The 288,358-nt window shown below is 38.5% G+C and overlaps 1 protein-coding gene across 2 annotated transcripts; it reads right to left on the reverse strand.

The window, feature by feature from the left end:
* Positions 1-21,777: 21,777 nt before the first annotated feature.
* Positions 21,778-227,634, reverse strand: nrg3b (neuregulin 3b). 2 transcript variants are annotated; one of them, XM_067429424.1, is made up of 9 exons: positions 225,598-227,634; positions 97,405-97,537; positions 48,373-48,446; positions 42,771-42,800; positions 33,911-34,013; positions 31,368-31,494; positions 28,541-28,653; positions 28,007-28,195; positions 21,778-22,828 (listed from the first exon to the last, which is right to left on the reverse strand). In XM_067429424.1, exons 1-9 carry the CDS (start codon positions 226,457-226,459, stop codon positions 22,186-22,188), a joined length of 2,274 nt encoding a protein of 757 aa, XP_067285525.1. In that variant the 5' UTR covers positions 226,460-227,634; the 3' UTR covers positions 21,778-22,185. The 2 variants fall into 2 exon arrangements, with proteins under 2 accessions (XP_067285525.1, XP_067285526.1); XM_067429425.1 differs by having other exon boundaries at positions 42,771-42,797; positions 225,598-227,633.
* Between the last annotated feature and the right edge of the window lie 60,724 nt (positions 227,635-288,358).

Here is a 288,358-nt window from a genome sequence, read left to right on the forward strand (position 1 = left end):
TGAAGATTTTTTTCAAATACATGCACAGCATTTAATTTTTAAAAAGTTCTGTTTAGATCAATCTCAGAATGACTCAACGTATTGAACAGAAGCACATTTTGCAAATAACCAATTGGCATGCTAAGCTAACTAGCATAAAAACACAAACCCAGGAAGGGTCAACTTCAGTGACAAATATCTCAGGAACGATAGCAAATATCAAAAATCTGTTCAGTCATTTCTGTGCGGCTCAGTCCGAAGATCATCTGAGCCAAATTTGGACAAAATTGGACAAAATTTGTAGGAGGAGTAGCGAAAAAACTGTTTTTCACTTGTTTCAATATGGCGGACAGTAACATGTTTGGAATATGACAAATGATATATCGTCGGAATCTGCATAAGCCAGGGAACAAAATGAAATAAATTATATCAAATTTAGACAAAGCGTTCAAAAGTTATCAATGTTTTAGCAAAAATTCCTATATCTCGGGAACACTAGGTGGCGCTATTCTGAAACTTCTCAGGTATGTTCGGGACATGCTGACGGTCACGCATACCAAATTTTGTGCAGATATATCAAATATTTTAAAAGATATAGCAATTTATGACAAAATTCAAAATGGCGGTCACGTGGTTCATTCGATCCTAACATATCCGGTATCACCAGATTCGGCATGACGCGGGGAATCCATAGATATCAATATTATGATTTTCTGACAAAGCGTTCAGAAGTTATGGGCAAAAATAGCCATTTTTCATATCTCATGACCCCTAGGTGGCGCTGTTCCCAACTTTGGCAAGGACCCTCAGATCATGGGTCTGATGAAGCGTACCAATTTTCGTTTCGATTGATCAAAGTTTGGCCGAGATACAGCCTCAGAACCAATTTTGGGTCGAGCTTGTTTAGTTCATGACATCATAACTTTTGAACAGAGATGAATATCAAAATTCCGTTCAGTCATTTCTGTGCGGCTCAGTCCAAGGATTCGCTCTGCCAAGTTTCGACAAAATTGGACAAAATTTGAAGAAGGAGTAGCAAAAAAACTGAATACTGTACTTTTCAAAATGGCTGTTACTGTAAGGGGCGGAGCCTTAATGTAAGATATGGAATATGATGAGGGTGAGGAGAGGAATCAGATGTACTACATGTCATTTCTCTATTCCAAAGGGTTTAAGAGTTATAACAGTTTAAATGTTGAATATTTGGACTGGTGGTGGCGCTATAGAGTTAGTTGTAGAGACTCCAAGTTTGGACCAATTACTTTTCATAAGCATCACTACAAGTGTGCCAAATTTCATCATTTTCCTACTTACGGTTCATAGGGCTGCCATAGGAACCCAGTGGGAAGAAAAAGAATAATAATAATAATAAAGTATACTAACAATTCCAAGAGGGGCTACAGCCCCTTCGGGGGCTTGGCCCCTAACAAGAACTGCAAGCAGTTGTACGGGGCCAAGCCCCAGAAGGGGCTTTCGCCGAATGCAGAGCCACCTTTATAAGGTTGTCCCCCACGGGACTCGAACCCATAACCTCTGGGCGTGGTGTCCGTTGCTCATCTTGTTGCGCCACCGGCCGGGCTTGTATTCAAACACCTGCTGAAGTTCCATTGTTCTAATGAGAGTCGACTCAAAATGAAGATTTTTTTTCAAAGAAATGCACAGCATTTAATATTTAAAAAGTTCTGTTTAGTTCAATCTCAGAATGACTCAGCATCTGAAACAGAAGGATAGTTTGCAAATAACCATTTAGAATGCTAAGCTAACTAGCATAAAGACACGAACACAGGCAAGGTCAACTTCAGAGACGGATTTCTCCGAAACGGTAGCGAATATCAAAAATCCGTTCAGTCATTGCTGTGCGGCTCGGTCCGAAGATCGTCTGAGCCAAATTTGGACAAAATTGGACAAAATTTGTAGGAGGAGTAGCGAAAAAACTGTTTTTCACTTGTTTCAATATGGCGGACAGTAACATGTTTGGAAAATGACAAATGATATATCGTCGGAATCTGCATAAGCCAGGGAACAAAATGACATAAATTATATTAAATTTGGACAAAGTGTTCAAAAGTTATAAACGTTTTAGCAAAAATTCCTATATCTCGGGAACACTAGGTGGCGCTGTTCTGAAACTTCTCAGGTACGTTCGGGACATGCTGACGGTCACGCATACCAAATTTTGTGCAGATATATCAAATATTTCAAAAGATATAGCAATTTATGACAAAATTCAAAATGGCGGTCACGTGGTTCATTCGATCCTAACATATCCGGTATCCACAGATTCGGCATGACGCGGGGAATCCATAGATACCAAAATTATGATTTTTTGACAAAGCGTTCAGAAGTTATGGGCAAAAATAGCCTTTTTTCATATCTCATGACCCCTAGGTGGCGCTGTTCCCAACTTTGGCATGTACCCTCAGATCATGGGTCTGATGAAGCGTACCAATTTTCATTTTGATTGATCAAAGTTTGGCCGAGATACAGCCTCAGAACAAAATTTGGGTCGACCGCATTAAGTTCATGACATCATAACTTTTGAACAAAGAAGAATAAAAAAAATCTGTTTAGTCATGTCTATGCGGCTCAGTCCAAAGATTATTTATTTCAAATTTGAACAAAATCGGAAAAACTTTGAAGGAGGAGTAGCAAAAAAACTGAATACTGTACTTTTCAAAATGGCTGTTACTGTAATGGGCGGAGCCTTAATGTAAGGAAATGAATGTGATCCGCATGAGGAGAGGAATCAGGTGTACTAAGTTTCATTTCTCTGTATCAAAGGGATCAAAAGTTATAAATGTTTAAATGTTGAATTTTTGGACTGGTGGTGGCGCTATAGAGTTGGTTGTAGAGACACCAAATTTGGACCAATTACTTTTCATAAGCATCACTACAAGTGTGCCAAATTTCATCATTTTCCTACTTATGGTTCATAGGGCTGCCATAGGAACCCAGTGGGAAGAAAAAGAATAATAATAACAAGAACTGCAAGCAGTTGTATGGGGCCAAGGCCCAGAAGGGGCTTTCGCCGAATGCAGAGCCACCTTTATAAGGCTGTCCCCCACGGGACTCGAACCCATAACCTCGGGGTGCGGCGTCCATCGCTCATCTCGTTGCGCCACCGGCCGGGCTTGTGTTCAAACACCTGCTGAAGTTCCATAGTTCTAATGAGAGTTGACTCAAAATGAAGATTTTTTTCAAATAAATGGACAGCATTTAATGTTTAAAAAGTTCTGTTTAGATCAATCTCAGAATGACTCAACGTATTGAACAGAAGCACATTTTGCAAATAACCAATTGGCATGCTAAGCTAACTAGCATAAAAACCCAAACACAGGATGGGTCAACTTCAGTGACAAATATCTCAGGAACGGTAGCGAATATCAAAAATCCGTTCAGTCATTTCTGTGCGGCTCAGTCCAACGATCATCTCAGCCAATTTTGGACAAAATTTAACAAAATTTGAAAGAGGAGTAGCAAAAAAACAGTTTTTCACTTGTTTCAATATTGCGGACAATAACATTTTTGGAAAATGACAAATGATATATCGTCGTAATCTGCATAAACCAGGGAACAAGATGACATAAATTACACCAAATTTGGACAAAATGTTCAAAAGTTATAAATGTTTTAGCAAAAATTCCTATATCTCTGGAACACTAGGTGGCGCTAATCTGAAAATTCTCAGGTACGTCCGGGACAGGCTGACGGTCACGCATACCAAATTTTGTGCAGATATGTAAAATATTTCAAAAGATATCAAATTTTATGACAAAATTCAAAATGGCGGTCACATGGTTCATCTGATTGAACCATGATTCATCTAACATATCTGGTATCACCAGATTTGTCATGTCACGCAGAATCCATAGATACAAATTATATGATTTTCTGACAAAGCGTTCAGAAGTTATGGGCAAAAATAGCCTTTTTTCATATCTCATGACCCCTAGGTGGCGCTGTTCCCAACTTTGGCATGTACCCTCAGATCATGGGTGTGATGAAGTGTACCAATTTTCGTTTTGATTGATCAAAGTTTGGCCAAGATACAGCCTCAGAACCAAATTTGGGGCAACCTCATTGAGTTCATGACATCATAACTTTTGAACAAAGAAGAATAAAAAAAATCTGTTAAGTCATGTCTGTGCAGCTCAGTCCAAAGATTATTTTTCTCAAATTTGAACAAAATCGGACAAACTTTGAAGAAGGAGTAGCAAAAAAACTGAATACTGTACTTTTCAAAATGGCCGTTACTGTAATGGGAGGAGCCTTAATGTAAGATAATGAATGTGATCAACATGAGGAGAGAAATCAGGTGTACTAAGTTTAATTTCTCTGTATCAAAGGGTTCAAAAGTTATAACAGTTTAAATGTTGAATATTTGGACTGGTGGTGGCGCTATAGAGTTGGTTGTAGAGACTCCAAATTTGGAGCAATTACTTTTCATAAGCATCACTACAAGTGTGCCAAATTTCATCATTTTCCTACTTACGGTTCATAGGGCTGCCATAGGAACCCAGTGGGAAGAAAAAGAATAATAATAATAACTGCAAGCAGTTGTACGGGGCCAAGCCCCAGAAGGGGCTTTCGCCGAATGCAGAGCCACCTTTATAAGGCTGTCCCCCACGGGACTCGAACCCATAACCTCGGGGTGCGGCGTCCATGGCTCATCTCGTTGCGCCACTGGCCGGGCTTGTGTTCAAACACCTGCTGAAGTTCCATAGTTCTAATGAGAGTCGACTCAAAATGAAGATTTTTTTCAAATAAATGGACAGCATTTAATATTTAAAAAGTTCTGTTTAGATCAATCTCAGAATGACTCAACGTATTGAACAGAAGCACATTTTGCAAATAACCAATTGGCATGCTAAGCTAACTAGCATAAAAACACAAACACAGGAAGGGTCAAATTCAGTGACAAATATCTCAGGAACGGTAGTGAATATCAAAAATCCGTTCAGTCATTTCTGTGCGGCTCAGTCCGAAGATCATCTGAGCCAAATTTGGACAAAATTGGACAAAATTTGTGGGAGGAGTAGCGAAAAAACTGTTTTTCACTTTTTTCAATATGGCGGACAGTAACATGTTTGGAATATGACAAATTATATATCGTCGGAATCTGCATAAGCCAGGGAACAAAATGAAATAAATTAAATAAAATTTAGACAAAGCGTTCAAAAGTTATAAATGTTTTAGCAAAAATTCCTATATCTCAGGACACTAGGTGGCGCTATTCTGAAACTTCTCAGGTACGTTCGGGACATGCTGACGGTCACGCATACCAAATTTTGTGCAGATATATCAAATATTTCAAAAGATATAGCAATTTATGACAAAATTCAAAATGGCGGTCACGTGGTTCATTCGATCCTAACATGTCCGGTATCCACAGATTCGGCATGACGCGGGGAATCCATAGACACCAAAATTATGATTTTCTGACAAAGCGTTCAGAAGTTATGGGCAAAAATAGCCATTTTTCATATCTCATGACCCCTAGGTGGCGCTGTTCCCAACTTTGGCATGGACCCTCAGATCATGGGTCTGATGAAGCGTACCAATTTTCGTTTCGATTGATCAAAGTTTGGCCGAGATACAGCCTCAGAACCAATTTTGGGTCGAGCTTGTTTAGTTCATGACATCATAACTTTTGAACAGAGATGAATATCAAAATTCTGTTCAGTCATTTCTGTGCGGCTCAGTCCAAGGATTCGCTCTGCCAAGTTTCGACAAAATTGGACAAAATTTGAAGGAAGAGTAGCAAAAAAACTGAATACTGTACTTTTCAAAATGGCTGTTACTGTAAGGGGCGGAGCCTTAATGTAAGATATGGAATATGATGAGGGTGAGGAGAGGAATCAGATGTACTACATGTCATTTCTCTATTCCAAAGGGTTTAAGAGTTATAACAGTTTAAATGTTGAATTTTTGGACTGGTGGTGGCGCTATAGAGTTAGTTGTAGAGACTCCAAGTTTGGACCAATTACTTTTCATAAGCATCACTACAAGTGTGCCAAATTTCATCATTTTCCTACTTACGGTTAATAGGGCTGCCATAGGAACCCAGTGGGAAGAAAAAGAATAATAATAATAATAAAGTATACTAACAATTCCAAGAGGGGCTACAGCCCCTTCGGGGGCTTGGCCCCTAATAAAGTAAACCAACAATTTCAAGAGGGGCTACAGCCCCTTTGGGGCTTGGCCCCTAATAATAAAGTAAACCAACAATTTCAAGAGGGGCTACAGCCCCTTTGGGGCTTGGCCCCTAATAATCCCTTCATTGTACCAAGTATGATAGAATAGTGATTTGTTTTTAAATAGCATGTCTTTATTATTCCATATGAAATAATTTGTATATCAATCTCCATGCTAGCAGGGCTTGTCTATGAAAATTGGCCAATTTAACAGGAATTGTGTCAACAGAAAAATTACATTTCAACAAAAAAATCTATGCCACCAAGAGTATTAAAAATATAATTAGGAAATACATTCCAAATACTTTTTCTATTCTTTAAAAAATCTATTAACCATTTAATTTTCAAAATATCATTACGTGTACTATAAAAAGACCTCAAGTCACCCTTGCTCTTTGGTGTTACATATTACCTCTTTTTTAAAATAATGTGGCTTTTTTCTCCATATAAAATCATAAAGTATCTTATCTAAATTCTTAATCATTTTTGGAGGCACATCTAATGATAAAGATGTATATACTGATCTAGATATACCTTCCGCCTTTGACAACAAAATACCTCCCAAATATTGATATATCCCTCATTAACCATAAATTCAATTTATTTTTAGTTTTCTCAATAATTGGTTCAAAGTTTAACTGACTGTTTTTCATTTTTACAAATTATTACACCTAGATATTTTAATATGTGTTTAACATGGATGTTTTCTATTTCTTTAGAGGAGCAGTCTTTAAGGGGAAACAACACAGATTCATCACAATTCCTTTTAAGGCCTGATACCGCAGTAAATGCCTCAAAATATCGAATATATTTTTTTTTATCTCAAATTTATTTTTCAAAAAAATTACAGTGTCAGCAGCAAACTGACTAAGTTGAAATTCTACACCTAAATCTGTGATACCATTATATTGATTTATCTGTACATGCGTTGCCAAAACCTGGGTAACTAATAAAAATAAAAAAGGAGAGAGAGGGCATCCTTGCCTAATGCCACGATGAATATCGAACATTTGTGATGTACTATAAGCAAGTTTGACAGAACTATTACATCCATAGTTTTGACTGCTTTCAAAAATAAATCTCCAAAAGAATTTGATGACTTTGAAAATAAAAACATGGCTCACTGTATCAAATGCTTTATAAAAGTCAATAAATAAAATTAAACTATCATCATTTATAAAGTGATTATAATCTATCATATCTAAGACGAGTCTAATGTTATTTCTAATATGACGGTCTTGCATAAAACCGGACTGTTCTAAATCAATGATTTTATCTAAACCATGTTTTATTCTTCTAGCAAAAATCATTGCAAACAACTTACTGTCATTACTGAGCAAATGAATAGGTCTTCAGTTTTCAATAAGTCCTCACTTATTAGGATATATATCCTCACTCGCTAACTTCCCTCTGTCTCGTTCACTCGGATGTGCGTCATTGCTTACGTTGCATTAGTGCCCACTACTGGCGGAACATTTGCAACGTCCTAAGCCCTTGATCCCTTGCAATCCACTATGAAGGTGATTTTATTATTCATTTCCTTTATGAAATTGTTTAATGCAGCATTCTATATGTATATAGATGTGTTTGGGTTGTTTTAAATGTTTTAAAAAAATAGTTGTTTGTGGTGGGGTAAATTAAATGCGATATGTGGTGACATCACAATCGCGTTGCATTGTGGTATATGAAGCTGCCTGATGTGTACATATGAAGTAGACATGGTCAAAATCGAGGGAGCAACAGCAAGGGTCTGACCATATAAACTTCCCTTGTCCACTTCACGAAGTGGAACGCCCTTCAAAATAGTTGTGGGGATTCCCCCGATGGGAAGTGCTTAGGGAAGTTCGCAAGTGCTTGTCTAATAGTGGAGTGGAACGTAGCACTGGTTAGAGATTGAAAACCCAAACTGGACCAATCAGCTGTGAGTAAAGTGACATGTATCTGATGCAATAAAGCCACTCCCCCTGTATCTCTCACTCCAAATTAAAGCAGTTTATAGTGAACACAACTTTAGACAAATTGTTCGTCTATTGCTGCTAATTATTTATTATATTTATATCATATGAATTTCATATAGTATATTCATATAATTATTATATTAATTGACAAGTAATAATAAACTTAGCTTTTAAATGAATATAACATGCACTGTAAACCCTAAAATTTAGGGTAATTAGTTTAAACTAACTTGTTTAATTTTAGTTTGCCCAGCTCAATCAAATGAACTTTTATGGGTATTTAAAAGTTTCTTTTTCTTTTCAGTTCAGGAAACTGGCACATTTCAAGTAATCTGAATTGTTTAATTGCTTTGAGTTTGTTAAAACGTGTTTCTTTTAAATTAGGCAAACTTAAATTTACCTGAAACTGGTCTGGGATTTCTATTTCCCAGCATGCTTTGTCATGACGCTCGAAAGGGAGAATTAATGCTAAAATTGTTACATTTTGTGTGTGTGCAAGATTAATGTTAAATGGGGTATTTAATAGTGTTTAATAATGTTAAATTATTTATTATTTAATTATGGGGGGTGTTATCATAATGAAGAGTGGAGCATGAGCTTAGTTTGAGAACAGGTATATGTGAAATGTTCTATATTGCTGTACTCTTTCAGCAATTGCTATTTTATGCTGATGCTAGCAAAGCATTGTGTTACCAATTTATTGTGCAAAGCATTGTGTTATTCCCAAATTAGCCCAAAGGCTAGTTTTCATTGGTAGTCCCATTGGTAGATGTAACTGATCACCTCAAATTCTTGGAGTTCTTTGAGAAAAACGGCAACTCTCATGACACACGTCATGTTCAGGCTGTGCAGGGGACGTGAGGACTTTTCATATGTCAACAGTCATGGTTGAGGTTTATTATAATCGGATACCACAACAATTTATTTCAAAATCGTTTGTTTGCCTAATTTCAAGCAAGCTTCGCTTAGCATCTTAAACTAATTTTTTTAAAACAGATTTAAACGGATTTAAATTACTGAAATCTGGCAACCGGAAGCACGCAAGCTCTCACTTGCGCACGGATGATCTATAAAAAACCAAAAAAAAAGTAGGCTGCATTTTAGCTATCTCCATTTAAGATGTTCTGCTTAAAGTGTTATTCAGTCGGTCTGTGTTCTGTCAGGACTCACAAGCCGCTTTGCTGAACAACTGAACTGCTGTGAGCTGCTGAAATAAGCCAATCAGAGCAGAGCTCAACATTAATATTCATGACTCTTTCAAATAAGGCAAAAACAGAGCATTACATCCTAGGGACAATTTATAGGGTTGTAAATGGACCTGTAAGACTGTATCTGGACAATTTTTGCCCTTAAATAGGCCACATACCCTCCATGTAGATATCAGAGAACAATTAAACATAGTTTCAAATCATTCTAGGGTAACTTTTAATCCTCAAAAAAGAATTTAAATTGTGATGTTTTCATTGTATGACAAACTTACCTTACAAACTTAAATAAACTTAAATAAAACTTCCCACTTAGAAATGTCAAGTTGAGCTTCATGGTTTAGGTTGATTAGCTGTTACTTCTAATGTTTCATTATCAATCTCTGGCTCAAAATGACTACGTTTACATGGACAACAATACTCCGATATTATTAATCTGATTAAGACAATACTGTGATTAAGAGGCTACCATGTAGACAGCGATTTCTAATGACCTTAATCTGATTAAAGTCATAATCTAACTAAACATAAATCGGATTAAGACATGTGGAGTATGTCTATTTTAGTCGCATTATCGGAGAGCATTACAGACATGTACACACCTTAATCTAACTATTAACGTTGTGTCCGAGATTTCGCTGCATTTTGTGACAGGACACAAACGTTACGCACAACGGGGAAGTGCAGAGGGGAGGCTTTGGGGGTTCGAGCCTCTGCCCTTTTTGAAAATTAATCAAAAGTGCCCCTCTCAACAATCATCGATAATATTGTGGCCAATAAAACAGAATTGGAATTATAATTAATATAACAACGTCTACAAAACAGTAACAAATGGCGGAAAAGTCCCGTTTATCTTTTATGTATCTGTCAGTCTGAAATTTCGTTGCCATAACGTGTTGCTATGGGCGGTGTGCGTTTTACCTGACTGTTCATTCTGAACACTGCGTCCTCTCTCTATATTTTTGTTGTAATTATTATGCTCATTGTAAAAGTAAAATACAATAAGTTTGTATCTGTAATCGCGAACCAGATGGGTCATTCAGTGAACGCCTGTGGCTCGACGGCAGGAAAACCAATCCAAACAGTCACGATTTTTAAACCCTTTTCATCATTAATCAAAGCTATTATTCTAAACGTAGGCTGTCAATAATGAGGAAAGAGGGGCAGTGTCTCTTCAAAAAAACAGAAAGAGACAATACATAATATTACAAAAATAAATCAATGTAAATGTAAATTATAAAAACGCATGTTTTTAATACTTCTTTATGTAAAGTAACACTGTCCAACAGCGACACCCGCAGGTGAAGTTAGCGGGTTTCCTGAGCCCATCAAATTAACACACCTGCCAAAGTCACGCTATGATTGGATGTTGAAGAACATAGCGTTGCATGGGGACGTAATGACGTGCCATAATCGATAAATCTATGTTCTATCACATGTAAAACGGGAACATGAAGGGAGTACTCTAAAAGCAACTCATGTAAACACCTTAATCAGAATATTGTCTTATTTAGAATAATCAGTGTGGTGTGAAAAGGAACCAAAAAAGCTGAAAAATGCAACAATGTTTAATTGTTTGCCCTTGGTTCGGACCAAATGAACCGAACTAGAGATGTGAAAGCACCCTTGGACTCGAGTCGCTATTTTTATGACTTGTGACTTGACAAAATAGAAAATACTTGAGACTTGACTCTGACTTGGAAGTTAAAGACTCGGGACTTGACTTGACTTGAGACACGATGACTTGAATGATTTGAGTGTTAATCACATCATGTTTTCAGTTTGAATATAAAATATATAAATTATTTAATAAACAAAGTTGGCCCAGCTGGAGCGCAGACGGAGAATAGCGCTGTCATGACTGGATCACGACCATAGACAGTAAAAGAAATGGACAGAGCTATCCCATTGACTTCAACGGCGGAAAAATGAGGCCAATCAGAGGCATTCACTTCCTGATGGCTGAGTGATCTGCGCAGGCTCAGACTGAGCTTGACGACGTAGATGTGACGTGAGCCTCCTGTCTGACAGTTGTGGGTCTTCTAGTAGTTGTGGAAAGTGAAATCTGAATCACGTTGTTTAAATATTTTCTCCCGTTGCTTTTGGCTCACTATGGGCTTCTCTCCATTCTTCCCCCTTGACTTTATCGGACTTTGTTTCCACATCCCCCCGACTGCCACATAGACAGTAAAAGATTGTTTCTGAGCGTCTCCTCCTGTCTATACGGTAATTTCTCAACTGTGCGACAGAGTCGCGTTGGTTATGACGCAATCGTTAGCCTATTTTTACAAAAACAGCTTCTACGGGGCGATAGATACAGGGCAATGGAGCCTTTTATACATTGTCATGTTTCTTTATAAATAAACAATGGACAAATGGAGTCTTTAAACACCTCAGATGTAAAGTTATTCATTGTCAAAGTGACTCAAAAATGAATGGGAGTCAATGGGATGCTAACAGCAGGTGATGGCTTGGTTAGCAATGGCCGCCCCTATGGGCACTTTCCGAGTGCTAGATTACCCCCTTGATCCCGACACTATCATCAGTCATGCCCTCTCGTACCTTACACACCCCGCCCACATAGATCAGATATCAACATGTCAGCCAACCCAGAGGGATACCGAGGGTCATCGCTTTCGGCTTCAACAATTATTCTCAAGATGGCAAAGGATGGACGTTACACACACGAACGTTGCGCGTTTTGAGAGAGTGTGAGAGTGTGAGAGGGCTGTTAATCCCTACGTTATGGGGACAAAACGTCCCCACAAAGATGGCAATATCCTATAAATATTGATAACAAAATAACATTTTTTGGTCCCCATAAGGAAAACATCTTAAATCATACAGAAGGAGTTTTTTTTTTTTTTTTTTGAGAAAGTAAAAATGCAGAATGTATTTTCAGAATGTAAAAGTGCAGAACTGTATTTTCTATCCCCTTACACTGCCCCTGCTAAACCTATAGGTTTAGGGGTAGGGGCAGTGTAAGGGGATAGAAAATACAGTTCTGCACTTTTACATTCTGAAAATATACCGTTTGTACGGTATAAAAACCATTACACCTATGGACTGTCCCCATAAAACATGGAAACACTGAGTGAGTGAGTGAGTGAGTGAGTGAGTGAGTGAGTGAGTGAGTGAGTGAGTGAGTGAGTGAGTGAGTGAGTGAGTGAGTGAGTGAGTGAGTGAGTGAGTGAGTGAGTGAGTTGGGTAGGTTTAGGGGTAGGGGCAGTGTAAGGGGATTGAAAATACGGTTTTGTACAGTATAAAAACCATTACGCCTATGGACTGTCCCCATAAAACATGGAAACACTACGTGTGTGTGTGAGAGAGAGAGAGAGAGAGAGAGAGAGAGAGAGAGAGAGAGGAAAGGACAAATGTAACAAAGTTAATGTTGTATGTAAACTGTGTTTTAGAGGGAGAGAGAAGGTGTTCAGAGTAGTATGTTGGATGTTAAGCTGTTATTTGCTTTATGGACTCAATGTTGAAAATTTAAAACATTTCAAACTGTTGGCAGAATTGAAAAATAAATAATTTTATGAAGTTACAATTTAGTTTGATTCAATAATGTATTTTTACTAAACATGAGTATTTACAGTTCCAAATTATTGTAATTTACTGACAGTTACTTATATATTGTCTTTTCACTTTATTAAGATCAGATTCTGGAGGTAAAATTACAAAAATAAGGTGACTTGACCTACTACAGGACTTGACATACTTGAGACTTGAAGGTTAAGACTTGAGAGTTACTTGAGACTTGCACGTGTGTGACTTGGTCCCATGTGTATACAAGCGCTGAGATGTGCTCTGTAAGCGGCAGACCAATCACAACAGACTGGGTCATGTGAGTAGAGAAGGCTATAGAAAAGGAGGGGTTTAGGATGACCCAATATTTTATCAAACCTTTTCTGCTGCAATGTATATTGAGAAAAATAGTGTTTGGATGCATATAAACCTGTTGTAGGCAACCTCCAAAACAACATTGCATAGACACCATATTGCATTTAAAAATGTAAAGCCAGTTACATATGCAGTGATGTCCATGATTTAATAAATGCGTTAATGTGTTAGTAATTGTAGTATGTCAGCTGGAGTGATGCAGGCAGTGGTCAGACAGAGTCTATCACTGTCTGGGTGTAGTTGGTGCTAGGTGTGGCACAAAGTCAGTTTGGAAGGGAAAGTAACACGGATGCAACAGATCAGTTGCATCTGTTGTTTGTTAACGGATTGCCAGAGGAAAAGCTTAGATTAAACCATTTTTAAATCATATGTATCTCATTATGATATTGTCAGTCTAAGATTTGTCACATCACTAATCCTGGTTTATTGAAAACAGTCTATTCACTGTGAATTTCATTGTGGAAATCCTATTTAATGGGTTTTATTTACCATAGATAAAATTGTAAAATATTCAAATATATTTTGTCACATACTTACCGGACTCATACTCACCGGAACAATTTTTAATCAACTGATTTGAAGCAATTTCACAGTTTTCTTCTAAACAGAAAAAGGGAAACAACAACAGAGTGATACACAGATAAACAAAACATTTAACTGTACACTTGATATAACATGAATAAACCTCTTCACTTTGATTTTGTTGCTTATTTTTCAATTTATATTTACTTGCTTTTTGTTCTTTGTTTATTTTGCTGCTTGTTTAATTCCTTTTTATTATGATATTGCTGAGGTGTAGTTTTCATTTTTATATCAAGTGTAAGTTTAATTTTTGGCATCTAGAAATGCATATTTGTGCTGTATCACTCTGTGTTGTTTGTTTCTAGTGTTTAGAAGAAACTGAGCCTTTAAATCTTCTTTGCAAAAGCTTTACAAGGCATAGCTAGTTCTCACTTTAGATGAGCTTACAAAACAGGAACATGATTGGACGTCCCAGCCCTAACCATAACCCTAAACCTAACCCCACACCCTAACAGGCACTACCTTTCAGAACACACACTACCTTTCAGAACGCACAGTACCTTTCAGAACGCCCACTACCTTTCAGAACGCACACTACCTTTCAGAACGCCCCCTACCTTTCAGAACGCCCCCTACCTTTCAGAACGCCCCCTACCTTTCAGAACGCACACTACCTTTCAGAACGCCCCCTACCTTTCAGAACGTCCCCTACCTTTCAGAACGCCCCCTACCTTTCAGAACGCACACTAGCTTTCAGAACGCACACTAGCTTTCAGAACGCACACTACCTTTCAGAACGTCCCCTACCTTTCAGAATGTCCCCTACCTTTCAGAATGTCCCTTACCTTTCAGAAAGCACACTACCTTTCAGAACGCGCACTACCTTTCAGAACGCACAGTACCTTTCAGAACGCCCACTACCTTTCAGAACACGCACTACCTTTCAGAACACACACTACCTTTCAGAACACACTACCTTTCAGAACACACACTACCTTTCAGAACACTACCTTTCAGAACGCACAGTACCTTTCAGAACGTCCCCTACCTTTCAGAACGCCCACTACCTTTCAGAACGCCCACTACCTTTCAGAACGCCCCTTACCTTTCAGAACGCACAGTACCTTTCAGAACGCCCACTACCTTTCAGAACGCCCCCTACCTTTCAGAACGCCCCCTACCTTTCAGAACGCACAGTACCTTTCAGAACGCCCCCTACCTTTCAGAACGCCCCCTACCTTTCAGAACGCCCCCTACCTTTCAGAACGCACAGTACCTTTCAGAACGCCCACTACCTTTCAGAACGCCCACTACCTTTCAGAACGCCCACTACCTTTCAGAACGCACACTACCTTTCAGAACGCACACTACCTTTCAGAACGCCCACTACCTTTCAGAACGCACACTACCTTTCAGAACGCCCACTACCTTTCAGAACGCCCCTTACCTTTCAGAACGCCCACTACCTTTCAGAACGCCCACTACCTTTCAGAACGCCCACTACCTTTCAGAACGCACACTACCTTTCAGAACGCCCACTACCTTTCAGAACGCCCACTACCTTTCAGAACGCCCACTACCTTTCAGAACGCCCCTTACCTTTCAGAACGTCCCCTACCTTTCAGAACGCCCACTACCTTTCAGAACGCACACTACCTTTCAGAACGCCCACTACCTTTCAGAACGCACACTACCTTTCAGAACGCCCACTACCTTTCAGAACGCCCCTTACCTTTCAGAACGCACACTACCTTTCAGAACGCGCACTACCTTTCAGAACGCGCACTACCTTTCAGAACGCCCCCTACCTTTCAGAACGCCCCCTACCTTTCAGAACGCCCCCTACCTTTCAGAACACACACTACCTTTCAGAACACACACTAGCTTTCAGAACGCACAGTACCTTTCAGAACGCACAGTACCTTTCAGAACGCCCACTACCTTTCAGAACGCCCACTACCTTTCAGAACGTCCCCTACCTTTCAGAACGTCCCCTACCTTTCAGAACGTCCCCTACCTTTCAGAACGCACACTACCTTTCAGAACGCCCCCTACCTTTCAGAACTACCTTTCAGAACGCCCCCTACCTTTCAGAACGCCCCCTACCTTTCAGAACGCCCCCTACCTTTCAGAACACACACTACCTTTCAGAACACACACTAGCTTTCAGAACGCACAGTACCTTTCAGAACGCACAGTACCTTTCAGAACGCCCACTACCTTTCAGAACGCCCACTACCTTTCAGAACGTCCCCTACCTTTCAGAACGTCCCCTACCTTTCAGAACGTCCCCTACCTTTCAGAACGCACACTACCTTTCAGAACGCCCCCTACCTTTCAGAACTACCTTTCAGAACGCCCCCTACCTTTCAGAACGCCCCCTACCTTTCAGAACACACACTACCTTTCAGAACACACACTAGCTTTCAGAACGCACAGTACCTTTCAGAACGCACAGTACCTTTCAGAACGCCCACTACCTTTCAGAACGCCCACTACCTTTCAGAACGTCCCCTACCTTTCAGAACGTCCCCTACCTTTCAGAACGTCCCCTACCTTTCAGAACGCACACTACCTTTCAGAACGCCCCCTACCTTTCAGAACACCCCCTACCTTTCAGAACGCCCCTTACCTTTCAGAACGCCCCTTACCTTTCAGAACGCCCCTTACCTTTCAGAAGGCCCACTACCTTTCAGAACGCCCACTACCTTTCAGAACGCCCACTACCTTTCAGAACGTCCACTACCTTTCAGAACACGCACTACCTTTCAGAACACGCACTACCTTTCAGAACGTCCCCTACCTTTCAGAACGCCCCTTACCTTTCAGAACGCCCCTTACCTTTCAGAACGCCCACTACCTTTCAGAACGCCCACTACCTTTCACAACGCCCCCTACCTTTGAGAACGTCCCCTACCTTTCAGAACGCCCCCTACCTTTCAGAACGCCCCCTACCTTTCAGAACGCCCCCTACCTTTCAGAACGCCCACTACCTTTCAGAACGCCCCCTACCTTTCAGAACGCCCCCTACCTTTCAGAACGCACAGTACCTTTCAGAATGTCCCCTACCTTTCAGAACGCACACTACCTTTCAGAACGCCCACTACCTTTCAGAATGCCCACTACCTTTCAGAACGCACAGTACCTTTCAGAACGCACAGTACCTTTCAGAACGCACAGTACCTTTCAGAACGTCCCCTACCTTTCAGAACGCCCCCTACCTTTCAGAACGCCCCCTACCTTTCAGAACGCCCCCTACCTTTCAGAACGCCCCCTACCTTTCAGAACGCCCACTACCTTTCAGAACGCCCCCTACCTTTCACAACGCACAGTACCTTTCAGAACGCCCACTACCTTTCAGAACGCCCCCTACCTTTCACAACGCACAGTACCTTTCAGAACGTCCCCTACCTTTCAGAACGCACACTGCCTTTCAGAACGCCCACTACCTTTCAGAACGCCCACTACCTTTCAGAACGCCCACTACCTTTCAGAACGCCCCTTACCTTTCAGAACGCCCCTTACCTTTCAGAACGCCCACTACCTTTCAGAACGCCCACTACCTTTCACAACGCCCCCTACCTTTGAGAACGCCCCCTACCTTTCAGAACGCCCCCTACCTTTCAGAACGCCCACTACCTTTCAGAACGCCCCCTACCTTTCAGAACGCCCCCTACCTTTCAGAACGCACAGTACCTTTCAGAATGTCCCCTACCTTTCAGAACGCACACTACCTTTCAGAACGCCCACTACCTTTCAGAATGCCCACTACCTTTCAGAACGCACAGTACCTTTCAGAACGCACAGTACCTTTCAGAACGCACAGTACCTTTCAGAACGTCCCCTACCTTTCAGAACGCCCCCTACCTTTCAGAACGCCCCCTACCTTTCAGAACGCCCCCTACCTTTCAGAACGCCCCCTACCTTTCAGAACGCCCACTACCTTTCAGAACGCCCCCTACCTTTCACAACGCACAGTACCTTTCAGAACGCCCACTACCTTTCAGAACGCCCCCTACCTTTCACAACGCACAGTACCTTTCAGAATGTCCCCTACCTTTCAGAACGCACACTGCCTTTCAGAACGCCCACTACCTTTCAGAACGCCCACTACCTTTCAGAACGCCCACTACCTTTCAGAACGCACACTACCTTTCAGAACGCACACTACCTTTCAGAACGCGCACTACCTTTCAGAACGCGCACTACCTTTCAGAACGCCCCCTACCTTTCAGAACGCCCCCTACCTTTCAGAACGCACAGTACCTTTCAGAACGCCCACTACCTTTCAGAACACACACTACCTTTCAGAACACACACTAGCTTTCAGAACGCACAGTACCTTTCAGAACGCCCACTACCTTTCAGAACGTCCCCTACCTTTCAGAACGTCCCCTACCTTTCAGAACGTCCCCTACCTTTCAGAACGTCCCCTACCTTTCAGAACGTCCCCTACCTTTCAGAACGCACACTACCTTTCAGAACGCCCCCTACCTTTCAGAACGCCCCCTACCTTTCAGAACGCCCCTTACCTTTCAGAACGCCCACTACCTTTCAGAACGCCCACTACCTTTCAGAACGCCCACTACCTTTCAGAACGTCCACTACCTTTCAGAACACGCACTACCTTTCAGAGCACGCACTACCTTTCAGAACACGCACTACCTTTCAGAACGTCCCCTACCTTTCAGAACGCCCCTTACCTTTCAGAACGCCCCTTACCTTTCAGAACGGCCACTACCTTTCAGAACGCCCACTACCTTTCACAACGCCCCCTACCTTTGAGAACGTCCCCTACCTTTCAGAACGCCCCCTACCTTTCAGAACGCCCCCTACCTTTCAGAACGCCCCCTACCTTTCAGAACGCCCACTACCTTTCAGAACGCCCCCTACCTTTCAGAACGCCCCCTACCTTTCAGAACGCACAGTACCTTTCAGAACGCACAGTACCTTTCAGAATGTCCCCTACCTTTCAGAACGCACACTACCTTTCAGAACGCCCACTACCTTTCAGAATGCACAGTACCTTTCAGAACGCACAGTACCTTTCAGAACGCACAGTACCTTTCAGAACGCACAGTACCTTTCAGAACGTCCCCTACCTTTCAGAACGCCCCCTACCTTTCAGAACGCCCCCTACCTTTCAGAACGCCCACTACCTTTCAGAACGCCCACTACCTTTCAGAACGCACAGTACCTTTCAGAACGCACAGTACCTTTCAGAACGCACAGTACCTTTCAGAACGCACAGTACCTTTCAGAATGTCCCCTACCTTTCAGAACGCACACTACCTTTCAGAACGCCCACTACCTTTCAGAATGCCCACTACCTTTCAGAACGCACAGTACCTTTCAGAACGCACAGTACCTTTCAGAACGCACAGTACCTTTCAGAACGCACAGTACCTTTCAGAACGCACAGTACCTTTCAGAATGTCCCCTACCTTTCAGAACGCCCACTACCTTTCAGAACGCCCACTACCTTTCAGAACGCCCACTACCTTTCAGAACGCCCACTACCTTTCAGAACGCACAGTACCTTTCAGAACGCACAGTACCTTTCAGAACGCACAGTACCTTTCAGAACGCACAGTACCTTTCAGAACGCACAGTACCTTTCAGAACGTCCCCTACCTTTCAGAACGTCCCCTACCTTTCAGAACGCCCACTACCTTTCAGAACGCCCACTACCTTTCAGAACGCCCCCTACCTTTCAGAACGCCCCCTACCTTTCAGAACGCCCCCTACCTTTCAGAACGCCCACTACCTTTCAGAACGCACAGTACCTTTCAGAACGCCCCTTACCTTTCAGAACGCCCCTTACCTTTCAGAACGCCCCCTACCTTTCAGAACGCCCCCTACCTTTCAGAACGCACAGTACCTTTCAGAACGCCCACTACCTTTCAGAACGCACACTACCTTTCAGAACGCACAGTACCTTTCAGAACGCCCACTACCTTTCAGAACGCACACTACCTTTCAGAACGCACACTACCTTTCAGAACACACACTACCTTTCAGAACGCACAGTACCTTTCAGAACGCCCACTACCTTTCAGAACGCACACTACCTTTCAGAACGCACACTACCTTTCAGAACACACACTACTCTAACCTGCAGATTCTGTGTAAAATTCACTGGTATCAGTGTCATTTACATAAAACTAAAGAGACTAATGACAAATGACTCTTCTAACAACAGTATAGTATCGATAATGTTCACAAAGAACAGTGCTATAATAACCACTGAATGCGCCTTTTAATATAAACGACCCACTGGTTAGCAATAATCACATTTTGTGACATTTTTCATATGATAAAAATACAGGGCAAATGACTTCCATTTCATCATAGATTGCAATGATTTGCAAGTGATATTGCTTAAGTATCCCATTTATAATATAAAATGTGTTTGTCTCTAAACACGAGAAGATCTTCATCCTTCACATCCAACCAAGCTATTTAAAATGTGCAATCTGTTTATCCAACATTTCACTGAATGCACTCATTATTCATTATCTTTTATCTATTGAATAATGAAAAAACCAGTCATCCATCAGAAAGCGTCTTTGTTTTGGGCTGTGAGTAGAATTGTGAAAATGTTTCAGTTATTAGGAAATTATGCATTTTATTCTAGGCCAGTGCAAACAGTCTAGAGAGAGTGAATTCTTCACACAAATCAAAAAAATGTAACATGACAAACCAAAGGTACATTGCTGCGAAAGGAGTAATTTATACGTTACTGCAGCTCATTCCAGGTGACAGATACGTTTCACTTCTTGCCACTGCCCTCATTGCGTCTACATTGTCTACGCTTTTTGTTCAGCTCTGCACTCATTTCCCACCAGCATTTGTTGGTCTACCACTGTTACGCTGTGCTGTTGTACTCTTTCTAATGTTAGCAGCCTGTCTGAAGAAACATCCTGCCTTTATTAATATATCAGTATAGATGAGAAATAGGCCTGTTCTTCCGAAACTCAAACAGGGCTGCAGTGTTCTACCAAAAACACACGCACACAGGACACCGGCTCTTTGTACATTACGTCAGTGTTTGCGTGACTTCCTCCCAATGGAGCAAAGATTGACTTGAGATTGAATATTAAGCTGTTGGATGAACATGTGTAATGTTCTCACAAAATGAAAGGATCTCTCATGAGTTTCAAAGCCAATGGCTCACACAAGATCTGCAGAGGGGCATGGTGTATTAGAACAAAACAAATGTTTGTCTGCGAATTAATGCAAATAAAATAAAAAAAACATGCCAAATATTGCATCTCTGGGGCTCTTGTGAAAGAAATTGTTGGTGCAGGCAGGCAGAGGTTGCGTTTTTTTTCTTGTTTGGATTATAATGTCAACTCACGCTGTGGCTCACGCTCAGAAAATTAGCCCGATAATTCATAAAGCGTTCGGGGTACGACTCGCCCGCATTGCCCTCGTTTGAGGTAAACACGATGAGAGACATCAATGACACTGTGCTTTAATCTTTCTGCTGATTAATTCCACCCTCACCTGAAAAAAAATAAAACGAGCTAGTTAAGGAAACTTTTTTTCCTCCCCTTTTACGGTTTCAAAATAGCTAATGCAAAATAATGAATCTGGGCTTAATTAGCAAGAGCTACTTTCACAGGAGATAAACAAGTAAATGATTAAATCCGTTGATGGTCTTGTTGGATAGAGAGTCTGCCGCATCCGATCTCTGTTGCCATGGAGACAGACGGTGACTCTGCCGGTTTCTCTCCGTTCAGCACGTTCGTTGGATCGTTTCAGGCGATAGTTGCAGATACCTGGCTGTGGTGCTCGGCGAGCTCTGCTAAAAACAGAAGGTGTGAGATACACAACATCGATCGCACTGTTACGGGCAGATACTCTCTGATCAAATGACAGGGTGACATTCAGATTTTATTCAGAAACTGCCTTTTTCTTCTCAAGACCTCAAGCAAAACAGACAAAAAGACAGAGCTGGGCTGAGATTATAGAACAGCAGTTATTTGAAAAAAAAAAAAAAAAAAAGCTTCTGCATTACCATGTTTCGCATCTTTATTTTCGTCACTCGGTATGCCATATACATGGAATATATGACATACATATAGTTTTGACATCTATTATATTTTTTTCTTCTTTACAGTAGAGAAACAACATTGAGATGACACACTATTTGGTTTCTAAATTGAAGCTTTTGTTAAATAGTGGCATATAAATCCTTTTCAGTACCTCTCGAGATCAACAACCCACCCAAGTCTTCATTCTCTCGCATCTATTCACATTGTGTCGTCAGTAATGCAGTGTTTTAAATTCAGTTGTCAGTAGTTGTAGTACTTCACAATGCAGTAAAATAGTTCCAAAAGTAAGTGTCTTGCACAAGCGGGGACGTCGCAGCCCCATCCACACCAACGTGGAGTTTACAAAGCAATGTTTTAATTTATCCAATCAGCTCTTGGGGTATGTGAGGCAGGCCACACCTCTAATCCCATTGGGAAAGGAGCTGTCTTTTTCACCCCCCGCGAATGGGGTTAGTAAACCGCCCCCCTGCTGCGCTTCCTCCTCTCTTCCGGTAGCCTTAGATAGCAGGTTGGCGGCGAACTGCGTGGTTTTCGCCCCTGATCCCGGTACGCTCATAGAAATTACAGTCTTTGCTCTTCTGGAGCTTGTGCCTGATCCCAAGGCCGTTGTGTAGGTAACAAGGCTTTTGTGTTTGATTTGGCCCCTTGACATCAGTGCAGACTCGGAGCAGGTGAGTGTCTGTGGATCCTGCACCATCACAGAGGAGTTGGCAAGTGATCGGCTGGAATTTGCCACCGCCTCAGGATTGATTAGATTGTAGCTGGAAGCTCCCCTATCCCCGTTGTGCAGCTTGTTCCCGCCCCCATCCCCAAAATCAGGTCCCTGAACGGAGGGGATAATGGGTACGGAGTGGGCTCGGAAAGAAGGGGGAGGAAAGGTCGTTCCCTGGTCAAGACGAGTGCACGGAACATCGGTGTAGCCCATCTTTCCTTTAGAATGGGCGGAAAGCGTTATTTGCATATTCAGATTGCAACGGCTTTGTTGATTGTTGTCCGAGTGAGACTGGCACCTGGAGAGCGAGAAACCGAGGGAATTAGTACTTGCATGTTTTTATCCACTGATTCTGTCCATTACACATGAAATAAAGTGCTCAGCCACTGAGAGAAAATAATAAAACTGAAAATAATTGTTTAGCCTAACAAAAAATAAAATAAAACAATCACAGCGGAGATGAAATGATTTCAAGGTGGTGGGAATTTTGAATCTCAGTGTAATTATGTATAATCAGCAGCTTGGGCTGTGTGCCTGTGGCAGGGTTTTTAAAATCAAATTTAAGGCTTTTTAAGACGCTTTATTTTTTAAAGATCTGTAAAAATCAAATTAACAGGTAGAGGAAGATCTATCTCTGGCTGTAAAAACCAATATCTTAAAGGGATAGTTTACTTTAAACAGTTTATTGAAACCATTGACTTCCATAGTAGAAAAAAAATACTATGGAGTCAATGGCTCCAGTTATCTGTTTGGTTCCTGACATTCTTCGAAATATCTTCCTTGTGTTCAGCTGAAGAAAGAAATCCATGCAGGTTTGAAACAACATGAGGGTGAGTAAAGGATGACAGAGTTTTCATTTTAAAGTGAACTATCCCTTTGAGTATAGTTAAAATACAGTTTCTGTGAAAAAAAAAAGATTTATACCTCAAAATGATAAATTATCATATTTTAAAATATTAAATATAAATCAAATATTTAGAGTAGTTATACATATAATCTTGTTTGATAATAAAGACTCTTCTTGTATCAAACAAAATATTTAAAGGGATAGTTCACCAAAAATTTGTTGTTTATCTGCTTACCCCCAGGGCATCCAAGATGTAGGTGTGTTTGTTTCTTCAGTAGAACACAAATAAAGATTTATAACTCCAATCAATGCTCGTATAATGCATGTCAATGGGGTGTATTTCTATGAGAGTAAAAAACACAGACATACTAATCCATATAAAACACAGCGTCTCGTGGCGACACATTGATATCTTAAAACACTAAATGTTCGGTTTCTGCGAGAAACCAAAAGTATTTGTGTTATTCTTTTTTGACCTCGTATCAGACGAATCTCATCTAGTATTCCCAATGCCATTACTTCCGCCGTTGAAGGTCAAAACCTGGCGCAATCATGGATGGATGGATAGACAGATGGATGGATAGATATGAACACATTCACTATTAACTATGACTTTTTCCTCAATACACTCCTAATGCAATGCTTATTAATAGTTATTAAGGTAGCTTTTGTAGCATTTAGGTTTAGGTATTGGGTAGGATTAAGGGATGTAGAATAAGGTCAAGCAGAATATTCACACTGAATATTCTAGGGGTTTGTGTGAGAAAACGAACAGTATTTATATTGTTTTTACCTCTTGTACACCACTACGTCCGACTGATCCGAGGGCGCGCGTGCGTGTTTCCTGTGGTGTACAAGAGGTAAAAACGAAATAAATACTGTTCGTTTTCTCACACAAACCGCTCGTTTCGTGTCTTAGGCCATCAGTGTGTACTTACGATAGGGGATTGTTTAATTTGGACTTCTCTGTGTATGCTCTTTGAGGTGGTGACCATAGACCTGCATTATGTGAGGCACAGACAAGAACGGTTTGACCTAAAATTATCAAAATTGAAACTACTGGGGAAACAAATACTCCTACATCTCGGATACCCATGAGGTAAGCTAAAACATATCAAAGTGAACTATCCCTTAGTTTAAGACATCAAGGTGTTGCCATGAGCCACAGGGTTTAATGTGGATTTGTATGTCTATGTGTTTTTTACTCTCATAGTGGCTCTCATAGAAAACACCCCATTGACATGCTTTATACGGCAACGGTTGGAGTAATAAATCTTCATTTGTGTTCTACTGAAGAAACAAACACACCTTCATCTTGGATGCCCAGGGGGTAAGCAGATAAACAACACATTTTCATTTTTGGGTAAACTAACCGTTTAAGAGATCTTAAAAAATATTAAATTTGATACAACTGAATTTAAGGCTTTTTAAGGAGCATGAAACGAAAGTAAAAACAAAAAATAACAAAAGTACCAGCAGCTCTTCTCTTCCGCACTATGAATAAGTGTGCCGCGGCGCAAATGACTGGAGAAGTTCTGCATGTGTCACCAGAGAACTCTTTCAATGAAACTTTAATTAAGTTTATTTTATATATATATATATATATATATATATATATATATATATTATATATATTATATATAAAATATTTTTTTTAACAAAGCCTGTTTATCCCTCAGTTTTTTAAAGACCATGCTACTTTATTTAGCTGTGGTTTTGATCTGCAGGAGGAGACTTCTTATCGAATCCAGCATACCTTGTGGTGAAAGAGCAAAACATCTGTTGGTTTTTTCCTGGGTGACTGTTGTGGAGCAACACTCAGATCTTGCGACGTGACCTGAGTGGTTTATCTAGGGTTTGTCAGATGTAAAATCATAGGGAATTTTGTGGCTTTCTCGATCCTGAGGTTCAAACTGGCACAGTTATCACCCTCTCATCTATACCTTGACATGGCGACATTTAAATATCACCAAATCAGATGCATAAAAAATGGTATGTTTTGTCACTTCCATGAAACCCAGCTCATCTAACCACAGAGTTATTGTCTGACATCAAAGACTGTTAAATAACAGGGCTTAAATAATTGAGCCCTATAACACAATGCACGGGTATTAAAAGTGTATTCTAGCTGCAGGTTAATCCGGCAGATCTCAGCAAATCAAAACAATATCTAAATATAACTGCACCGATGGCACACACTGTTTCAATCCATATTTCATCTCTGACAGGTAAATATGTGTCTTTGCAGACTTTTTTTTTTTTTTTTTAGAAAACTGACAACATACTGTGGGGGTCCTGCTGTCATAGTGAAGGGGATAAGCGAGCTGTGCATCCCTATCTCTCTCTCTCTCTCTCTCTCTCTCTCTCTCTCTCTCTCTCTCTCTCTCTCTCTCTCTCTCTCTTCCCCTTCTCCTCACTTCTTTTTTTCTCTCCATTAGACTGGAGGGTGTCTCCATGGCAACAAGAGAGAGGTTCGGGGATGGTGTTGGTGTTTTAAAGCAGTTAAGTCTAGAAATAGGTCAGTTCAGCCCCAGCCTGTCTCTCTCTGGGCCGGCCAAGACTGGCCTGAGAAAGGTTCAGAAAGGCTTATCAATATTTAATTAATCAAGAATAATAATAACAAGAGCTGGAGACTGTGGAACCCCTATAGAGGGATAACCCACTGGTTGTGCTTTCAGACACAAGCTTAAATTAATTAAGCAAAAGTCAAGCTCCCCCCCCCCCCCAAAAAAAAAGAAAAAAGAAAAAGAAAAAAAAGAAGAGATCCCTGCTGCTGACACACTGGGAAAAAGAAAACCCCCTTCTGTAAGCGTGTTAGTACGTTTGTGCTTGATCACAGCCCTTAAATGAGTCTCCAAGCTCAAAGCTGCACTGTTTAAGAATGTAAATTATGGAAAGAGGTCAAATAGAGAGAGTTTGGCAGTGAGTTTACAAGTCACTGTGAAGCTAGATCAAGTTGGCATGGAAATGAGAATATTGCTTAAATTCAAGAGTAAAGGGCCGTTCGCACCAAGGACGATAACTATAAAGATTAAGATATAGTTCACAAAATAGTTCAAAAATAAAAGATTAGTTGGAATCTCTTTCAGAATGGTGTCTTCTAACTAATGAATGATTTAAAGAGCTCGAGCAATTAAAGTGACAGAACTGCAGCGCACACATTAAATAAACCGAGCGTTATTGTCCGCTGGTGTCCCTTGTTCGTGTCTATCAGTGTCAAACAATGTCCAAAGGTTTGTGTTCGAAAAAAAAAAAAAAAATATATATATTTTAAAGAAGTCTCTTATGCTCACCAATGCAGTGCTTATTTGATAAATAAAGATACAATAAAAATACAGTATAACAGTTCTATTGTGATGTTTTTTGAACATCACAATGAATTTCTTTCGATTCAGTATTGAATTATCAGCAAAAAATCTGGATTGGAATGTTAAAAAAAGATAGAAATAAAATATAAATTATAAATGGTTTACTGTCGCTATTGATCAATTTAATGCATTGTCACTGAATAAAAGAAAAAAATCTTACTGACCACATACTTAAACTTTACATATCATAGAAGAATATATTTTAAAATCCTTTTTCTGACCCGACAAATGTAATTTCCATCACATTTCAGATTTTTATTACTAGTTTTTTTATTATTAGTATCATTTTATGTATCATTAGTGCACACAATTCCTTTTTTGGCATAATTTAACAATGATAAGATAATCTAAGTTTTAGATGTAATTAATATGTAATTAATATTTTTAAAATATTTTTATGTTTTAGCGATTGAAAGTCCGGTCTAAAACAAGAGTAATAAAATATATTAATACATTTTTTATAAAATAAACACATGGTTTTGATAAAGATTATAAAAAAAAATGAAACATAAAAGTGGCCTAAAGAATCTGATAAAAAAATAAACAACACTGTGCTTAGAAGTTTTGCAGTTGGAGCTAATAAAAATAAATAATGCCAAGCATGTTACGGCCGTTTCACACCGCAAGCGTGAGTGGCGCATATTTTTTTCGCCGCCCATGTTAATCAATGTGTGCATTCACACCGGGAGCAGGAGCAGCGCGTGAGCGTCAAGCAGGAGCGTCACGTGAGCAGCAGTGAACCGTGGGTTTCGGTGGCGAGCCTATTTTTGCTGCGCTGCTGACGCTCAATTAAAGTGAAAGCACACTTTTAAAGGACAAAATAAATATGATTTCACACAAAAAGTGCTTAAAATGCACACAAGAAGCACGTGTAGTGTATTTGAACAATAACTGGAATATGTCCGAAAATAAAACGAAGAATAAAAAATATCTGTTGAAGATTTACCAATTTAAATTTGTTCTAATTATTCAGTTTGGGTGAAAGTATGGTTATGATTATAAAAAATAAAGTAAACTAGCCAGAAAATATAATAAAATGTATTTTAGTTTAGTATGTAATACTCAGACAGGTATAGGCTCTAGCATTGTGGGAGCCGCTGCTGTGACGCTGTACAAACGCTTCCAGTGTGAATACTCTCGAGCGTCTGCAGCTGCAGTGACGGTGTAGTTACGCTGAAGTTCTGCTCATGCACTGCTCACGCTTGCGGTGTGAAACGGGCGTAAGTCATACTACAAAAACATTTCGCATTTTATTGCTCACCTCCTCAAAGATTGTGGCATCACCTCATTGACCTCCACCTCCTGGAGATGTTTATAGGAATGAAGAGAATCTCGAGATCCACCACTGAGATGATGGCCCGCTCTAGAGATGGGCGGTGTCCACTTTGAGACAGCTCGATAATTGGTTACTTTGTGTTTCAGGGCGGGGCTTGAGGAGAAAGAGCAGCTTCTGTAGAAACATAAAAGCTTGCAAAGTGAGAAGACAAAGATCACGGGTTATTCCAAACAATGGACACAAGACAGCTGAGGTTACCATGGCTTAAACGCTAACATTCTAGATAAACAAATGCGTGTAAAATACTACTGTGGAAAAAATACTGTAATTCCAAAATGTTAATTATATGGTTGTTACCAATTGCAATTATTATTATTTTTTAAGTGGTTTGTTTTTTGACGTTAACATATGGTGCCATATTGAGAGCTGATTACATTTCTTCCTCCATTGCTTTCACTTCTGTGGAGAGGGACAGAGTGTCAGAAGTTTTACAATAGATGTGAAGCTCTGGGAAAGTACCTGCAGCGCTTCCCCATGGAGAGACTGCGATTATGATTTGGGAGGGAGACTTTAGAGCTGCTGAGAACTATGCTGGCCGCCTGCGGAGAGGAGAAACCATGGGCTCTTCTGCTCTGTAGAGATGAACAGGAAATAAAATATATTATTGCAAGCAAACAGAACTGTAATTGGATGACCTCACTGATGATCATTTCTATGCATGTATGACTCTTTCTGTCCATGTGTGAATGTTTCATGGGTGTTATCAAAGTGAGCGTTAGAAAGTTGGAAGAGTGGATGCACAGAAGTGCTGGCTGAGATGTCAAAATGTTAAAGGCTCCGTTCATGAATATTAAATAGGTTATGAAAAATAATTTCAAATGATTTTTTATGGATTTGATTAAACAGATCAGGTCAAGTTTGTAATCAACTTTGAAATGTAAACATAACATTGTGTTTAGAAATGTCCATAGAATTATTTAAAAACAATTTCAATAGCACATTGAATGGCTAAGTTATTACGGACTGGGTTGAAAGAGCAATCACTCTTTCCAACCAAGTTCACATGCCTGAATAATTTTGTGACATTTAATTTGACAACTCCATTCTTGAATTCATTCTCACTCTGCCCAGGATTTTGTAGGTCAGTGGATGAATGCATGGATCAGCGACTGGGGCTCGAATATGACTTGTTGGTCCAGCAGTAAGATTTTTCAGGGTCTGTCCTAATAGAACTCATTTGAATAAGTCCAAATTGGGGCTGAACAGTATTGTATATTCACTACATGTTTGGGGTTGGTACAAAGTATATCATGCTTACCAAGGCTTAGTTGATCAAAAATGCAGTACAAAGAGTAATATGTCTAAATAAATAATATATTTTTTAAATGTATTTTATTTGAGGGCAAAAACTTAATTTCCTGAAGCGATTAGTCTCGTTTTCTTGCAGCTGATCATTAGAAAGGTTAAATTAAACAGTTTTTTTTTTTTTTATACAGAAATCTGTAACAGTATGAATATATTTACTGTTATTTTTGATCAATTTAGTGCGTCCTAGCTACATTTAATTTCTTTCACTTTTGAATGGTAGTGATATGAGAAATGGGAAAGCACTTTGGTTGCGCTTTGTTTCATGACTAGAACGGACTGGCTTTCCACCAATGATGACAACTGCAACTACCACTCAGCAAAACATTAAAATCTAATTCCGGCGCCGGATTGCCGCTCATTATAACACACACTAACAAAATGAAAACTCCTGTTCTGCAATTAGAGATGCTTCCTCTGTATTATACACATCCGTGCCGCAAGCAAGTGGGGTGGACACGACCAGCCATAAATGACACGTATGATTGCTCTTGTGTTGTACAGCATCTCATCTCACTTCCCCTGTAGGAGAACACATGCCAAAGACGGAATAAAGGGATCATGAACCCCGAAGAGAGGCCGTATATAGATGTTCACTCTGTGATATACAGGCCCCTCAGTGAGGGAAAGCCACTTTAATTAGACTTTACATTTAAACTGCAGATTAAGTAAGACACACTGATTATTCTCCCTTTTCAACTACTCCAGTCAGAAATTAATCACAGACAAGATTACATTAATGAATTTCTAATGTATTTTTTTCTGTCCCCTCTTAAAATTAAAGCCATTATCTTAATATAACCCAGCACATTTCAAGAACAGCCATCAATAAGTATCCCATACCCCCCAATGTGGCCTGAGCAGGAAAAGACAGTTGATAATGCGGTTATTCCAGTTAGTGAAATCTCCCTCCCTCTGCCTGTCCTGTGGAACATCATTAAAACGATTGAGTTTGACTTTAAACTAGTTTGGGGCCTTACAGCTGAAAAAGCATGTCTTTCTAACACTGCTGCTTCCTTGGGGACCTGTTAGCATTGTTCTTCTTTCCAACAAGAAAATTGGATGATTTCTGACCACCCTTTCATTGCCTTAGCAGGGTGAGAAAACTCAGAGGAAGAGAAGCAGAACAGCAGTGGGGGTTGTATGAAACGTGCTGAATTCAAGTGAAGTCTTGAGAAAAGATTGGAGCTCCCCCTTTCAGCCTCTCCTTAAATTAATTTTATAGACGTCTGCTGCTAGCTCAGCAGATTTTTCTGACGATTATATAAGCGGTCCAATTAAAGGTTTTCTGTGCATGCTCGGATTAGCAAGAGCGACACTGAGCTGATAATGCTACACCCAGTGTCATTTGCGCACTATATGCACTTTCGTGCAAATTAATTTGGGTTAAAAGCATCTGTTAATGTAAACCATTGGGAGCAATTGAGGCTTGACTCTTCACTCTCATTGGACGTGACAGTGCACATGGGAACATGAGCCATCAACATTTCTGTACGTGATGACAATGAACCACCAAGTGGCACCAGAGAGAGTCTGATCTTCCAGTTTGGATAATGCAACTCTATTCATCCAGTTCTTCATCAGCTAGGTGGCTGGCTGCCTTTGACTGTTGCATCAGATATATGCAGTGTTTACTCCCCGAGCTGCATGCAGTGTTATTTCTGTCAGCTTGAGGGATCTTCGGAGCAGGTGGAAAAGCAGTAAAGCCGCGGAGGGCATCATTTCTTCAGCTGCCTGCTGGCCAATTGTATTCATTACTGGTGGCTGTTATGCACAGGGGACTTTATTTGAATCTCCATAACAGCACATGTGGGTGGCTTGATTTTCGACCATTCACGTATATATTTGGCATACGCATGGATGCGGAGATGTAGGGTTTTTTTCCCACATAAGTGATCATTATGCACACTGTCAGCACAAATATGGACATCATGCAAATTGTTCTCGGAAACATAAACAAACGGCAGCTGTGAGATGTCACCTTTTGAAGCTGGAGGGTGCTCTCGAGTCTGGGGCTGGATTTAGACATGAGACCCGAGGCATTGACAGTACAGTCCCTCAAGTTGCGTATTTCAGTCAGGTGGGCTCGGTGCTTCTCTCTTTGTCTCCTGCAAAGTGTTAATACAATTTTAAACCACAGAATTTCATTTTGTGCAAAGAGATGTCAATGACAGAAGAGAGAAGCTATTTTTTATTTTTTTTATTAATATAGTTTAAAACATACAAATCCTTTGAAATGTACCCTTTGTGTATTCATATTGATTTCATATGATTTAAAAAAGATACAAAATTATTTTAATTATTATAAAACATTTTTTTACAACGAATATTGTCTCTGTTACATATGTAACACTTGTTCTCTGAAGGAGGGAAAGGAGATGCCGCGGCGGAGACCAACAAATAAGAGATCTTGCTCTCTGTGGTTAGATCTAGGCAGAGCACGGGGATTCCACCCCTTGCGAGATGGAGTCTCGTCTGCAACTCTGAGATGGTCATGTTCAGTTTTTTCAAATATTCATTTTGATGCAGTGTGTAGTATAACGGTTTGTGAATGTAAACATTCTGCATGTTAAATAAAGTTGTCTACCAAAAGAAAGAATCGCCTCTGAACCGCCTGTATGAGTCGTTTGTGTTTCAAATCCTATGGCATGATGAATCTACTTACCTAGAAAAGACATTTGCATGATGCCCGCCTATATTGTCCACCCTCAAATATCATTTTACTGATGACTGCTTCTCAAATGTCAGAGTTCAACTTGGGATTTGCAAGATGCCTGCTCTTGAAGGATGGGTCAGTACCCATTTTATTTGGATCGGATGGTACCTCAAAATCACAACATGTAGTTGTATGAATTATTGATGTATATATTTTCTACTGGGTGTTCAAAATAGATCGTTTTGTGTTTTATATTGTGTAGGCCTCCAGCTAACTGGCTAACTCAAGTTTTTACTGTTTTACCGAAATACTACTGCACATCAGCTGTGGGCCACAACCTAAAACTGTGTTCTTACTAGGCTTGCTGCGATAGTCAGTATTGTCGGTGTTGCATCACTTGCCCACCGAGGCACCGTCCCCATCGTCGTTTAGATTTTTATAGTAATAAAATAATTTAGTTCAGGTAGCAATCAGACCCTACAATTAAAAACGAAACGTCTGCTCAATACAGTGTGAGCCGAACGAGAGTCGCAGTACAAACGCAGCAGGAGCCAGAATTCATTTATCACGCGAGCGAAGAGCTAACAGACAAGATGACTGCGGAAGATTTGGTTTCTAAGCAAAATGTAAATGCATATTTAAGTAAATTTTGTCATGAACCTGCAATTCAAGCAACCCATCCTCGAATTGGCGCTAATTCTAAACTGAAACTGAAAGTAAAATGAGCCTGGCCGCACAAGCATTCATGCACGGCTGCACTGTCATTCATTTACAGCTGCAGTCATTCAAAGTGCATGTCCAGTCTGCCGCGTTAACTTTCATAGGAATACATTGAAAACATTATGAATGCCCAAGTAGCTGTGCGCATTTTATCTTGGTTTAAATTTAGCAATTTGAAAAACTCCTGCCTGTGATACCGGTTGTCACACATCGATTAACCACTGGGAAAATTCCCTCACATCACATCTCGAGTTCTTACTTCTTTGAGTATGGATAAAGGATGGAGCAAGATTTGTTTTACAAATGTTTGTTACATTAGTCATTCATATTAATGCTTGGCTAATGTATTCACCATTATTGATATAGTTAATGAATGAATGAGCCATTTATATAGTGCTTTCGTATGTAATACTGTACACCCAAAGCTCTTTACACTCATGTCAGGGATCTCTCCTCAACCACCATCAGTAAACCACCAGTAATGATAGTTTCCATGTTTGGACTACAATAAATAAGAAATATACACATCAACAAACTTTTTAATGCTCATGGTGAGGAGTTAAAGTTGCAACAACTCATAATGTACCTCAGAATGAGTAGCATAACATTGAGAAATGTCATGCTCAAGTCGTCCTTGCGATGGAGGTTTGGGTTGAATAACTAGTTATTCCAATGTTTCATCAGCGGTCTCGTGCTCAGATTGATAAAATCGATGTCTTCGTTACGATCTTTACATTGTGTACAATCACTGAACTTTAGGAAGCCTCCGGACGGAGCTGAAGTTCAGTTATGGTAATGGGCGTTTAGCTTCCGACACACACTGTAAGCGGTAGACCAGTCACAACAGAATGGGCCATCTGGCCAATCAGAGAAAGGAGGGATTTGGAGAGACTGAATCATTCGTAGAGTAGTTTGAGAATCACTGAAAGTGTGGTGATGTGCACTGTATATTATGAAAAAAACTGTGTTTTTTGACCTTTGATGCATGTAAACTTGTTGTAGGAGACCTCCAAAACAAAATGATGGCATTTAAAGTAGCATAATAAGGGCACTTTAATGTATCCACATTCCACAATATCTCTTCAAAAACACTCAAACTTGTTATTGTTACAATGTTATTCTAGCTTCCAAGGATAGTTTGGACTCACTTGTTTTTGCAGTAAAGAGCAATGCAAGCCACTCCCAGCAAGCTGATCCCCATGGCTATGCTGAAAATGGACAGAATCTGCCTCTGATAGGTTTCTGCACTCTCTGAAAAGACAGAAAAGGACAGCACACACTCATCTTCAGGCTTTATTCACAGTCATCACTATGCCAGTCTAAACTGAACAAAAGAAACTAGTGTAGCTAATTGGCTCTTATAGGTTGTAAGGAAAATTCAATGCCACAATAATGGAAACATTCCCAGTGCGAGAGAATATGAAATTTTAGAGATGATTGGAAAGGGACTATTTCAAAACTAATCGCCTAGTTCTACCATTTTGGCATATTTAACTAGCATGCAAACATGTGCACACAATGACATTTGATTTGACGATAGGGGGCAGACAGCAGAGAAACATGCAGGGGGCTGTCAGTTAAACATTCATGTGTGTCAGGGGTCAGGCAGGCTTGAAATGTGCTTGCTGTAAGAATCTGCCTAATGATTGGTTTATAGGAAACCATCACAGTTGAACTGGCTATGCCAGGAGACAGGAACTAGCCATGACAGGAAGATGAACTGGTATTTGTATTTGAATTACACAGTGGAATTTACTAATTTTGTTTTTCTTTTTTCTTTTTAACAATAAATAGCAAGCTGGTATTTTTTATACCAGCATAAAAATGTATGCTGGTATTCTTCTATCTTGATCCATAAAATGAACATTAATAGTTGCTGTAGGGCTGGGCAATATAGCTAAATATAAATATATCTCATTTAAACCATGTTTATACTTTGTTGGTTATAATGCAAGGATTCACAAGCATGCAGAACAGTAAGTGAGCGTGATGAATGAAACATTTTTTGGGTAGTAGTGAATGGATGCGACACCGACTACCTTAAACACCTTTGTTTGACCATTTCATTCACATGTTCAATAGAAATATTTTACGATTGGTTAGATTGGTCCAACATGTAGACTGTTGGACCTTTGACTGTTCACAGAGCGCTCAACAACATACTCTATGTATGGGAGTATCTGAAAGCAGCACCTATCAGCTGTCAAGAGTTCTGAGATTAAAAATAGGCTTAGATATTGCGATAGCATGGCTTCTATTCAATGTTATCACCCTACTTGTCTTTCTATAGGGCCTATAAAAAGGCTTTGTCAAGCCATCATTCAGAGTTGGTCTTGACCAACTCGTGTTGGATTTAAAAAAGCATTCTTAATTTAAATCTAAATGATGATAACTCTGATTAATAGGGAACTGATCCTCCCTAACAACTTTTAAAGGATTAGCTCACTTTAAAATGAAAATTACCCCATGATTTACTAACCTCAAGCCATCCTAGGTGTACGTATATGACTTTTTTCTTTTCGATGATCACAATTAATTATATTAATAAAAAAATCCTGACACTTCCAAGCTTTATAATGGCAGTGACGGGGTCCAGTAAAATATCTAGTTAGAGACAGACCGCCTTCTGAATTTAACGGAAAAAGCATAAATGGTGCGACGTATCACTAGAACATGGCATAATCATTTTGAACTGCGAGAGGTGTCACACTTTCTGCGTAAGTTGTATACCGGAAGGCTGTCAACAAGTTTTAAATATGGATATTTTCCTTACGAAACCCCATTGATTAGTTTCAAAAGGCCTTTATTAACCCCCAAAGCCGTATGGAGTATGTGATGTTATGAGATTATGAAGGATGGATGCACTTTTTGAACTTCAAACTCCACAGACTCTGTCACTGCCATAAAGCTTAGAAAGCTTGGTCAGGATATTTATTAATATAATTCTGATTGTGTTCATCAGAAAGAAGAATGCCATATACACCTAGAAAGGCTTGAGGGTGAGTAAATTATGGAGTCATTTTCATTTTTAAAGTGAACAACAACTTTAACTTTTCTGGCTCCACTAGATGTCAAAACGCTGATGGTGAGATTTGTTGTGTGACTTATACCAGGTTATCCAATGCATTGTAAAGGAGTTTAAAAAGGTTCAGGTCTTGTCTTGAAGGGTTAGTTTACCCAAAAATGAAAATTCTGTCATTAATTACTCACCCTCAAGTCCATGGCTGGACTGGTAATCTGGCATACCGGACATTTTCCTGGTGGGCCAACGCATTTTGGGGCGGATACAAGGTTATTTATATTTTTTTTGCCACAGACTGGCCCATTATGCAGGGACATCGGTCCATTGGTCTGTTTTCTGAATTGACAAGCCAAAGCTAGAGAGATCTCCCCTCCTCGATATGGACCATGTGTCCATATATATATTGGACACAGTCGATAGATAGGTAGGTAGAGAGATGGATAGATTAGGGGTGGCATGGTACAAAAACGAACTGATTGGTTTGCTTGTCTTGGTTCGGAGCGTGCGAGTCGCATGTGCAATGTAGCCTCGTGACTATATGTTACCTCAGACGACACCTTTTTGCGTGAAATAAGAGGTGTGTGTGGACATACAGTAAAATAAATAAAAGTTGCAGGTCACGTCATGAGTAGAAATGGCAGGTGGGAGAGATAAGGAAGGCTGGCCGGAGATGGAGGATGCACCAGCTTTGTATAAAATGCCTGCTTTACACACGCAAGCAGTGCATTGACAGGGCAGCAGAAGTGTGTATGGAGAGTGGGAGCCGTGCATGCCCGTTGTGCATTCACACTGCCAGCGTTTGTCTCGCTCTCGCTCGCTGAACCGCGGCTCGTGCATTAGAAGCACCTTTTCCGGTGTTCTCCTCTGACACCTGTCATTCTCGTGCTTTGATTTATGATGGGCAGCACATGTCTGCTGCAAATGTGACCGTGTTTCCCTCTGTCCCAACACACACATGCATATAACATGTTGTTTATAAGTGTACTTCACATGATAAATGTAACATTAAAGTTAAAATAAGCTTCTAGTTTTAATAATTTAAACAGGGATTTGAAGCTTGGGCAAACAGCTGCTCACACTGAATTAAAGCCACAGTGCATTGTTCTGATCAAGATTGACATGATTACATGAAAAATGTTACGCCAATGTGTTGGACAGCATAAGCAGGAGACAGCCAGTTAGGAAAAAACTTCTACATGATATTTATTTTTTTAATATTGTATCCTAAATTGTGGTTATAAAAAACAACTGTAAAGAACAGTATAGAACCGAAAACCTTGATACGAACCGAACTGTGGGTTTTGTGAACCGTGCCCCACCCCTAATATTATATATATGTATGTATATATATATGGCAGTCTATGAATATGGAGGAGGGGAGATCTCTCTCGCTTTGGCTTGTCAATTCAGAAGACAAACCAGTGGGCCGCTGTCCCTGCATATTGCACTAAAAAAAAAAGGTTTTATATACACACACACTCGTATGTGTATCTTTCTATCTATCTATCTATCTATCTATCTATCTATCTATCTATCTATCTATCTATCTATCTATCTATCTATCTATCTATCTATCTATCTATCTATCTATCTATCTATATATATATATATATATTATACACACACACATTTTAGCACATGGGACACTGCAATAAGTGTCAACTGCAATAATATCCAATAATATCCCACAACCACTTTGTACGTGTTTTAGGTTTAATGGCAGGGTTTGAGGTAGGTCATTTGTACGAATTCATATCACTTTGGGAACTCGTCAAATACATAAGATTTTGCAAAAATCATACAAGTGAGGACACACAAATTCGTATCCGCACAGTGCTGACGACGCTAACGAATGTGCGCTGCGTTTCTGCTGCACTATGAACTGATGAACGTCACTTTTACTCCGAATTTTGTTATACATTTGTGATACAATCATCTGATATGGCAACATTACAAGTTCTGTGGTGAATCAGCTGAAAACAGTCATGAGCATGGAAATATATGAAAAGGTAAAATGCAAAACAGCAATACACAAAACTAAAAACTTGTCACTTTGGCACAACCACAATTTAGCTTGCAGCTACTAACAGTTGAGAAATATGGTGTTTTGGCTGAAATCTATTTATTAAATTTTTTGCTATTATTACTTACATTAAATATTTCGGATTATAAATCACTTTTATAGAAGCTGTTTTTGTAAGTTAAATGAAACTGGCCTACAGTTAAACTCAGTTAAAATGTCATTAGGGTAATTAAAGGATAATTCAACAAAACTGCTTTAAAGCCTGGATCCCATAAATTAAGGACAAAGCTGTTTTCTCTTAAATGTTTTATGAACTTTTTTAATGGATTTAATGAAATTGAATAAAATTTAGTTTCAACAGGAACCTTCTGAAAGATAGATATCAGTGTCTTACATAAATTAGATGTTCACTCTTGAAAAATATTATTGTTTTTAAAGGGGTAATTCAACCCAAAATGTGATAATTTACTCACCCTAATGTCATTCCAAACCTGAATGAATTTCTTTGTGTGTAACAAAAGAAAATCTTTTGAGTCTGTTCTTTTGTGTTTCAAGGAAGAGAGAAAGTCATACAAGTTTGGAACAACATAAGAGTGAGTAAATGATGACAGCATATAAAAGAAAATTAACTTTACTGCATCCTAGCTCAAAATCAGTGCTTTACTGTCAAGTGCATTTATATGTGACAAAAGTGCAATATTAAGTTTATCTGCATTTGCAGTAAATTCAATAATATCCATCATTATTTTGTCCCTGTCCTATAGTTGTATTTATTTACTCTAACTTAAGGCCCTAATGCCAGCAAAAACATTCACGGGGGAACTCATGGGCCGGACGGGCTGAGTTTGAAAGGGCCGCAGTCCTGCCCTGCTAATGTCTGTCCAAACCCGTAAGACCTTCGTGCATCTTCGGAACACAAATTAAGATATTTTTGTTCTCCTATCCTCCATAGGCAGCAACGTCATTGCAACTTTCAAGGCCAAGAAAGGTAGGAAAGACATCGTTAAAATAGTCCATGTGACTACAATGATTCAACCTTAATGTTATGAAGCGACAAGAATTCTTTGTGCGCATAAAACGAACAAAAATGTATTCTTTAATTTCTTTTCTTCCATGTCATTTCCATACACTATAGTAAACACAGTCCAAATTGCTTCTGGGTTCTGCATCAGGTCTCTGGCTCATTATTGGCCAACGGCATTCATGTGAGCACCACAACGCATGCGTGTGATGCTGCGACAAGAGCTGGCCAATATCAAACCAGTGTTCTGATGTATAACCTGGAAGCGCTGGACTCTGGTATTTTGGACACTGGTTATTTTTTTAGGGGTGACCCCGAATAGTAGAAGATTCGATGCATCGATATGCGGACCCGGATTCAACCAGCGATCTCACAGTCGAATCTTTGCGGGTGTTATCATCGCGCCACGTCTTTAAAATTTGAACACGTTATTGAGTGTACACACACCGGCGGCGGCATTCGCCACCTGTCCACGGCGACTCAGGAAGTTGTTTAAATTCTGCTGTGCCAGAGCTCCATTTCAAGGTTTTATATTAAATTTATATTATATTTCCCTCAAATCGTCAATGTACAAACTGATTTCACCCTGTGCTACAAGATACACCCATCACGCAGCTCTTCTGTCAGAAGTTGATTCAAAATTGAGCTTGCACGTATATAATGTAGGCTATGTGCATGTCCGGTGTGTGACCCCCTTTAGGCACAATTGGCTTAAGAACATGCATGTAAGCACACTCAAAGTGTTCCTTTCCTCTCTAGGCAGCTATTCTTTTTAGGTTAATTTATCAAAATGTTATGAGAAAACGTTTTACGAATGTTTATCCTCCACATTACCTTTTATTTAAACCTAAATAAGAAAGCCATTGTCAATTGTCTGTCAGTTGGCAGGCAGTTTTGGTCGTTTTATTAAAATCCGTTGCTGTGTGCAGTGTGTAAAGGAAAATAAAAATAGTTTTAGCCTCCTGCTGACTGGTGTCGTGCCCCTCCCAATCCTTTCACACACAAACACAGATGATTCCACTATCAGTCGACCATAGAAAGAGTCGACAATTCTGATTAGAATGTGTAAATCCTTAGTCGGGGACACTCCTATTATTGTTGATTGTTTTTTGCACACACAAAGTATTCTCGTCGCTTCATGAAATTAAAGTTGAACTCCGTAGTCACATGGACTATTTTAACAATGTTTTTACCTTTCTGGGGCCTTGAAAGTTGCAGTGACAATGATGACGGGTTTCATCAAAAATATCTTAATTTGTGTTCAGAAGATGAATGAAGGTCATATGGGTTTGGAACGACACAAGGGTGAGTAATTAACGACAGAATTTTCATTTTTGGGTGAATTAACCCTTTAAGGTACTTATTCTACACCAGACAGAGTAAATAATCTATATGGATCAATCATTGTACCCAGGAGCAGAAACAAGCCACCAAAAACGGTCAAAAACACATCTGTGGTAAATCAAAAACAGGCAGTGTGATAGCAGGGACTGAAATAGTGGTCCTTACAAGATATTGAGCCCTAGTGTGGTGGACAGTCTCTGCAAGCAGATGGCCAGACTCCCTCACAAACACACACCCATGACTGAAATATTCTCTCATGCCACAAATACACAGAGCATCCATTCATGTACACGTGCACTCAACAAACCCCCTTCCCCCCAACCCTCTCTCTCTCACAGAAAACATTTTCCATGATGGCCACAACTGGACTTGCTCACCATTCAGATTAAAATCACAGAGGCAGTCATTTCCGAGAAGCAGAAATGCATATCAGTTCCACTTTAACTTTCTCTCCTTCTCTGACAGTTTTTGAGGAAATCTTGAGGCGAGCGTGTGAAGCACGACTAATGGAAAACTTCACAGGATTCACTCGTTCACTTAAAGAAATGCTTTCAGTTGTCAGGCACATGAGAGAGGACAGTAGGGCAGGGTGTGTGGATGCAGAAAGGGAAAAGCCTGTGGAAAAATCCATTTACACAGCAGTTTTTTGGGCTCCTGTTTGTTGACACTGCTTTAAGTCTGTGGTTTGTTAGGGTAAAGGCATGTATTTAGCCCTTGGCTGTGTGATATTTCTTATCCCCAGAGACTTGCTATGCTACATGCCACCTCAGCAAGGTGCACAGCTCAGGGCTTTGCAGTAATTAACAGCAACATACACAGGCAAGCACAAGCAAACACACGTGTGTGCACAAACCACACAGACGGCATCGCCCATACAGATGCTGCCCTGTGCCTTTACAATACATTTCTTTTGCTCTGTTTCCATGGAAACACAAGAATATTAGGCTTCTATGAGGAACAGAGAGCATCGTGTGTTTGTATACAATAATGCCGGTCAAGAATGAGAGGAATGCTTGTGGGTGTTTTTTTTACATCATCAAGATGAATAAATGCATTTTAAAAAATACAAATATTCCATGTAACTTCTCAAATAAAATGGGATCATAAAATATTAATATTAATTAAATAAATGCATAAATAAAATAATTATTTAATGAAAGAATATTAAAAATAAAGAAAATCATAAATAATAAAATACGTGTATATATGTATGTGTGTATACAGTATATACACTTACCTAAAGGATTATTAGGAACACCTGCTCTTTTCTCATTAATGCAATTATCTAATCAACCAATCACATGGCAGTTGATTCAGTGTATTTAGGGGTGTGGTCCTGGTCAAGACAATCTCCTGAACTGCAAACTGAATTTCAGAATGGGAAAGCAATTTTGAGCGTGGCATGGATGTTGGTGCCAGACAGGCCGGTCTTAGTATTTCACAATCTGCTCAGTTATTGGGATTTTCACGCACAACCATTTCTAGGGTTTACAAAGAAAGGTGTGAAAATGGAAAAACATCCAGGATGCAGCAGTCCTGTGGGTGAAAATGCCTTTTTGATGCTAGAGATCAGAGGAGAATAGGCCGACTGATTCAAGCTGATAGAAGAGCAACTTTGACTGAAATAACCACTTGTTACAACCGAGGTATGCAGCAAAGCATTTGTGAAGCCACAACGCGGATGGGCTACAACCGCAGAAGACCCCACCGGGTACCACTCATCTCCACTACAAATAGGAAAAAGAGGCTACAATTGGCATAAGCTCACCAAAATTGGACAGTTGAAGACTGGAAAAATGTTGCCTGGTCTGATGAGTCTCAATTTCTGTTGAGACATCCAGATGGTCAGAATATGGTGCAAATAGAATGAGAGCATGGATCCATCATGTTGTGTTACCACTCTGCAGGCTGGTGGTGGTGGGGTAAGTGTAATGGTGTGGGAGATTGACCCTTGTGGGTTTTCTTGGCAGTGGCACACTTTAGGCCCCTTAGTGCCCATTGGGCATCGTTTAAATGCCACGGCCTACCTGAGCATTGTTTCTGACCATGTCCATCCCTTTATGACCACCATGTACCCATCCTCTGATGGCTACTTCCAGCAGGATAATGCACCATGTCACAAAGCTTGGATCATTTCAAATTGGTTTCTTGAACATGACAATGAGTTCCCTGTACTAAAATGGCCCCCACAGTCACCAGATCTCAACCCAATAGAGCATCTTTGGGATGTGGTGGAACGGGAACTTCATGCCCTGGATGTGCATCCCACAAATCTCCATCAACTGCAAGATGCTATCCTATCAATATGGGCCAACATTTCTAAAGAATGCTTTCAGCACCTTGTTGAATCAATGTCACGTAGAATTAAGGCAGTTCTGAAGGTGAAAGGGGGTCAAACACAGTATTAGTATGGTGATCCTAATAATCCCTTAGGTGAGTTTGTATATATATTTATGTATATATAAACAAATGTGTGTGTGTGTGTATCGAACTATAGGATTTTTCCAAATAATTTTATATCAAATACTTCTGTGCACATGTTAAACGAGGGAGGCAAAAATAATGTTAAAGAAATATTCAAAATATACATTTCCTTACCCATAAACTCAATTCCCAGCTCATCTGCTGCTTCAGGGAGAGATAACAAAAAAGAGACAAGTGGTTAGAAAGATAGAAAGATGTTATCGTACAGATTTCCACAAACAAAGACATATTAAATCACCCAGATAATAACTGTGAATAAAAAGCAAGCAAGTTTTGTAAACTAAAACTGTTCATTGTTCAGAAATAGAAAAGATTCTGTAACGGCATCATTTCAGCAACGAAAATAGCTTTTTCTTGATTACCCAAGATATGAACAGCCACAATATTGAAGAGGGTGAAGTAGTTTATAATATAAAGCACATAACGGCCTGTTAGTTGCATGTAGAATAGATGCGCTTCCCTAGAGAAGCCGTTTTTTGTCAGGGATGGGCTTTAGAAATGCCTGCCTCTGTGTCAACTGTAATGCCCAGGAGGTGCTTATAATTGTCTTTTCTAGTTGAAAAATGTTATTAATTCATCCAAAGGCTTCGAACCAATATGCCTCTTCTTTAAGGGAGTCTTCTCCAGCAAAGCACAACCAAATCGCTTTTCTAAATACAGTCAGTCTCTCTCTCTCTCTGTCTCTGTCTCTCTCTCTCTCTCTCTCTCTCTCTATCCCACTGAAGCCTCAGAACTGCTGGTCCTGATAAAGAGAAGAACACTCATGCTCTTTTCATTTAAATGGTCCCCTTTTTCATGCCACTGTAATATAATCTCATTTAAATTAAAATGAAACCCTCACACTTAATTGCTTTTCTGACAGAGGTGGTCTAAGGTTTTTAAATAGACTGCGGCTTGCCCGAGAAAGATTATTTTAGTGGACATACTTAGAGGGGAAAACAGAAATCAAACACAGTGGCAGAAAACCTTCTGTCAAATGATGAATCGCCACAGAGCAGCCTCAATTTTTCAACGCCACATGTTTTTGCATATATTCATGCTGCAATTTAAACATGATCTGTGGGGAAATGAGTTGAAATGCTTTTTTCCTCCTTCTGAAAGAGGTGGTGCTGCAGTTCTTAATGAGAATGCAAGCAATGGTACTTATAGCCTAAACAATTCCTGCTTATGATTTAAATTCATGGCGAATAAGGACAGAACCCTTGTTTACTGGCTGCCGTATAACAGTGCGGGCACAATGAAGTATGTGGAATCGCTTAAAGGTTGTTTTAAATGCTAATGTAAGCAGAATTGTTGGTAATACTCCTACCCGAGATTTTTGCACAGTGTCTCTCCTCTGGGCCTATTGAATTCGCTGTGTGTTGTGGGATCGGGTGAGATTTTTAAAAAACACAACACAGCTCTGTGAGACAAAAGGCCTAGGCGATGATCCAGCGGTTCTGTCGTATCCTTACTGCCAGCATTGCTTGGCCCATTCATGCTGCGGCTGCCTCTGATTGCCCACAATAACTGCCACATTCATCCTGTCATAATCGCTGTGCTGTCATGAGCCACACACACAAAGTCATTAAGCACGGATATGCATGCATTCCTCGAATCCTGGCAGCAAGCTCCTGATGTACTGCTCCCATAAACCACAGGCTCCCATCCGTCGTCCCGTCACCCTTGGGAGACATTTACGCCGTCGAAGAGGAATGGCACCCAGCGCATTGAATCAACGTCAGTCGCTCAGAAACTGAGTGGAGGAACTACAAAAATGAATCAAATCCTTAATCCTTCCGTTAGTTGGAGCAATAGACGAAAGCTCCTTTGTGCAGCTTACTTACATAGCCTAATGCTCAAGAGATAAATACCTAAATGAGAGGGACCGCTGTCCCCTGAGCAAGCCAGTCGTGAAATCCGTCTCCCTTGAGTCATCCGGCTGAACCCCAGTTTTTTTTTCCATAGCTCTGAAAATGGCTTCACTAACCAAACTCCTTGTTCATAAGGGGGATAGTCATCATTTACTCACCAAAATAGTTTTTTGTCTAATACATTCTGACTCATTTACACTGTTAAAGAGTTGAATTCTCACACTAAACATGGCCTAAATAAAAAAATAAACGAGTTGGATGCATGACGGAGTATTTGTGCCAAATACACTCCTGCAGAATTTGACCATGTTTCGAAAGGGTTTTTTCCCCCAAGTATGACATCATAAAGGGCAGAATTCCTTGTATGGACATTTCTCCCAGATGAGCGTGTGTGCATATCAACCAGAGTGAAAGCAAGAGCACGTCCATCAACGAGCTTCATTTGGCAGCGGTCATTTAGTTTTTAGACCACAAAAGTTTTGGTTGTGAGGTAAAGATAACCTTGTTCAGCTTTCCATAAAACCCAGCGTTAAGGAAACAGCGGATGCAGTTTGTTTTTCCGGAGCAGCAACGGTTGCTCTGCAGGTGTGTTTGTTCGTTCCCGGTCATGAGTCTGAACCTCAGGCGGTGAGTGAAACTGCATCAAAAGTCTGTGTTTTGTTGACAATCAAGCGTAAGGGCATATCATGTAAACAACATGAATGCTTAGTGAATTGAAAGTTATCATAATGCAATGATGTATTGTGTGTGTGTGTGTGTGTGTGTGTGTGTGTGTGTGTGTGTGTGTGTGTGTGTGTGTGTGTGTTTGTTACTCTTTAGCTTCGTCCAGCTACAGCGTATCTTTCTTTTATAAATATGATAAAACTAAAGACTCTTCGGGCATATGAAGGATGCAATACTATATACACTCTCAGAAAAAAAGGTACATTGCTGTCCCTGGGGCGGTCCCCTAAGGTACAAAAGTGAAAAGGTACATCTTTGTACCTTACTCACCCCTAAATGGTACATATTACCTTAAAGGTACATATTAGTATCTTTTCAGTTTTGTACCTTAGAGTACCGCCAGTGACAGCAATGTACCTTTTTTCTGACAGTGTAGGTACTCAATATCAGCATTGCAGAAACTGTGTGTGTTATGTACCCTTTAACTTAACTTTAGGTCTGTTTTTTTCTGCTTTAAAAGACTTGGAATATAGACCTTAATCAGGGTAATGGTATATTTAATTTGGAGAGGAATGAAAACAAGGCTGTGAGGGTAATGCCAATTGTTCAGGTGAATAACTTATAAAAGTAAGTTACCTGGTTGTGGTTCATTGAAATAAAAACTATGAGTTAATACAATGAAGTAGATTGGTTTAATAAATAGAAACTCAAAATATCATGTTATCTAAATCACTTTAATTATCTAAGTTGATTTCACAAAACATAAAAAAAAAAAAAGTTGTGATGATAAATCATGTATAAAAAAATAAATATATATATATATATATATATATATATATATATATATATATATATATATATATATATATATATATATATATATATATATATATATATATATATATATATATTTACAGTGTACCTTAATTAATGGCTTTATAAATGAATGGAAGTCTCTCTCTCAAAGGCTTGTTTTCCTCCATGTAAAATTCAATATGGCATCTTCCCTGACTAAACTCTAGTGCATATTTTTTTTGGACCACTCTTATGATTTTTTTTTATAGCTAGAAAACATCAGTACCTAAAAAAGCATTACATTTTTCCCCCTCCTTTTGTGTTCCGTGGAAGAAGGAAAGTTTTACAGCTTTAGAAAAAAATATATAAAATTGTTTCAATTTTGGGTGAACTACTCCTCTAACACCATCGTTCATACAGGGCAGGCAAAATAGTTGAAAGAAAGTCAACAGCATTCCTCATATTAAGCAGTGGGGTTTCTGCAGTCGCTGACCCGCAATGTTTTCCTTTGCTAGGGATCTGGAGGGAGGTAGGGGCCAAGCAGAAGCAAGGCTCTTTACACATCTCTTATGTGGTAGTCGATATGGAGACAAAAAAGAAAGTCGACGGATGATTTGTGCTAGTGTGTTGAGCAGAGATAGATTGTGAAAAAGCTCAGGGGACAAAAGACTAGGTGGCAGATAAAGCCAAGCCGCCCCTAGGGGGTGATTTGTGGCTCATTTGGTGGGTTAAGTGAATAAAGATGCACTGGACCAAACGCATCAGGCTCAAACCAGGAACGGGGAAAAACAAACACTGGCCTCTACAGGGTGGAATAAAGATACATTGAAAGCATAATGGGCTATGAAAAAAATAGTAAAGGCTGTAATTTGACATAAGATATTGAGCACTGTGCTTGCTCCTCATGCTCCAAAGCCTGTTGTGTTTGTTTTCATGGCAGGAATGGACTGTAATTCAAGCACATAATCTGAATTAACTGGATAATCTCTATCAATGTCGGATAGGTGGAAGCAAAAAAAACAAAACAAAAAAAACTATGCTGAAAGCTCACACATTAGATTTGCAACAGCACTGGCCTAAAATTTCTTCAATGGTAAATGGTGTCAACTGGAGGGTGGAGGAGGCAATACCAGCAGGATTGTGTAGGTGTATCCATGAAGGAGATGATGGCACTGCTAAAGATGAGGGCTCCGTCTCAGGGCTTGATGGATAGCGGGGATACGAATGCTCTCATTGAGAAAATCAGATAGGAAAGAGAAGTATCAGGGACACGAAGTGAATCCTGGCTCCCATTACCAGCCACTCAGTAGGGTCAGCAACTCAAAGTGCACTAAATGGGAGTTTAGGTTGCCGTATCACTCGCTGTAAAAGATCACCCCCCAGCTCCCAAAGCTAGACAATTCATACAACGCAAGGCAATCTAAGAAACAGCCTCATTGCATGTTCATCTTGCGCCGGACAGCTCTTTTCTCTGCTTTCTCCTTCCAAGGTTTGTAGACTTCCTTTCATATCGGTATAATAGCTCTCAGAAAGTTGAGTCATGGGAAGAAGGGTTTATGAGTCAAGGCTTTGTGATGTTTCACAAATCTTTTCAATACCAGCCAGTACGAAAGCAAACATCTCCCTTTGACAGCTTTTTCAGTGACTATGAACTTCCCTTTGGCTACTTGTACTCTACTGTCCTTTTTTAACCTGTGATACACTCTTCCAGCTCATCTAGCACAGAAATGGCTAATGATTTTAGCATCGATCTAAAATTAGCAAAGCAATTACTTTCTTTCAGGGACTTTCCTAATGACAGGGGAAATGTACTCTTCATGAAAAATGGTCACTTGATCACATTTCATTGCCACTCTGAGCCATGTTAGATTCCGAAACAAATTAAACGGGTTACGCACTACACTTTGTCAAACACAAAAAACCCCCTGCTCTTGCAGAGCTAGAGATCAGCTTAGAGAAAATAGCATATGCAAATGTTTCTGTGAAAATTTTCATGAGAGTGTGGCATTGTAGGGTGATGGCAATTTCAGCACTCAGAGAGAGAGAGAGGTATAATTAACTACTTAAGCAATACAGAGTTCTGAGAAATCGGTGGAGACCTCTCAGCCCTGGAGGCTAAGAGACTCACCTGATGCTAGAGAAACTGAAACTTCTAAAACTAAAGACAAGGAAGCAAGTAAACAAGTAAATGATGTTCTTTCATCTTTGGTTTTCTGTATCGGGAAGGATTTTGTCGCCAAAGGGCTTTGTGTTATTCATTGCTAGTAGGAATGGAAATAACTCAATAACCTTGTGTTTATCCAAACCAAATTCATTTTTCCTGTATCTCTGTATAAAACACACAAAATAAAAAGATTCCCTCATTTTATCCCTCAGAGAAAACATACAGTGACAAAAGTACATACTTGGGTCAGATAAGATGGAGTCTGTCTTCGGCACAAACTGGTCACAACGAAGTCCACGGTAACCCTCTTTACACCTGCAAAAATGAAGAAGAATGTTCAATATTTTAATACAGAAACATAAATTACTTGTGTGTGTAATACACTTAATTTTTTTTAATCAATATTAGGGGCTGACTTTACCCATAGCCACCTCAATATCATCAAAAGAGTTTTGCAATACAGTAGGAGCACAATAAGTACATTGTTGTACAGCCACCTGATATAAAGTGGGGACCGTAATCTTATAAGAAAAAAAGTTGAAACACCAGAATGAACACACGGGCATACATACATGTTCATGTTTTATGGGGACTTTCCATTGACATAATGATTTTATACTGTACAAACTGTATATTCTGTCACCTAACCCTACCCATTACAGAAAACATTTTTAATTTTTATTAGCTGTTCCTTATGGGGACTTTTTACACTTATAACACGCATGAATATACAATATATACTGTCAAATTCTGGACGGTAGTGTATATTTCAAGGATCGTTTATATTTTTTAAGTGCATCCGGAAAGTATTCACAGTGCTTCCCCCTTTCCACATTTTGGTATGTAAAGCCTTATTCCACAATGGATTACATTAATTAATTTCCTCAAAATTCTACATTGGGAAAAACAAAAATAAATCACGCCTTCAATTGAACATTTTCTAGTGACTGATCACAAATTTTTCAGTTGCCCGAATTGAATTTCTGTGATTTGATGCAATTTAATTCACAGAAATTCAGTTTGGCCAACTGAAAAATTTAGATGTGATCAGTCACTAGAACAATTTTCAATTGGAGACCTGAATTTTTTTACAGTGTAAAAACAAAACTCCATAATGCCATAATGACAACATGAAAGAAGTTTGTTTGTTTGCAAATGTATTAAAAATAAAAGAACAGAAAAAAAAGAAAAAAAATCACATGTAAATAAATATTCACAGCCTGTGCTCAATACTTTGTTGAAGCACTAATTACAGCCTCAAGTCATTTTGAACATGATACTACAAGATTTTTTGGGGGCAGTTTCTTCCATTCGGGAATATCGGTGCACAGCCATTTTCAGATCTCCAGAGATGTTCGGTCAGGTTAAAGTCTGGGTTCTGGCTGGGCCACTCAAGGACATTCATAGTTGTCACTCCTTTGTTAACCTCAACCCCAGTCTGAGGTCTAAAGCGCTCTGGAGCAGGTTTTCCTCAAGGATTTAACTGTACATTGCTGCATTCATCTTTACCTCGATCCTGACTAGTCTCCCAGTTCCTGCTGCTGAAAAACATCCCCACAGCAGGATGCTGCCACCACCACGTTTCACTGTAGGGATTGTATTGGCCGGACGATGAGCGATACCTGGTTTCCTCCAGACATGATGCTTGCCATTCAGGCCAAAAAGTTCAATCTTTATTTCATCAGACCAGAGAATTTTGTTTATCATGGTCTAAGAGTCCTTCAGGTGCCTTTTAGCAAATTACAGGCGGGCTATCATGTGCCTTTTACAGATGAGTGGCTTCTGCCTGAACTCTCTATCATACAGGCTTGATTGGTGGAGTGCTGCAGAGATGGTTGTTCTTCTGGAAGGATCTCCTCTCTCCACAGAGAAACACTGGAGCTCTGTCAGAGTGACCATTGGGTTCTTAGTCACCTCCCTAACTAAGGCCCTTCTCCCCTGATCGTTCAGTTTGGCCGGGTAGCCAGCTCTAGGAAGAGTCCTGGTGGTTCCAAACTTCTTCCATTTATGGATGATGGAGGCCATTGTGCTCATTGGGACCTTCAATGCTGTAGAAATTTTTCTGTAAAATTCTCCAGGTCTGTGCCTTGATACAATAATGTTTAGGAGGTCTACAACAATTCCTTGGTTTGTACTCTGACATGCACTGTTAACTCTGGGACCTTATATAGACAGGTGTGTCAACTGAATTTACCACAGGTGGATTCCAGTCAAGTTGTAGAAAGATCAAGGATGATCAGTGGTGATGAAACAGGATGCACTTGAGCTCAATTTTTAGCGTCATGGCAAAGGTTGTTAATGCTTATGAAGATTTGATTTATTTTTTATTTTTATACATTTGCAAATATTTCAAACTAATTTATTTCACATTGTCATTATGGGCTATTGTTTGTAGAATTGTTTGAGAAAAAAAAATTATTTAATCAATTTTGGAATAAGGTGGTAACATAACAAAATGTGGGAAAGTGAAGCACTGTGAATACTTTCCAGATGCACAGTGTTAGGGTTAAGTTGTGTTGGTTTGGGTGCTTTTGGTTTTTCTTTTTGTTTCAGGTCTTGTGATTGGTGTGGGAATTGAGTGCACCTATTGCTCGTCACGGACCTCATTTAAACACGGAGCAAGAGGTTGTCAGGGTTGATGCGCAATGCTTGTTTGTGAGTGCTTTGCCACTACCGCTCTCTAAGTTCTCGGTTGTGTTGTGTTTTACATCCATTCACTGGCACTGTTAATACTTAATTTGTTGCATCCATACACATGCAAATCCTACTTTTTGATTTTTATTTTGGTTAATAAATATTATGCTTGGATTTATTCCATCGTGTCGTCTCCCTTAATGTTGCACCGTTGAGCTGGGTATATATGCCATCTTTTAGTCAACCTTTCATTTTTAATCACCCTCTGTTTCTGCAGCTCATTTGAAGACATAGTTTACCCGAACATGGAAAATCTGTCATCATTTACATGCACAAAAGAAGATATTTAGGAAAAATGAATCCACTGTTTTTGTCCGTGGACCCCATTCATTTAAATCGCATGTCGTCTTTTATGTAGTGAGTAAATGATGACACAAGTTTAATTTTGGGGTGAGCTATACCATTTAAATAGTCCTGAAGTGTGATAGATATATTATTTTAAGAGTACAAAAATTCAATGGAATCTCTCAACTAATATCAAGTCATAAAAAGCACATTAATCTAATTATACGAGAAGAATAAAAATGTTTTAAATAGTTCTAGATGGAGCATGACACTGCAGGGCACCATTGTCACAGCTTGATATGTCATGCCAACCCATTTGGAGTGCAGATCTTCGTCCAGATGTCCATCTCACAGAGAGATTGACTCAACCTTAGAAATCAGAATACCCAGAAATGTTATAAATTAGCCTCATGCAGAAAAGATGAGGAAGTAAAGGAGGGAGGGGTGATATGAAGAAGGAAAAAAAAGAAGAAAAATAGGGATAACAGGGCAGGTCTGTCCAGAGCTCAGTGGTGCCTGCACTTGCACAGATAACACAGTCTTGACATTTATGTCACATCCCCACTGAGCTATGAGACCGTATGGAAAAGACGAAGGCATTTGACTAGACTCTTACTGTGAGATCTATGTGAAACAGGGGACTTCTTCCAAAAGTAGCAATGTGCTCTGAATCTGTGTGTAGAAGAACCACAAAGAACACCAGCTGCCCTCTAGCAAAAGCATTTCCGACATCATCTCTCTCTCCATCTCTCTCGCCATTTCTTTGCATTTTTTAAAGTCTTAACCAAACAATTGTTGTTTTCCCATGTGTGAATACAAATACAACACACCTCCAATGCTGCAAACAGGCTCATTTTCCATTTTCCAGCAGCATCACACTTTTTATTCACACGCTTACCTGAAAATTGCCCAATTCTGAGATCTGCCTCTGTGATGACTTCTCTTTCCTCGTACAGCGCAAACATAACTTTGATGAGGAATACCATGATAATGACAGTTCACAAAAGGAAACAACAAGCATGCAGGCTGGGAAGCATTAAAAAACCCTTAACAGAATGATCTTTATGTTGTTTTATTTGGCTTTGTTTGCAGTGTGCGCCAGATCCGGTGCGACAGCTGCCTAGACTCAATCCTGTCTATGTGTCTGACTTGGGGAAGCATGACTGAGGTTCACTGAAAGAAACAGGAATGAGACTGAAAATTGCCAGCAAAGAGGGAAAAACATGTTTAGACTGTAATTACAGTCACGGAAGCAGGTGAGGAGCACGTTGTGTGGTCTCATCGCTTTCTGCCTTGCGCTCTGTTAGCTCACTGCCTGGTTAACACAGACTGGCAGAATGATGGCTGAGACTGTTGGCAGCCTATTTGTATGTTTTTCCCCTTCCTCCCCTTTTCTGGTAGACAATACAGTGGAGCTTTTAGGAGTATGCCGAGAAAACAAACCAACAAATGATTTCATGCATCGTTTACTAGATATTGGAGGAGAGGAAAATCAATGTGCGTGCATGTGTTTATGACATTCAAGGTGCCTACAGAGTAAACAACACTGTAAACTAGAGTTTCTGCATCTGCTTCATGGTTTTTCATTATCATTCAAGGACATGTTGCTTGGCATCAATGATCATGCCCCTGATGGTTAAATTACAGCTAGAGAGAAAAGGAGAGAAAGGATATATTTCCCCAGAAGGAGGCCAAGGCAATGAACAGGTCTTGCGTTTGACTACCGCCCAGTTTGTTAATTAAAGCTGAAGTGTGTAATTTTTCCGATGTTAAAACACGCCTGTCTCTGCTTAATTTGCAGAGATGACTAAAAGCAAACCATTAGTGGGATGATTTCCCAGAAAAGGGTAAACGTGGTGTCTCTAACACAGCATGACCATAGACTATAAAAAAAATATAGACGTAGTGTCCGTGACATCACCCAAAGGATTTCGATAAGCCATTCTGAAGCTTAAAGCAGGGGCGAGCTGGCCGTTGCCATCTTGCGAGCGATTCCTCGCGTATCAATCCCGGATAAAAGAAAAAGAAAAAAGGGCAAAAAGGCGGGATGTGGGCGGAGCTTAGGTGACGCGATTACTATAGACGGTGGATAAATGGCTATCCACCTGACACTAAAAGTAACCACGCCCTTAATTAGGCAAAACTTTAAGGCTTTATATAACATAAACGAATGAGTTATAAAAAAAAAAAAAAATCACCCCCCCTGACAGTTGTCATGAAGGTCAAAATTAGCCGTATAGGCCAAAACCACATTTTGTACCAGGCTGTAAACATGTTTTTTTCCGCTGTAAAGATGGGAATTTTAACATGGGGCTCCATGAGATTCTGCTCCTTTCTGGAGCCTGTCGATGAATTGCAGTTTACATTACTTCCGCATTGGCTTCAAGAGAGATTGCAGGAGGTTGCCGCTTGGGTATGAACCTATCAAAACGTGACTATTTATCTGAGAATTCTGACCTGCCTAGCATGGCAACAGCAAATCAGCCGGTGGTGTGAGTTCTTGGGCAGAGCACTCTAACTGGCCTGACCAGTGATCACCAGGAAACCTGTTTGAAAACAACCAGTTATCTTTTTCCCAATAGCATTTGGTGATTCTGGTTGAGCAGAAACTACACTTCAGCTTTCAAGGTGTGGACGCAAGTTGGAATAAACAGGAGAGCTTGTTTGTGCAGAAAAGCGTGTCTGTGAGTGGGTTGTGCGTGGTGGTATTCTTTTCCTCCCTGTCAAACAGCTCCAACATAACAGACTGAGCTCGTGTCTTGCATGTGGGTGCTACATATACTACCCACATTCACACACCCACATACTGTACAACACACACATTTACACAAAGATACTGTCAACCCTCCTCAAGATCCTGTGACAACTTTCCTCCATAAATAAGGCCCTATCTGGTCCTGACATCATTTACTATTATTGATGGATTTGGAGGCTGAGATAAGACCAGTATTGGAAACGATCTCTATTGAATTGCTCCTTACCCATCATCCCTGTCAAAAAAAGTGCTTTTTAAGAAATCTGCTTTTCTATTATCATACGACAAATACATAATATTCATATGTATCTGTCTGTGTTTGCAGATGGGGAGAGGAGAGTGAGCAATGCAACAGAATGATTTTATTTGTTGAATGACATTGACTGATGGCCACTTCCCCATTCAAGATGTTTGTTTGTGATGCAACCTCACTGATCAAATTCAGCACACAAACAAGGACTGGATCCCCACCAATTCAACAAGTGTTTCTTCAGTTCTGGGCATATAAATGTCCCAGGGCTTCACTTATATTTAAATGAACAGATTTCAACATGCATAAAAACGTTTTTTGAAGTATTTTTTCATTCTATAATTATTTAACTTAGTTACTCTTCAAATGCCATTAATGTATCATTTTATTATAATAATTATTTTTATAATACTTATATTTATTACTAGACTCAGAATTTTAATAGTAAATTATGACATATCTTTCATAAACAAATAAATTATGTAAAAAAATATTTTAAATATTATTCTAATATTTAAAAATAAAATATTACAACTCTTCCACAGCTGTGGGATCATTTCCACCACATGAAAAATATGCTCAATACATTTTTTTTTCTTTCTCAAAAGTTAGTGTACTTGAAATATAAGAAACATTTGTATATTATAATATTACATAGCTACATTATAAATGCATAAAACATTATTCACATATTAAATATTCTAATATTTAATTGTGCATAAATATATTATAATAAAAGTATTAAAATATATACTATTATATATAATATTTACTATTAATATTTTACTGTACGTCAATGCATATCAATACAATATATTGTAATATTTCCAATTATTTTACTAAAAAATTATATGAAAAAAAACAGAAAAAAACATGATTTTTATTTAAATCATTTTTACCCAACACCAGCTTGTTTTCTTTTTTTACCTAACAGACATAATTGGATACTAATAACCACAGGGCACATGCATCATCTTTGAAGCGCTCTATGAAATAAGACAAGTGTTCAACAGTATGATGAATAAATATTAACATCAAAATTGATACTTTAACCTGTTAACTTTTATTTTAATCTCTTTTAATTATCATCGCGCCGGCGCAGAACTCTGAATGGCGGCAGAATAATTTTTTTGCGCAAAAAACCCTAAATAACGACATATAGGTGATGGCCGATTTCAAAGCAAAGCTTCCTAAAGCTTCGGAGCTTAATGAATCAGTCTATCGATTCATGATTCGGATCGTGTGTCAAACTGCTGATATTCAAGTAACTTTGGCGATTCGAATACACTTATTCATAACTTATTCAAATAACTTTGTTTTGAAATCGGCACATCACCATACAAGTCGTTATTTAATGTTTTTTTTTTGCATACAAAACCTATTCTCGTTGCTTCATAACATTATTGTAGAGCCACTGTAGTGAGATGGACTTTTTGTAACAACATCTTTAGTGCCTTTATGGGTCTTGAGAAGACATTGGTGTCAATGGAGGCCTTTCTGAGCCATCGGATTTCAACAAAAATATCTTCATTTGTATTCCGAAGATGAACAGAGGTCTTACTGGTGTTGAACGACATGACGGTGAGTAATTAGTGACAGAATTTTAATTTTTGGGTGAACTAACCCTTTAAGTGCATGCTACTGTGACCAAAGTAACATTTTACAGAGTTAAATGTTGCAATGTGGTCCCAGTTTTTTTTAGTTCAGTTTTAATCATTTAACAGATTTGAACCAAAAATAAATCAAGTGCTACGAACAGGCTGTATTCGCCATGATGACTAGATTGCAAATACAAATACAAAAATATACATTATGTAAATAGACATGAATTAATTAATTAAAAGAAACTATGAGATATGCTGCACTGGTGTAAACAGGGGCGTGGGACTGGGGGGATAAAGGGTACTGAGTAACCAGGGCCCAAGGCAGGGAAGTCCGTTTTCTATACATACACATACATGGTACGGGGGCCCAGCAAGATGGTTTGTACCCAGGGCCCAAAATTTGGTGCTACGCCCCTGGGTGTAAACAACACCAGACCATTCTACCGCGACCGTTGACTGGCTTTGACTGGTCTTTACAGTCCCCGCCAGCAGCAGTAGCCAGCGTTACTTCAGCTGCTGCAAGAGTTGTGGCCTTTTTGCACCAGTTCACTTCAATCGTTTTCTCTGATCAGCTTTTATCATATTATAAAAAGATGAGGAGTAGGCCTAAATATTTTCCGAAATTCTTTTGAGGCGGTTTTAAATCCGATCACTCAAAAAAATCAATTCAGAAAGTGGTCTGGGACGCATTTCAGTCGAAATTTGATCTGGTTGTTTAAACCACATATATACACTTTACTGTGTATATATGTGGTTTAATATATAGACCACTCCTGGAATTGATAAAAATAAACATGTGAGAGTGTGTTATAGGATATCTATGACATAGTCAGATATGACGGTGCTACTGCAACCTTCATCACCACAAATGAGTAGCCCTCTTATCGCTAAAGCGTTAAGCTAACACGCAAAATGGTGCCAGTGAAACTGAAAGTATCCTAATTTATATTTATTTTGTGGAGAGGTGTAAGGTAAGTCAACCTGCATATTTTTATTTTGTTTATTAGTTTAGATTGTATAGCCTTTTTTCTTTCCGAGCTGCAGAGCCTGCCTCAGCTTGTCAAAAATGCCTTATTACTGTGGTGGTGGTGGTGATAATAAACGTTTAAACTAACATTGTGATATGCTTGAAGTGTTTATATCTATGTGCAAAACAAGGCAAATGTTGATTTGAGAGATTAAATTGATCAAACGTGGTTAACTAGCTGTCGGCCGCTGGCCACTTGGTTGTCACAAAAAAAAAAACTTTAATTTTACCAACAAAAACTGCCCCAAACATTTTTTTTCTAAATTAACTTAATAAAGAAACAAAAAAATATATAACTAATTTATAACTAAATATAACTAATTTATCTATTTTTATGGCTGCAACAGTCTGTAATAGGGAGGGAGAAAAAAACAACACAGGCTCCAGTCAGAATCGGGACATTGGAGTATTTACGTGTCATGTTATCATGAGTTCTATTCATTTTAAATATTGTGGTTATCGCCAATACTAGTTTGCAACACCCCTAAGCAAAACAGCAAAGAACAAATGTAACTTCTTTATAGGAGCCATACATTTGAGCTTTGTCAAACAAAGAGTTTTCTACCTTTTCACATGCTTTTTAAAACCACAAAAGCCTGACTTGAAAATAAACCTATTAAAATGGTAATCACGCATGAGTAGATAAGAACCCCTAAGCTTTTACTTGCGGAAGAGCAAATACTCAACCGGGAGTTCTCCTGACGAAGCCATTGTCATGGCAGAGCACTGGTTTTAGATAAGAGGAAGCACAGCACTGTCACAAAACAGTTTGTGTGGAGTCTATCCACCAGCGTGAGGATCAGCGACCTTCTAAAGGGCACATTGAAGGAGGGAGAGAAGTGAGTTAGAGACATCTTCACATATGACAGGGCTTCACAGCTCGGGAACTGACACAGGTGCTTCCGTGGAGCTCTGATAAAAAGGTGATCACAGTTGGGTAAATAAAGCAGGCCTCTGTTCCCGTTGCTCACACACCAATAAACTGTTCCTGTCTAAAGATCACACACAGGTGTCAATGGGAAATAAATGTTTTTTTTTTTTTTTGCCACCTTATTCTGCGATTTGTTTTTAGGTCAGTAACGATGGATTGTTCCGGTAGGTGTCGGTGTGATCTGGTGTGAAGGTGCACTTCAAAACGTGCGCACAGACGCTGAGACCTGAACCGACTGTGCATGTCTCTTTACAATGAAAGCATGAATATCTAATTTTTCATCAGATATGGCGAGATAATCCAATGAAGCTGTGAGAGCGGCAGTCTGTCTCAGAGGTGTTTAAAAGCTTATCCTCCTTAATATCATTTACATGGCCCTTCTGCAGTCAGGGCAATAAGTGTAATTCCGTTAAATTGCGATATTGTCTTTCCCATCATTCTTCAGTCTCTCGGTCTTTATATATAGACTCTGGTTAATCCTTTTCTTTTTAATCAAGCAGCTTTGATGTATTCATCATACCATTTTATTTAATTTGCTATTCCCCTGCAGGGGAGAATAGAGGTGGACACTGATGGAATCAACGTGCCGATGAGACGTGCATAGGTTCTGCATCTCTGTGGTAACATTCACCATGGTAACTTGGCTTGTTTGTAGGATTAGTGCCCACCGGACTTAATGCAACCACGGAAACGCATGTGAAAATAAGAGAAATGGGCATTGTTTGCATTGAGATTTGTGAATGTTGCTAGGCATCTCTAAAGTCTTTTAACACATTTCATTGGGAAAATCATTCCATGGAATTATTGCATCCTGACCAAATTGGGGACCTCTGTCCATCATGGCCTCCTAATCATCCCCCTATCCTGATTGGCTTAATCACTTGGTCTCCTCTCCACCAATAAGCTGGTGTGTGGCGGGCATTCTGGCGCAATATGGCTGGACCAATTTTTTATTTTTAAAAAACAAAGAAATAGAACATTGACTAAATCTAATTCTACTTGGGAAATAATCATTTTGGTACTATTTGCAAATAATATCGATATTAATTTGCATCAAATATATCGTTATTCTCGAGTATATAAATACATAGATCCACTGATGACATTTAAAATCCTTTGTGGTCTGGTGGTAGAATTTTTGTAATCCATGTCAAAGGTTACAGGTTCTAATCCACCCTCATATCGTTTTTTCCTTCATTAAAATCAAAGATGTTAAATGATTGTATAAAGAGCATGGACACGTTTGTGTGCATTTTGTTTTGTGATTTCCCCGGAAAGAATAGTCCCCCCACAATGACGTTGAGCGACAGATTGACGTGCTTGTCTGCGTAAAGACTGCGCACGAGCCAAAAGAGAACGTAAACTTTGATTTGGCTGGCCATCTCAATCATTTTCAATGTAACTTTTAAACCTTTTTGTCATCCTAACATACAGAGCGCTGTGCAATGGAGTGCAGGAGAGCAGTGCAAGAATTTCAAATATTGTCCCCCTCAACGTCTATGGTGTTTACGGCCCTGCTTCTATATGTGAAGTGCTTTGAGTAACCCGAAAAGCGCTATCTAAATGTAACGAATTATAATTAAAGATTTTATGTGCATCTCACAAAAAAATCAATTCATTTGATTGACAACTCATTACAGGTTAGCTTGCTCCTGAATGCACTTATTTCCATGGGAACAGAGTGAAATTTCTATTAATTCAATCGTGTTATTAAAGCTGTTGTTATCGGAGAACTCTAATCAAGATTTTATAGACATTTTAGAGCCGGGGGCTGTTTTGACCATATTGAGGTCCTAATTAAATGCACTTCTTATCTTTTTTTCTTCAAGACAAACACAATGCTTTATCAGCAGCCCCCTTATCGGTGTGACGGAAGTCTTATGGAGTTTAACTTGAAACTGGAATTATAGAATTAATAGTCAATATTGTTTTTCACTGCTTTCTCTCATTAAACAAGGATGAAACAATGCATTCAAGCATGCAATACCTCCCTAAGGAAGCTTCTAAGAAAAGTTACAGGTTTTAAAGAGTATATGCTAACATTATACTAACCTCCTGTAGGCATCACATAGTGCTAACAAGGCCAGAAATTTACAGGTGCTGGCTGCTAATTCAGTGTCAGGCTGTTTCTAGTGTTGAAGACACAAACCAAGTTATTTTATCATATTTAGCTTGTTAAACCTGAAGGGCTCAAACATGTCACAACCATTGCTTAATCATCAAGTACATGGCATATGTTTACTGTGTCAACAAGAACCCTGCCATACCCTCAGAAACTCTGCCTTCATTTAGTGACAGCTCCCCCGTCACAAGGCACAATTGAGCGTCTTCACATCCCCGTGAGTGACGTTCACAGAGGCAAACTGCCGCTACGGCACATGAACAAAAGTGACATGCTCTAACCTGGGGTGGCAGAGAGCTAAAGGTTCTGGGGAGATGGTTTCAACTTAAACATCCCCGCCATTGCACAGCTTGGGATGTTGCCGAATATGCAGAAGGCCGGGAAATGTCCTGGGGCTGGGTAAGACAGAGCTCGGTTCACTCAGGAACATTAACAGAATGGAAATGCTTGTATTCTTTTATGCGGCTGCTGCTTGGTTGATAATGCCTGTAGAGTAAGACAAGCAGATGTAAGATCACTCAGGGGAAACCTGTCTATCTGAGTTGAGTTTCGAGTTGGGGTTTTTGTACTTTTCCCGGCAATATAGGTATTCCCTCTTTGCTTGGCTGGGAAAATACGTTAGCCAATTAGACAGGCCAAAGCGGCACTTTTAAGCATCTGGTGCATTAATTAGCGGCTCTTATGAAGGCCTGAAGACCAAACAAACATATAGAGAATAAAGCTGATTATTTGCCAATTCATCAAGGCATTTGATAATAAAAAAAACTGATTTTCAGATTTTTAAGCAGCAATGAGGCAAGGCTGTTGATCACATCAGAAAGCATTTCTCAGGCACTGCTAACAAACCTGGCGTTCAGAGGCACTGTGCTTCCTCTTGCGTGACGGAACACAAGCGCTTCGGGCGCTGGATTTTGGCAGCCATCAGCCCTCGCATCTTAGCCTGATCAAACAATCCCCACATTTTCCATTGCTGGCCCTCTACCCTTCTATTTATCCGGCCAACTACAAATGTTTTTTTTTCATGTGACCTCGCTGCCAAAAAAAGAAGCGCTCTGGCGTTTTAAAATTGTTTTGCGTAAATAAAGACAATGTTGCCTTTGTGAGTGACATTTGTGATTCTGACATTTGCTTGAGCAATGTTAATCCTGTCAGCAGCATTCAGGATGACTGCGCTAAAATAATTGAAGATGAGTGCTCAGAGGGACAGGATCGCACTAGCATGTCCCACGACCACACACACACACACACACAAAATTAAACCAGGCATACTAACTGCAAGTCATAGGGCAAATTCCAATAGGAAGTGAGCATCCCTATGCCCAGAGCCCTTGAAGGAAGGAGGGCACTTGTGTGTCATTGAAGCCGTTTGGCACAAACTTGACAAATGGAGCAATGGAAGACCGTGTAATTTCTTCATTATCTTTATCTAGAATGTTACCATAATATGCCGACAACATCAATTTCTATAATTGTTGCCAATAAATACACAATTTATATATATTTTTTTAATATGTTATGAGTGTGTACCTCTCTGATAGCTAGTCACTTTATTGATTATAATCATAGTATTGAAAAACTTAAATGTATAGGTAGAGAAAAAATGGAGACGTGGTTCAATGGTGGAGACAAATTCACAGACAAAGCATAAGCTAGTCCTAGACTAAAATGCATGTTGGATTGTTTTAACTGAAAGTAACTTGCATTGACATATCTTAAATCTGTCAGGATCACTATTGTCAAAGTGATATAGAATTAGCATATCGTTTAAATTGGCGGTAAGGTTCTGTTCTGGGCAAGAACTCCCTGCACATCCATAGCTTGGATAAGAGTAGGGAGAGCAGTAATAACCCCCCTTAGGGTAAACAGAACAGAAGCAACAATGTAATGCAGATAGCATTAATGTCAATATTAAAATGTATAACCTAATTCAGGAATTTAGTCTGATTCAAGGGGAATCAGATGCCAAATCCTGACTGACGAGTGGAGGAGCTGGGGATGGAGGAGGGTAATTAGCTCCGGAGAAACGCGATAGCAGCATATGTATGCTATCTTATATATGTATGCATCATATTCCTATAGGTAGACGTGATCAGCTGAAGTGAGCTTGACTAACGTGCCCTGCCAGAACTAATGCTATTTGCTGGATATATGTCACTGCCATTGTTTGTCTCAAAATGCACACCAATAATATATTTTTTCTTTCTTCCAAGGAATGTTTATAAAAGACACAAGCCAGTTCAGTTCATCCTCAAGCCAACCTAGGTGTATTTGACATTCTTCTTTCAGACAAATAACGGAGTTATATTAAAAATGTCCTGGCTCTTCCAAGCTTTATAATGGCAGTGACTTTTGGGTCATTTTTGAATTCCATAAAAGTGCATCAAACAATCCATCATATAACGCAGCCATTATAATCAGGGGTTTCTCAGCTCCAGGGGGTTAATAAGGGCCTTCTGAAGCAAAGTGACACTTTTGTGTAAGAAAAATATCCATATTTAAAACTTCATGGACTAAAATAGCTTCTGATGGACATTTTTAATATAACTCCAGTTGGACAGTTCTATTCTATCTCTTGTATAAAGAAGGAACGAAAGAACAGAAATGTTAAAATACTGATTCTTTTTTTTAAAGCAGTTTTTAAACCCTGCTTCTATGTTATCACTGTGAAAACCCCCTTCTGGACCTTTAATTTTAAAAGTGCACCTATGAAATTGTATATATAATATGAAATACATGAATAAAATGCATGTAAAATGGTTATAACAAAATAAATTATTCTGGTAAAATGTTAACTCCAACTGACTCACCATCTAGCTTTAAAATGAATTGTGAGGACTGGATCACATGCAGGGCCATGAACAGACATTTTGAGGGGTAGTGTTGCAAATTAAAAAAGGGGGTTGATTATCATAATGTAGAATAACAAACCTTTTACAATCATATTGTAAATACAATTGTTAGTCTTTAGTGCTAATTCAATTTATGTTGTTGTAATTGTGCTTCTAAAAAGTTGATTCTGTGCTAATAATCTCATATTCAAGGTGTTTTTTTTATGTTGATTCATGTAGCAAATGAGAATCACAAAAAATATTAAATATATTTTGAGATGAAAGTCTTTTAATGATTTCAGTTTTGTTCAAAATAAATGTAAAGTATGGTATTTGGGGTAAAAGGCACACTAATGATGAACAGCCGGCTGACTTTTTCATTTGTTGACATGACATGGTTAGATTTAGATGGTAAATATAATTTATTAAGTTATATAATTTAAGTTGGTTGTCCACCATCATATTTATAATCAAACAATCATATTTAAAAATATGATAATAATCATATAATAAATAAAAATATATTTATTTGTTACCACTGTAAAGCTTTATTAAATTATTATGGGATCGCATTCAATGCTTTCAGAATCACGTTTCTGTATTTATATATATATATATATATATATATATATATATATATATATATATATAAATAAACATTTTTATATTTATTGAACAATGATTAATTATTTTATTTATCAAACTTTAATAAAGATTTTTTTTGAACAAGTATTAATTTAGATATGATTAAAAAGCATTTTTTTAGGGTGTGTCTTTAGCCGCATTGTACTATGATACACTTATATAAAACATTTATAATATACTTTTTAATTGTTATGGTCTAAATAAAATATAAATATGATGTTACAGATACTAATATTATCTCAGACAACTGATTAAGTGTGACAAACTGCCTGCAAAATATTCTATTATGATGATTTACCCACTAGCTTGCTGGAGCTTTGGATCCAGCAATTTCTCTTTGCTTTTTCTCACTTAGTGAAGTGCCGACAACAGCAAATTTGGTGTCATTTATATTAGCTCAGATCAGGTACAATAATTTGATTAGACAATTAATTATCTTCTAAGAACGTGGATATTTTGCACTTTGTTTGAACTATTAGAAGACCAGTAGCAAAAAATTGTCCCACTTTATATTAAGTGGGCTTAACTGTTTACATCAAAAAGTAAGTACAATGTACTTATTGTGTTCATATTATATTGCAAAGCACCTTTGCTGATATTGAGGTGGGATACGGGTACACTGTAAAAAAAAAAAAAAAAAAAAAAAAAAAAAAAAAAAAAGGCAAATTTTGAATTTTTGCAGTAAAATCGATTTGGATGTTTAAGTTATTTCAACTTAAATTATGTTAAACTGACTTTAAAAAATGAGTTACATCTATAACTAATTAAAAAAAGTTTAACATTTCTTAACTTATTTTGATGAGCTAAAACAATGTAAAAACATGTTGTCATAACTTATTGAACATATAATTTTTTACAGTGTAGAGTTAGGGACAGGTGTGGTGGGATGGGTAAGTTTAAGAGGTTAGGCGTAAGGGAAGTGTCAACTGTGTAATTACAAATGTAACTACACTGTAAAAAATTATTTTAACAAAAGTTACCTGGTTGCCTTAATTTTGAGTTCATTGAAATTAAAATTTTGAGTTAATACAATGAACATTTTTTGAGATTCGACAACCTTTATTAAAATATTATTAAACGATTTTTTAAGCATATTGGGTAATTGTGTGTGTTTTATTTGTGATGACGCAGTGAAACATGCCAAATTGTGCTATTTTCATGATTTATCAAAATTTTTATGTGGTTCAGATACAATAATATTTTGAGTTTCTACTTATTAAACAAATTTCCTTCATTGTGTCAACTCAATTTTTTAATTTCAATAAACTCACAATTTTAAGGCAACCAGGTAACTTACTTTTTTAAGTTAAACCAACAAAAACCAACCAAATGTTTTTACAGTGTACAGAAATGAATTACAGATGTAATTACATGCAGGTCATTTTGAAAATGTAAGTACAATTTAAAAACATGTATGCACACAATAAGTCTGGACATGTATGCACACAATAAATCTGGAATAAATGTTATCAAATTATTAATTACAATGTTAGTACATAGAAGTTAAGGCCACCTAATATAAAGTGGGTCCCAAAATATTACAGACAAAAACTACCAAATTACTAATTCCGCAGGTCAACCACTGTCTGTAATGTGGATTGTAGTTTGTAATCTACCTGGTAATCTCGTCTCTACAGAGAGCGGGCACTGCCAGATTAGCAGAATTATTGTATTTTTTGTGGAACAGTGCGCTTTGATGGGAATTGTCTGGGGTGAGGGAGCCAAGAGGAGAACCTCAGCTGATGAGAACCTCACCCCCACTGTGCATGGCCCTGGTCACAATAAAATTACTTTTTATGACCATCACATGTATCCTTCACTAACAGACTTTGTAAAGGAATTTAGGTGTTCCCTATCTTTTGGAACGCTCCTACAAATGGCGCCTCCTTCTCAAATTGCCAATCAAGGGAGCAAAAATGTTGTTTAGAATTTGTCCATACACTAAGACTAGAGTAGCTGTACGCCAGATTTAGGACTTTAGCTGGATCTGATGATGAGGGATTAAAGCTCTTGTGCCAGATTCTCCTATCTCACTCTTCACCTCTCAGGGCTGGAAGTAAAGGGCAGCCATCTTAAACCCATCTGAGCCACAGCTATAGCTAAGACTGAAGTGAAAGGCTTGTCACCAATCTCTACCAAGCTCCGTGTGTCAAGGACAGGCTTTTGGGAAGAGGAAGAGCAGGCTTAAGGAGCTCAGGAGTGGCTAAAATCTATAACCTGTCTGTGGGCTAGCCATAGTTCACTGCAAATTTCTCACGATACAAAATGAGAGGTAATAGGCATGTCACGGGTATAAAGATATATTTGTGTGCAAAGCATATTGAAAGCACGCGAATGTACATCTCTGGTTCGGCTCGCTTCTGAGAGAATTAAATCAGAATCCAATCAATATCAAGTTTAACAAATAACTTTTTACTCTAGGATCTCGCTAGTGAATAAATAAGAAAATATTGGTGTGTTTACAAGAAAATTTGGTACGTATGCATCACTGTCAGCTGTGGACAAGCATAAATCTATAAGGTTGCAAAAAAGAGCACTTTGGGTGGTAGTTTTTCACGTACACTTCTTCTCTAATGAGCTTCCCATCCATAAATTTGCCTCAGTGACCCATTTTTTATTTGTAAATGTGCTGTGCATTCTCACAATTGTCTAGAAGCCTTTAGTCTCCCAGCCAAGAGCTGTTTATTTGTGTTTACATTTTGCTTCTCATCATATTTTTATCTTCACATTTTGTGAAATGTTCTTCTTGAGAGTTTATTCATGATGTTGGCCTACACCTCATAATTTTGCTCTAATAATAAGCATTCTGTCTGTGATTAATAAGATCAGATGCCATATTATATAATTGTGCATCTTCAGTCTCCTTAAAGAAATGAGTGATGGGTGAGATGAGGAAAAATGTCAAAGTGTGATGTTGTTAAATTTGTTACAGTTCAAAATGTTATCATTTGTTAAAGGGATAGTTCACCCAAAAATGAAAATTCTCTTATTTATTTACCCTTGTTTATTAGCCTGGATGTCAGCCGAACTCAGCCCCGCCCACTACATTTGAGTTTCTCTAGAAAAAATGGTGCTTGGGGGATAAAATGTGTGTAATTTTGGCAAGGCTTGTCTGCTAAAATTCACATTCTTGGGTCTATATTACATAATTGAGGTTGCTTAACCCACGGACATGGAAAACAACCCTCGGGAAAACCGCAGACTTGGCAACACAGTGCAGTTGAGTTCTGTTGACAAGTGACAGTGATGAGCGCTGCATTTAACATTCTTCAACTCTCAGCGACAAGTAAAAAGCATGAAATACTTGTTAAGCGCCTAGTTGAGCTCATGGCCTTCTAAAAAACGAGGCGCTCTCATTGAAAACATTTGAAAATGCCAGCCAGCCGCATCAAAAAACGTTTTCGTGGACACACGGCCTAACGTTATGTGTCGCTCTATTGCTCTGATTGGTTGTAGGTCTATCCAATTGAGGTCTTTCCTGGTTCGGTTGAAACATGCCCCATAATCACAGCCATATGGAGCAGTATCAGACCATAGACTGTAAAAAAATAGGGACATAGTGTCCGTGACATCACCTATAGGATTTCGATAAGCTGTTCTTAAGTGTAAAGTATAGAGGCGTTCTTGCAGGCGCGTCACTCCCGGATAAAAGAAAATGGGCAAAAGGCGGGATATGAGCGGAGCTTAGGTGACGCAATGACTATAGACGGCGGATAAATGGCTATCCACCTGTCACTCAATGTAACCACACCCTTAATTACGCAGCATTTTAAGGCTTTATATAATGTAAACGAATAATTTATAAAAAAATTCACCCCCTCACAGTTGTCATGAAGGGCAAAATTAGCCGTATAGAACAAAACCACAATTTTTACCATGCTGTACATTTTTTTTTTCTGCTGTAACCAGGGTCTAAATGAAGTTCCGGGTAAATATTTCCCCCTCCAAACGGCCCTGTTCGCGAGGTAGTACCTTTTTAAAGTTCAGGAACTTTCGAGGGCGGGACTTGTGCGCTGACCGTGCTGATTGGTTTAGCTCAAGCAGCATTTTATTTCAACAGGTATTTTTCAAGTCTTTTGTGAGGTTCGGTCTGCGTTCAGTAAATATCAGTCTTGCTCTCTGTCTGATGGCGTGCGTTCATCTCAGCCATCTCACGTTCAATGTCCGTAATAGCTGATAATAATATACATTGTCATTTTAAATCTAGCTTTACAAGCTTTCTGAATATGCTGCTCTTCTCTGTCGTTGTTAATTACCTCTTTAGTAAACCTATACATAACCAGCAAAAGCAGCACAGCTTGAATCTCTTCCATACTCGTTATTCATTTTTTTACAGTCTATTTTTCACCATGTAAACGACCTGCCCGATTACTTTTAAGTGTGCGTTACTTGATGTGACAGCGCTCATGTTGACGAGAGGAAAGTTCATTTTTCTGAGGGGTAAACTTTTTATTTCCTAAGTTATGAAGATAATGTTGGAATAATGACACAGCGTATTTTCCTTAACTGCGCCTGACAGAAGAATTTTTTTTTTCTGAGATGATTATTACACTTTACAACAAATAAACAGCTTATTATATAATACTGTATTAGTCCTGGTGGCCGTTAAGAGTTGCTATGGCGACAGTTAACACATTCCAGCTGCTGGAGAAAACAGCGTTGACATTTTTGATGCGGCAGACAAACTGCATGTCACAAAATGATTGCGATTGAAAGGCATCACATGTAAACACCAGATCGGTTTAGATAACGTCTCATGTAAACAGTCCACTAAATCTTTCAATCGGAATGACAAAAAAAGTGTGCTTGTATATATGGCTAGTGTCGCGCAAAAATGACTATTTTCCGTCACTGACTTGGAGGAGCAGTCGTGCGCAGTCCTACATCACTGGACTAATTTGCATAATCTTCACGGAACTTTAGATCACAGTGGAATCGCAGACAGTTGCAGGTCTGGAGGGAGAAAACTTCCTGTAAAAAAAGTTCCTGGTACAAATTGTTCCAGGTAATTTTGGTGGAAACTTTAGAGGCTTTAGACTTCAATGAGATTCTGCTCCCTTCTGGAGCCCTAGTGTCCCTAGTGGCCAGTTGAGGAATTGCAGTTTACAATACTTCCGTATTGGCTTCAAAAGAGATCGTGGGAGGTTGCCCCTTGTATCAGACTCATATTCAGACTAGAATTGAGTATGACGACGTCAGGCTATGACTTTATATATACACTGTAACAAAAAAACAGGTCTCCAATTGAAAATGTTCTAGGACTGATCACATCTACAGTTGGCCGAATTGAATTTCTGTATATTAAATTACATCAATGCACAGAATTTCAATTCGGCCAACTGAAAAAATTAGATGTGATCAGTCACTAGAAAATTTTCAGTTCCGATTTTTTTTTAAAGTGTATATATATATATATAATAGTCATGTATACAAAAAAATTGTGTGCTATATTAAAAATCATTTGAAGCCATATAATAACTGGTGGGTATGCATAAAATTAATTAAAATTAATTCCCTTTCAGTGAGCTGCTTTACTTCAGAGCCGCTGTGATCAGTTTCAGTCAGTGATTTGAACTTGATTCAGTGATTTACCGATTTGGTTCTCAAGTTCAACTCACTGAATCAATTATTTGGCAACTGCAGTTCTCAAGATAACTTCTCTGGAGGGGAAGATTGGATAAGTAGTCATTGGACTACTTTTTATAGTGCTTTTTTATTGTTAATTTGGTCATTTATAGCCCTTAAAAGACAAACATGGGCACTATAAACTGTCATTGTATGAAACAAGAGCTGTGTAAATATCCTTTAAAAAGCTCTTTTTAAGTTTGACCTAACAACATACAGGTTTGTACTGTCGTGACTGAGTAAATAATGACAATTTTCATATAAGTTCAAATTCACACTACAGGATGTGAAAGCTTTTACTTACATCTTGGCAATCTTATCATTCTCTGACTATGGCCACTTCTCTTGTTAGCATCTGGTTTGTGGGCTTGGTGACATGGCTTGTCATTGTCACCGTTCATTACCATCACATTTCCTGCGCTTGCTGTGACAGAGAGGTAACGCCCCTTCACAGAGAAAACTCATTCCAGCTCCACGGGGAGCACTTTGTCTTCTCCACACTGCTATTGCACCACAAAAAAACAAAACAAACGAAGGTATAATAAGATTTGTTTGTGTGGTAGGTAAGCGTTGTCTGAAAGGCACTGAAGCCCTAACATCCTAATCCTTATTAAAAACCTCATTAATGAGGTCCTCCGGAATTCTAGGTCTGGGTCTTGAACGCAGGTAATAGAATTAATCTCTCACACAAGGGCTTACCGTCAAGCACACATATTTAATTTAAAGACTTATTGCAAGTGGAGAGTTTAATATCTGCTGTGAGGGGTTTAACACCCGTATATGGACTCTCAGCAGGTCTTTGCCAAAAGAAGAATTTTTGTCTGCTCTCTGATTGGAGAAAAAAAGAGACTGATTGGAGCATCTGGCCACTGGCAATCAGACAGACAGGCAGGCAACTTTGTGTTTCATTAAAACATAATTAAACCATCCTTTTAAGTTCTAGTGAAAACATTGTTAATTCGCCACAAGTTCAATGGCCAACGTTTTTAATTCAAAGTGTGCCATTCCTCTATTAAACCAAATCGAGTTTTTCAACAATGTATCGGGTCAGTGCTCCTTAAATGAGCTTCTCTGAAGTAGCTCTCAATAACTTTCTCTCGTTTTAACTTGTATTTTCCAGACTAAATACAATGGCAAGCCCCCATCAAACAAAAGAAAATGCCCCTATTTTATTCAATGTAATTGAAGATTTTCTCAAAATAAATCAGAGCGAATCTAACCACTACACCATTGGCTCACAATACTATAGACCTAAAATAAGGCCCTGTGACTGAGCTGACAAAAGTGACAGTGCCACATATTTGGACTCATAGAACATGTTGTTCCTCTCTCACCATCCCCAAACGCTGTTCCACCTAATAACTTTGTTTGATCCCATACTGCTCAAGCATGCATTACCAATCAGGTTTCTCCTTTCAGGGCTTGCTTATAAACCCGATAAGTGCACGCGCTAGAATCCTAATCACTGGCGCCCTTCTGAAAATGAGAAGCAGTCTGTGAAAATCAAATCTGATTGCACTCAGCAAACAAATACATATCATGAGTACGGAACATAATCAAGATTAGCTAGAATACGTGACCCGCTTCTGTGGGCATGTTTGCGCGTGTGATTTGAGCATTAAATCGCTGCGCCACTGGAATATCAAGTGATAGATAGGTGACCTCCTTCTAGCAGTAACCAATTTCCACATGAAGTAGGGAAGGTAATCTGATCACAACAAGGTGTAGAGATAAAGGAAATCCCCATCGCCCTCTTTCTATTTCAGAGGGTTTTTTTTCCCCTGTACATCCTCGAAAGAGAAATGAAAAATAACGGTCAGCTAAATTGTTCCAGCCTATTTTGCTTATTACAACATAATCAAAAGGCCTTATCAGAATTAGCAAAAAGAAGTGTTAATAGACAATTACCGAGCAGAACGCATAACACTGGCAGTAGGATCATATCTACAGGCTCCTCTATTATTCCAGCAAGCTCACTGCAATTAAACTGTTTCTCTCCGTTAAAGTACAAGTTAAGCTCAAATAACAGCACATGTTGCATAAAGCTGATTACCACAAAAAGTGAATTTTGACTTGTCCCTTCATTTTTAAACGTGAGGCACAATGGAAGTGAATGGGAAAAATGTTTAAATGTTACTCAATGTTTCAATAGTTAAACCACAAGTCATAAACTGTCTGTCATAATATGAATTGTTAAAAAATATTACCAACCTGTGAAATGATATCCAATTTTACAACTTTGTTGCCATGACAACATAACACTTACAACCCAAAACGACCGTAAAGTGACAAAAACATCTTTTAAGATCAATAATATGCAGGTTTGACAGAAGAATAAATGTACTATAAGTGCTTTTATAAGATGGGCTTGCCAGTTCTGCCGTTAAATCCTGAAAAAAGTCCACTTTCACGTTATATTTATCCATGCCTCACCACACAAATGCTGTCAATTAAGCTTAATTTATATTGAACCCAGAATATTCCTTTAAGGTCTCCCCTTAAACACAAACACTGCTTCCCTGACTCTCTTCATTTATCTCTGTTTTGTGTTAATTTGCTTCTTTTTCTCTGTTTTAATAACCTTTCTTTCCTAGACGTTCTGTGATTGCCAAGTTACTTACATCGCAAACCTTTCCCCCAAAGTCCCTGGCGCAAAATCTTGGTAAACAGGGGTAAACAAACACAAGAAAGCCATTAGCCGGTGCCCACAGACAAGAGTTTGCAAAATACTCTCTCTTTGGAACAAGCGTTGGTTTATTTCTGTTTGCTTGTACTGCTTAACTTGCACACACAGGTACACACAAACACGGAGAGAAGTGACACAGAGGTTGCTCATTAACGAAAAAGAGGCGACAGTGACTCAGACGCGCTCTTACGGACATGCCCTCACCCCATTCCTCCGAGACATTTCCAGATCCTTTCAGGCATTCATTTAAAGCAGGGGAAAGGTCACGTTCTGATATCGCCACAGAAGATCTCTGACTGATTGATTAAAAACAGACGGATACATGGCAAGCTACAGCGGATCAGTCTGAGATGCTTGTGCTATTGGTCTTTCTGCTGAGAAGCAAGAGAAAGAGGCATGTGAAATACAAAGCATGGAAAAAGGAATAATTCAGCATGACTCTCTCTGCAGATTAATTCTTCTGCGAGGCTCTGCTCTGCTCAAAGTCCCAGTCTAATGAGGTGCTCTGACCTCAGCTAGGTTTAATGGAATAATAAATGTATCAATGCTTTGAAACCTGCAAGGTCTCTCGCCAAAACACACACACACACACACACACACACACACACACACACACACACACACACACACACACACACACACACACACACACACACACACACACACACACACACAGAACACAACAGAGACTCCTTCGGTCATAGCCCTCTGTTTAGCACCACTGTATCATTGCCGATCTGTGCATGCAACAAATGAGGATCTTTTGATGGACAGCCGCAGAATACCAATTCATGCCCCAGGCCTTCATATTCTGCATCTATATAAACAACACATAAATCTTTGTTCCTGACATTAAGGATATCCCATTTTTCAGGGTTTCCAGGTTGTGGCACTATTTATTTGAGTCATGGGAAAAAGGAACTTAAATAAAGGGAAATAAAAGAAACACATCTGTGTGAATCATTCAATTTCTCAACAACAATAAATGTTTATTATATGACCTCCAGCTATAGATCAATATTATTTTCAAAAAAAGTCATTGAATACATTTAAATACAATCTGCATGTTTTCATTATTTAGTGTAGTAATAATTTCAATAGCCGAATCACAAAAAAACTATTATAATTAATTCAATTATAATATAATTTTTTTTTATTTATATATAAAATGTAAGACATTACTATTGGTCTGATGTTTTTTTCTTTCTATTCTTTTAATTATGTTATTCTTTCTGCAGCCCATATTATTCATTTAAAAGATTCATTAAAACACTGATTCGTTCATTAAAAAAATTACTCTCTATATGTGTGAGTCATTGAATCATTTACTCAACCGATTCGTCAAAACACTCTGCATAGTGTTTATTCTGTGGCTTTGTTCAAAACTATTTTCATTAGCAGAATATACATGTTCCTCAACATGAACTTCTTGTTTACTGAAACAATATTAATTTTCCCCTTTATATACAGCTCTGGGAAAAAATTAAGAGACCACTTAACATTGAGAAATCCATGTTAAGTGGTTTCTTAATTTTTTTCAGAGCTGTATATAGCACCACCAGAAGCTACAAGTACTGTACACAGTGAGACAAAAAATTGCTAAGTTAAATGCAAGCTTATGTGCTACAAATAAAAATATTCATATGGACACCCATAAATTAAGAATCTTTGTGCAAAGCGGCCAGTGCATTACACTTACTTTATGTTGAGCATTCTTGCAGCTTTGAAATGAAAATACTGTTGAAAGAGAATGTTTGATGTCTTTTTTTTTTTTTGACAAAGCTACAGAACCAAAACCTTTTAATTGGTAACTTATACCAAAATAACAAGCAGTCAGAGCTTTCTTTAAACTAATTTTAGTATTCACATATAATTGATGCATCTTGTATGTATTATTGTAAGTTTTTGTAATTCAATTATTTCTTTTTCTTTTCAGTACTGCTCTAGCACACTGTATTTCTGCAAACGTACCCCAGAGTGATGATCATAAACCGACTTTACAATAAAAGATAAAAGACTCATCACTTATTGCTTATACTTCGAAGCAAATTTATACAAACAGCCTCTCTCTTCTATTGGCTGACAAAATGTAAGGCAAACAATGCTCCGTCAAGATTCACAGTGAACTTCTATGTTCTGGAAAAATGGTGGATTGCTTTATGATAGTAAAATCAATAAAACGTTTAATTGATTTATTTATTTTGAAATGTATTTGTCTGATGTAATGACAATGGACTTTGAAGGCTTTTTAGAAAGGTATACTTTAAGGCTTTGTATCAATAGATGGTCAGCAAGTTGAAACATAAAGGCCCGGTTGAAACATAAAGTCTCAGATTAAGCCAGGAGTTGGCCTTAGTTAAATTAGGACATTTATACACTCTAAAAAATGCTGGGTTAAAAACAACCCAAGTTGGGTTGAAAATGCACCGACCCAACAATTGAGTTGTTTTAACCCAATGGTTGAGTTGTTTTAACCCAGTGGTTGAGTTGTTTTAACCCAGTGGTTGGGTTAAATGTTGCTTAAGACAACCCAATTGCTGGGTAAGAACAACTCAACCATTGGGTTAAAACAACCCAATTGTTGGGTCGGTGCATTTTCAACCCAACTTGGGTTGTTTTTAACCCAGCATTTTTTAGAGTGTAGCTGTTTTTAAATGTGACATATCATAAAATATTTTAAGATATGTCAGCACATGTTGTTTTCAGTTAAGACAGCTCAAACGAACATTTTAGTCTTAAAAAAAAAGCCTATAATATTACCAATTTAACATTTGAAAGGCAAACCTAACTTATTGACAGATACAGCACTGCTGTTTCTGGGTTTTAGTAGTTCAATAACACTGACTCCCAACTGCCTTGGGCGAGTCCTCGAAAGAAAATTACTTTCACAGCTCCTAAGTCACGCATCTCCTGCACGTCCATCCGATATTTCATATTTTCTGCAGACTGTCTTATTCTTTAAAGTCTCATGAGCCATAAATTCATTGCAGATTCTTCTTTGATTTTGTTAACGTCTGTCACTATAGACCTCCCATCAATTTTGAAGGTACACTCTGCTCTCATTGCCATTTGCGTTGAGAGAAGCCAAGAGTTGATACGGTGCATTCTTCTACCTGGTTACCTAGATGATATGCTGCTGAACCGCTATACAGGATAAAAAGTATTGACAAAATGTCTCCAGCTACTCTATCTCCAGCGTCCTCTGGCCTTCCAGCATCCCGTTCACCCTGAAACTATCCTGAAAGACGCAGGCAAGAAAGGCAACAAGGCGCTAATTACACATGCTGTTTAAAGTTTGAGGTCATTAGTTGACGAAATTGACAGGGTTGTGGAGCAGAGCCGGGCAGATGTATGGATGCCGAGTGATCGCGATATTAAAGCTTGTACAGCGCTCATCCACTCTTGTAATTACAACAATTAACTGTTGTGATTACCAACAGCTTTATTTGGCACTATGGAGTGGAAATAAGGAGGCTTAATGTGGCAGGATGATTACCGATAACTCCTCATGGGTGAGGAATGGTCAAGGCAGCGAATGATAGAAATAATCCCTCTCGATTATCTTGTAGCGGAGATTAGCTTTAAGAAAATTAGCTGTGTTGGCTTCGCTAATGATCAGATTATTAGCCACGAACTATAGAGTTTCAGCACAGTTGCAGACCTGCAGATTGGGCCTGTGAAAGTGGATTAAGCCTTGTTTAGGCACTGGGGCTATTATTTATGGGTGAACTTAGCTTAATGGAACACAAGCAAATAAAGCTAATGCTACGGCTAATTCTGTCAGCCTAAAACATCATTCTGCCCACAAGCATGTACAGTGAGAGTGAAGTTAAATAGGCCAGCATTACCATGGATACGCAGCACTGTTGGAGCAAAACAAACAAACAAACAAATCAAGATGGAAATCCTCTTCAGTATCTGAAGAAATTATGCGTATTCGGTTATTATACTAAAAATGATGCTAAATTACAAAAACAAGCCAAAGCTGCAAGTCATGTCGCTCCCCAAACAAAAACAAGGCCTTCCAGACTCAGACGACAAGATCCGGTACCAGTTTCCTGTGCCTATAACAGCTAATTATACGGCAAACAACACCATCGTGTAATCTTTCGCAAAGCAGGCCTAGTTGGTAATAGCTTTGTCACATTTGCTAAAAGACCAGACACCCACAACTTCCCTCTGATAGTAATTTCCTGTTTATACACTAACACAGCTTCTGGAGCTGTACCTATTCAGCTTGAGTTATTGATTAATGGGCATGTTGCCTCGCAGGCTCAGTCTCATTAAAAACGACTGGCTTTCAGTGATTTGGGCCTTGGGCACAGATGGAAGGAGCCTGCACGACTGGAGCTGAGTCAGGAATGCCAATCCTGACTGGCTCTCAGTCTCTGCTCCTGACCCTCTGCTTTACAGCTGCAGCATTTCCAGATCAGACTAAGATATTGTCAGAGAACACATCAATGCTTAAAAACATGCCACTGAACACCTTTGTGTCTGGAGCATCCGTTAGGTCTAATTTTCGAGGAGAGCTGCTGTCACCGCCAAGTAAGACAACGGCACAGTGCACCGTATGAATTCTACAGGACACATCTCAATGCTCTTCTAAGACTCATTCATTGCGTCTTTGGAGAGCAGTTAAACATTTTGAACATCAGAGAGAGAGAGAGAGAGAGAGAGAGAGAGAGAGAGAGAGAGAGAGAGAGAGAGAGAGAGAGAGAGAGAGAGAGAGAGAGAGAGAGAGAGAGAGAGAGAGAGAGAGAGAGAGAGAGAGAGAGAGAGAGAGAGAGAGAGAGAGAGAGAGAGAGAGAGAGAGAGAGAATTGTTCAGCATGCTATCTTTTAAAAAGATGAATCCCGATCCTCTGTGCAGCTCCATCTGCCAATTTCTTTTTCTTTTTTCATCGTGATGTTTTCTGTAGCATCCTCTGCAGGGGGAAGCAAGGCGAGCCTAAGTACTTTATTGATTTATAAGGACTGCAAAGTTCCATTCATTGTTCCTCACCATGCAACCCGATCCATCACCATCAAACCTTTCCAGCTGCGTGGCGTGTGGTGGACTTAAAAAAATGAGGAGGTAATGTCCCTTCTCTTTATAGTCCAATGTAAATTCATGTTACAGGGCCATTTGATGTGTCCATGATTTTCAATCGAATGACTTACAGAACCATTAGTCAACAAATCTCCTGTAAACACTGTCATGATGCATTAAAGGTATAGTTCAGGCATCCTCAAACTGGTTTGATTCTGGACCATGGCTTGGTTCCAACAGGACCGCGAGATAAAATGACAGTAGCACCATTTTACCGTTTCTACAGTTTAAAGTAGGGATGCACCAATCCGATATTCAGTATCGGTATTTGGCTTTGATAACAGGTATCGTCAGACAGAGTTGCTTAAAAAAACATTATGTTAAATATTATGCTGGCTCAAAAACACTGTATCAATATTTATTTATTTGTTTACATCCAAGATTCGTGTCAGTGTCTTTATGTTCGGTTTATAGTCGATCGCTAGATGGCAGTGTTAACCCAGAACGTACTTTGACATAGAGAAGCGCGATATTGTTACAAGACAACAAGACAATAGAGTTATTCCGGCTCCCACAGAGGTCTAGAGCTGAAGTGTGGACTAATTTTGGATTTCAAAATTAAGAAATCACAAAGGAGATTGAGAGGAGTCATGTTCTTTGCAAAATAGGCCATGCTAAAATCCAGTACTCTGGGAAACACATTGAACTGAGATCTCACCACCCCCCAGTTTTTTTTTTTTACAGAAACTCTTCAAAACTAACATAGCAAAACATTAAACACTACTAAATCTCCACCTTAACATTAATCCTGCACAAAAAGCATTGTATAACATTTATTTTCAGTATGTACTCCCCCTTTTGAGTGTCAAGAAAAGCTTGCAGGAAAAGAGAAATCTTAGCCCAGTTTTAGTTCAATGTAAGTTTGTCTGAATGAAGAAGAAAAAGAAAAGAAAAAAACAAGTTAATCCAACTAAAAAAAAAATGAATCTAGCACTATCATGTGAATACCGTTTTTTTACTGATACAAAGCTTCCCAGAAGAATCCCTTTAAATGTTTCATTAAACTCAAAAGAAAAATTAAGTTCTAAATACTTAAAAAAGTTCATTTGATTGAACTAATTTGTTTAATTTGAGTTGGCTCTACTCAAGCCAATTAAGTATTTTGAGTGTTTTTGAGTGATTCAATAATATTCTGTAATAAATATCATTAAATTACAAAATGGGGAATTTTGTAATAAATATTATGGTTGAAATGAAATAATGGGGAGTATATATGTATTTTTCAGTTAATTATTCCTTTATGTTTGTCTCATTTATTTATTCAATCATTATGCACATTTTCCTTGCACAAGAAGCTTTTTATATTTGCACAAAATATTGTTCAATAATATATATTGCACATTTGTGCTCTCTCTCCCTTTCTGTTTTCATATTATATTGCATGGTATTGTATTGTATTTATTGCTATTTTTCTATTCTATTCATATTTGTTTATGTTTATTGCTTTAATGCTTCAAGTTCCCTGAGGGGATTAATACAGTACCCTCCCTATCCCATCCGATCCAGTCTGATCCTATCCTGTCCTAGGGTAATCTTTAAATTCATAGTTCATTTTGAGTTTGTTTCAATTTGGACATGACTGAAAATGTTAATGTCCATGTGAATGAGTTTTTTTTACTTTGTTATTAGTCTAGGCTGTGCGTCATTCAGGGCTAAACTGAAAATGCCATTTCAATTTCTGATTTTAAACTGAGAAAATGAGAATGTAAAGCAATAGGGTTAAAATGAATATGGAAGAGCAGATCAAAGAATCAATGAATGAACAACAAAGTCAAAGAATTAACTAATAATAATAAAAAAGATTGAATAACCCTCTTTCCAATTCAACTTCTCGCCTTTTCCCATGATTTGCTATTCACTTGTGCCTCGATGAGAACACTATATCTTAAAACACGGTTTGAGCTCATGTAGTAATAATCCGTTTCATTTTTGTACTGTAGATTATTTTCTCACTAGAGAAAAACAGCCTTGATTCATTTCTTACTAAAAGGCCAAATAATTAACCCAGCTCACGCTCAGATCTATGACAGCTGTCCAGTTAGGCTGTGACTTGTGGCAATACTAATGAAATGCCAATCAGGAATAAGGTACCGTGAGCAATGGAGCGGTTTTACTTACGATCATTGCGCTCCTGGCATTACTGTGTCTTTAATTTAATAACGCCACACAGGAGTTCTGACAACAGTCATGCATTAGACATGACATCACCATTCATCACAGCCGCATTACTCCAAACATCCAGATGCCAGAAACGCGGGGGGAGATACTGAGACAGAGGAGAAGAGCCAGAGAGCGACAGAATGAGACAGGGAGCAGCAAAAAGAGACAGGGACACGTGGAGAGCCAAAGCCATCCAAAGCACTTTATTGCATAACCACGGGTGACAGGAAAAGATGAGACTTTATATAATCTGATGGATCCAGGATGAAGGAGGATTTACCCTCTGCTTAAGCATGAGAAACTGAGCATGTCCCGCAATTGTGACAGACCACAGAGACACATGGTCGGTCTCCTCGTCCGTCATCCCGCTGCTCCGCACCCCCTGATACGCCAAGGACATGGTTTTGAAAGATGCAAAGAAGCTTCCAGAGGTAACCTGAATGGAGCCAGAGTTTGACTAAAACGTGAATTCTCTCTCAGTAGAGGACATCAGCGTTAACAGTTCTGCTTTATATCTTCCCACACAAACAAGCATGTCTAGACCCTATTTAGGAGGGTTTCAGCCCCCCCCCCAACACCACCCCCTTTCCTATCAGCCCCCCAACCATCTGCGATTAACTTTGCTGTCAGCCCACTTAAAAATCTGTGATTATGAGATATCTCTTCATGTTTGCAGAAAACAGCAGCTGCGTGAACATATCAGGTTATTTCACTCTGAATATGCCTCTTATCAGTCTCTTAAAAGCTCAAAAGTTAAATTAAAGAATAGATGTGCGATATCCGCACAGCTACCCTTACCAAACAGAATCGCAACATTTAAAAAATCCTCAGCATCTCATATTCAGGATGAAATTCAAGAACCGGTCCCTCTCACTTTGCCTCTGCTTTTTTCCCGCTGTGAAATATCGTTCTGACCTTAACCCTTCATTAAAATTCAATTGACAATTCGGTAAGAGTCTTCCTACCAGGGCTTCACTGTCTTTTCTTTTTGATGAAACGAGATCTCGGCCCCACACGGCGAATGCTACTCTCCCCCTAGAATCAGCAAGTTCCTTAAATTGATCATCCTTTATCCTTTATTCGTTGTTCCTTTCTTTGAACGATGGCAGAAATTACAGGTTTCAGCTAACAGACTAGCGTGGCAGCAAAGCCTTAGCAGAGATCAATAGAATGGCAAAGGCATTTCCACAAACACACACCTATCTGGCTTTTACAGACTGGGATGACATTTATATGTCGGATGGAAGATTTCAGAAAAGCTCTACTGTACTGAGCTGGAAATATTACCTCTGCGACTTCTGTCAATGTTAGAATGCTTGCCCATAAATGTTTACGGAGCACACAGGCCCACACAGATTTATCGTGAGAATAACAGGCTTCTGTGTTCAAGACACTCTCCCTATCCTGAATCGATCCCAGCCTTACCTCTCCATAATGGGAGACACTGTTGCTAATAGGCTGTAATAAAGTAACTCGGTGGCACTACTAAAATCTCCACATTTAGCCTTGCCACGTCGATTCTGCGCCTCAATATAATTCAGCATTAACGGCTGCCTGTGGATCAAGACCTGTGAAAACAAAAGCTACTGACTTTAAGGCCAACATAAATATGCGGCCCTCTTACAAGCGCATTTTAGCCGTGACGAGCCATTAAAGGGGTAAAAATTTTCCCAAGTGAGTGAAAAGTGCATCCGTTCACTCTTCTCCCTTTCCCAAAGCTGGGATCTTAAGCATGGGATGATTCATGATTTTGCTTGGGCTAAAGCATTAAATATCTCGCATCTCGGAAAAACCACCCCCGTCATTTGTTTATTGCGTCCCCCTGGAGAATTTTTAGTAGATGGCTATGGAAAAAAAATAATTAGCATTTTCTTGTGCTATCTATAACTTTCTCTTGTTCTGGATTAATGTAACATGTTCAATTATAGTCTCGGAGAGCCAAAGGCTGTTTCTCTCTGTTCAAATAGTGAATGCATGGGATTATGGAAACTTTTTTACAACCCTCCAGCTTTTGATCAATGATTCGCTCGTGTACAAGTGGCGCCGCGGTCTTAGACACATAAAGATTTTACATGTCTAATGCATTTGTCTGCCTTCACAGCGCTGTTTTAACAAGGCCGATGAGAGGAATAAACAAAACATGCATTCAAGGATTTTGGGAATGAACAGTGATTTTTCAAAAGACCCTAATTTACCCACCTGCTACGGCAGAGCAAACACAGAAGCAAACAGTCCATTTGCTCTCAATGAAATGGTTGTTTCCAGGTTCATTGCCAGTCAGGAATATGGCCTCTCTCTCTCTCTCTCTCTCTCTCTCTCTCTCTCTCTCTCTCTGACTATGACCACTGGAGTATAACAACCCTAATGTCTCCTCTCTCTCCCCACACTGCAAAACTCATTGAGCTACTCAGACATTTGAGCCCTTCTTGCTCCAAAGCACACATTAGGCTGAACAGTTCATTACCAAATGGAAACTGATGCTGCCTCTGTCACTTGCAGCAAAGCTTTCAAGACAAAAAAAAAAAAAAAGACAATGACATTTTTTCTCTGGCAGGAGAGGAGAAAAAAGAGAAGAGAATGGGATGAGAAACATATGGTTTGCCGCAGAATTTTGATGAGACTCATTTGTTTCAGGAATACATTGTCCTCCAACCTGATGCTTAAGAGGCTGCCTGGACTTCAGGCTCTGTCAGGCTTAGTAGGGAGACCGTACGGGTGCGTTCTGCAAGAGCTACAACGATGTAACAATCACAAGTGATAATTCAGGCAAAATAAGATTGCCTCTCAACTTGTCTCTCTTGCATATTTTGATTTGCAAGAGGAAATGAGAAACAAGTCCAATCTGGTCTCATAGACATTGTGAGGCTCGATGTATCACTCCTCAGTCTTATTCAAGAGCATCTCTCTCTCTCTCCACCATTTCCAAAAACAAAACACACCGTGCTGGCAGTGACAAATCATGTGACGGGAGATCATATCGCACTGTAAATATACACAAGGTTTTATTCATAAACACAGATGATGTACAATCTGGCAAGAAACAAATTTCGGAAAGATCAGACAATAATGTATTGTAATTTTGATATGTGGGATGTGCGTGAAGCCAAATATCTTTTTTTGAATTATGACTCTGTATACACAATTGAACATGCATAAAGCTACATTAAATATATTAAAAAGTAATATATTTTTTAAAATAATAATAATAATTAGTATTCTTTTTTTTCTTTTTTTAATATTTACATTTTATGAATTATACAAGGCATACTGTATTTAGTAAAGGGGAACTAAAAATGGGAGAGTTCAGTTTGGTTCAGTTTATTTATAAAATACATTTAAAAACGAAAAAATATATTTTTCTTAAATATATACATGCATGTGTGTGTATTTATATATACATAATAATTATACACAGTTCACACACATATTATGTAAACACAATCTTTTATTTTGGATGTGATTACTCACGAATAGACATGACTTGAACTCAGACAGAGGAAGTCGATCTAATATAAAGTGTTGAGTGTTCTAATATAAACTTGTTCCACAGTGTGGGGACAGCCACTTCAAAAGCTTGGTTACCCCTTGATTTTAGCCGTGTTCTCGGTATCTGAAGGAGACGTTTTGTTTCAGATCTAAGACTTCTAGTGGGAGAATATCAATGAAGTCAGACAGATCATTTAAGGATTTATATACCAGTCATACAATTTTAAATTCAGTTCTGAAATGTATCGGAAGCCAATGAAGGGATCTTAAAAGGGATGGGGCATGATCACATTTCCTCTTTCCCTTCAGGAATCTCGCCGCAGCATTTTGAACAACCTGTAAGCTTGCCGTTTGGGACTTTGATACAGCAAAATAAAGGGAGCTGCAATAGTTCAGGCGCAAGGTAATAAGAGCATGGATTGCAGTCTCCAACGAACGTTTGAGAAGATAAGATTAGATTTTCTCAAGAAAGCGAAGACAATAAAAGCTAGATCCAATGACAGCACTAATTTGCTTATCGAATTTGAGGGAACTATATAACATCACTCCTAAATTCCGTACATGGGGAGCGATAAATATATCTAGAACTCCAAGGTCAAGATCATGTCTTGGCCTGGTTTCTGAGGGGTCAAAAACAATAACTTCTGTTTTGTCTGAGTTCAAAAATAAGAAATTATTGGCAAGCCAAGCTTTTACCTCCTCAAGACATGCTGTTAACTGTCTAGATTTTGCCTTGACAAAGGCGTATAAATCTGCATGTCGTCAGCATATCAGTAAAATGAGACATTGTGAGTTAAAGATTACATAGAGTGAGTTAGTTACACAGAGTTAAAATGTTTAATAAGAGAAAAAAAACATTCAGTAGACAACAAGCATAAACAAATTATATCTAAAATATATTTTAATAATACATTATTAATATTAAGCATTTTATTTTGTAATGAAATAATTTTGTTATTTACAAGGCATATTTGTCATATGCAAATTTTTTTTTTTAAAGGTGCTTTTAATTTTTGGTTTACGTTTTTGGTTTAAGCCCTCCCCAATATCCGGTTGTATCTTAATACAGATATAGGTAGTTTTGCCCTTACAACAGCTTCAGATACGCATACAAATAATGTCTTCATTGCACATACAATCCGACAATAAAGATATTCCCCATACAGCGTGCAGATTATTTGGAGACGCATACCTGCTGCCACTGGTTTCTCAGGAAATGGACCAGGAATAACCAAAATACAATTTATGAAACACTTGGGAAACATCAGGTGCTTAAGAAGTAGCAAACTCACGTAAACACAAACAATACCGGACAGGGAACAAACTCAAACTGAGGGCTTAAATACACAGAGCAAACAAAAGAGCTAATGAGATCAAACACACTGGGAAACCATGTCAAACAGGGTAAACAGAACTGAAACTCAATGAAACGGCCAAACTAGAACATAACTGAATATAACTGTTACACCTGTAGATACAACAGGAAGACAGTTGGCAGTTGCTACAATACATGGAATATGTGGAGGGGAGGAATCACAGAGGATGCGCTTTTTATTGGTCCCCTTGTCTGCCCTTGTACCTAAAATGCGGTATTTGTTCAAATAGGCTAATGTGAAATCACAACTTCCTCTTTATTTATAGCCAACACACTCCACTCCTCAGACTGCAATTCTGCCTCACACATTCTGCCAGGGTTTGGGCACCAAGCAGTCTCGTTTGCATATATTTGCATGTAATTAGCACATCAAACCTTCAGACTTGAAAGGGACGCCTTGTCAAAAAGTATTTTGCATCTCCCTCTCCTCTCTCCCCCCCCCTCTCTCTCTCTTCTGCTTCTCAATCTTAGCCTCTATTATGAATGTGTGATTAGAAGAACAATTATATAAGTTAAACCTCTCTGAACCTCGGGAATTATACCAGAGTTTGAATATTTGTTACTGTAACTTTGTATACAAGAGAACATTTTTGCAATTGACACAAGTGTGTGTGTACGAACATCTCAATGTTCGCTTTACTTCTGTATTTGCTGATTGTTGATTTTTCACCGGTTATGAACGTCACTGTGATGATGACACAATACCATTGACTGAGTGAATCGCATTAATTAGAACAACGATGTCAACGCGCATCAGTCACAAGCCTTTGAGCAACACAAGCAAACAAGCACTGAACCATAAAACAAGTGCCCAAACAATTAATGAACTTGCAGTCATTTGCAGACCTTTTAGTGAGTGCAAACTCACAGTTTTAGAAACAGCTCTCCATAATGTAGCTCACGGGTCTGTATTTTCTTTCTAGTAAATCACTGTGACACATCAGCCCACTTCCCACGTTTCCTGTAATAATGAGATTGCGAGTGTCGCACTAATTGTATATGGGATGTTAATGTATGGCAGATTGAGTGTTTTTATAGCTCAAATGCATGAGCTGATAATATGTATGGTAACATGTGTAAAGAGTTGTAAAACCGGCAGTTTAACCTTGATGAAATAGTTATTATGCGTGATTATTATACATTAAACATCACATTCCTGAGGTATAAATTGTGTAAATAAAAATGATCTTGTTAAATTTGATACAATGATAAGATTTGCCTTAAGACTTTCACTTAAATCAACATCATTATTTTCTGTAAAGATGCTTTGTTAGTCCATGTTTTATGTACTGAATTTAGAAAACTATTTTAGAATAAACCTTTTTTTTGTCACTTTTTTAATTAAAAAGTTTGAATTGAAATGGGGCAGAGTTGGTATAAAAATAATTTTGAACAAGAACATTTGATTAGCAAAAGAAATGTGTGTAAAAAAGTAAAACGGATGTTAATCTCAAATACAGTTTAGAGACAAGTTCTAGATTTGAAAACAAATTTATACACCACAACTCAAAAGTTATGGGGTCTGTAAGATTAGCTTTAGAAAGAAATGTATACTTTTTCACCCTTTGAGGATGTATTTAATTTTATAATGATAAGAAATATTTCTTGAGCACCAAATTAGTTACCAAATTATATGATTTCTAAAGGGACAGGTGACACTGAAGACTGGAGTAATAGCCAACCATAGGGATACATCAATATGATTTAAAATAAGTTTGATTTATCCATATTATTATAATAATGTTTAAACCCAAACTTTTGAAGTGTAAATGAATGAAAAGTCTGTGAAAAATTGCACAAATTGCAAAAGTTAGTGTTCAAATCATTTACAGTCTTCTCAACACTGACGCAAAATGTAAGCCGCTTTGCGATAAATGTGTCTGTCAAACACATAAATGTACATATGAAACGTTGATTATCACTGTATATGCATGCCCAAGTTGTCACATTAGTCAGAAGTTTTAAAATACATTAACATCTCATTTACACAAAGTATTATTCTAGCAATAAACCACACTATAATGAAGCCGAGTGGATTAGTTGGGCCATTCGGCTTTACATGAATTTATTTCCCATACATTTAGTGACTATATTGTAAAAAACTGTGATTACATTCCCCATATATGTATTATTAATCTCTCTTGCTCTTAAATTGCTTGCATGCCAGTGATTATCCCTTCTGCACGTGTGCCTGAGGTCGTCAACCCCCGAGTTATATAGAGCCCTGGCCCTGCCTTGTTTACAGAGGTTACCAGGGCAACATTTCTGCTGCTCCATAAGCGCCATGGCAGTGCACCTACTGTCAGAGCAATGACCAATGCTAAAATCAATGGAAGCTTTATTTCTGGCACAGATTAAAAAATAAAATAGGTAATTATGACTTTTTATCTCACAATTGCAAGTTTACATCTACTTCTGACTTTTAATCCTTTTTATCTCTATAAAGAATTGTGAGATCAACTCGCGATTGCAAGAAATAAAGTTAAAATTGCGAGTTTACTTTATACGATTCTACCTTCATAAAGTTTTTTTTATCTCTTTACAAAGTCAGCGATTGCGAAAAATAAAGTCAGAATTGCTAGTTTATATCTTGCAAATACCTTTTAAAATGTTTTATTCTGTGGATGAAAATAAGCTCAACGCAACTCTTGGGACAATAAGGTAGCCAATATAGAATTGTTTATGGAGTGGGTAAAATACTGATCATTTTTCCTATTTCTATTTTTCCATTCTATGCTGTAAGTAACGCTACCAATATTTTTAGTTTTTTTAAAATGTATTCATCATTTTTTTATATTATTTCAATGTTTATGTAAGAAACAAGTTTCATTTGTTGTTTGCTTTTCTCTAGAGAAATGACTTTGGTGTGTGTATGAGTACTTTTCGAACACTTCCAGCACGTTTTAACAATAATGTATTGGTAACCATGGCCAATATACTTGTGATATGAAATTTTCCTACCGTTTAGTCACTAATTAAAACAATAAAACGCTATAATATAAAATGACGTTATGTCCTGTAATGTCATGAGACAAAAATCTTAGTTCAACTATTTCTGTACAAATAATCAGACTGAACCTCACAAGGCAGAGGTGTCCACTTTATGGGCCACCCATGGATAAAGTATGGCATTGAATTCTACTTTATAGTGCGTTGTAAAATAAATGCTGAGGTGAGGGACGTGTCCTTGCTTGGTCTGAAGAGGTGGCTGCGTTGGGTGTCTTAGCAATCTACAGCATGAAAGCTGACCCCCTTCACCCCAGGGTTCTTAAAGGCCTGCTCAACAGCGTCCATTTGATGTGATTATTGAATGTTTATTCCCCTTTTCTCTCATTGTTAGTGCACTTAGAATGATTAATTACGCTGAGCTCTCTCTGTGACATCCCGTCTCACTCGGGGGAGAAAAACACGCTCTCCATGCTCCTTCGCCCTGTCTCTTTCCATCACTCGCTCCCTCAGTCCTCTCCATTCAAATCAAATTCAATTCAGAGAGCACTCCATCTGCCATCATGGCCACTATACAATAACAACTACAGCAACGGTAAAACAGACAACAAATAAATAAGAATGCCAATAAATTGAAAGAATAGTTAAAGTACGGTTCAACCCAGAGTACTCAGTAAAACATAATACGTTTTTATGTGAGCGGCACTTCATATCCTTCCTGTCTCTTTCTATACTCTAACGTCCGTCTCTTTTCCCATCCCTCCATTCTTGTCTCGGTTTCCTTGAGTTTGACATTTAGAGGGCTATCAAATCACCAGACCAACACTCACCTCCTACAACCGTAGCGTGAAATTTTTTTGATACAGGAAAGCCCCTTCTTTTAAATAGATGTGTGTCTGTGTTTAAACATGTTTCAGTTAACAAGCTCTGAACTGTCTGTCCACTATGTAAGTAATCCACTTAAACACCCGGAATGAAGCATCCACAGATGTTCATCCTTTATACCAGCTGAGCAGCCAAAAGGGAAGGATAGCACCAGCAGGCACGCTGTCTGCATTCAGATTTAGCCGCCAGAGTTGCTACCACCTGACATGCTGTTCACGAGCCAACAGAATTTGTTTGTGATATGTTCCATTATCTTGACAAATGTAACTGCTTACCCATAAACTAAAGATTACTGCCGGTTTCCGGTAATAATGCGCAGGACTGGATTTATGCACAGGCATTCTAGGCACGTGCCTATTCTCGCGTGCCCGGGGGGTCCAATTACAGTGAGGAGAAATAAAATTTTATTTTATTACTATTATTATTTCACTCTAATGGTAAAAAACCTGTAAGACAATGTCTAAATTAACAAAATTTAAAATCTCATGCAGAAACCTAAAATATTTAACCAATGAAACTTGAAAAAATTGTCAAAACTCACACTCATAACTCCACCAGCCTCTAGCACAAATTAAGTGTCGCCACATAGTCTGGACCGTCTAGCATTTATCATCGAGCCATAGTCAATGCTGTCTTAAATAGCCTGTGTTCTTTTATAAGATGAGATTTTAGACAAATTACAGAAAAACTTATTGCCCGCATAGGTACAATAAACTTTATAACCTGTAAGTTGATGAAAATGTAATGCTCGTGATGCACTTACTGCCTTAGGTGCGGCTGTTCTAATGGCAGACAAATTCGCATGTCCGGACTTCACAGATCAAAAACTCCATTTGAGCTTGATTATGATGGAATATTAATAATACAATGACACATGCAAGCGTTTGACCATATAAGGCCAGTAAGTTACAATATAAACTTTGACAACACAGTGTTTAATAAAAAAATGGACCCACTTTATATTAGGTTGCCATAACTACTATGTAATAACATTGTAATTCATCATTTGATACAATGCACTTATTGTGTACATACATGTTTGGTAACACTTTAGTATGGGGAACACACATTCACTATCAACTACAACTTTCGCATCAATAAACTCCTAATTTACTGCTTATTTATAGTTATTAAGGTAGTTTTTGTAGCATTTAAATTAAGATTAAGGGATGTAGAATAAGGTCATGCAGAATAAGGCATTAATATGTGCTTTATAAGTACTAATATCCTATTAATATGCATGCTAATAAGCAACTAGTTAATAGTTATTAACTGAACCTTAAATAAAGTGTTACCACATGTTTTTACATTGTACTTACATTTTAAAAAATGACTGCATGTAATTACATCTGTAATTAATTTATTTAGTTACATTTGTAATTACACAGTTGGCACTTCCCTTACACCTAACCCTACCCTTAAACTGACCCATCCCACCACACCTGTCCCTAACTTTACCCGTATCTCACCAAATTGTTACAATACAATTTGAACACAGTAAGTACATTGTACTTATTTTTTGATGTAAGTACATAGTACTTAAGGTCCACCTAATATAAAGTGGGGCCAAAAAGATGATAATAATGTTCAGGCACTCCTGTTTTTAGGTTTTTTATTTGAGGTTTCTGCTTAACTACATACAGTTTAGTATGTAAGGTACCAGTTTGGAGGGTATTGGAGGAGGCCTAAAAATTGGGAAATATTAAGCTATGAACATTTGGAAATATCACAAGTTGGAAACTTTATGGGAATTAATTGAACATTTTGGATAATTTACACAAACTGTATAATATAAACAAAAAATATAAACATTGTGATTGGTCATAAACTTTGCAATACCAACTCACCAATGCTGAGTTAAACCCATCTGTCTGTGTTTATCCTACAGAGCTGGTAGTGATGTGAGAGCTTTTCTGCAGTTTTTTATTACTAAAAAGATATCTGAGATTAGGCAGACATTCAATCTGCTGCCTGCAACCCTGCAGGTATCTATCTCTCCCTCTCTCTTTCTTACACAACACTGTAAATCAATTAAACTACACTCTAAAAATGCCACTTAATAAAATGTTGGAAGAGCAAACACATATGTTGAACTAATTTTCTTACTTGTGGTTATTTAAGAAGAGATATTATATTAAGTCTGCACAAATATATTTGAGAAACATTAAATTAATTGATATTTTCAAATCCAGTTTACTTTTAGAATTGCAAATGTTGACCGGACTAAACCACATAAATCTAGTCAATATTTTTTAAAAGTAGGCTATTAAGACCAAAACAATATTTTACATACAATAGTTTACTACAGTAAATTGATTTTTGTTTGTGCTGCTCCTCATGTTGTTCCAAACCTGTATGAGTTTCTTTGTTCTGCACAAAATAAGATATTTGGAAGAATGTTTGTAACCAAGCAGATAGAGCAACAATTCACAAACATTCTTCCAAATGTTTTTTGGGCGAGTATGTGACAGAAATTTCATTTTTGGTGGACTATCCCTTTACCATCTGAAACACTGACAAGAAGCAAGAATGCTCCATTGTATCTACTTTGACTGTGTGTGTAGTTTCCAAACTAAACGTGCATTAAAGACATTAAAGAAAAGTGACTGAAGGGCTTTGGTCATTTTTTTTAATTTAATTTTTTATTTTTGACAAATATTATAAATGCAGATGATACAATGTGTTTTCATTTGTTTTTATCCTCACTATAACATTTTATGCATTTTAGTTCCACTGCAATTTCTAGTAACGATTAAAACCATTTAAAAATGAAACCCCTAATTAAAACGTTTTCATTTAATTAATTATAAAAACAGGTTGAGTAAACGTACATTTTAAAGTTGAAGTCAAGTTTGAGCCAACTAAAAGTTATTAATTCAATTAACTGTAAAAATAATTGAGCAAACGTACATTTTAATATTGAAGTAAAGTTTGAGCCAATTATTTTTTTTTTTTTTGTTCAGGTAACAATTTCTAGAACGAAATTGAGTGAACGTAAAAAAATCTGTGGAACTAGTTACTAAATAATAATTAGTTGAAAGGACTTGAAATTTTGTACAGTGTAATGTGTTCACCCTTAGATGTTATTCCCCATGGTTCCTTAAACAAGTTTTTAATGTAGTTGGTATGACGCTTTTAAATGTGATTAATAAATACATTGAGTTGACTATTTAAAACAAGCTTAATTTTAGACCTGTTTTTCTTTTTTTGGTCGAACACAAAATCGTTGATATGCTTCAATCAGGTTTTTAGGAAAGAGAGTATTTACCCCTCCTAATGCCCAAAGTTTACCTGTGTTTTAGCAACTTATAGGCCATATGTGAAAAATATGGGTGTTTACTGGACAGCGCATTCAAGCTGGATAGACAAGTTAATCAAGTTGTACAGTCAAGCTGCAAGTCCAGGTAAAAACAAAATCCTTTCACTCTTTTAACAACTTTGAAAGAGTTATCCTTTTTTTTAAATCACCACTAGGCTCGACTATTGCAACTCTCTTTATTGGCTACATTGGTTGTTATTCATTGGTCAACAGCGGTTGTTTTTAATCCTGCTAAATAAATAAATCGAAACAGACATTCATTCTAATAAAAATAATAATAATAAAAATAAATAATAATATTAATAATAATAATAACAACAACAATAATAATAATAATAATAATAATAATAATAACAGGAAAGCATAAATGTTGAATTAAATATTCCATTTAATAAAATATTATAATGTATTAATATTTGTAATATTATTAATATTTTACAAAAAACACAAAATCATACGATGTCTGGTGAAAATGAGAGTTATCATGCTTTTCACTTTAGAACACTAATCCAAATAATTAGTATTTGGTAATACTTGAGTAATGGGTAACCATGATCTTCACTTTAGAATTAATTATTCATTATGCATTAGTCGCATTAATTCCGAATCTCTATATAGTAGTTCTTAGCTATAACTTACAAATTCATAATAGTATTCGAAAATGTTACCAAGATGTCCCAAAGTATGTTCACGAGCTTCGTAAGTTGAATTCAGAAAGGCAGTCTGCAGGAAGCTAGATCTTTTACATTATAACATGCTAAATATGGATATTTTTCATACACAAACCCCTCGCTTGGCATCAGAAGGCCCTTATTAACCGTGTGGATAACTTTCATAATGGATAGATACACTTTTTTGCCTTCAAATTTTGGGCTGTCATTATATATTGCTTGGAAGTGCCAGGACATTTTTTAATATAACTATGATTGTATCCGTCTGAAAGAAGAATGCCATATACACCTAGGATGACTTGAGGGTGAGTACATCATGGACTAATTTTTATATTTAGGTGAACTATCCCTTTAAACAACACCAAATACTTAAAGATGACATTTTATGTGTTCACCCAGATTAATCCTGGCATGCTAAAAAAGACAAAACTAATAAATAAGAGCATTTTCAAACTAGTTTTCTTGTTGTTCTTTATGTTCTTTTGCACTTTAAGCTGTTTGAAACATCTGTTTAAATAATACATTTTACAGTGTATTTTTCTATTAGAGAACAACACTGAAGATTGTTACCTTTCAATGTGCTTATGCAATTCAATACCATAATTTGACACCATCACGCCTACAAAAACCTTATTTTAAACCATCTTTTTTCCCCATTAATTTTTCTCTGAGTGGACCGTTTAATCTGCTTTACACAGTCTCCGCTGTAGCCAAGACAATGCTAAGGTAGTTTGCGTAGGATGTTTGTATTCATGAGTGAAGATTGCTGTATTTATGCACACCATAATTATATAGTATTACTTAGTTCCTGTTCTTTCAGATTTTATTTGGGCGTTAAAGAGGTTAAGAGTGCGGCAAATCCTCCCTAAGGCCAGCAAAAAGGAGGGGAGATGGCTTCCTGGATTAACACTGTGTGTCGAGATCTGCCAGCTTAATCGCAACTGCTTCCTCGAAAAAGAGAGTGCTTGATAAGAAACTTGAAAAAGAGGATATCGTCCTCATTAATATGATTCGTTTTTTCAAGTCATACCCTTCATAACCCTACCAGGGCTTCCAAGATCTTACTCCAGCATTATACATGTACGTCTTTATGATTTGTCTTCAGCGAAAGTGCGTCGAACAATCCCTCCTGTCAGATTTTCCTGGGTTTGAAATAGGCGCATTCTGTTTATTAATCCTAACAACACAATTCCCCGCTCTAGCTCTCTTTCTGCCATCATCCTAGACATTTACAGGCAAATAACAGTGATAAAATATCACAGCGTCCTTTAAAATATAACTTTTAAATTAATAGATTCAACAATATATCACATTTACTTATTATAAACGTCCGTGGCTAATATTATGAAAAAAGCTTTCAAATTAACTCTGTTCGCTTTATAAGTGTAATAAAGGTGATGGAAAACCATTTTCCAATTGCAAAAAAAATAAAAAATAAAAAAATACTGATATTGGAGGCACACGCTCTGTGCTGTAAACATTAAATTATAAATCGTTTTTTTTATTATGGCAGTACTTGGACACAGCTCTATATTATCCGTGTGCATATAACAAACACCAAAAGATCTGTTACCATGGCAATGACTGGGAACAACAATCCCATTAGTGGGATTGATAAAAGGCCAAATGGAAAAAAGGATAAAAGAGAAAATGAAGGAGAGAAATAACTGCAATAATATGGGTAAAACCTCTGATTACATTTACCGGATGCTGCTGTACTGAACATTAGCCTGTATTAAGCCTAGGGTAGTGGTGGTTATTTAAAAAAAAAAAAAAGAAGATGAAAAAAACTAAAAAACACTTAAAAAACATAATTACGTTTGAATGAGGAGAAGCAGGCAGGGCTGTCAGATGAAAAGGGGCTTGGGGAGCAGTAAACAGAACCGCTGATAGGGCGTGACACTAAACGAATATCCCTAAACATCTGCAAGTTCTGCAGCATGGCTTATGGCAAATCACTCTCAGATTTACAACTAAAGATGAGAATAGTCACGTTTCTTCACTGATTTTTCAAGCACTTTTAAAGGGTACATAACACACACCGCTTCAGCCAATCACATGTTAATCTTGAGAACCTATAGAATAGTATTGCATCCTTCATATCTCTGAAGAGTCTTTAGTTTTATCATATGTATCAAAGATAGATGCGCTGTACAGATTCTTTCTGAAAACAGTATTATCCTGGAAGCATGCAGTGGGCTGAGCTAAAGAGTCACGACCACACACACAATGTATCATGGCATTATCCCTTGATAACTTTCGATTCGCTATATGTTTGTGTTGTCGACATTATGTACCGTTTGCCAACAAAACAGACTTTTGATGCAGTTTCACTCACCGCCTGAGGTTCAGACTCATGACTGGGAACAAACAAACACACACAGAGTCATTCTTTAAAAACCTGATCTCATGCTTTCATACAAATTGTAAATATTTTCATCCTACAAAATCATTGTTTCAAAAAAATAGATTATTGTGATATGCAATTAGAACTGTGGTTGTGGTTTAATCACCGAAACACACCAGTATGATCTTCTTTTAATTTAGTACTTTTAAAAACCAGTTCATTCAGCAAACAATGCAAGATGCATGTTTCAAATCACCTTCACTCTAAAAAATGCTGAGTTATAAGCAACCCAAGTTGGGTTGAATATGGACAAACCCAGAAATTGGGTTGTTTAAATCCAGTGAATGGACCCAATCAAACAACCTAATTTCTAGGTTTGTCCATATTCAACCCAACTTGGGTTGTTTATAACCCAGCATTTTTTAGAGTGTTTGTTGCTGAATTAATTACAGTAATACAAGCAGCAGCTGCATTAGAAAATGCACTTACATTACCTAATTTATGTAAGTTTGTCCATAAAGTTTGTAAAAGTATCTGTGTTTTACCAAAATAGTGTTTTATCAAAAGGTGTGATGAAGTATCACACAGCCATGATATTCTGTTCTAGATTATAGTCTGCTATGTACTTACAGTATAATTTGACTGAATCTATAAGTAGTTGACCTACCTGACTCTACCATGGTAATCTGTTTACAGTATCACATGACATACTGTAATGCAAAATGCTGTATGATGCCATCTGTCTCTGGTGTCATTCTTTGGATGCATTTTTTGATCAATCTGATGCAACAGTCATTGACCGTTTTCTGTCCTTTGTACTTTATCCTGCTTTATGTTGACAAATTACAAATCTCTGCATCGCTCTCTCTCTCTCTCTCTCTCTCTCTCTCTCTCTCTCTCTCTCTCTCTCTCTGAAAGGCAATTACTGTGAATAAAACATATATATAGAAGAAACGCTTATTTTGTGTAATGAAAAGGATACTTTGTGGTTTTGTGTATTGTGCTAATTCAACTGAAAATATGTTGAAAATGCCCTTTTGACGATCTGTTGTTATATTAATATTAAGAATTTCAATTTTGAAAACTTACCAATTGCTTGTGAAACTTAAAAGCAATTCAAAATGTAAAAAGTATTTTCCTGTTATATTTATCTAAAGCTGCTTTGAAACAATCTGTATTGTACATTCATACAATACAGATTATACAAATTATTGTATAAATAAATGTCACGATTTATTAACACTATAGAACCACCCATGGCTGTTTTTCATAACTTTTTAGATAAAACCAGATTAAAAAGGGGGCATATCAGCGGCAGTTTACAATATGCAATCAACTTGCAAAGGATCATTACATTTAAATTTAGTTACTTTTTCACAAGTTAACGAAAGTTGTATTGATTGACACATACTTTATGTAATTAAACACACTTTCTTAACCAATGTCTTTGCTGCTGACCATTGATGATCCAATTCAACTATACTAATAAGCAAAAATGACTTTAGATAAACATCATATTTGTGTTTCATTTGATCAAGTTTTCTTTCACTGTAAACCCTAACACTTTAAATGCTTGATTGGTTTGAGTATAGAACTAACTTAAATTATAGAAATTAGTTCAGTTAAATTAACTATTATGGTATGTACCGCTTTCTTTTGAGTTCAGAGCACTGACATATTTCAAGTAAACTGAACATTTTCATTGTTTTGGGTTGCATGAACTAATTTCCTTTAATTTAGACTAACTTAAATTTAACTCAAAGTGGGCTGGGATTTTTATTTCCCAGCATCGTTTTCCCATGGCACTTGAAATGGAGAGTAAATGCTAAAATTAAGTGTTAAAATAATGTTTTTTTTTGTGCAAGATTCATGGTAAGGGAGATGTTGCAATTATTGATGATTTGTTATGCCAATTTAGAAGAGTTTGTCAATGTGGGTTTTTGGAGCGTTACCATCATGGCGACACGTGGAGCATGCTGCTTGGTTTGGGAACAGGTAAGTAACGTTTTTTAAGTAGCTGTACTTGTTCAGTAAGTGCTATACCACGCTATTGTTAACATATTGGCAAATTGGCAAGATGCTATTTTCTAAATTATAAGGTAATAGCTAGCAAAATATTTATGTTTAGATAACCTGATCATTTTAAGTTAAATGTATAAATTAGTGTACTTAAATATTTCAAGTTGAGTACAAAATGAAAATCTTACTTAAACTATGAGATAGTTATGTGGGATAGTTACCCAAAAAAGAAAATTCTGTCATCATTTAATCCCCCTCAATTCGTTCCAAACCTGTATAAATTCTTTCTTCTGCTGAACTGCATTGACTACCATAGTATTTCCCCGCCACTATAGTCAATGGCTGCCGAGATCTGCTTGGTAAATTTTTTTTTCCAAATATCTTCCTTTGTGTTTAGCAGAACAAAGTTATTTAAACAAGTTTGGAATAGCTTGAGGGTGACTAAAGGATGACAGAATTTTCATTTTTGGGTAAAGAATCCCTTTAACTTAAAAATAAATAAATAGCACTCAACTTTTTGAGTTCTGACAACTTGTAAGGGTTTACAGTCAAATAACTCATTTGATTTGCAAGAACTCAAAATAAAATCGTTGATTAACTAAATATTTTGCCATCAAAATGTATTTATTAGCTAATTCAATACTTCAAGTTAGGAACAATGAACATGCATGAATAATACAAAATCAAAACTTGATAGTTCTGCTAATTAAAACTGGGAACTTTCTTTCCCTGTGTCCTATTCTCCTGCAAAGCACCGCTGAAAGGCCGGTCTGTGCTGCACCCTCTACACAGGTGTGAATTTGCATTTCCCTCAGCCTCAATTTTGATGTGAAAGTGTCTTTACATTTGAAAAACAAACAAACAAGTCCAGCCCAGATGAGAAAAAGTTATGTATCCGATTACTTTCTATACAAAGTAACTTTTTATTAAGGGCGCAACGCAATATTGTGATGCATTACTTTTAAAAGTAACATTCCCGAACACTGCTAATAAAAAAATGGAACTGGTTAAAAACCATATTTATACCCCTTTCCCTGAGGAATTTTACACTAAAAGACTTTAAACCATTCAACAGTTCCGAACGTATCAAAATTAATGACAGACTCTTTTATTTGCAGCACCATCCTGTGCTAAACAGCATGCATTCCAAATATTATTCGTTCCAAGCACAGCCACTCATCTCTGAACAAGCTGGACGAATCAAACTCTTCAGGTTAAGTCATTCAGCCGCTCCAGCGAGGCGGATCAGCATTCTAATTATACTCTCGAGATGTTGGCTTTTCAAACTGCTATCACATGTGCCAAGATGTCCAAAATAGACCACATCTTTCAGCATGACGGCTCCTTTCATCGAAAATCACATTCAGCCAATCCAGTGCAGACAGTCATCACAGCCTTTCTTTTCTTTGCATATGCACATGGGTTAGTTAAAAAATGGTAATATCTACCCTGACAAAAATGTCGTTGTCATTGAAGAAATGTGACACACAATCTGACACACACACACAAACACACACAGACTTACCTGCAGTGTCTGTGTACACCTGCCACTGTTTCGATGATGAAGCACTCTCCCTCATTCAAACAGAAGGCCATCTCCTGGCTGTCTTGGCATGGCTTGAAGAACTCCGAACGTACGGTGGAGGTTGTGGGGGCAACTGTGTGTGAAAGAGACACAGGGAGGGGGCAGGAAAGATGAGGGGGGAAAGAAAGAAATTAATCAAGATTAAACAACTTTAATCAAATGAATCAAACACTAATAATCCATCCATTTCCATAATGTCCATTCCAGTGATAAAATTACATCTGAATGAGTTCTCAATATTATGACATGAATAGCGTTAATTGAATCACACATCCAAGTATGATGGTTTCACAATCACTTCACTGATTACAAATGAGCCCATGTATGATGTTCTAGAATCTATTAGAGAGCTTATATGGGGTATGAGGGTTTTATGACACAGGCCATCAGAGATAATAAACCTCATGCAATAAATTACAAAAGGATTTTTCATGCCGAATGTTGTGAGGGACCTCCTTTATACAAACTAGACATATTATATTGTGAGGTAGTACACGTATCAAAATTTTTTACACAAAATATTTAAATAAGAACTATAATAATACAAATGATTAAAATATTATGTTCAGATGATAATGTTTTCTCTACCCAACATTAGATACTGTATTAAAGGTGTTCTTTCAAAACCGTTTTACAAAACGGACTCGGGCCGAGTACAATAACAAACTTGTAGCCAATCAGCAGGGTAAGGGGCGTGTCTAATAATGATGGTGAGAAGAGAGGCTCAATGCGCGTCATTATTCAAAACACATGACGGACATTAGCCGAGAACTAATATATGCTGGCTTTTGCTTGAATATGCTCACGTGTCATGTTCTCTTGTTTGTCTATTTGCGACTGTATTGTCGCTCACTTCAGCGATGACAAAGACCCGTTCATTTCCACGCCGTGTGGAGCATCTAAATCTTCTCACTGTCTGTTTCAAGCGTCAGCTCACAAAATGTGTCCGACAAGTAAGATATTATATGTTTGTATGTCCTCTTTTCATGATCTATATAACTCTAATCTGGTCATAATGGTAATATGTTCATTAGTTGGACTGTCTTTGCTCTTGTAATATCGAGTTGTCATGAGTACGGTTTGCGTTTTTGTGATCGCTATAACTCTCTAATCTGGTCATGATTGTAATATGTCGTTAGCTGGACTGTCGTGCTTGTGTAATATCGAGTTGTTCATGAAAACGGTTTGTGTTTTTGTGATGGAAGGGGTGAGTTTTGCATTGAATATTCAAACTGGATCAGAAACACAGATTCTGCCATAGTCGTTGCCTGGGTTATGTATGTGTGGGGTGGAGCTATCAAAATAGGGGCGTGTTTGTTTTGGTGATTTGAAATAATAACAACAGTTAACAGAAATCACTTACCACACCTTTAACCTAAAAAAAATTCTTTTCTTAAAATAAAATGAATGATAATGATTTTATACCAACATTTTGAACTGGTTAGGAAAATAGATACAAATGATTAATATAGGTAAGCCTGCTTAATCACAGAATATATGTAGCACTTAACACAACTGGACCCACAGTGCATTGGCTCTTTAATATATTTAATTAGTGCAGTTTATGAAAAATAAATAACCTACTTAATCAAGACTGAAACATAATGAATCAGCATGCTGGTCAAAGCTAAATAGCCTGCATTAGCATTTTCCTGTTGTTCTCTACACAAAAAGCAGCGATGATTCAAATTAAACAGTTCATCTCAGGAAGGACTGCTGCTTATAAAAGACTGCCTGCACCTTTTAATCTGGATCAGAACAGGGCAAACCCAATGAATCTGGTTCCTTTGACCCTTCTTTGCTTGCCTGACTTCGGCATGTACATCAACATCTGCTGTGTTGTTAGCAGTCACTGTGAATACAAAACCACGGCCAGCAGCACCTGGTACATATTTACACAGTCATACCTCCGACAACCATGTCCATAAGCAGAAAAAAACAATGTACTGAAAACATGCACACACATAATCTCCCAGACATCTGCCACGGGATGAAATAAGGCGAAGACTTTCATAAGCGTGGAAAAGATGCCGCTGCCCCCTCCAAAGCTACATCTTTGGTCTGCAGCTGCCAGCAGAGGAGGCAGTCTCAGTGCGAGCATGCGTCCTGCTCCAGACACCTGCAGTCACACGAGAAAGGTCAAATCAATCTGTTGTTCTCGAGTATTGATGGATAAATCTCGGGTCGCTGGGGCAGAAGACGATAAAGGATTAGAAAATTGTTGAAACAAGAAAAAGGGAAAAAAGATGCTTCGTTCGTTCGAGAAAGCTGCGATGGATGACTCCATTACATGGAGTCACACGGTAGCCAACAGCGACTGCTTTGCACCATAAACAATACAATAACAGCGCCAAATGCCTTATCCTAGCCCTCAGACAGCATTCGACCGAATTTTTCATATCCTCTTGTTCAAGTGTCCATAGAAACGGTGCGTTTTATGACTCGGTATAAATCATCTCGGGAGCATTGATCAAATGACCATTGATCTGCACATTTTGTTGTTAAAACGGAGGATTCTGTTGGGTAGATTATTAGTCTCATTTTTCTCCAGAGTGGCGTTTCAAATCTGCCGTTGTATAATGCTGCTGACTGGCTAGTCGATCAGCAATCAGCAGTGTTTACTGTGTGACCCAGGGCTACTTACGGACTGATCTCTCACCACTACAGCTTTAATATGGGTTCTCATAAAACCTGGCCATATTGAGCCCATCCGCAGGCGAGGACTGCCGGAACATGCAATAATCATTGCACAGGACTATATTAAAAGGAAAAAAAATCCCGTATAATAAATACATGATCTCTCAAGGGGTGAGGGTTGGGGTGTGGCGGAAGCACTAGGCAAATTAATGAACATTGCAATCGATGCTCTGGGATTCAAAAGAGCTATTCGCAATCAGCTTCATTTTAGGAGCGATCATTGATGAGTTTATTAAATCAAAGGTGCCGAACGCATACAGAAACAGAACTGAGGCATAGCACCCACAATGCCTGCTTTATTCTTTTGCTTTCTATTGACAGGTTATTGAAACAGAACGGAAACTGAGAGCATGTGGGCGACGACCCCCACCATTCTGCCTAATTAAGTCTGCAGGGAGGTAATGATTTCCTCTACCCACAACAGGCTTCGCTGTAAAGACAAACTTTTACAAACATGACAAAATCTAACAAAATCAGATACAGTATCATACAAATAAATGACTGTGCAGATCTCATCCTCTGAGTTTGCCTTCAGCAGTTGAGGCCATCAGAGAAAAAAACGACTGCTTTCACACTGTGCACCTGCACTGTGGGACTCGAGAGCGCTCTCTGCACATCAGACACTGCGCTTCCATGGGCAGCCAGCTCATGCATGACATGATAATTGCTCAGCTTCTGGTTATTTAGTGATAAATCCTCCTCTCCTGTTATTCCCAAAATGGTTTGTCATAACATTTGATTCATCCTGGTTGCTTTAAAATGACTCTTTTTCTCTGGTAGGCAATCTACACAAGTAAGTCCCTTGATCTATCTATCTATCTATCTATCTATCTATCTATCTGTCTGTCTGTCTGTCTGTCTAGTGTATTTAAGGGAGTTAATATCATTTTAATTGAATCACAGGATTATTTATTTATTTGCAATAAGAGCAGTACAACTTAAAAATGTATCTAGTGGTGGTATCTTTGGAAACTAGAAAATGTTATAATTTACCCAATTGTTATAAATAAACACAATGTTATTTTGTATCTTTAAATATATATTTACAACACTAGCCTGGATGCAAGCGGAACTTACATTTTTACACAACATTTTTAAGTCGGGCAGTTCGGTCTGGCCTTGCTCCATAGAGGAGTGATTATCCCCGAACAGAAACTGTTCGGACCAATGAAATCATCAGGGCGGGCTTTAGACGATGACGGACAGATGATAAACAGTAACGTAATCATGCATGTCATTAAAGGCGCTTGGATTATATTTGTTCAAATCCTAAACGGAGAGCTTGTTTGTATATGCATTCATCTTCCTAAGATGATGATCATGTTTGGTAAGTACTCTGTGTATCATTAAATTCTTTTATTTTTTTACAACAAAGATCGTTTATTTCAGCGTGCGTGCAGACAGGGTTGCCAAGTTTTTACAACAAAACCCGCCAACTACTAGCCCTAAACAATAGCTTCTCGGGGGTTGCCTGCTAAAATTCGCACTCATGGGTCTATATATCACATAATAGTCGCTTCAACCCTTGGACATATAAAACAAACCGCAAAAAAAACGTGGACTTGGCAACACAGTGCAGTAGAGCTCTGTTGACGTCGCTTCGTTGCTCTGATTGGTTGTAGGTCTATCCAATTGATGTCTTTCCTGGTTCGGTTGAATCACACCCCATAATCACAGCCTAATGGAGCAGTTTCAGACATATATTCTGACTAGAATTGAGAATGACCACATCAGGCTAATACAACACTACAAAACAACAACAACAAAAATCAGAAGGGCAAATATATTGTGAGCAATTGTAACATACTAAATTTCTCTCTGGGTGAGAATTCTATGTGTCCCACTGCTATAGGTTGTTGGTTAAAAGTTGTCTACACAAGTCTTCAATGCAATAATACTAGTTATGAAAGGAAAAACTGAATAACTGAATGTAACAGTAGACCCTGTGCGAGTAAACCTCACTCCTCTGACCTCAAGAGATGTTCTAGCTTCTGATGCTAGAGGTTGCTGCCTTTAGCCTTCTTGTTAGAGCATTTGACTCTAATGCTGGCTGACCTGGGTTCAGGTCCCGCTTGGAGCGGGCGGTTTAAACAGGAGGGGTTACATGAACATAATTTTATTGAAGTTGAATACTGTTCTGCTTAACTAATACAATGATTTTAGTAAAACAGTTTTAATCCATTTTAAATAATTACCAAGGTCCAACTAAGAATTTATTTCTGACAGCTGAAAGAATGAGTGCCAGAATAAAAAAGAAAACTGCTCAGTATTATTAACACGTACTTAAGTATTAAATTATTATGATATTATTACTTTCAGGTATGCTCGTGAGATCAAGTGGACAATCACTGTGACAGACAATTATTATATATAGACAAAGATAGCTGATGCATTTGTAACACTCAGTAAGGAAAATGAAATGTACAAATGTTTTTGAAATGCAATTGCCTACTTGCAGAAGATTAAAATATATTCAAGTAGCTTTGAATATGAGAGCAAATCACAGGCAGATGTTCCACTAGCCAGCTCTGCACACAATGTTGAGTATTATGTAATGTATGTAATGTAGCAGTTCAACAACTCAGCTGTGAAAATAATCAACCAATTAAAAAAAAAAAAAAAAAAAAAAAACTTGCATTACTAATTCCCTTGTGCTCTCTCTCGGTTTCTAGCCCCAGAACTCAAAATGAACAGATGAAAGGAAAACGTATTAGATAAAATATTAAAAACACATCACTATTAATCACCTCCATAGCCGGCAAACCATGCACATCCATGTGTAAAAACACACATGCTTTCTGTCACGGCAGAGACAGCCATGCACATTTACATTTGTAACATTTTCCTGAAAGCCTTCCCGTAATCACCCTGCTCATTAGTGTGCTTATGTGCTGGCATATCTCTGGGGAGACACCAGAATGAGCAGAGTTCTTCTATGCTGTTTACTGCACTGCACATCAAACACTGCACACACACTGAGCTGGAAGGTCTTCTGGGAACCTGGAGTTAGCTTTCCCATCATGCACCGCTGCCCACTGCCCTGCTGCTCTCTCCTGAGTGGTGTAGTGAGGCAGGGAGCCTGTGTCTGACCGCTGAGAGTACAGAGCTTCAGGGACGCAAGCACCACATATATGCCCCGACGATTCTGTGGTGTTTTGCATATTTTGAATAATGCATGTCAATACATTAGAATGAATTTAGTAGTAAACTGTATCCGGTCTTCACTAATAAAAATGGTTATTAAGAGCATATTTATATATTTATATATAAAAAAGTTTGTTCTGGTCCTCTGATCTGACGGGTCAGCCGCATCCAGAGAGAGCTGACATACAGTTCAACAGGATGTTTTTCTGTTTGCATCACTCTGTCACTTGTTCATGGTGTTTCAAAGCAAAGACGTAAGCATGTCTTGAACATTGGTGGGGTTGGGGACCAAAGTGTTTTTTGTTTTGTTTAGGTTTTTTTTGTTTCTTTTTTTTTTGGGGGGGGGGGGGGGGGGGGTGTCGGTCCCATTACTGTCGGTCATTAAACATGTCCATTGTAAAAAGAAAAAAAAAAACCTGTTTATAGTTATTTTCTCATATCTTGCCATGCACACAATATTTCATTGTAAATAAAATAAAAGCGTTGTGTTTGAATTCACCCTTATTTTCTGTGACCATTAAAGGATGCACTGTGCAACTTTCCATCCACTAGAGGTCGCCTATTCTAAACAAAGGTGTAGTTTGATGACACAAAGTTTGATCGCAGTATCTTGGGACATGTGGTCTTCACCTCACAGCCGGTGGAAAATAGGACTCGGGCAGAAATCACGTTCATACATGCGGTTATTAACGTTACTGTAGTGTCAAGCAGAGCAGGACCGAGTGTTGTGGAGCTGAGCATGGCCGCTGGAGAGATTGTTACACAAATACCTGCCTCGCAAGCACCGGGACTTTTATCATGACGGGACGGGACACATTCGCCGGGCGCCTGCACTATTTCCGCTCTTCCGGTTATGAGGTAATACAGCTCTGTTTATCATATTAGATAAATTTAAGTGTGTTGAAAAAGATGTTATGACGTTACTCTGTGTGTTTACTTGTTCAGACTGCTAAGAGTAAAGTGCTTCTGCCAAATAAAACACGACACCAAAGGTTAAGGCAGATATGACGCAATTGACAGGCGACTTCCTCAGACGCTATGCTGAAAAACGTCCCGGTCCGGTAGTTAAAATAGCAATTTTCTCACAATTTACAAATAGTTGGAAACATTTGGGTTATTGTAGGTACTCAATTGAATAAAATATATAACACTGGCCTAGTGGTTTTTGGATACTTTACTGCAAAAATACTACATAGTGCACCTTTAAGCCTCTCCTTATTTGATCTGACTGGCCATCATGAGCACAATTAGACTTAGACTTTTTGAACTCACTCAAAGCCAGCCATTTACTTCATTCCTGAATAAATCAGTGTTTCAAATGAATTGGTTCAGTATTTTAGCCTAGAAATCTAGATGCACTCTAGCGGCAGCAATAATTTGCGCCCAGGGCGTCTAGCAACTTTCCGTTGGATTGCGAGCTGGAAAAACCAAACTCTGGTCAGGCCAATCACATTGTTTACAGAGTCGGTGGGCGGGCTTAACAATGACAGCAGAGTTGTGACGGTTCCGCGTGCTACTTGAAAACAAAGAAGCTGGCAAAACAGCTGCCTTTCGAATCGGCTTTGGATAATTCAGAGACTCACTCGTGGCCACCTACTGGAGTTACAGTGTAACCTGCAGAAAGAATCACTTAAAAATTGCTTTTGGGCTGTTATATCAACTCTCTTGGAACGTCGCTCACCCAAATTTGTGTAATTGATCAAATTTAAGGACCAGAAATACTATAGTTTAATACAATTATACTGTTGGCATGTGGTTACTCAGAGATAAATTAAATTAACTTGAACTCTCTGTACGAGTTAATTTTTCTCGTGCACATTTCAATACGTACAGGCCATGACACAAGTCACCTACACACGTGGTCACCTTTTGACAGCTTCCACCTTGCATTTCCCTCGCACAACTACCCACTGGGGCCAACTGTCATGGACAAATGGAGGATAGTGGTGGGACTTGTGCGTAAAAACGCATGCCTTTACTGTCAGAGGGACAGTGGGCTACGAGCACTTATGCTTACTGACAGCTCATGATGGGTGTACACACAGATATCTGTCACGCGGTAACAGCGTGCCCTGTCCTTCACCGGTCAGGAAGACAGGCCCTTGGGGCAACTTTCTGCAGTAAGCCTTTTCTTAACTCACAACTAGTTTTGTGGATTGAGAACTGGTTAAATAAAAAAAATAAAAAAATACTAGAACTTAATGGTCTTAATAACATTTGGTGTTGTTAATGGTTCCTGATTGTCTCTATTCTTTCTCCACTGTGAAGGAACACTGCACTAAAATACTTTGACAATAGCTGTGCTGATGTCTACAGCAAAAGAAATCAATATCTTAGCCGAGTTGTGAGGGTAGTTAATGCAATTGTGAAGTGTGTACTTGTTAAAATATTCCTAACTTAATACACAATGAGAATTAAGTAAGCCTATATGTAATGATTGCTCTGTTTGTTGAAGAATGGACACTTTTCACTGGCTTTGAAACATGTAAGTAAACCAAGCAGGGTAAAGTTAGAGGTACAAGGCAACCCATTTGCTACCAACAGCAAAATATTTTAGTTTTAGGACTTTCCAAAATAGGTCAATTTTGGTGGTCAGGTTTAAAAAAAAAAAAAAAAAAAAAAAGCTTCAAAAAGCAGTGTTTTGAAATCACCTATCCCTATTTAAGTCATTTTTTCATTGTTGTTTTTTTGTAGCACAAAAACTATTTTCATTGCTTCATTAAATTATTGTAGAACCACTGTAGTGAGATGGGCTCTATAACGGCATCTTTAGTGCCTTTTATGGGCCTTGAGAGAGGAAATTACATCAAGGCCTATGGAGGCCTTTCTGAGCCATCGGATTTCAACAAAAATATCTTCATTTGTGTTCCAAAGATGAACAAAGGTCTTACGGGTCTGGAACGGCATAAGGGTGAGTGAGTAATGACCGAATTTTCATTTTTGTGTGAACTAACCCTTTAAGCATAAACTCTACACTCCAGCTTTAAAATAAGAAGCAGCTCACAATCACAGTGTCCTCACGATTTCCATCCCTACTTAGCCTAATTTCACAGTGATTTTGCCACATGTTTTTTTTTTTTTTTTGATCCTGGTACGACAGACACTGAAAATTGTCTTAATCATTTCCCTACTTCTAAACATAATCCTACCCATAACTTATCCCAAAAAAATCCGAGAGAAATGATAGGTGAATAACACTGATGTAGAAGCACCTAACTCTGGTTGTAAGCCTAAACCTGAAATAAACTGTAAACGTGTCCCTGAAAGGGTTAGTTCACCCAAAAATTAAATGTCATTAATGACTCACCCTAATGTCGTTCCACACCCGTAAGACCTCCGTTCATCTTCAAAACACAGTTTAAGATATTTTGTATTTAGTATGAAAGTGTATGCAAATGTATGCACACTATACTGTCCATGTCCAGAACGGGAATAAAAACATCAGCAAAGTAGTCCATATGTGACATCAGTTAGTTAGTTAGAATCTCTTGAAGCATCGAAAATAACAAAAACTACGATGGAAATAAAGATTCAAACGGTTATCAATCAGCGTATTGATTCATAATTCGTATTGCGTATCAAACTGCCAAACTGCTGAAATCACATGACATTGAATCATGAATCAATACGCTGATTCATAACTGTTTGAATCTTTTTTTGAGGATTGAAAACAAACCAGGAAGAAAAGACAATGCTGAATAAAGTTTTTTTTGTTTTTGGGTGAACTAACCCTTTAAATCTGATTGGCTGATTGGAATGTTGTTGCAACAAAGATGTTGAACATGTACTTGGTGAAATCACATTCACCCTAACCTACAGGTTCCATATGTGTCAGAAAACCTGCAGAGAGCCAAACTCTCAATAGGCTACTTTAACAAATGGAGATGAATGAACACACTGAGGTTACGGATTAGGTATACAGATCTGCTAATGTCTTTAGTCTTGCGAGAGCATTTTTACTCCAACCTTTAAGCATTTTCATTATGCTAAGTAAATTAAAAGCTCTCACCTCTGAATTACAGTGAAGATGAAAAGATGATTTACTTACAAAAAAAAAAAAAGACAGAGATTGAGAGTGCTACAGGGCCTACTTTTGTAAGATATGATGCTACAGAAAGTCATTTTTGGACATGAATATAGGACGTCTTAATCTGTTCATAGAGCCCACCATGAAATGAACACTTTCTTTCTTTCTTTCTTTCTTTCCCTTTTTTAAGTGGAGTACCCTCTCAATTTTTTCATTTAGATATTCCTGCAGTTTAGAAAGCTCAGATGACAGCATGTATGAGATGAGCAAAACTGCAACAAAATCATATAATGGACCGCTATACCAGCACAGCACCTTTACATATCAGACAGAAGCTTCTGAGTAAACAGTGATTTTTCGAGCTGCGCTTTGTTGAAGAAATTTTTATCATTTATGTTTGAGTTCACACAAGAAGTCAACATCTGTTTCTGCCATAATAAAACACCATAAGACAGTGTCTTTTGAAACCCAGGGGGTAGGGACGGGAACCCTAGTTTGAGAGTTTTCCCTCATCAGAGGTGTCGGCTAATCTAAATTAGATCTAAGACCACTGTTTGTTGCTTTTCATTTAAATGAGTTCTAAGACAGAAGGGGGGCCATGTATGTGTGTGTGTTTCTTACTTTCCCTCTGTAGGTACAGGGACCATTGTGTCCCATGACAAAAGGGTTGGGGGGGGAGACATTTGTTTCATCTTTCCTTTTGTTTTGTTTAAACACTGACACGGGTATAAAAGCTTGAACCTTTCTTTGTTTCCCCAGTTCACACTCGACGCAGGCATTGCCTGGTTGATTGTGGATTCATTCTTGCAAGGATTAAAATCTTTATAAAGACACAATTGGCTAAGGGTTGTCTCTTATTCAGAAATGCAACGGAGTTAATATAATTTTGCCTATACATTTGGTGTCAGAAGTGGGATTCCTTGGATGTGCCTTCCGGACCCTGAGAGCGGACGGTGACCGATCATCCTGGACGTTAGAGTCACAGCCTTACCCCGACTGATTCAGGGAGAAGGGCCGGCTGCTCTAGGGGTCCTGGAGGGTCCAACCACTGGAATTAGAGAAAACGAACCCGGGGTGGCAACGGGACGCTTCTGGTAAGAGACAAACTTACAAATTTGGGGAAGAATTTTAAATTTGGTTTAATTAAATTGAAAATTAATTGCTAAGGATAAAACCATAGGGGAAGTCTGAGTTCTGTGGTCTCCGTTTTCAAGATATTCTGGGAGAATTGAGATCAATTGAGTGGTTAAGATATTCTGGGAGAATTGAGATTGCGTAGGTGGTTAAGATATTCTGGGAGAAGTGAGATCACGGGGTGGTCAAGATATTCTGGGAGAATTGAAATCACGGGGTGGTTAAGATATTCTGGGGGAATTGAGATCACGAGAGTGGTCAAGAAATTTCGGGAGAATTGAAATCACAGGGGTGGTTAAGATATTCTGGGGGAATTGAGATCACAAGAGTGATCAAGAAATTTCGGGAGAATTGAAATCACAGGGCGCTTGAGTAAGCGTCCGAACTGTCTGACCTGGGTTAAGGATCAGATCTGTACGGAGACGTCCTACAGATTATTAGCGTGCACGCGAAAGGTCACAGACTCAGACTGCCAATATGGGGAAATCCCAAAGCAAGCTAGCAGAATATGATACACCGGTGTTTTTGTCAAATGGGAAAATTATATGGCCAAAAATGCATGCAAGGTATAGAGAAATTAATTCAATTAATTATGATTTCCAAAAGAGGGAATGCTGTGTTTCACCAGGCTGAAAGTGGTCTGTTGAAGAGAGGAGATTAATCTAAGGGCTGTTGTGGGGGATGTGTGTGAGAAATGCAAACTAACAGTGTTGAATGAAACTGATAGCAGGGAAAGGAAAATGTTGTCTGATCACACAGAAGCCACAGCTGTTTAAAGATCGCTGGTGAGTATGAACTTTGATTAAGCTATAGATAATTTATGATAACTAAATTAGAGCTAACAATTTGAATGGCATGATAAGTAACTTGATTAGTCCGAATAAAGATTTTGAGACTAGAGAGCAAATGCTGTAAGCAGCTCTGCTCTGAAGATAGCAATTGAAATAAATAAGCAGAACGTATTAAGAAAATGGCCAGCAATGTTTAAATTATGTTTAGAAAATTATACGGCAACTTAACTGGCTACAAATAAATTGAGAACAAAAGAAATTCAAATTTCTAGGTGTTAATGCTTATTCATGGGTTGTAAAATGGGTGGAATGCCATTAAACTCTGAAGGAAAGATCCCAGTAACTGAGGGATTGTATAATCTGATAACATTAAACCCTGAAGGAAAGATCCCAGTAACTGAGGGAATCTGATAGCTAAATGTGATTTTTGTTTTGAAAAAGCAGATGAATGATACCATTAATTGCAAGACATTGTATGTTTTATTGGACCAGAGCTCTTCTCTGACTGTCCGAGCGATTGCCGCTTTAGACACCGCCTTACAGACTGGGAACCAGACTGAAACATGTCGATTGCTGAATAAATGTTTTCATGTGTGGTCAGCGGGGCATTTTTGCACATAACTGTGTCCACTCACCCATAAGGTGTTGAAAATGTGGCAAAATGAGACCACCAGACTAAATTTTGAAAACGAAACTAAATAAAGAATAAATTAAATAATAATTTTTTGGAAAGAAGGAGTTGTGATGATTTTAATTTTAATTATGAGATAAAATTAAAGACGATAAAATATGTTGCAAAGATACATACATTTTGATGTAGAGGATTTAAAATAAATATGCTCTTGCTCTTCTCACTTTTGCAAAACTTTGATAATGCTTATTTGACTGAAATTGGATTGTTGAAATAACTATAGGTGAGTTAATATGTTGGAAAACCTAGAAGCTGATGTTTTGGGTTGATTATTTGAAAATGTGATCTCAGTCCAAGGACAGAGTTAAAAGGAACATGTCTGATGTTTATTTGGAACCAATTTTAATTCATAGCCAGATCTTACACTGAGGTAGTGTGAAGAGTGAAAAGTTTGTGAGAATGCAGTGTGCCAGCCCTGAAGGCCTCAGAGTCTCTCTCTCTCTTCCCAAATTAGCTCAAAGCTGATATCTGGACCAGTGTCACAGTATGTCATAGGATAAAGCGTAAAGGCATCAGCTGACAATCATAGAGACAAAGATTTATTAAAAATAAACGATTGCCAATGGGAGGGCAATGATAAATATTCATGAAGAATATTTCAAATTTTTCAAATATAGACTACAAAATGAACTGAAATTTTAGACTAATCTGTTATATGACCAGTAACTTCCATGCCTGCTCTTTACTCACCACCATGTACAGAACTGATGGCTTTGGTCACAGAACATTAAATTGTTATGACCAGATGTACTGAGTATAATCTATTAATTTTAATGATTAAGTTGTGTTGTAATTAACCTGTCTCCATGTTTTACCAATAGTAAGCAGACCAAACGGCTCTAGTGACTCTTGAATGCACTTTCCCCAAAGTTCCAAAACACAGCCGATCCTGTTGAGGGTCAAAGATCTCAAGCGGGGAGTGGGCACGAAGTGATTTTCCCAATGACGGGTAAGATTCTGTGTGGCCTGACGCAGAACAACCTAAGCCAGGGGGATCACGCTGACACTCAAACTCCGCCCCCAAAAGGAGGGTGGAGTCTATGTGAGGTGTGTAAAGTTGAACAGATGTCTGTATGAGGCAATCAGACTCACTGTGTGGGGGGAGCTGTGTCTTGTAGGGGCCGAGAGTCCAGACAGAGATACAGCAGTCTGCCCCAAAGAAAGGTTCTTCAATACCGCTCACCAAAACAAAACAAAAACCCGCATATATTGTGTTTGAATGCCAGGGAATGCCAGGGAGCACCCTGAGGGAAAGTTATGATGGTAAGGGGCATTCAAGAGCCAGCTGAGACCATGAGGTGATTGTCATTAATTTTTCTGGAGATCAGAACAAAATGTATTAATTGGTATCAGTAAAACTGTGTGATATTGAACTAACATTATATCATAGTTTTAAATCCTGCAGGTCATTAGATATGGCAGAGGATAATTCAGAGACATGGTGATGGCTTTGAGATGAGGACAAAATTTGAAGTTTAAAAAGAAGGTCTGGATAACAAAGGTATTTAAACTCAAGATAACTTGAAACAATTTCACAGAATTTAATACTATAAGTTGCTCTGAGTTAAAGTCTCAGAAGCTGTTGAAAAGATTATCTGTGTAAGAGACAGAGAGAGATAAAATGAGAGAGAGGCTGCTTGTGGAAGCAGGGATGGCACAGTGTCTGTTAAAACTGAGACGGAAAAATAAATAAATAAATAAATAAATACATTTGGAATCAGCTGACTTCTAAAAGACAACTTAAAAGTGAACAGACATGATTTGAAACTGGTTGAGAAACCAAGTAGAAGCAAATTTTGAGAATGAGCAGTTCATATTTATGTGTCCTGATTAAGGTAGTGTTTTAGCACTACATATAATAGAGTTAAACAACAAACTTTAAAAGAAGCTGATTATTCTGAATCTGATAAAGAAGATGATCCAGAATAAAATTGGGACGAGCTTTAAGTGGATTGATATCCAGCTCTGTCTATTAAGGGTAGTTATGACTTCGTTTGTCATTTATGATGTTGAATTACACTCTGGATTAGTAAATGCTATAGATTTAGAGACAGAGACAAAGTGACAGATTGGCTGAAGTCACTATTGAAATTATCCAGAGACTCCATCGCATTTATGAAATGCTAGAGGGCGAACAAAGGAATAAAAAATAAATAAATAGTAAAAAATAAAAATAAAATAAAAAGTTTAAGTTGTATGGTTCATAAGAAGGAAAGCATGACATATGACTTATAAACAGAACTACGATTAATGTAAGAGAATAATAAAAATAAAAAGGACTGTGATGCTCTCTGTGTGACTGGGATTGAGATGAGGTAAAAATAGGGATTGTTTTAAAACAAGTTTTAAATAAATTTTGGAATTATAGTACAAATTTGAATACTTTAAAGTAATTTGTATGACAGCAGGGAGCAGGTGGGGTAAAGTCTAGAAAGGTGGAGGTTTTGATATGGAGAGAAGAGGAATGAAGGCAGCAAGACAGCATACATGTGTATGAATGAGAGGAAACCAAGTGGAACAGTGGGGTTTACAGGGAAAAGAGAAGTAGGGGAAGAAGTCTGTGCAGGCAGGTTGGAATGGGTGGAGAAAGGTGTAGAGGACAGTAGTGAGACCAGTGATGGTGTATGGTTTGGAGACAGTTGCACTAAGGAAGAGACAGGAGGTTGAGAGGAAGACAAAAAAGAAGGTTTATGGATGTAGGGAAGAAGGTCATGAAGGTAATTGGTCTGAGAAAAGAGGATGCGGGGAACTGAGCTAGATGGAGGAAGATGATTAGTTTTTGACAACCCCTGAAGGGAACAGCCGAAAAGAAAAGAAGATTAAATAATATGAAAACCATTTGTAAGTTCTTGGTAAAATTATGATAATTTTGGAGTTTTAATTGACAAAACATTGAATGAAAAAATGTACTTTGAAGGAAATCCTAATTATTATATCATATTATACCTTATTATATCCTAACTGATAAAGAATTGGGTATTGAATATGATTAATCATTAATGTCACAAGAGAAAGATGAGTGAACAAGCTAATTGAATGTGATATAACCACATAATTATGTCGTTCTGATAAAGTTTTCAACATTAATACATTTTGATTTATGTTCATAAGAATATGATGTACAGTGAGAAACTGTACAGATCTAGATATAAACATGAATTTGAGGTTGAGGATAGTGACCTCAGACATTTGAGCTTGGGCAGAGGAGTCATCTGAACTGTGGGCAAAGCACAAACATAAACTGAAGGATGTTTATATATATATAGACTTAAGGGCTTAGATTAATTATTATCTATATATTACTTATTTTTTGTTGTTCAATTTGAATTGGACCTCTATTGGAGTCTGTGATGATTTGGATTAATCAAGAGAAACAATGATTGTTTCTTCCTTCATGTTTTCTAAAAGTGTGTATTTGGTCTCTGAGGAGGGACTGAGGATCTGTCCTAGGAATGTTTGATGTGTCACTAAACAGTTGATAGCAACAAGGTGTCGTGTACTGGATTTTGAAGGTTTCACACCCCTAAATTGACAGGAGTGCAGTGAGAGTGCTTCCTCACTTAGCCCGGCTCTCAGATATGAAATATGAATCGTATATTTACTTTCACTGAAACACGAAAGAATCAAGATAAAGATTGCCTGGTTAAGACTGAAGCCCTGACTGAAGCATGTTGATGAAAGGTACAGGTGTAACAATTTACACACAGTTATGTTTTGCGTTCGGATTTGCGCATGATTTTGGGGCATTGTGAAAACACTGGAAACCATTTCGCCATTTTGCGAATTGTGTCTGTTCCTCTAGACGCAATTTTTCTTGCCTGGCCGGGTTGATATCTGTAAATGCGCAGCGCACACTAATAACAAAGATTTGATTTCAACAGGAAACGTGAGAGCAGATGAGGCTGCAAAGGCCGGGGCAGAGCAGCAGTCAAAGGAACCATAATGTCTTTTGATATGTGAAATTAACAAAAAATGCTTTCACTTCTTTACAGAGTATGGAGACCTTCGCCACAACAGCAGAGACAGCTGTGGAAATGATGTGGCTGCACCATTCAAAATTGTGTGGTTATGGCAAGCCTTGTTTACCCCCAAAATTATTCGATCATTATGCTAGATGGCTGCATGGATGACCAGGCAGCCAAAGGGGGAATTATTAAATATAAAACTATCTGGGGTACAGTATTTGATGAAATTTTTTGAAAAACTAAACTGTCTGCGGTACAGTATTTGAGTATTTGATGAACATTTTTGAAAAACAACAACAACAACAAAAACAACAACAGAGGCCTACAGCAAATCTGAGCCCATTTAAAAAAGTTTTTCGGAAAACCACCATTCATAGGAATGGAAGGGGGGTAAACAATAGCTTACATCAATAGAATTGCGAATTATTGCAAAAGAAATGTCTTTGCTGTTTGTCTAAGATCTGTGTGCAGGTTAAGGGACCCGATATGGTGATATGGGACCTTAGAGCTGGAAGGCGTAAAAGTGGCTAGAGCTTTTGTCATGCTGATGACGACACAAATGGCCGTCAAGGTTGCTGAGAGAGAGAGACATGGGTGCATGCGAGCCATTGCAGACAGGGGAGAAGGAGCTGAGAGGAGAGGAGCAGGAGGCACACGTCTGTGCGGGCCAAGATCAAACACAAACATCACTTGGCATTATGATCTGAGGAGCAGAGAAACTGGCAAAACGTGGCGCTGAGGCAACCATTTCTCAAGTTAGAACCTATTGTAAGCCAGCAAAATCGAGACGCGCATAGAAGGTGATTGGACAAGATATACAACCATAGTTGGTCCATCTGAAGAGAGGTGGTGCCTTTTCATTAAGAGAGCAGAAAAGAATACAAGCACATCAAAGACTAATCCTCCTGACTTTCTGGGCGTACAACTGTGGGATTCATCTTGGCAACTAAAAGGACGGAGCAAGCAAAGCCATGACACCCTTTTCGAGCGCCTGGACTGTGAGGCTTGAAGAGAACAACATTAATACACATTTTAAATTTTTCTTTTGAGTTATCAAAGAATGATAAAAGGGGGAATTGTTGAAGAAATTTTTATCATTTATGTTTGAGTTCACACAAGAAGTCAACATCTGTTTCTGCCATAATAAAACACCATAAGACAGTGTCTTTTGAAACCCAGGGGGTAGGGACGGGAACCCTAGTTTGAGAGTTTTCCCTCATCAGAGGTGTCGGCTAATCTAAATTAGATCTAAGACCACTGTTTGTTGCTTTTCATTTAAATGAGTTCTAAGACAGAAGGGGGGCCATGTATGTGTGTGTGTTTCTTACTTTCCCTCTGTAGGTACAGGGACCATTGTGTCCCATGACAAAAGGGTTGGGGGGGGAGACATTTGTTTCATCTTTCCTTTTGTTTTGTTTAAACACTGACACGGGTATAAAAGCTTGAACCTTTCTTTGTTTCCCCAGTTCACACTCGACGCAGGCATTGCCTGGTTGATTGTGGATTCATTCTTGCAAGGATTAAAATCTTTATAAAGACACAATTGGCTAAGGGTTGTCTCTTATTCAGAAATGCAACGGAGTTAATATAATTTTGCCTATACAGCTTGCATCAACATCATCACAATGGATCTTCTGGTCAGTCTCAGTGTAAGAGGTTTGAAGTAGCATATTTGATGTTGAACATTAAAAAAGTAGGAAAATCAGGTTGAATGGCATAAAACCCACTTACTCTTTAGGCAGGGGTGCCAAATCCGGATCCTGGAGATCTATCTTCCTGCAAAGCCCTGATCCAACACAACTCCTAATCATCCTAACCTATTTTAAAACTGTGAGAGACCACAGACATAAAGGCAGTTTCAACCATTTTTGGCATTACAATCCTCCGAATGCACACGTTGTCGATTGTAACATTTTCACAGAGAGACGTGATATCACAAAGGCTCGCAAAATCAAAAGTGATGTCAGTTGGTTCTACTGGGTGATCTTTCTCAATATTCCACATTCTTGGCATGTTTGTAGCAGAATAGTCTTGCATAGACAGACCTTCAGACTGACGGCAGAAGGTTTGGACTCCGTTTCATCTTTCAACAGTCAAGGACCACCAAAGAGGACATTCGACTGACATGTAACGCAACCAATCACAGTTTGTTTGGTTCCAAATCATGTTCAGGGGCGTAAGAAAGTAAAGTCGATGTCCTTGCAATAACAGACTGGCGTGCATTTATAAATTATTCATGCAAGAATGTTGTTCAAGTTTACTGCAACAATGGAGCCACGAACTTCACATACTTTTGAAATTCTAGCATTTATTTGAGCCTGGTAAGCGCTCATTTTAAACACAATAGTGTTTTTCTAGGCATTTGATTCTAAACGGACCATTAAAGAACGCAACACGCTTCTCGCGGACATCCTGTAGAACTGAACCAATCAGGTGACGACTTTGAATTACTTCATTTAGTGTGCCATATACATCAGAAATTCAGCTAACAGTCCATGGCTGTGACGTCTGAGGCTGAGACTAAGACATTTTAGAAATATGGCTAATTCAACTTATTTCCTTCATTTAGATATGTGGGCAAATGCATTTTTGTCTCAGTGCATTCATTGTTTTAGTTTAGCAGGGTCGCGTTAGCTTAGCAGAAAGAATGGAATCCTTTGTTGCCAGCTTGCATGTCCCGAGTAAAAGTGATCCAACCCCCCCACACACACCTAATTAATTGCGGTCTGCGTATTCACTGCGAGTACAAATAGCTATGCAGATTAAGACTAGGCGATTTCCTGGGCAGATATTGCTGATCTAAACAAACAGACCTGCCAATCTAAAACAATACACTGAGACAAAAATGCATTTGCCCACATATCTAAACGTAAGAAAGAAGTTGAATAAGCCATATTTCTAAAAACAGTGGGGTTCCTTTAAACCAGCTCAAACCAGCTGCCATGCTTCAAAACATACCTAACCAATATATGGTGTTTTTTATCAACAGGGTCAATCGGGCCACACCTCCCAGATTGTTGGGGAATGGAAATCAGGTCCAAAATCTGCAATAGGTCTCTGCGGGACAGTAAGAGTTATCAGATCAGTGGCGAGGCCATAAAGAGACGGGTGTTTTTGACCACGTTATCTGATTTGCCCATGTCGCAGTGCGGGTAGGTTTTTAGAGGTGGGTTGTCGGGTGAAGGGCATCATTTTTATTGCATGATTTATAAACACCCGCCAGTTTGAAAACTCCCACACATTTGGAACTCCCACTTTTGTTCCAAAGAGTCCCCATACTCAAAATCTGGCTTAAAATCTTCAAATGTGTGGCCAGCCAAATTAAAATCTTCAGGAGCACTGTATAATTACAGACAGGTGTGTTGGATCAGGGTTGGATCTGAACTCTGCAGATAGATAGATCCCCAGATATCATAGATAATATATCGCATCATGCCTGTCACATAGGTTATCTACATTTTAATAATTTATTTAAAAAAAAGAGAGATGCTGCAAAGTTTATTACAGCTACCTAAAATAACCATAATTAAACAGGAGAAAATCGAGGAAAGACAATTTGTTGCTCTGGTAAGAAAAGTTGAAAGTGTCTAGACAGATGACTTCCCCTGAGAGGAAAAGAAGACTGACTCATTAAATCCCACTGCGAGGCGAAGACAGGGATAACTTAAGACAGATTAATGCCAGAAACGAGACCCATTACCGCTCTGAACAGGAAAAAAATTCTGACAGAATAACTGGGTAGGATCTAAAAAGGTGAATGGACTCATCTCAGCACTTCTTCGGGAGACAATGACAGCCATGACTGAACAAAGTGTGCCTGACTAAATGCAAGTGACAATTAAGACAAAACTAGCGGCCTGGAGGAGTTACACGAGAGTCTAACCATTTTCTGCCTCTGCAAAAACAATCAAAATATGAACTCACGATGAACTGGACTGGGAACGAATCTAAGTGGTTTTAGCGTGCTCAAAGCAAACACCCTTAATTAAGCCAAATGCCTCATATGCATTAGTAGAATATAAAAGGCAAATGATGTGCTTTCACAACCTCCACTATGAAAGTCCATAAATGAATTTGAACCGTACATCTTGAAAAAAAGGTATGAATTATTAAGCCTTCCATTCATAAGCAGGAAATATCTCACAAACATATCCGAAAGGGTCCTCATTCCTGACTGAAAGAAAAAAATTATACAAACGTAGAGACGTAGGGACATAATGGTGCAAATCAAATGCTTTTAAAGAACAAAGGGGTGGATATTCATCTAGTTTTTGTAATGCCATTAACTTCATTACCCGGTAATCATGTGTCAAAAACCGTTATTGGCCCATAATGGAAAAACTTTATAAACAGAAAGCAGCCATTGATCTAAAGACCATCTCTCTGTGATGTATATAAAAAAAGAGAATTTGTGGCAGTATCAATAGGCCAAAAGAATCTTAAATCTACAGACCATGAAAGTAGACATTACAGTAGATTTACAGTAGTGCTCTGTGCCCACTTAGGCATCAGAGGCTCTCAACATGAAGGCAACTACTTTTGAAAAGGTTTAAAGTTATAGAGAGAGATAGACAGATACACCGACAGACCTGGAAACCTGAGTGGCATAAGACTCTCTGTACTTGTCAAAGAAAGGCCATTAATTGATATTTTATAGCATATTATCCTAGCAATGTACTGATATCCTGCGGCAGGAATATGAGCAGTAAAATCCCCAACACTGGAGATCCAGATTACACACTATTGTCTTTTATTAGGTCTCTTTGCAAAAGGCAACAAACCCAGCACCCTTTAGCCTCCCCAAGTCTCCTGATGTACTGCAGATTTGGCCAGTTATTCATCATTTGATCTGCTCAAATCGCTCTGCCTCCCACACTCTCAAAACGTCAAACTGATTCATGTATTCATTATCCAGCGCAGAGGATGCATGCCTAAGCTCGTACACTCTCTTTCTCTCCCAGTCCCTATATCTCGCTATTCTTATTCGTCTTCTTCCTCCTTCTTATCTCCCTCTGTCTCTTGTTCTCCCTCGCTCACACGCAGCCGCTTTATGTGTCTCATGTTTCTCCATAAGAGTAGAAGTTATAATGAGCCATGTCTCTGAAGACATAGTAGATAACAGACTTTCCCTGTGAACGCAGCTGATAAGCTTAACCAGCTACTAGCTATACTGAAGTCTTATCAAAGGGGATCTACTGCTTTTCACATGCATCCTGGGTAACGCTAGCATGCTGCAGAAGGGAAGCACATGTTCCACCGACTTGACTGGATGTTTGACCAGAGTAACCTTGGCGATAAGAGAACAGCTGCAGGGCTGATCCAGGATGGAGGGGAGTCTCCTTTGAGCTGGGTGTCCTCTCAAATCTCCTGTCTTATACACACCCCTTCCCCCTTAACTCATGTCCTGGAGAGGAAGTGTAGCTCCGTCAGCTTCACTGTGAGCACAGCTATATTTAACGCCCAATGAAATATTTATCCTCAAGCTGAGACACAGGAGGATGTGCAGAGCCAGCATAAATGGGAGGGGACTGAGAGACGAGAGTGAAAAAGAGACAGGGTGAGGAAGTGTTGGGATGAGGGGTCTGGATCGCCTGCACAAAAAACACGTCAATGCACAAAAGCAGAACTAACAACTGTGTATGTAGCTATTTGATTTGTTGGACTTGCTGTACTCTCTCCTTTTCAAAATTGTAACACCCTTTTCACACTCATTTAATTCACCCATCAACAATGTCCAACATTTCAAACTATATTGCCCCGTTTCACAGATGAGATTTAGACCTAGTCCCAGACTAAAATGCATGTTTGAGCTGTTTTAACTGAAAGCAACTTGCACTGACATTGTTTAAAGGTGTATGTAACCCAGGCTCATTAGAAATACATGACTCTGCCTACATTTTAGCAAAACCTGAATTATGTACCTCCAGGTACGTTTATCTGCACTTTTTGGGTGAAACATCCACCGGAGGCGCTAAGTGGTAATATTTTTTCTCCAATCCAGATGCGCAACATGACATCATGACTTCGCGTAAACATACACGCGCCAACCTGATCTCACAGAATGAATATTTAAACCTAATTTTATATTTTGGAGCAATAACTCCACTCCTACCCTAAACCTACCAACTCTCAACAATATAAAACACGTAACAGGCAAATAAATGTACAGTCACATGTATTTATTGCAAAAACTGACCAAAAAAACTGAATAAAAGTATTAACTCATGTTGCATTCCAAGTCTTCTGAAGTCATACGATATCTTCATGTGAAGAACAGAGTTGATCTTGATGTTTTAGTCGTTAAAATGATGATCGCGCTCCTTTGCGAACAGAACACATACGCACTGTGTAGCCTACATTGTACACATTGTAGGGGCGGCAGTGGCTCAGTGGTTGGTGAAACCGAAGGGTGGTGGTTCAATCCCCGGTTCCACCTGACCAAGTGTCGAGGTGTCCTTGAGCAAGACACCTAACCCCAGCTGCTCCCGATGAGCTGGATGGCGCCTTACATGGCTGACATCGCCATCGGTGAAAGCGCTTTGGATGGCCATAGGGTCTGTTAAAAGCGCTATATAAATGCAGTCCATTTACCATTTACTCGTTCATCCATATTTCTAATTCAAATTGAATGACGCGATCGGTCACGAGACACACGAGAGCCAATGGCATTTTACAATCAAAGCTGACATAATGACGCAATTGGTCACGAGACACACGACAGCCAATGCTGTCAAAGCTGACGTGACGTTTCTTCCGGCAGCAATATTTGACATTTATTATTAATCTTTGGCGGATGGACTCGACGTTACTGATCGCTTTTGGGATTTTCTTCACACAAATCAATCGTTTGGCCTCGGAACACTTGGAGTATTTGTACTTTCAGAATAAATTATGCCTGCAGTCGTATCTGCCTGTTATATCCTGTTTTTTATAATACACAAATGGGTAGGTTTAGGGAAGGGTTCGAGTTACACGTTCAAAATGTGTCTGAATATGTGTGTGTGTCCACAAGGTAAATGGATTTATAAACATACTAAATTATGTTTTTTTGAAAATGTAAAAATGCAGAATGTTTTTTGTGATGGGTAGGTTTAGGGGCTGTGTGTGTGTGTGTGCGTGTGTGTGTGATTGGTAGGTTTAGAGGTAGGGGCAGTGTGGAGGATAGAATACGTTGATAAACACGCTAAAAAACGATTATGCGTCTTGATAGCACGCCAAAATGGCATACGAATTGGCGTGTCATACATTCGCCATTTCATGAGATCTGTCTGGGAATGGAGAAAAAATATTACCACTTAGCGCCTTCGGTGGACGCTTCACCCAAAAAGTGCAGGGAAACGTACCTGGAGGTACATAATTCGGGTGTTGCAAAAATGTAGGCAGAGTCACGTATTTCCAATGAGCCTGGGTTGGGTGTATACCAGTAAGTTGTATTTTTTTATTTTTTTCCAAGGCATGTTTATAAAAGCTACTTGAATGTTCTAATTGAACTAAGACTTTACACAGGTTAATCTAAGACTTGTCTGTGAAATCGCACACATTTTTATTAGCATTCTGTGATACACTACTTTGTCTTGCCAAGACTAATTTCACAGTTAGCATTTCTTAAATACACACACCTTTAGCATAATGTGACGAAACTTCAGCTTGATTGTAAATGATGCACACAAACACACGCAAAAAAAATGATCAACTGTGAAAATTGTTTTCCCTCGTCTTAAGACATTTTTGTTTCCTTGGTAACGAAGCTAGCACTAGCTTTTAAAAGTTGTTTGATAAAAATGACACCACAGCTGAGGAACAGTCATAATTTGTGTTAAAAATCATTTATACACAATTTAGGTTTGGTTTATGATTATTTCACATTAAAGTAATCATTTAAAGCATCATAATTAAAAGGATAAGCCACTAGAGAATTTGTGTTATGGTGATTTTACCATGGCTAAGGGCTATTCTTATGATTTTACAATTCAAATTCAAAATGATCAGACAGAAATTGCCTGAAGTTGAAGAAACACCCAATTGTGAATTTAAATTCATCTTTCGACAGAAGCAAGCATCTTGATTAAACACAACATGATTTACTGGATCAAAATCCTTTGTTGGTCCTCAAAACAATACTCTTTTGAAACAATCAAAACCCTAATCCTAGCCTTAAATCTAGCCTTATGTCACCCACTCCAATCTGATTGGTTGCTAGCATTGTTGTTCAACAACCAGCAAGGGGAAATCAGGAACATGTCCTACTTGGCTAAATCACGTTAAGCTCAATGAAACATATCCTTTTGAATTCAGAAAATCAGGTTTAAGAGGAGAAACATTCACAGCGTATCAGCAAACAGCATGACCTAGATCTCAAGTCTCAGATGAGCATTATATCTGAAACCAGGAAAATGAAACGGAAAAGACTGTCTGAATTAGGAAAGCTCAAACCCTCTTCTGTTTGCTGTCATTGGGAGACAGTTCTTCAGCGGGAAGCTAGATAAAGGCGGTACTCTACCGGTCTACACACACACAAAAAAAACTGGATGAGACATATACTGGAGTGGAAAGATAGCAGCGAGTTACAAGTATATAGGTGCGCTATGGTTATTTATTCTTTCTCCCTCTATCTGTCTGTTTTCATTTTCCTTTAGAGCACCGGACAAATCAGAAGAGCCATTCTGCCACTACCCTCTGAAGTGAAATGTGATTCAGCAGTGGGCAGTGATGTAGTTATAGTCTCAGCAGTGTGTGCGTGTGTGTGTGTGTGTACGCTTGTTTTTGTGAAATATCAGGACACAAATGTGTATAATGACATGGGTATGACGCAGGTATTACAAGGAGAGGGTGAATATGAGGACATGATCCACGCTCTAAAAAACCTGGGTCAAAAACAACCCAAGTTAGGTTGAAAATGGACAAACCCAGAAATTGGGTTGTTTTTACCCATTGAATGGACCCATTCAAACAACCCAATTTCTGGGTTTATACATTTTTTTAGAGTGCATGTCCCATTTTTCTAAATGCTTATAAATCAAAGTAAAAAAGCAGAACGTGTCCTGTGATGGCTAGGTTTAGGGGTAGGAGCAGTATAGGGGGAAAGAAAATGCAGTTTGTACAGTATAAAAACCATTACACTCTAAAAAAATGCTTGGTTAAAAACAGCCCAAGTTGGGTTGGAAATGGACAAACCCAGAAATTGGGTTGTTTGAACCCAGAGAATCGAACAATTCAAACAACGCAATTGCTGGTGGTGTACACATGGAATGTCCCCTCATTTCACAAAAACAAACGTGTTGTGCATGTGTGTGTGTGTGTGTGTGAGATTGTGTGTTTGTGTGTGTGTGTGTGTGTGTGTGTGTGAGAGAGAGAGAGAGAGAGAGAGAGAGAGAGAGAGAGAGAGAGAGAGAGAGAGAGAGAGAAGACAAGCAGGGTGTGATGTACTGCTAGCAGGTGGCCTGGTTTTAGTATGCACGAAAGCAGGATGGAGAGCAGAGTATGTGCATGCCAGTCTCGGAGTCTCTTTCTTCCTGTCTCTTTGCTCCCTTTCCCTTGGCTCTGCTCCTAGCATATGGCTGAAAGATGGGCATCCACAGGGCACGCATTAGGACCCACTGACACATAAACCAACGGGACCAATACAAGACTGACCACACTGACCCTTTTCTGCCCCAGATGACTGTGTCTAGTCCTTGCTGTTTGTTTGCCTGTGAGCATTAGCATCAGTGCACAAGCCATTCATGTGGGTGAGGTGATAATATCAACGGAATTAATCACAATTAATTGCACATACATCGATATTTGCATAGAAAAGCCCAAGAATGAAAGGAATTAAAACATAACATTGTATATCATGCCATCTGCTGAGTATTTTTTGCAATTGGCCGCTGTTGTCGTGATGAACGATATAGTATTGTGATCTGTCCGTAATCTAATCTCCATGTTAGCACGCTCAGCCGAACTGTGGTTCACTTCGTCCAAACAAACATAAGAGGTGCCAGCTCTCTGGATTCCAGAAAAGAGGATTACAAGGCTGAAACTCATCCTCCACCCGTATCCTGCACAAGCCGGGCTGATCCAATCATCCTGAAACACTCTAAACAAGTGAGGGGTCACGCTCTTTGCCTCCTTGGAGTGTCTTTCGTGGGGCCCCTGGGTGCTGGTGCATCTGAGTGACACACACTCTGAATGTGTGTGATCCTGTTTAACCTCTGTGCCCTGCCAAGTGCCAGGCTCCCTGCCTGTTTAGTATGCAGACCTGTGACATTCATCCAACCACAGAGAACAAGAGATGGACTGCCGCCAGGCAATACATAGGAGAGGAGGCGAGGAGACAAATGGAGAGAGGGAAGGAGCGGACACAAAAGAGGAGAGGGGTTGAGATGAGGAGGTTAGAGAAGAGGAGAAAGGAGGAAAAAAGACAGGAGAAGAAGGGGATGAGATGAGTCGAGAGGAAAGGGAAAGAGAGAACACAAGAGGTGGATAGAGTATGGGGATAATATGAGAAAAAAACAGAGGCGAAGAAAAGAGACTAGATGGGAGGAGAGACTAGGAGAAGGTGAGAGGAGGAGAAGGGTCCAGCTGCGGCGTGGGCGTTCCCGTCATGAAACAAGAAAGCCTATTGGGCGTTCCTGGTAGCGTCCCATCGACCAATCGCAAAGAGTTTCTCAAGGCACACTGGGTATGATGTCATTCCCCCTTCCATATGTGTGATTTTTTCCCCAAAGCAGTTCAGCAAAAAAACCCTGCAACTGATTCTAAACATTTCATTGGCCATGTCAATAACAACAACGACTGCCTACACCCAACCCTGATCCCTAAACCTATAACACAAGAAAAGCATTTTTACATTTTCAAACAAAAACATAATTTAGTACGTTTATATATCCATTTACATTGTGGACACACATACATATAATGGTTTATTTCGGCATAGACATACATGAGCAATGACATGCGGGGATGATGGTTCGTTTAGGTGTAGACATTCACGCGGACTCACACGGCATAGACATACACGTGGATAGCTTAAAATGTGTAGATAACACGCCACTTGGCTTTAGAATATGGCGTGTATGTTTAAGCAAAATCATGATGTCATGTGGCAAGATCTTATTTTGAAGTTCCTGTTTGAGAAAAACTAACTAGCGAATGTTGAAAATATGAATCCGGATGTTGACAGCTACCGGTTCAGCCAAAGAGGTGAAGAAGAAGGGGGTGTTCCAGTCTTCAAAAAAAGGTAACCCCCACCAGCACGATAACGGCCATTTGTGGATGATATTGGAGAGGAGAGGAGACAGGGAGGTGAGAGGAGAATGAAACGAGTAAAGCAACGGACACATAGCCTTTGAGTACGCAAAATCTCTCAGACGCTGCAGCGGTCGTGATGTGACGTCAAACTCCAAAAACATATAACAAGTAACACACTCAAAAGAAAGAGACAAGACATACAAGTGGAAACGAGGAGAGGGGACTAGATGAGAGGAAGTGGGGGGAGAGACTAGTAGGCACTGAAGATAAAAAATGAGAGATAGAATGAAAGGGAGTCAAGATGGGAGGAGCAGGAAGGAGATGTGCAAGAGGAGATGGGAGAGACTTGGAGGAGACAAGAGAAGAGGAGAAAAGAGGAAAGGAGATAGGATGAGCTAAGTTAAGAGTAGAGGGGAGGAGTAAGAAGGCGATGGGGGTTGAATCAAGGTTGGAGGGACAAGGAGAGGTGAGAAAAATAGAGAAGAGAGGAGACTAGAGGAGAGGGGAGGAGACAAGAATTTGAAAGGACATGAGAAAAGAGCAAAGGAGACAGGAGAAAAATGGATGAGACAAGTTGAGAGAAGAGGGAAGGAAAGAAGACATAAGGAGAACAGAGGAAGGGGCGGAAAAGGGAGCAGATCGGGGCAAGAGATTAGGCAATGTGAGAGGAGACGAGATGAGAACAGATGAGAGGGGAGGAGACAGAAAGAGAACAGACAAGATAGGACGAGAGCAGAACAGACCAGCCTATGAGAGGAGAAAAAAAGGAATGGCCCTTGTTGCTGTGCTCACTTTCTCTCTTAGCATTGCTCCTCTTCCCTCCTGCCTGAGATTTTCATTAACCAACAGCCCTGTGATTTACGAGCAGGAGCCCAGCTGAAGGTGGGGGGGAGTATAGCCTTGTGTGCATATGCACTTCTGCACACACACACACACACACACGATTCCTCTGCTTGAACGTGCTGCTAAAAACATACCCTAGACATAAACACACATTAATAATATACTTCATCAGATTTGCATCAGCCGTGTTTGTAAAATGGCTCTTTTCGCAGTGGGCAGCTGCAATTACGTTCCCTTCATTTTTGATGAAGAACCGAAGATAAGATTTAATCGAGAGTACACCGGTTTGATGAAGCAATCTGCCTCTGAGTGGCTCACTTAACACAAATTTAAAGGTGAAGTGTGTCATTTTAGCAGAAACAACCAGAACTTCAAAAAGAAGGGCTGTTAAACAAAAAATCATCTTCCATTTTTCCGTTGGGTAGTCCCAGTCCAAAATCACATTACCAGTTGAGCCACTGCTTTTATGCTCAGCCAATTACAATTCAGTTTCGTGCTACTAGTGCCACACAAATTACACACTTCACCTTTATGCTGCAATCATTTCAGTGAGAGAGCAAATTATGTACTCAGGATTGTGAAGCCCATCTTACATGTTTCCAGCCAACATCAAACCTGTTTATTCACATTTGAACTGCACTTATACAAAAACAGAGTTGCTTTGACAAAACATAAACCTGGCAGAAAGCACTGGCTGATAAAGCGGAGTAGGCCAAGCTGATTAGTTGGACGACATTTGGATCTTTTAGGAGATTGCCAGCGTGTCTGCTGGATATCCAAGGTCTAAGAACATTAACATTATCTAACAACAGCAAGAGCGCACCTTTCCTGTTTTGAAATAGATGCTAATTTAACTTCAGCATTTATTTGTACACTGCATTCTGTTGTTTTGTAATTGTTATTAAAATATCAACTGTTTTATACTATTTGCAGCAGTTTCATCCGTGGAAGCACTCCGTGATAGATCTGGGTCGCTAAATCCTGGAATATGTAATAATAATGATTGGTTAAAAAATTAATGCATTTAAGGGTTAAATGTATTATTTTTACCTACAACTACACAGGTCAGTACCAATATTATTTATGAGGATAAAATTAGTTATTATATCCATTTAACATAAATAAATGAATAAAGTCTGGCAGCTCTTCTCGGTTTGGAACTGTTAATTTGTCCACTTTAAAACTTATTTTTGGCATTAGTTTCAGAGTATTACATTTAGAGTAGAGTGTTAAAGAATTAAAATTAGAGTATTAAAATTTCTAGTTAAAAACACAGAGTATATATATATTAGTATATTAATATAGTAATTTTATTATATATATAATATATATATAGACTGTGTTTGTGAGTTTGTGTGAGTGTTTGTGTATGCTTGAGTGTGTGTGTATATGTATGCATGTGTGTGTGCGTTTCCGTGTATGCACGAGTGTGCATTTATGTATGCATGAGGGTGTGTGTGTGTGTGTGTGTGTACGCGAGTTTGAGTATGCGTGAATGTGTGAGAGTGTTTGTGTAATAGACTGTAAAAAAAGACGCACCTTCACTCATTTCCATGAAGTGTGAAGCCGCCAGAGTCTAAATATGGCGCTGACATCTTGGCTCTCAAGTTGCATCTTGCATCTCGAGTCTGCGTAATGGTGAGCGTGAAGCTGTCAAACGGCACACTCCTGATTTTATAGCATCAAATAACTTACTAAAACTAAACTTATTTAAAGAACGATCACTTGAACTAACACCAGCGTGACAAAAACTGCCTTAAATTTACAGAAACCATCTTCGGAAAAAATGTATTTAAAGTGTCATTTTATTTAATTTTGTTTGTCTATGTCCCATTATATTACACGCAAAAGGACGGGGCTTATGACCTATATTACACCCAGCCACCTGGGGGCAATCGAGCCGCACCGGCTTCACTTTTCAGAACTTGTGTGGCATGCTTGGTTTGTGTATGTGAGAGCGTGTGTGAGTGTGCGCATATGAGAGTTTGTGTACTTGTTTGTATTACAAATGTCCCCACACTGTAATACATTTACATTTACATTTATGCATTTAGCAGAGGCTTTTATCCAAAGCGACTTACAACTCAGGAGAACAGGAAGCGATCCGTCAAGAAGAGGCAACGGAACACAAAAAGTGCCCTAAATACTAAGATTTGTACACTGCTCAGAGTAGCAAAGACCAGAAAAGGAAAGAAGAAAGGAGAAAGAGGGGGAAAGAATTTTTTTTTTTTTTATGTAGGATTAAGTGCTCATGGAAGAGATGAGTTTTTACCTGTCTTTTGAATGAAGTGAGTGATTCTGTTGTGCGTATGGAGGACGGAAGATCGTTCCACCAACCCGGAACAATGAAAGAAAAAGTTCGAGAGAGGGATTTCAGGCCTCTCTGTCATGATACCACAAGCCTTCGCTCATTAGCTGAGCGAAGGCCTCTGGTGGGTGTGTAGACGCGTAGGAGTGAGTCTAAGTATGCGGGTGCTGCGCTTGTGGAAGATCCATGAGCAAGAGTCAGGGCTTTGAATTTGATCCGGGCAGCGAGTGGTAGCCAATGCAGAGAGATGAATAGAGGTGTGACATGAGCCCTTTTGGGCTCATTGAATACAAGACATGCTGCAGCGTTCTGGATCATTTGCAGCGGTTTGATTGCACAAGATGGAAGTCCAGCCAGAAGCGCATTGCAATAGTCAAGTCTAGAAATGACCAGGGCTTGGACAAGAAGCTGTGTTGCATGCTCCGTAAGGAACGGTCTGATTTTCCTGATATTGTGCAATGCAAACCTGCATGACCGAGCCGTCTTCGAGATGTGGTCTTTGAAGGACAGCTGGTCATCAAAGATTACTCCAAGATTTCTGACTGACCCCGAAGGAGTAATCAGAGATGAACCTACAAACCAGATCACCTACATTGTGTCATTGTGAATACAAACCAGATCACCTACATTGTGGGGACCTGCCGTGGTTGGATTTATAAACGTACTAAATTATGTTTTTTTGATGTCAAAATGCAGAATGTTTCTAGTGATGTGTAGGTTTAGAGGCAGGGACAGTGTAGGGGATATAATGTACAGTTTGTCCAGTGTAAAATCCATTACGCCTATGGAAAGTCCCCACAATTCACAAAAACACAATGTGTGTTAAAGTAAGTGTGTGTGTAGGGGCTGGTAATCCCTACGTTATGGGGACAAAATGTCCCCACAAAGACGGCAATATCTGAAATCCTTGTCCTTGTGAGGACATTTTTTGGTCCCCGTGAGGAAAATATCTTATGGGGATAGAAAATAAGGTTTGTACAGTATAAAATCCATTACATCTATGGAAAGTCCATGTGTGTGTGTGTGTGTGTGTGTGTGTGTGTGTGTGTGTGTGTGTGTGTGTGTGTACATTTAGATATGTTCCAGATATAAGCATCTGGTCCAACATTTGCTATTATTATACTTACTAGCAGAAAGCCAGAGAGAAATAGTAACTTATGAAGAACAGAGAAACAGACACAAAGAGAGCTAAAGTAAAAACAGACCACTTCCTGGAAGGACATTTAAAAGCGTTAGCCCTGACACACAAAACGCAGCTTCAGACTGATGGGCTTGTTTTTCAAAATGGTTTCCACCAGAGCGCAGCACTCCTACTAGACATATTTATCAAAAATGTTCTGCTCTGAGGCATGTTGTGATTTTTGCAGAGCCAGCTCTATACTCTAACAAAAACAGCCGTTCAGGGGTGGAGTGTTTGAGTGACACAGGCAGATACACCACGGAGATTTTGTGTCGGCACCCCCCCACCAGCACCGAGGAGACAAATGGAGTTAATTAGCTTCAGCTTTTTCGAACCTTGCACCTGAAGTAGGTGTTTGCTTTTGTTCTGCATAGCGCCGCTATGAGTTTGCACAAGGAGCAACACAAACAGTCCTCCCTGTTCCCTTAATCTTGCACTGCATGGAGCGTTTCTATTCCACCTGAGCTCAGAGGTCTGTATGTTCACTCACAGCTGAGATGAAATGGCTGCACCGAAACCATATTTGCGAGCAAACAAATTATTTGGGAGAAAAATGAGATCTGTTCCTCAATTACATATCCGCCCCCCTTCAATCAGCCACCATTAGTAATTACTTTCCTTTTCATATTTTTCATTTTCACACATATTCACACGCAGCTTAAAGGTTTCTCTCCAATTTTGTTCTCATTGGAACCCTCCTCTCTGAACCGGCCGCTCCAAGAAGGAACTGGGTCCGCCGACATGAGAGTCGGACACTCTGACAAGGAGGCTAAAGGCTGCAACCTCTACACTGTCAGAAAAAAGGTACATTTCTGTCACTGGGGCGGTACCCTAAGGTACAAAACCCAAAAGGTACTATTATGTACCTTTAAGGTTCCACTATGTACCTTTAAGGTACTAAAACGCACTCTTAAAGTACTGATATGTACCTTTTAAGGGACTAATATGTACCATTTAGGGGTGAGTAAGGTACAAAGATGTACCTTTTCACTTTTGTACCTTAGGGTACCATCCCAGTGACAGCAGTGTACCTTTTTTTCTGAGTGTAGCGTCAGTTGCTAGAGCGTCTCGAGGTCAGAGGAGTGAGGGTTACTCGCACGGTGACTACTAGCTGGCTTCTATTACACTGTAACCCATTCCCACCTGGGTCACGGCACCAATGAATTGTGAGTGAGGTTTACTTGCACAGTGACTACTAGCATCTAACACTAGTTACATCATCATTGTTAATCTAAACTCTGATATTGTGTCTTTTCATTTTTTTATGCTTGCTTGTAGGAAAGGTGAAATCTAATTGAATTGTGGGTAAACTTGAACTATTAACTCTACTTGCAGCTTTGCGAATTTCAAGAGTCATGCTTGAAACAGTGGTCTTGATTTGCTTAGATAATGAAAAAGGATATGTTTTTCTTACATTGTGCAATTTTGCGTTCCTCCGTCTAAGTGGGGACAAGAGGTGATACTCACCAAACAAGACTAGTACTGTCTCATTTTCTCTTGGACACACACACACACACACACACACACACACACACACACACACACACACACACACACACACACACACCGACACACACACACACACACACACACACACACACACACACACACACACACACACACACACACACACGTTGCATTTTCATGTTTTATGGGGACTTTCCAAAGACATAATGGTCTTTATACTATACAAACTGTATGTTATATCCCCTTTACACTAACCCAACCCTTAAACCTCCCCATCACAGAAAACTTCCTTGTTGTTTTCCTCATGGGGACCAAAAATGTCCCCACAACGGACAAGTGGCACAACTACTTCGTTTTTAGGATATTGCCATCTTTGTGGAGACATTTTGTCCCATAATGCAGGGTTTACTACACTCTAAAAAATGCTGGGTTAAAAACAACCCAACCCAGAAATTGGGTTGTTTGAATGGGTCCATACAACCCAATTTCTGGGTTTGTCCATTTTCAACCCAACTTGGGTTGTTTTTAACCCAGCACTTTTTAGAGTGTAGGCAAAACACACACACACGCGCACACACACACACACACACACGCGCACGCGCACACGCACACGCACACACACACACACATTATAGCTCTCTGTACTGTCTCTATTTCTGTTTCTAGCTGAAAATCAGTGTGGAGCCGGGTGCCAGCAGCCTTTACTGCAGCCATCAGTTCACAGCTGAACTCACTGCAGCAACCACCCATGATCCCGCTTTCATTTCTGCCTCTATCTGATAGGCTACACTCCACCGCAGCCAGTTCATATAATTAACCTGTCAGCAGGATCAACTTGGGTTAGGCTTCGCTGTCCAATCTCATTTTGAACCTAAACATTCTCACAGCTTCATCCAACCAGAAAAAGACACTTTAATTTCAAAGACCATCCCTGACCTGCTCTTCTCTTCGCTCTGCAGGCCCATGCGGCAATTAATCTATTAGTCAATAATTCAATAATCTATTAGTATTGGCCACTCTTATCTTCTTTGGAACACTGGACACCATCTTTGGTGTTCATTTTACTCTTTTCCATTGTAACTGATCAATAAGCGCTGCTAGTTCAATAGGCTGAAAATAAGATAAAAATGGACCAATTACAATTGGTCAAAGACTCTCTTTATCTTTATAACTAAAGTCTTCCTTCCTAACTACAGTTTCCTTTGCACATTCTAATAGAGGTTAAATGTGAAGTGGGTAATGTTTTGGATGTTACAATTATCAGATAAGCCAGTACAAATATGCTGTGATAACTATCAGTAAGACATTCGGCAATGTCTTTTACCAAATGTCACAAAAGTTTTTGTTACAAAAGTTTGGTGTCAGCTAGAGTTTTAAATGTTTTTGGAAGAAGTGTCTTATCCTCACCAAGGCTGCGTCATTTTAATCAAAATACAGTAAAAACTCTAATATTGTGAAATATGACTATGACATTTTAAATTGTTTGAAGTTGGATTACAGCAGCCAATACTCCAGTCTTCAGTGTCAGATGATCATTCAGAAATCATCCATTATTAAAATGTTTTTTTTCCCCACATAAATACATCACTTTGACACACATCACAGTGAACTAAAACTAATTAAAATAAGGTTTAATTATTAATATAATGTTTAAATAAAATATAAATATTAGATAAAAAATTATGAAAATATTTTAATTAATGAATTGAAAAGTTGCATATGCAACTGAATAAAATAAAATAAGTTGAAGTACTAAAATTGGTAAAACTAAAATAAAAATGAACATACATTTCTTTTTTAAAACGCACTAAATAAAATAATTAAAACCTATAGTTTAACCAAAAAAATATTCATACACCAGATATATGTTTACTAGTGAGTGCAGGACACTATTGTTAATGTATATAAGTGAGGATAGCAAAATAAACTGTGACATATTATAGCCAAACATTCTTCATACAGTGGACTTCCAGTAAAATGTATCAAAATTTGGGATCAAAATTATTCAGACACTTTAACCTGACCATATTTTGCTTAAATGTTTTTTCTTTAATTGCTAATGGGACCTTTTACACCACAGATTGAACAAAATGAAGCATTGCTTGGTAATTGGTTGACCTAAATTGGTGTTATCTAATTGTGTACTTAAATTGAACAGCTGACAGCTGATTGGTTGACTGTAAACCATTACATACCTTTCTATCAAGATGTATTTGTTCTGACAAAATATATCTTGTCATATTTTATTACCATTTTCTAAAACATAGCGAATAAATTGTGATAATGTGAACATTTTTTAATACATTTTGGTTTGACTGTAATTCAAAATATTAATAATAGTATATTATACTTAAATAGCACTGCATCACTTACCACATAAATGCAAACTATGTCTATTTTCATTATCAATTATTCTGAATTTTATCGATGAGTTGTTGCAGCCTCCCTCACTGGACCAGTGCAAAATCACAACGCTTGCCAGCAAACTCAAAATGCAATATGGGATGGATTTGTAATGGGAACAGTGTGCTGTGAAGCGTTCACGGGCACCTATGCGAGGGAGAGGATGGCATTACTTAAGAACGGAGAGCGAAAGAGTGACAGGCGTCAGGGGACGCGGCACGGCCCAGACATATACGGGACAGCCAACAGAGGCGGGAAATTAGTGAGTGAAAACAGATCCAATGAGGCGTGAAGGAGCCTCTCCTCATTCGTTGGCAGTAAATGAAGCTCTTCTTCAGCCAAACTTCAGTCACAAGGCTCCGGGGCCCAGGAGGACGTATGAATGAGACGCCCGACAGGCAGACAGGGAAAAAAACAGGAATGAGCCTCTATGGGGACGAAGCACAAATGTGTTTGTTTGGCAACCATGTTTGTTCTGACGGTGGAGAGTTATGAGAAGCTGTCCCCGTTGAATCTTCAGCAGGGACAGCTAATGTACATGAGGGTTTTCTATGTAATAGCACTCACGGGGGAGATGCAACTTAACTGCGGTTGTAAACACGAGTCGAGTGAATGCGCATAAATGCGCAGGCAAATGTGCAATCAAAACTGATCTCTAAAGAAGAAAAAATGCATGTCTATGCACTTATGCACATAATCACACGCAATATCTGCTGCACATTCCACTCATTTATTGCCACTGATTGGCTATTACACATTGCAGTCATGATTATGAGGCTGACAGCGAGGAAGCTCTAAACACAAACAATGCAAAGCTGGAGGCAATTTATATCTTCCATATCATCATCATCGCAGTTATGATTGCTCTAACCTTTAGGGGCATATGGGGGAGAAGCGTGGTACTTGTTTTAATTATATCCACAGGGAGTTTGGTTAACCGCTGTAACTATCGTTGCTTTCTGTACAAATTTTAACTTCCACCTCTACACATAAGAAATTTCCATCTCTTAATCTTTCCTTTTTCCTCTTTGCACCGTCCCATTTTATCCTCCACTTTTCTCCTGTTCAAACAGACAGACAAGCACACATCACACAAAAACTGCATGAGCACATTCTCTTTGCTTGATTATTTGAGGAACGCATCTCTGTCTGGTGCCTATCTGTCATTTCCAGGAAGCCGTCAGTCTGGCAGGTCGATGACAAATGGCAGACACAATGATAGGCTGGTTGTTCATGCCATATGATATGTGCATGTGTGTGTGCATTGCTTTTGTGAGCAACAACTCCACTATCACTCAGCCTATATGGGCTAAAGGAGACAATGCATATCAATATTTATTCAAATTAAAAAAAAGAAGATATTTTGTGATAGACGAGTAAAGAACTGAATAGACATTACAAAAACATAATTTCAGAAAGTCAGTATATAGTAGTATTGTATGATCTGCTTAGATGTTAGGGTTAAGGTTGAGTTTATGGCTAAGGTTAGGGGCCTGAACAACATTATCATCAACCTATTTCTCTCTGACTTTAGCTGGAAAGTTTTCGAAATGCCTTCCATGACCAAAAAAGGATGTTGATCCTGCAGATGTTCTACTTTGGTAAATCACATCATGACAGTTTGGTGACCTGGCTAAAAAAAACTAAACAAAAAAAAAAGAGGACAAAAACAATGATAACCTCAGCACTGACTAACATTGAGAGCCAAAGTGCTTTTTAAAAGTGCTGAAGCACAGATGTCAAAATGTGTACTCAGATCTAGTTCATTTTGATGTCTGTAATGTTGCTCCTAAAAGCTTCTCAAACTAAACCGTTAAATTACTTAATGAAAACAATTGACAACTCAGAATTGTATTCTTATTATCTCAATATTTACAAATGGCACTAGGCAAGAAAGAAAATTATGCATACTTAAGTAAATGTGCTATGACACACTTTATGTCTCTCTCCAAGCACACTGTGTTTGGTGTTTTCAATTCCAACTATTAAAGATCTGCAAATACTGCTCAAATACAGATAGATAGATAGATAGATAGATAGATAGATAGATAGATAGATAGATAGATAGATAGATAGATAGATAGATAGATAGATAGATAGATAGATAGATAGATAGATAGATAGATAGATAGATAGATAGATAGATAGATAGATAGATAGACAGACAGACAGACAGACAGACAGACAGATATAGACTGGTGGACTGACAGACAGACAGACAGACAGACAGACAGACAGACAGACAGACAGACAGACAGACAGATAGATAGATAGATAGATAGATAGATAGATAGATAGATAGATAGATAGATAGATAGATAGATAGATAGATAGATAGATAGATAGATAGATAGATAGATAGATAGATAGATAGATAGATGGATGGATGGATGGATGGATGGATGGATGGATGGATGGATGGATGGATGGATGGATGGACGGACGGACGGAAGGACGGAAGGATGGATGGACGGATTGTGCTCTCACTACAGACTGGCACTAGTAATGTGAGAAACGGAATAAAGTGACAACCAAACTGACACAGACTTGCCTCCAGTCACAGTGGTCCTGCTCTGAACCGTAACAGGTCAGGCAGCTGTAACATGTTCCCAGTCAAACACACCTTTAGGGGCCAGAGCAGACAGGTTCGTGACCAATGCACACATGGGACATGCATGACCTGTGTAGGCTGACCACTGTCGGTGCTTGAGTTTGATGAATCAAAGACTGTCAAAGATCAAAAACACACAGTCTACTCAGCAGTACGATACACTCTCTATGCCAACCGGAGCAACCCCTATAGACAGGTCTCAGATGAGCAGGAACACGCTGCTTGAGCCACAGACTAAAACTGCTTACTACACTGGATTACTTTGCATCCCAAAGGTGCGGATTGGAAGCTTTGTATGAGAACACACCAAATCCTCACTGGATTTTCAGGACAATACAGTATGTATTCATCTCTTCACCAATTCCTCTCGCAGTGCACAGCAGAGGAAACAACCTGCTGCACGCATCTCACTGCTGACTCATACTTTAATTCTAACATAGTTCTCTCATACCGCTAGTGTAAATGAATACAACTAAAGTTTATGAGATTTCACAAATACACTTTGTAATATTTAATCTACCTGACTACAGATTATTATTTAAGACAAAAATGAGAAAAATGAAATCTGACTGGACTCATTTCATCAGCTTTACAGCAGATACACACACATATTTCAGCTATTTTGCAATAACTTTTTTTTTTATACCCATTGTTCATTTAGTAATTTGTTCTGCCTGCAGCTGTGAACAGTAATTTAATAAGAGAACTTTTGTGAACTCTGAATCTAGTTCACCTTGAATGTTGGACAAAAAGTTCTGTTAACAGAAAGCAGCCCTGGAGTTTCAATGTTATTCCAGTTCCTTTTTGACTTACAAGTATAAATCCCAGTGCAGTGGAAATGAGAGAGCAAAACTACATTATACACTATAAAATATGATAGTATTGTTCTCTTAAATAGGTCAAGGTTTATTTTAGAGGAAATTTTGATAATTTAGACATTCTTTCTTAAAGGGGTCTTGAACTGTTTTTTGTTTTTGTTTTTTTACAGTTGTCAACTTACGACGTTTGCACAGTTTTTACATTAAAAAAACCTACATAAAAAAAAATAAATAAAAAAAAACATAGCGAATAAGCAATAGGCTATTTTCTATTCTGGTTTTCGAGTATGGGTTGGCTTGACGTCGGAAGGTCCTTGTATGGGCCGTACGGGCTCTTCTCCCGGTAGGGTGCGTGCGCGCTTGACTAGAGCGAAAGAGGAAATGCACGCCCATAAACACTCGCTCAGCTGCAGATCCACTCGTCCGTGAACACTTATGTCGTTATAGTTCGCGCCGCGCTCCACTTTATTCCTATGGGTGACATCAAGCGACTTCAACGCTTCAGCACAGCATTCTGGGAAGGCAGCGCTGCATTTGAACCGATTTGAACGCAGAAATGACGGGAAGCTTCACAACATCGCTTCAGTTTCGTCGCAAAGTGGATTTCCACGCCACTGCTGTCACAGGACTTCACCAAATCATACCAAAGAAGTGTGTTTTTGACAGAGCGGTCTCAGCGATAAAGGTTCACGGTCGGTGAGTAAAACTGCTTCAAATGTCTGTGCTGTTGGCTATCGTCGCGTGAGTAAACATCAGTAAACGACACGATCGCGTGCTTCGTCATTCAAATGCGCTAATGGTTACTCCATTGTTGTTCTATGTATAACGTTACACTAGTCTGACGTGCAAAACCGTTTTGCTTGCTACTGCTAAGGTTTAGTCGCATACAACAGTCCATAAACCGAATCATGTCCTCATAAACTGCGAGTAAAGACACACAAATGTTGACAGGCCACTAAATACAGTACATACCACTGAGACGGACGTCCTGCTGTTGCTGTTTCTCCTGTTCAATTTATTTCAGCCTCCGAATCTGATTCTGGATCATATCTGTATTAGCTGAGATCGATAGCCATGGGTTTCTCCACGCTTGAGGACGTCACCGCTTTGCGCACTCGTCATTCTTTAGCTCCGCCCACACGATACGCCTCCAGGCACTCATTTTTTTTCCGGAAAGACTCGGTACAGCCTATATTTCTTTTATAAATATAATAAAACTAAAGACTTTTTGGCGATATGAAGGATGCAATACTACTCTATAGGTACTCAAGATTGACATGAGGTTGACTCAACATAGTGTTTCACTCCCCCTTTAATACTAAAAAAAGGAAGTTTTCAGCTTTCAGGATATTCTTATATTACCATGACATTATATATATATATATATATATATATATATATATATATATATATATATATATATATATATATATATATATATATATATATATATATATATATATATATCGATAGCTCAAGGGAAAGTTGATTTCTCAATTCATGACCCTTTAAAAGTCTCTGTAAACTATACATGTAACATTGGTACATTTCTATGATAATTTTAAAAGTAACCACCTAACAGAACTATTTTATATAGATCACCGGCCACTTTACTAGATACACCTGTTCAACTGCTCATTAACACAAAAATGTAATCAGCCATTTACATGACAGCAACTCATTTAGTCATGTAGACATGGTCAAGATGATCTTCTGGAGCTCAAACTGAGCATCAGAATGGGGAAGAATGATGATTTAAGTGACTGTGTGAATGTGGCATTGGCGTGGCTGTTGGTACATTTCAGAAACTACTGATTCACTGGGATTTCACACACAACCATTTATAGGGTACAGAGAATGGTCCAAAAAAGAGAAAATATCCAATGTGCAGCAGTTCTGAGGGATTTTTGTGTGTGCCAGAGATCAGAGGAGAATGGCCAGACAGGTTCAAGCTGAAAGCTAACTCAAATAACCACTCGCTACAAGGTCTGCAGAACAGCATCTCTGAACACACAATACATCGAACCTTGAAGCAGATGGGCTACAGCAGCAGAAGAAGACCACACCGGATGCTACTCCTGTCAGCTAAGAACAGGAAACTGAGGCTACAGTTCACACAGCCCCATCAAAACCAGACAAAAGAAGATTGGAAAAACGTCTAGTCTGATGAGTTTCACATTTTGCTGTGACATTCAGATGGTAGGGTCAGAATTTGGCGTAAACAACATAAAAGCATGGATCCGCCCTGCCATCCCTTTATTACTGAAGTATACCCATCTTAAATGGCTACCTCCAGCAGGATAACACATTTTGTGCTCAAATCATTTTAAACTGGTTTCTTGAATATGACCGTGAGTTCTCTATCCTCAAATGGCCTCCATGGTCACCAGATTTCAATCCAATAGAGCACCTTGGAAATGTGATGAAACGGGAGATTCAATAAGGATCAAAATCTCTGAGGAATATTTCCAGCACCTTCTTGAATCTATACCATGAAGAATTAATGCAGTTCTAAAAGTAAAAGGGGGTCTGACCCTGCACAGCAAGGTGTACCTAATAAAGTGGCTGGTGAGTGCTCTATTTATCACTACCAACTGCAATGTGGCTATTATTTTGAATTGTCAGCACAAGTAGCAGCAGGACAGTTGAGGTTGAGTTGTTTACTTTCTAATTGTTCAGCTTGACCCATTCAGACCTATTCATAGAGCAACAAGGCATGTTTCACTGACAGGGTAATCAGCCAATCATAACTACATGGTGGCACTGCATCCTCTCTGAGTTTTCACCTCTATTTTTGTGTTCCTCTCACATTCATACACAGTGATGCAAAAAAGAGGCCTCCTGACTGTTGCTTTAGAGAACACCATTTCATTTTTGTACTGAATATCATTTTCTCATTTCAATTTTTGATGAGCCACTGCCTCCGTTTCCTTCTGAAAATTCACTTGACTCTCTCACAGCTGCTCATCATCTGTGTTCCCTATCCATCAGGGAAACACCACGCCTCAGTAGTCCGTATGAAAACTTCATTATTTCAAAAAATTAACACCTACCTATCATTGATTACTTTTAACCACAGTTACCCAATGAGATTCTTCAGTCTATGATCTCAAACGGTGTGCGTGCATTCAGCTATGGATGATTTTAAATGGAAGCAAAAGATTGTGTAGAATATCTGAGACCTAGTATCATCCACTTGAAATAATCCCAACCATAATTGTATCACTGGCAGAAATTTGTGCGTAGCCTGGATGCCAGCCAAACTCAGCCCCGCCCACAACATTTGAGCTCGGCAGTTTGGTCTGGACTTGATCCATAGAGGAGTAATTATGCCCGAACAGAAACTGTTCAGACCAATGAAATTGTCAGGGCGGACTTTAGACGATTATAGACAGATGGTAAACAGTAACGTAATCATCCACGTCACCAAATGCACTTGGTTGAATTTGTTCTAATCCTAAATGGAGAGCGTGTTTGTATATGCATTCACCTTCACTAGTTCTCTCTGAAATGATGATCATGTTGGCAAGTACTCTGTGTATCCTTAATTTTTTTTTTTTTTTTTTACAACACTGGAAAAGGTAGTTTATTTCATCGTTCTGTGTGTGCAGACAGGGTTTTGCCAAAACAATAGCTTCTTGGGGGGGTGTCTGCAGAACAAAATGGCGTTTGGGGAGTAAAATGTGTGTTATTTTGGCAAGGTTGCCTGCTAAAATTCAGACTTGGCAACACAGTGCAGTTGAGTTCTGTTGACATTTGACAACTAACGTCGCTCCATTGCTCTGATTGGTTGTGGGTCTATCCAATTGAAGTCTTTCCTGGTTCAGTTGAAACACACCCCATAATTACAGCTCAATGGAGCAGCAGACGACTCATATTCTGACTTGAATTGAGTATGACAATGTCAGGCTAGGGGTGAGGGGAAGGAAAGACATATATGTTTGCGTATATGTGCATAAATGACATTTCCATCCGAGCCCAGAGGTGCCATTCTTTGACTGCTATCTTGGACTCAGCAGGAGGTGAACATAATATCTGGCAAAGAAAAGTCACCATAGTCATGCCTCAACCATCTTTTCCATATGCCTAAGAATGACTCACTTTACCCGGTGACAAACTATGGATTTTTTTCACGACATTTGACATTTGGCAGTTCCAGCGATAAATAATCAAACAGAGCTGTCAAATGTTTCTAACGTGCCTACCTGAAAAAGTCTGTCAATACTCACGACAAGCGCTCAATCACTGGCACGTCTCAATCATAAGGTATATAGCCGAGGGTCTGCTGTGTTGTTGATCTGATGCTTTTGTTGGTATGTATTTTGCGTGACAACTGGTATTCAGGGGCCTGATATGAGTGTGTTTGGGTCTTTTGTAACACCACTGTAAACTGTGATTATAGCCTTTGGCTAAACGCCAATCAAGGCAAGTGCTTCCAGACTGCTACCATGAGCTATCTCAGCCAATCAGTTTGGAGCTGCTGTTTGGTATGGAGATGCACTGTTTCAGAGGGGGAAACTGCACTTACTGCAAGGGTTGCTATTTTAGGTTTCCAAAGAAAAATAATCCAAAAAGGAAGGAAAAAACAAGATTAAATTTCATTGTGTGCAGAGAAGACTGAAGATGAATGAGTCAGAGAAGAGGAAAGAGAGATAGAGAGAGTGAGGAAGACGAAAGACAGAAATAGAGAGAGATAAGGGAGGAATCAAAGACTGAGTGAGAGGGAGAGATAAGGAGAGAGACAGAGAGAACAGCTCACGTTCTCTGAATCTCTCGCCAGACCTTTGGGTGAAAAATTACAACCAGTCACCGCAGGGCACGAGTGACTTCCTAACCACTTTAATAAACTGAGGAGAATGTGATTGCACAGTTAGATAGTCTGTCAGTGTGTTAATGAGAAACGGGCTTTTATCAGAGTCAGCTACTTCAGAACCACCTGGACACATTAGCGTAAAAACCCATAATCACCCATCTACCATCTCTTTAATAAAAGAACAAACAGCCTCCCCAGCAACCCTTACACTTTACCTTCAAAAAACAGACACAGCATGGAAAAGACAGAACACTCATACCATAGAAAACTAGAGAACTGTAGCAGTATAGAGTTATATTCCTGAAAATAATACAAAATAAAATAGTGGTTATATTATATATATATATATATTATATATGCATGGATGGGTATATGTATAGCTGAGCCGTGAATAAATGCATACAATGCATATAAAATAAAAATACAATTGTATAATATTTTATATATTAAAGGGATAGTTCTCCCAAAACTCTTCCCCATGATTTCCCTAACCGTAAGCCATATAGGTGTATCTAACAGACAAATACAATCAAAGTTATATTAAAACTAAAAAAAGTGCATCCATCCATTAGAAAAGTAATCCACATGCTCCTAAAAAATAAAGACCTTCTCAAGCAAAGGGATACTTTTTTTGGAAGATATTTACAAAATGTATTTATATTCAAAACTTTCTAAAGTATAATATCTAGCCTCTGCCAGACAGCCTTCCGTATTTAACTTACTGCCTCTCTCAGTTCAAAAGGCTTCCGCTACATTTTCTCGTAACTTGAATACGGAACTATCCCTTTGACAATAGTGATGGATGGATGGATGGATGTAGGTACAGGTAAGCAGTACATACAAATGCACATAAAATAAAAATAGTATAATATTTTGTATATTAACAAAATATAAGCCAACAAATATAATCAATATATTTAAATGTATAATATAAAACATAAATATTAGTCCTGTCTAAAATAATTAAGAACAAATACCCATGTGACTTTTTTCTCGCAATTAATAACTTTACATGTTCAGGTTTTTATTTTATTTTTTAGAAATAAAAACCAAATGTGTAAGTGTAGGGTTTTTAGCACATCATGCATATATAAATACTCCATACAGAGGTGGCTCTACGCAGTAGTGTTCTTTCTGCTTCTCGCTCACACTTCTCAATATCAAAACAACACTCTTTGCTATTTTTGCCTTATCAGATGACTCAGCCAATCAAACCAACTAAATGTTGTTAAGAAATACAACCTTTCTCAAACTGCTAGAGTTTGAGAGAAAGCTACTTGGTAACTTTTTCACCCACATTATTGATGGTTTTTAAGTTTAAAAGTGAGCCATTATAGTTGTGATAATATTAATAATATTAATGATGCCAAATACAAATTCAGAAGGAACTCATATCTCAGAATTTCACATGAAGGTAAGTGAGCCTCACAGGTGCACTCTCAGAAAAAAAATAACAGTGCTATCAATGGGGCGGTACCCTAAGGTACTAAAGTGAAAAGGTACATCTTGTACCCCTAAATGGTACATATCAGTAACTTAAAAGGTATATATCAGTACTTTAAGAGTGTGTATTAGTACCTTAGAGGTACATATTAGCACCTTTCTGGTTTTGTACCTTAGCGTACCGTCCCATGGACAGCAATGTACCTTGTGGACCAATGGACAGTGTCGGTGTATCAAAAAAACACCAAAAAAAAAAGGGTTTAGAATAATCTCTGCTTTCAGACAGAATGAAGGGCACATTTGATGGAACGGCACCCAAAGCTTATTTTTGGATTTGCTCTTTGGGGGTGACCCATGCCTAGACCTTCTAGAGTCATTGCAAGAACAGGTTTCGAGAACATTATTCTGGCAATGGGGGGGATGAGGCAATCTATGTAAAGCACAGTCAGGTCCTCCCTAAATCTGCTCAGAGGTAGCACAAAATCCCGCTGAGACTAAAGAATAGAGCACAAAGCACGCCGTTAAATCACCATGTTATTCCCTGCACATGCTTGTTTGATTGGTGCACTCGCTTGAATATAAATAGCTATAGAAAACGCCTGGCCACATTGTGTTCATCTTCAGTGCTCACACATGCTTGTGTTTGCCATCTCTTTGTCTATTTTTCGGAAACCTCCTTTTTGTACTTTTCCTTTGAGCTTAATTCCCATGGGTTCAATTGAATGAGCATCTACTTAACAGACAAGTGGTTCTCAACCAGGGGACCGGGGCCCACTAGGGGGCCTCAGCAAACATCCAGGAGGGCCTAAGTAAGTACAGAGCCACCAAAAGGACCTGGTGGAGGAAAACAAATGAGATGGAAGGAAAAATAATAAGTCAATGTGTCTGGGTTCTCTCGCAAATGTTTGCGTTCTCTGAGAAACTTTGCGTTAGCTTGCATTCCCCCCGGAAACTTCAAGTTCTTTGCGAAAGAACGCAGTTTCTCGGGGGAACATAAAACTTTTGCAGGAGAAAGCAAAAGCATTGAAATATTTTCCCCTCCCATCCGATATTTTTTCCATCACCATGTCCCTTCAGGGCAGGGCTACAAAACTTCCTGGAGGCACACATGCAGGCCCCTGCTTTAGGGACTTCATCTTCATTTTAAAATGCTAAAACAGACTAACAAATCACGATGTATAGTTACAGCATTAACTATACATCATATGTTTTATTACAACAGAAGTACCAGAGCTATATCAGCTTAGCTAGGAGGGCCTTCGAATAATATCTCGGACAAAGGGGGGCCTTGGAGGCTGAGGTTGAGAACCACTGCAATAAAGGTTGAGAACCACTGCAATAAACATATGAAGCCCAATCTGCAAGGACGCGCCATTTTTACCTCTCCGATCAAAGAGGCCTGTCAGGAACTCACTCTATTATTCACGTGCAGGAAGGTCTCTCGTCCCTATTTTACAAGGCCTCTCGTACCCATTTGAGTTAAGTGATCCGTGTTCTGAGGTCGAGATACAATGTTTGGGCAGGAAGTCGGTGGTGGGTTAAAGGCCTGCGGGCAGCATAGGAGCGACAGAGAAGCAGGAGGTGGGGGTGGGCTGAAGGCTAGAAATGAACGTGAAAATGAATCCCGCCAGTCTGCCAGAGCCAGAGTTGGAAGGTGAGAGCCTCTTAATCCATTTCCTGCGCCACCTCTGCCTGCCCTTGCGCTCTCTGCGCTGGGTTTCAGAATAGAATGTGACAGACTGCGAGCAAGAGAGAGCTGCGGAGAAGGCTAATCGGCCAGCCCTTCTTAGCTCCTCTGTAACCCTTTGGGCCAGGAACAGACCCAGGTCTCTAGTAGGAGCTAGATAGATAGATATAAATATTCGCTCACACTGCAAATGCAAAACAGCGGGTAGCTGATGACTTATAGGCAGATCTGGCAGCCTGGCTCCAATGTGCAGAGTTACTCATGTGAAACTCAGGCTCAATCAGGAAAGTACGCTGAATACAGAAACAATCATCATTAATCACCACTCCGCCGGCTCAGGGTGAGTTTCCAATTAGCATTTGGGCACTGGTTTCCCTGCCACCAATATCCCAGCATGGCGTGTTTGTCTTCCCCCTTACACATCTATCTAGCTTTGGGCTGCGCGCAGTTGCAGAAGTGCCTGCGTGTTTATTTTACGTTGACAGCCGGTGGCAAAGTGCGAATGCCGGGCGCATGGTCCTCCAGGGCTCATGACACAACTTCATACTCATTTGGCTTCCAATGGCAAAATTAATGAAGCAAGTTATCAATGTGCAAATCAAGCGAACACAAAGGAAAACACAACACGGACTTTGTGAGTTTTTAAGTATCTAATAAAAAAGGGCTGTCGATGCACCATAAAACAATATACCGTTACTTAAAATAAACCATAAACATTCATTGCTTTCTTATTCATTCGGAATAAATCGCAATTGAGCAGAACGGTTTATGAAGATTGGCGTGTGATGGTTTTCCGCAGCTCTGACAGTAGCGGAGGCGAGAATGGCAAACGGCTTGTCAAGCTGAATGGAGGCACAGCGTCTCTGTTTGGTGCTGAATGGCATAATGTACTGCACTGTGCCCAATCTAGTGTTCTGGATGGAGTCGCCCTTTGTCCGGTCATATCCGTGTGAGCAGACACAATGTCTATTCAGACCCCAGGCCTCTGCTGGGCTTTCCACTCTGTCTCTCTTTATCTACTCTAGTGTAAACTTGCAAGAATGGAATGGCGGGTACAGTCACTTCAATTTGCTTCAGATAAAGCCTAACTATCTCTCTAACAGGGATCGCGAGTGTTTCAGTCGACCCTATCATTCTGAGGGGATCTCCTTGCGAAAAGGCTATCTGACGGATAACAGCTACAAAAGTGCCAATCTCCCCATCAGCTCGCCTCAGTGTTAGCATAGCTTATAAAGACACGGTGTAATCTTTGTGATTACGGTGTTGAACTATAGCATATGATCACCCAGTACGTTTAAGCAAGCCAGCACTTCCCCACTAACAAGATAATGCTACCTAAACCATTCAATCGCTGTTAAATTATGAAGATGGATGGGATCTTCGAGCACTAGATGGAAAGATGATGTTGCCATGGAGAGCAACTTTGTGATGTTGAATGGAGGTGTCAAGTGTTTTCTTTTTGGCTGAGACGACGAGTAGCCAGAAATAAAGATTTTGATGCAAAGTCGGTGAAAGGCATAAAACATCTCATTTTTTATGACATGATTTGTACAACGATGGAGGGGAAAATCACTGTTGACGACGCAGCAACCGTGACATGTGAATAATAAAGATGCTTTCAATCTCTTTCTGTGAAAATAGGACATAGTTAGAATTGTCTGAGCAACAACGACTAGTTCAGGGGTTTTCAAACGAGGGGTCTGAAAAAAAGTGTGTAAATATAGAAAAATAGTATAAAGAACTTGTGTACTCTATCTATCTATCTATCTATCTATCTATCTATCTATCTATCTATCTATCTATCTATCTATCTATCTATCTATCTATCTATCTATCTATCTATCTATCTATCAATCTATCTATCTATCTATCTATCTATAGTATTGTTCAAAATAATAGCAGTACAATGTGACTAACCAGAATAATCAAGGTTTTTCGTATATTTTTTTATTGCTACGTGGCAAACAAGTTACCAGTAGGTTCAGTAGATTCTCAGAAAACAAATGAGACCCAGCATTCATGATATGCACGCTCTTAAGGCTGTGCAATTGGGCAATTAGTTGAATTAGTTGAAAGGGGTGTGTTCAAAAAAATAGCAGTGTGGCATTCAATCACTGAGGTCATCAATTTTGTGAAGAAACAGGTGTGAATCAGGTGGCCCCTATTTAAGGATGAAGCCAACACTTTTTGAACATGCATTTGAAAGCTGAGGAAAATGGGTCGTTCAAGACATTGTTCAGAAGAACAGCGTACTTTGATTAAAAAGTTGATTAGAGAGGGGAAAACCTATAAAGAGGTGCAAAAAATGATAGGCTGCTCAGCTAAAATGATCTCCAATGCCTTAAAATGGAGAGCAAAACCAGAGAGACGTGGAAGAAAACGGAAGACAACCATCAAAATGGATAGAAGAATAACCAGAATGGCAAAGGCTCAGCCAATGATCACCTCCAGGATGATCAAAGACAGTCTGGAGTTACCTGTAAGTACTGTGACAGTTAGAAGACGTCTGTGTGAAGCTAATCTATTTTCAAAAATCCCCCGCAAAGTCTATCCAAATCTATCTATCCATCCATCCATCCATCCATCCATCCATCCATCCATCCATCCATCCATCCATCCATCCATCCATCCATCCATCCATCCATCATCCATCCATCCATCCATCCATCCATCCATCCATCCATCTATCGTCCGTCCGTCCGTCCGTCCGTCCGTCCGTCGACCCCACTTTGAAAACCCTTGGAAAAGTTGTAAGGAAACTTACCAGCTAATGGTAAAAAATCCTTGTAGGGACATCAGTATTCCATCCAAAACAAAATATGCTCATTACAGACAATGCTGGTTGCTTCAACTTATAATATCTTAGGACCTAATAAAGACGGCTCAGATAAGCCCAAACATGTCATGCTGCAGAGGGTGGAAGGGAAAAGGCACAATTAGTAGAAAATAAACAGTGTTAGTTTATAATGAGGAAGACGCAGTGTGATTTTCATAAAGTGTGCCGGTGGCTTACAGGGATGTGTGTACACTGGGCTGTTTGACCACTGTCAGCACCTCTTCCTGCGATCAGACAGACCATATGTCAAGAATCAGAGAGCAGATGCTGACGCAATCCTTTTAGCACACGCGTCACTCGACACATGCATACAGGTCAACACTGCCAACCTCAATTGCAAACACATATCTAACAAGAGTATACAGAGAGGACTTATAAAAGCCATAAAAGGCATGAAGATTTGTGATTAGGTTTCATTTAACACAACAGATGTTTAAAAATGATATGTACGATCTCATTACGGATATGTTATGACAATAGCACATCCTCCTTGTGACGTTTAACAAACCTCCTTAACACGTCTAACTTAATACTACATAAAGTATGCCATTGTCAAAAAACTAGCTTAAATCTATCAAAGTAAAGTGTTTCCAAAAAAAAGGGATTTCTGCAGTTTTGTTTATACTTTGTTTTTTTGTTTTTTTATAATAATAATAATTCTGCATTATGTCATAGGCTCATGACCAGATCTCTAATGTTAACTGATCTCAAGCTTTACTTTAGAAAACATGGCCTCCTTTTTAAATGTATGCCTTGTGTCCTTTCAAAAAAGTATTTTCCATTCACAACTTTAAAATATTCACAATTTATTTAATAAATACATGTCACATTTCCGGGTTTGCAACATGAACGTAAACGACAGCTGAACTTCTACAGAGGTAAACAGAAGATCATCGCAAGTATAATTTTTGCAAAAAAATGCAAATAGATGGATTACAGCAAGTAAAGGAAAGAACTATTTAAAATTCTCAGTCACTTCCTCAAAAACCCCACGTTCAAAACCCCATTGCAGCAGTTATCTAGTTTTATTGTAATTTAATTCCAACACAAAGCATGTTTATACACAGATTAGGCGTAACATTATGACCACTGACAGGTGAAAGGAATAACACTGATTGTCTCTTCATCACGGCACCTGTTAGTGGGTGGGATATTTTAGGCAGCAAAAGTTGCTCTGAAAGTTGATGTGTTAGAAGCAGGAAAAAATGGGCAGGCGTAAGAATTTAAGCGAGTCTGATGAAGGCCAAATTGTGATGGCTAGACGACTGGGTCAGAGCATCTCCAAAACTGCGGTTATTTTGGGGTGTTCCCAGTCTGCAGTGGTCAATATCAAAAGTGGAACAAAAAGTGGGGAACTGGCGACAGGGTCACGGGCAGCCAAGGCTCATTGATGCATGTGGGGAGCGAAAGCACCTGAACAGACAAGATACTGTTTCTCAAATTACTCAAGAAGTTAATGCTGGTTCTGATAGAAAGGTGTCAATACACAGCAAGGTTATTTTGTAAACGAAAACTGAAACGAAGACTAAAACTATTGGTCAAAAAACATTTTCGTAAACTGAAATAAAATTTAAAAATCTGAATAAATAAAAAACTAAAACTAAACGAAACGAACTACTCTTACTAAAAAACTAACTGAAATAAAATAATAATTAGCAAAAATAAATATTCGTTTTCGTTATTAATAAGCCCTATTTAATGTGGTGGAAAATCTGACTGTGGCGGTTGAGGGAGTGTCTGCGCGTGAAGTGATCTGAGGAGATTAACCGCTGCCCTGTGACGGACGCGTGCAGACAGGCAACACATCGCCAGTCCTAAACGGCAGTTCACAAAGAATCAATGCGTCCGTGGCAGTGAAATGGGAAATAACACACGGTAATGAGATGCACGTTGAACTTCTTATCTTAAGCTCACTGTTTTAGAATGCCGTTTCTTACGCGACGAGAGACGCGGCGCAAAAGTCAGCAACTATAGTAGCAAGTACTAGCCTACTATGCGTTTGAGATTTCATGTTTGCATAATATTGACAGGCTCAAAAGTGTTATCATAATCATCTACATTATATTATATTATTATCTGTGTGGAGACATTTCCCCACAAAGTAGGAAATACCAGGACACACACATACACACAGGTTTGTTTCACTATATAAGTGAGGACATTGCATGGACTTCCACTGATTTATATCAGGTTAATGATATTTTATATCCCCTAACCCAACCCCTATCCCTATCCCTAAACCTACCCATCCCAAGAACGTGCAAAACAATAGATTTAAATAAAAACATGTTTTGGACGATTTATAAGCCTTTTTAACTAGTGAGGACATTTGACTGGTCCTCACTAGTTAAAAATGCTTATAAATAATAATAAAGTTATTATAGTTTAATTATATATATATATATATATATATATATATATATATATATATATATATATATATATATATATATATATATATATATATATTACTAGATAAATGAGGACACTGGTCCCCTTTACAATTATAGCACAACAAACACACACACACACACACACACACACACACACCAGTGTGTGTTGGCTGTATTCAGATGACTTTAGCTGTGGTCTTACACTGCTAGCCTACATTTTACTACTGAAGAAATTAAAATAAGCATTTAATTGTTTAACAATATTTAATCTTTGTTATGAATGAGTTTGTCTGGAATTTATAATTTTTACTTTTATATTTTACGTTGCATCTATTTTGTTCTTTAAGATAGATCCTCTGAGTATTAGCCAATGTCAAAAATATAAAATATAATTTTTTAATATCAAAATATAATTTATTTCATTTTTAATCTCCAGATCGTTGTTTGTATAGGTCATAGTTTGACTCAAGCTTTTTTGCTCAAAGGTGAAGACCCAACTTTATGCAGGTTTTGTAAGACTGTCCTGGGTTTAAACAATAATGCTCGTTTATCAAGTGATTTCACTTAAGGATGTTTAGTAAGATTAAACTCTAATCTGTGCAAACATTAAACTTTGCTGAAATGAAAAACCTTGATTTGGTCTCTACACTTCATTATGGTAACTCTGCTAAACTATAATTACTAAAACTAAAACTGAAACTAAATAAATAAAAACTAAATAGAAATTTATTTTTAAAATAAAAACTAAACTAAAACTAGCAAAACCATTTGTAAAACTAACTAAAACTAAACTGAAATTTGTAGCAAAATTGAAAACGATACTGAAATAAAAACTAATTTCAAAAAGCAAAACTATAATAACCTTGATACACAGTGCCAAATTGCTGCAGACATTATTGTGCATACACCTAAAGCCTACCTAGCTCGTTAACAGGGATCATGAGTGGTTCAGTGGGATCTTTGGGATGTGCTGAACAAACAACTCCAATCCATGGAGGCCATACCTTGCAACTAACAAAAAAATATTCATTCATATGGGACTTAAAGGATCTGATGCTAATCTTGGTGCCAGATAGCCCATTACACCTTCAGGGGTTTAGTGGAGTCCATGCCTCGACATGTCAGGGCTGTTTTGGTAGCAAAAGGGGGACCAGCACAATATTAGTAAGGTGGTCATAATTAGGGGTGTCCCTGACTAAGGATTTACACATTCAAATCAGAATTGTCGAATCTTTCTATAGTCGACTGATAGTGGAATCATCTGTGTTTGTGTGTGAAAGGATTGGGAGGGGCACGACACCAGTCAGCAGGAGGCTAAAACTATTTTTATTTGCCTTTAAACACTGCACACAGCAACGGATTTTAATAGAGCTATCAAAACTGCCTGCCAACTGACAGACAAACTGACTGTGGCTTTCTTATTTAGGTTTAAATAAAAGGTAATGTGGTGGATAAACATTCGTAAAATGTTTTCGCATAACATTGTAAAGCCACGATCGAAATACAGAACATCACACAAATATATAAAAGAGCATGTTGATAAATAAACCAAAAAAAAATACCTGCCTAGAGAGGAGAGAAACACTTTGAGTGTGTTTACGTGCACGTTCTTAAGCCGATATTGCCTAAAGAGCGTTGCACACCGGACGCAAAGCTCAGCGCTGCGTCTCCGGTGTCTCAACACCGGACGCGCACATTATATACGCGCAAACTCAATTTTGAATCGACTTCTGACAACAGAGCTGCATGATTGGTGCATCTTGTAGCACAGGGTGAAATCAGTATGTACATTGACGATTTGAGGGAAATTTTATATAAAAACTTCCTGAGTCGTCACGGACAGGCACCGAATGCCGCCGCCGGTGTGCATACACTCATTGAAAACATTGTGTTCTAATTTAGCGCTGCGCCATGTCTTTAAAATATTGAGCACCCCCAAATTGCCAAAATGGTATGATCCTCGTTTCATAACACCCACGAAGATTCGACTGTGAGATCGGTGGTCGAATACGGCTTCGCATATCAATGCATCGAATCTTCGGCTATTCGGGGTCACCCCTAGTCACAATATTATGCATAATCGGTGTATAAATATAAATTAGTCCGTTTATGAAAATATTAGTGTGACATTAGTGATTTGGTGTTATATTTTGGTTACATTGTTTTTTAACATTATAAAAAGTATTTTTTTTTTTCAATCTTATGTCGTCTTACCCTAACCTCAGCTGCAATGCAATGCAATGCTGTAAAATGTTACTGGTATCAATTCATTCACCCATAGCTCTTCAGTGCCAAAAACAGAGCATGAAAAACTTTCCAGTGTCAAGGGGCATGAAACACTCATTTATATCACTGGTATCACTCACACTTCCATGTATATTCACTGCCAGTAAAATCCGCTCTCTGGGTGAAGTGGGCTGTTTAAACTTCACTTGTCTCTGCTCACCTGAGAGACTCTTGACACAAATGTCATTTTGAGATTGCTTGTTGTTTTTTGCAAATACTTATTTAGGCACCTTTGTTGTTTGGCCCAGACAAACCACCTAGGCCTACAACTAGTGCTGATACATTGTACACTTGGATTATGAGCACAGCTGAGACACTTGACAAATAAAGAAATTCTCAGACGGAAATGTCAGGCAATCTTTAACCTCCAGCAATGAGGGAAAAACATAAAACAAGCCACCATTATATTTCCCATTATGTTTTGGTTGAACCCCCTGCATACAAATCAATTTATTTCATGTCTTTCAGAGTTCATTGACTGAGTAGACAAGCCATGAAAGAGCTCCTGGGAGAATATTAACTGTCTGGGAAATATAGTAGCATTGTTTAGAGTGCTATTTAACATTCAGTATACAGAGGGTAAACATTTGAAGTGGACATAGACATGCAATATTGACATCTATACACAGCAGATGAATGCGTTTGTGAGGACAAGCCCTTGAGCATTTCTTTATGGACAAACGTGACATTTTTCCTACTTCACTACAAGGTATGCCACCTTTTTCTTTCTTTTTGTATTTATTTAATGGCAAGGTAATGCAACACAAAGTATGTTAAAAGGGTAATGCACCACTAGCAAAATGGCCTTTTAATTAAACTTGTGTGTATTTAAAAAATAAAAAAACTTTGCTACCTGACTATCATCCCTGTTGCCCGTATTGCCCTGGGCATGTTGCCATTCAAGGCCAACTCCCAGTCTGCTCCAACTGAATAGGCTTGATCAGTGTCAAATACTGCCTTGCTTGAGTAGGACACAATTCTTAGCAAACTTTTAGTAACAATGGTCTCGATCTCTTGAAATAATTCAAAGCATAAGCGTTTAGCAGGAGTTATTTCCCTTTCCAGTGAAGGACCCAGAGCATTGTATTAAAAATATATATTTATTTACATATAGGAATATGGTGAACTCTGATTACTTATGAATGGGAGAAAGTGCAATGCCCAATATGGTGAATAAGCCCAGCCCTCTAAATGAAAGCCAATTATAGTGAAGCTGCTGGTAGAAGCCCCGGTTGCTATAGAAACACTATTAAAAAGTGTTGTGAGATGCACGCTTAGGGACTGTGCATTAGCTTTGTCCAGGCTGAAAATGTCTTCTTTTTTTGTCATGATTTAAGCGTTTAAAAAAATGTGATGTATGAGACAGTTGTTAAATTTCATTGAGGAATACATATTTGGAATATGAAATTTAATTGTAAGTGTGGAGAACAGTTTTGGAGAATTTGATGTTTCCTCATTCAAAGAGACAGGAGCTGCACTTGCATGCCCGATAGGCGTTTCAAAGATGGCCGGCGAGTGAAATTACTTGTCTTAAAAGGGATTTTGATAATATGCAGTGGCTAAAGGCATTGTAAAGAATTGTAAATATGGAGCAAACACAGCTAGAGAAAAACTGTTGCTACTAATTTTTGTTTTTACTATAATTACAAGTACAATACAACAATCTGATAAATCTGCCACATTTAAAACAATTTTATAAAATAAAAAAATAACACATTTTATTAATAACCCTCTGTTGAACCAACTGTCTGTGGATGGGGATACCATCAAAAGTCCAGCGAATGATGCATAAATGGGATATCCTCTGTCCTGTTAACAGAGAAAGTGTATAATAATAAAAAAAATATTTATTTATATATATATATATATATATATATATATATATATATATATATATATATATATATATATATATATATATATATATATATATATATATATATATATATATATATATATATATATAAAATCAATAAAGCCCGTGAGCTTTGTTTGTTTTATGTATAAAAAAATTACACAAATAACTATGGCCTGGTTGTATTTTTAGACAACATCTACATGTATTGACATATATACGGAGCAGATGAATGTGTACTAGAATGTATTTATGTATGGACAAACATAAAAATTGTCCTTAAGAAGTACGCAACTTCGTTTCTCACTTCCTGTGTGCTCTGACCCTGGCTCTGACCATTCTTCTGCCACCTATTATCAAAAAATAATAATAACAACAAAAAATTATGAATATAACGGTTCCATAAAGACTATAAATTTGTGATGCAGATGCGCACTTTCCTGGTCCCTGTCTCCAAAAGTAGTGCTCCTTTATGCATGAGCGATTAGAGGGAAATGCGAGCGCCGTCTGCCCCGAGGCTGATGAATACCACAAACTGACGTGGAGATCGATGGCCGTTCGCGGAAACGTTTCACAGAGAAAAATTTATCACGGATTCAAGCATGAGTACTGATACATACTGCTCTGCATTTTAATGAGCCGTTCAGAGGCCAGTGACACAGCGACTGACAGACCGATGACCTTCAACCTGCCAGAGAGACGTATCAACGGATTCACGGAAATACAACCCTTTACCTTCAATTATTTTCAGTGGACGTTTATCTGTGGAGCAGCTGTATATTTTGCGACATCTCACCTTGCACCAAGCAAAAACAATTATTCCTGGAAAGCGGGAAGGAAAGACGAGATTTAGACACACTGACAGACTAAAGAGATTTTGCGTGGCTCTGTAAACTAAGAACAGTGTGCAGGGCTGCGTGAAAAGGAAACGAAAGAGCTTCTTTCAACTTGCGCGCAAACAGACACACTCATCTACTGACACAAACAAACATGCTAGCTTATAGGGGGAGCTTTGTTTTCAGCTGCACCAATAATCTCATCAAACACATTTTATGTCTGCATTTCTGTTCTTACTCCCTCTTTTTTCCCAAATAAACACATCACATAGACAAAGCCCATTTTGTGAGATACTTCCTGAATTCATTACAGAGCCACTCAGAAAAAGCCAGAGCAATATTGTTGCAGAACCTATGCGAGGGATGCGGCCTTCTGCCACATTCTGACTTAACAAGAGAATAATTAGACAAGTAATGCTGGATAAACTTGTCTGCCAAACCAGTGAACCATGGGAAAAACCAAACCAGCCAGGATTCATAATAGAGCATTTTGTCCTTGGTCTCCAAGGTGCATAATTTCACATGCAATACATTAGTTGTAAATGACTGCAAGTTGGTTCAAGTCAATAATAGAGGGATAATCACAGATTCCTGCAACACATGGCAAACTGGGTCTGCTGGAGTTTTGACTAAGACACTGCTGGAAAAAGAAACTGCTGTGCTTTTTAACAAGTATGCAGGCTCATTGAAATTTGCCTATTATATTACTTGAAGTTACACTGGGTCTTATTCACTAATGAGCAAGAATTCTTGTTTCTTGAACTACGACACTTTAAACTTTGTAGACTTTTCAAAAATATACTTTTCACACTCACAATGTCCAATGGTGGATATGCACCACAATATAACGGAAATTTGGAGGTGTAGAGTACCTGAAAACCTACTTGAGTAAAAGTACAGATTCCTTAAAGCGAAAATGACTTCATTACAAGTTACATGTCACCAATTCCAATACAATTTGAGTCTTAAAGTATCTGATTTTAATAGTACTTAAGTATTTTACTAATACTAAATATAGGCTCAAAGATGCACTAGTCATTGACACCTGAGAGAGACACCATTAAAAATAAGAAACTATAGATTTATAAGATTAGAAATCATGTTTATTTTCTAAAATCAAAATAAAACTGAACACCTCAATATTGCACTAACTCAAGGTCGACATAACAGCCTCTTGAACATCTTCAAATTCTTCAAAGTCTCAGGTAAGCTCAAGGGCCATAAGTAAACCAATAACATTCAATAAGGTCTCGTCAGTATAGAGGATAAATAAAATAATGTTTAGTCAAATTAAATAGTCAAAGCCTTCTTGCACCGGATGTGCTGGTTTTTTAGCCTCATCCCCGGCTGCGAGTCATGAACTCATCTCATAAATCGAACACTTGCTATTCATCAACTACCTGCTAAAGACATGTTTGGGTGAGTAAAGGCAAAACGCACAAGATATAGTACCTTCAATGCCCTTAGATGGCGATATAGATTGTTTATAGCAGAAACAAACTACTGCAGAAAAAGTTAGGTGCCATCCAAAATGGAATGTGTAACTGCATTACTCAACACAAATGTATTGGAGTAAAAAGTGAATTGACTTCTTAATATCTTTAAAACTCATTACAACAAGTACAAAGTAACCAAAAAGATACTTAAGTACAGTAACTAATTACATTTACTCAAATACTTTACACCACTGAAATATCCACTAATGTGCGATTTGCAACACACCTCAAATGAGGAATTGTGTTTAATAGATTTCTATGGTAAAATAAAGTAAATAAACATTTTCTGAAACAAAATTGCTAAATCATTTTTTTTGCTAAAGCTAATTTCCAAGCCTGTATGTTATGTATCCTAAATGCACACAATTAAATAATATTTATTATTATCAATTTTTTTTTTTTTTTTTTGCATAACTTTCCTATTATTTTTTTTTATTGAAAAGGGTGTAAGATAAAATATGTCTCCCAAAGCAACATTTACCTTGGTTTTTCTTAAATTTCTACATGCTTCATATTTCATTTCAAGCATGACATTGGCACTGGCAGTCTCTTTTGTAAACAAACACACCAATAAAAAATAAAAATAAAATGCTATGGTACGATAGCACAACTGTAAACATAATTTTGTTCAAATTAAAACTAAAATTAAATTAAAAAAAGATAACCCATTCGTACAAAATAAATAAAAAACACTATTTATTTCGATTATTCCACTTTTAAACATATTTTAAGGTTAAAGTCCTAGGTTCTGTGACAAGAAAACAAAAGTATCAAAAACACATGGCGATAAAATGTTTTAATAAAACATCAACCTCTGAGACATACATGTGCCAAAAACTGACCCACTTATGTGAGAGGTTCACAACTGGTGTATACACACACACACTCATTTGTTCTTAGACTTGTTTTAATGTTGACAACTCTAAATGAAGAAGTGTATGAATATATATGTGGTAATTAGCACAATACACGCCTATAATGCCCAAATAAAGGCTTTCTTCCCAGCCTGACCCATATAGCCAATCATTAATCTCTACAAACAGTCTCTACATTAATCTCAAAAACACACACGTCAGAGAGTATGTTTACATAAACCTTTTTTCATAATCCTGTATCGCAGATTGATCTATAATGCATATAATTTTGGTTACAGTAAAATAAGACATACTGTAGGACCTCTTAATTATTCCATTTCTAATCCAATCCATAAAAACACATTTTATCTCAACACATTTCATGTTTCTAAGGCAACTGGAGGTGCTTTTGCGTATGCATGGATTCAGTTGGTTCTCAACTTGATTCTAATAGTTTAGGATTAAAAACATAATTTTACTAATTAATACTATTTGTATGCAAAGATTCGCACATTTGCATACGCACGATTAGTGAATGAGACCTGTTGTCTATCTATATGGAAATAAGACGCACGAAACATAGCGTGCTGGAATTAAATCTGACAGGGCTGATGAGGACGTCATTGCCTTGTTCCTGCGAACCCAGCTCAGACTGCAGATGAGCTTCATAAATACCCTTGTGGACTTACAACTGCCGCCCCCCTCCCTAGTCCACACACTCATTAAAGATCTCCACTATACCCCTGTGGAGCTTCAAATCCATGACTTTCACCTAACATTACCGCACAGCCAAAGCAAATTAGGTGACAGTTCAAAGCGAGGGGAGAGTGATGAAGATAAAGACGGAGAGGTACAGGAATAATGTATAAAAACTATGGATGAGTCATGCAAGTTTATAAAAATGTCCACTTATTTATGCTGTGAAAACTTATTTGAAATGGCAACTGTTAAGATATTAAGATGGCTGCCTGTCAGTGAAAAGGAAGTGCAGAGAGAGAGAGAGAGAGAAAGAGAGAGAAGAGACAGGCTAACTGCCATAACATGGCAAAATTCCCAAAGGAAGCAGCGTGAGGGGGTGCTATTAATGAACGTGTAGGATGAGTAGGACTCTTAATTTAGATCGGGAGTGAAGGTGAGAGTGTGGTGTCCAACATGTCGTCATCAACAAGCAGGAGGCCGCTGAGCCCAGCATAAAGCACTTGAAATGTGAGTGAAATATTTCTCATCACCACAAACCATGTTAATCCGGTGGATCAGCGCTCATCTGCCCCTCACTTTAGGGATGGCTAAGCACTTCAGCTGGCAACATTGTAATTCTCTCTGAGATGTCACAATGGCCCTATAGCGAGCTCAATGACGTATTTCTGCATTAACTCAGCAGGACAAATCAAGCAAACGTTTAATGTAGATGGATTAATCCAGACTTACTGCATATTACTGTATTTTATGTTATATACACTGCATTTTAATCCAAAGACAAATGATGAACATTGCAAGCAACTTATCATAAGATCAAACAATATAAGAAGAACAGATGTTTCCTTTGTTAAACCAAGGTTGTGGTTTGGTGCTCACACTAGAGGTCTTTCTTCAACTGCTTTTTGAACCAATTGCCATTATTTATTTACATTTAAATAAAATTCTGGAAAACTTCTGTGATGGATTTTCCAGCATTAATAAGCTAATCTTCCCCAAATCGGCAATGCTGTAGAGGGATACCGTTTCCATTACAAGAGTGAGTGTGATTAGGATCTTGTTTTATTTGTTAGAAAGCCAGCTAGTTTACTGGATGAATGAGTCCGTAATCTTATTTAATGTTGTGTGAGAAATGCTACAGTAATTGTGACATTACATTGTTTAGTAGTGTTGACAAGAATTAACTGCACTGTATAAATGGTTATATTGCTTTCAACTCTACTGCCTTTACAAACAGATTCATATGCAGCTGCCCAGGGAGTGACAGTAAATTTGGCACCTTCCTCTTCTGACTGCGGCAATCCATCTCTTTTCATTTTTTCCCTTTTGTACAGCAAAGTACTATTTCTTTAGCTTTTTGTGAAAAGGGAATTCTGTATTGACATGTGCTATGTTATGTTCTCTATACTATGCTATGTTAACTATAGCTACCATTTACCCTGCTGTTGTTGCAACACATTCTCACTCCAAACTCGTCACATATTGACGCTTGGTCAGGACCCCTCTGCGTCACATTTTAACGCACAGGGTACCAACTTAAGCGGCATTTTTCAACGATCAGGGTGCTCCATTATGTGGACTGCATATCATCATAATGAAATTATATGTTGCATTATGATTTTGTCATTATGACATGTTGGATTATTAACATTTATTTTTATTTACGCTAATTAAACATTGAACATATAACCCAACCCCATCCCATCCCTGAACCTACCCATTTGTGTGTTATATGATATAAAACACAGGATATAAATGTAAAAAGATACAACTGCAGGCACAATTTATACAAAAAGTACAAATATTCCAAGTGTTCCGAGGCCAAACGATTGATTTGTTGATGTTAAATATGATGTTAAACAAGACCACACTTTAAAATGTTAAAATGAATAGTTTTTCTGAATTCTTTCTTTTAACCATTATTTATCACGTAATATTTATTTTGTTTGCTGTGGAGCACAAAAGGCATTTTCTGTATATAATCCTTTATTGTGGCTGACGATAGAATTATAAAACAGACCAAAAGCAATCAACTTTATCTGTGCACTATGAACCACATATTTAGGATACAGACGATTTTGGAGAACAGACACAAATTTGAGCCTTTAATTAGCGTTCTTCACGACAATTTTGCCCGAAAAGCTAAAGAATGCTGCCTTAGAAGGACACATTCCAAGGTAGGAAGGCATCAAGGCACGTCTGAATCCAATGGTAGCTTCACTTCCTGTATACAGGGATACCATCTGATCGAGTTTTGAAGGCAACATAGATGTATCCTTCACTGCCTTTGATATCCCACAATCCTGTGCATTCCATTCTGTGACAGATTAGCTAAATAAAAACATTTTTGTGTTTGACCAATTTTTCAACCTTCTGATGTCATATCGAGAAATTACCATTATAGTTAAGTATTTGTTTAGTTTTCACCGAAGCTAACTCTATTTTGCTGTAGATTGTTACACCGTTATGCTACCTCAGAAATCTGTCCGAAACCTGTTTTGTGAGGTACCTTCGCACACAAACGCTGCCTACACAGTCATTGCCTGATAAAGAAGCTTTACAACACGTTTTACCACAATGATATCGAACGTTCATTGGCTCTCAAATGCTTCATCACAGATTGTGACATGCCATATTTTGGGTGATGTGCGTTTGAATGAGAAGAGCATGCCTTTATTGAGTGGACCTGGATAGTATTTTCAGTTATTATTAACTTCAATTCTGCTGTACCTCATACATAAAAATGTCTCTCTGATTAAGAAATGGTTATAGGTATGTTTAGAGGTAGGAGGGGGATTGGCGTCTTAAAATATATTTTTAATGATATTGTTACTAAAATTGTTACCATTAGGTTTTAATATCCTACATAAAATGGTTATTTGGGTTTGGGGGTAGGATTAAAGGATCTAAAATGTATCTTTAAAATGGCAGAATGGCAATTACAAATATCTTTGTGATATAAAAGATTCCTAAATATAAAAAATATAAAAATACAACAAGTGCTTTTTCTTCTAACTGAGGCCACAGATGGACTCCTTCTGTGGCAACCTTCTTGAGGGAATACTTTTCACCATTGGATGGATTATTTCCAGTTCAGGAAGGGTGAAATGGTGGATCCAGACCTGCCTGTCATGAAAATGTATAGCTCCCTGTATGCCTGTATTTGTGGCAGCTGGCAGAGCTTAACCTAGCCTCAACTCCAAGACCACAGGCTAAATCTTTGATCCCTGAAACTGATTCTGTTATTCTATTTTTTTTTTCTTTCTGTCTTTCATAACCCACCACCCCCTCACTTTTTCGCTCACAATTCTCATTTGCTGCTCTAGTCCCTGTGGTCATCTGGCCAGTAGCGACGCCCAGTCAGATGACATGCTCCAGTCTGCACTGCAGTGATGATCACAGAGAAAGATAAAGGAGGATGTGACAGACAAAGACAAACATGAGATAATGCAGACCAAAGGTGGCTTATAATATCTGGAGAAACTATCTAAAAGCATTCCTACTCATTTGACAGTTGCATCGGCCAGCACAGAACCTCCTGGAAGTGTGCAATTTGAAATTTGCCAATGGGAGGTTTTTGAACCAATCACCTGTGACTAATGTAATTACTGTGAAGCTAAAGGAAAACGATGTCAGGACATGCTAATTAGCTGAAACACAGACACAAACCTATCATGAGCAATCAGGTGTCAAACATCACAAAATATAATAGATTTCAGCAATGCAGCTAATTCTGAATAGCCAAAGAAATATGTTTTTGTATCTATAGAGAGTACCAGCTGAGGCTAACAGGCCCATGCTAACCAGCCAAACATTGACCCCTTTGGCCCAAACAGGTATGGCAAGCGGAAGCAAGCACGTGTTCTCTCACGCCCGTTCGCAAGACCCCACGGCTATGTAGCTGAGCTGACATTTTTAAACAGGTTGCTTTTCATAACCTGTCACAGCTCAATCCTCCAGCTGACAACAGACCCACGCTCTCGCAGATGGAAAGAATAGGCTCAAAAAAAAGAGCAGTGGGAGGAAAAGGAGGAGAGAATGATACAGGGGGATGGGAATATGAACATGGCACCGCACGCCATTACTGTCTGTCCTCCTCATTATCTTCTGATTGTCTGCGCTTTGCGTGGGGTGTTCTTTTGAATCTGAATTGGAAACACTTTTGTCAGCCACTGTTTGAGTTTAGTCTCACACAAGGGCTGAACACACATCCTTCTCACCACAGCTAGAGAGCAGCAGTTCGTCTACAGAGAACTCACTCAGTGTTAAGTGTACTCAACAAGACATATGCTGTGAAATTAGAGAGGAAGTCAATAATTTTGTTTTTATTGGACTCCCAAGCACACAGTGAGTACAACGTGTACCCCATAAAACGCACCTTTAACATAGCGCACTGGTGTACAAAAAAAAAAAAAACCTTTAACACAATAGCTTTTAATTTACCAAATGGACACAACAATTACCATTCTTAACTCACCTGCCACATGAGACATATAATTGTCTGCATATCTTATTAAAAAGACAAATATAACAAGCTCAAGTGCAGAAAACAGCACTACCTAAGCGCACTGAGGATTCTCTCCAGATTTGATCAAAATCTCATATTTCATGCCAGGTCAGAACTCTGTGCGACACTCATTGCTTCCCCTTAGCACTTCCTGCTATGTGTAATAGCACACTGGACAAGTTCCTTATTGATTTTGAGAGCAAATGGGACTGTGGATGGAAAATTAAATGAAATTGCACACATGCATCCTGCACACATCTGTGATGCAATATTTAATAAGGAAACGATATGGTTTGTATTTGTGCTGTGGGACAAAAGTGCATCTGATCCAGATCCTATGATAACACTGTATAATCATAACAATGATATAGTTATAACATCAAAGACAAAAGACGCATAAAACTCATTCGCTCTAAATATGGACGCCCACATAATTACAAAGACTCGTGTAGTGGTGTGTGCAAGTGCAACATTCCATCACCCCGGTGAACTTTATCAAGCCCATATCATGATAACCGTTAATTAATAACGACGCCATTATCTATTGCAAGCCAAGACTGACATCCAATATTTCATGTTTTGTTTGAGGTACTGTAATCATCCGAAATTGTTGCATGGAAATGACTCGCAAGAGTGAGAGATATCACTTGGGGAGAAAATGACTCTTAATTTTCCTCTCAGTCCAGCTATTCACTTTGTCAGTGCCACTCCGATGGCCTGTGCATGGTAACAACGTCTAGAACTATATTGCCTGGTCTCTGCCGGCTTTGAAGCTCTATGCGTGTTGCGATCCCTAACTGCTACATGCTATCAAATCCCCCTGCACTCCCAAAAGTCTTTGCTTTCAAAGAGACTATTAATTCGAGAAAATCTCTTCAGTCACCAACTGTGCATGTTCTAAAAAAGGGTCAAATATTCATGCTGTTTAATCATATATATATAGTGTATAAATATATTTATATATGCATTCACAGAAACCTTATTCTCCTTTTTTTTTGTGGGTCTTCAAAAAGGCGACGGCTACTCCTCCACCAAAGCCATGGGAATCTAAAGCAGCCTCATTTGTCAGCAGACCTGGTTGCCCATGGTGCACACAGAATACCAAAGCACTATATGCCGGTTTCATTTTGTGCTCTGGCTCTACCCTTGGTTCTTGGAAATATTTAAATGTGTGGGTAGTCGGCACAGACTAATAAGGTGGGTATGGGAGGGACAACAGCGGCTTAAATCAAAGATTCACAGGGTGGAAGAGCTTTACTCCAGGGGTTGAATGTGGTGGATAAATAAAGTAAAGCACAAGCATGTAGCCGTGTCAATAATGCATTTGTTTTGTGTTAAGGAGGTCTATATGACAGATTGTCCATGCTTAAGGTTACACTGCGTATTTTTTGCCACTAAAGGGGTAGCTAGCCTCTTTAAAACAGTAACAAAGGCGTAGATTGATGACGCAGTGAATGAGTGTGGAATCATACCGATGGATCTAATAATGTTTATGTGGAAATAATGAGTGAATGCATTCATGTTTTTTAACACGACTGAGGTATGAAGCAGGGTGCGATTACTAATAAGAGACCGATATCTGTGCCATGTGTTCGAGCCCCGGGAAATATAAAGAAATTAGGTTTCATTCTACCAGACTACACGTCTGTTTATTCGACAAATTGAAATAATGAGGAAACGCAATGCCTTTTCACTTTTTCTACACTATCTTAACTCCATTTGAGTGTGTTGAAAGTTATAATGTTATTCTGCGTGTTAGTTTGTTTGCTGTATTAGACTAGCAGTAAGCCACATCAACATTAGAACATCATACTGATGACATTCTAATATTTCACCATTTTGAGCTAAAATATTGATTTGTTTTATATACATTTGCTCTCCAGTCTAATAAAGCACATGCAGGGCGGCATCTCTGTCAAGTAGAAGTTTGTTGCAAAGCTCTCGCCTGCTCGAAAAACGGCATGTTGATACTGGTACTCTTGAGTTAATTTTTCTAAAGTTTGTTTGCCATGGTCCATAATGATTGAACGAAACTACAACAGCGTGGCGTGAGATGTTATGGAGTTGTCCATATATGTTGCTTTGGTTTCTATGGCAGTATAAGCGGAAATTGAGAGTAACCCGGATATGATGCCATCAAAAGGCCAGACAGATATCATGAAATGGCGCATACGAGACACGCCAATTTGTATGCCATTTTGGCGTGCTATCAAGACACATAACCACTTTTTAGCGTGTTTTTAGCGTTTCATTTTATTCCCCTACACTGCCCCTACCTCTAAACCTACCTATCACACACAAACAAACACACACACACACACACTGCCCCTACACCGACCCATCACAAGAAACATTCTGCATTTTTACATTTTCAAAAAAGCATTATTTAGTATGTTTATAAATCCACGTACATTGTGGACACACACACTCACACACACATAATGATTCGTTTCGGCATAGACATTCACGCGGAATCACAGCGTAGATATACACACTGAGATGATGGTTCATTTAGGCATAGACATTCAAGCGGATTCACCGCGTAGATATACACTGAGATGATGGTTTGTTTAGGCACAGTCATTCACGCGGAATGACATGCCGTAGACATACACGCGGATAGCTCAAAATGCGTACAGATAACACGCCACTTGGCTTTAGAATGTGGTGTGTATGTTTAGGCAAAGTCATGATGTCATGTTGGACAGGCAACTCCCTTACACACTTTTTCACCATTTCTCACAGATATTCTAAGTATTCACCTGAACAAAATATAACACTGGCCTAGTAGTTTTTGGATATTTTACTGCAAAAATCCTACATATTGCACCTTTAATAAACTGCACCCATCACAGCCCAGAACAGCTACGAAAATGTTTATTGCTTTTAAATACAGCTGTAATCAGTCTAAGCTAATTGTGATTGTGTTAGACAGCTCAGAGACGCTAATTCACAGCACAGCTGTATAATTTAATAGGCTTGACCCATGGGTCATTGCCGCCAAGCGCATCTCTTGTTGTCATGTACGAACGTGGAGGCTTCCACTCCTACAGGACTCCAACCAGTGGAGTTCATTATCAGAAATGGGCATCAACCATCATTCTCCAACTCTGCAAGGCCTAAGGGGAAATAACACTCTTTGATCCCACTGTCATTATCATCTATCCCCACTCCCACACACTGACTCTTTTTCTTCATCAACTCAGACTGTTCACACCCTCCCCCCGCCCCACGGCGGCCATTACAGCGTTTGGTCCTCCCATGTCAGGATGAATGAGATTCTTTGACTCTGTGCACCAGTTCTTGAATTTCACACCAAATGAGTATCTGATTCAGTTTTTGAATGCCCTGAAAAATGTTCTCAAATAACATTCGGTACATCTAAATTAAAGGGATAGTTGGTAACACTTTAGAATAATGGTCATTAGAACATTAGTTAACTACATTAGTTGACACTGACTAATAATGAACTGCAATTCTACAACATTTATCATTATCTTTGTTAATGTTAATTTCAACATTTACTAATGCATTATTAAAATCTTGTTAACATTAGTTAATGCATCGTGAACTAACATGAACAAACCATTAACAGCTGTATTTTTATTAACTAATATTAACAAAGATGAACAAATAAAGTAACAAATGTACTGCTCATGGTTAGTTTATGTTAGTTAATACATTAACTAAGGACCATTATTCTAAAGTGTTACCGGATAGTTTACCCAAAAATGAAAGTTCTGTCATCATTTATTTACCCTGAAGGTGTTCCAAAACTGTATGAATTCCTTTCCTTTGCTGAAAACAAACGATCATTTTTTGGTAACCCTTTATAATAACTCGCACTATGAATCCGCAGTTAAGCATTAGTAAATAGTAAATCCGTCATTTATAAAGCATTAACAGGCATTAGTAGGCAGTTTATAAATACAAATAAATGTTAAATGGTAATGTTAAATGTTTTTTTGTTGATTTATAAGAATATCTACAATGTGTTTAATTGCTTTTTCATACTTTATTAACTGTCAGTTTATAATTTCTAAATTAAGCATTACATTATTTACAAACTAGTTATTTAAGAGTTGTCAGTGGTTAATTTAGATGGTGTAAGTAAATTATTAATAAAATATTTGAATGTACATTTATACATATTATTTAGACATATAGTAATAGTTACTCAGTATGTTAATAAATGCTTTATTAACATATATTCCTACAGTAATTCTTTAATTAAGGTACTTTTAAAACATTTGGTAGTTGCTGGTTAACTATTTTTGTGAACTCATCTAAAGTGAGGACTAGTTTTGCCTTGAGATTTTACAAAGAAGATTTGAAGGCTCAGTTCTTTTCTAAACACTGCAAACAAACAACACAGAGTGATACACAGACATACAAAAAATGAAACTGGACACTTTATATAACCTCTTCACCTTCATCCTGTTGTTTATTTTTGTTTCTATTCAGGTTCTTGTTTATTCTGTTGCTTGTTATGTTGACCTATATTAATGTAGCTATTTTTATTTATATTCACTTGCTTTTTTTCTTAATTTTGTTGCTTGTTTGTTTCCTTTTTATTTTGTATGATATTGCAGAGGTTTAGTTAGTTATATCAAGTGTATCAGTTTATAAGCTTTTTAGTTTATTTAGCTTACAAAAATAGTTAACTGACAGTTACTAAATGTTTTTTAACTACCTGAATTAATCATGACATAGTAGGGGTGTGACAAGACACTAATCTCATGAGACACGGGATCGGGGCACAAGATTTTTTACACAGTATTTTTAAGAAATCCTCAATTCAGTAGAAGAATTGTTTGCAGGTGCAATTGAAATGTTTTAACTAACCAACTTTTAATGAATGTCATTTCACTTCTACTTTCTGAGTATGAATTATCATGCAATAAAAGACAACAACCACTGTGAAGGTCTTGCCAAACATTAAACGGATTAAACAGACTTCAACTGCAATTCCTCGACTGGCCAGGCTATGGTATGTAACCAGTCTCCAGAAGAGAGCAAAATCTCATTGAGCCCCATGTTAAAATTCTCAACTTTACAGCAGAAAAAAACATGTTTACAGCCTGGTACAAATTGTGGTTTTGGTCTATATGGCTAATTTTGCCCTTCATGACAACTGTGAGAGGGGTAAACAAAATGTATAATTAATTTGTTTACATTATATAAAACAATAAAGTTCTGCATAATTAAGGGCGTGGTCACTTTGATTGACAGGTGATTATCGGCTGTCTGTTAGTCATAGCGTCACCTAAGCTCCGCCCACGTCCGGCCTCTTTGCCCATTTTCTGTTATCCGGGAGTGACACATGATGACGTATTGCCAAGATGGCAACGGCCAGTTCGTCTCTACTTTGCGCTTCAAAATTGCTCTTCCTATGGGTGATATCACGGACACTACGTGTCCATATTTTTTTTACAGTCTATGGTTTGAATGTGCGTTTACTTTCGAATTTCGCAATCATGTGTACTCTGTGAATAGAGAGTGGTGGTGCTGAATGTGCATTTAAACTTTTTTTTTTTTTTAAGTCTGGTGCTTCTTCTGTGCAATGAATCCTCCGCCAAGGTCTAGTCCACTAACATGTAACACACACTCGTAACATGCTCGTTTTCTCATCACGTGATCTCTGCTGCGCAAGACTCGAACAGCTCGTTCTAGATGAGCTGATGGAATTGAAGCTACTGTTATAATTATCCACCTGAATTCAATTGTTTTTATTTCTATAAAAAAGCAAAACTAGAGTGGAGGCGTAATGTAAACATATTTAATCCTTACTTCACCCTCACACCGTCAGAAATCTCATCACAGTTTAGTCTCGCTAGATCTTGTGGCATGAGATCTCGTCACACCCCTATGTATTATTGTAGGAATACATGCATTTACAAGCATTTATTAACACGCTGATTAACTATACCTATGTGTCTAAATAATATGCATAAATGTACATTTATATTGTTTATTTATCAATTACTTTCTAAATGACCTTATGTACCACTGACAACTGTTTGTAAATAATTAAATACTTAAATTTAGAAATGATAAATTGATCATTAATAATGTATGAAAATACAATTATTAAACACATTATAGGTGTTTATAAATCAAGAATAAAGCTGCATTTATAAACTGCTTACTAATGTCTATTAATGCTTTATTAATAATGAATTGACTATTTACTAATGCTTAACAAATGATTCAAAGCGTAAGTTATTATAAAGTGTAACCGATATTTTGAATATGGGTAACCAAACAGTTGATACTATAGAAGTCAATGGGTCCCATCAACTGTTTGGTTACTGACATTCTTCAAAATATCTTCTTTTGTGTTCAGCAGAAGAAAGAAATTCATACAGGTAAGAACTATTCATAAGAAGTCTCTTTAACTGATTTTATTTAATTTAAATATCATGTAAGTGATTTAACATTTCCGTCATATCACAAAATAAACACCTAAGAAACTTACATAAATTACTGTCAGTAAAGATTTTTTTTCATCGTTCCAAAATATTTGTAATTATAATAAATGCTGTTCTTTTGAACTTTCTATTCATCAAATAATCCTGAACAAAAAATAAACAATAATAATTTAAAAAAAATCTTTAAACTCAAATATTTAAATGCTCTGAAATATATAAGCCATTATTTGCAAAAAATCTTGCTTTAGCAATCTTGCTTGACAGCTCTGGTGGTGGACATTCTTCTATAAATATTCCCTTTTGTGTTCCGCAAAAGAGTCATACAGGTCTAAAAAATATATGAGGGTGGGTAAATAAGGACATTTTTGGGGTGAACTATGCATTTAAGTACTGCTCATATTAATACTTTACAGTCTGTTTGGGAGGAGGACTAAAATTTTGATGGGAATAAAACCGACTACTGAACTGCAAGAGACATGCAGGCAAATGAAGCCAGTAAATGCTGGATGTGCTCAGTATTTGTTAATGAGATGGTGCTCTCAGCACAGTGCAGAAATCCACCCCCTGCAGATGGAATGCACCACGCTCGAGGGAGCAGGCTATTACTAATTAGCATTATGTAAGGGCCGAATAAATACAGGTTCTCGGAAATAAAGCGATGAAACCTTGAACATTAATGAATTATAGCTCTCATCTGAAATGTTCAGATATCACCGATATTAAAAAGCCTGACATGAGAGAATGTCACACAAATTCACATAGACACAACTGAAGCTGAATATGAAGGATGGTGTTGCGTGAAGGGAAAGTAACTGAAATGCTAGCTGACAATTGTAAATGCCTTAATAACAAAGCTTTTTTCTTTTGCCGTGCGCATGTCAAAAGGGCGCGCGTGTGCATCTATTCATGTTCAAACTTTAAAGTCTGACGATACTCTTATCTCACGGTGAACACGAGGAAGGAGGAGAACACTAATCTGATGGTATACAGCATGCTTCCCGACACACCTCAGGAGTTAGTGAGGTGTTTTGAGAAGCACATACGCGCACCTGTGTGTCCACATTTGTCACGTCTTACACGAGGCAGAGCTCGCGACAGCTTCGCCACACTCCACCCATGATCAGAGTCGCAACAATTCACGCACATCTGCTTATCCAAGCACACCTAAGACGCTGTCAGGCAGTTACGCATTTCAAAGCTGCCCACAGCACATTGACAATACCGTCAGCTAGCCACTTTAATTGAATGTGGGTGATACATATGACGAATGTGGGCTGCCTGCCTCTGTGCATGTGTATATATGTATGAGTGTGTTTGTGTGGGTGGGAAAGTCAGATAAGATCTGCTTCCGTCAGTACTTCTCAGCAGGAAATGTCATCATTAGTCACACGTGGATAGTCAATGGTTAGACAGTTAAGGCCGCTGATATGAGGAAATTGAGGAAACCTGTTAGACTTGCGCATTTTAATAAATTGTAAACAAAGTATTCTTTTAAGTTAGATCTTTTCAATAATTCGTTCACAAATAGTGATTCTCAAATCAACAATTTACTGACTCGCTGACCTGAGAATAGTATCTTTGAAACATTTAGACTTGTAACAAGCAACGACTCACTCACATCCATTTCTTTTGGACATGTTGAACTCCTACAGAGGCATGTGAGCAGCTCACAAACTCCGTGAACTAAGACAGATTTTTCTTCTTCTTCCAGAAATGTAATCAAGCAGAACATTCACTTAATGATCTGGTTTAACAACTCAGTGACTCACTGGGTAGTCTATTTCAGCACATCTTCAAATCACAGTGATTCAATTCAATGGTCCACTCACAGAGTAAGAACTATCTCTTTTAAACATGCGTGATCCGCAATGAACCGGGTTAATTGTTATTTAGGCTCGCGGAAGGTCTGGGGGGTATTCCAGAAAGCAGGTTAACTGACATACCTGGCTATGTTTAAGAGTAAGATAACGGATAACCTCAAATTTCGGTTCCAAAAACGGAGGTAACTTTCAGGGTATGTAACCATGGCAACTCACTCTCTGAACATAATGTTCCAGGGTTAGTTTTCTTAAGAGGTATTCAAATGTCTGTTATATAATTAATATAGTTATTAATATAACACAATTTGTTTCAGTTATATGATATACAATATTTTATATTAGTTCTAAAGAATTTGAATTAAAAAAATAAAAATAAGTTTAAATGTTAATGCAATTCAAATATATTTATTTATTTGATTGTCATCTCACAATTAGCATCAAGCAAACAATATAATCCTTATTCTCAGTAATCTTTATTCACTTACACACTAAAAAATGCTGGGTTAAAAACAACCCAATTTCTGGGTTTGTCCATTTTAAACCCAACTTTGGTTGTTTTTAACCCAGCATTTTTTTAGTGTGTATTAAAAGAAAACATTGGAAAAAAAATATTGCACAACCACCTAATAGGTGGCGATGTGTATTAAGTATGTTATGTAAATCGGCATTAAACAGAAGAAGAAGAGGAAGTAGAATGGCATGCTGTTTCCATGGTGAATCATCGATTTGTCACTCTGTTGAGAATGTCTTGTAAGTTAACCAGGAACATACTCTGAGTTGTCTGAACTTATTCCCGGACACATTTTTTGGAACCAGCATACCTTAAGTAAGCAAGGTTTGAGTTAATCAACTGAGAGTTCTAGGTATGTGTGACAGTAAGTTAACCTAACTTTCTGGAATAAACCCCTGGACTCTATCGCAGCTTTCACTGGTCAAGGACCGCCCAGAAGGACGTTTGACTGACATCGTTCAAGCTCAAACCGGTGCGCAACGTTTTGCTACGGTTTCCGGGTTGAACGACATGTTTCCTGGAAACGGCGTGCAGGGTTTGAGATACGTTTTCTCTTGTTTGGTGGTTGTGTCAAAAATGTCAGCCCAATCAGCAGCAACATGTATATAAACCATGCGGTGTTAAAAACACAGTAAAGTCGCTTACAAATCTGCTGTCCGCTGCTGCTCGGTATACGCAACAATTGAAGATATTAGAAGACATCCTGAAATGCGAGGGATCACAATAATTAGGAACCACAGTTCCCACAAATCCTTTTACTCTTTTATTCTGGACAGCAAGGGCAGTGAATGTAACAGTGAGCGTGTTTTGCAGTATTAAACATATAATGATTTTATCAGGCTCTGAGAATTATTCAAAGAGAACACAAAGAATGGCCTTCTCAGCTGCCATAGTTGCAACTCCTGCGTCATCAGAACAGGGTGTGCAATGCACCACCGTTTCCGTTTAAAAAAACAACATTTTGCAGCGCTTTGTCAGGGATGAACAGCCCTGATAAGTGTGCCATATGCATCAGACGTTCAGCCAACAGTCCGTGGGCGTGACGTCTGAGGCTGAGACTAATTGTTATTTGACAGATGGGGCTAAAAGTAACTAGCAGAATTGGTAGCATTGGTCACAAACACAACATACTTGAAATATGTTTTTACTTGATTGTACTGTATGCACATTCCATTCTGATAAAATTGCCAAACAGTGTTGGCTTTAACTTCAGAATACACTTGGCCTAAAACCAAAACTAAATCAATTAATATTCTAACTTATTATTAATCTAACTTATTTAATAATCAACACTCAAATAGCTAAAACTTGTACAAACATTAAAATTGCACAAAGCATCAAACTTTTTAACAACAGAATTGTTTCTACTCCAGTTTGTTGGTAAAACATATACATTTAAATGAAAAGTATAATACATTTTTTTCCATGACAGATTTATTAAAGACACCACTAACAGGTTAAGTAAAAATATGATAAATAATAAAATACTATATTTATTTATTTATTTATTTATTTATTTATTTATTTATTTATTTATTTATGAAAATGCTCTTCTCTAGATAGTTTTTTTTCTGGCTCACTAATGAGTTTATGGACAATGAATGGCTTTCTTGAGGTAAATGTAAGGTTGTGTGACCTTAGCCTAAACTGTTTTATTGACATCTTTCCCCGGTTAAAACACTGATTGAGCGATTACATTAGAGCGGATTCATTTCGCTCCATCCCAAAAGCCAAAAACTTTATCAGCTGAATGAGAAATTTAAACTCAAATTATATTTAGCTTTTAAATGACTTTGTTTGAGCTCAATCATGTCTGCAACAAACTTAACTGGGACATACACAGTTTAGTTTTTTAATTTGATTTTAAAATTTTTTTATTTCAAATAAATTCTGTTCCTTTAAAATTTCTAATTTTTTTTTATTAAAAACCAGGACATTTAGTTTGCCCAGAATTATTAAGCAGCACACCTGTATTCATCATTGATGCAACTTTTTGTTTTGAAGACGACTGGAAGAAAAGCGCTTTCGCTAATAGACTGCTTAATAATTGTATCATTTATGCCGCACAGCGATTTTCACTTGACTGAACTGCACATATCAGAAGATTATTACGGAGGTAGCCATCTTTGATGGAGGAATTTGCAGCTTTACTCACAAACTACAATTAAATGTCATCGATAAGGTGAGAACCACAACCATTATAAACCTAAATATACTTGATTTAATCGAAAAATGTATCCAACAAGTAATAGTTTGGTGTTTTCTGTCATAATGATGACAGTAGCGCACAGCTGTTCCATGCTAGTGCTGCGCCAGGGCACAGAACGGAATGCCTACACTTGTCAAACGAACAGGGCTTTGGGGGTCAAACACACTCGGGCACGGTTCAGATCACCTTGTGTGAGTACACCCTTAGAATGATATCTGAAGGATCATGTGACACCGAAAACAATTATTACTGCTGAAAATTCAGCTTTGCCAAAGCAGCGCTCTATTAGACTCAAGTACCCATTACACACACTACTATGTTTGAGCTTGGATCATAAAAAGAAACAAATATTGATGGCTTAACTAACTGATGTGTAGTGTTTGTTACTATATATCCCCTGTAATTTCAAGCTAATCAGACCATTGTACACTGAGATATGGGTGAATAAATTATTGTTCATTGTCTGGCAGCCATTTTGAAAGCAATCTGAAAACATTCGCCAGAAAAGGAGCCCTTTAAATGTGCAGTTTTTAGATGTTTAAGCCTCTACTTAAATAATATATTCTTACTGCAAAATTAAGAGATTAATGTTTAGACTTTTGCATGTTATAACCTGGATCGTGGATATGGGAAACAATTACAGTTAGAAATAGTTTAAAGATAGTTTTAGTAACATAGCGCAGATGCTACAGAACAGATTTAGCTTACTAGCTGTATAAGACTGTGTGCTACACTAATATATTACTGCAGGCATTACTGGCTTGTACTTCTAAATCCATTATATTATACATTTACAGTTTATTTATTGAGCTTTAAGTGTGCACTACTATGAAAATCACAGCTTCAGTGTGACACCAATAAGAAAAAGTATCATTTCAGATATTTTCAATAATAGCTGTTCATATTAAAATATGTATGCACTTAATACATGACCTAGATTTTTTATTTAGCAAAATTGTCCTTTAAAATGCCAAAATATTATTAAAAAAATGTTGCTGTTCCAATTAAGCTCAGTGTGCGCCCTTTAAGCTTATCCACACTGAACATCTATGTAAATACTTAATAAACAGACTTTAAAGGGGTGATGAATTGAGGAATCAACTTTTCCTTGAGCTTTTGATAATAAAAGGTCATGTAATATAACAATATCCTGTAAGTTTTAGAGCTGAAAATGTCCTTGTTAGTCAAAAGCTTTTATAGACACCAGGCTCAGCAAACGGTCCTGTGCTTTATACTGACGTCATTCCATTCTTGTTTTGCTATTCTCTCTAAGTCTCTCTCAAATTGACACCTGAAGGCCGGCGCGCGCCGAACGTATGTGCGCGCGCACGGTTCACGCTTATATCTTCCGATCTTACACGCTGTGTGTAATATAAAAATAATAATCCAATCAATCGCGGGTCGATGAGAAATAAAACATTGTGTTTGTTTGATAAAGACGTTTACGAGCCCTGTGATCAAGATAATCATTCTGGTTGCCGATTCTCCCTCATTCTCTACTCTCCCTGAACTGACAGAGGAGCTTAAGCTCATTAAATATGGAAATCTTATCCAATCCTAGCCGTAGGTGTTTACATCCAAGTCTCCAGTGCGGCACAGCCATCAAAACCCAGCGTTTTGGAGAGAGCTTCAAAACCAACTGTAGAAAATAGCCTATTACGTATTAGTTATGATGTTTTTGAATGTAAAAAACACGAACATCATTAGTTGACCTCAGACAACAGTATTCTTCTTCTTCTTCTTCTTCTTCTTCTTCTTCTTCTTCTTCTTCATCTTCTTTCGACTTTTCCCTTCAGGGGTCGCCACAGCGAATCCTCTGCCTCCATCTAGTCCTATCCTCTGTATCCTCTTCTCTCAGACCGACTACCTTCATGTCCTCCTTTACTACATCCATAAACCTTCTCTTTGGTCTTCCTCTTGACCTCTTGCCTGGCAGCTCTAATCTCAGCATCCTTTAACCAATATATTCGCTCTCCCTCCTCTGAACGTCTAAACCATCTCAACCTGGCCTCTCTAACTTTGTCTCCAAAACATCTCACATGTGCTGTCCCTCTGATGTACTCATTCCTGATCCTATCCATCCTCATCACTCCCAAAGAGATCCTCAACATCTTCAGCTCTGCTACCTCTAGCGCTTCCTCCTGTCTTTTCCTCAGTGCAAACCATAAGACATCGCTGGTCTCACTACTGTACAACTTTCCATTCATTTTTGCTGGTACTCTTTTATCACACAACAGACCTGACACTTTTCTCCACCCTTTCCAACCTGCCTGCATACGCTTCTTCACCTCTTTTCCACACTCCCCATTGCTCTGGACTGTACTCTAAGTACTTAAAATCCTGCACCTCTTCTCCCTGTAACCTCACTGTTCCACTTGGTTCTCTCTCATTCACACACATGTATTCTGTCTCGCTGCAACTAACCTTCATTCCTCTTCTCACCAGAGCAAACCTCCACCTCTCTAGACTTTCCTCCACCTGCTCCCTGCTCTCAATACAGATCACAATGTCATCTGCAAACATCATAGTCCATGGAGATTCCTGTCTGACCTCATCTGTCAGCCTGTCCATCACCACCGCAAACCAGAAGGGGCTCAGAGCTGATCCTTGATGCAGTCTCACCTTCACTGTGAAGTCCTCTGTCTCACCTACGGCACACCTTACCACTGTCCTACTGCTCTCATACATATCCCGTACCACTCTAACATACTTCTCTCCCACTCCAGACCTCTTCATATAATACCACAGCTCCTCTCTTGGCACTCTGTCATATGCTTTCTCTAAATCTACAAAGACACAATGCAGTTCTTTCTGACCCTCTCTGTACTTCTCCATTAACATTCTCAAAGCAAATAATGCATCTGTAGTGCTCTTTCTTGGCATGAAACCATACTGCTGCTCACAAATGTCCACTTCTCCCCTTAGCCTTGCTTCCACTACTCTTTCTTTCAAACTTCATTGTATGGCTCATCAGCTTAATACCTCTTTAGTTTCCACAACTCTGCACATCTCCCTTGTTCTTAAAGGGGTGCTTCAGCACTGGGAAGATGAATCTGTATTTAAACTGGGCCATTAATGTAGTAGAAATGTGAAATTATTTTTGAATTTGGTGCTTTCTAGACTGAGAAAAGATATGTATTTTTGTCTCATGGGGATGAAAGACAACAATTCCCAGAATGCTTCGCTACCCTGTGAGGCCATTCCCAAAGCCACCGCTACTGAATCACTGTGACTGAGTTAGAGAAGACACTACAATTAAATACTGAACGTGTCTGTTCAATATAATGAGTCACTGCGCGAGTGTCACAGCACAAAAGCTGCAGGAGTCAGATTACATTTACTGTCATGATTCTGAGCTGCTCTCGTGATGAGAGCTGAGGTAATCGCGACCACATTCGCGGCATACATCGCGTGTTAAGTCTGGTGCATTTTCAGTTCATGCCTTTGGAAGCTTAACTTTCATAGAAATTAATTTGAGAAGTTAAAACACTCAGCACATGTTCAGCATAGATTAGTTTCCATGAATGCCTGCAGCTGTGAGCTGAGCTGTGAGTGTAATCTCCCACCCCGGGTGTAAAATGAGGAAATAGCTCCCTCTGCTGGCTGTAGTCTTTAGCCTTTGGCCAAAAATTCCTCCGATGATCGGAGGAATTTTTCCAGAAATAAAATGCATAAATCTTTTGTCTCAGGGGGATATGAGGGGGGAAGCACAATCATTTGAATATACTCCAGGGTTTCTACTGATACAAAGCCATATACTAATAGCTGAAGAAACCCATTAAAAATCGGCACCAAAACACTTCTCCTCCATTCCTCAGGCACTCTCTCACTCTCTAAAACCTTGTTGAACAACCTAGTTAAAAACTCTACAGCCATCTCTCCTAGACACTTCCATACCTCCACTGGTATGTCATCAGGACCAACTGCCTTTCCTCACTTCAAAGATCTCCTAACTTCACCCTTGCTAATACTTTCTACTTCCTGGTCAACAATATTTGCCTCTACAACTCTTTTCTCCTTGTCATTTTCCCTATTTATCAGTTCCTCAAAGTACTCCTTCCATCTTTCCCTCACCCTCCTGTCACCTGTCAACACATTTCCATCTCTATCTTTAATCACTCTAACCTGCTGCACATCCTTTCCATCTCTATCCTTCTCCCCGCCAACCGATACATATCCCTCTCACCTTCTTTACTATCTAACCTTGCATACATGTCCTCATATGCTTTCTGTTTGGCCTTTGCCACCTCTATCTTAACCTCACACTGCATCACCCTATACTCCTGTCTACTTTCCTCCGTCCTCTTACTGTCCCACTTCTTTCTAGCTAACCTCTTCCTCTGGATACACTCCTGGACTTCCTCATTATACCCCCAAGCCTCCTTGTCTTCTTTCCTCCTTCCAGATGACACACCTAGCACCTTTCTAACCGTCTCCCTGATCACTTTGGCTGTAGTAGTCCAGTCATCTGGAAGCCCCTCCTGACCAGCTAAAGCTTGCCTCAACTCCCCCCTGAAAACCACACAGCACTCTTCCTTTTCCAACTTCCACCACTTTGTCTTCTGCTCTGCCTTACTCTCTTCATCTTCCTGCCAAAACTGTCTGCCAGGTCCTAGAATTCTTCATTTATTTATTTTTAAAAATTATTTTTTTTAAAGTTTTTTTTTTTATTATAACATTATATTTTATATATGTGTGTGTGTGTGTGTGTGTGTGTGTGTGTGTGTGTGTGTGTGTGTGTGTGTGTGTGTGTGTGTGTGTGTGTGTGTGTGTGTGTGTGTGTGTGTGTGTGTGTGTGTGTGTAACCCTCCCAAAGGACCAGGGGGTAAATCTTTTATAAGTAATAATCTTTTAAAAATATAATTAAAATAAAATATAATTTATATATATTTATATATAAAATAATAATAATAATAATCAAAAAGTGCCTACTTTTTTGTGGGGTTATTACAGCCTAGACAACATATACTTACATGTTTATCCCTTTTAGCAGTTTTATGTAACTTCAAAAGGTTTCCTAGCCTAAAAATCTAGACACAACCTAGCGGCAGCAAATCTAATCTGCTGCGAGTATCGCCTAGCAACTTTCAATACGCGTCTGAGCTGTAAAAACCAAACTCTGGTCAGGCCAATCACATCATGTATAGAGTCGGTGGGCGGGACTTAACATGATGACGGCCGAGTTGCGCATGCGTGCTACTAGTAAACACAGAAGCTGGCGAACAGCGGTCTTTCGAATCAGCTTTGACCACAACTCTGTTTTTGAACCATTTTTGAACTGTAGACCACTGTATGTGTGTTTCGGAAGCTTTTCAGTTTTGGTAGGCCAAATCTAGGTGAAAATCCCAAAAATGGTCCTGAGTTTAAGATAAAAGGCACTAAAGATGTCGTTACAAAGTCCATCTCACTACAGCGGTTCTACAATAATTTTATGAAGCGACAAATAGTTTTTGTGCACCAAAAAAAAAAAATCTGTATAGTGATGGGCTGATTTTTAAAACAAAGCTTTAAACGGTTATGAATCAGCGTATCGATTCATGATTTGGATCACACGTCAAACCGCAAAACTGCTGAAATCACGTGACTTTGGCAATCCGAATAATGAATCAATACACTTATTCATAACCATTCGAATCTGTTTTGAAATCAGCCATCACTATTTTGCGCACAAAAATTATTGTTGCTTCATAAAATGACTGTATAATCACTGTAGTGAGATGGGCTTTGTAACGACATCTTTAGTGCCATTATGGGTCTTGAGAGAGGAAATGACATTGGTGTCAATGGAGGTCTTTCTGAACCATCGGATTTCAACAAAAATATCTTCATTTGTGTTCCGAAGATGAACGGAGGTCTTATGGGTGTCGAACGACATGAGGGGAAGTAATTAATGACAGAATTTTAATTTGTGGGTGAACTAACCCTTCAAATGATGTACATCTTAATTGAAATGCTTTTGTCATTTAAAATAAAATTAAATATTGTGTATTAACTGAACTGAACTGAAACCAATACCCTTTGCACTAAAATTTGTCACTGTAGACTTTGGTGAGCTTAGGTACGTTCACCCAACATAACATTTTTAAAAATAGATATTTAAATAGAAAACAGTTATTTAGAAAAGATGCGTCACAATGGCATAATTACTTGATTTAAATAAATTACTAAATTGTATTTTAAAACTTTCAAAAAGTCGATGCACGGACGTTTATTTGTATTTCCCATCACTTCTGGATGCTCCATGCTAAATTTGGCATTGCCCACTACACCAGGGTTAAGTAATCTGGCAGAAATCCATCAGGCCTCCATTTCCCTGGTGTTTCCTCCCCTGCCGTTTGAGAAACAGACGGCTCAGCTGTGTTGTCCCCTCTCCAGTTATGATGAAGAATAGACACTCCATCAGTGTAAAATGAAGAGATGATGGTGAGTGCCAACTAACACGCCTGGCAACATGTCTGCCACTCGTACTCGGGGAGCCTCAAGTCTCAACAGCCGATTTGATTTAGTCGGCCCCCCAAAAAAATAAAACACAGAAACACTTCAAAGATTTACCCCCTGGTCCTTTGGGAGCCCCTTTCTTAGCCTGCCCTTTATGCTTGATTGACAGATGAAGTCTCTTCTTTGTAGGGTTGAGTGTGGCTGTCCATTCATTTAAGCTTGTCCACAGGCAAACGTATACCGTGACACATTCTGATTACTTCATATTGACTATTTGGGTCTCTTGACAGAATAAGAACCAGATGAGAAAGGAGAAAACTCCAGGGAGTCTCATTTTATGAAAGGCTCTAAAAAAACAGCAATATGATGAACAGATGAAAATATGATCTCTCCATTCGGACATGTCTTCAAAATACCATATCCGCTAGTTTTATTACTGCAATATAAAAGAAAAATAGATATGCACTTCTTGACGTACACTTCTAACACCAGTGCTAGTAAGAAATCAAAAGAATAACGCTGAAGTTTCAGTTAAGATTAGGTTTTAGTGCACCCCAATCGTTCATGGTTATTTCTTAGTAGAAATAAAATCATATGAAATATTTGATTAAGATTAAAGCTCAGTCGAATTTGTTATAGTCGGATGTGACTGTATGCAGGCTTAAAAGGAATCCAGAAAAAGGTTTCCTTAAAAGGTGCCTTTATACTAAAACGTATTCTTATAAGTCAATGACTAACTGGTTCTGCTTTAGATACAGAAACCGTCTTAGTAGCGCAAAGGGAGCTACAAATGAAAGTACAGGCCAATCAAATTTCAGTATACAAATAAATGCACAATATTATAAGATAATAATAATTCCATTTGCAGAATTACTGATGTCAGCACTGTAACTCACAAAGTTGTTCAAGTTTCTTTGAAAATGATTTATAAAAAATATGCAAAGATAGATTTTATCATCACTTTAAAGAAACAATTATCCACTTATTTTGGAAATGTTTTTGCAGTGGATTTTGAATTGACTTTCATTACCAAACATTTTTTGTGACTCTTTCACACTGTGATGTGAAGCTTTTTTATATTACAAAAACATAGCCTAGAAATCTAGAAACCCTAGCTGCAGAAAATCTAATCTGCCCGCAAGTGTCGTCTAGGAACTCTCACTACCCTTCTGAGTTGTATTCGCCTAACTCTTGCTGGGCCAATCACATCGTGTATAGAGTCAGTGGGCGGGGCCATAATGACGACCGCCGAGTTGCGTTTGCTTCTAGTAAACACAGAAACTGGCGGTCTTTCGAATCAGCTTTGACCGCGACTCTGGAAGACTTGGAGTTAAGCTTTTCTGTGAGAAAAGAACAAAGAATGGCACTGAAGTCATTCTTAAAAAGGGAAGATGTGTTCAGAGTTTTGCTGACCGGATACGGTGAATGTTTAATCTGTCATCAAACTCTGTTTCACCTTCGTTGCTGTGGTTGGTTGTAGCGCTATCCTATCGCGCGCAGAGGGAGTTTGAAAGACAACTGTTTATCCCGCCTCTCGGATTGAGCCCTGTCAATGGTGGGTTTGCAGACCAAACATCTTGATGTGGATCTGGCTGGTCAGGCTAACAAAAACAGGCAACGTGAACCACAAGTTGCATACTCTTTAGTGTTAGTTTTGTTTGGGGCATAAGAAAGATGTTTTCATCAAATCCTTTTATTGTTTATCAAACTCAAAAAATATTTAGATTGAGATGGGGGACTGTGTACTGTGGGTCAAGAGGCCTGTAGGGCCTATAAGGGTTTTCCCTAAGGGCCCCCAGTCTGAACTGGGACTTACAACTCATAAAATCAAAATACATAAAATATTAAAATTATTTTATTACTATATTTCTACTTTAAAAATATAGTCCAGATTAAATTGTGTCCAGATTAAATTATTTTTTGCTAATCATTTTCCATTCATGCCTGTTTAAGGGTTAAGTTCATAATCAGTTTATTACTATTCCTTGCAATAATTTACAATCATAAATGTATATTTTTCAAAGGCAATATATCTTATTTTTTTTACTTTTTTTCTACCAACAACTGCATTAACCATTCTCTATGGATGTTGAACCAGGATATTGCATATAGAACAATCAGCTAATTTTCGTTATTACCTTAATTACCTTTATGGTTTTTTTGTTTTGTTTTTTATTTTTCAAGAAAGATGTTTATATAAATATGAATTATTTAAAGAACGCTTAAAATTAAATTGCTTAAGACTCCCCAGACAGCAACCGTGTCGGCCCAGATCCGGGCCACATCACATGGATTCCACATGGAGTCCGGAGTCAGTGGGAAAACTTCAACATTACATTTCTTAGAAAGCAATTTATACAAATAATAAAATAATAATAATACAAAAAACACACCTAAGACTTTAAAGATTATTATAACATTTAAATAATTAAACATTTGAAATGAGTTTGCATGTTAAATGGTTTAAGCTGGATGAAATGCAGAAATGTGTAGAGAATAAAAAGAACAGGAATATCAATTGCCTCACAAGCACTGTAATTAAATAAATAAAGCAATAAAGTAGTGTATGTATAAGTCACTACATCTGTTCAGACGGTTCAAACGGGCACCCTAAAAATAAACCTCATTTAAGCCTCTAAATGAATACCAAAGTAGCGACAATGTTGACTCAGATCTTTCAGCCTGCCGTTAATGCTCACTGAGGAAAATCTGAACATACGAACAGTCTAATTCAGGGACTCCATGTTCTAGAAGAACATCTTCACCTAGATGCTGTAATACCTCCAGTCCATCTTCACTGAGATATTAAATTATGGATTATGTGCCTGTGAAATATGACATTAAAAGCTGGATAGACATGCTTAAGGGCAGCACTCACCTCTTCATACTGACATTAATTGCTACTCCATAGTGTACAGTGCAGCCCATGTACATGTACTCAGAATAAACTATTCATTAAAGTTGAGCAGGAGTTATAACACATGAAAGTGTTCGGTTCATTGCCGTCAACGTGGTCAATCAGTGTGTGTGTTTGTGTAAGTGAATCTTATCTGCAGTATTTTTCCTTGCAGTCAAAAAATATCTCCCTGAGTGGACCAAAAATGCATTATTCAGCTGTACTTTACCATATAGAGACTCAAATGAGCAGTCTGCTGACATACACTGACATATCCAACAATCTAGCCCGTAAGTACACCCATAAAAACACACACACTCACTGTTTTTCTCTTAAAATGGCTGACTGCACTGTCATATGGATTACTTCTTTAGTGTGCTGAAGGTCTACCGAGCAATTCCAGAGGTTACACCCTACAGGGACTCCATTAAACTCCAAAAATCAGAGTTACATAACTTTCCATGCTTTAAGCAAGCATGTGGCCCTTTAAAAGGTTAAGTTCACATTAAGTGCTCCAGCCAGACCAAAACGAGAGGAGCGGGAACAGAGGGCAAAAGAATGGCTCACATACGTGACGTTAAACGTCCGCGCCCCCACGCCGCATCCCGCTTTACCATGCAAATTCATGATTGGATTGAAAAGAAGATATAGCTACAACACTCAATACTCTCACGCAACTAATCTGGCAGACTAACAAGCTTTTAATTGGCCTTCTCTCTGAGATGAAATGTTTTCCAAGCCATGAAATGAAATGCTTTTAATCAGGCTAAAGGAGTTAACTTACTGTAGATCGTTCCATTATACTATCAACCACTGCCTTTAACAATCTTCATAGATGTTGAAACAGGCTTTAAAGTGCATATAAAACGAATGGCAACTTCTGGGAACTGCTGCAGACCCCAAAGCCTGAGATGTTTTAAATGATTTACATTAGTTAAAGTTGCAGTCCGTGACTTTTTGCGCTGTAGCGGTTAACAAACAGAACTGCATGCGTCTTGCGGAAGAACACTGCAGCCGGAGCTACTTCTCTCGGTTTATGTCTATGGCAAGTCACGAAGGAACTGTGTTCTTCCGCAGCAGTTCCTACCAGACCAGTCTCAAATAGTCCTAATATATACATTTAATTTTTGTAAATGTACATTGTATATTATGTTTCCTTTAATACCTAAAGTATGTTGTTGTTTTTTTACTCTAAAGTTATGATGTAAAATGTAGATAAATTCAATATTTTTGCACTTTTTCTTATACATTTATCAATTGTAAAAAAATCCATACTCTCTAAAACATTTTCAAATCATGCCGGAGAACATGAGCTTCGGGTTTTGCACAAAAATGCAACTCAAGTGCTGCAGTCATTCAAATCTGATTTTTTTTTTTTCCTGAAAAAAAGTACATTTAATTTACATTTTTCGATGCTTACATTTTTCAACATAATTTGTAATACAAATGCTTCATTAAATCAGATAAAACATTTGTCTTCGTTTTTTTGAGCTCTTTCAACAGCTGAAATTCAACAGCTGACATTAAGACATGAAATACTATACACTTTGTAGATGGCACTCAAAAATCTACTGGAGAAAAATGGCCCTTCATTGCACAAGAAATGAAATTGCGCAAACATGATTAGCTATGCAGATGATGATAGTCAGACTGTTCACCTTGGGGTATGAAAATGGAACCTCCTGACTCATACACAATGGCTTTGTGACTGTTTCAGGATGTCAAATGTAATTTCTTGCCTCAGAAGGTCATGAATTGCAGATGTAACATTAATGTCACCTTTCAAATTCTTTTTAAATCATTTCCAGAGCTGCATCCTGTGATCTCTGCTGACACCAGAGCCCTCAGAATCTGAAGAAGGTAAGATTGTGAGGCTCATGCACCTTGACTGTTCCTTCCTGCCCCTGTGAGCTTCAACTCGATTGCTGGCAAGAGACGTGTAGGAGAGCGAATTAAAAAGAGGTGCGCATCAGAAGATCACCATGACTCATTCCTTGCAATATATAGACGCAGATGTGCGCACACACGCACACATTCAAAACCCTGGCTAGAAGATGCAATAACTAAACCATCCAGACCTAAACACATCTCTCTCTATTGAAATCCATTCATAATTGGCTGTGAATTATGGCAAAACCCTTTTAAGCAAATAATATACACAATTTCTGTCCTGAAAATCTAGTTGGGCCAAATTGCTAGCAATCACATAGTTATCTACTTAGTGCAGATGATTGGTTGCTCTGGCATCATTGAGCTAGCTGCTCAACATTTAAATACTTGGCATTGTTTGCTGTTAGCAGACTGCAGTGCACTTTTAGAAACACTTTACATCCCCAGCTCCACCTGTATCAATCTGCTACGGGGTTATTTCATGTTATATGTGCAGCGGCAGCAGCACGTCTTACACGCTCACAGCAGTATGTCTGTGACTGTACTGGCAGAAGCAAATCTCTGTACTTGCTCTGCAGCAGCAGAAAAAATCAAAAGCAGTGTAGCAGATCTATCCCACCAAAACCAAATACATAATTTTCTTCATATCCATTACAATATTTATATAAGATCCTCGGCTTCACAATCTCTGCCAGTTGGGAGACAATCAGTGTTCAGTGCCACATGATCTATCTGAAAGCATTCTAATATGCTGATCTGGGGCTCAAGAAACATTTCCTATTATTAGATTGACCACAAGGGACAGTAAAGACATTTAACTCTTAAATGCATGAATGTTTCAGCAATCTTTATTACATATTTGGGTCTTTAGTGACCTGGATCTACATCTAACATGGGTGGATCTCTTCCTGTCGCGATAAGATAAAACTCTCCTGACATTAGAGTAATACTTACAGAATAATATAAAGCATATTTTGTTAGCTTTTGGAGCTTGGGAGGGTTCAGTTAGAGCAGACGTTTTATACCATCATCACCGTCCTCGTCAGGGCTCATTTCCCAGTCCTATTTGCAATCTCAAACATTCTCAGAACTATTGTCAATGTCCTCAAAATCAATATTTCTTCACCAGATCCACCATCAAGTGACACTACTATTTGATTGTGTGAATATCATTAAATCACTGAATCATTTAAAGTTTTGCTGATGATACTTCCTATTCTTTTGTTTTCTGTCTGCTGTAACTATGAGTGAAATATCACTTGATCATTGTGTATCAGACATTGCTAACTTGTGGAATAAAGGTGAATTGCACTTATTCAGTCATCAACGATTTATTTGTTGTGCAGAAAATATATACTTACTCTGTTACACAGCTACCCTATACACATTTTTACAAAATAATTAAAAAATTGTTGTTATATTGTTTATAATTATTTGATTGGGGAATACTACAATGGCTAATGTCTAAGTTAAAAAAAAATTAATGAGGAGGGTAGCGAATGACATCCCAGGTTACTAAAGACCCTAAAGGTTACAAAAGATCCTGAACAAATGTAATATGGATGTATCAATATTAAGCAACACTGATAATAATCGAAATAATAAATAATAAAGGAAATGTTTCTTGAGCCCCAAAGCGGCATATTAGAATATTTTCAGATGGATCATGGGGTACTGAATACTGAAGAAATAGTTGTTGAAAATACAGCTTTCCTATCACAGGAATAAATAACTTTTTAAATATATTGAAATCGAAAAAATAGCTCTCTCCAGGTATAATAGATTTCATTGGATAAGATCATTGCAAAAGCAGCTATAAATTGAAGTTTGCCCGGTACTCAGTTGTGTCTTTTATATTCCTCAATTCCCGACAGTCCGCTTCTCCTCTTCACTCAGGGGCATTCCAAGTGTCGAAGAGGTCATGCCAGTGCAAACTGTTGCTCTCCCAAGTTCTGAGAAAGCAGACATGGAAAAGCACTTCAAACCTGGTTTACCCTTGATAACCCATGAGCACTCTGGGTCAAACGCGAGCCCTAGCCAGCCTTCAGGGAGTTGTCAGCCATATGAATAATTCTGTCAGAGAAACGCACCTTCCCTTGTTAACGGTGGTGGTTATATTTTTTTTGATAAAATATGCATTTTGCGAGGTTGATTCAACTTTTTACCTCATTTATAGGTATTGCAGTGTGCGCACGCTTCCCAGGCATACAATCTGGTTGCTTCCCCTCACAGCAGTGCCCTGTCTGTGTGAGAGCTTACCCATTGCATCAGAGTTTATTCTTTGTGACATCACCAGGCACGCAGAAGTCCGAGAATGTAATCTCTCTAAATCGCCAAACGCCCAAGGCTGTCCCTGTGACGTGCAAATAAGCGCATGTGAACGCAAGAGTGGTTCACATTGACGAGATGAAGAAGCTCTGGCTTTCTAACAGACCTTGCTTAAAATAAGCAGACTATGAATTTGTAATGCATGCTGCTTAATTTGAGGGATTCAGGCAGAAAAACAAAATGCAACATAAATAATTACACACATTATAAATAATAATAAAGAAAAACTGAAAACACTGAGCAGAGATAAATGACGGCTGTTCTATAAGATCCCTCTACAGGTAGTGAGTCTGTATTCCACTCAAAGTCAGAAAAACTAAAGTGCCAATGACCCCTAACAGGGGAACGTCATTATGGCCGAGAACTTGGCCACAGAAATGGCAGCATGGAGAATTGAGACATCTCTTCTCCCTGTCCGTGATGGGCATTATAGATCCCCGGCTAAAGGTCAGGTTATCACCCAGAAGGACAGAGCGAGAAGACCCAAGTAAACTCTATCAAACTCTCTCTCTCTCTGTCTCTCTGTCTCTCTCTCTCTCTGTCTCTCTGTCTCTCTGTCTCTCTGTCTCTGTCTCTGTCTCTGTCTCTGTCTCTGTCTCTGTCTCTGTCTCTGTCTCTGTCTCTGTCTCTGTCTCTCTCTCTATCTTTATCTTTATCTTTATCTCTATCGCTATCTCAGCTGCCTGTGTTCATAGCTGGTAACCTTGAGAGGAAGATGCTTCATTTCTTTCCACTTTGTACAAAATAAAACTTGAGTGTGTTATTTCTTATAATGTAATTTGTCTGCAACACTCTTTTCTAGTGTGAGTGTCGGCAGATTAGATAGATGGCACTATCAAATATTCTGCAGAGGAACAAGAAGAAACAACAAGAAACGGTTAAGAACCAGTTCTTATTCAAGTGAGGTCAAGTAAATACTGGCACCCAATTTTTTATGGTTTAGTCCTGTTAATTATTCTTAAAAGGTTACTTCAGCGATTACCATATGGCTTTGTATCAGTAGAAACCCTGGAGTATATTCGAATGATTGTGCTTCCCCCCCCCTCATATCCCCCTGAGACAAGAGATTTATGTATTTTATTTCTGGAAAAATTCCTCCCATGACGCAAATATCGTCAATTTGCGCCATCGGAGGAATTGTTGGCCAGAGGCTAAAGACTAGAGCCAGCAGAGGGAGCCTTTTCCACATGTTTTGAACTCGCGCGTGGGGGGTGGAGATCACACTCAGAGCACTCAGCTCGCAGCCTCAGGCATTCATGTTTAAATAATGCGGCCAGCAGAGCAAAGTAAGTCTTTCAACTTCTCAAAATAATTCCTATGAAAGTTAAGCTTTCAGATATGAACTGAAACCGCGCCAGTCTGAACATGCGATATGAATCTATGCCACGGACGTGTTTACCTCAGCTTTCATCACAAGCTCACCCATGACTGTCAATATATCTGACTCCTGCAGCGTTTTGGGCTGTGAGACTCCCTCAGCGGCTAAATCACATATTGAACACACACGTTCAGTTTTTAATTGTAGTCTCTGTTCTCTAACTGAACTGATTTTATGAAAATGTAGTAATCTAGTAGCGGTGGCTTTGAGAGTGGCCACGTAGGGCAGCGAAGCATTCTGGGAATTGTTGTCTTTCATCCCCATGAGACAAAAATAAGTTTTCTGTCTTTTCTCAGTCTAGAAAGCACTAAATAAAAAAAATAATTTCATATTTCTACTACATTAATGTCCAAGTTTAAATACAGATTCATCTTTCTAGCGCTGATGTACTCCTTTAAATGTACATGCTTCCATCACTGCCATGAACAGTCCGGTCCCCTGTTGAGTATAGTCTAAAGGGCCGGGTAAACTTCATTTTCCGTGTTTCGCTCCATCTCCATCTGTGTAAGCCTTTCAAAGTACCGTTTACTCCTTCGCTGTGGTAAGACACGTTGAGTGTGTGCACATGTAGGAAACTTTGTTTCCAAGCACTCAAGTTATTCACACGTGCACTGTTGAATGAGCACCATCCGTGGACACAAAAATTAGGCTGCACGCAGATTGTCCTGATGACAAAAATCATGGTGTGTAACATCGTGTAACAAGGACAGCCAAAGACAGTCTACTTAAGACCCCAAAGCAATTCCAATGGACTGTCCTTGACTTCTCCAGTCTCGACTTGAATGCTTTATGATGTACATCCGACATCTGGACCATTACTACTAATAATTACACACATCTGTGTGTTTTAACAGGGTAACAGGACTATTATAAGCAAATATATACTACAGTCTTGATCAAAAGTTTGCACACCCTTGCTGAATCTTTGATAATGCGAATGTTAACACAATAACAGGTCAATAACATGCATTTCATACAAAATTCATGTTTTTTTGGGGGTTTTTTTTTTAGTACTGTCCTGAATAAGATGTTAGTCCACAAGAAGACAAAATAACTGAATTTATAAAAATGAACTTGTTCAAAAGTTTACACATCCTTTAATTCTTAATACGGTGTTTATTCCTGGATGATCCTCGGCTGAATTTCTGTTTTGTGATCATTGTTCATGCGTTGTTTGCCCTGAGCAGTTAAAATGCCCAGCATTCTTCAGAAAATAATTTTGCATATTTGAACCCTCTCCAGTGATTATGATTTTGAGATCCATCTTTTCACACTGAGGACTATCGAGGGACTCAAACACAACTACTTAAAAAAAGTTTAAACATTCACTGATGCTCCAGAAGGTAACACAGCACATTAAGAGCCGGGCGTGAACACTTTGTGAATTTGAAGGTCAAGGTAAATTGTACTTAATTTGTCAAGTATCTTCTGTTGCTTCTGAAGGGCAGTACAAAAAAAACACATTCACATTCACACACACTTCACAAAATAAGTAACATCATTCTGTTGAAAACTTTAATATACTAGTCATAATAATATGAGTCTAATAACGCTCTACTGTGCTGTGATTATGGGGTGTGTTTAAACCGAACCAGGAAAGAAAATGGTTGCATGTCTGTCCAATTAAGTGCAGAGGCAATAAGGGCAACGGAGTAAGTGACGTATGTTGAGCGACGCATAGTAATAGTGGGATGTTGGGATCATTTTACAGACTCTGGTCTTTGAATCTCATTCAGCAAAATGAACAAATCTTTTTTTCAAGGCATTTCGTTCATTTCAGCAGAATATAATTCAAATTTCACATGAACACATCTAGTACGTATGCAAACGTTGATCACATTTGGAATAAAATAATACTAATGCAGCCATTGGCAAACTTTAAGAAAGAAATGATTCATTAATTTCTCTGCTGAGTCCTGAGGCTATGCAGTCTGTTAGTTAACCTGGCCTCTGAATCAGTTGCTTTCTTTTGTCACTTTACATATAATCACATCTGTTCCCTGGAAAGATTAGTACACCTCTCCAGTCTTCGGGTTCGAGCCGTTAGTTCCTTCATCCAGACTGATCTCATGAAATGGCGTATATATGACACAGCAATTTGTATGTCATTTTGGCATGCTAGCAAGACGCATAATCGCTTTTTAGCGTGTTTATCAACGCTGCTTCATTCTATCCCTCACACTGCCCCTACCCCTAAACCTACACATCACACACACACACACACACACACACACACACACACACACACACACACACACACACACACACACACACAGCCCCTGCACCTACCCATCACAAGAAACATTATGTATTTTTACATAAAAAAACAACAAAAAAAACAACATAATTTTGTATGTTTATAAATCCATTTACATTGTGGCGTAGGCATTCACGCGGAATCACACGGCATAGATATATTCATGCGGAATCTCTCTGTTTAGGATTAAAACGCATTCAAACCAAGTGCTCTTTGGTGACGTGAATGATAACATTACAGTTGATCATCTGTCAATCATCGTATAAAGCCCGCCCTGACAATTTGATTGGTCCGAACAGCTCTGGTTTGAGCATAGTTGTTCCAAAACGGATCAAGTCTCCAACCTCAAATGTTGTGGGCGGGGCTAAGTTCGGCTGGCATCCAGGCTAGTAATATTTCATTTTGTGATTAATATTCTCATTTCCATACACTGTGCTGCACCAGAATGCAAAATTGATTGTGCATAGAGCCACTAAAAAATAAAATAAATAAATAGGCTTCAAACTTTGTTTTTCTATTAAATAAATAAACATACATCTTTGACTCTTATAACGAATGACTCTTATAAACCAGTTCTTTTTAATGACTCATATTTTAATGACTCACAAATGAGTCTCAAACAGCACACTCTCTCACTGAATCAGTCAGGGCATTTACTGGATTCACATTTGACTTACGGTAATATCTGACTGGTGCTTCCTGAAAAGTACTAAGAGAATTGTTCAATTTAATCATGAAGAAACCAGAAACATAAAGTGGAAATTGAACCGGAATCGTTAAAAGCCCTTACGTTTCCCGTGGCTACATGGCACTAAAGTAAACTTTGGTTGTAAATGTCACAGTTGACATCATGAACACAATATTATGAGGCATCAGCCTTTACTATAATTGATTAATGCACTCGTCTTCCCTCAGCTAGGTGTTCCTCTCTCTGTTCTTGTCTTTATTTCTCGTGTTAATCATTGTTGTAGAGTACTATCATCAAAAGCTTTGTGTTTTATACACCTGTACTGTTCATCTAGAACAAACACAAACTTTGGATGACATGAAAAAATTGTAAACACTATATATTTGATACATTTATGGTCATAACAGACATAAAATACGTGTATCATAAATCCACTGTCTGTGCATGCTTAATCCTGCACTGCTGTAACTTTATAAGAATACTTTCAGATCTATTTTATGGGCAACAGAGCTAACAGCCTCCACGGGGAGCAATGAAACAACATGTTATGAGAAAACAGGCATTTCTGGAAAACTACAAAGCCTTGTGAGGAAGACATTAACTTGTCAATCAAGAGATCAAAAAACGCAGCGCCAACCAGCTGAATTGTGCCACTTGTTTCCACTTGTCTGCCAATGAATTGTATCTCTGGATATTATTCTAATTACACAGCTCTGCCTCTAATGCGACAATGGATCAGAGACTGCGATTGTGTCTAGCTTTTAACTGCCACCATGCCATAATGACTCTGTGAAATCAAGTACGGCCCGGCGCTAAGATAATGTATACGCTTCTCCCACGACGCTGAGAACGAATTAGAACACGTGGTCCCATCGGCTGGACAGGCTTGGGGGAATTCAGGATGGAAATGAGCCGTGAGTGATGTGATTTGTTGGACGATCCGCCGGACCCTTTACGCAGCTGCCCGCTGCAGCACAGCGACACACTGCAATCAGCCAGTGCAAAGCCCCTATTATGTTCCGCCATTACCGCCACACAATAGCAGGTATTATCAGTCATACGAGCGAGCGACTTTGACTTGTGCGAGGAGGAATCAGTAGTGATGGTTTTAGTTGTTACGCGAGCAATAAAGGTAGATGCGATAACGTGACATAAACCGTAATCATAAAGGCTGTGGCATTTGTCATTCCCGCCAGTGTGTTTGTACATGTGTCACAGGGCTTTGGAATGCGCATATGTATAGCTTTGTGGATTAAGTATTACAATGCACAGCTGTGCCCGGACTCCCTGATTAAATGGCTCTGTATTAGTGGTCCATAGCAAACGGCCCCGTCTCCACCTGTCAATGCTTCCAGCCCTGAAGTTTTAAGCGTTCAGCATTGCAGCGGCTGGAATGGGCTCATAACCTCTGCAAGTACCTGCTATAATTGCAGACTGATTATCATTACTCACACTGCCATTACAGCAGCACAAGTGTCATTAGCCGGCTGCCCTAACGTCATTTCTGATGGTTCACTATTCCCTTTTGTTCAACTTTATATTCTGGAGTGCTAACTCGAAACATTGTCAGGGCAATTTGATTGAGTTAGAATAATGCCATGCTTTTTTTGTAGAGTTGAGCAGCTTTTTTTAAAAGTAAAAAGTGTAATTTGCATGTGCCAACATACGGTTAATACCCCTTGGTTTCCTGAATTTCACGGTACATGAATTGCAGATGTAGCTCGAAACTCCACTTTGTGCTTTAACTGACCCTTTCGTAACAATCCAACCTCTCATTCTAAAGCAATTTTAGCAGTTAGTGCCCCCAAACAATCAGACCGGCAGGTGGAGCTAATCCTAGATTAGATTAAATGGTTGACCATGTTTGTTTACCGAGCAGAACCACCCAGAGACTCTCGGACAGAGAGATTGAATTTAGACTGAGTAAAGGCACCCAATCTCGGCACCTAAATTGACATGATTTGTTTTGCATTTGCTGCAAGTGAGTGGAATATTATTGGCTCTTAGTGGGCCAGAAAGAGCCTGAGATTCAGAAAGGTGTCTGCTTCTTCTCCAGTTAGATTTGTGCTTATAAGATATTCCTCTAAGCAGGCTTGCATAAAAGTCATCACCAGCTGCTCTTTGTGATTTCATGCCGACTCCTCGGTATAACCTAATTCCTGGAAGCACTCAAAAACTCACACGTTTGACGGCATGAAACAAAACAAAAAAACACAATGTTTGACATGTTCTAAATAGAACACCTACTTTCTATTTAATGTTTACCATGCATGCATTCATCATCAAGAGCTTCAGAGTAATAGGAGTGAGAGCACTGCATGTTAATTTATTTCCATTTACTTGCCCTGATAACACACAATATGCATGATCTAAAATACCTACCCATTTACATTCGTTCCTTGATTAATTCATGATTGTCTATCCTAAGCAACTACAAGGATTATTGTACATTTTAGCAGTATATGTGGTCCCTTCAAATTGAGCCCATGACTCTGCTTGCTTTCGGTAAAAGGGTGCAAAAAGTTTCCTTTAAAATATCTTATAATCACCGTAAAGAAGTGGTCTGAAATCACAGATGCTTCAAGGGATTCTAATTAACCAACTGATGTCACATATGAACTACTTTGATGATGTCTTTATTCCGGACAGTATAGTGTTCCTACACTTAGATACGCTGTCGGACTAAATATAAAATATCTTAAACTGCGTTCAGAAGATGAACGGAGGTCTTGCGGGTGTGGAACGACATTAGGGCGAGTCATTGATGACATAAATGTCCTTTTTGGGGTGAACGAACCCTTTAATATAAAAGAATATCCTGTAAGTTTCAGAGCTGAAAACATCCTTAGTCAAAGAAAAGCTTTTATTGACAGCTGGTTCATCAAACGATCGATCTGCGAATGTTCTTCCATGACGTAAGAGTTTAGTGAAATGCCGCTTTAAAGGGTAACTAAACCCTAAACAAACTTTTTTTAGTTAGTGATCTGCAAGACTGGGGCTTTATTGGTGCTGTTCATTTATTTGAGTAAATGGTTTGACATTTGGGTATAAAGTGTTTTAATTCTACAATATATGGTGCTAAAACGTCTGAGTGCTGCCCTCTTAAGGTTGAACGGTGGCTACTGCAATTGAATTTTCATATTGGATGTTGTTGGTCATGTTGGTCACGTATAATGGTTCTTCCAAAGGCGCACTAGCCACGTTACCTTAAGAAATATCTTCCCGATCACATGATGACAGCTTCACCCGAGTATGAATGCTCATGTTACATCGTGAAGTAGAAATATTATGAATGAAACTTACTTGACACTTGCTATAAACATTCTAATGAAGAAAATGTGGTTAAATAATGCAGTTGTAAGTACACGTCAGGCTTTTCTTACAATATTTTTTTCCCGCCCATCATGTTTACAGATACTTTTCATACATGAGATGCACTTTCAAACCTTGACACACAAGTGGTTGTTGTGGTATATAGTCAAACTTTTATTTAAAGAAAATCTGTTTATAATAAGCTATTAGGTTTGAACTTATTGTTCGTATGCTGCTGATAGAATAAAATATATATTTCTGATCTCTCTTTAGCTGCATTTAGTATAAGGATTTGACTGTTCATAGATTAGGTCAGTGGTTCCATTCTCTCTCATGCTACTGCTTCACAAGCATCGTCGGCCTCGGGAGTTAACACAGTTGAGCCAGCTGTCTCTGCCCACAAATTTTGCCAGTGAGTGGAGTTAGGCTCTGAGCTGGGGTTGAGTTACCAAAGAACCAAAGAAGACGAAAACCTGATTCTGTAGCCATGCCCAACGACTTGTGCCTGACATTTTATAGATAAATAACATAGGCTTAAACCTGATTGAGCTACCAAGCAATAAACATATTAACAATGCATGGTTGAACTTTATTTTTAATGAAGTTCCAACTCACATGGGTAAGACATTGCGTGTTTGTTCACTTAATTTCACCAGATTCGTTTGTAAACAAGAGACTGAATTTGCAGAAAGAATGAGATTAAAAAATTATGCTGTGCCCTCTGGATCCAAGTGGAATGATGCAACAACTATGTGAGTAAAAATGTTTTTCATATGTGATAGTATTGCATTCTTACATTTGATATCTACAGATTATGTACGTGTCTAGCTAAATATAACTTTCACGCTGTCACAGGATGGAGTACCCTTTGTATTTGAGGAGTTGTTGGGTCATTGTGCTGCAATCTCATTGTGCTCAATCAAAGTGAAATAACATTCCTTTCTTGATGTGTTATTCGATATTTTGACTTGTAATTTGAAGGAAAAATGCAATTGCGGAAGTTTAGAACATGCTGATTTTTCTGCAGTGAAGTTTTACTGGTGCACGTACTTGGCTTGTGGGTGCATGTGCGTGTGTTAGTTATGCATGGATCACGGTTATATCCACTGATCAGGCGGACAAGTAATAAAAAAAATAACATTCCAATTAATTACGGATGGATGAGAGATAAATTATTGTGTTTGTTTAATATACATTTTATGAGCCCTGTGGGTGAATCATTCCGGTTGCCGCTTCTCCACATCGGAAGTTTTCAAATCAATTCAAAGCTCATTATAATATGCAAAACTGTTATCCAGCCCGTAGCAGTAGGAGTTTACTTCAAAGTATTCAATGCGGCACAAAACTAGGGTAGAAAATAGCCTATTACTTATTCATTATGATTTTTTTTAATGTAAAAGCCATGCGAACACAAGTTGGGGAAAAAAAGTAAAACCCAGTTCATGACCCCTTTAAACAAGACATTTGCAGAGTATGATGTCATTTTACAACCAATGCCAGGTCTATAGAAATTTTGTGTGCTCAATGTCTAATGTAACCGCAGCTCAAAGTTCCATATCAGGCATATGCCTTAAAGATGCATATTAAAAGTTTAAGAGTGCAAACTTAAGTAACTTAAAGTTGCATATTCGTACCTTACAGAAGAATATTACAACTCTAAGTAAATTAATGTGGCATAATACCTTAATACCCTATTACTTCAAGGTTACAAGGAATTTATAGTGGCATTTTAGCAACTTAAATGCACATAGTAATATCTTAAGGGAGTTCCTTATTAACTTAGTACCATATTTGCATCTTAAAGGTGCATATCAATATATTTAAAGTGGCAATTTAGTACATTAAAGGCCCATATTAGTACCTTAATGGTGAACCTTATTAACTGAGCAGCATATTAATACCTTAAAGGTTCATATCAGTACTTTAAACTGACATTTAAGTACCTTAAAGTGACATAGTACCTTACTAGTGTTAGAACCTTAAGAGTTTGTCATTAACATGGCATATTAATACAATAAATGAATGTACTAATATCCATATTTATGACTGTACCTTTAAGACACTAATTTTCACACTAGCGGTTGATACAAAAGTGTACATTTAAAGGTAATTTACTGGTGACAAACTACTACTTGAAAAGCATTTTAGTACATTTTTATCTTTAGTGGTTTAGTAGCCAGCACCCCAAACAGCTAAACACACACTAAAATCCTGTTTATTACATTCTCGCAAATCCAAAGAACTCCTGAAATTTCCCATTAAAATAGCAGCTTTTATGATGGCTTCATTCACGAGTCATTAGTCCAGGCAAAAAGATCACCCATAGCGCAGGATGAAGTCATACTCATTGAAACTCAGATCCTTCAGTCTGTTTAAAGATTCATAGACAGCCATTAGCTTTTCCAAGCAGTTCTAGCGCTGTTCATCTTAGTGAGGCCATCTTAGGAGAAAAATGGACCTATAATGCTGATCATCATATTCAGCCTGCATACCCTTTGAAGAACTTAACCCGCTAAATCCAATAAAAAAAACACAAGGATGAAGGGTAAAACATGAAAAGCACAGAATTCAATGACTCCTGGTGCTGAAATCGAGCGGTTAGAGAACGCGTCAGGTCCAGACATGCACAATTGATAATTCTATAGCGAACCCTGTCGGGAGGTGTTACCCTTCACCTAAGCTGTCAATCAAGCATGATCAAAGCTCAGTGACCCCACAAGCAACATAAAAGCCTTCGTCTCTGCGTCATTAGAGAGCTAAAAGGCTAACCACAGGATTGTGACTGCAAAGGGTAGGGCTCAGTAATGCTTTTGACATAATGTGTCATTTGCATACTGAATATATGGACAAATATATGTTCAGTCTCCCCCATGGAATGCAATCATATTAAAAATTCAAAACAGTCATATCTTATTCATAACAGTCAAAACCTAAATAATCAAAGAGTATGATGCTGAGATTTTATTGTTTACCTATCTGAGAAAAATCTCAGGTTTAAAGGTCCCGTTCTTCGCGTGTTTTCGAAGCTTTGATTATGTTTACAGTGAGCAATATAACATGAGGTCATGTTTCGCGTGTAAAAAAACACAGTATTTTTCACACTATTTACTTATCTGTACAGCGCTGTTTCCTCTGTCCTAAAAACGGCCTGATGATTTCCTTGTTCTATGTCCGGAATAGAACTCGGAATATCACTTTGCCCGGAAAGGTCCCGCCTCTTACCATAACGGGGAGATGCAAGCGCTGAATGCGCGCACTTCTCCACGTGGGAGAGCAACAAGACCACGCCTCCTTTTTTGCGTGTTCTTGTGGGCGGAGGGTTAGTCAACAAACGGTTCTAGTGACATCATTACATCCCTGCACTTCCTGCTGTAGTCCAAACCGGCCGCTCGCTGTAGGCTTTGAAATGGAACTTCTGTTAAATAAAATATCTTGCTTGGCATTGAACTTTGAGCTTTATAATTTTACAGGTATTATTTATGCTCTAACAGCAACATTACACGCTAACTTGAAAGATGGAATTGCGAAGAACAGGATCTTTAAAGGGATAGCAAACCCAAAAATGAGATTTCACCTATCCACTTTCATGTTCCAAACCATTTTTCATACTGTATACATGGAAGTGAATGGGGAATGTCAAGCAACAAAAATGACAAAAAAGCAGCATAAAATTATTATAAAATAGCCAAAATTGAGATTTATATGCACTACATCTTCTGAATTAAGTTGTCATTCCTTATTGAGTCATATGGACTGGAAAATGAAGTCAGGAAATGTCAAAATGTCTACTTGTGTGTCTCCTGATCAAAACAGTATTTATGTCAGACTTGATGCATTACATCTGATTTAGAATCTAAAGTGATGGGAAACTAAATGTCAGTGTCAAATGGCTTTGAAAGACAACAGCACATGAGTCACATAGACTACATTTACACACAAAATCACTGAACAAATGAAAGGTTTGGAACGATATAAAGGGCTGAGGAAAAGAGAACAGATTTTTCATTTTCCATCAAACACTGTATCACTTCAATCTAATGACTTTACTGCCTGACTCCATGATACTTTTGTACATTGTTCAAACTGCAAAGGTGCTCTCTTGCTAGCACACTCGGTGCCATGAACTTTCAACCGCACGCAAACTGCAAGATATACATCACAGAAATTGCAACAAATGGCACTTGGACACGCAGAACCACCCCGAGTCTCATTTTGGAGCACGCGCAAACACTCACGTACGGCACACAAACATACCTCCTGGCAGCAATCCCCGAGCTGTTTTTGCTCTGATGGAATGGTGGAACGCTTATTGGAACTGTTCACAGTGGAGCAACTCTTCAGTACAGCTATCACAGATGGTAGAGAAAGGAGAAATCACCTGCTCAGGCTGTAGAATTACAGCATAATTGGCTTCTAAAGCAGAGCCTGGTCATGTGAAACAATGCAACTCCAATTGACCTCTCTTCTGCACTCTCTCCACACGCATACAGAAACACAAACACTGCAGCTTCCGTTGTGCCACTGCATTGGAGGCCTCAGATTTCAGCCTCAGCACTGGACAGCGCCCTGTCTGCCAAAGCACTCCAGAGTTGCATTGTTTCAGCACCACCGCCATTAGACAGCTCTCCTCATGTTAACAGCTATTGGCAAAGAAGATCTTTTCCTCTTTGTCCTCTTTTCTATTGCTGACAGGCTCGATGTTTACATACTGTGGTAAGTGAGAACAGGTCACAGAGAGAGAGAGAGAGAGAGAGAGAGAGAGAGAGAGAGAGAGAGAGAGAGAGAGAGAGAGAGAGAGAGAGAGAGAGAGAGAGAGAGAGAGAGAGAGAGAGAGAGAGAGAGAGAGAGAGAGAGAGAGAGAGAGAGAGAGAGAGTCTCTGGAAATGAGAGAATAGGAAATGAATATAGTGGCCTGGAACAGATGTTATTGCTTACTCAAACTGCAGACTTCTTGTATTTTTTATGTAAAGCTCTGAGCATAGAGAGGGCAGGACACAGGGCTTCGGCGTCACGTTCTGCACACTTTTTAGCTGATGCTGAAGTCTTGGCACTAAGCATTTTTTAAGCAATTCCAGCTACGCTGTGAGAATGTTTAGTAAGGTAACCTAAAAACCTGCTTTAAAAATGTGCGAGCTGTAACATTTAAATAAAAATAGTTCTGATTCAAAATATCACTTAAAAGAGCTGAATCAATATGACATTGATTCAAACATTGGTTAAAGGTCAGATCATGTAGAAAACATTCCTTCAAGGGTTAGTTCACCCATTTATGAATTACTCACCCTCATGCCGTTCCAGACCTGTAAGACATCCGTCCATCTTCAGAACACAAATTAAGATATTTTTGTTGAAATCTGATGGCTCAGAAAGGCCTCCATTTGGCAGCAATGTCATTTCCTCTCTCAAAACCCATAAAGGCACTAAAGACATTGTAACAAAGTCCATCTCACTAGAGTGGCTCTACAATAATTTTATGAAGTGACGAGAATAGTTTTTTTGTGCAAAAAACAACTAAATAACGACTTAGATAGTGATGGGCTGATTTTAAAACACTGCTTCATGAAGCTTCCGAGCGTCATGAATCACCGTTTTTGTATTTGTTTTTTGGGGCAATATGTAATGTAAAAAGATGTGTATTAATGGGAGTAATAAATGGGAATATTTATAAGAATATCCAGACTTAAAACCGTGTTGTATGTTGTCAGAGAAATTCTCTAAAATATGTCTTCTACAAGGGCAAAGCATCGATTCCGGGTCTCAGGCGGATATTTTTTGTCTCGTGCAGAGTGAATCCAGCATTTATATGTCACTTCTGAAATTTTGCACCATGCAATTGGCCGCCAGTCCTCTTAGCAGAATGAAAATCAATAGTTTTATTCAATGAATTGTACAGACTGTTGCCTCAAAAGCGAACCAAGATCTTTCACTAAAATGCTGTCGATTAGACACCTCTGATTAAACATCGCGTTTGAGAGATCACAAATAACGTTATATTTGCAATTGGCTATATTACTCAAACACTGCAAAAACACATTGTAATAGATGCATTTGATGCTCTCCAGAGCGCAAACACAAATTAGCACATCTGCCAAATCTGTTTCGCCAATATATTATCAACTAAGGGTGCTTGCTTTTGAGGGTGCTCTGGCATCCCTGTAGAACCGAGCCTGATCAGTCTTTTATAAATCTGATAAAACTAAAGACTCTTCAGAGATATGAAGGATGCAATGCAACTCTATAAGTACTCAAGATTAAAATGAGATTGGCAGAAACTGTGTGTGTTACGTACCCTTTAAAGGAACAGTGTACCCCAAAATGTTGTACTTGTTTACTCATGAATCATTCAGTCTGACTTATAAATTGGATCAGGCTAACCAGCTCAAACCAATGATTTCTTCACTAATTCAGGCATTTGAGTTCAACTCAGTGATCCGTTTCAGTGGTTCTCAAGTTCACAGCTCACTGGAGAGAAAGATTATCAATGAATAATGTGCTAAATCTGTCTGATTCTCACATAAAGCTATCATGTATTATAGTGCACAAGTCATATGGACTACTGGTGTGGTGCTTTTTAGTGTTTTTAAAGGCTGGGTAAACATTGATTTTTAAATCACAATTCTGATATTAATTCTTAAATTCTTAAAGGGGGGGGTGAAATGCTGTTTCATGCATACTGAGTTTTTTACACTGTTAAAGACTTGGATTCCCATCCTAAACATAGACAAAGTTTCAAAATCTAATGTTGGACGTTTGATGGAGTATTTCTGTGTTAAAAATACTCCTTCCAGTTTCTCACAAGTTTCAGAGAGTATTTTTCGAGTATGGGTCTACTTAATGTTAATAGAACGGAAGGTCCTTGTATGGGCCGTATGGGCTCTTCTCCCGGTAGGGTGCGCGCACGCGCGTCACTAGAGCGAGAGAGAGGAAATGCACGCCGTAAACACTGCTCTCAACTGCAGATCCAGTCCTCCGTGAAGACTTATGTCGCGCGCCGCGCTCCACTTTATTCCTATGGGTGACGTCGAGCGACTTCAACGCTTCAGCACAGCATTCCGGGAAGGCAGCGCTGCATTTGAACCGATTTGAACGCAGAAATTACGGGAAGCTTCAAAGCATCGCTTCAGTCACGTCTCGAAGTGGATTTCCACGCCACTGTTGTCACAGGACTTCAACAAATCATACCAAAGAAGTGTGTTTTTGATGGAGCGGTCCCAGCAATAAAGGTTCGGTCCTGCTTTGGAAGCAGCCGGTGAGTAAATCTGTTTCAAATGTCTCTGCTATTGGCTTGTCGCGTGAGTAAACATCAGTAAACGACACGATCGCGTGCTTCGTCATTCAAATGCGCTAACGGACTCCATTGTTGTTCTGTATAACGTTACACTATTCTGACTCTGACGTGCAAAACCGTTTTGCTTGCTACTTCTAAGGTCTAGTTGCATACAATAGTCCATAAACCGAATCATGTCCTCATAAACTGCTTGTAAAGACACAGAAATGTTGACAGGGCACTAAATACAGTACATACCACAGAGACGGACGTCCTGATGTTGCCGTTTCTCCTGTTCAATTTATTTCTGCCTCAGATTTGAATGTGGATCATTATCTGTATTAGCTGAGATAGATGGGTTTCTCCACGCTTGAGGACGTCATTCTTTAGCTCCGCCCACACGATACGCCTCCAGGCGCTCGGTTTTTTCCGGAAAGACTAGGTACAGCCTATATTTCTTTTATAAATATGATAAAACTAAAGACTTTTTGGAGATATGAAGGATGCAATACTACTCTATAGGTACTCAAGATTGACATGAGATTGACTGAAAAATGAGTGTTTCACCCCCCCTTTAAGACTGATCCTTTACTCTGTGTGTGTGCACAAGCCAGCTTTTTCTATTCGCTTAAAGATATAGTTCATCCAAAAATATCTATTCACCTTGATGTTGATCTAAACCTGCATGATGCTACTGATGTTCTGAGAAAAGTCTGTGTTTTTGTTCATACAATGGAAGTCAATGGTAACCAAAACCATTTTGTTAGCAACATTCTTGAAAACATCATCTTTTGTGTGCTGCAGAAGAAAGAAAAGCATTTATGTCATCTGAGAAGCAAATACTTCTTTCTTATACACACATTCATTTACTTAGGAAACAGACAGCTGCTCTAAGTACCATGTCATTTCACTGTTTGATCCTATCTTCAGTACAAAAGAGCGCCGACTCAATAGATTTAGATCGCTAACACCAAAAGTTGTGTGTGTATCTTCACTTTAGTTGGTATCCACAGAGGGGTTTTGGTTTTGTTACTTTTATAATCTGTTAAATAAATAGCATTTGAACTGAATAATTTGGTCCCAGCAGTTAATTCTTAACATTAATATTTCCATAATGCACCATATTAGAAGATAAGTAATTTACAGCATGCTGAGAGATATTTTCTTTCATAAATAAGCAAAGTGTACAATACAACTGCAATATACCCAAAATAATCAGAGCTGCATTTAAAGCTTTTTAATTGGAATTAAACTAAGTCAGAAAACAAAAAGGCCTAGTTTGTTTTGTTTTTTTAATATTAAAACTGAAATTTAAACCATCCAAAAGTTCAAACGTTTGGCGTCAGTAAGATAATACATTTAAAAAATTAAAAATAAATTAAAAAATAGATTTGATCAAATAAATACAGCCCTGGTGAGTATAAGATACTTATTTTAAAGGTGTAATAATATCCGACCTCAAAGTTTTGAACATCGTATGATTAAGTACATGGGTCTTCAACCGGGGGTCCGCAGTGGTCCGCCAATTAATGTTTGAACACAAACTATTTTTTGGATAACAAAATAATAACATGGGGAAAAAACATCACAAAGTCAAATCCAAATATAAAGCACCCAGAAACAAATATAAAGCACCCAGAAACAAATATAAAGCACCCAGAAAGCAGAGCACCCTCTGTTGATATTGTAATATATATAATATTATTGGCAAAACATGAGAGAACGTGAGATATTCAATGTACAGCTTGTTTGCCAACGCTGAGAAATGTAGCCAGTCACAGACGTGCTCTGAAACGCAATGACCAATCAGAGGTGTTTAAGTTAGAAACCACTCACTGCTCAAAACACCTGAGTTTTAATAAGTGCCGAGTTCTGCTCGCTCTCCTGAATTCTCTAATTGCCAAAGACACAATGTAAGTAAGAGATTCCCTATTCAGTATAGACAGCTTTATTGTTTTTGATGGAGAAGTTGTGAGATTGTGAACTGAGATTAGTGACAGCTTAATGATCGTAAAGTGAACGCTCTGTTGGGCTATAGCTATAATACATTAAGTAAAGTTCTGTTAATTCATGCAGGAGGAATGACGGCCAATCACACTGCAAAGTTTTGGAAGTGACGTCTACATATAAATGTGTGATTCACTCTCAAAATGGCAACTGACAGCAATAACTACAGGACAAAAATACGGCATATCCAAATAGATATGCGTTGTAAAAGCAGAATCATAGACTCTCTCACAAAAAATTCAGGTAAATGTTTAATCTGATTAGTAAAGTATAACTGCAAATCAAATATTTTACAACACCTGCAGCAATAATTTATAGCAGCATGTTGTTTAGTATGATGCATAAATCTCAATTTTAACAATAACAAGTGATATACAGTCATGTGTGCAACAAAAATAATGTGCACAGTTCTGATCTACTGTCTTAATAACATATTCTCAATCATAATAATTTCTATTAATAATGATGAATATGTAGCTCTGTTTGACATAGCCATGTCTCCATAGCCTAAGGCCATATACTCCATATTTTCACTGAAAAATGTTGCCGACCCCTGACTTAGCACACTGTATCTTGTAACCATATTGATTAATGTGATAGTTATTTGAACATTTATCTTGCCGCATAGTCCAACAACTAATTGCCATCATGCAGCCTTGACAAAATACAATAATTTTTAATAAAACCAGAGACGACAGCCAGCTGATGTACCAAACCAAGCGAGAAGCAGCAGAGCGTATGAAAAGCAAGAGATTTAATAGACGAAATGAAAACCATAACAGACACAGAGAGCACAGAAGAGACACCGACAGCCATGCGCAGTAAAGTGGGAAGAAGAGAAACCGAGAGAGACATACAAGATGGGACAGAAAGCAGAATGGGTAACATTCCATCCCCATCAAGAGATGAGTAAGGAAGAACAACAAAGAGAAACAGCAGACACATGGGAACTCGGAGGATACACTTTACTCAGCACAAAGCCCCAGGGTTTTAGGACCAGCAGTAAATGGAGAGTGACATTTTAAACAGTATGCATAATGAATAAGCCCAAGCAAGGAGAAAAACACAACCAAGGCATAGCAGCTGCCATCGCAGCCAGTGATCGAATGAGCGCGTGTGGCCAGACTTAAATACACCCCTAACGCTGGCAAGGGGGGTTTTTTCACAGAGATTTAATTTACTGCATTAGAGAGAATATATCACTTTGATCTGGGCACTAAGAGAAATGTGGACTCTGGCATTCCTTTATGTCCAAGGCTGATCGCTGGTCAAATCGGAGCATCAAGCACAACAGGAGCTGAAGTGCTCTCATTTCATGAGTGGGAGAGTGCATTTAGTGATCCGGGCCTTTTGATTCTCTCATTGTCTATGAGAGGACCCAGTGTCAATCAGAAGGGCCCAAAATGTCCCTCCCGGCCAGCAGGGGGTGATACCGGGCGGCATAGCTTCACGATGTCCTCACATCCCCAACATGCATCATTCTGGCGTCATTCGCTGCTAAGCAGACCTCACGGAGACAGACGCCGTCAGGCCTAATCCTCTTAAACTAGATTTACAAACTGTAGGCATGGTGCAAACATATATAGCACAAATTCAACACATGTCGATTGCGTAGCCAAGATGTAAGCCTCCGCTGTAGGTGAAATGAGAGAACAGTCAGAAATAACATTGAAACAAAAACATAAATATTTCTTCACACATTCACTGACAGCTCCCAAACCCGAGTGTGAGCTGACAAAGAACAGCGCACTGGGAGCCATTTCTTATCATAAATGTGCAAAACACAAATAAATCAAACACAAGGTGTAGGCCGGAGTGATCAAATAATGCGTTTAGAAAATGTGACAAACAAGAATGTGAGTCCTGGGATGGGGCATCCCTCCTTCTGCTCGAGTCAAAGTCACCCTGCAGGACCTGTGACTACAGACTGATGGAAATAGAGCGAGGCGGCATGAGGCTTTAATACATTTGATATAAAATATTCAAGCCCGTTGCATTAATCTGCCTTTCCCTCAGGCCTTTAGAGCAATGTTTGTCCTGTGCAGTCCTGACAGAGGACAAAAATGGAGAATCTCACCTGCTTCTACCAAGCGGGGGTGTAATACCCGGAGACAGCTTCAGTATTTTAAGCTAATTTCAGTGACAGTTGCGGAGCTGATGCAGGACTTCTGAAATTTAAATATTTACGCATGGGCAACACACAATTTAAGGGATGTAAACAACAAAAGCCTAGTCACTCTAGAGCAGCGGTATTCAAATGACATTATTTGACATAATTGCTGACAACAACAACAACAAAACAAAACAAAACAAAATGACAAATTGTCAATTTTATCGCTTTGGATAAAAGTGTCTGCCAAACGCATAATTGCGGCATTTTACCGTTTCTACAGATTAACCAAACAACAAGCGCACAGGGTAATTTTTAGTAAATCTCCACTACATCCTCTAATATTTTTCTCTCGAGTCAAACATGCCTCATAGAAGCCCTTTCCGCTCCGTAAGCATTGCTTCTCTCTCCCACACAACAGTAGCAGAAAAACAGTGAGCAGTAAAATAGACACTTCTGCTAAAATGCTGCAGAAAACAAGAATGCAGCCAATACAAAACATTTTTTTTATTTATTATTATTTGCCTTAAGCCGTTATGTTCAATTATTTAGAAATGTTAAGAGGAGATGAAATTATTAGGTAACTAGTTAACTGGGCAAAATATAAATATTGCTTTTCTTACATAATCAAAACAAAAATTATTTAGACACCAGATATATTTTTTACTAGTGAGTGCAGGACACTAGTTCATTTATGTAAGTGAGGACAGCAAAATAAAGTAAACTGAGACATATTATTCCCAAACATTCTGCATACAGTGGACTACCAATAAAATTTATTTAAAAATAAAAATGGGACCAAAATTATTCAGACACTTTGACCTGACTATGTTTTGCTTAAGTGTTTTTTCTTTAATTGCTAATGTGACCTTATACACCACAGACTAAACTAAATCAAGCCTTGTTTGGTATTTGGTTGACCTAAATTGGTGTTATCTAATTGTGTACTTAAATTTGCTGACAGGTTGATTGTAATCCATTACATACCTTTCTATCAAATTTATCTCACATGTTTGTTCTGACAGTTTAACTGAGTTCTTTCTTGTCATATTTTGTTAACATTTCCTAAACTATAGCGAATTAACTGATAATGTGAACATTTTGAAGGTTTCTGAATACATTTTTGGTTTGACTGTAGGCATCTAAATGTAAACATGTAATAATATAGCCTGACAAGCCAGACCCACATCAAGATGTTTGGTCTGGAAACTCACCATTGGCAGGGCTCAATCCGAGGGGCGGGAGAAACGGTTGTCTTTCAAACTCCCTCTGCACGCGATAGGATAGCGCTACACCAACCAGAGCAACGAAGGTGAAACAGAGCTTGTTGATAGATTAAACATTCACCGTATCCGGTCGGCTAAACTCTGAACACATCTTCCCTTTTTAAGAATGACTTCAGTGCTGTTCTTTGTTCTTTTCTCAGAGAAAAGCTTAACTCCAAGTCTTCCAGAATTGCGGTCAAAGCTGATTCGAAAGACTGCCGCCTTTCGCCAGTTTCTGTGTTTACTAGAAGCACACAAGCGCAACTCGGCCGTCATCATTATGGCCCGCCCACTGACTCTATACACGATGTGATTGGTCTGGCAAGAGTTAGGCGAATTCAGCTAGAATTCAGAAGGGTATTGAGAGTTCCTAGACGACACTCGCGGTCAGATTAAATTTCCTTCCGCTAGGGTGCGTCTAGATTTCTAGGCTAGTAATAATACTAATAGCCTGATAAAACATCTGATCGTTTTATATTCATAGCCAGTTGGGAGAAATAGACTTTTTTTTTTTAAGTAAGTAAGTATTACTTAAAATTCTTAGACATGACTGATTGATCTCTTAGGGCCCAGATTCTCATCTCTAATGACTATTTTATTAGTTGATATGTATTCAAAATAAATAAGTAGGTAACAAGTCAAAATTTCACCTTTTGGTCACAGCCAGTGTTTGGGTTTTCAGGCCATTACCCAAATCAAATTTCTTATTGTGACCACAAGCAGATTGTCTGTAATATCTGTCTGATTAATAAACAGAGAACATGTTTCTCTCCTGTGTGTGTCGGGTGTATCTCTGCATCTGTAATGAGAGATGACAATGAGAGCCCAAAGCCACGGTCCAGAGTAGAGCTCACTGATGTAACCCTGGAGGATCGAGCACATGCTTATCTAGGACACCAGATCCACAGCTGGCCACATCTGGACAAACAGGCATTACCCACACACACACACACACACGCAAATGACATAATCTAGAAAACCCACCCAAACATATACACACAGTATTTATTGAACAGTACGCAAACCACACAGCTGTTGTGGATTACAAAACCCAAGTGCTGCTTGTTTTTTCCCCCCATGCACACCCAGCTTGTGATGGGTTCGCCCTGAGTTTGACCGGAAGCAAGATCGAGCTTGCCTGAAACATTGCTCCTGTCCCACATCATGAATATATTTAGCACCACACGCTCCCTGCACTGTACCCAAACATGTAAAATGCACACACCTCTTGCAAACATACAACATACAACCCCCTCCCCTCCTGTCTCTCAACAGCCATACACAAAAAAGTATTCCCAATCTTACCAATCTACCACAGTGTCTCTGCCTGGCCTTTGACACCGAGTACTGAGAGGCAGTCATCAGAGCCTTCCCACTCCACTGCTCTATTATAAACACGCTGCCTTGAGGCTGTTTCGCTTATGTTAGAACAAACTAAGATCCCTAACAGACAAACAACAACAAAACAAAAATAATCTTTCGCCACAACCGTGTCACAGATTGTTCTCAGCAGACTGATTAAAACTCACACGTACATCTATAGCGGTCACTTTACACCTCAAAGAGAGGTGTAGTTCTCACAAACAGAACATCTGCAAGACATTAGCTTTGCATAGCAACATTAAAAAATGCACATGTACTTTAAAGACAACGCATTCTTAATCTGTAGGGTTTTTTATGGATTTGGGCAGTTGGCCCACTCTTTGCAGCTATAACATCTTCAGCTCTTCTGGGAAGGCTTTCCACAAGGTTTAGGAGTGTGTTTATGGGAATTTTTGACAATTTTTCTAGAAGCGCATTTGTGAGGTCAGACCCTGATGTTGGACAAGAAGGCCTGGCTTGCAGTCTCCACTCTAATTCATCCCAAAGGTGTTCTATCGGGTTGAGGTCAGGACTCTGTGCAGTCCAGTCTAGTTCCTTCACACCAGATTCGCTCATCCATGTCTTAACGGACCTTGCTTTATGCACCGATGCACAGTCAGCTTGGAACAGGAAGGAGCCCTTCTCGAACTGTTCCAAAGTTGAAATTGTCTAAAATGCTGAAGTATTAAGTGTTCCTTTCACTGGAACGAAAGTGCCATGCTTAAACTCTGAAAAACAACCCCACACCATAACCCCCCTCCATCAAACTTTACACTTGGCACAATGCAGTCAGGCAAGTACCGTTCTCCTGGCAACAGCCAAACCCAGAGTCATCCATCGGATTACCAGACAGAGAAGTTTGATTCGTCACTCCAGAGAATATGTCTACACTGCTCTAGAGTCCAGTGGCGGCATGCTTTACACCACTGCATCTGACTCTTTACATTGTACTTGATGATGTAAGGCTCGGATGCAGCTGCTATAATTTTGCTATATTTTTTGGCAATAAAGTGTATATATATTCCTGTTCAGAAGTATGATGTCAAGACATCATTAATTCAGCAGATGCATTCCATTTATCAAAGGATCCTGAAAAAAACGTTTCCACACAAATAATAAGCAGCACAGTTGTTTTCAACTTTGATAATAATGATGGAAAAATTAGCACCACATCAGCATTTCAGAATGATTTCTGAAAGATCATGTGTGACACTGCAGACTGGAGTAATGGCTGCTAACAATCCAGCTTTGCCATCACAGAAATCAATTACATTTTTAATTATATATAAAACAGAAAAGTTATTTCAAATTGTAACAATATTTCACAAAATGTCTGATACTTGGTGAGCCTAAAAGACTTCTTTCAAAGACAAGAAAGAAAAACGAAAAACTTTCTGACCCCAAATGGTAGTGTTTAAATACATATAACACATTAATCGCCACAACCAGCATAACACAGAACACTTTCAATAGCTATCTGCCACGCTGAAATCATCTCGCACAGACATCTATAGTGTCACGGTGTACCTTGAAGAGATGTGCACTACTCTGAAACAGGTTTTTTTTTTTTTTTTTTTTTAAAGAGAGGCTGTAGGCCAGAAAAGGAAATCCATCCATTTACCGTGACTCTCAAATCTTCAAGCTACATCTTTCCTTAATCTGTATTATTCCTCTGAAGCTCACTATATGGAGAAATGGATGGCAAACCGCATCCACACTGTGATGTTTGCCATCACTAAGGAAGGAGGGGAGCCACTCACAAAGGATACATTAACAGTCCTTCCGTCCAGATGGCGGAATGAGTTCCAGAGGGGAGCGCCGGGAGACACACATACACGCACACAGAAAGATAAGACAGGTGTGGGAAAGGCCACTAGCCTTAATTTTACTTGAGACAGCATGCTCAAGCACATCTTATCATATTCCTGCAGAGCAGTATGCCACGCTGGGATCAAAGTGCTCATATTTAATGTTGAAGGGCCTGTATGCACAGCACGCCCACAGCCAAGACACGGACAGAGAGAGCTGGAAAGCGGACCGCAAAATATTTGCAGAGATGTGCATGTTTGACAAGGTGAGAAGGGGAGTCTTTGAACTCTACAGCCTAGGTGCTACATGAACTCTGGGTAAGCGTGTAAGCATTAGGGGTTGCACGGACTCATTTAGTTCTGCCTGAGTCGACTTGTTGGGTTCGTGTCTTCTAATTCTGGATCACTTAACTGTTGGCGACAGCAGGAGCAATCATCTTCAATCCACACTGCATCTATTGAAGCAGACTTTCTGTGTGAATTTTGAATTAAAATGTATCAATGATACTAATCATCATTAATCATAAATAATAAACTTGATGCGTTTTACAGAGTTGATGTGGGAGTTGACACTGTTTGCATGGATCACCTCAGAACATTAGGCATGTTTACATTAGTGGTAAATGGCCACTTGCAAAACACTGGACATCTCGCTTTCATTCATTTTACATAAACAGAGAATATTGGTTTTAGTTTGGCATTATATAATTTAAAAGTAGACACTTAAATGTTAATAAAGATGTATTGCTCATGTCGGTGTGACAAGTAGGGATGTGCAATATATCGAAATATTCCAAATGTACATATCAATATGCATATAGCAACGGCACACAATATCGGAATGATTTTAATAGGCTATTTCAACATTGTGAAAAGTGTACGCATAGAGCAGAGAATAGACTGGGCAAACTTACTTATGGGAATTGCTTGACGTTAAAAAGAGTTATTAAACTAAATAATTTACGAAAAGCAGTAACTTCCAGTCTTGCCCTGTCTGACACACACACACACACACACACCAAAACGTGAACGATTTAAATATTTGCTAAAAACAACAACTGCTGGTTACTTTCAGAAGTTGTAGCGATGCTTTCTTTTCCCAGAAAGAATGTGAAACACAAATGGTTTCATTCTCAGTTTTTAAATACATTTTTCATATAATTTACATAAATTTTACACACCAATATCGTATCGCATATTGAATATTGCATTATTTAACAAGATATTGCATATTGCATTTCGCATTTTTCTTCAATATCGCACAGCCCTAGTGATAAGAATTCACTGAGTTGTGTTTCATTTTAGTTATATGCTCCAGAAAAAAAGTTCAGGGAGAGTGAGACGGCAGAAAGCACACCCTTTATTTTACAAAAGCTCATGTTTTGTTTTTATTGTAAGGTGACACACACAGACACAATATAAACAAGAACACACGCATGCGCACACACACGCACAATCTTTTAGAAATTTAGTTTCAGTTTTCTATAAAAAGTTTGTGTGTGTGTGAGTGTGTGTGTGTGTGTGTGTGTGTGTGTGTGTGTGTGTGTGTGTGTGTGTGTGTGTGTGTGTGTGTGTGTGTGTGTGTGTGTGTGTGTGTGTGTGTGTGTGTAAATATATTTTTGTTCAATTTAAGTTAAAAGTAAATAAAAGTAAATAAAAAAAGTAAAGTTAAAAGTAAAAAATAAATAAATAGTTTTTTGTTTTTTTAGTAAGACAGACAGACAGACAGACAGACAGACAGACAGACAGACGTAAACCACACTGGCAGCTCTGTGTTCAAAATAAGTTTTCACAAACATGTCAAAAATTCTTACAGGCCTGAAAGTTATCATGCAGTGCCTGACAGAAATGACACGACTGAGACATGACTCTGCACGACAATGCAAGCAGCATGAATCTGGCAACAGAGCTGATGCACGCTTTTGTTTCTCACCCGCGTCATCTCAGCTGCGTGGACATTCTCTCCCCTCACACGCTTTCCGTAAACACAGTGTTGGACTTGCCAAAAACAGCTAAGACCGATGCTGCAAGGCGTATGGTGAGTCAGTTTCATAAGGTAAACACTGACCTGTGAATACTCTACTAGCTGGCTATTTTCTGGAAAATTATTAGTCGTGCAAGCCCAAGTCAGCTTCTTGCACTTATTAGTAACAAGACCAAGACTTTAACCTTCAGATACACCTGCTTAGACTAGTCTTTAAAGTAATTTCCCTCAAGACTGGTTCTAATGTTTTAAAGTTAGTTACATATAAAGGTAGATTGGTCTAATTTGCTAGTTGATCAAACTAGTTCTTAAGATTTATGCAACTGGCCCCTAAAATAGAGACTTGGATAAACTGCATGTCGATAGGCACCAACTAAAACACACATACGGTACTTGCAAGAACCGGATGGCAGTGCAATAAATCTGCCGTCTGAAATTCTTAAGTAATGACATCTGGGCCAACACCACAGGTGAAGCTGAATGCAGTTGCAGACATTTTTGCAGTACACTACAGAGTAAAGATTAGTAAGTGTAACGAACTAATGACGGCTTCCAGAAGAACCTCAAAATCATAGCTATCCTTTTCTATCAACATTTCACTCTACTTTTTCAAAGGATGAAGAAATTGGGAAAAATGCAAGCTGAATGTGGAACGCACTGAAAAAAATAAATAAAAAAAGACTGCCCCAAAAAAAGCAAAATAATACAGTAGAGAATAAATCCGGGAATACTTGGCATACCTGGAAGAACAAATCGTACCCGACATCTGAATTTGTACCTATGTGTGATTCAAACAAAAAGTATATTCAGGTAAAAGGAACAAACTACATGTCATGCTTGGCAAATGACTGCAAGTAAGGCATCACTCCAAAAATCACTGGCGTCAAAGTGCATGTTTTTTTTTCAGCTGGCTATTTTTATGTGCTTTGTTGTATGTTGAGCAGATCAAACGCATTCCCTGCGCAGGAGTTTCTTTCTGTCTGCCTGTGACAGGTGCTTTAAGAGATGCTTGGTATTGTTGGTGTGTAGCTCAACTATCAATGATTTAATATTTCACTTCAAATGGAAAGCGAGAGATGTTGTGGAGAGAAGATCCTAAGCATAATTCACACTGTTGCCTGACAGGTTGAGAAGCTCTTCGTGTAGCTCGAGTCAATGAGATTCCCTCGCATGCCTCCTTCTCATTATTCAGGAGATGTGCAAAGTTTGTTTTGGGGCGGAACACAGCACGCCGGGGTCACGGATCGTTACTGGGAAACATAAGGGAATGAGGAACGGAGATAAACATGGAAGATGGGAGATTAGAAGAGAGCCAGAGTTTGGTATGAGCACAACATTGAGATTGGAGTCGTTTTACATTATCCATCCGAAGGTTTTACCAGGATTACACCAATGAGACCAACACTACTGCTCTGGATTGCTCTGCTTTCATTGGCCACACACACACACACACACAATAATATATATATATATATATATATATATATATATATATATATATATATATATATATATATATATTCTCTCTCTCTCTCTCTCTCTCTCTCTCTCTCTCTCTCTCTCTCTCTCTCTCTCTCTCTCTCTCTCTCTCTCTCTCTCTCTCTCTCTCTCTCTCTCTATATATATATATATACACTCTAAAAAATGCTGGGTTAAAAACAATCCAAGTTGGGTTGAAAATGCACCAACCCAACAATTGGGTTGTTTTTACCCAATGGTTGAGTTGTTCTTACCCAGCAATTGGGTTGTCTTAAGCAACATTTAACCCAACCACTGGGTTAAAACAACTCAACCACTGGGTTAAAAAAACTCAACCATTGGGTTAAAACAACTCAATTGTTGGGTTGGTGCATTTTCAACCCAACTTGGGTTGTTTTTAACCCAGCATTTTTTAGAGTGTATATATCCATTTTCTAAATATAAAAACACTCACAGCTAATTTTCCAAACAATGTGTATCATGTAGCAATAACAACCATTTTCTAATTATAATGTTTGCAGTCTCAATTTCTCATGCATTCAGAATCCATTTCATTTTCACCTGCTAAAAAAATAAAAATAAATAATATATGAATATTCTGAATATATATATAAACTAACTAAATATATCTCTCATGGTCTGTAGGTTGCTTTTAAAATCATTCATCAATTCTTCATTCTTCAATTTCACTTAGGTCTACTCATCAATTAACACTCAGTATTACTGGCCTCTTTTGATGCAAATTTTAGAAGTCAGAGATGTGTAATTTGTTGCAAGCCAGACCTTTTGAGGCTTTCAGCGCAGAATAACTGGCAGATGAGCACAGAGCAATATTGAAGGCCGTCACAGATGGCATAAAATTGGTGATGATTCTAGAGGCCAGCAGGTCCAACTGCTCATAGCATTTAGGATTGATGTAAGGATCCATTACAATTATTACAATGCATTTGACATCGCAACAAAATCATTCTTTAATAAGGTGACTTTATTTAACAGATCAGTAACTGACAAGTTACCACACATCTTAGAAAACAAGACAACAAATGTACCACTTCTCCTGGCGCTTATAAAAGATTGTTATAAAAGACAACAAATGTGCCACTTCTCCAGATGCTCTATTTTGATTATTTATTTGTATAATCCTTTCACCATGAAAAGTATGGGGGTGGGGGGATGGGGGGGGGGTTGACGTTTCTTTGAAAAACAGCTTTTTGCTTTAACAGACAAACACGCAAGTTTACTAAAAAAAAGGAGCAATTTATTTCACCACTGCGTCAGCAGATCATCTACAAATTTGTCAAACTAAGGTCAGAATGCAACATTCAGAAACTGTCAAAATGAACAAATAAATTGTTGCTGAAACCTTTTCATTTATTACAGCCCTATGAGAACTTTAATTTATATTATTCAGCTAAAATTGAGCAGAGATAAATGAGATCAAATGTGAAAATGAAAAGAGACTAAATCAGAGAACGCAAGTCCAAAAAAAATGTATATGTAACATTTAGGGCCCTATTTTAAGGATCTAAGCACGATATAAAGAGCACGCCCGCATGTGCACTTAGGGCATCCAAATCCACTTGTGCTAGTTAAAAGGTGTCATGAACTGGCTTTTTTTCTTTTTTTATACTGTTGGTTGAGGTCAACTAATGTTGTCGTGTGGTTTTTACATTAAAAAAACATCATAACTAATAAGTAATAGGCAATTTTCTACACTGGTTTTGAGGATGTCTTCTGAACGCTGGGTTTTGATGGGCGTGCCGAAATGGAGACTTATACGTTTTTTAAGTATTGGAGAAGATTTGCATATTTAATAAGCTTCAGCTCCGCTGTCATATCTATGTCTCTGTCAGTTCACATGAGGGAGAGATTATTAAAGCGGTAACTGCAATGATTCTCTCGACCACAGGGCTCGTAAACATTTTTATCAAACAAACACAATGATTTATTTCTCATTCACCCTCGATTGATTGGAATATTATTTCTGTGTTAGATGTCCCGCGTGCGTGCACGCCCAGATCAAGAAAAAATTTCTGCCGACGGGCGTACGTTTTGGTAGCCCGTCTAGAAAACACACAGCTCCCGGACAGACATTCCTAATATTATGATCCGAAGGAAGCTTATGAGGCGACTGTGTTCTTCCACAATATCTTGCAATCTCCTCCCACATGTTTATTGCTGCTGGCTAGTAATCTGATCAGCTCCATGAGTCGGTGGGCGGGGCTACTGAATTAGACGTGCTGTAGAGGCAGTGTTTCATCACGCGATGGCGTACGAATGAAGCAAACAATCGTTTTCTGGGGCTGGTGTCTATAAAAGCCTTTCTTTGACTAAAAAAGAAGTTTTCAGCTCTGAAACTTACAGGATACTCTTATATCACCATGACCTTTTATATATCAAAAGCTCAAGGGAAAGTTGTTTTCTTAATTCATCACAGGAAGAAAGGTCTTTGAACCCAGCGCATGGTCTGAAAGCATTGTGCCTATTCTCTTAATGACTAATGGGTGTGTTTTGCGCATTACGTGAAGACCCACGTCTCCCTTTGCGCTTGCACCATGGTGGATTCACTATTTATTTGGCGGAATATAGACACCCTCTACCTGACAAGTCAGGTGTGTATTGCCACGATTGGTTAAGTAAGTCGCAAATTTAATTCATCATTAATGCAAATAGGTCATTCCGATACATGCAATGACTATCCATTATGACATGTAGGCATTTTTTATCTTTATGTACACAACAACAATCTTTTACATTGTAATCCTTTTATTTTTAATATTTGGCATGTTTGCGTGCTGCTGCGCAACCCTGTGTGTAATAAGCAGAGTGTATGAGTGTTGTATTAATGCAGCCTTTAAGTAACACTAAAAATGCTGCGCTATTGTCTTTAGACCATGTTTTTATTGTTCTACGGCACCGTCCATTTCAGCTGCCTCAAAATAGCATCGCCCCAGCATGCACCTGAACACACCTTGTTTTCAGACCAGGGCGGCCGCGCGTGAGTGTATTTGCTTTTTAAACAACGTGGTGCAGGACATGAAAATTATTACGGCGTTGGGCTGAAAGAAGAAAAAAAAAACTTGCATTGCGCCGGGTGTATGATAAGGCCTTAAGAATTTAAGTTAAGTAGATTTTACAATAAATGAACATTAAAAGGATTTGTAATTGTCGTCATCAAAATAATTCTATTTCTATAGCTCGTAATCTATAGCTCAGCTTTGAAACATAAATACTTGATTTTTTTAATAATGTTATTAGGTCATTATTTCATAATTTTCAAACAATACTTCTCAATTCCAGGTGGATGATTTGGCGCACCAGAAAATCGTGCCTGTAAAGCATCTCAATGCAGTTGTTAAACAGCACCTGCTCTCCCTCACATACCAGTGTTGCCAACTCTAGATAGGGAGAAGTGTCAAAATGGAGTCTCCATCCACAAATACATATAGTACCATTATTCTCTCTAAGTACTTTAGCCTCTTATAAGCATTCCAATGTACCAGGTGCAGAAAAGCCCAAATGTCACTTTCATCTATGCTTATCTATCCATTCAGAGGCGAGCTGATAACTTGCGTAATTCGATATAGAGGATATGCAATAACTGAACTGTAATCCCCTTTACTCTGCCACAGCAGTATGCAATAATGTCATGTCATATCCTGTTATAGGACAAGATGTGAGTTTCAGCCTATGAACAACTGGGTAGGTGGTGGGAAAGGCAATAAGAGACCAAAGAATAAAAGGTCTTTTCCTTAAAGCTATTATGGCTTCAGAAGACTTGGAATAAAGCACTAAAAGTCATATGGACCACTTTATGGTGCTTAGTAACATATTACAGATAAATTCTTGTCTGACTTCATATATAATCTGAGATTATTTACAACAACCTTGATTATTCTTAGTTTGATTATTCTATATTTTCCTTGATAATTCAGTAAAAAAAGTTGTGTTTTTTACCAGCTGTCAGAACCGGCGATGACAGATTTGCATGTGAATCGATGTTGGTCTAAATGGTCAAACAGGTTTGCAAACGGTCTGAAATTGTTTGTGATTCAGTTCGATTCATTTGGAGAGTTCATTGAGGCACTGAATAGTTTGCAGCCATTTCTCACATTTGAAATAATAATGAAACAGCATATATATTGTGGTGTAGCTTGTGAACAACTCCAGGCAGTGACAAGTTATCCATATCAGTATCAAAAAAAAAAAAAAAAATTATGGATGGCCTGTGCCCCAGTACTGATAAAAGGCTAGAAACACCTCTGGCTTGGTCACTGAACCAGCCTTGACCAGCACAGAAATTCAAAGTCTTTTCAGTAGGTTGTGCCAACACCAATAATTCAACTCACTTCTACTTGCTAAAAATACAGTTTTTTTGCTCCATTGGACCACTTTGTAACCCCTATATATCTGTGTATTACAAGAGGTTAAGAGTAGTACTGGCTGCTTCAACATCACAAGCAGGTTGAGTTCATTGCGTGCTCGTCCGTGAAACACTATCATATCCGTTTGGTTTTCACCTTTGTTAAAAGACTATGTTGCGGTGAAAAAAACATGCATATGTGACTATTTCCCAGTGCTCGGAATGGGACATCCCCAGCACTTAAAGGGTTACTTCAGCGATTAGCATATGGCTTTGTATCAGTAGAAACCCTGGACTATATTCAAATGATTGTGCTTCCCCCCCTCATATCCCCCTGAGACAAGAGATTTATGCATTTTATTTCTGGAAAAATTCCTCCTATGATGCAAATTGATGATTTTTGCATCATAGGAGGAATGTTTGCCCAAAGGCTAAAGACTACAGCCAGCAGAGGGAGCCATTTCCGCATGTTTTGAACCCGCGCGTGGGGGATGGGAGATTACACTCAGCTTGCAGGGAGAGCTCAGCTCAGCTACAGGCACTCATTTAAACGGAGCTATGGTGAGCTATTTAAGTCTTTTAACTTCTCAAATTAATTTCTATGAAAGTTAAGCTTGCAAAGGCATGAACTGAAACGCGCCAGACTGAACTCGCATTGTGAATGTATGCCACGAGTGTAGTCGCGATTACATCAGCTCTCATCACTCCTGCAGTCAGTGCTCAGTGCTGTGACATTTGCGTGGTGACTCACTCATTATATTGAACAGACACGTTCAGTTTTTAATTGTAGTGTCTGTTCTCTAACTCAGTCGCAGTAATCAAGTTGGTGGTGTTGGGAATGGCCTCACAGGGCAGCGAAGCATTCTGGGAATTGTAGTCTTTCATCCCCATGGGACAAAAATACATTTTCTGTCTTTTCTCAGTCTAGAAGATACCAAATTCAAAAATAATTTCACATTTCTACTGCATTGATGACCCAGTTTAAATACAGATTCATCTTCCCAGCGCTGAAGTACCCCTTTAAAAAAAAAAAAAGATTCCATCAATTAATTATTTACACTTCCCGCCACATGCGTTCTACATGTTTCTTTCCGCGCATTAATATTTCAGCCTACTCTGCGACAAACTCTTGGTTTCCTAGCAGACATTTTGTCCACATAAATCACACAGTGACATTAAAGAAGCCTAAGATGGCCTTCACTGCCACTTACCACAAATACACATTGGGGTGCATTAATCTCGCCTTCTCTCCAGACAGAGGAGAGAGCCCGGCACTCACGGCGCACTAAAATGTCACAAACAAACAAGGCCGCTCTGGAGAGGACTGCCTATAAGTGCACAGTTACACAAAGACCACGAAGACAACTTGGAAGTCGGCTGAAAATGTCACGTCGCTTTTTGCCGATAAAAGACAGCTAATCTGCAAGATAAAAGCGAACCGAGTATGGTACTTCATATTGGAGCGGCCTGGGGAACATCAGGTGGAGTGAGAAGTTCTCCCTCAAGGTTCGTCTCTCACTCTCGGAGCCTCTGAGGGTTGTGATTGGTGGTCGAGCGTCACGTGGCTATCCTGTTGCTGGTATCTGGGGAGAGCAGTGTGGTAGCAGCAGCTGGAACTACGCTCCTCTTGGCCCAGGCATAAGCCTCGCTGACCTCCCATGAGACGGCGCTAAATGGATTTCTGTCTTTAATCCCAGTGTATGATTTTACGGTACACCTTCCCCACAGGAGCTGCGGGGGTTGCGGCATACACCGTACTTGAGTGCATGCTGTGTGTTAGCACGTCAAAAATATTAATCATCACGTCAGAGCTTTTCTCTTCCTCGAGTCCTCTATTTTAGCAACAAGAATGTGATTTACTGGCTGTGTTTTCCCCAGGCTTTAGCCCCGACATGTTCTCTGTGTCTCTCTCTCCGATGCTGCTGCGCTTTCATACCTGACAAAATCCGCTCAACCACGCCGGCTTCCGTCTGTGCCACGGAAGGTGTGCGTGGAATCACAATGATGTGTCAGTGAAGAAGCATCCCCGCCCCCCAAAGGCAGATAGCCAGCTGCATTTAGAGTGCCAGCCGCCCACTGCCTCCTTACACAGGAAGTAATGAGGCTTGGCCCCTGAGCCAAATCAGCCCCAAACATAGATAGGACACAGAGACAAACATAACACATACAGGAAACTCAGGCATGAAGACAAGGAGGGAGAGGGAAAAGAAAATAAGGAAGAGAAGGAGGAGGAGAGTATAAAGGATAATATTAGAGTAGGAAATGTTAAGGAGGAGGACGATGTGCATAAGGGTGAAAGAAATGGAGTCGGAAGGCAGGAGAGAAGATGAGCGGCTCAGGTTTCAGCTCTGCGGCTAATGGATGGCTGCATGTCATCCTTCAGAACAATGGGATAATAATACAGATACGAAGGAGAAATGCACTCTCATTGGGCCGATTTTAAAATTATGTTAGTGTATTGCTTATTCAATTGGGCTCCTATGGAATATACAACATACACTCTCCCGGTGCATTAGCATACAAGTCCCACCAAAACATGAGATCATTTTGCAGTGGTAAAGATGAATGCGTTCGCACATGGCCGCTACCAGTGCATTTCATCATGTTCCTTCTCCGACGATCCTCAGAGAGAAAGTCTAAAGCAGGGGCGGAACGGGCATGTATTATATTATACAGTGATGCATTACCCGACACAATATTGCACATTCAAAATCCAACTTCCAGTCCACTACTCTTTTTCAAGTTGCCAATTCTATTCATAAAACAGCTTGGCCCAACAATAACACCTCCCTTACTTGATGCAGACCTATTCCAAGAACCAAATCTGTTCTCCAACCATCTCGTGTATCTCAATATAAAGAAACTCCACACTCTTTCAGAAAGCTTTATGCTTATAGACCTAGGCTTTATGTCCACTGTTGAACTATGTTGCTGTAATTTTGCTTCACGTTAAATACATAATATCATGGTTTCCATGAGTAAGTTGTTTTTCTTGAGCACCAAATCAACATATTAGAATGATTTCTGAAGGATCATGTGACACTGAAGACTAGAGTAATGGCTGATGATAATTCAGCTGTGTGATCAGGATTAAATTACAGTTATTTTCAATTGTAATAATAATATTATTAATAATAATAATAATAATAATTCACAATATTCATAGTTTTACTGTATTTTTGATCAAATAAATGCAGCTTGATGAGCATAAGATTTTTTTTCAATATATATTTTGTTTAGTTTTTTTCCTTTAGGCATTTTAATATTTGCATTTTGGGGGTCAGGACTCAGCATTTGAGAGACATTGCTTTATAGGTACATAGAATGGGAATGGAGCCCATCCATAAAAACTTTCCCACAGGTCCTGTGAATTTTAGCAATGACCCTGGCACAGGCAATGTCAACGTATTAATAAAAGAAAAAGACAGTCGTGTGGTCTGCAAGAACCCTGGCCGAAAGCATGGTTTCTCGTCATTCTCTGGCCCCAGAGTCAGGGCCCTCCTTTGCCCCTCACCCCTTCCTTATCAGTATTCGCCCAAGGGCACTTTGAGCTCAAGAGAAAATTCACTGCACTGTGAAAGAGAGAATGTGTGGTATTAAATTATACATAAGCTTCTCTTTATACAAGCAGTTTGCGATATTCTCACTGTTGACTAGGGTGTTGGATCTAGTTCACAAATAACTAATATATTTATAGGGTTTTTTTGTTTTATTTAAATAAAAGTCAGCCATGCAAATGTCCCCCAAGGGCATAAAGATGCAATCTTGAATTGTTTTCCTTATAAAAATCACAAACCAGGGTTCACTGCTTAGATTTGTATATGCTATAAACCTCTCCATGATCTCCAAGATACAATTATCGAGGAAGAAGCGGGAGCAGTAATGCGAAATGTCACTTAAGTTACCACTGTGATTGTCTCTCAATGTAAGGGGCTGTTTAAAGACCTAAGTCTGGATGACATTCAAACTCCACACTTGCTAATTTGTGCTGACACACACAATTGATGGCCTGTTTTTAACACCTTGCTTTATAAATAAACAACATTGCAGATTTAATTACAGAAGTACATCAAATTAGCATGATGACTATGCTAATTCCCCATTCCCTAATAAAACAGAACATTTTCAGTCCTTGAAAACAAGCTTGTATTTTGTTTGGAAAGCACATTCTTTCAGTATTCATGAATGAATTGAGCAGTGTTGGAGAGTAACTAACTCAAACTCACTAAGTCGTTAGTGTGACAACAGATCGGCTTCTTACAAATTAGTAAAGCCTTTCCAGGAACAAGCTACTTTTATGAGTACCGTGTAGTGTGACAAAACACAAGAACAATCAAACATGCTCCCTCGTGATATGAATCTCATATCTGTAGCGTTGCAAAGTCAGATTCATTCCACTCATTTGTTTAGGGAATGAACTTTTGTTTAGGGACTAAAAAAAAAAGACTTTTAAAAATTGCATTTTAGGTTTCAATTTATAGCAGAATATTTAATTAAATTCATTACTTTGTTTCTGCTTCAATTCTATACATTAGATATACTTGATATATAATAACTTGATATATAATAACTTGATATATAATATCAGTCATCAGAGCTCAACATTAAGCATGTTCATGTGTTTGACCTTCGGACAAGTAAATCGGTCATTCACTTGTCCGAGTAAAAAATTAGCTCGTCCGGAAAAAAGTTATATTTGTGTGTGTGTGTGTGTGTGTGTGTGTGTGTGTGTGTGTGTGTGTGTGTGTGTGTGTGTGTGTGTGTGTGTGTGTGTGTGTGTGTGTGTGTATGCTGTAAATATAACTTATTCTTAAGCAATATTCTCACCAGTGTTCAATCAGCTTTAACATATTTTAAATCTGCATATTTGTGATATTTTTATCTTTTGTAAAGGGCATTTTGCCCCTAATCATATGAAATATAGGCAATGCTTCAGGTTTCATATTATATTCTTAAATTTGATCTATACATTAAATTAAAATAAGACACTATAGGGCTGCTACCAATCAAATTAAATTCTTTACACTGAAAAATTACAACTGCATTAAATAATGTTATGAGATTTGTATTTTTGAATAAACTAAATAAATGTTGAAAAGTATATGAAACTAGGTGGCAGCACGTGAGTCTTAATGAGTGGCTCATTGAGTCATTAATTCAAACGATTCAGTCAAATGAGTGATTCATTCAAGAATGAAGTAGTGGTTTACAAACAGGTCATTGAATCTTTGATTCAACCGATTCGTTTAAACACTGAATCATTCAGTAACATGTGAGAGGTGTTATGGTTCCACTGTTAAGAACTTTCATTGCTTGACATCTTTGTTTAGAACTATTTTTGCTGCTGAAAAAAGAAAAAACACTCAATACTGCATCTAAAATATAAGTGACTAAAAGTTATTTAAATGTTTATGGAACTTTCATATGAAATAGGTGTCATTTTCAGGAAATGATGGTATTCAGGAAAACAGCAGATTTGGTTGTTTGATGTTGTTTAACATCATATGTTATAAACATAAAAACTTCACATTTACCGCAATTTCTCTGTGTGAGCGACGCTCATTTGTTTTGATTTCTCATCGAGATGCGCAAGCGTCAAAAGCACATTGTTACCATCAGTTCATTACATTATATATTATCCATATCCACTATCAATCACCACTTACACTAAATTAATGCAGAATCATTCTTCCATTTTGGTGTTTTTTTTTATTATTATTATTTATTGCCGTTTTAATCAGGCTCTTGTCCGTTGGGCAAGTAAAATTGTCCCGGACAAGCATTAATGTCGAGCCCCGTATGTATGTATGTATGTATATATATATATATATATATATATATATATATATATATATATATATATATATATATATATATATATATATATATATATATATATATATATATATATATATATGTGTGTGTGCGTGTATATATATATATATATATATATATATATATATATATATATATATATTTATATATATATTTATATATAGTATTAAAACAATAAAAGACCTGAAATATTTCAGTTGGTGTGCAATGAATCTAAAATATATGAAAGTTTAATTTTTATCATTACATTATGGAAAATAATGAACTTTATCACAATATGCTAATTTTTTTATAAGGACCTGTATATTTTATATATATATATATATATATATATATATATATATATATATATATATATATATATATATATATATATATATATATATATATATATATATATATATATATATATATATATCAAATTCCCTAATAAAATTCTTGTATAATGAGATAGGTATGCATCAAAATAAAAAGTAGCCTGATAACTAGCCTTAATGTAGCAAACTACTAAAGCTTGACTGAATTATGAGAAGCTTGTAGCTTAACAGCTATAATTTGTATACAGCAAACCAATCACTGGTAATGACAGTACTATCATTACATCACAGATCATCACAGATTTGCAAGGACATACACAGAGTCATGCAGACAATAATTTACAATGTAAAAACTATTTCCCATTTTCAGCGCTCACATATCTTCTTCAGTTCTCTCTAGTGTGTGTGTGTGTGTGTGTGTGTGTGTGTGTGTGTGTGTGTGTGTGTGTGTATACTCCCTGTGTGAGTGTCTTGTATCCAGTGCCTCAAGTCTACCTACCAAACCTACTGCAGTACTCATATCTTTACTTATCTAAATGGAATCTCCAACCTAAGACCTGATCTCCACTGACAGGACGAGAGGAGCCAGCACCCTCTCCAACGCTACACTTCCTCTTTTTCCTTCTATCGTTCTCTCCTCCTCTCACCTTGAGCATCTGCTTTAGATCAGGCAAATCTCTATCTAACTATAGACCTGCTTTAAATGGGCGTACATGTTTATGCTTTGGGGAGGGGGGAGCTGCAGCACTGGGAGTCATTATTCTTGAAAATTGATATGAAACAAACAGAGCAAGTGGACAGACCTTAGTCCACCTGATATAGAGAGGATAAAAACAAATGGAAAAACAGTCGCCTATGTGCTCTCTCATTAACATGCAGAACTAATGAACTCCGCAGCAAGCACGAACACTATTAGACTGCCTGACTGCCTCTTTTGTAATGCCGAGAAGAGAGCTGGAGTATGTATCTATCCTGATGCATATGAAGTTGGGAAGGGATTTTATTAGAGGAAAGCAAAATAATGAGACCTGACCAAGTAATGTGGCTATATGGCTAAGAAAGGGTGTACGTCACAGACAGTGGTGCAAGCTCACGCACACAAGCATATCTGCACATCCACATCCATGCATGTACGCAATCTAAATATTTAGAAGATCGCACTCACGCGTCCTGAAGCGATGGTGTGGGCGAGTAGGCTTGGTGGAAGGGCCCTTGGAGGAGCGTCCATGGTTCCAGCGTTGACCAGGCTTGGAGGGGGATGCAAGGGTGGAGGTCGGTTGGGCCGCTTGAGTGGTGGTTGTGCTCGTCGTAATCGTGGTGGTCGTCGTGCTCGTGGTGGTTGTACTCGGTGGCCCAGCCCGTGCAGAAGGCGATGCGTTTCTGCCCCCACCCTCCCCGTTGGGTTTTCGGACCGTGGTGCTGCGCGGAGTGACCTCCTTTGCTCCTGGTGGGACAGGAATGGCGGCCCGGGTGGCGGTGGTGGTGTTGGTCACACGCGTTCCTACTCGGTTATGCAGGTGCGGAGCAGTGTTTTCCGACCCTCCCCCTAACGCCCTGCCACCGCCGCCTCCACTGCTGCTACTGCTACTGGCCGTGTGGTTTGAGGACTGCCCTATTCGAGTCCTTTGAACTGTACCTGTGCCCTCAGCAGCTCGGGTCGCTGAACCCGGAGCCGCTGAGGGTGTGGTGGAAGTGGTAGACGTGGAGCCATCGGAGCCCTTCGGCAGGGCACTGGGTTTAGATAGGAAAATGGGGTCCTGTCCGATGCGATTGGCGTCCACCAGGTCAGTTGGGACGTAATCCTGCACTGAGCCTACCACAATCCATTTAAGAAGCATCAGGCTAAGGCCCAGGCCCACAAAGCCCATCAGCAGGGGCACAACACAAAGCCAGGTCTGCTGGCGGGGCCACACCGCACAGGGGCCACAGCGGAGGGGCCCTGGGGCCCGGGGAGAGGCTTGTTCACCCCCGGGCTCTTCCAGGGTCATGGTCTCCATGGTGGCCCCTAGCGCCGTTCTCTCACTCATGCTTCTGGGGTTCAGGGCCCAGCCAGGAAGTAGTGCAAGCAGCGGAGGGGGCTAGGGAGGGAGCCAAAACTGGGCATCTCATTAATATTCATTTAACACTCTTCCACAGCTACAGATACATGCAATACTGACTACTCACATGAATAGAACAGCAAACATCAGCCTATATCCATATATATGAACACATAAATATATAAATCCTATACAATACAGTAAACAAACCTCAAAACCTGAAGACACCAATAGTCACGTACACACGCACACATAAACACACTTAAGAAACCGAACAGGACTGGGTTTGGGAAAAGAGTGGGTATTGGGAACAAGCCTCTGTTTAGTTCAGCTTCCGTAGAACCGAAGGTAATTCCCAAGACACTCCATATATAACGATAAAAATAGAACAAAAATTAAGTTTTGCGGCTCCGTCGGTGTTCTGCCCGTAGTCAAATTTTCCTTGTAAATCCGTGAGTGTTTGAGCGAGGGCAGCTCCCTGCTGCAGATCTTTTCTCACAGCTGCATTAACGCATCGGTCGTCGCGGCTGGTGCAGCCCTGCCTCTGTATGTGTGTGTGAGTGTCTGTGTGTGTGGAGAAGCTCAGGTAGCGGCAGAAGCACAGCTCCACTCAAGGGACAGCTCTGCATTTCTCTCTCACCCGACACGGCACTTTGTCTCTGGCTACGCAGCTTGGATCTTTCCTCTAGTCTCTACAGCGGTGCGTCAGTGGACGCAGGCAGCCGGTAATCCACCCTACAGGAGAGAACAGCGGAGCGCGGGAGAATAGTGTACTGTGATCAGGAAGAGATGGCTGCTAGGGTTAAATCCATCAGATCCTTTTTCCAATCCCTGCCCTTAGTTGTCCCGTTCTGTCAGTGCACATCCTCTGCCCTGCATCCGTCATTGCACCAGAATTCAAAGGCTGTCCTGTCTCTGAGCTTGCTACATTCCCACACTGAAAAGACTCAGACCTTGGCAGAAACACAGGCACACGGAGTGTGAGAGAAGCAAGCAGAGGGAGAGAGAGAGCGGAAACAAGAGAGAGAGTGAGCAAGCGATAGAATGTGCGACGGAGAGAAAGCAGAAAAGGAGGGAGAGTGAGTGGGTGAGCATGAGACTGGGAGAGAGTGAGATAGAGAAGGGAGGGGGGAAAGAAGAGAGCGCTGCTCTGAAAACTGATGCGGCTGCTTTTCTTAGAGGCTGCAGTGAGTGTGTCTGCATGTGTGTTTTCTGGTGTGTGTGTCTCAGAGAGGGGTGGGGGTGTGTGTGAATGATGCTAGTTATAAATTTCTTGAGCAGCCACTCTTTCCCCTTTCCTCTTTCCTGGCCCTTCCATCTTTGTTGACTGCATATGTCCAGATTGATAAACATGAACTGCTCAATGACTATACTTGAACTTGTTTGTGACCAGACACGGAAGAGCAAGGAGGCTGACGAAAAAGAATGAAGAATCGAAAGTAGTACAAAGGAAAAGGAAATGGAAGAAATGAAGGAAGGAAGGAAGCAAGGAAGCAAGGAAGGAAGCAAGGAAGGAAGCAAGGAAGGAAGCAAGGAAGGAAGGAAGGAAGCAAGGAAGCAAGGAAGCAAGGAAGGAAGGAAGGAAGGAAGGAAGGAAGGAAGGAAGGAAGGAAGGAAGGAAGGAAGGAAGGAAGGAAGGAAGGAAGGAAGGAAGGAAGGAAGGAAGGAAGGAAGGAAGGAAGGAAGGAAGGAAGCAAGGAAGGAAGGAAGCAAGGAAGGAAGCAAGGAAGGAAGGAAGGAAGGAAGGAAGGAAGGACCAAGTGAAAGAATGCAAGAAAGATAGAAAGCAAGCAAGAAAGAATGCAAGAAAGATAGAAAGCAAGCAAGAAAGAAAGCAAGAAAGATTTGTTACGCTATTAAATCCTGCAGTATTTGAAGAGAAAGAGCAGCACATGTAAAGTAGTTCAAATCCCCTCAGACGCCCGTCTCACAGACACACCCCTGAGTGCCAGCGGGACTGCACGAGGAGAGGCTTCTGGAAGACAGATAGGGACAGTCTTGGTGCCAGACTAGTACGACTTGATTTTTAAAGTCTCAAACCAGGACACTTGGGGTGGGGGCCTGAAACAATGATAGGAATAACATTATTCAACATCCAGTCACTTTCGATTTATTTCCACTCTGCTGCCAAGTTTACCAAATAGGACCACATACCAAAAGAGAAAACTCCTTCCCTAGTCCCTCCCTCCAATTTCATTTAGTTTTCTCAATACCTCAGCATAATCAAATGCAAATAAGGTCCAATTAAATTACAAATAATTCTGTGGGTTTTTATATTTACATGTGAATTTGAAGTTAAAGGAGCACTTCACCAGTAGCAAATGTATTATTACTATTATTATTATTATTATTATTATTATTATTATTATTATTATTATTATTTATTTATTTATTTATTTATTTATTTATTTATTTATTTATTTTATGTGTACTACCTAACCAGAGAAAAAATGCTGTTGTCTTCCCTTTTGCAAAACAGGTAGAAAAGCATTACCACCCATAATGTACTGGCAATGTTGCCGGCCAAGGCCAGTCTGCTATGGACATGCTTGACCAGTGTCAAATAGCGCCTTGTCTAGGAAAACCTTAGCAAACTATTACTCATAATGGTGTCGACACGGGTGCAAGAATTCAGAGTAAACATGTAGTGAGTTATTTTCAGTTTTCTCCATTAAAGCATCCAGCGTATTGTAGGCTGTGGATAAAGGCTCCAAAGAATCGTAAATATGGAGGGATCACCGCAACGGAAAACCCTGAAAAACTTCCGCTTGTAGTCTCATATCAAACAGGATGAATATGAAGAGTGTTTTAAGCTAAATGCAGGGGAAGGAAACAACCATTTTGTCTGTTCAGCCAAACGTCCTAAAGCAAAGTGCAGTCGCAGACCGCTTAGAAAGCTGTTTCCATAGTGTTCCATTTGTACCATAATGCTGTTTAGACCAAGCATTCAGACAAATAATTGTTTGTTAATAACCATTTGTCGATCTGACTGTCTGTGGTGGGGATACGGATATTTTAATAATTTTATTCTAAACAATACAAGGATACTGGAGGATTTTTAGCAATCTAACATGACTGCATTTACAGTCCACCTATCTCGTATTGTCTTAGTGTTTTGTACCTTGAAACACAGCAGTAGGATATCACATGGATGGAAACATGCATATGGAAATGATATGCAGATGAGGATAAGCACAGTAAATCTAGGTGATGTAAGCTCCATGTGTGTTATTTTGGGGAAAAGACAGTGGGGATGCATGTATATACAATCTTTTACAGATTAGGATTCTAAAGGGAATTTTTTACAGGTTCTGGTGTACAAAATCTGCCTTTTGTGCGCACTAACATTTTAAGGATGAAATCTACACAAAATGTTATACACCAGGCCCCAGGGTATTTCTGTTTTTCTTTAAGCACCAGCTACTGTCAGAGAATAAAACTGAATTTTCATTCAGTCTGTCTGCCGTTTTTAGCGTACTGATCTTAGACAAATTGCATAAAAAGAAAAGAAAAAATTGTGCCGAACATCTTTTTCACTGGAAGATCGAGTTAAAATTATACATTACACGGTTAAAACAAAACCCACAGTGGATAAATCATTCACAATGAGATATATACAATACATTTTTTAAAACAGTTTCTAAACTTCTGAGTGGGTCATGGGGTGCCTGAGGAAAACGTGTTGCCCCGATTCAGTATCTGTGGTCAGATGTTGTTGTCAGGCATTTCAGTGTCATTATTCTTCATAGCTATTTATCCATCGTTATTTTCATAGCTTGTTCCAAAATAAAGTCTCTCTCACCTCAGAAAAGCAAACTTTCCTGTCCTATCCTGTCAGCCATTATATGGTGCTCTTCAATTGCATGCACAAATGCGGCGGCGTACGCTGTATATCACTTCATATATAAAGTGCAAGAGAAACTACGAGCATGCAACATTACATTGTCAATTAGGAAGTCATGAAATAAAATTTAAGTACCAATAAATCACATAACTGGTACGATGTGTGCTAGCTGGGAAGGATTCGCATGCAGGTATGATGTTCATTCTATTCATCAGAAGCAGCTTCCATGTTTCATTAACAGTTCAAGTTAGAATTGTATTATCCATTGTAAATGTTGTTTCCATAGCCCCAAAATGCCACTACTTTCATACTAACATTGAACATTTCACAACTATTTTGTATATTTTTAAATTATGGTGACTACCTTATTGTATTAAATAATAGTTTAGGACTAATATAATACCTTATAGGCCTATTTATTCATTAGTATTTGTCATTTTGTACGAATATTTGTCCCAAGATTTCCCGGCAGAACATTACCCAAAGTGTCACACTGCCTCTCCTGGGAACACATGCCACCAGGATGCACTATGAGAAGAAGTTTCTTCTGTTTCTACAAACATTTATGAAAGAATGAGTCGCTCTCAGGAGCTCAGTGAATTCAAGCGTGAGCTTGTCACTCTAAGAAATTTCATAATAACAAAATACTGAACACACACACAATCACACAAACACAGATCACTTGCCACACTATATAGAAGAAGGTTAAGCCCTCATTCAAGCAGATCCCTCTGCAAACAATCAATAACAACCTTTATAAAAAACCCTTTCCTCTGGGGGGCACTAGACTGTGAACGCACACTCACCGCGAGTGTGACCTGGGGTGGATTTGGACTTTTTACGTTCTGACAGCACTTGATTGACTGAGGGGAATATCTCTTTAGAAGCAGGGACAATTAATTGTGCTGTGACCTCACATCGGACCTACTTCTAATAAGATTGGAGAGAATAGGGAGAACATGAAAGTATGAAACTAAGAAAACTGGGCACATGGATGTCACTATTTGTCAACTGCGGAACCATGGGGAAACAAAAGTGTGATTGACAGGGGGAGAATGAGAGAAAAAGAGAAAAGCATGTGCATGAGATGAGAACAAGATGCCACCAGTGGTGCAATTCCTTGCGTTGGAGGATGCAAATATTTACACCTTATATAAGACATGCCATCATCTTCAACACTGGATGTCATGTCAATAACACATTCAAGAGCACAGAAATGTTTCACTCTGCATCACTTTAGAGTTGGGAAAATATTGTTCACAGCACAATACTGAATGATTTTGAGCCTCAGTAAAAGGGACATGGACTGTGTAACAACATGAGCACAATATTCCCAAAGTATTGGATCTCTTTTCTTCTGCAGAGCAAATGAAACCCATACCACTGGAATAGACATTGTAAATGACAGGACTGTCAGTATGCATCTAAACATTTATTTATGAGTTACCGCTTGGATTTAAAAAGCATATAGTTCTTAGAATTATTGAACCCATTGACAAAATAAAATGAAAGAGAGTGTGTCATTAAAAGAAGGCAATCCTTTGTTGGGTTAATGTCTTTTTAGTCTGTGGAATGGAGTAATCACTTTCTTCCTGGTCATTTCTTAATCTTTGGGTGCAGTTGACCTTGAATTGAACTAGATCCATCGTTTATTACGATAGTTGCCAGAATAACATAATTGCATTTCGGAGATTGGAAGAGATTCTGTCTGTTCAAAAGGAAGAGTCTTTGTTGCCATTACACTTGAGACTGGACTGAGATCCACCCACATTCACACATACCCACACAATTCCATACACACACAAGAAAACAGAATGCAATTTCTTTAACACGCTGGTGAGAAAAGCTTTGTACAACATAATGCCTAAGGTTTAAAATGCCCAGGCTTGGAAATTATACAAATAATAAATGATCTGTATAGCATCTTTCATGCATGCATCTCAAAATGCTTCATAAAAAAAATATACATAAAGTAACAAAATAAAAATAAAAGCAAAAGTTAAAAAAGATTGTAATAATTCTAAATAATAACATTTGTGAACTACTAATTAAAATGACTAAAGAGATTTTGCATATACTTAAAAACAGACTTTTAAAATGTGAGTGCTTTTAAAGCTTTGTCTATTTCAATTGGTAAAATTTTGGTAAATCCTGATTTTTGGACATTCCAAAGCAGTTTTACATGGTCTCATTACATTACAGTGTGTCAAAGAAATCTGCATCTGAGGACCTCAAACTAGGGGTCTGTGATATCACAATTTGAGGTCATGCTACACTGCACAATCACCTAGCTAGTTAAACTATTTATTTGCATAATGTTCATTCACCCGAATTGCATGCTTACTAAAAGCCTGTCACACAGTGTAAGTACTAAACTAAGTTCTCTTCCGTGCCTTAAAGCAGCACTAGGTAACTTTTCAACCTTCATAATATATTTTTTAAGACTCTTGTCTTACAATAGGTTGAATGACACGTCTGCCATAGCCTGATGGGGTCTGTATCGTTTTTAATCATACTTTTAAACTTCGGGTTTCGGGTAGTAACCCGAGAACAAAAAGAACTACAAAATTCGACTGCTTTACGGCATATACGTCACTTCCACCAACACCCACACTTCCTTACATTCGGACATGCGAGCCCAACTTTGTTCGTCGGATAATAAAGTCATGTCCGAAGCAGCAGAGACAAATAAGAAAGAAAAGGTTTTGTTGGAGGAAAGCAATAAGAGGAAAGAAAAAAATGATGGGATTAAAGGCAGGACGAGGATCAACATGTGACCAGCGTTTGCTCGTCGGCGTGAGCTGAAGGAGGCGTGCCCGACCGATGCTGTCATGCTTGTTACGGTGAGCTACCACTCAAACATTGAACTGAAGTATCATATAGATTCTGTAAAACAGTAACCAATAGACTACTATAAATGACGCTGGCTTGTAAACGTGAGCATCGTGATTATTTGGCGTTTGAAAAAAATAAAACCCATGAAATTATATTCATATGACATGCTGAAACATGCCACTGACTGTAACGTTACCTGGGATGAAGACATTTCACATGCGACGCCAGAAGAACTCTGAACTCCTCTTGCAGTGTTCAGGGGAACTGTTAGTGCTGCACCAACCCGCGCCGCCACTTTTATGAAGTTAAAAAATGCATACAGTGGCCCGCCCACTGTATATATTTTTACAACCCGCCCCGCACCCGCGACCATTAAATAGACATACGGGGTCCGCGGGTTATGAGACTACCCACGCATCACTAGTTCAGGGCTATCAGGGTTGTCATGTCAACAAATGCACGCGCGATGGCATCCCCTGTTGTAGGATGACAGATCTTACGACAGTAGTTGAGGACATTATTTTTTCCAAACTGTAGGGGGACCCCGAGAGCAAAAGTAGCCAAGTGCGGCTTTAAACTGTCAAATACACACATGATTTACATAAACACAGTAATGTATGTATCATTAAGTGAATGTAAACAGTTTGGATGCGTGTCAGTATATATGATCCATGCATTCAGCTTAAAGTGACATCAGCCTAATAAACCTGCAGTTGTGTCATTAATATTAACAAAACAACAAAATAAAAAACAACAAAAGAGAAAGTAACAGCTCTTGACTGAATAACTTGAATAGCTTTTAGAGTCAATGTATATTTAATTCATACATTGATGTGTTTGTAGTTTATTTAAAGTCTTACTTGCATGCTGTTACAGTGAATACTGTAGGAGAAAATATTAATTCACTCTTTATTTCATTTGTATATTATATTTGTCCTATTATTAGCATCTTTGTTCTTATGTGGATGTGGCATTAGATTAACATGTAGAGAAATAATTAAAGACACAATCACACACTAAAAATTAGAGGTCGACCGATTCATCGGTTTTGCCGATTAATCTGCACCAATAGCTGATTGGTGGAACAATCGGTTATCGTCAAAAATTAATACCGATAGTTTTTCCGGTTTGCGTCCATTGCGGGAGTGGCTGAGAAGGGTGCTGTCATTACACAGTAGCCTACGAGAGCTCTGAGAAGGGTCTGCTGGTATTATATAGCGCGAGAGCGGCCTCTAGAGGCCAAATGACAACTATCACTGTTTATATTAACACGTGAGGACACGTGAGTCTGCGTGCTGCACGAAACACTGCACAGAGCACGCTGACACATCTGACGCGCGTTTAAAACAGCGAAAGGGAAAAGGTATGAATACAGAACACTTCAGTACATGTTGCCAAATCATTATAAAGTAATTTTTTTAGTGCCTAGTATGCATGTACTTTACTTTGAGAGGACGCTAGCATTAGCAGTAACATTTATCTCAAGCAGTAAAAGCGATGTAACAACTAGTGATGTAAGAAACCAGACTGTATGGTCACGCATCCGACCAAAATATAAACACAGAAATAAAACATCAGAAAGGCATTCGATTTCAATACATATTTTGTTATTTTGATAAGAAAACCGTCAGGTGTCCTAAAAAAGCAAACTGTTTGGATTCATATGAAATAACACTTAATATAATACAATAATACATTATAATACATTATATCCAATATTCCATTTGTAACATTAAGTTAGTTAAGGTTAATAAATGCTGTAGAAGTATTAGTCATTGTTAGTTTTATCTGTTAACCTTTTTTATGCACTATGAACTAACATGAATAATTAAGATACAATTGTATTGCTCAACTATTATTACACGGTGTAAAATATATATTGCATATTCATGTAAGCTAGCTAAAGTTAATAAATCCTTGTTAACAAATGGGACTTGCAATCTGTTACCTGACATTCACTTACATGTTTCTAGGTTATAGCTAAAGAAACATTTATTTGTAATATTTTAATGTTTTAGTTATTTTCTGTAGATTTTTTTTCTATTAGAACTTGTCATTTTAATATATTCATATTTACATATGAAATTTAGAACATTGTCATGGTTCAGTACTGTTTTTTTTATTTATTGTAATAAAGTTCAGCACTGTTTTGTGTGTTTATTATTATTATTATTATTATTATTATTATTATTATTATTATTTAGTATATTTTTAAAAACTATCGGTCGATTAATCGGTTATCGGCAAGCGTGGTCCAACCTAGCTATCAGTATCGGTAAAATCCACTATCGGTCGACCTCTATTAAAAAATTTAGTTGATACAAAGAAAGATGAAGTTTATTGAACAGAAACTCAAAATATTGTGTTATCTGAACAACGTTTGTGAACCTAAGATGATTTCCAAAATATTTGTTGTGATAAATCATACAAATATTTTTATAGTGCGGTGACAGACAGCACTTAGTCAAATGCACTCATTTGAACTGCTTATCAGAGTGAATGACAGAGATTGAGAAACATTTATAGCCTTAGAGTAAAGGGATTTAAGGCTTTGATGTCACTTTGAATTATAGAAGTGGAAAATTGGTAGATTTATGTCCTGTTATTTTCTTTTAAATAGAAATCAAAAACGAATGGTTTAAAACAGGGCACTAAACATGGGGCATTTAACACGGGACATTAAACATATTCCCAATAAATAATTACATTAATATAGGTTTGTCTATATTCTACATAATATAGTATGTTATTTACCCTTTAATGAATATGATCTGGTTAGTTAAAATTATTTGAAATGAAGTTGTCTTGATAGTATAGAACCTACTGTATGTATTGTTCCTGCAAACCCTAGAATACAAACAATATATAATTTTTTTTATTTTTTTATGACAGCATTTTGGGCCTGCTGTAGTTTAATTCAAAAATATTATAAACATATATAGTTTATAAATTACATTTATATGGAGAGTTAAAATAATTTAAAAAATGCCTGACAGGTGTTATGTGCAATTTTAAATGTTATATAAAATAATTTCATTGAAATTACTGCATTATAACAATGATGAGTCAGCCTGTCTTTTCCCAAGTTCACTCTGTCCCTTTTGCTTAGAAACCTCTTAATCAAAGAGCCCTCTTAATGATGTCACAATGAGCCCGCTTGGGCCAGGAGTCCTTCTAATACATCTTCAGAGAGTGCAGTTACTATGGCGGCTGTGAGTGACAGACTGTCACAGCAGATGTAATAGATGCCTGTCACTAAGGATTACCACTCTCCTGAATTAAGAAAGAGAGATAGAAAAAGTAGCCCCTTTTGAACAGGGGCTTTCCTCCTTCAGCATCAGAGCAAGAGAGAGAAAGAGAGCAAGAGAAAGCACTCCATGCGGGTTAGAAACAAGACCTCAGACTTGAAAAGCCGGGCTATTCCCGCTGAGTGTCTCACAGAGTCCAGAGTAAACACACACCAAAATTTGTACACAATCAGACGTACAGAACATTCACATAACAGAAGCAGATATGGGTTCTCTCAAGTTGTGGTCTATGGAGAGTCTAAGAGGCCCAGCTGGTGTTGGCGAGAGCAGCGTGAAGCAAAGATGTCCAGGGAAGACATTCTGGAGAAGGGGACACAATCTGCCGTAGGGTTATAACAAGCACTGATCGTTTACAGCCAGCAGGGGTCAGGCATTTTCATCTGAGATCTAATCATCATTACTCACGCAGACTGAAGAAAAAAGAAAGGGTAGAAAAGAATGATAGAAAAACAGACAGACTGACAGAACACAGCGACAGAACGATAGACAGATAGAGTATCAATAAAATAAATAAAATGCATAGAAAGAATGATTGACAAAAAGAATGGCAGAACACAAGACTGACAGAAAGAATTATAGATAGAAAGAACAACGGATAGCCAGAAAGAATTACAGATAGAAAGAACGACACAATTGATAGACTGAATGAATTATAGATAGAAAGAATGAAACAACAATGGATAGACAAAGAATTACAGATAGAATGAATGACACGAAGGATAAACAAGAAGAATTATAGACGGCACAACAATGTACAGAAATAATTCTAGATAAAAAAGAACGACACAACAAGGGACAGACAGAAAGAAGGAAAGAAATGAATGACAAAAAATACAGAACGATAGATGGAAAAACAGAAAGAACGATAAATAGAGAAACAGACAGAACGAATAGATGGAAAGAGACAGACAGACGGACGGACAGACAGGCGGGCGGGCATGCGGGCGGACGGACAGATAGATAGATCCTTTGGCCTGCACACACACGGCTCTGGTCCCAAGTGACTCATCGGCATGCAGCTGACCCGTCTTTTTTGGGCCATGGTTCTGAGGATAGGTCCTCCCTAGAGAACTCGTTCATTGGGCCATAAATCCCTCTTACACTGAAAGGCGGCTCTATCACTTTCCAAGTTGAGAAAGTCTATTTGTCTCTTCCATCCCTCCCTCCGTCCCCTCCCTTTTCCTTCTCATTCCATCTCTCGTCTTCTCTCAACACTGATTTTCATTTAGATGCTGTTGACTCAGTTGGTCATACCCTCTTGTTGAATTCTCTTTGATTTAGCTCTGACACTCTCTCTGACACATCTGATGCTCCTCTAAATCTTCCACTGTATGACTTTGAGCCCTTTTACAGTATCACTTTTATTATCCTACTGTGCCAAACAACTCATCTTTTGAAAATTCATTAGATCTTGCTTGGGAGAAAAATTGCAAGCTCCATGCGAAAGAAAGCAATTGGATTTGTAAGGCTGTGTCCTCTAAAGCTTTGATGGGCTGCAGCATGTACTATTCTTTTTGGTTCCAGGTTTACTCCCTAAAGATGACCTTCCTGCCTTCTTTTTACTGATTTCAATCCAAAAAGAAGAAGAAGAAGAAGAAGAAGAAGAGGAGGGGAATGAAAGAAAGGCTGAAAATAGTGCTATGTTACACAATTTAACAGAGAGGTCCCAGCAATGCCAATTAAATGCATAATTAATTGTGACTCAGATGCAGAATTTTTGAAATGCAAATGTCCTTCACTGTCCTGGCACTTCTGGGCCATGCATGCATGACAATATGTAGGCCTCGAAAAGGATGGTGTGTGTAAGTGAAAACAGCAGAGAACTTAACAGAATCTAATAATACTTAATGACACTGCCGTAACGTTCAAACGATAGTTTATAACATTCATAACTGACACTTTACAAAAATAATAGATGTGTGCTGTTATATTATGTTTGGATAAATGAACCTTATATCTGAAAGAGGAAAGGCTATAACTCAATCTTTCAAAAACCTGCAACAAGGAAGAATTTTATTCATGAGACGCCTTTGAGAATCATTTCATAAACAGGAAGACTGTTTCGCAATCTAATGACCATTGTTCCCTTTTGTGAATGTTTGTGCGCGCATTGCTTTGGTTTCGTTATTTCTCTGCGGAGCTGGTAAATTGTTCTTTTGTGATCATAGACTAAAGCCTCTGTAATACTCTGAGCAATGTGCTTTAATATCGGTGCCATTCCGTGTGCCTTAAAGAAGCCATTTATTCAATGTTCAAAGAGACGTAATTATCTACTTATCATAGCTGGAATGTGTTTTAGTGCAGATACGACTTTAGGATGCTACACAGGCTATATGCCTGTATCATATGACTAGATCTCATCAATGCTATTCTCATGTATTAAAGGTGTCATGAACTGGCTTTTAAAAAAAATATATACTGTTGTCTGATGTCAACTAATGACGTTTGTGTGGTTTTTACAAACATCATAACTAATTAGTAATAGGCTTTTTTCTACACTGGTTTTGAGGCTGTCTCCTGAACGCTGGATTTTGATGGGCGTGCCGCACTGGAGACTTCGAAGTAAACACCCACGGCTAGGATTGGAGAAGATTTGCATATTTAATGAGCTTCAGCTCCCTTGCCAGTTCACGGGAGGGATTGTTTTGAAAGCGGCGAACGGAATAATTCTCTGACAGGGCTCTTAAAACTTATTTATCAAACAAACACAATGATTTCTCTCATCCACCCGCAATTTATTTATTTTTATTACTTTGTCCCCCCGATTGGTGGATAAGCGTGAACCTCGCACATGAGCGGGCGTGCGCTCTTCAAATATCAAGTCAAGAGTGAGCAATGCAGATCAAGAAAAGTAGGGCTGCACAATTATGACAAAAATCATAATTGTCGATTATTCCCTTGAAATTGTAATTGTGATTATTAAATATAATTATTACAATTTACATTGAATGATGTTTTGAATAGCTTTGTACTAGGGGTGTAACGATACACTTGTGTCACGATTCGATATAAATGACGACACTTAACTTATCAATGAACTTATTGATATTTTAAGACAAAAAAATCACTTTTTTAAAAAGTATTATTATTAAAATATTATTATTGTATTATTATCAAGATCCACACATATTCCCTCATTGCATCATTATACATTATATTCAATATTATATATAGTGGTTTAATGTAGTAATGTCACTGAAACTCCAAAAACGTTAAAAAAAATTCCCCCTCACGCATTACTATCACACTTTGATTGTAGGCAACATCTCTCCCGGTCGCTATGTCCCTCCTCTCCTGCTATGTATGCACTATACACAGAAGAATAAACTATCTAAACTGTTTTAAATAATCATACTACTAAAACCAAATGTGATCTCGCGATTTTAAATGATGTTTGCACTTTCACTGTAAGGAGTGCCACTGCCGCTTTAAATGATGTCTGCGCTTTGACTTTGAGGAGTTGAGCAGCTCGCGCTTCAGATGACCAATGCAATTCGTCACAGTTCTAATCGCAAGAAAGCGTGTCAAAATGACTATTCCTAAACTGTAAAAGATGTAAAAAAATGTAATTCTGCACTCTCATGTTGTTTTTGCGAGTCTCGCAATCATTTAAACGTCCGTATTTATTTCAGTATGCAAGTCGTAGTAAATTTGGTCATCAGATAAAGCCATTGTTTAGTTATTTGTACAATGCTTTTATAACATTTATTGGATCTTTTTGATCCAAAGTTTGAGAGGAATGGACAGTCCCGCCGCTGGCCTTCTTGATGCGTCAATACTTTATGATGCTCGCCGCACTGGGAATGGACTTAAATGGAGGGACAAAAATTTCAGGTTTTACAACAAACATCTTAATTTGTGTTTAAAAGCTAAACGAAACAACATATGGGCTGTGTGCAAGGCTTCTGTGCTATTTAGCGTGCATTCGACCAATCAGCATACTGCAGTCACAACGTAACATGATGCAGAATAAAAGTAGTTTTTTTTTTAAATCATGGCTTGGAATGATTACATAATCGTAGCATCCATAATCATAATCAAGATCAGAAATTAAATGAATTGTGCAGCCCTACAAGAAAGAAATGTTAAGATTCACCGGCCAGCCGACGTGCTTACGATTTGGTAGCCCGTCTGGAAAACACATGCCTCGGGATGTTGGGGTTTGCGAGCCCCCTGGCCCATAGCATTACATGTCCGATCTGATCTGTTCTGTTCCTGAATCGCCATGAAACAACAAATAAGGGATTCTCCAGCCTGTGACAGCGTGCTATATGCTCTGTTAGACACATAAACATAATTAATACGATCTATAACATTGCAATACTATCACATGTAATAAAAACTCACATAAGTGTGTTGCACCATTCCTGTCGGATCCAATATAGCAGGCACAGCATTCTGTTTTAATCTCAATATGTCTGCAAATCCAGTGTTGACCTGTGTCTTGTTTACAAATGATTTTCTTACTATCTTTAGCATGTTTATTGCTCATTTAGCTGCACGAGTCGGTGGGCGGGGCTACAGAAGCAGACGTACACATCTATCTGTAGAGGCGGTGTTTCACCCTTCTAATACGTCATTAGAAAGCCTCGTTTTTTTGGACCTGGTGTATATAAAAGCTTCTCTTTTACTAACAAGGAAGTTTTCAGCTCTGAAACTTACAACATATTCATATATTACCATGAACTTTTATCAGGGGTGTGACGAGATCTCGAGATGCTAATATGACGAGATTTCTCGCCGAGGTGAAAAGCTGTCTCGGAGTGAGGTTGGGTGAAGTTAGATAACTGGGACCCAGTAGATCGCTAACTGGGTCCCAATTCGCCTTATACTACGACCTAAAAGTATGTACTCTTTTTGTGAAGAAAAAGTACACATACTTTCGAGTGTATTGCAGAACAGTAGGCTATGCAAGATTTGGGACAAACTACTTCGTCATCTTGAACGGACTCTTAGTCGCATGCATCCCATCACCATTTAAACTGTCCTGTCAATCATCGTCAGTTAAAATCCTTTATATCGGAGAGAAAAGTACTGTAGTAGCATGTTGAATCTGCCATTCATGGGTCTTTAATGCAGAGATTTAATGCAGAGATTTAAATGCATCATTATTTAAATATAATGATGCCTTTAAAAGTTAAAGTTCACAATGCGGATAAAAAAATTGTATCCGCATTTGTAGTTCTAATCGAATCGAAGACATGCGGATCCTCATGTAAACATGCAGGGTATTTTGATAACTAACTGAATGTCTGGCTCCTACCAGTCGTCAGATGAAATTTGCATTCTTTCAAAAGCAGACCTGTTGGTTTGTGAACAGCCCCAAAGCACCATGTTTGAATAGGTCAATGGCTGCGGTCAACACGAACAAGCAAACAAACATGATAGTAGCATGCCCGTTTTCGCTGGAATGAGATCGAGATGTGGACAAATAGTAAACAGAGGTTGTTTGGGAACACACACACACACACACACACACACACACACACACACGCACACACACGCACACAGACCTATAGATGGTCCATGAGCATTTGTCTAATTTTATAAAAGACTGATAAGTTGGGTAGTTGTTCAGGCAACCAAGGTCATTTTTGAAAACATGTAGCTTTGCACATCACTAAAATCAACAGGGAAACGAGTAACATTCTTGAAGAGCAGTGACTGATTATTCTCATGAATTCAAAGATGAAGCAAAAAAAAAATCATCTCTCTACTCAGAAGCCATTCTGCACAGCTAGAAAGCGAAGATTTATGTAAGAGGAGAGCAGGATGAGTCTGCATACTGAGTACTCTGACATCCCCAACAGAACAGACACAGCTTAATGGACCCGTGAAATCAACACTGACACTCTCGGCGTGCACCGTACCTCTGAGAAGACTCCAGAATATGCTTTTGTAGTTCTGCTTGCCTGCTGTGAATGCAATATAGTCCAAACTTTTGTATGGACATTTTGTATGCCATAACCCACCTTGAAACACCATGAGGCCGTCGGGTTGGTGCAACATGGCAGGGCAGGCTTGGGCTGGGGAACATCATCTAAAGTCCTATTTGGATGGTAATTGTTTCTCATATGCATGTCTGTAAAGATAAATTTGCATGTCACCTCAGTGATAAAACGTGTGCATTTGGCAGACGATTTATTTACGGTAAAGGCCCGAGTTTTGTTAACCTACGAACCCGGGAACGCACTGTTCACGTGGTCAGTTGCATGATTGCATGCTGTAAATAAAATGTCATATGCTTGGAATAATAAGAATAAATTCATATTTAATTTAATAATAGGAAAATACTATTCTGATCTTCATTTAAATCTTGTATTTGAAAAATAGAATAGGTCAATATGCTTTAAATGCTTTCTGTCTTGTATTTTATCTCAAAATGATGTGTCATTTTAAAAATGTGGAAATGAGCAAGTTAATACAGCCTCATAATTACATAATGATGAGGTAAATATAATGCTGCTTGGATATTTTAAAGTATTGCTACTGTATTAACAGCCCATTTTAACGTTTACAAGCTTTTCTTCTCTTTGCCTTTTGTGCGGTAATAAAACATTATTTTTGTAAATACTTGAAACATTTCAGTGATAAAAGTGTAGGCTACATCTTTAAAATGCATCTAAATTACAGTGAATTTTGAAGCAATCTCTTTTTATGCAGGTAGTGGGAGAAAAATACTGACATTCTGGATTCATACGGCAATAAAATCACAGACTAGCCCCTGTAAATGGTGAAAATTCCTTATGACCCCCATGATAAACAATTACCATCCGAATAGGGCTTAAGATGTGGTCCACAGCCTCAAAGGCAGAGAGGAAAAAACTGGTGATCTCATGAAGAGGGAAAAGGAAGGCCACAAGATCAAAGCCGTAACCCAATGCCAGAAAGGGAGATGGAAAACCTGGGAGGCCACCATCGACAAGGTCGATTTGTGGAGGATGCTTTGGGCAAGACTGAACTTCCTTATCAGAGCCACGTACAATACCCTCCAAAACCCCCAGAATCTGCACCTCTGGTATGGCTTAGAGGAGATCTGCCAGCTTTGCGGCCATCAAAATCTCAGTTTACAGCACATCCTGTCCAGCTACAAAACAGCACTGACCCAAAGACGTTATGGATGGTGTCACAACCAGATCCTGCAAAAATGTATTGAAGTCATTGAGGCATGTAGGTTGGAACCCAACAGGGCCAGCCCAGCAACAGATCACGAGGCAAGGAGGTGAGGCGCTAAGCAGCACCGCAAAAGAGTGATCCCTGCTGTGACCCAGAGGCAACTGGGAGCTGAGAGCTGATCTTAATCACCAGCTTCAACCAAGTTCCCACAGCAGATCCCCATAACCTCCCTCCGGCCAGACATCATGCTCCGGTCTGCTATTACAAGAACAGTCATTATGGCTGAAATGACTGTTCCATGGGAAGATGGTCTGGAGTCTGCTTTTGAGAGAAAGAATGCAGACTGTGTGCACAGAGGCAGAATGGAGTGCTCTCACCTATCCCGTGGAAGTCGGCTGTTGAGGCTTCACTGTAACCACCACTCAATGGCTCCTGAAGTCTCTTGGTATCAGAGGTGCCAGGATGTCAAGGTACTAAAATATATGGCAGAGGAGGTAGAGGAAATTAGTTTTTGGCTCTAGTTCCAGAGAAAGAACAAGGTGTGTGGAAGATTCTGGGGCTCGCTGAAGGTGGTGGTGGGGAGACGTCCTTGCCTGCTGGTCCACAACCCTGGATTAAAGGAGCGAAACAGCAATGATGGGCGGCTCCTGGGTGACGACTCCCATCAGAGGTGTTTCAGTCAAAACTGCCTTCCAGTTATTCCTGTGCTTACAACATGGTGTAAATTAATGTAGCCTATGTGGGTCAGGTTATCAATGAGAAATTGTACACATTCTGCAAGTCCACCTGGAAACAAATTTGTGTGTACCAAGTTGAAGGATTTGCCAGGTTAGTGGTATCAAATCTCTGAAAAACTCTAAGGCCTGGTTACACAGAAATTGCTTAGATTAAGTCAGGATTGGGCTAAAATCAATTAGGACATTTACATAGGTTTTATAAATGTGCCTTACAATAAAAGCATTACTGGTGTGCATCTTGGGACTAAGCAACAGAGGCCAGATTTACTAAACAGGGCAAATAAGCGTGAGAGCGCAATTCCAAAAAAGCACAGATGGGAGTGGAACGTTCAGAGAATGATCTACTGACTGACAATGTGCAAATTGAAGAACAGTCACAGCCAGATCATTTCCACAATGACCAACACAATTTACCAGTTAGTGTCTGGTTTAAGAAATGCTTTTAAGGTCTCCCACAAAAATAACAGTCCAGGCCTTTTCAGTGCTCATTTTTTTCTAGTGTGGGGGAAACAACCTCTTAAAGGTTTAGTTCACCAAAAGATGTAAATTCTGTCATTAATTACACACCCTCATATTGATCCAAACCTGAACGACATTAGAGAAGAAAAATATCTTAGTTAATTTGTGTTCTGAAGATGAACACAGGTCATACAGGTTTGGAACGACATGAGGGTAAATAATGATGTCACGATTAATTTTTGTGTGAATTAACCCTTTAAGGACTGTGTAATGCAGTTTTCTTTACAATAGCCTATAATAAATGCTTAAATTAAATATGAATCATGCAATGTGTCAGATTAACATGTTTTGTTGTTTTTATAATAAGAAACTTTTTGGGAAAATTGTAGATAAAGTACCCTATTTGAGAATGATTGTATATGAAATGAATACATCACAAAAATCCTGTGCCCTATGAGCACAGCCAATAATAAAGCATAAAGCGAAAGTTGTTTTACATACTGTGATAAAGGCCTATTACATACCTAATTTAATTGATCGGTTATCCAGATAGCGACCACATGATAAACCAATGTAAACTGGTTGATCTACTTGATCGAATGACGGTGATCGCATGTTAAAGCCAAGTGTAAATGCAGCCATAATACAATTCATGCACACACATGCTTAGTGAATCAGACGCAATGGCACTGACATATTTTAAGATATGTCCGTGCATGTTGCTCTCAATTAAAACAGCTCAAACACGCATTTTAGTCTGGGACTAGGCTTAACCCTTGTTTGTGAAACCAAGGGTTAAGGTTTTGTTTGAAGAACTTAGTTGCAAGTAAGCTGTACATACACAGGCAGAACTTAATGTTCTGTTTTATTTACTGTGGAGTCTTTATTTGTCTGTGCAGTTGTGCACTTTTAGAAATAACACTTTTAATTACATAGTCTGCAGACACTTGCCTCCAATTTATGTTATTTTCTGAAGTGTGTTCTGCAGTTCAGTTATTTGAATGAGTTTGAAATTATTGCAGCATTGACTATTTAGGAAATACAATAGCACAAAACACAATTGTGCTATTGGTTGGTTGCTCTAGTGTCAGTCAGATAGACTCATGATGTCCAAATAGGTTCAAAATAAACTTAGACAATGAAAAAAGTGTGCCGATAGTCAAAAGTGTGGCTCTGTGAGACTAAATTCTAAAAGGCTAAATCGTTTGTTCTTAGAGACAGTGGTGACCAAATTTGTTCATCATACAAAAGTAAAAAATATAATTACATATCACACTTATGATATACTTGAAGGGTTAGCTTACACTAGTCAAGTTGTTCCAAACCTGTATGAATTTACTAATGCTGAACACAAAAGATTTTTTTTTCCATACTATGAAAGTCAATTTGACCCACTTGGCAACTGTGTGGTTATACGTTTTTGTGCTCACCAGAATAAATAAATTCATAAAAGTTTGGAACAGCTTGAGAAGTGTGAGTAAGGGTGAGAAAATGATGACAGAACTTTCATTTTTGGGTGAGCTATCCCTTTAAAGGTGCAGTAAGTGATTTCTGAGAATCATTGTTGGACACTGTTACTTATATTTGAAATCTAACAAACACCCCCAAAGTGCACAAGCAATGCAAGAGTGGATGTGTCTAGTAGACAAGAAGTTACAAGAGTTTATTGTTAATTGCCAGTAGCACACACTCAAAACCAATGTTACTCACATAGAGCAGAGACAAAGGCTCTGTCTTCTGCATCTGTCTTCAGGACTTCAGTTCTGGCCAGATTATAACCATTCTTTTTTCCAGTGATATTCCTCTGACCTTTTCTCTTTAGTTATGTCTCAGCCATCTCTCTTTCAACCATCATTCTTAAAAAGTTCAACTCTCCCTCTTGCTCGTACTCTCTCCTCACCCATCATGAGTGCATATGCCCACTACTAGTTTGTTCTGGTGCTTGGTCTGATCCAGAAGTTGCTATCTGCACCTTTAATATCCTTTAAATTAAACCGTGAAATTTATTAAAGGGATAGTTCACCTAAATTAAATATTCTGTCATTATTCACTGTACATCACATTGTTCCAGGCTTTTTTCCAGAAGAGATTTTAAAGCATTGTGAAGCAAGTCATAAAGGATATCAAAAGATTCACTTTATTTTGAATATGAGAGGGGTTAAAAAGGATAAAAAGGGGTTAAAAAGGATAAAAAGGGATGTTAAAAGTCTGGTCCATGCTTTTAAATGAATGAAATGTATTGTATTTGGGGTCAAACTTAAAGAGCCCTGAATTACCCAGTAGGTTTTTTGTTACACTGTTAAAAACATTGACCCCTGGTCCATGCAATTAAATTAATAAAATGTATTACACTTTAAGATGACCCTGACTCCCATTCATTACGCTATATGCATAGTATGTATGCTGTGTATATTGCCTTGGTAGTGTGAAGTAGTTGCTGAAATATGTAATTAGACCATACAAAAAAAAATTAAACAAAAAAAAAAGTATTTACGTCTTATAATGTGATTACAAAGTAGAAACTATCCAAGCTGGACAACTTAATGACTGTGTATCCAGGCTGATGATGTGTATGCATCAGCCTGCATACACATCAGAAGCATAAGCAATACTTTAAACAACAGAGCTTAAATTAGCTCAAGCATCTTTAGTTTGCAGAACTACTAAAATTAATCTTAATTGTCTTTTTTGTTTTGTTAAAACAGACTATCAGGCTGTTTAACAGACTGTTTTAAAATGCCAAACACTGCATATAACCTTTCAGGCTAGAATCCACAGGAAGAGATCAAATTTGATAGCCAAAATCAATTTAAAAAGTGTTTCTTTGACATTAACGGTGCCATATTCTGCAGAAACTCTGATGTCATGTTCTTTGAAATGATTAAACTATTGACTGTAGCAACATCTCTACAGGAAGAGAGCAGCAATCTGAAGTCTCTGCAGAGGTCATTTTAGAAGCCTATCAAAAGGTAGGTATTAGTGCACACGAAAGCAAAATGCACTCACAATGTCAAAATTGAGTTATGACCAAAACCATATAACCATATAACCATATAACTATGACTAGGTCTCCTATGATCAGCTCTGTGACAGGCTTAGCTATGCTCAGATTTTGACAAAATGGAATGTGAAAATGTAGATCACAAAATCAATCAAGTCAAATTTCCCCAGTTCCAGTGTTGGCATAGTTACAGTCTACAGTGTTTTACTTTTGTTGTGCAGCGTAGGCCATGAAATAACTAAAAAAAAATGACAGAGTGGTTCTGGGGAGAACAAATAGATCTATTTGGGGAAAAAGAATGACAAACTGCTTTATGCATCTAACTTTTGGAAGGCTGAACATTCTGCAGGCAAAGTCATATTGTAAAAAATATATATATATATATATATATATAAATATAAAAAACCATCAAAGAAAACTTAAGACTCTATAAATGTGTGTCTCTGTTTTATTTTTGTTTTTTTACCTTCAAAAGGAAACATCACAAATTCTCAACTATAAGTACCACAATAACAAAGCAGGAGCTGTCAAGAACTATTCAGTGAGTTGCAACTTCACTGCGTCTCCCTAGATATACCGTCACTTGCCTCTATTGAATAGAGTCTACTGCCAGTTCGACCTCTACCCTGTTGAAAAAAACCCAGCATATGTTGGTTAGGTATGTTTTAAGGTATGACAGCTGGTTTAAGCAGGTCCATAGTTGGTCATGAGATGGTTTGAGTTGAGCCCTGAGCTAGAGTTAGTTTATTTGAACCAGCACTGGACCAGCTTAAACCAGCTTGTGACCAGCTAAAGACCAGCTCAAACCAGCTGCCATGCTTTAAAACATACCTAATCAGCATATGTTTTTCAACAGTTTTTTTTTTTTGTCACACACACTGATCACCACAAAGTGCAGACTGAGATTTATCCACTTGCATTCTGAAATAGAGTTAAAACAACAGATTTATAATATCAAGTATAATATTTGCAAATCAAATACTCAAGCTGTTACAAATTTTGCATGCATTTCTTCAACTACAGGCAGGTTTAGGCCTGTAAGCTTTAAGAAAAAGCTGTTAAGAAAAAAAACTGTTAAGACACAATAGAGTAATTTGTCTACTAAAAATGTCCAATAGCTGATATAAGGCTGGGTATTAATATAGATTTGTTTGAAAATAATTCAGATACATGTAAATGTTTTCTTAACTAATTCAACTCTTCACCTCACTCTAAAGTGAAATACAACCTCCCTCAACTGAGCTATAAACTGGATAAACAACACAGCCTAACCTATTACATTTAGACTAATTACTGTTTATTTTTAACTATCTCTTGCGAACCCCACAGACCGTTAAACCTGGTCTTAAAACCCACCTTTTTAGAAGAGCTTTTGATTGATTTGATTTGTTACTTCTTAATTTTTTTGTTTTATTTATATTATTTTCAATTATATAGTTGTTTCCACTTTAATTTGTTGAACTATAAACAGTGGCTGTCATAACTATTTAGGCTAACACTATATCTAACACATATAACGTACATAAATATCTAACACATCACTAACACAATGGATATATAATATAGCACATTCATTTAACAACATGCTTCCTTCTAGAATTCATTTTCTAGCTAATTAATGAGCTATGGAAATGGCTTCCCTATTGAAAAAAGTATACTTAAGCACAATCTATTCATATGTACTTTTGTATAACTAGATGTATTCGTGACACATTATAAATTGGTATACTTAGAGTCTGTTAAATTGGTTAATTTTGATTCATGTTAAATTTTGTATCTGTTAAAAAAATAATTTTGTACTAAATGCAATAAGGTTGTACAAAAGCAGTGCTAAAGTTCAACTAAAGTTATTTTAAATATACTTGTTTGTGTTAAAGTTAATATATTCCAAGTATACTTAAGTACAATTTAAATATACTCTTGTATAAATGCAGAATTCACTCAGCATAAACTTCAAATGTACATTACAATTGCAATTAAGTTACACTGTAAGAGTGTTGAACAATATTATACTAACAGCAAACTTTTAGTGATTTTAAAACGTACTGCAATGGCATTCCAAGTAAACTTAAAGTGTGCTTATGGCATCATTGTGTGCTTCAAATAGGCTGCAATAAAGTAATAAATAATGGCACAGCTTATTAATTTGCCTTTTGCTGACATTCTACAGTCACCTTGCAGTATACCATTAACTTGCTTATCTGGTAAACATCTGTGAGACAATGGCAACACATATAAGTATATTAATTGTAGGAACCAGTATGGACTGGAATCAAACCCGGGCCACTGCCACACAAGTGCACTCGCTGTACCATTCACACCACCACGCAGATATGGGCCAGCCACACCCACTAGTCTTACATTGTGCTCTTTTATAACATTACAAGTACTGCTATAAGCTAAATTATTTAGAAAATTATATGAATTTAAATATGGTGAATCACAGAGAAAAGTCTTAATATATGTGCAGTAAGTGGTGCATGAAAAACGCAAAATGGCCTGTATAGAACATTAAAGTGCATTTAACTTGGAGCTGTTGAAGAAATGAAGCCAGCAGATACAACATTAAATATCATCTACAGATTGTTTTGCTTCCCTTTTACCTGACATGACGCATACGCTGGCATATAACATTAGCTTTATTGTTGTGCATCCACTAAAACACAGACAGTTCTGTTTGTTGGTAAAAGAATGTGAAGATGCAGAACAGCTTGTGTTTCAGAGCATGTAGATGGAATAAAACATTTCTCTGCCTATTGTCTCAACTTTTGGCTAAACCAATGGTAAGATGTTGGGTCAGGCCAAAGGGGGGCAAGGTTTAGCTTCAGCAGTTTTCAAGTTATGGCAGATAAAAGTTATGCATCTATGAGTCAAAATGCATATGAATATATAAATTAATTTTTAACAGGACTACATGTATTTCATATTAACTATACTACAAACCCATCAATATCATTTACTGATATATCACTTGAGACTTAGTGCTGTAAATATTATAATTCAACTTTATTTGGAGTTCTTTATTGCGCAACTATGTAGTATTTTTGCAGTAAAATATCCAAAAACCACTAGGCCAGTGTTATATATTTTGTTCAGTTGAGTACCTACAATACCCCAAATGTTTCCAACTATTTGTAAATTGTGAGAAAATTGCTATTTTAACTACCGGACCGGGACGTTTCGGCATAGCGTCTGAGGAAGTCGCCTGCCAATTGTGTCATATCTGCGTTACCCTCTGTGTCGTGTTTTATTTGGCAGAAGTGCTTTACTCTTAGAAGTGTGAACAAGTAAACACACAGAGTAACGTCATAACATCTTTTTCAACACACTTAAATGTATCTAATATGATAAACAGAGCTGCATTACCTCATAATCATAACCGGAAGAGCGGAAATACCGCAGGCGCCTGGCGAATGTGTCCCGTCCTGTCATAATAAAAGTCCCGGTGCTCACGAGGCGGGTATTTGTGTAACAATCGCTCCAGTGGCCGTGCTCAGCTCCACAGCACTCGGTCCTGCTCTGCTTTACACTACAGTAACGTTAATAACCGCATGCATGAACATGATTTCTGCCCGAGTCCTATTTTCCACCGGCTGTGAGGTGAAGACCACATGTCCCAAGATACTACGATCAAACTTTGTGTCATCAAACTACGCATTTGTTTTGAATAGGCGACCTCTAGTGGATGGAAAGTTGCACAGTGCACCTTTAAGGATAGTATGATCACTGTATAATTTAAATACAAGATATTTAAAGTGCACCTAAAGTATACTTGCAATCGTTGCAATTTAGCACAATCAAATACTTAAGTATATCTTTAGTCAGACCTCAGAACTATTAGTTATAATTCATATAACTTAAGGACATCAAGTATGAATGACATCAAGTAAAAATGACGTGTTCTAATTTAACCGACTTTAAGTAGGCAAGGCAAGTTTATTTATATAGCACATTTCATATACACAATGGCAATTCAAAGTGCTTTACATAGAAATTAATTTAAAATGGTGACAACATATGCATAAGAAACAAGAATACCATGTGACATTAAAAGAATTAAGAATTAAAAATTAAAAACAAAGATAATCAAAACTAGGGCTGGGCGATATGGCCAAAATTTCATATCCCGATATAGCTCATTTGATATCCCGATAACGATATACATAACGATATAGCAACCTTTCTATTAATTCAGTTTATGAATAGTCTATACAAAATTGCAATGTGGAAATGCAGTTTAAAATGATATACAAAACAAATAAAGGTAGTATGGACTACATTTTTATTTTATTTAGAACCTTTTTTTAAAGCAAGACTGTTAGTAAAGTTAACACCTGCCTAGGGATGTTTACCGATGAACGTTTGACCGATGGCTGACCGTATCAACGTTAACCGATCAAAGTTGTCGGTTAAAATAAATAAAAAAGTGATCTCTAAATTAGGCTATAGACTGTGGACTAAACGCTACTACAGTTGGCCGTCTCATTCCAAAATCTTTTTGTGTGATTGAACATATCCCTCGCACTCAATTTTTCATAACTCGCCCGTTTGTACTTAATAAAACAATAAAAACATTTGGCGCGAGGTCACAGCGTTTGGGTTTGCGCGCTCACAAGGTTTGCAAAAAGTAAACACTCGAGGTTAGAGCCAGGGCAGACGACAGTATGAAGCTTGCATTTCGCTTAAGATGGGCTTACATTTGGAAATATATTACATCTTCATTTCAGTGGTAACACATAAGGTGTTGATCGTCTTTCTTTATTATTGTTAGCACTACCTCAAACTAAAGCGGCGTCTCTTCGGAGCTGTCCTTTTCTTAAATGAGCCGCGGCAATGATTCAAATGAGCTTCTAAGGCTGGACAAACGCCTTTATTTTCAACGCGATCACCTTGTACCCAAACCATTTCGAAACTAAGGAGCCATTTGTCCTCTGATTACAAACAAGCTCCTCTGCGGCGCGTTTGCGGGACTCGTGTTTCGCGCTGTGGGGGATTTTAAAAAAGTGACGTGAGTGAAAGGGAGGCTGCAGCGCGTGTGTGTGTGTGTGTGAGTGAGAGAGCGAGAGAGAGACAGAAGGAGCGCGTTTATGTATTGCATGGGCATGCCGTGGCGTGAGGTGCATCTTGACGTAAAATTCTGCCATAAACGCCTTATCGTGGCGTAAGCGATAGAGCCTTATATAAAACGATAGACATTTTCTATCGTCCAGACGATATATTTCGTCATATCGCCCAGCCCTAATCAAAACAGTTGTAAAGAGAATTGGAAGAAAAATCTGGGTACCTATCTGAGATGGAAGAGATGGAGCCGGTTTGCAATGTCTCCTGGACCTTACAAGTCGGTCCAAGATGGGCTCCTGTAGGAGATGTTATCTATGCCCCGTATTGCTTCCCCTTTTCTTGAGTCCACTACCACAAGCAATACGAAACGAAACACACTGCTCTCCTTTTCTAATCTCTTCTAGTCAGACAGTCTTAATCAAAAATAATAGTCAATGGATGCATAAGAATTAGAAATACACAGCTGTAAAGAGAGTTTGAAATAATTAAATGAGGATAAAATAAAACCAAATACCAGTATACCAGTAAAGTATACCAGTTTAAGGGTATTTACTAAGTACACAAATATAAAATGAATTTGTAGTATATTTAGCATAAAATAAATGTATTTCAAATACATTTTAGTATATTTATTTTTCACTAGGGTTTCTTAACATAAATGTGAAATGATGCAACATATTTGTTTACAAAGCTGTTGTAGTAGCAATTATTGTCCCCAAGCACAAACTCAAACTGGGGGTTGACAGCGTATTGGAAGGTGGCAGTGCTAACAAGGATCCTAAAGACCACAATCTCTAAAGCAGGGATGTCTAATCCCAATCCTGGATGGCCACTGTACGGCAAAATTTGCCTGCAATTAAATACACCTGAACCCACAAGTCAAAGTCTTACTAGGCATACTTTCAGGCAGGTGTGCTGAAGCAAGTGGGAGCTAAACTCTATAAAGGCATCTTTACACAGCAAACGCGGCACAGAAACCGATTCTGAAGCGGCATAAAATCCCAAAAATGTGCATTTACACAGATTGTTTAATCCTTCTCTGAAGCGGCATAAATGCATTTACACAGGAATTAAAATCGCGGGTAACAATGCCTTGAACATTATTTAAAACTACAGTTTTAACAAAGTGTTATAAATTAATTTAAAACAAATAATGAAATGTATAAAAATAGACCTAAAATAAAAATACGGAATTTTAAATAGTTTTGTTCTGACTGCTATAAAGCGCTTTTGATGTTTGGCATAATTCTGTCGGTCTACTGTAATTCTGCAAATCTTCTATCTTCTATCTTCTTCTAACACCATAGCCTACTGCAGTTGCTCCTCAATCCGTTTCTCTGGCCGCTCTTTGTCTGCGCTCACAGCGGCTGCTTCCCCTCCCCACATAATAGATATTTTTTATAGCTTAATGCTCTTTAAATATGTTGTTGCATTGTGAAAAGTTTCGGTGCATAGGACGGACCTGTCCGCGGTCGTTCTCCGTGGTTCTGACCAAAGAAGAGCGATCTAGAATCTCCATTATAGCACCAGGCTGCATACCCCCTCTCGCGGAGCCCATAGAGTGTAAAAGTGGTCAGGAATGTAATTTTTCCCCAAAACAAAGTTTAGTTCTCAGCTCGTATAACATGAGCCCGAATATTTGACAATTCTGTTTAATTGTGAACAACGATTTTTGTTCACGTCTTTATTAAATAGGCCTATATAGCCTACAGACAGTTAGGCTATTTAATTAAAAAAATAATGTTATAGGCTAATATTTAAACATAGCCTAACTATGACATTATAGTTTTCTTTAACCCTTTGTCCAACGAAATTAAGCGCCGGCGCATTTCGTTCCTTTATGACAGTGGGAACAACTCACTCTGTAATTTTTTGCCATAGGCTATGATACAGATAGCCTAGGTGATATACATAATTATAAACTATACATTTTCTACTTTTATGTCACAATAACAACAAAGGCCGTGGATTCTGGGAATATTGTTTATGCACTTCAAAATTTCCAAACGCTGTCTTAATACATTTTTTTATTATTAGGCTAATAAAAATTGTTCAAAAGCATCTCTAAATTCAGTAAATATTTCCAAAAAACGAATCAAAATAACGAAATGGTAAAAACTACTACCATGCAAATTACATTTTGCCCTTCTCTCGCTACAACCCGACTGGGGAACGAACGGTAATAAGCTAAATGTTCTAAATAAATATGCACATAGCCTAATAATAATGATAATTAAAAAATACACAACTTTAAATAAACTCAAATATTCTACAATGTTGGTTATAGACAAATTACAATACCATAATGATTGAGTAGCTAGGCTATAGCCTATTTCAATTTGTTAGGCTGCACTATGCCTAAGGGAAAAATCCAAACTTCAGTCTATTTTAACAACATGTATGGACAGTAGGACAATATATCAGAAAATATCAAATCTAATATAAAATATCGTTCTCTCCAAGAGATTATAATACTGGGTTGGACAGTGACGCCGACTGGGTTAAACATTTACCGTTTCTGAGGGGAAATGTTGCAGTGCGTTGATCTTGCCTGTCTTTTCAAAGGAAGATTACAAACAGCGAACACTACAGTGGTTAGCTTGACGATGTGAGTACAGAAACCTTTTACTTTAATTCCTAGATGGTTTGTCTCCTTGCTGCTTCTTGATTCTTGCGCCTAGTGAGCTGGCTGACAGGCGGTTGTCATGACAATGATGTAGTTTAAGGCGGCACAGGTTCGCGTTCATTTACACTGAATCAAAACCGCTTCTATGTCGCCTTTGATACTAGGGGCCGAGGTGGGTCAGACCCGGCATATTTTAAGTCTGCTTTAATGCGGCATAGCGTCTTTACACAGAATTTTGAGCAGACACAGACCCGCGTTAGACCCGCCTTAACTCGGCTGTGTAAAGATGCCTTAAGACAGTGAACCTCTGCTCTAGAGTCAGTTGCAAGTGTGCCTCTTGAGATCAGGGAAGTGAGGTTTACCTGCACAGCTCTCACTAGCTGGCCTCTGTTACACTCATCCCCCTAAACCTCACTACTATCCAGGTCACGCCATCAATATAACCTCTCTGGTCCTACTCGCCCTGCTCCGAGAGGGACTTGAACCGGGGTCGCCAGCATGGGAGACAGGCATGCTAACAAGGTAACAGTCTCAGCCTCTTGAAACCAGGATGCGCTGTTATCATGTTATTATGGCGTGCCCAGTGTGAGGATGACAATGACACATACAAAATTATGTTGTCAATATTCAAAAGTCTTGCAGTTACAGCCTCAGAATCAGCTTGGCACCATGCCATCAAATTTGTTGATGCATTATCTGAGCATGGTTTGGTCATTTTAACAGATGGTAATGGTAACTTTTTAATAACTTTTTGCTGGCGTGATGAAAATCGAACCAACGGTCTAGGAAGCTTGTGAAGCTGTTTTACACTTATATACTACAACTGCATATTTGGATGTTCTGATGAGATTTTGTCAAAGCTTTGATAGACACAGGCAAATCAAAACCGACAGACTTTTACTGATAATGCAGCTCTCCTTGTGACCCACCAATTAAGAACCACTGCGCCTAAACTGGCACAAATGTGTAGAAACAATCTTGACTAACAACTTTTGATATTCTTGCAAACTCATGAGTATAACCCAAAGGACATGGAAGGACACACTAGTCCTATCTATGCTGTGCAGTACACACAAAAACACAACAACACTGCTCAAATATCTCCTTTGTCTCCCTCTCTCTGTATCTGCCTCTGTAGACGCCCCAGTGACTGAACGTGCTGACGTTATTAGATTAGAATGTGATTCAAAGTGGCATTTCACACATGGACGTCCCTGTAGGCCCACAACACAGCCGCAGGAGTGTGCATCCCTAGTGTTTGTCACACTTCTACCACAAACAAACTCACACACACATCAGCAGCACCATTACACACAGAAACACACAAACATATGTCACAAATCTTAAATCCTTAATGTTAGCAAGCAAACCATTGTCCCTGCTGCCTCTGTGACCTGTGCTACTGAGAGATATAGGACATACAGACTCCACTGAGAACTGGACTAGATGAGACAGTTTCACACAAGCGTCATTGAAAAGGATTTGATTTTTTGGCAAAGTTTTGTTTACAGCTGTGGCAGATAAAGACTAGCCAGAAGCATTGCCAGAATGAACCCCTAACGCTACCTTGAGAGGCTGCCACTCCTGTGTGAGAGAGGTACAATTTGTAACAGTGAGTTGAATGTGTTAAATAATATGGTAGTTTGTGATGGAGAACTGTATAAATTAATAAAATGCAACGCTGAGTGCTCAGAGTGGTGTCTGTGAAATCTGCCACTTGTAATTAAGCACTGAAGCAGGGGAGTGTTAAACTGCTGCATGTATTTACACCAATGCGCAAAAGGCCAGAAAAAGACTAAATTTGGAATAAAGAAACCAAAATCCATTTTACTTTTAACAGCACACTTAGCAGTCTAATTGTTGTTTGAATATAACAATAAAACAAAATATTTTACATTTTTATTTTATTCAATCCTTTTTTTAAACCCTTTTAGATCTGGTTGAAATGCCAAATATTGTCAGACGCACTGCAAAATCAAAGTGCTCTTCTGCAACATAAGCGTCTGTATAGAATAGTGGTACCATCCATGGTCATCTACTGATCCAATTTGATCTAGATGATAGATTAGCTTATAGATTAGATGGCGCTGTGAGACCTTGATCAAGATCAGACCAGCTTTGTCTTCTTAAAGGGTTAATTCAACCCCAAAAAGAAAAATTCTAAATAAATAAATCATTTACTCACCCTTGCGTTGTTTTAAACCATAGGCCGTAAAAAAAAAATATGGACGATGCGACTTCATTGGCTTCCTCTGACGAGAGTTGAAGGCTCCGGAGGCCCGCAGACGGTGCTGACATCTTCCGCAGGTTTGGGGCCGAGTCTGCACAGTAGTGATCTCGGGACCGGAGTCGCACAGTAGAGAGCTGGAAGTAGGGTCGAAATATTTAAAGCCCACCCACACTCTCACAGATGCAGAGCAATTCATTATGTTGGTGTGAAATAAACAGTTAGAAAGTAGAAATTAGAAAAAATTAAAGCTAAAGCTCCAATCTACTCCCCAAAATCCATAGAAAAGTCAGTTAGTGCCTCAGTGACAACTTTACTCAGAGAAGCCGTCAATCTCAGCTGTCAACTCCTGTTTTTAAAGCATCAAATAACTAACTAAAACTAAACTTATTTAACAAACAAAACAAAATGAAACCATTGTGATAAAATGACAGAAAATGAAATGTAATTTGATTGTTTAGTTTGTCTCGTTTCCATTAGAATCCACTGAGGGGTGGCTATACTAGGACCGGCCACTTGGGGGCAATCGAGGCGTGGAGGCTTCAGTTATTCATAGGAGTGCTGCAGGCTTGTTTCAAACCCACAAGACTTTCGATTATCTTCAGAACGCAAATGAAGATATTTTCAATAAAATCTGAGCCAGTTCTAGACTCTCAATTGATGGCTTCTTGACGCACCTCATAAAGAGATTGTAAAACTACTTCTTTAGGTCCATCTGTGCTACAGGACACTGGGCAGTACCACTGGTTGCAATTGGCTGCATGGGATTTGGTTTCTCCCCATCTTAACATCGGCTTGCTTTAAAGGACAACTCCTGGGAATGTTTAAGTTTATCTTGATCGTTATACCTTCGTGAGTACATTCTATAGGAAAAAAAAACGAACCGGATTGGTACTTGCAACACAGAGCTATTACAGTTAATGCCCAGAGCCCCCACTCAGCTAAACCGGCAGCTATAAGGGCATAAACGTAAAGGGTGTCTAACACAAAATGCAATTAAAATGTCTGTTCAACATGAACAGGTCTCTTACATGACAACGAGATGCGTTTAACCACTAAGCCAATGTTTAATTTCACCTAAATAGTGTTTTAGACGGCTAGCTGTATCTCGCGCTGAAGTCCCGTGGGAACACAGTTGTAGCCGAAAAATAGGCAAATAGTCCTGTTGGGAAGAGCGTTGTGTGTGTAAAGCATGATTATTTTATTACTGCACATCTTTCCTCAAGCCGTTTCTGTCCAAATGGAAAGATAAATAAAGTTGCACATTTTCACATTCTGTTGCCACAATTCACAAACCATTTCTTCGTCACTTGTGAGCCCGATCGGATCATCACTCTATATGACCTGCCGGCCGTGATGTCCGGTTCACGAACAAATCGTTATTTTTAACCGGTTCTTTTAGTGATCCGGGCAAACCAGTTCACCCAATCGGACTGAATCATTCTAAACGGATCGTGTCTCAAATCAGCGCTGATCCCACAAGTTTAGTTACTCAGTTTCTGACATGAGTGACAGTCCCTCCGAATAGAAATATACTAATGTCTTGAATTATATGTTGTAACTCCAACCGTTCACTGAACTGAGACATGTTTTGCTGAGAGAACTGATGAACTCACGAGCCGCTGATACTGAGCATGTGCGTGTAACTGAACGTGCCAGATCAGCAGTACAGAATCGAAAACTATTACTTTCGGACACGTTCAATACGGAGACTCGACGAGCCGATGAGCAGAGCCTCTTCATACACACGACGCTCTTCCCAACTGGACTATTTGCTTTTTCCGGCTACCACGGCCTTCCCACAGGACTTCAGCTTGAGATACAGCTAGCCGTCTAAAACACTATTTAGGTGAATTTAAACAATGGCTAAGTGGCTTAACGCATCTCGTTGTTATGTAAGGGACCTGTTCATGTCGGACAGACATTTTAATTGCATTTTGTGTCTGTTAAGAGGCACAAAGACACCCTTTACGTTTATGTCCCATAACTGCCGGTGTAGTGCATTAACTGTAATAACTCCTTGTTGCAAGGACCAATCCGGGTTTATTTGAAATTATTTATTTGAAACTTAAAAATTGTTGTCCTTTAAGTCCTCTTTGAATGTACTTTCCAAGATCATTCCTCACCTTTGGCATCCATTGGGGGTCATCCATGTCAGGGCCATTTATGCTTTTGTTCGGATTGCTGCAGAATATGACCTGCCGGTCTGATGTGATGTTCAGACACAATGGTGGAAAGTTTGTAGGTTTTATCCCTGCGCATAATCTTTTCATTAGTTATGTGAATGTGGTATGTTTGATGCAGAAAATGCCTCTAAAACACAGCTGGTGGAATATGCCCAGCTTGTGAACATTATGCACTCTCACTGTTTTTCCAGGTCTCATAGGAATAGATCGCTTTCGGTAACAGTGGACAGTGAGGTTCTAATGCTGGATTATATCCAGATGTTGCACATCCGTTGAAACATACTGGCTGCTTTGCTAATATGTTGGTTTATGTCTGGCTCTGCATCACCATCCTGTGTGTTTATTTTTTTTAATTTTGATCCGCAGACTGAACTTAAGCGCAAATCTTTCTAACCTGGTGGTGAGCCGCTGTAGCTTCTCCCACAACTCTACCACATTTATTTCCACTTGCTGTCTTCCGTATGACACAGTCTATGGCAAGCAGGAAGAAAATGGGTGACAAGATGCACCCGTGGTGAACACTGTCAAATGCTTTCTCGAGTCAATGAAATTCAGTGAAATTAGAAATTCAAATGAAAGTCAATGACATTCCGTGCACAAACAAATTTTGACTAAAATTCACATTTGGTCGTGATCGGAAGTTAAAACAAACACTCAGTGGTGGTTTAAAGTGAGTTAAGTAAAAGTGTAATATTAATCTTTTAAAGGATGTTAAGTAGTAGCTCTAATGCACTTGTATAGTGGGTTCAAAGTGGTGTGGACAGGCAAGCTATGGAATGCTGAATACAAACAAAAGAAGAATTAAAATTAGGTCTCAGTCATGTCAGAGGTGTGAAAGATTCGCTGAGTGAGAACAATAGAAACATGAATGGTAAGTTATTCTCGCCAGTCATTAGACTGCAAATTGGTGTTTTACAGGGCAATCAAATATTTGATTAGCATCTTATCAGCCTTCTCTAAAAATGTAGCCTTCATTTTGTGTTTCTACAACATAGACATTTTTATACATTTAAAAATATAATATTCTTAATATATATAATATTCTTAATGTGTGTGTGTGTGTGTATATTTTATATATATATATATATATATATATATATATATATATATATATATATATATATATATATATATATATATATATATATATATATATATATATATATATATATATATGTTTGAGCTTATATCTCCATATTAATAACAATCTGAGTAATTCTGAGTATTGAACTGTATACTCTCCAGTGTTGGTTTTCCAAATAAATGTTTGGAAACATGACTTATGCCACACTTGTCAAAGGGGTTCATTTAGGCTTGCCATCTCTTAATTTTTTAAGAGATGGCAAGTTTTGAAGCATCTTTTTGAAGCATCCAAGTGGTAGTTGCATAGCTATCAATGGAGGGACAGAAATTGTTCAGATTTTTATAAAAAAATATCTTTATTTGTGTTCCAAAGATGAATGCAAGTCTTATGTGTTTCGAACGACGTGAGTGAGTAATTAAAAGACAGAATTTTCCTGTTTGGTTAACTTTCATATGATTCTTTTGTCATTCACACTTGCTAAATCTGATCGGATTTCAATCGGACTAGCTGGTTGCTACGCGACGGGCATCTCTGTGGCGTGGCTGCGCAGACTCCAGGAAGTTTCTTTGGCGAGGTTCAAACAGAGTTTTGGAGTGGGGACCTCTGGGTAGCTCGGAGGACGCTGCGTGCAGGCAGGAAAGGCCCGCACGATCAAAGCAGAAGTCACCGCAAAACCATGGCAGTTATCGCGTAGCAACCAGCTAATGCCATCCAGGATTTGGCTTTCATCCCGCAAAACCAACCATTCCCTCTTACCACAACAACTGACTACCAGCCAACCGAGCAACGCCGTGCTAAGAGGAACTTATGCTCATAGGAGCATTCAAAGGCAAGTACATAATTCTTCATTCTGGCTGAACTGGTAAAAATCGTATCTAAGCGTGCAAACTCAGGTTGACCTGCTAGTATATTGATTCTCAAGTTGTGATTAAGAAATCATTGGGACTTCACTCCTTTCCTTTCCATTAACAAACATCCCTTTCCCAGTAACTGTATGAATGTGTGTTTTTGTTAGTTTGTGTGTGTTTAGAATAGTTCAATAAACTTTTGTTTACCTTTTCCATCTATACAAGTGTCTTTGGCTATGTGTTTATAAGTTACTGCCTCAAACTGATCGATTGCGTTACCTAAGCTCACAAACAGTGAACATAAAATTGATATTACTGCCGTTGTAAAGGGTAATATCACGATTCAAGATTGATAATCTACTCTAATTTCACCGTATCGGTGGACGAAGAGTTGATAAAGAGTTAAATATCTCAAAAACATCAACAACAAAAAAAACATCTCAAAAAACATTTACTTATAGAAAAAAACACGGCTTGATGAAAGTGTTGATAAAAGTACCAAATGCAAACCCTCCAGGTATTAAAGTTAATCCGGAGGTATGACCTAACGTCCCATGATAACTGTCAACAGTCAACGTCACCTTCAAACCGCACTGTAAGTAAAAACTGCCTAGGACACACTCTGTCAAGATGAGATTTAGCCAGGCTATGTCTATTATGTTCATGTCTTACAAAATAAAAAGTTTAACGACTTAGAAAAATGAACTATCCTCTCGTCAACAAGCCTGGTGTTTAGCGCGGCTCGCGCTCTTCAGTGGTGGATGCACGCCGTTACTATGTTACCGTATATTACTAATATTACTATTACGGCGTATATATTTTATATACAGTATTACTGTCTATGCGTATATTACGGTTTATGATCATGGAAGGACGTTCACATAGGGGTGTGCGATATTGACAAAAAATTATTTCTTGATAACGATAATTTTAAACATTTTACTTAATTATATGCATGCATCATTGTGTTAATTTCATGAATTTAATCAAATTAAATTATAATAATAAGAAACAATAGGGCTGTTACCAATAAAATGTGTGTGTGAGTGATATACTCGATAATGTCAGATCGCACATCGTAAAAACAACAATTAAGATATTATTGCAGACAATAGCACACCCCTACATACACACAGTAAACAAATTTAATTTGATCGGTTTATGGAAAGGTTTATCCCGTCTCACCCCAAGTTCGGCTTGGGCATTTTTATTTTGATTGAGGTGTTTATATGAAGCATTTTCATTCGGATTGGACTTTTTGAACAGATTACAGTGCTCCATGTAAATGCACCTACTGAAACGTAAACTTAGCAAATCTGTATGTGACTGACTGAGCATTTTCCTTGATAATGTCAATGGATCACAATCGCAATGTCCTGCAGACCAGTTTCCTTGTATGTAGCATACAGTGAAAAAACTGTAAATGCATACATACATAAATACATACAAATGTAGCTACATACATGCATCATCTTCCTGCAGCACTTTTGAATTTATTTCCTCAGCTTAGGTTATATTGTTGATTGTTAAGGCCAGTGAACATTGAAAATAATAATACATTTTTGAACTTTAATGTCACAAATGCTAATAATTCATTTGAATTTAAATATTTAATACACGTTCACAGCAAAAAGATATGTGATTAATTTAGATTAATTAATCACAGAGTATGTAATTAATTATATTTAAAAAAATAATCGATTGACAGCCCTAATGTTTATACATGAATAAAAATGTTTAAAATATTTACATTTTTTATGTTTTAGCCTATACATCTCTATATTAATAACTGTCTGAGTAATTCTGAGTATTCAGCAGTAAACTCAAGTGTCTTTTTACTATGAGTATGTCTAAACGCTCTATTTGCCAAATCGGGGGGTGACAGGCAAGGGGTTAAGGATACACAGTTACTGACCAACATGATCATCATTTCAGAGAGAAATAGTGAAGGTGAATGCATATAAAATCAAGCTCTCCGTTTAGGATTTGAATAAATTCAACCCAAACGCCTTGATGATGTGGATGATTACATTACTGTTTATCATTTGTTCGTCATCATCTAATGCCCCTCCTGACAATTTCATTGGTCTGAACAGTTTCTGTTCAGGCACAATAACTCCTCTACGGATCAAGTCCAGACCGAACTGCCCGAGCTCAAATGTTGTGTGTGGGGCTGAGATCAGCTGGCATCCAGGCTAGTATGTTATATGAATGTGTGTTTGGGACAGAGGGGAACGCGGTCGCATTCGCAGCAGATATATGCTGCTCATCATAAATCAAAGCACGAGAATGACACTACCGGAGGACAACACGGGAAAATGTGACAGAATGGACAATATTAGTCTGTATTTGCAATGCATGAGACAAATGCTGTGTGTGTTATCCTGTGTAAATGCATAACAGGCAAGAGCGGCTCCCGCACTCCATACACACTGCTTCTGCCCTGCCAGCACAATGCTTGCGCATGCGGTGTGAAGCCGGTGTATGGGTTTAAATACACAGTGGTAACAAGGGTAATGACAGAGATAGGTGACAATGATTAGTTGTCATGGTGATAAACTTATAGAAATTCCTGTGTGAAAGGGGCTGATAACAGCATATAGAATGCAAAGTGATTTAGGTTATGCACAATGAATTAAACCAAATCAATACAGTTCTTAAATGAATGCAATAGTATGATGGGATTTAAATGACTATGCAGAATCTCACTTTAAATCTGTACATTGTCCAAGTACATTGATTCCACATAAATCAGCCGCATTAATATTAACTTTTATCAGTAACAACCAAATGGAGGGGGGTCAAAATTAACAGTTCCATTTGTCAAGCCTGTAATCCATATCTGATGCCATAAGAATGGGACCACAAAAAATAATCTTTTGATTAATGGCAGAACGGTGAATATAAAGAGAGGCATTACATAGTGTTAATGAGCAATCCTGAAATCCTACTTTCTGATGATTACATGGAACATTCTAATAATAGGGTACTGAGAAATACTGAAAAGGTGCTTACAATATACAGCATAGTAGAGAGGGCAACAGACATCAAGATTTTGGCAGTAGTATGACTAAAACCTGCACTTTAAATCACTATCATACCAGTCTGAAAGGTAGTTCACTTTGGGTTAACAAGTACTTTAATCGCTTACATAAAATTTGCATGTTACTGAGCGAACAGGATGGAACACACAGCACTATTTGTCTTCTAATTCCTCAGCCTCATACTGTCCAAATGTCAGCCTTCCCAAAAACCATGCACGCCAGCCCCTCTGACTCAGCCACTGCTCAACCCCATCCCAGAATTTCACCATCCTGATGCAGGAGTTAAGAAGCCAAAACACTCACAGGGCATCAAATGTGCGAAACTGCAGAGCTCTGGTTTAAAGTCACAGCTTACCTCTGTGATGGAGCAAGAGATTTCGACAAGAAATACTAGAGTACCTGAGAAAACAGCTGCAGTATTGAACAACTCTGCACGCCACATCCATGACCTGCCCAGATCCCACTGAGATCCCTCAGGAGTCAATTCCCTGCGCATGTATTTATCCTGTGTCCCAGATTTGAGAAACTCTGACTACTAGATCACAATCACATCTGTAGTCTCATGTATAAAATTGGAGAAACTCTGACTACTAGATCACAATCACATCTGTAGTCTCATGTATAAAATTTGGAGAAACTCTGACTACTAGATCACAATCACATCTGTAGTCTCATGTATAAAATGTTACATAGAATTCATCCTAAATGTGTGTGTAAGCTCAAAAGCTAGATTACACCAGAAAATTCCTTTTATAAAACCCAGATTGTGCATATATGCATCTCCACCCGCTCTCCTCCACGAAATAACCATATATAGCTTACAACACCTAGTTTTACCGTGTATAACATTATCTGCATATAATTTCCATGCATATTCCCATCCATGTGATACAATTTTTAACGGTACAATATTGCTAAGTTATCAGGAAAATGATAGATACGGACTTTGTGCAATCACAATGCATTGCTAAAATCTTTCAATATCCTTGCCTTGCTTAAGGATAAATAAATCAAATTTGTAAAAAAAAAAAAAAAAAAAAAAAAAAAACTATACTTTTTTTTTTTTTTAATAAATTTCAGAAATTAGTTGTTCTTAATCTTTTCCACTGGCAAAGTAGTATTAAATTGCTTTAAACAAATAAAATGTATGCAGTTCTGTTTATTAGTGAAATCATATATTTTAGGAGAATTATATATTTTTAATGGAATCAGATAGGCCTTATTTTTCTGCATTATAATTATTGTCTGACTCAAAATAAAACATGTATATCTTAACGTCATTCAAATTCTATCCATCAAATACTATTGTATTTTTAAATTATATTGATCACAAAAATATCAATAGGCTCCCGTCTGCATGGCATAACAGCAACAGCAAACCGGCGTGCAGCAGATGAAGAACTGTGTATTTGGAGTCTGACCGGCCAATGGACCATTCAATCACAGAGCGAGTCTTTTGGTGTGTGTCATTATGCTGTCTATGTTAAGCCATCTCCTTAGATTAAGTCAAGCGTGCATCACTGATCATTATTTGTGTGAAAATATTTTCTCAGAACACGAGTTCTGCTGCTATTATTATTATTATCATCATCATCATCATGCGGCAAGCAATCCTCACTAGTTAAAACATTAAAACACAGCATGCCACAGGAAAAGTGTTCAAAAGCAGCACATCCACTCCAAATATTTCTATTTAAATTGATTAGGCTATAAAAAAAATGTTGTAACTTCTGCATAATGATTCCATGAAATGTCAGTGCTTAATTCCATAATGAGAGTGGCATACTTAATCTAAATGTATATATCAGATGTAAAAGTGAATTTAAATCATTCTGTTTACGCCATTAGTTCTCTCACTCCAATAAAATGGTGTGAATGTGCGGTCTAGAGTGTCTGTATGATGCACACATATTTATGCCTAGTTTATTTTTTCTAAATCCCGGTGTGTGTGTGGCAACGCTTACACATCAGGCCCCTGAACACAGTTTGCACATGGACATTTTCCTCTAACTAGAAATATTTAAAGTTATAATATTAACTTTACATGAATATAATTTTTTTAATTGACTATTATGAAACTTATGAAAACTACTAATTAGTTGAATTTAATTGACTATTAATCATTCCTTAAAATGAAAAGTGCATAATGACAGACCATTTATTATGGATTCATCAAACTATGTATATTTATGTGTAATTTACTACTAATAAGTACTTCTAAATATCTATTTAAAAATCTAAACAGATGTCTAAATTGATCAGAATCCACTGAAGATGCATTAATACTAGCAGTTTTAATGCATACACGAGTTCGACTGACATCAGAGTTGGGTTTATTTGGATGTTTTCTGAACTTAAATGCATACCTGCAAACCATACCAGAGTTTGCATAAAAGGGTGGTCTAGGGTAAGGTTCATGTGAACTTGGTATGGCTTGTTGACAATATGAATGAAACTGAACTAAATCGCCGAAGTGAACTGCTTATTGATTCGATAAAACTGTGTTGTGTTCTCACTCACTTTCCTGATAACTGATCTTGCGTTGCGTCAGACAGTGATGTGAGCAATTCGAATTTGCCGCCTTCTCCTTCATAGCAATATGCAATATTGTTCAGAGTGTGAGACTATTAACCCCGAATGTTGCGGATTTGATTCTCAATACTGGCTGGAAATGACTGAGCCAGGCACCTTCAATCACTCCCTGGATGCCACAGCAAAAAATGGCTGCCCACTGCTCTGGGTGTGTGACTGTGTCCATGGTTTGCAGTGTGTGTGCATTAACTTAATAAAGTTAAATACAGAGGACAAGTTCTGAATATGGGTTGCCATACTTTGCATTCACATGTCACTTTCACTTAAAATTCAGAAATCAATATTCTCAGCACTAGTATAAAATATATTTTACTATCTAAATATTCTAAGTTATTTAAAGAAAGCAGACTTTGAATAACTGCAAACAAACATCAGTTATCTCAGGGCCCGGGGGAAAGTGGCTCCCTGTGGCAATATAAATGTCAGAACACAGCAGAGAGTATAGCCCACTCAAAACAAAGCGTGTTTGAGCACAACTCTTTATACTTCACACATATAGATGAAGAGAAAAGAAATAATACTGACTTGAAATGAGTTCACGAAGTTCCTGAGGTCTTGATCTGTATATCCCTAATGGGGGGATAAAAGGAAACTCTTCAAAAGATTCACACGCAAGACTGTGCTCTTGTGTCTAACTTAGCTGGATATGCCTGAAAGGTATAGACAGCTCAAAACTAAAAGTCCAAAACTGTCTAAAACCGATGCTCCTTTCGAAGTACTGCTGAATTGAAAAAGACTTCAAACTGAACACTAAGAAAATTTAGCTCAAAGCTCAGACAATATGGCAAAAGACATGTCTCAGAAGAAAATTACAGTTGGGTAAACCAACATGATCTTTACTAATGGTGCAATCAAATAAATATGAAAGACAAAAGAAACAAATTAGCAAATTGAGAAATCGGTTGAAATGAGTCAGTCACCTGTTTTTTGAGTTTTATTAACAGTGTCTCTCATTTAATTAAGCTTTTCTCCCCTCACTGAAAATCGCTACTATTACCATGAGTGCTGTGCTAATAGCAGAATGAGTCGTGCACAACTGCAGTCGGTACAGACTGAGTTTTTCTACAGCACATATTATGCTAATTGCATACTGTGTGCGAGTGAGTGGTCCCAGCTGTGATAACATTGATGTTAATAAGTTTTGTACTCAATGAAAAAGTAAAACAGTTTTTCATGAAATAATCTTTTCTTCAATCTCAGTGGCGACTCATCGAGGGAGGCAAGGCACACACACAAAAGTGAGGTGAACATGTCTAATAAATATTATTAGAAATTAATAATAATGATAATAAGTATGCTTTACTGTGCAATTTCTGCAATAATAATTTCAAGAACAATTTCAAAAAGAACCTGAAGATACAGGTTACTTTTCTTACACAGCAAGCTAATTTGCAATCGTACGAAATTTGCCTTTAAACTCCTTGCCTAAAACTTACATCACTTGCTAGATGAAATTAAAGATGTTGTGTCTAAAAGTGACCAAAAAGCCATTTTAAAGCAGTTAAAAATCCTTGCGACGGGATCCGACCACAAAAAAAAGTGTGTGATTCCTCTATTTTAAAACACACTACCCATCACTTTTCAAACACAAATTGATTTCTGTAATTGAGCTTTTTAGCATTCATATGGCCACAAATTAGCAATATGGCTAAATGATCACACTTAAAGTACAGCTGCTTTCTAACCATCTTTTATCTTTTATGTTTAGTCTTATTGCTTGTACTGCAGTAGTCAATCCAGTAGTCAATAAGAGAAACCAAAGCATGCCATGTAGCTGGGGAACATGAGGAAGTTTTTCTCCTGCATCATAAAAGACTGCCTACACTGAGAGTGGCCATACATGCAGAATTAATAGGACAGAAGCATGAAGGTTTCCCTTGAGAATTCATGTTTCATCTGCTGAATGAAAATTGAGGATTCATCTTTCATCTGTGTTTTGGTGTTACAGAAAATTCTTGTCGAGTTTCAAACACTGAATACACTTGATGAAATCCATCCAGCCATTATGATTCTCAATTTAAAATCCACAAAAACTGAAAGTCTCATGAAAGAATCTGAATACAAATGATCTCCACACAGAACTGTTCAGCTCATGAAACAAAGCCCTGTGTGATACAAAGGCATTTTAACATTGCTAGGGACATTTTAAAATCAAATCAAACTATGATACATCTAAACCTACACGGTAAAACCGCCCATTGAGGTCAGTTCTTTTTTTAGAAAAAGATTTTATATTTATATATAAGTAGTTGCCCATAGTCTTTTGCACAATGACTTACTTTTGCACATGTATTATTGATTATCATCATTTTTTATAATATCCCTGTTCCTGTACACACTCAGAAAAAAATGGTCCAAAACCTCAGACTGGGGCAGTACATCCTGTAGTATATCTGGAGTGTGTGAGCAGATGACTGGTGTTTTAGAGTAGTGTTTCTCAAACATGTCCTGAGGACCCCCACCAGTGCATATTTTGCATGTCTGCATTAGTCCACTAAAATAGTTCACTTGAAAAAGTGCGTACATTGGTTGTACACTCGTTATTGCGGTGCATTGTGGGATAACTGGGATTGAATGAGTGCACTCATTAATGTCCACTATGGTTTCGGACACCAGTACAAATGGCTGTCCCCTTAAATAGTGCCCTATTGCGTCAAACCATGCAAAGTATACTTTTTCAAAATGTGTCAATGCGCGATTACATTTAATGTCCATTAGGGCTACCAGTAGTTCAGTTTCCATGTTTGTGCAATGTGGAGTAACGTTAGAGGTGAATTGCTTCCTCTCAGAGCTAGCACAAAATAATTGATGTTTACACGCACATAGCAAAGCCAGAAAGGCGCAACCAAGAAAAATCCGTAACGGAATAAATTATGTGAAAAAGTGTGCTACTGTTAAATAGCCTAATTCAACCATTGAAATGTCTTACCTGGACAGCAGGAAAAAAGCTGAAAAAACCCTTCAAAACACGAAGTTCACACCTTTTTATCCTTGTTTTAGCATCGGCCGGGTTGAAGTCTCATCTTTCTGTAGCCTCTTTGAAGTCCGAAGACTTTTGCATTTTACAACGGGTGAATCGGAAATGGAGCAATATAACCTGCTAACTGGGACTCCTGCTTCATGTGTACAGATGTGACGCGATGACGCAAAGTTATGCTTGAAATTCCCGCGGAAATCCACCAATACCACTGGAATTAAAAACATATTACAAGCTTACTGCTGTGAATCGAGCCATGGTAAGCAGATAGTTTTGAACACTGGCTGTTATGTACTTGCTCAAAAATGTATTTTGAATAATTTTTAACCCCAAAAAGTTACAGACAGCAGCTTTAATTTTGTAGAAAGTAACTGTGATGCATTCAGGATTTTGTGATGGAGAGTTCAAAACAACAGCATTTGTTTTAAATAAATAAAAAAACATTTGTAACAATGTAAAAAAAAAAGTCTTTGTGTCACTTTTGATCACTTTAATGGCAAAATTATTACTAGGGATGCACTGATACCATTTTTTCAGAACCGATCCGATATTCAAATATTCTGAGTATCGGCTAATACCGATCTAAACTGATACCAATCCTAAAACAATGCAGTTTTGTTTAAAAATTATAAGTGGAATTTCTGTTGAACTGATAATCCCTCTATTGAGAGTTAAACACAATCTACTAAATACAGACAACTTCATTATAAAGAAAAACAACAAATAATAAAATAAATTTTATTTAAATTTAACATTTTATATATATATATATATATATATATATATATATATATATATATATATATATATATATATATATATATATATATATATATATATATATAAATCACAATCTATGACAAATACTACTATAAACTAGATGGTGAAAAAATTAGATTAGCGAATAATTCAGCAGCAAAAGTTACAAAATCACGAGTGCACAATAACTGTATAAAATCTACACATTTAGTGTGTGTGGGGGGGGAAAGAAACTCATAAAAGTGAATAAGTGTAGCTCTAAATTTGGCAAAACGTTACACAAAATACATTCATGCAAAACAAGTAAATATTAGGGCTGTCCTCGACTAAGGATTTAGACAATCGAATCAGAATTGTCGAATCTTTCTATGGTCGACTGATCGAATCATCTGTGTGTGTGTGAATGGGTTGGGAGGGGCATGACACTGTCAGCAGGAGGGTAAAACTATTTTTCTTTTTCTTTACACACTGCACACAGCAACAACTTTTAATAAAGCAACCAAAACTGCCTGCCAACTGACAGACGAACTGACAATGGCTTTCTTATTTAGGTTTAAATAGCCTAAAAGGTAATGTGGAGGACAAACATTAATAAACCGTTTTCTCATAACATGTTAAAGCTGCGATCGAAATACAGAACATCACACAAATATATGAAAGAACTTTTTGATATATAAACCTAAAAAAAAACCTGCCTAGAGAGGAAAAGAACACTTTGAGTGCGTTTACAAGCACGTTCTGAAGCCGATTGTGCCTAAAGCGGGTGAAGACCATAGACCGTAAAAAAATATGGACGACTCGACATCATCCGTTTCCGCTTGGCAGATTTGAAGCTTTCAGGCGCCCTTGCACGGCGCGGACATCTTGGGACCGAGTCTGCGCAGTAGCGATTTCGGGACCGGAGTTGCGCAGTAGAGCGCAGGAAGTAGAGCAGGAAGTACAGCTGCGATATCAAAAGCTCGCCCACACTCCCGTAGATGCAGAACAATTAATTATGTTGGTGTGAAATAAACAGTTATGGAAACGTATAAATTAAAGCTAAAGCTCTAATCTGCTCCCAAAAATTTCGAAAAAAGTCCGTTAGTGCCTCAGTGACAACTTCACTCAGAGAAGCCGTCAGTCTCAGCTGTCAATCATGACGTCACACCCCCCGTTTTTATAACATCAAATAACTAACTAAAACTAAACTTATTTTTAAAACGAACACCTGAGATGAAATCATCGTGATGATAACTGCCTTCAGTGACATAAACTAACTTTGGGGAAAACATTTTGAAGTGTAATTTTATTATTTAGTTTGCCTTGCGTCCATTAGAAATCACAGAGGGGCGGCTTTACTGGGACCGGTCACCGGGGGGGCGATCGAGGCGCGAAAGCTTCAGTAAATGAGAGGGAGACTGCAGGCTTGGTGAAGACGTACGCGAAGCTCAGCCCCGCGTGCCTCAGGATCTCACTCACACCGCCACCTGACGCGCACATTATATACACGCAAGCTCAATTTTGAATTGACTGACAGATGAGCTGCACGAAAGCGCTCTGTGGTGCAGCAGGATTTTAAACAACTTCCTGAGTGGCCGCGGACAGGCGCTGGATGCTGCCGCCGGTGTGTGTACACTCATTGAACGTGTTCTAATTTTAAAGGCGAAGTGCGAAGCTCTGCGCCCTTAAAGGGGTCGCACACCGATGCTCAGCTCGGGGTCGCACACCGATGCTCAGCTCAGCGCCGCGACACGCCTTTAAAATATTGAGCACCCCCATTTTGCCAAAATGGTATGATCCTCGTTTCATAACACCCGCGAAGATTCAACCGTGAGATCCGTGGTCGAATCAGGCTCCGCATATCGATGCATCGAATCTTCGACTATTTGGGGTCACCCCTAGTAAATATATTTATAGAAATAGGGCCTATATACTAAGAAAATACATTTATTTAAAATGTATAGCACATCTTTTTAATGAGGCAGCAAACAACATATTATAAATAGTGCAGAGCAAGAAAAGCTATTAATAATCTTTCATAGTGCAAAAGTATAATACATAGCAGCTCAGCATGTATGCGCTTGAATCAACAGAGTAGAATAAAAAGCGCATATGCACATCCTGTATGCAGGATGATCTGCTTGAAGCAACACGGCCGTCCGCATTGAGAAGTTCAAAACACAAAGGGAAGATATATTGTGTATATATCTGTATATATATCTGTATATATATCTGTAGTGTGTATCTGTGCAATATTTTATTGAGAGGTTTCTTTCAACAGTTTAACATTTCACTTACTGTGTGTGAAGTACAATAAAATCTTTAGTCCAGCAATAAACACCAGCAAGATAAAGTAACTGAACGCTACACACAGTTTAAAGCTGAATGGAGAGTGACTGAGCCGCAGCGGAGGGAAGCATGCATTGACGTGAACTTGAATTTAATGACTTAAATATTTATCTGTACTCATATTAAACTATGGAATGGCTTTACAACACTTATAATATAGTGAATTAATAGTTGATGATGCTTTATAATGTTTTTGTGCCTTTTGTGGGGCCCTGGGGCTTAACAATAACACAGAATATTTTCGGATTTGGATTGGTCCTGTCTGTCCGATACCCAATCCGGCAAATAATGGTGGATCATAGCCGATACCGATACTGAGTATCGGATCGGTGCATCCCTAATTATTACTGAACCCAAACTTTTGAATACTATTATAATAGTATAGTTATTATTACAAATCAAATGCAATACAAATGCAGGTACAGCCCCCTATCTACTTAAACAGGGAAATGCATATTTGTTAAAGACTAAGCTATACAAAATCTGCTGTGCTATCTGAAGAAACTGTTAATTTGCTTGATAAAAGGAAGTACCATGCTTTAATGTTTTTGTTTGAAACACTACAATAGCATGTAGGCTATACTAATATTACAACTACCGTCAGAAGAGTTGGCGGTTATTCAGTAGTCTCTCCACATTGGTAGAGACAATGAATCAGACATTTAACTGACCTTTGCAAATGACAACAAACGAATTGATAGGATCTAGAAGTCTAACGGCATGATTATTCAGATTCCCCAAAGAAAGTTTCATGGCCTTCACACAAGCTAAACCATCAACAATACAGATGTATAGTGTCACACAATTCTAAAGACATACCAATGCTATTCAGAGCTCCAGAGCACACAAAGTTGCTCAACACACAGCCTGTGGGAGGACAAACAATGCCTGTTTTACCCGCACCGTGTGCAGGCCTGCTGTCTTTCTGTTTACGGTTCACAAATGCAAGGAGTCATTATTTGCAAATAACTCTCTCTTCTAGAAACCAGTTTATCAATGAAAAAAAAGTCACAGATATCAGTCTTAGCACATTCCTCACATGCTAACATTGATTGGAGTAGTTGAAGGGGGGGGACAGCAGGGCGGTGGTCAATGCGGCAGAACAAGTGACTAAATCAATTCCAGTTCCCTCTTCCAAATGTAAAAGCTAGCTTTCAGAGAATCCCTGAGAATAATGTTGTATCATTCACTCACTTTCAGATATACCTCAGTACTCAGTCAATGTGCTTTCCTGCTCATGTGGAGTTCATCGACCTTACTTTCTTCAAGGGTGAAGCACTCTTTTAGCTTCTACCTAAAAAGGTATGCTTTCATAAAATGCATTGCCATTTTCAGAGCACCACAAACACTGTTTATTACTGACTTCTCATTTTTATCTCATCTGAGGCTGCTTTGGGTAGAATATTTAAAATCAAGTTTTTTTAATTTCCTGTTTTTCATCACATTGTTTTTGTGTGTGTGTGTGTGTGTGTGTCTGTGTGTGTGTGTCTGTCTGTGTGTGTGTCTGTCTGTGTGTGTGTCTGTCTGTCTGTGTGTGTGTGTGTGTGTGTGTCTGTCTGTCTGTCTGTCTGTGTGTCTGTCTGTCTGTCTGTCTGTGTGTGTGTCTGTCTGTCTGTCTGTGTGTGTGTGTGTCTGTCTGTCTGTCTGTCTGTCTTTCTGTCTGTCTGTCTGTCTGTCTTTCTGTCTGTCTGTCTGTCTGTGTGTCTGTGTGTCTGTGTGTCTGTGTGTCTGTGTCTGTGTCTGTGTGTGTGTGTGTGTGTGTGTACACCTTACCATAATTTTGGGACAATTTTGTACCCAGAAGTGCATCCTTTTGGGGATGTGCTCATTTGTAAACAATTTGCAAAGTTGTGAAGCCACAAGTGCACGATAAATAAAGATTTTGTCTAAAAAGAAAGAATCAAATTTGAACCGTCTAAATGGGTCGTCAGTACTTTGTTACACTACACGGCACTTTGTACCACATTTGCATAATTTGCATTATTTGCCTATGGTCTTCATTGACTGCCCGCAAACTGCATCTGCTTTGACCCACCCTCACACACAGTAGTTGGTGCTGTGCACATGTCGAGAAGACCCTGTTTTCTCTTCTGCAAAAGCAATTTCTCTTTGCAAACACTTCCAAAGGATGAGGATGTGAAGAGGTTAAAATTACCACAGCGATACAACAGCTGTATAACCTTTTGATGATTTCTTCTCAAATCTCTGAGGTCTAAATAAGATTTACAAAACCCTTATCCATTAAAGATGGGGCAGTACACAGCATTTGGACCAACTTGCTCTTAATATTATTAGTAATAATGTGAGAAAATATACATCAATAATTGTCTTAAATACTAAGCGTATTTATTAATGTATCGATTAATGCCGATGTCTGTTGTTCTTGCTACTTTGAGTAATGATAAAGGATGGAACAAATTTTGTTTTAAGATGAAATTCAGTGATGGTAATGCAGTGTTCCGTTTCTAACACACACTGTAAGCAGTAGACCAAATTACAACAGACTGGGCCATCTGGCCAATCAGAGCAGAGTACCTCATGGAAAGGAGGGATTTAGAGAGATTGAAACTAGTCATCTGAGGATCACTGAGAAATGTGGCACTGTGCACTCTATATTATGAGAAAATGAAAGTGTTTTTTGACCTTTGATGCATGTAAACCTGTTGTAGGAGACCTCCACAACTAAATTAGGGGCCTTTAAAATAGCGTAATAGGGGCACTTTAAACAATGTAGGCCTATTATGTTGAAATTAACATGAACTGAAAAAATACTTCTAAAGCATGTATTAATGTTAATTTAATTTAGTAAACTAATGTTAACAAATGGAACATTATAAATAAAGTTAGTGGGCACAAATTACAAGCAGTGAGTAGTGAACACACACACACTGCAAACCGTGGACACACACACCCAGAGCAGTGAGCAGCCATTCACTGCAGCGCCTGGGGAGCGATTGGGGTTAGATGCCTTGCTCAAGGGCACCTCAGTCATTTCCGGCTAGGGATGGCTCGATACCACAATTTTGGCTTCGGTACGGTACCAAAATCTAATACCGAAGTACCGATATTAAATCGATACCACAAGGTCTGATATTAGCGCGGGTATATTGCACGCGAATGAGAACAATTATGCAAGTTTTGAGTTTTTAAAGTGGGAAATTACCACAAATGTTTATTAGTAAATTAATCAGCGAAGCTTATCACATCAAATCAGTCATTTGAAAACTTTCTTGTGAGAAATAATTTCAGCAAAAATCTCTCAAAATTAGCAAATTGCTTCTGGTTTCAAAAGACATCGCACTACACTAAAGCAATCTGCATAATCCGATTCAACATTTCACGCTCGTCTCGGGACGGATAACGGAAATCATTTGAACACGCAAGAGATTTGATAGCATTTCGTAATAACAGTTACAGGAGACATGAGCTTATAACAATGACACACACACACACACACACACACACACACACACACACACGCCTGTCACTTAGTCACGCTCGCACATTACACATTAAGTTTCCTTAAACAGTCAAATACACAGAATTATGTACAAATGTCCGTCTTTAGTGAGTATTCACATAAACACAGTCGGTTGTGTCTAACGCGAATGTAAATAGTGGAATAGTATGCGTGCAAATATAATGAGATCTAAATGTCATTGGTTGAAACGAACGCTGGAGATTGTGATATTTGATCTTATGTTAGGCTGTGTGTGTGCGTTGATCAGTGTTAAAAAAACAAAAATGTCTAAATGAGATGGTTTGAATGATCCACTGACCTGTCGATCTCTTAAGAAGTCCTAAAGTCAGGATAGTGACAGATGCTTCTTGGCTAGGTTTGATGGTTCTTCATCAGTTTTATAAGCAAAGTCATTACAAATGTCACTTCTACTCCTCTCTTTATTCATTCGTTTTGGGCATCTTGAGTGAGATTCAACTGCTTTATCCATTTTGTCCGTCTATGTTGTTGTCACATTAGCCGGTTGTTTCGGGTCAGTTGGGGTAGCGCGCTGCCATCTAGCGGTGAACTTCGGAAAAGCAGCATATACCGAAATGTGCCAAATCATGATATCGTACCGTTTTAAATAAAATATGTACCGGTATTTTTCCAGTACCGGTATATCGCGCATCCCTATTTCCGGCCGGTATTGAGAATTGAACACGGGACCTTTGGGTTACAAGTCTGACTCTCTAAGTATTAGGCTCTGCTTTTAAATGCTAAAAGTGAGAAAAGCCCTCACAAATACCATGATATACGTTTACAAAAATAAAAAAATTAAAAACTACTTGTGGCCATCTGAAGTGGTACAAACTGTTTGAAATGCTCATAAATCTGCTAAATCACGTTCTGCTTTAGATCCAAAGCTTTCCTACTTTTCCATAGTATATAACCAACTCTACGGCATTAGTACTTATTTGCATCACTAGCAGTCTGAAAAGTTAATAAATTATATCATAATAATGAAAAAATTAATAAATTACATTTATAAGTAAAATAAATTATTAAAGGAAGTGTATGTAAAGCCTAGTTCACACTGCCCAATTTTTGCCCCGATTTTGAGTCGCGGACAGGTTTTGTGAAATCGCTGACAAATACCCGAGATCATAGGCAAATCGGTGCTCGTGCACGCGAGAGACAATCACGCAGTGTGAATGATCAAAGACGCGATCAGAGAGAATCGCCGACGAGTCGCCGACGCCGGTGAGATATTTGGCATGCTAAATATCTGGAGCTGTCGCCGATTGAAACTCCTGCTGTGTGAACTGCGTTCTGACTGAAAATTACACCGACAGCCAATGAGAGAGTGAGATACAGGGCAGCGGGTGGTTCAGGGAGGAGTTATAGAGCAGAATATCAGTATTTTAATAGATATATTTACAATTCTATCAAACAGAAACAAAGGCCAAACATTTGCACATCCAGCCACAGCAACAGCACCTTACAAAATTGTTTATTTACCTCAAACTGTCTTTGCAGAAAACAATCCTGGCTCCCTCTGTCTCTCCAACAATGTTTTCCACTATAATCTTTTTTATTTTTCTCCACAAATCAGCGCACATACAATTTGAAGCAAACTTTGTGCAGTTTATCATTTTTAATAACAATTCCAAGTGTCGCGAGAACTCCGGTCTGACGCACGTGTGATCTCGCGTTGTTTACTTGTCACATCGCACGTGTGTTTGCGCACCGGAGAGAGAGAGAGAGAGAGAGAGAGAGAGAGAGAGAGAGAGAGAGAGAGAGAGAGAGAGTTGTCGGCGATTCTTCCTCTTGTTCAGTCATGCAGTGTGAACTCCTCTGTCATCAAACAATCGTGCAGTGTGAACACAGCAGTGACTGAATGATACCCCAGATAGTCATGCAGTGTGAAAACAGCAGTGACCCGACGAGTTTGAAAATCGTGCAGTCTGAACTAGGCTTAAGATTGTGGCCAAAACTGGTACTTCAATCACTTTCAAATGACTGTAGAGCGGTGTATCCCCCTCCCCTCTGACTCGAGGTTGCCAGATAGGCTGCAGGATCCACAGAAATGTTTGTAGCTGCAGCTGCGGTAACTAGAGCAGAGCTGGCAACCCAGATGCCGAAACACTACTGACTTTGTGATAGATAGATAGGTGGAGGGTGGAGCTTCAGACCAAAACACAACATGTCAACATCAACATCAGTTCAGGGCTGCAGCAACAACTTTAAATGACAATATCCTGGCCGGACTACTGTTGTCAGCGATATAAGTATTTGAAAGTAACATGATTTCTTAATGTCTAGTGAAACATCTGGGCCATTATGATTCATTGAAAAACATTTCTTACATACAGTTCCATAAAAATAAAACTCTAAAAAGCATTCAATGATCTATTTTCTTGGCTATATATCACATGATCATAAACCAACAACGGAGAACCATCAACATGCAAATAGAATCTCTGAGAACTCCTCACTAATACAGCTTGCAAGTGTCTGTATGAATGCATGTAGGGAAGGGTTAGATGTAAAGACTCCAGAGTGAGCACATCCTTTAAGTTAGAGGGTCATTTCAACCATATGGTACCCTTGATGGTACAGATGTCATTGTTTTGTAGCCGGGCACTGTGGGGCATTTCCCCTAAATGTTTATCTTCCAAAACAACAAAGTAAACAAGACTTTTAAAGCAACTCTATTTGGATAAGCAGACCTTGAGTTTAAAGGTGCGTTCACGCCATGTCATAATAATGATTCTAAACTGTCAAAATCCTCCATGTGCTTGTAGAACTTGTAATTACGTGTACACTCTTAGTTTTTGGAGAGCTACAACTTAAAAACCATGCAGTACCATCTGACCACTGCTGATATAAGGTGTGTTCTCTGTGCAAACCAATCGGTGTGACATCAAAGTACTATGAAAGCGGTTGGAAAGCATACTGAGCTTTACTTACGGTAATCACGACATGGTGTGAACGCAGCATAACATTGGGTGTGTTCGACATCGGTCGCAGCTGGATGTAACCGATCAGCGTGAGTTGCCGTTTGCAGTCGTAAAGGAGCTGAAAACGGAACCCGGAGCCTGTTTTCCATCACAGCTGAAGAGAAATAAATACAATATTTGTCAGACTTTTTTATTCTATATTTTATGTACTATACTTTAAATACCAATGCAGTTGAGTCTGTTTTTTTAAATCAGTTTTATTTTGATGAACATGACACAATCAAGCATACAGTGTTAGTTCTGGTAGGTCACGTTAGTCAAGCTCACTTCAGCTGACTGTCAGCTGCTATCGTCTTTCTCCAGAGTCTATTTACCCACCTCCATCCCCAATTTAATCAGACCAAATTCCCAAACTACTTTGTACAAACCCAATTTCAAAAAAGTTGGAACACTGAAAAAATTGTGAATAAAAACAATACAATTATGTGTAAAATGTATAAAATTTGTTAAATTTCAATATTTTATTCAGAATACAACAGAGATGACAATCAAATGTTTACACTGAGAAAATGTATAATTTTAAGGGGAAAATAAGTTATTTTTAAATGTCATGGCATCAACACATCTCAGAAAAGTTGGGACAAGGCCATGTTTACAACAGTGTGGTATCCCCTCTTCTTTTTATAAAAGTCTGCAAACGTCTGGAGACTGAGGAGACAAGAGGCTCTTTTTATACTCAATCATGTTGCCAGTTGACCTAACAAGTAGCAAATGGGTCCTCCAGCTGTTCCTTATAAGTACATTTAACTTTTCCGGCCTCTTATTGCTATCTGTCCAAACTTTTTTGCAATGTGTAGCTCTCATGTAATCCAAAATGAGCCAATATTTGGCATGACATTTCAAAATGTCTCACTTTCAACATTTGAAATGTTATCAATATTCTATTGTGAATAAAATTTGTAAATTATTGCATGTGTCATCATCAGAACTATAATTTACAGTGATGTGGCATCGACAAAATTTCTCACTAACACCTCTACCAGCAGCTACCTAGTACTCCCAGTTGGTGTCCTATCCAGGTACTGACCAGGCTGAGTCCTACTTAGCATCAGTGGGAAACCAGTCTTGGCTACAGGGTGAAATAGCTGCAGTGTTTAACCTTTAGTTAAGGGTGCATGTTTATGTCATCGTGGACAACTAGCAGCAGGAATGCAGCTATTTTTACAGATCTTTATTCATTTATTTCAGACGAGGAGGTTACCAAGATCAATCGAGAGTATTATTCGCCTGGTCATGTGAATTCAATAGAAGGCAAACAGCTCCGTTTGACATAAAGCAGTTTTTATTAGTCTACTGATATGATTTTAAACATATATCAAAAGTACTATTCATTTACAGTGTAGGCCTTACACTTTTTGAATGAGGGAAAAAAATGACTGAGTTTGCATCTTTATCTAAAACTGCTGCTTTATCTCGCATAACATTTTTACAGATTAGTTGCCCTGTCAGAGTCAAGACCAACATAAAATAAAATACACATTTTCTTTAAATTTGTGTGAACTCTACTAGCTAGCAAAGAAATATCACACACATACACACACACACACACACACACACACACACACACACAGACACAGACGTACTAAAGGACATGTCCTTGGATAACCATGAGAGTTCTGCACCGGTTCACCCTTCTCAAATTGATAACAAGTTTGGAAGGAGAATGAAAAAGTAATTGATTTTCACTCTTGTCTGATCAGACAAGTGCAATGCTCAGACCTCCATTAGATTCCTATAGACCTTACAAAACCATTACATTATACAAATTGGTTAAAACTTAAATAACCAGCCGTGAAATAACCACACGTTTTATTCCTTTTTGCCAATGTGCAAATTACTTTCTCAACTTGTTACAAAAGAAACAACACTGTTTTGCATGAGGTATCCCTTTTGTCCTCCTAGCCGTTTCTTCACATGCCGCGAGAAGTAATTTTCTCAATAAGACAGGAGAACAGGAGCAGAGTGCCACTGAGTAATGACTCACATTAGCGGCCATACCAGCAGACAGTCTTTATCTAGGCATCTTCATCAGAGCCCTCCATGCCGCCACACAGAGCAACTTGAACTGCATCCGCCCCCCAGCCGAGCTGTATTCACCTCGACTGACTCAACCTTCACCTGGCCAACCACTACGTTCAACACTCACACAAACTCCCTGGCTCATACAGAACACTACCATTCGGCAATTATGAACAGAAGGGGGAAAAAATGCTTTTTTCCCATGTCTTTCTTTATTTATTTCTGGCTTGAGCTTTAAGCCATTTATTATGACAGATGATTCACTCTCTTTTGTGTGAATTGCTCAAAAGCCTGAGTCGGGAGTGGAATTTGAATAAAGCTACGACGTCCTTCTTCAAGCCCTGAACATAAAATTGCTTGCTTGTGGTCTGTGCGGTTTCATTCAGAGTCTCTCAGGCAATGCTAGCAAACATACGGGTGACGTTTCTGTGTGGTTTGAGAATGTTTGTGTGTCTGTGTGGTATTGTGCATGTGCTGATCCTCCCACACTTTGACATTTTGCACAATGGAGGTTCTTCCTTGAACATGCTGATGACTTTGCCGAGATATGATTCAGTCGCAGTCTGGATAAATATCAGCTCGCCTTGCAATATTGCAATATCACCAAGCAGACTGTGTGGCCTGTTAGCACAGCTAAAAACCAGTTATTGCACCTGCTGGATTAGCAGTCACGAGCTTCTGAGGTGATAGACTGTTACCCTTTCTAGGGATGTGCAAGACTAGTCGACTAAACGGTACATCTGCTAGCCTGCTACTAGTTGACACTGAAAACAGTAGTCAATTACATGGGGGTGAAAAATACACAAGATTCAGTGAAGAGCAGGGCATGAACTATGGAAACGGAGTAAGGCCGGTGGCGCGAATGTTAATTAATCTCACTCGCACTGCACCAGTCTGAAATCCCAAGAGTGACGACAGCGGAAGTGTGAGAAGACTAGGCATGGGACATTTAAGTTGTGGTTTGTATATGTATGGGTGACAGCCAGCTATAAAGTACCTGTCATTTAAACAAAACAAAAAAACTTCAAAAAATAATAGGGTCTAATATTTTTATTTTACCTCAGATCCCATGCGTTTTCTTTGTGTCAATCATGGAAAGCACAGGAACAACTGCTCAAAAGACAGTTTGTGGGAGCATTTTGAATACATTTTATGTAAGATTTGCCGTGTCAAACTGACATTCCACTAGAGCCATGCGTAACCCTATTCACCACATGCAAGCAAGAAGATGTGAGAAAATGCCCATCATATATTCACTTCAACTCTGAAAAAATAACTGAGCTTCAGAATCAGAATGAACTTTAGTTGCCAAGTGTGTGGCATTAAGTGCAATTTCTTATGGGATCTGACTGTTTGATTCATAGATGCGCACGTGACTAATTTTCACTGCATCAAATGCTTCAAATTGAATTAAAAATTAATTTAATTGCCAATTACAACATTAAAATAAAAATGTAAAGGGTTTACAAAAATACTATAAAATTATATATATATATATATATATATATATATATATATATATATATATATATATATATATATATATATATATATATATATATATATATATATATATATATATATATATAATTGGGAATCATGTTTTATTTTTGTTTTTAAATAAAAATTGGTTTGCTTATAAAGGTCCAAATAAAAAAAATTGCCAGGTCTTGCCGCCAGCCAATCGCTGAATTCGTGCCAGGTTTCAAGTATCGATGCATCTGCCATCTGCCCTAAACACAAGAATGTGCAGTAATCTTAGACAACTTAATTCAGATATATTATATTTTATTTTAATCCAATCCGCTAATTTGTTTGCAGAACCAGACTGGTCACCCCGATTAGAAGATCAGGGATCTGTCACATCATCTCAGATGTATTTAGCAAGGTATGAAGAACAAACCCCTGGATCGGATTCAGATCGATCACCAAAACATACATGGAGTAGATCGAGTCCATCAACACCCCAAAGCTTCACAGTGCTATAGCTCATCCTGGGTCGACATTTTATTTAGTAACATTAGGCAGTTTTGATTTATATTAGAGATGCACCAATTGCAATTTTCTTGGCCGATTCCCGTTTTTTTTTTTTTTTTGTAAGTGAGATCGGCCGATACCGATTTTTGCCGATTCCGATTTTCTTTCTAAGAACTATAATTGACAGCATATACAAACAAAATCCACTTTTTTTTAAAGCAAAATTTTATTTTTATTATAAAATAAATGAGTAAATATTACAATAGGATCTTCTCTCACTTAAACAACTCTCAAAAAGTAAGTGTTCTGTGCCAGGAACGAATAATTGAAAATCAGTTGCTTTATGAAACAAAACATTATAAATTGATTTGAAATACATTTTTCGCTATTTTACTTGTCTTACAAAAGTCAAAAGATCCTATGAATGAACAAACCTGAAGTGTACAATACTCCTCCAAATAATAGTTCAGTAATTGGGTAATAATTGTTGCCAGCTAGGGATGTCACTGTACCAAAATTCCAGTAGTCGGTACCAATACCTTAACATTTTTACGGTACAATTTCAGTACCACAGCTAAATGTTTTTTTATATATTTTTTTTAATTTAACCATTAAAAAAAATATATATATTACATTTATTAGTTATGATGGTAATTACTATAAGTAAATAATACATAAACATTTAAAGGCTGTATGCTGTTTAAAAGTAAACATTGTTTATAAAAAAAAAAGATCAAGTGAAAAATAATCAAACATCTAGGCATTATTAGTAGTAGTAGTGATGTATTATTATAACATAGAGTCAAAAGTAATCTGTCCTAATATGTTTTGTTAACTTAAAAAAAAATTTAAGCGAACTTTTATTTTGACGGGTTGGCGTGAAGACATTGGAGTTTCTGTGTTCATATGTTTTATCAAATGAAACTGCAAATTCCCACTCAGTGACGGTTTATGCGTTCCGCTGGTCATCCAGTGCCATGAACTCCGTAATTTTCTTCATAAAATCTTTGGTCTTTTTGCAGCTTATACCAAGGACAGATAGGAGAGGCTGCTGACCTGTGGCTGGCTCTGAGCTCTGGCTAGCTTTAGCCGTTTTACCTTAACTACTTTCTTCAAACTGGGCATGTTCCACGTGGTGATGGTGTTAAGTGTCTAGTTGGGTTTGTAGGTTTGTCAAGTTTCACAAATGGCCTAATTAGTGTCTTCTTCGCTCACAGTTAAAAAAATGTCCATGCCAACGACATGTTTGCATGCGGCTGTAATCGCGAGCGTGGCTGTAACGTCAGCGTTACGCGCTCGTGCTCATAGCAGCATGTAGGAGGATCGGCAAAATCGGAGCCACGTGTGACTAACCGGCTGATCAACGATCAGGGCCGATCATGCAGAAAATCGGCCAATTCTGATCCCTGACTGAATAATCGGTGCATCTCTAATTTATATGATGTTTAAATGTTGATGATCGCTTATTTTACATATGCATCTGCTTATGTGATATCGCTTGTTTCTGCTTTCAGAAGACGTGTAATAGTGCCCCCTACCATATAACAGCAAAAGTCACAAATGTATAAAAGCCTGACACTTGTGACAGAATGATGGGAATTTCCATCAATGTGGGGAAAGTTACAGTAGTCTGTCTTGGTTAAAAATTTGCAACTGCAGTTATTCACGGAATTATCAACTTTTTCTTGAATTGTGCCTCAGCATGGCACAGCGCGGATAAATCCAATGTTTTGAGGAGAATGTGCGGCAGTCAGGAGAAAGGCTGTCAGTCTCCACAGTACAGTGTGGATACTGTACATTGGAATCACAGATTCTACTGTTTTAAAGTATGACCAATAAGAATTTTCACTGGAAAATGTCCAGAAAATGTAGCTAGCATCCACTTTTGTTTTGACCAACTAAGGGGGAAAAGCATTGCAATAAATTGTGATGATTCAATCTAACGACCGCTTCTATCACATTAAACCATGCAACTTATACTTTGTTTTTAAACTGTTAATGTTGACAACATTAGTATTGTGAGACTACATTAAGGCACAACAAAGAAAACTGTACTGTTACATAATTGAACCACTGAAATGTCTTAACGTAACCTGTCCAGCAGCAAAAAAGCTGGAAAGATAGCAGATAGTTTTGAAAACTGGCTGGTTATGTACTTGCTCAAACTTATTTTGGATAACAAAAAAGTCACGGATTGCAGATTTAATGTAGAGAGGACAGAAAGAAAGGCAAAATGACAGATCGAAAGGCAGAACAACAAACAGAAATCACATTTTGCTCATCGCGGTCACCAGCTAAACCAGCACCAAACCAGCATAAACTAACGTGTACCATCCAGGAAATTCAAAACCGGCCTTCTAAATAAAGTAATTGCAAAGCACGAAATGAGCTATGATTTTCTGCCGTTCATTATCCAAGCGTTTGAAGCCAGCTTTTCTAGCTTTGTTTGCAGCAGTCTGTCTTTATTGTAGTGATTTGGAAGATCTCAGAGGGAGGCAAGTGCCACTCAGGATGGCTCTGTTGAATTGTGTGTGTAAACATGAGAGCAGAAGTGGAGAGTAAGACTAGAAGGACAGAATGCAAGCATTTGAAGAGTGGAAGATGAGATGCAGCTCTCCGTAGGAGATTAAGCAGGCCTCCCACTGTAACCTTGAAACACAGAGCACCACTGACTCAGTCTACATGCCACGATCTGCTGGAGCTACAAATCAAATTACTGTGCTGGGGGGCTGACAGCAAAATTGTCTGTCTTCTCTCTCTTTATTGCCAAGAGCAAACCCCCAATAGGTTATAATGACAGCAAATTAAGGCAGAGGAAGAGAGAGACTGGAGGGAAAAGGCATATTTATCTCTCCTGTCTCTTTTCTCCCCAGGCCTCTTCACTCGGATTTGATTCTCTCTTTTATGGTCTTCATCTTAGACATATATGCAGGCTAATAAAGCGTATTGGCTTCTTATTGATCCACACCTGGATAAGGTTTATGTGTGTATGTATCCTCCATGCCGAGCCGGACGTGATCGAATTGGAGTCGCAGGCTGTCACATTTATCAAGCAGACTATCTGTGCTTTCTTTTGCCTGTTATCGCGTTTGCACGTCTGGAATCGTTGTTGTGTGAACTTGTGTGAAATCTAATTTTCTGCATTTTAGAGTTGTATGGGGAAAAACAAGAGTTGATAAACAGCTTTCTGAAAGGCTGATAAAACACATTAAATTCATCCGAGCTGAAACACTGCTCTCAGTAGGGCTTATGATATGATATCCCCAGCGTCATAAAAACTCCAGCTTTTGGCAGTTGCCTGATATTTGACCCTTCCAGCGGTGCATATAGCTTATTATTACTAATACCACTGTGCTTAACTGGTCAGAAATACATCTGGCTGTCTGAAGTCCTCTCTGCAACCTACGACCATTGCCCGAAAACCACTTGCAACCAAGTAAAATGACAGCTGCAATATAAGTGTAAATGTCAGTGTTGGGCGTATCAGCATTGTTGATGTTTTCTTTCTTTTTTTGTTCCAATATTTTTCTAGGGCTGTTTTCATCATACTAGCTGAATTCTCCATCCTCTGTCTGACACTCCTGACCCCGCGGCCATCTTGCAACTCACCTTCCAAAATTACTTTCGTGCTAGCATGGAAAAGAAAACTGCATGCTGGTTTGTCCCCTGACACTAAAGAACGGAACACAATGCCAGGTAAAGTGTTCAGAATGGTTCAGAATGCCACAATGTCCATTCCCCCAGGTGACGTGTCCCAAAGTCAGAGGGATGGTAGTAAACCCATGCACTGTTTGAGATAAATTAGGCTCAAAAACGACCAGACTATAGCTCGGGCATCATTGCGTCAAAGGTTACCGATGCAGAGTTAACGGGGTGAAAATCAATTACATGCCTGGTTCACCTAATTGATATCTACCACAGCATGAAGATAACACTCAAAGCATTATATTTGTATTGAGCTTGAGTTAAAGAGCCTATTTATATTCAAGAGGGTGAGGAAATTTTGATGGGAAGCACAACCTGCAACTCCAAACGTGAGATTAAATTAAACTGTTTACTTAGAATGAAATGCCAATGACTGGGGCTGTATGAATGAGCCCAGACGGACTTGCTACAATGCATGTGCTGAGCCTCTTTTATGAAAACCCAGCAGACCTACAACATCAAACATCAGAGTCCTCTAATACAGATGGCTCTTTCCAGAGCTTCTGATCCTGTCTTCAATCATAGCCAAGACGAAGGAGAAGCCTAACACCTTTTCACCCTAGAAGGATATACAGTAGACTCATTTTCTCCTCACTGCTGCCAGAGATAGTATTGACCCTGCTACAGGGGACCAGAACAGGAGTGTATTATTATGATCAGAATCAATACAGCTGCAGAAAGATGACACGATC

This window comes from Pseudorasbora parva, chromosome 21, assembly GCF_024679245.1.
Source record: "Pseudorasbora parva isolate DD20220531a chromosome 21, ASM2467924v1, whole genome shotgun sequence".
In the NCBI taxonomy this organism is placed as follows: Eukaryota; Metazoa; Chordata; class Actinopteri; order Cypriniformes; family Gobionidae; genus Pseudorasbora; species Pseudorasbora parva.

What these genes read in the sequence shown, in the direction of transcription:
- nrg3b (XM_067429424.1), bottom strand. Translation starts at nt 226,459, where the DNA reads ATGAGTGAGAGAACGGCGCTAGGGGCCACCATGGAGACCATGACCCTG. An exon ending in GCTCTTTACTGCAAAAACAA is followed by an intron (nt 31,495 to 33,910) that starts GTGAGTCCAAAC and finishes AACACTTTGCAG; the next exon opens with GAGACAAAGAGAGAAGCACC. An exon ending in GCACCCTCCAGCTTCAAAAG is followed by an intron (nt 28,654 to 31,367) that starts GTGACATCTCAC and finishes TCATCTCTACAG; the next exon opens with AGCAGAAGAGCCCATGGTTT.